Here is a 279807-nt window from a genome sequence, read left to right on the forward strand (position 1 = left end):
CAATGTCAAGCTTAGTTACACAACAACGCTGAACCACATTGCTCGAGGATGATATTTGCAAGTTCGTGCAAATCTTAAAAGGAGAGCATTGATTTATGTATACTACGATGATTGTTTCATCGACGTTTATTCACTTTGCCCTGAGCATCACGGTTAGGGAGTACTTGAAAGGCAATATTCTATAGTATGCCTTACGAAAACCATCTTCTCCCAAATATATACTCGTTTCATCGGTACCTATAAACGGCTCAAAACATCCCTATCAAGAACCCAACAAAGATTCTTCCAAGTCTAACCACTTCTGAACCAATATCACAAGTTCTTTCCGAAAGTCAGAAGTGCCCAGCCACGTTTTTCGTGAGTTTGGCAAAATGGCTGATATACAGTCTGGAAGAAACCAGTGATTAAACATATTGTGCATCCTACTCAGACCACTTAGACCGGAAAATTCTCCAATGGTAGGGAGATTTGGTTTGTTCCTCATTTGCCAAAGATCCCATTCTTTGTATGCTAGTAGGATGAGCGTGGCTAGGATACAGAGGAAAATAAACTGAAGGATCAGAAAAGTGTAATTGAGGAAAGATTGAATTCGAGAAGACTGGCGAGACTTGAGACTTTGGACGATTTGTCGTATTGCATCATTTTCAGTACGTGATCTTTTCCGTTTCGCAGAAGAGGATGGTGATTCCAATGCCTCATGCGCATCATACCACACCTCTCCCAACCCCTCATCCTCATTCTCACTCTCCCCACCCCTAGATCCCTCCACATGATCCGCCGCCGTCAAAACATCCATAAAAATATCCTCCAAATAAACCCCCGCACACAATTCAAAATGATTGCACCTCCCCTCCCCCCACCACATATCCCTCACCGCATCCTCCCACCCCACCAACCGATGCGCAACCAATCCCTCCTCCTCCCCCATCTGATCCCACCTCACCGCATACTCCTCCCTACACTCCACCCTCGGAAACACACTACTAAACGCCCACTTATTCCTCACCAGAAACTCTCCCACCCATCGCGGTCCTCCCAATAACAACACCCCCGGCTGCGACACCGCAGCAGATATCGTCTGTAGATACTCGGTTTGATAGTCGCAGCTGAAATCGAGATGGTGTCGCTCGAGTGAATAGTCGATTACGTGCAGCCATTCGAATTCGCGGTTCGCGTGCGCGGCTAGGTGTGTTTTGCCGATGCCGGAGAAGCCGAGGATGATTTTTGCGCGTTGGGGGGAGGGGGGGAGGTTTAGGGGTTGGGGTTGGAGAGCTTTGGGGGGAGAACGGGAGTGAGGGGCGAGGGGTGGCGAGGTGGAGGAGTGGATGTATTTGGATGGGGGAGATGGAGTTGTAGGGCTTGCTGTTGTTGTTGCTGTTTGTCTCGCCATCCGGAATTATTGGTGTAGGAGAATGGTTTTGCGAAGGTAGATTCATAGTTGGAGGATTGTATAGAGGGGAAGATCTCATAGAATTCCTATTTTAGTTGTCGAAGTTTCCAAAGTTTCCAAAGCATCTTCCATTTTCGCGAGTAATCATAATTTTTGACGGTTTGCATCAACAAACCATCGTTCTCATCATCAATCAATTCTCTCGATATCTAAGAAATTCGATGCAAATAGATACACTACCCGAATCTAATCTGCAAACATGAAAAATAAACCCCGAGGAATAGTTAATCAATCGCATCTTACCCGTTCCGTCCAAGTAGGTAGGAAAAGGAAAAAATATTTAGGTGTGGCTGGCAACATTCCAAAAGCATCGCTTAGATTAGGGGATGCGGGCGTCTTCAATTATTGCGAGAATTTTTTCGTGGGAACTTTGAAATTATGAATATTTGGATTTTGTTAATGACAATGGCAAAATCAAAATCAAAATCAAAATCAAGATTAAGTAGGATTAAATAATCCATCTGTAAATACCTACCTACCTAGGTATCTACTTAACAATATATCAAATACTCACAGTCAGTTCTCTAATTTCCCATCATCATCTACTCTACAATACCTATTATACATACCTATATCTACTACTATCTATAAATTCTCTTTTTTCTTAAAAAAAAAATACATTCGAGAAATCTACACCGAACTCTCAAATCCCAATACATACCTATTTGAATACTACAACGTAATAATTAATCTCCCTACCTATATATCCAGTACCGAGGAACGAGGAGTCTATTTTTCTTATTACTGGCTTTGATTTTTATAGTATGTATTTGTAAGTGAGATTTATATATAAGGTAATGTAATGTAATGTAATAAGATATAATGTAATATGTATATCTATAAGGTTTCTAGTAGGTACCTAGGTAGATAAGTGTATGAACAAGGGAATTCACTTAAGGAAATTCACTTCAAAGGATTCACTTCAATATAATAGCAACTGTATTAAAGATATTAGGCGAAAGCGAAGGAGACTAGCTCTTTCAGTAGTGCCTATATAAGGCCTACTATTTCCCTCATTTAGCTAGCTCCTTAGATTGAATACAAATAGACATTTAGGGGCCTACATATAGTGGGAACTACGTCTTCCGTATCTCTCTTAAATCAATAGTAAGATAAGTATTTATATGTTTCGAAGTGTAGCAAAAGAAACTTATATATCGGATTTTACTAACTTTTTATATAACATATATAGATTATGTGTAGACAAGGGAATTCACTCAAAGGAATTCACTTCAAAGGAATGACTTTCATATAATAGCAACTATATTAAAGGTATTTAGGCGAAAGCGAAGGAGACTAGCTCTTTCAGTAGTGCCTATATAAGGCCTACTATTCCCCTCATTTAGCTAGCTCCTTAAATTGAATACAAATAGACATTTAGAGGTCTATATATAGTAGGAACTATATTTTTCGTATTTCTTTTTCAAACTAATACTAATTAGTGATATTACAAATTACTTATTTATTTGAAATATCTTTTTACTCTTATTTCTTTTATTTCCCATTATTAGTATTATAACATCCCGAACAAATGCTAGTATTAGCTTTAAGTAAGCTAACAAGAAATCCGATTCTGATAAGAAATTCGATATTAGTAAAAAACTGATTTCATTTAATCAATTTATTAGTATAAAAGGATATATTGATATAATAATTGATAGTATTAATTCTTTACAAATAGATTTCAGTATTTCTTTTTATAAAGATCTGAATCTAATTAGTATTTCTCCTTATTCTTATTTCATTATTTCCCCTAACCCTTATATTTCTCCTAACAAAATATTAATTGAAAAAAGAAAAGCTTAGGAAATTAAGGATTTAGAATTCAAAAGAGAATTTCAGGATTATATTTTTCTAAAGAATTTTAATAAAGCTAGGCAGTTCTATAAAGGATATATATTTAAATTGGAAATAGAGTATTAGGCTAATAAACACTTTCTTTTTAAAACTATTATATACTTAAAGATAGGAATTATTAATATATCTTTTTAGAATATAGTTATATTTGATTTCGAATATATTTATAAAAGTATATTAAGGAATATTGATAAGTTGATATTATATAACTTTTATATAATTTTGTAATATTATGGAGTTTATATTAATATTAATATAAATATCAAGAATGTTTTTATAGAAATATTTGATTATAACAAATATCATAATTGAATTACAAATCAATTTCTGGAATATTAGTTTAATAAAATACAACTATTTGTATTAACAAAATAAGCTTACTTTTTTATCAAACTCGATTTGAGATTATAAGTCAAATCTTTCAAATCTCAGGATGGTGATATGGCTAATCAACTAACTTTGCTGAAATCTGGTAAAGTTATAGGTGATATAATGGAAGAACCAGTTCTATCCCAATTTCCATTTTAATCTGGGGATATACGAAATATATCTTTATTAGATTCTAAAGTTTTATTGGTTAATGTTTTTGTAGGATTATTTAATGATAATAATGGTTTAGATAATAATAATAGTAATAAGAATGGTGGTAAGGTAGTAATAGTGGTAGAGGTGGTAGAGGTGGTAGTAGAGGTAGTGATAAAAGTAATGGTAAAGGTAATAGAAATAGAGTTATTATAATATTTTACTTATTGAGAAGATAATAAGATAATTAGAATGATGATTTGATTAATTTTCTTTAAAATCTATAAAGATAATACTAAATATAAGGATATGAATAATCTTTTTAATTAAAGATTTTCATATTTACAGAATATGGTTATAGAAGATTTTATACTAATTAAAATAATTTTGATAGCCTTCCTAATTATACTTTCAGATATAACTAAAGACTTTTATTAACTAATTTTAAATATCTTTTTAAGATATATAATAGTATATATAAAATAATAATTAACAATTTCAAAGAATTTGAATATTAATGGAATACTACTTTTCAAATAGAATAAAATCATTTTCAAGGATTATATTGAAAAAAATCTAATTAAAAAATCTTAGAAAGTATTTAATATAATAATCATAGATTTATATTTTATTTAGTATACTATTTCTAGGAATATACGCAATTTTTAATTATATTATATTAGAATCTTGTTTGTATACAATAATATTTCAGAATATTATTCTGTAATATATAACTTTTGTTTAATTATTATAAACTTATTAATTAGATTAAGTAAACTATTAATTCTTATTAAAAAGTATTTTTAAAGTAGAATATATTGTTTGAGATATTCCTTATAAATTGATAAAACATATCACCTGAGATATTCCTTATAAATCGATATTTCTATAATAATAAATCCTTAGATTCCTTCTTTTAGAAATCTTATAATAAATATATTAAATAATAATCTTTTTTTATATTAATTAATAAGAATAAGAATAATTGTTATTTCCTTAATTATAAAAAGAAAGACTATAGATACTATAAGTATATATAAAAGAAGAAAAATCAATTTAAAATAAATTATTATATTAAATATAATAATCTTAATAATAAGAGTTTTATAAAGTAATATGAGTAATTTATTATTGATATTAAATAAAATAATAATCAAAATAATAATAGTAATAATAATAATAATTATTTTATTAATCAATATCTTACTGATATAAATAGTTCTAAAAGGATTTTCAGGATATTCTTTATTTTTATAAATATTTATAATAGTTTTTCAATAACAATTAATCTTAATAATACTATAAATATTTATAAGTTGATAATTAAGGTATTTATTACAAATAATAAACAATATAATACTGATATATTCTTTAGTATTATAATCAATATGAGTATAATTAAGAGATTATTTATTAAATATAATTAATATTTAATATAAAAAAAGATTAAGGATATTGAGTATAATAAAGTTATTGCTAAATAGATAACAATTCAATATAATATTAAAGCAATAATTTTCATTAATTTATTTTATATTGATTTTTTATTTAGAGAAATAGAATGGAATATAATAAAAACCGACCTTTATTCTTACTCTCTTTAACTGATATAGATAGACTTAAATTCAAATATGACAATCTTAATAATATTGTTATTATACTTAAAAGTAGTTATTTTATATATTAAACAATTTAATCATACATTTTATTATAAAATATTAATATTAAAAGATTAATTAATTATTTCATTAATAATAATAATTATTATTTTATTAAAATTAAGCTATAACAAATTTACTATTAATTTAGCTATTTATTTATATATAAGTTCTATAAAGTATTTAAATACTCTGAATATAATAAGGATTTTAAGACAATCAATAGCTTACTAAGTTTTGTTATTATTATCAAATCTATAATAAATCATTTAACAAATTCAAATTCTTTTTATTCAATAAGAATTTTGAATTTAATTATACTATATTTATTAATATACTTTATATCAATAATAATCCGATTCTATATATTATTAACAAAGCTATACACTTTCAAGCTATTTGATAATTAAATAATATATTTATAAAGTATATATAAAATAAACTTTGTAAGTACTAAATTGATATATATATTAATCTATTAAAATATATTACTTATAATACTAATACTAATTTTATTAAAAAAAAGTTTCAATAATATATTATATTAATATCTATTCAGATAAAGATAATCCCTATAAAAATATATTATTCAATTAATATTATTGAAAGATTTTATATACTATTGTATAAATCTTATGAGATTATTTATAAAGAAATTTATAAATTCAATATTTATAAAGTAATTATACTTTAGATAACTATAAAGATAATTAATAATACTATTAAATCTAATAATTTAATACCTATTTTACTTGTTTTTAGAACATTTCTCTATATAATCAATATCAGCCTTCTAATATTTACTATTTAACAACAAACTACTACAATCTCTAAAACTGTAATAAAGATTTACAGATTATATAATTCTATACAAATATAAAAGATCTTAAATATACACAATAAACCCTCTACAATTATACTTTATAATTTATTACCAAATAATAAGATTTTGATTTAAAAAAAAAGTAATAAAATAATTATTAATAAATAGAAAGAACCTTTTTCACTTATTAATATAAAAAGGAAAATATATATTCTTAATTTATTTTATAAATCTATAAGATTTAGATTTATATCAGTAAAATTGTATTATAAATAATTAGAAATTAGATATATTAAAAAGATTAAAAAACTTAATTATAATATTAATTTCAAAATAATTTTATTAAAATTTAATAAAGTTATATTACCTTCTTTAACAATCATATATATAATAAATTTAGAAAAACCTTTTTTGAATTTATTCAAAAATAATTGGATTTTTATTTCAATATCTTTTCTATAAATAATTATATTATAGATTCAAGTTTATATATAGAATTATTATTCTGAATATTTTATTATTAATTTTAAGAATTTTATTATATATAAGGAATCTAGAAAGAAAGAAATTAATAAATTAATAGTTAAAAATATATTTAAAATTATATTACTTTCGAATATTCCTTTTAATATATATATTTTCAAATTATAGTTTATTAATAAAATCAAGAATAAAAAAACAAATATTAAATTCTATAAATTAAAATTAGTTATTTAAATATATAATAATATTAATAAAATATTTATATTAATAAAATCCCTGATAATCTAATAATTGTATTAATATATTTTAGTTTTACTAGTTGTGAGTATTTAAAAGATAAGTATAGAAATATATATTTGAAATATTATTTAGATGTATATTCAATCTATTTTGAATTTATATTATACTTTTTATACTTATATTTTGGAAGAGATAAATTTATTAATTAATATGATTTTATTAATTGTTAAATTATTATATAGTATTCTTGAGATAAAAAACTATTAGTTCCAGATATACTATACCCATTACTATAAAAAGCTTAAGATACAGTAATTTATATATAATCCTTATTTATTATGTATTAATAATAAAGAAACTAAATTCAATATTATAGAATTTTAAATAGATAATATACTTATTATTAGAAATAATATATTTATATAAATTGAGAATAAGTAATTCAAGCAGATTGATTTTATAATTAAAGATTATAAGAAACTTACTTATATCATCTATTAAAATTTAATAATATCACTTTTATACTTAAGAATAATAATATTTATCTTAATTAAAAAAAATAATATAATAATCTATAACTTATATCTATAAAATCTATAAATATATATAATATATATAATAAAATTCGAAAATATATTTTTATATATAAATAATATATTGTATAACAAACTTATAGAGTATATATTATAATTATATATCAATCTAAAGCATCTTTTAATTTATTTATAATAATATAATAATCCAATTTAATAAGAATAATATTATAGTATTAAATAAATATATCAAATAATAAAAAGAAAACTCTATTAAAGGATTCAAATATATATTATTTGATTTAAATTCACTTAAGATTATTATCTTTACTAATATCTTTTTTATAAATAATAAGAATTATTTATTCTAAATAAATTATATAATTATAATAATAAATAAATATAATAATATTAATATTATTTATTAGTTATTTATTAAGTATAAAAAAATCATATATAATATTTTAATATTCGAATTATATAGATTAATTTAAGGATTCGATATTAATATAACTATTACTTCTATAATTAGTATTATTTTTGGTAAGGAGATTTCATTAGTTCTATATACTAATTCTAAGTTACTATATAATCTATTTATAAAACTAAAAATAATTAATAAAAAGAGATTAATAATCGATATTATAATATTATATCAATTCTATAAATAAAAAGAGATTATTGAGATAATCTGAATTAATGATTTAATTAATCTAGTTAATATAATAATAAAAGGAAAACTGTATTAAGCTTTTACTAATCTAATTAATACAAATAAGATTGATATTAAGATAATAAAATAAATAAAATGAAATTAAGGGAAAGAATTAGTTTTGTTAATAAAAAATCAGAGATTTTAATTGGTAGATAGAGGATATTTATAATTTTATGAATTTCTTTTCCGTTATTATATTTAAAGCTATAAAAAAGAGTTTTGAATATATAAATAAAAGAATTCATTTAAAGAAATTTATTTTAAAAGAATAACTTTTATACAATAATAATTGTATTAAAAGTATTTAAACAAAAGTGAAGGAGATTAGCTTTTTTAATAATGCTTATATAAGGTCTATTATTCCTCTCATTTAGCTAACTCCTTAGATTAAATACAAATAGACATTTAGGGGTCTACACATAAGTCGGTTACCCTACTTTCGGGCCAACAGGGTTTTGGGCCACCCTTTCACACCAAAAATCACTTTTTAGGCCTATTAATATCTCTATCAATATATAATGTAATTCAATGAAAATTTGTACATATATAATTTAGATCGATTTAAGCTTATTCTGAAATTTTCAGATTTTTAGGATTTTTCTATATTGAGATCTAGAGCTTCAAAATATCGATTTTTAAATTTGTATGGGAATCACATACAAATTTAGAATTTTTATAAAACCTTTAATAACTTTTTAACAACAATTATTAAAAGAAAACTATATATATTTCTGAGATATTTGAGCTTGAATCTATATAGAAATTCAAAAAAAAATTCAAAAAAATTAACAGATATAGAGATATAGTATACGGTGAGTTTAGAGTAGTATAAATAATCCCTGTCATTTTGAGGGTACCCCTTTAAATATTTATTTATGAGAAATTTTTTATTTTTTCTGAATCTATTATATGAAATATATTATAAAGTGATAGTAAAATTTTACAATATATTTTTAGCAATTTTTATTCGAAAGTTATTAAAGATTTTATAAAAGTTTCAAATTTGTATGTGATTCCCATACAAATTTAAAAATCGATATTTTGAAGCTCTAGATCTCAATATAGAAAAATCCTAAAAATCTGACAATTTCAGAATAAGCTTAAATCGATTCAAATTATATATATATAAATTTTCATTAAATTCTATCCATAAATGAGAGAGTTAAAATTTCCATTTTTGGTGTAAAAAGTGGCCCAAAAGGGGGGTGGCCAGAAAGTGGGGTATCCGACTTAGTAGAAACCACGTCTTCCGTATCTCTCTCTCAAACCAACAGATTATATTTCTATACTCAGGAATTTAATTTGTATATACTTATATGTCACGGAAGAAATATACCTATATAAACCCAATTAGCTTAATGCTATCGGTGATATCACTTTTAGCGTGATAGTTATGAGCCCGGTATGTGTTTATAGCGTAGTGGTATAATTCTTTATTTAATTATACTCTCTTGTAGGGTTTGTGGGCCCACTTATAAGAGAGTATTTCAACAGATCTACATTAGTTATCTGATCTTGACCTATTAGAGTTAATGTGAGGACCCTGCTCTGTTGCCCCACTGTCTCCGCTTAGTCTATTAGATGAATCCAGAGAGAATCTAATACTAGTTGTATCCAATCAAAAGAGAATCTAGATTTGGTATCATATAGAGATAGGAAGAGATTTGCGTATATATGATTCAATTGAGGCTAGTACAGAGATTACTGCCTATACCCAGCTAGTCAGTAATCTCGGGGGTGTGTTACGGAAGAAATATGCCTATATAAATCCAATTAGCTTAATACTATTAGTGATATTACTTTTAGCGTAATATTATATAATTTAAATATAATATAATATTTTTTATTAGTTGAATTGTATAAAGAATTAAAAAAAACAAAGGTTTAAAAAAATAAAAAATAAACTGTTACGGATCGGCATTCAATCGTAGTTGCAATTGCTTATATATATATACACATATATATACAATTATATGTATATAGTTGATATATAGGTATACTCAACGAGTGTTTTGTTTCCGATTTTGTAATTGTAGATTTTAAGGATAAATTATATTTTGCTTTTGTAGTTCTTTTAAAATAAGATATTATATTATTTATAATTCCTATACAATTATATAATTATTTAATAACTGTTTAAATAATATCTTATAATTATAATATCTTTTTAAATGAATTGTATATTAATATTATTTATAAAAAAAAGATTTATTCCAATTAAGATTTAATAAAAATACTTCTTTCAAATATATCAAATTATAAATATTACTATTATATTTAATTTATTTATCTTAAAAGGATTTTATTGTTTTTCTTTTATAATTGATCGAGCTCTTTTAATTAATAATAATTAATTTCAATAAAACAATAAATATAATTCCTTTAATTTGAATATAAATATTAATAAATATAAAAAAAGCAAATAATTGGGAAACGATTCTTTAATTAAGAAATTAATTTTCGAGAGTAATATATTAATATATATTCGTTTATTTCAGAAAAAACAATTACTAATTTTTACAAATTATAGAGTTTTATAAAACAAAATAACAAAGCTCAAAAAAGAATTGTTATAGTATAGTTCTAATATTATTTATTTATTTCAACCTTTCTAATTCCAATAGCAATATTATATAGATTCCTTGGAAAATTATAGAATTTGAATTTTTGATATTCTAATTATCTTTATTAAAAGAATATCTTTTATTATTGGAAAAAAGAAAAACAAAAGAAAACTCTATTTATAGAGTCAGTTTTTATAATAATCTTTTTCGAATATTAATAATAGATTCTCTTTAATTCTAATCTCTTTATTAATTAATTTATAAATTCAATAAATATTCCTTTTTTGCTTTCTTATTACTATAATAAAGTATTTATATATTTCAAAGCTTATTAATCTTTTATCTAAACTTAAAGATAATATGAAATTGAAAATAAGCTTTTGGTAGTTATTAGTTATAAAACAATTTGAATTTTATAAAAACTCATTTACTTCGAAACTATAATAATGATTTTATATAATAAAACAAATTAAAGGGAAAATGCAAGAATATATATTCTTATTATATATATAAATCCCCTGCTTGATAGGTTAGCAATTAATTAATTAGCTTGTAATTATTTATAAAAACCCAATTGAGATTGATTATACTTATATTGAGTATAAACATTGGGTTATACCGAATAATATATAATACGAAAATTTTCTGGTATAATATTACAAATTTAGATTATTAATTATATAAATGGAAATTATTAATCTGATAATTCTTTTTTATAATCTGAAAAGAAAAATTTCCGATTTTCTTTAACAAGTTATTAATTTTTATATTCAATAATATTATATTATGGAAAACCTAGCTAATAAGCTTATTAAAATTGATAAACTCGAAGTTACACTTTGGGAATACAATTATAATAGAATAATTAAAGAGATTTTTTTTAGAAAATCGTTTAGTAGAATTTCTTTATCGATTTTTTCCAAAACCATTTTCTATTTGTTAGGTAATCCAAATCTATCTATTTAGATTTCATATTCTTTTTATATTTCTATTAGCTATATAGGAACCTTTAAATCTAATAATATTCTATCTCTAGAAAACAATTTCAATTGTAGTATACCTGTCTCTGCATCAGGAGCAAATTGTAGTTTCACTTTTTATATAGATAATGTAAGTATTATAATTGAAATCTAAGAGATTGAAGAAGATAAAGAGTTTTATAATATAAAAGAGAATATCGAGAAAGATATTAATCTAGATATATAAATAGAAGTTATTGAATCTATTTGTATTATTGAAAATTAATATTTAAATTAAAATGTTTAGATAAAAGTTTTTTTTTAAGTGTAATTTAGGATATAAGATTTTTTGATTTAATAAAACTAATGAGAAATAACTCTATAAATTTATTATATGTATTTTCAAGGAATAAATATTTATATTATATCTAAGTATTTATAAATTCCAAAACAAATAATTATACTTTTATTAATAAAATATTTTTTTTATTATTATTTTCTATATTTAAATTTCATTTTCTATTATTTGAATTATTAATTAAAGTCAAAAACTATAATAATATAAAAAATAAAACTATTATTTATTTAATTTTTTTTAATTTTATAATTAATACTCAATAATAATTCTATTTATTATTTTTTATTATTAATTTGGATTTATATAGTATAATTCTAAATTACAAATGGTTAATAAAGATTTGAGTTAAAGTTGATTATTTTAAATAATATTTTGAATAACTTTCTGAATATTCTTTTATTATTTCTTTATTAAAAAATATATTTTTAATTAGGGATAGTTTATAACAATTTAAAATCAATTATTTGAGGTAAAAAGATGTTAATAATTGGAATATTTAATTGAAAAAAATATATTACTATATTGATAATGGATAGCAGAAGATAGTATTGATTATATTTATAATATTTATTATACCTTCTCAGAAGTTTAATATAGTAATTCCCAGTATAGTTGAACCCCCGATTTTAATCAATTTGGAAAAGAAATCTGTTTTTGATTAAGCTTATATTCAATCCGTTTATAAATTTCTTTTATTATATATCTTCGATATATACAATATATATATACTTAAACCAATTCAATTCCAGTTATCTGCAAAAAAAGTAAAAACCATAAGATCTTTACAATTACTTATAAAAAGATCGATTATATTATTTCAAGTTATAAATCTAATTAGAATAATAATTATCGAATTGCAGCTATTATTACTTTTTTAAACAATTTCAAATCAGAAATTATTATTACTTTTAATTACATCATTATAAATATTAAAATAAAACCTCCAATCCCTAAAGCTTATTAGTAATATTACTAAATATTTTCTAAATATAAATCCGATATTCTATCTTCTTTTTGATTATATAATTATAAGATTATTTTTAAAGAAAAAGATAAAAAAGCTTTTAAATATAATTTATTATATAAGATATTATTTGAATAATTTGAAGTTATTAAAAAATATATTATTAAAAATCTTATTGAAGGATTTATAGAATCTAGTCAAGCATTATTTATAACATCAATTCTTTTATAAAAAAACTAAATAGAAATTTAAGATTTTATATAAACTTTAAATTATTAAATTCTTTAATATATAAGGATAGATATTCTTTGTTTTTTATTAATAAAATATTTGTATAATTTATTAATATAAAGATATATATCAAATTAGATATTCAATAAGTATTTTATTATATACATAAATTCTACTTTTAAAGAATATATTATCTTTTATATTTAATATAATTTCTATAAATATAAAATTTTATCTTTTGAATTGATAAATAGTTTATAATTATTAATAATATATAAATAATATTTTATTTGATATTTAGATAATTTTTATATTATCTATTTCGATAATAATTAATATATTTAAAAAACAAAGATAAATATAAAGAATATATTAAATATATTTTTAAATAATTTGAATTTATTAGATTATAAATAGATCTCAAAAAATATAAATTCAATATTAAATATATTAAATATTTAGATTTTATTATTTCTATTAATGGAATATAAGTCGATTTAGAAAAAATTGAAATAATTACTATTTGGATTTACCCTATTATTATAAAAAGTATTTAATTATTTTTAGATTTTTATAACTTTTATCGTTGATTTATTAAAGATTATAATATAATAACAAAACCTCTTTACAAACTTATAAAAACAAATATCAAATTCCATTTTAACAAAATCTATTAGAATATATTCGATATATTCAAAGATAGACTTATTTCTACTTCTCTTTTACAATATTACGATTATATACTACTCTATATATTGGAAACCAATATATCTAATAGTATAATTACTAGTATACTTTTTTAAAAGTATAATAATAAATGATTATTAATTATCTATTTTTTGAAAATAATAGTTATTATTAAATTGAATTACAAAGTTTATAATAAAAAAATACTTTTAATTATCAAATCCCTAAATTATTGAAAAACCAAATTTATTGGATTTTTATACCAAATTAAAATATATATTAATTATAAAATTCTTAAGTATTTTATATCTACCAAATAGCTAAATATTCGATAAATATATTAAACAGAATTATTTACTAATTATAACTTTATTACTATATATTATATTAAAAAGAATAATTTATTTGTAAATATATTTATTTATTATATTAATAAATTGAATTAATAAAATAATATTAAAAAGAAAAATTGATTGTAATAATTTATAAAAAATGATTAGATTGATATTAGAATTATATATAAATCCCTTTAATAAAAATTAAATATTATCACAAACCTTAATATAAATACAATATCCCTACTTTTCAATATAATCAATTATATTATCGAAGTAAATAGATTCCATTCGAATTTAGAAGTTTTATATAATTATATAATCAAATTATATAAACATTTTATTTTTATAAAAGAATTATTATTTTATAACAATTGTTTATACATTTCGAATATTAATAATTTACAAACTTATTTGATTTACAAAGCTTATAATTTAATCTTTATTGTATATCCTAGTATAAAGAAAATCTATTCTTTTTTAATCAAACAATATTATTAGAAGAATATAATTTTTATAATTAATTAATACATATGGAATTGTTATAAATATAAGTATAGCTTTATTCCCAAAAATTACATTCCCAATTTATTTTATTTATTTTCTATTTTTATAAAAATATAGCAATATGTTATTATGAATTATTGTAGTTTTAATAAAGATAAATATGGTTATAATAATATATTTGTTATTATCAATCGATTAATTAAATAGGCTATTTCGATATCCTATTATAAATCAATCAATTCAAAAGATTAGACCCACTTATACTTATATTATGTATATAAATATTATAATATCCTAGAATCTATAACCTCTAATTGTAATTCTCAATTTATATCAACCTTCTAGTAAGAATTTAATAATATTTTAGGAATACAAGTTAAGTTATTTATTACTTATTATCTGTAAACTGATAATTAAATCAAGATTTATAATTAATATTTCTAATAATATTTGTAACCCTTTATAAGCTATTATCAAAACAATTAATTTAAATTCCTATTAATAATGGATTATACTCAGTTTATATTTCTTTATAAATTACTAAATAACCAATCCCTATATAAAATTTTGTATGACTATTTATTTTACAATTTCTGAGATTGGAAACTTAACTTTATTGTATTTATCAATGATTTGAATATAACTGATATTAAAGAGTATACTAAATACAATAAATTAGTATTTAATTAAGCAAAAGAGAATATCTTGTGTATATAAGAAAAAATATTTTAATTGATTAATTTATATTGTTATTTAATTGATTTCGATATAGGAGATTATATATAATTTAATATAAGAAACTTTCTAATACAATAATCTTTGAAAAAACTAGATTATTTAATTTAAAATAGATTCAAGATTATTGATTGAGTTAGAGATTCTTTCTGATTAGATTTACTATTTATTATGAAAATTTACTCTATATTTCTATTTAGCAAATTTTACAAAACGATAAACAATCTATTTCTTGGATAAATTATCGAATTATTGCTTTTAATAAATATTATTGGTAATATTGAATGGGAAGTGGAGTGTATTTTAATTATCAAGAAAGTATACTGATAGCTTAAATATAGAGTATTGTAGTTAAATATTGATGATGATTTTATCTAGTATCTTATTTCCAATCTCAAAACTGTTTTGTATTTCCTTTATAACTTTTATTTACAAAATCCTATTTTGTTAGGGCCTTTTATATATCTATTCAAATGGATTTGCTTTTATAAAAGTGGAAAGGATGATTATGATTTTATAGATAATAATTAATATATAAATAAAAAAAATAAAAAAAACTTTTTTTATATATCAAAGTAATAAAGAAATTATAATCTTATAAATAATAAAAAAGTGATTGGATAAAAACTGAATTGCTAAAATAATATAACAAAAAAAGTCTTTTTCTTTATTTTAGTAGTTTTAAAGTAAATCAAAAAGGAAGTTCTTATAGATATTAATAATTACAGTCGAATAAGGTATAGAAATAAAGATTGGATAATTTAAATTAAAATATTAGTTGAGTTTTTAGTTAATAGTAATGATAAAAATATATAGGATAATTACAAGTTGAAAGATAAAATGATTCTTAGTTGTAGTACATATAATAACAAAATCGAGCTTATATTTTGTTATCTACAATTGTTTACAAGTTGTTGAAAGCTTTATTTCTATCTATATTATAGCAAATTAGTATTATTGTTCCAGCTTATCTTTCTACTCTATAACTTTAGTTATACAACATTCTATATCCTCTCGAATAAAAATAATAGAAAGTATTTTTTTCGAAATATAATTCCTTAATTTTTCTTATAAATCAAACTATCAAAAAAGAATTAATTTTATTAAAAACTGATAAAGTTGTAATTTATCTTTATTACACTATTATATTTAATAATAATTGCTTGATATTAGAAAAATATTTTGTAAATCTTTTTAAAGAATAAATGCTTATATTTATACTTACTAATAAAATAAAGTAGGCAGTAAGTTTAATTAGATGATTAATCAGGAATTTAATAGTATATACTGTTCTCCTTATTAGAGATATAGCTATATATACAGCCTATATAAATTTAGTTATCCTTCTAAATATATTGTTTTCATTATAATATTGTTTTTTTTGATAATCTTTTATTTAGAGATTTTAGTTTATTAATATCAATAAAGCTAATACTTTTATAATAAAATATATCGAATTTGTAATTAAATTGATTTTGATATAAAGTCTTTATAATCTTTTTTTCGATAATCTCCTGCCTATTATTTTTAATATTATTAAAGTGATATATTATTGTAACTAACTTATTAGTAAACTTTCTTTTATAATTATTAATATAATTAATCAAAGGATTATATTTTTTCTCCGAATTCTATTTAGGAATATAATGGAATGGGTATATTCAATAAGTAAATCGAAAATCGATTCTACTTTCGAAGATATCATTCTTGGTAATTATAATTATACTTATTAGATAAGCTGATTATATATTAAAAATAAATAAATAAAAAACCTTACTCATATTTCTTATCAGAATCTAATTTATTATTTGTTTTATCAAAATCATAATCATTTCTATAGAGGGACTCTTTTTTCTTAGTAAGCTATTTACCTTGTGTAATAGAAAAAATAGCTATTCTTTTTTTTATAAGTTAAATAGAAAAATAAGTTAATAAAAAAAATATAGAAAAAACTATAAATAATTTACTATTATATATATATTTTTTTATTATTAAATCTGTACTGGTAATAGCTTGTTTTTGTTGTTATATTTTCTTTTTAAGATTGAAGGTATATTGATTAATAGATATAAGAGGGTTAATTAATAATAAAAAATTTGGAAAAGAAAAAGGATTCAATTGATCTATATACTTTATAGAATTCGATTGATTATTAGATTATAAAATAGTTTTTTTTGCTTTATATACACCTTCCTATTACAAAAAAGAAAAACCTATATATATATTTGTTTATTATATTATTTTAATTAAATAATAATAATACTATTTTGAGATTATTGATTTGATAACTAAAACAAATAATTATAAAGTTTAAGAGTAAGCTTTTTTGAAAGGAGAGGTAGTATTATAGATTAATATTCAATTACAATTACAATCGCTTATATATATAATCATATATATATAATCATATATATATAATTGATATATAAATATACTTAATAAATATTTTACTCCCGATTCTATAGTTGTAGATTTTAAGGATAAATTGTATCCTGCTCTTGCAGTTCTTTTAAGGCAAGGTGTTATATAAACTTTATTTTTAATTCTTTAATATTAAATACTTACTAACTTATTAAAAGCTTATTATTATTATTATTATTATTATTATTATTATTATTATTATTATTATTATTATTATTATTATTATTATTATTATTATTATTATTATTATTATTATTATTATAGAATCTAAATAATCTAAATAATCTAAATTAAAATCTAGAAAGAATCATTAAATAGAATCTTTATCATTTTAATTATTTCTATTAAATTATAAGAATAATAAGAATAATAAGAATAATAAGAATAATAAGAATAATAAGAATAATAAGAATAATAATGAAAATATTAGGCGCTTCGAAACACTGACGAGCTGACTCGCCCCGAAATTTTCAATGGGGTAGGGATTATTGATGTTGATTATAATAACAATGTATATGTATATGTATATATATCTATTCAGATTTGTAAGAGTGTTTAATATGTGAAGATTTTGAGGGGGGGAGGTTCGGGTGTTTTGTTTTGTTATATAGTACTATAATGTATGTATGTGAGAATACGATAAACAGCTTCTGAACATCAGAGACGCTTTGATTTGCGAGATGGCGTGGAGTGTATGTGGTGATACTATCAATTAGAAGGTTGGTAGGAATGAATGAATGGAGATCGGGGTAAGCTCAGTGTTTGTTTGGTTCTTTGTTCTTTAGTGTTTATTGGCTTTATATCTGATAGATACTTTGTCGTACATCTGTTTGTAGATATGTAGCTACATACTTCATTCTAGATGTGGAAGCTTGTTGCTTCTGGCCCGAGTAGGGCTACATGGAGTTGTGCAGGGTAAGCATCTTGCATGGGCGAGACTCGAGTCGTTGTATTTCTGAGATTGGATAGTGTTGTGATGAGCAAAGTAGCTTCTAGAGAGTAGGAACTACATGGTGCAATTGTGTAATTATATAGTTTGCAGAGTTGAAAATGTTGATGCAGATGTATTGATATATGACCTAGTGATTAGATATTTGTCTTCATTTTGAAAATGGGAAATCGCAATCTGTCTAGTAATTGAGTGTAAGCATCTTCATTGAGTAATAGAAAGGTCCTCGCAATATCCATGACAGTGACTTGACTGATGATCTCAACATGAGATGACAAGAGATATCTTCATAAATCCCACAAAATTCATCTCCTAAACCAAACCAAACCAAACCACATTAAAAGGGGCACTCTCGCTTCGCTCTCCCATATTCATCCTCATCCTACCCACTTCGCCATCCACAAGTTACAACCTTCCAAATGCCCATGCAACAACCTTACTCATCAACCTACCCATGTTCTCTCCCTATTCCCTGTGCATCTCCACCACCATCAAACACGGTCATCGATCCACCACACAACAAATCACATACCAGAAAACACTATCCACAAGATCTCCGCCACAGCCCCAAATTTCCACTTCCGTACATTTCCTACTACCATTCTCATTTTGGCAACACCAATATTCTATTTGTAGCCATTTTTCCGTTCTCAAAAATCATTGGTTCTCGACTCCGAATATCCCAAAACACATCTGCGAATCAGGTAAAGTAGCGGGGTCATCATATCTACGTCAGCAAGCAGGTATCCTGACTCAGCTTCCAATCATGTACCTTCGACCCTGGGGAATGCAAGCTTGGGGATTGGGAGGTATGCTTGTGACGGTTGTTTCTGATGGCGAATGCAAGGCTGATGTGATCCGATTCTTACGTCGGATGGGGACTGTCTGGAAGCTTCTGGAATGGAGATTCGACTCAATTCAACGGGTTTTAGACCAGAAGAAATATGATTAGGGAGTGTTCGAGTGGGGTTTGGTATCCTGATTGTTCTTATTGGGTGAGCTCTAGATGAAGTTTGAATAGACATTTTATATGGTTACTTTTGTCTCCTTTCTGTTGGATACTGAAGGGAGTGACAAGGTATGTTATAAGAAACGCATGATAGAAGGTCTAAATTTCATCGTAAATCTAAATCGCTTTTTTAAAAGTATAACCCCCAATCATATCCCAGTCCCTCAATCCATAAATGCATGTCGCCGTTAAATTGCCTAGCCAGTTCGCACTGGTAATGTAAAAATCTAAAACCGTAAAACAACCATAACATAATACATCACTCATCCAATATAGTAAATGCCAATTTTTCAACGCCCAATGTGTTGACCAGCAACACTGACAATACAATGATCCAGACCATATCTCATGCAAAATCCCAATACCAAATCTATGCCAGTTCCAAAAGAAATCCCATACCCAGAACCCCAAGCCTTCCAACTTCCATTTTCAAAAGAAGACTATGCACCAAACAAGATCATAATCCAATAATTGATAACAAGTTGTACATTTCGAGATATATATCAAGATCTGTAAAACCTCGACCGGATGTACATGTTTTGCCGAAATTCAAATCCGCAACACAACACTACAACAGTAACCGCGAGAATCAGGTCAGAAGTTTCATGCTAGTGAGACGACGAATGCGAATTGCAGGTGTATCCGACGAGTATTGTTCTTTCTTCAACATAATGCCCCGGTGTTCCGTACGCGGGACACATATCGATCGCGTGGGTGTAGTAGATACATCTGCAAACAGAATAACGTTCGACGAGTACGTAGCACATAATCTCAGGTTTATGGCTCAATGATAATCGCGATGTTGAGGTGGGGCAGATGAAGGATTTATGAGGTAAACTGGCGATATTGATCCAATTGTCAAGGTTATAGAGAGGTGTAATTCGAAAACGGGATTGAAGAGGGTACGATCTGCAATTTGTAGGGGAGATGACTTTCGCCGATCATTGGTATCTTATATAGCATAATTCTGCATCAGTCAACAAAAATTCAGCAAGAGAGAAGGGTGCCTTGGGGAACAATGATCCTTCAAGTCTTCGCCTCATTATTGTAGCTGAAGACTAAGGCTGCCATGACTGTGATGACTTCCACCGTTATAGACGTGACTCTTACGATATACGAGTGTTGAATCTCCGCAAGTGATTAGGTCTCTTCTAGGCTCCATGATAAAGAGCCGAGGTATGATGTCGAACAATGGATGTAGTTCCAAAGGGTTAAGATGAATCTGAGAGGATCTGTTGAGAGGAACACAAAACCGTTGACCGGTTTCAGGGGGAGTAGCATGGCTTTAGAGGCTGAGTCACTTGTCGTTCAGGTCAGGCACAGTAATGGCTTTATAGAAGTTCAACACAAAGCTTCCCATTGGAACAGATTCGATATATGCGTCGCAACGCATGGAATTTTAGTCATGTGTTTTGGAGTTCCTGGTGGAGATGCACAGCTGCAGCCCTATGGTAGGGCTGCAGAGTTCGTGTGCTTGGTATACATTACACTTTCGGCCCTTCTACAGGTTCTCAACCAGACTTTACTATTGGAGGTATTCTTTAAACGTTATATGGTGCCTGAAATATGCGGTCAGCAAATTGTTCCACTTGCCTGCAATTCTCTCGACAAAGTGTTTATCATTGCCTGTTTCAATCACCTCCAATTCTTGTACTCGGAATCGCCGTCACGATTCATGCAGGGTTTGCATTTCCGAGCTTGATTTGTTTGGTTAAAATGTAGCTGGTACCCGTAATGACACTTGAGAGATGATAGTTTGCATCCAGGGAGCCAGGGTCACTCTTTTCCGCCGAGACCCTGCATTGTATAAGCTACTGGTACGCGCCGAAGACCCAAGTCCGCACCTTTAGTGCTCTTCAACGTACTGATGAAGAAGTCTCACAGGTTGAGCGTACGACCTAGTATATTTCCGATGCATCTATCGTTGAGGCTTAGACCCCATGGATTTCAGAATCAGGTTATACCGGATGGATCTTTCGACCAAAACCCACAAATTGTAGTACTTTTCTGTAAAGGCGGTGACCTGGCGCTGGTAGATGAAGAAAAGGTGAGCGTAACGGTGAGTAGCGATCATGCGCAAGAGGTGGTGTAGATGTAATACGACATCACCTCTGCAGAGACTCATGCAACTTCAGGGGTGTTACATCAGCTTTACCAATAATGAGTATGACATATCTAGCGCAGCTAAATAGTTTCTCCTGTATTGATTCCATTGGGATCGATATATGTTGAATTGAAACCTTATAGAAATAGTTCTCTGCCTTGTTTTGCGAAATCGAGGGTCTCAATCGCATGCTATGGCTGTAAAACCACACTTGTTTTGTCATATAAATGTACCAAATCTGATTGGGACCCGAACGTTGCGTTGCCCATCATGCAAGCATGCACCAGAGTGACAGCTCGAATAAGCTTAAGCAGCATAGGATCTAGATGTTTCCGACGAAATCGGATAACTTCATGGAGGATTCGAGGAAGTAGAAAGAATCATAAGTCAAGCCCATTTGAATCAGGCCGCTTTTCTCATGCTCCTAACCTATACTTGAATAGAATAGCATTATGAGAAACTCTGGTCAGCCCTGCCACGTGGAAAGTTCAGAGGGAGCCGACTGCCTGAAGGGAGGTGGTATTCGTGTAGCTTTGATCTACGTGAAAGGTGGTTGTGCTACCCCGGATAACAGAGATGTCAAGTAGATGAACCGGCGGGGTGATGTATTGACATCATTCTTTCAAGGCAAGGCAAATCGCAGTAGCAACAAATTGATGATTTACAGCCATGTTGTCCAATCTTAAGCCATTTCCCAATGCGCCGCGTGAGGGACTTTTTCTGTCTGTTGTATGAATGTCGGTGAGCTTCAGGCGTTCTAAAAGGGAAGGTGACACCCTCGGGACTCTTCTACAATTGGGTTACCTCATCGAGCTCATGTGTATTAAATCACGTGATATATCGCCCGTCTCATATTTCGGTACGTGCGACGTCTACCGACAATTGGATACCATCTCATCTTCTCGAAAAGTTCAACTGCCTATGAGCATCTATCCAGGTATTATCTGATCACCTGCATCCGCAGATATCGTTCTTCATCATGTCATCAAAACCCTTCATCTCGAATTGCATAGCAGTATGTTGAAAAATCAGCAGTTGTGAGAAATATGCCATGCAGCGATGTGGTTGATAGCAAAACATGTTCTTCTAACGGAAGATATCCTGAGATATCTGCTTCATGAATGCAAACATGTTTGAAGATTTATTTGTAGCATCTTCTCACATTCGAGCTGTTGCAACAAGTGGTATATCAATCTGCGCGTAAGTGCTACGCAGTCGAAGTCGTGCATCAATATCAATACCTTATTCTAGACCTTTTGATTCACTAGTCATCGAGAGGGAGATCTCATTTCTGTTGCACAGCCCGCGAATAGTCTTGCGATTTATGTTGGTTTATCAAAGTGAGATTCGCTGAATCGTTATTCCCAACAGTGAGGATTCAGAGTTTGATTGGTAAATCGTATTCACTTCTCTATTTAATGGGAGCAACGCGTATGCTGATGGCACAGTTGCATTGTTATTCACCATACGCCTCAATGAGCTGGCACTACTCAAATTGGTTGTTTTCCTTTTGTATGGGCTTTTCTGATCGGATCAATAAGGTTGTAAGCCACCGCTCCAAATAAAGCAATATTCTCATTTCGCTTCATCACTGTGCCACTTAAAGGAAGCACGTTACCGAATCAGTCCAGCATATTTCAACTCCGCCTAGGGTTTGTAGTTTCAAAAAAGAATAGGAAGACGAAGATAATAAGCACTGCTTATAATTGTTTTCGTGAGCCATACCCTCTGCTTGTCTTGATCTCTTTCTCTTTTCTTCTCCGCCTTGTTTCTACACAAAATCAATCCCAACTTGTCTGAAATGTTTTCGAAAAATCTTAGACTAAGGCTACTGACCTTGGTATCAACGAGTGTCTTGTTAAACTCAGTAACAGCGGCGACAGTAGATGGCTGTGGAGCAGTTTCGAATGTCATCAAGTCACATACTCATGGTCATCCAACAGGTAAAACAAATTTCGTATACTTACAAGTGGTGACTAATGTGATCATCTAGCAAACACCCAAAGATTTAACGCTTCCATTGCTCTTCAATGCCTTCAATCCGTACCTCTGGATGTACAGCGCTCATCAGATTTTGTTGATTATATAGAGCCATTCTGGCAGTTCCAGAGTACTCTCGCCTATCTCAAAGACCCTCCATCAGGCTACCCGTTACCTGGCGCTGATATGCTAGGAGGTCTAGCTGAGATTAAAGAAAACGTCAATTCAGGATATTATGGAAATCAATGGGAGTTTGAAAAGGATCTTCATTCTCTGGGAAACATATTGCCTCATGATTTTCACGTCAACTTACCGCTTCCCCTGATGAGCGTTTTCTCCTTTTCTACTGCAGATGGACCATTGGTATCGATATCATCCGACGGCTTGGCCATGCCGGAGCTATATTTTAAATGTACGTACAGGTTTCTCAATTTAATCGATCGTTGTCTAAGAGCTCACCTTGCATAGATGACCTTGACAAGCAGAATAACATGACACTATCCAAAACAGGTAATTGGACAGCATCACCGCTGGTCAAAGTCAATGACCTGAATGCTACTTTACATCTTGAATTTCTCAGTCAGAGCACAAGTGCTTTTCAAGACAACGATGCCAACTACAATAAAATGTTTTATTCGTTACCGAATCTGGCTTTTTCCGGAGGCAGCGGAATGTTTACGTCTGGAGCATATATTTATGGATTTTCGGCCGATGTTATTCAATATACTTTCGCCAATGGAACCAGCACAAGCGCCCAAATTTATGCATCAACAAACCTCAATTTCACATCCATATCATCGGGACAAGATCTATTCAACGCTGTAGATCTACCGGAATCAGAAGCAGCATCTTCGAGTTCCTCGGCCTCAGACAGTCAACAGAGCACCAAAACTAAGACAGCAGCAAGATCAATTACATCACTTACCGGCTATCCCCAACCAATCGTCATGCATCCGGACGGGTATACAAGCGGTTACTTTTTCGAAGATACCATGACTGCAATTTTAGTAATGCAGGGGTTCAACGACCCTTATCAAAAAGAAGGAAAAGCAGCAGTCGAACAACAAAGAGTGATCAGTGAGTTCTTAGCTGAATGCCAGAAGGCCAAAATGGAATACTTGATCGTAGACGTACAAACAAATGGAGGCGGTTATCTATTCAGCGGATATGATGCTTTCAAACAGATCTTCCCATCTTTAGTTCCATTTGGAGCATCACGATACCGAGCCACTCCGCTGGTAAATTATATGGGCACCATATTCACTGGTGCCGGAAAATACGATAACAGTCATGATTACCTCTTTCAGACACAATCAGAACTTGATGGTAATGGACAACCATTTCAAAGTTGGAATCAGGAAGCCCCTAACGCGCCAATCTATGGTGATAACTTCACTGCGGAACTTCGTTACAACCTTTCGGATCACGTTACCATGGTGAGCCGCTCCCTCAACCGTAACTAACTTCATGCTAACTACTTCCATAGACCCAAGCAGGAGGCATTAATATCACAGGTTACCTAGACGAGAGCAACCCTCCCCCAGCGGTCTTCAATGCTTCGAACATTGTGATGCTTATGGATGGCGGTTGCGGCTCCACCTGTGCTCTCTTCGCCGAGATGATGAAAGCTCAAGGTGGTGTGCGAAGTGGTACGTTAATCATCTACTTGAATTTGTTCTTCCCGCTAACAATTCTTTAGTTGCCGTCGGAGGTCGCCCACAGCCAGGTCCTCAACAAGGAGTTTGCGGTTCCAAAGGCGCTCAAGTACTGACCTACAATAGCGTCGCATCTCATCTTGAAGCTCTACCAGACGCACAAGCAGCCTATCTTCAAAAAGGACTCGAATTGCCCGACTACCCAGCTCCCGAATACATCCCTAACATCAAAGCCAACGTGTCCCTCGGATCTACATCAAGACTGATGTCCGGTGGTCGTTTCAACCTTCGAAATAACATGCACGACGACGATGAAACATTCACACCCCTACAATTCCAATACGAAGCTGCTAATTGTCGTTTATTCTATACTAAAAATGATATCTATGATATCACCGGTTTATGGATGAGAGTTCAATCGGTAGTATGGGGAGGTCAGCCTTGTGTTTCCGGTAGCACTATCACCGACGATGATACAATGCCCTCTGGCGCCTACGAGACCGTACCATTTGGCGATTCTGCATTACCGAATATTGAATTACCAGCTCAGCCGGGCTTGGTACCTATTGGGAAGGGAGTCAAGAGTTGGGCTAGCGAGAGTGGAAACCGAGAAGATAGTGCGCAGAAAGCTTTTGTGGGGGCCATTTGGAATGGATTGCTGTGATTCTTGAGGGAGTGCATGGAATGGGGGTTTTTGAAATGAGAACACGTTGGTCTGCATTATGGGTGTTGGTAAATGCATATGCGGGGCGTTTTTGGGAAGATTGACCATGGATAGAGGGTAATTGATTGATAATATTGCATTGGATGTATTCAGCGAAGGCGTGGGGAGTAATAACATCACGCGAAGTGGTGTGAATTTATGATACGAATTAATCAAGACTGTTTTTCTATGATGTCTGTTGAGCTCGTGTTTCCCTTGTCTCGGATAATAATGATCGAGTAAAGCGTTCTGCAATGCAATACATACAGCTCACCAGCAAGGATTGATATATTTGTGGAGTATATCGCTGTGATGCTTCCCAGCTAGGAGCTAGATCCGTCTCTTATTTATTCAATTTCAGGTTTCAAGCTAGACTATTGCAGAGCTGTATATGTATAAAACGACACGTTCATCCGCGCTTTTGAATCGCCATTGAATCAGGCCGCCCTTGGGTATATCCTTAAAACGCCAATATCAACCTCACGAATTGTGCTTCTAATGTCGAGTTTACGTTCCCTCATCCATCGCATCTCCGTCTCCCTCTCCATGTCCGTCTCCGTTTTCTGGTGGCGCAGCATGACTCTCAAACATCCCTACAACCTTCTCCAAATCCTCTACTTCTCCGTTCCCGAGTTTCCTTCCCTCGCCCTGCCATTCTCCATCTCTCACTTCACCTTGCGAACCTAGCTCCAAGCCTCGCACGTTTTCAAGATGTCGTCTCGTTTCCTTTTCAATGAATTCCAATCTTTCTCTTCTCCAACTCTTCTCTTGTTCTCCCACCATTCCAGCCATGCCATCGCCTTCCGATAACTCTTTCAGCCTTGGTCCTAAATTATCCAGTAACTGTTTAAGCGCAGGCAATTGCGCCAAGGCGAATTCGGTCGTAGTCGCAATAGGATGTTTTCCATCTTTCGTCAAATTACCCTTCTTCTGCAAGAATGCCAACGAGGGTCGCTCATCATCCTCAACATCAACTTCCATCTCCGTGCCATCCTCAGCCTTAACAGTTTTCTTAGCCGAACTTTGACTTGGCGATATGATTCCTTTCAACGCCGCGATAGTTCTCTCATTCCTCTCCTTCTCTGCCCTCAGCACCGCATTCAATTTCATCGTCTCCCTCAACCTCTTCCTCTGCAGCGTAACCGTTTCCGATGTGGGCACTCCATCCGCCCCCGCTCCATTTTCCTCCACACTCCTGAAATCCAATCCTTCATAATGGCTCAATCGGATCCAATCCCTGACATCCGGCGGCACAGCAAAAACGTTTCTCAGCAAATAAATTTCCATCTTATCGAAATTCTTATCAATCTTCGCGTTGAGCAATGTTTCGAGCTTGTAGACTCCGTTTTCGATTTCGTGCTGGCATTGTGTTGCAACTTCTTCGGCGGAGAGAGTGGAAGTGGGTGCGAAGCCGATTGAAGAGGGAGGAGCGGCGAAAAGACCTTTTTCGAGCGCATCGATGGCTCGGAATGCGAGGAGATTGATACTGTTTATTATGTCGTCGATGACGGCCTGGCGAAGATGTCAGAGACAGACAATATTTCAATCGGGCAGTATCGGTATAATCACATCTCAATAACTTACAATTGGTCTGTATGTCAAATGCTCCGTGAGGAGAGCAGTGTCTGCGGCACTCATGGTTGTGGTAGATATTAGTTTGCGCCGGTGAGGAAAAGACAACAATGGCTAGTTCGGATATTCAAATAAGCCGCAAAGAATGTTAGAGAACTCGAAGATAATTAGTACAGACAATTAATCAAGTAATGGCACAAGTAGAGAAGGGTAATTCTACTGCGTGGGAAAACCTTGTAGAATTGATGTTGAAGATGTTGACAGAGAATTGCGGGGGACGCGTTTGGCAGGGATACATTTTAGCGCGATTTCGAGTCCGGTACTGTGCGTGTGTGCTTGCGCTCCCGGTGAACTCATTCGCGCCTCCCCGGTGACCCCTCAAATTTGGCGAAACCATTTTCTTAATACAGCTAATGGTAAAACTCAATTATGACTACGTATTCAATTTTTAATTTTTTGGAGAGAGAGGGGGGCAATAATTAGGTTCTATATCGGCGAAAAACTATATTTCTGAACTGCTTACCTATCTACCTACTGTGTCAAAGAATTTCAAGAGAGGTTACACATGAGAGATGTGAAATGCACTTGTATTGAAGTTACGAACTCACAATTCATATTCTACTTTTCCCGGACTCCCAACAAAACTTTACTTTCGAAAATGGTGGATATGTAAGTGGTCTTCTTGTAGTGAGATTTCTCATCTATAATTTTCCTACACAGATATGCAATGACTCTTCTTTTGAGCTAGGGGGGTAAGTCAAATGCGAGAGGAATATTCGCGTGCGCGCAAATGTAAGCAATCGAGTTGAGAACTAGAAGGATAGAAGGTCATATTGATACTATACGATCATTAGATCACAAATTTTGGCTGCTGGCAAATTTATAGTTGATTCTGCTGCATTGTTATTATCAAGAACCATGAAGGAAGTTTAAAGGGAGAGAACGGATCTCCTAGCGAAAGAGGAGCAATGTTTCAAACGCAAAATGACGACAACAAAACAATAAGCACATGCCTCAAAACTCAAGAGTCATGCGGTACCAAACTTAAACGCAAACAGATAGATCTTCGAGGAAGGGAAAGGAGAGACATTCAAACCATTGATCAAAATGTGTGGTATCCAGGCACAATCATAACCATAAAACATAACGATCGTGTGCATATACCCCGGGTTGATCTGCTCAGCATAAACCCAAATACGCAAAGATAGTAAAATCCCCACAATATTTAGGGTCAACTTTCCCATGGCCCTTTGAATCTGGAGTATTGGTTGATGATGATCCGGCACCAACAGTCATTGTAGCTACAACAACCAAGCAAAAAGTACACGGGTTGGGGATGTACAAGATATCATTGCCCTCTGTCACAGTGTCGTCACGAGCTATCAATGAGGTAGCTATTGCGTCTGCGATTGTGGTGGTGGGAACCCATTCGCGAACGAAGGTGTCTCCGACGCATATAAAGCTCGAGGTTCGATGCTTGCAGTGCTAGAATACTCACTACAGCCAGTTCCCCATATTGTGCAAGTCGAATCACTACCTTCGATGAAACCGGTTGTAGTATGAGTAGTAGGCAGGCCAGAGTTAAGCTTCAACACATCATTATTGAGACTGTTTGGAATATTTCTCCCATGTGTGATTGCAAGGAGTAATGCGAGGAGAAAGGTTGCGACCTGAAAGAAGCGGCACATCTTAAAAGATAGGGGGCGGTGGGTGATCAGGTGATCGTGCTGAGTGTGATGCTAATTCAAGGAGTATATTGTAAGGAGTCGAAAGAAAAGAGAAGTCTGGCTTAGGGACTATGAACTCACAACGTTTTATATACTTTCCATATAGTAACAACTGGTATTAAGAGCAATCGAGCCACAGTTTTGGGAGCCCATACGTATCTTTTCCATAATCATAGATACTGTTGTTGGCAACCATGATAACAGCTGTTACAAAGGAGGGCTAGAATAAGACGATCAAGTTCCCATGAATATAGCAACAACATCTAAAATTGCTGTACTGATACTAATTGTAAGAGCATATACAGTTTGATGCCGTCTCTTCCGACCCGGTCGACCTTTTTGCGGCCGGATAGTTACTCAAATCCGAAAACACCTGGTGACAAACCACTCCAACATTTGAAATCAGACCACTCTGATAGCCACAGCGAAAGTTTATTTAGCAAAAGGGTATTTTTAAGCCATACCATAGTCATCTGATTGTGCATTTGTAATGCTGCGCTTTCGTTATCTACTCCGTACATGTATACGACTGTTTGTCTAATTTTGTCCAAGACACTGTCTTGTGCGGACAGATTTTCCGAGTGTTCGTACAATCTACAAAACTCAAAAAAGGGGACCAAGATTGATTAGATTATAGATGACGGTGAGTATAATTTCCAAGACCGTACGACGATAATGTTATAGACGACACCATCTTATTTCTAGGAGATTGGACTAATTTCCTGAACTTTGGGGTTGAATCAATGGGCAAGTGTTTGGCAATGAGAAGTTTGCCCGATGAATTGGATAGTCACCATGGATCTCACATTGGCATAATAGTCATCGTTTACGAATCTACAGCATAGATTGAAGATTGAAGAATGAATGACATGATGTGGAAGAGGTACTTAATCGATTTAGGTTTTTACCCATAACTCCAAAACGGAGTGAGTGACAGTCAAACTATCCTCTCTAGCGGATTAATCGAGGTCCGAGAGTCCCCCGCCGGATAATGCCTTGAGAGAGCGAGATTGTGGCGTTAACACTATTGACAGTGACAGTGACATGACTTCATAATTCGAGTATGTTATTATTGCTCAAAAGTACGGAGTAGGAGTACGTACCTAGGCAATTCAATTTTAGACACACCAGGGATATTTTTCTACTCCTAATTCTGAACGTATCGGGGGTGGCGGACTATGTACTATGTACCTGCCTCGCCTACGGTTGCATTCCCCAAAGCCCGTGTACCTGTCAGAATCTTGAAAGCTGACGGCAAAGCTTGAAATTTGAAATTTGTTACTCAAGGTACTTTCGGAGATATCACCAAATCCTTCGACGGCCCGGGGCGTAGGAGTTTTCCGCCAATTAAACTTTTATCATGTTTCCATGTCATCGGGACAAGTCCTGTTGTGTGACACGGCATTGCTCTTCTACAGTAGCTCCTTCGTTCGAACTCCTTCAAGAACCGGCATGAAAATATAAAATGAATGATGGTGTGATAAAAGTCTTGGTGACCATTACCAAGTTGAACTTGTAGGAATTAGTCTACAATTAGTGGCGATTAGCTACGATTAGTTGCTAATACTGCCGGTGCTACTCAGCCTACAACACCCAATTTTCCGAAACCAGAATCACCAGAACCTTATTTCGTAATCACGACACCTTTTTCTTCATCACAAAAAGGAATAACCATGTTGTGAAATCCATTTACAGGAAGAAAAAAAAAGCTTGTTGCTATATAATCTTTTCTTCTCTTGCTGTGCACTATGTTCACATGCATAATTCCACTATTGTGTGCTTCGATGGTCGCTTGCCTTGTCTGATTCGTTTATTGTACGTACTCGGATGGTATAATTTAATTAACATCCGACTAGACCTTGCGAACTCATTATTATTGTACTTCTAAATGTAGTAAAGTGATGAGGGGCTCCAATCTATTCAAGCGAGCTGCTTGGCCCATAAGACACGTTTCTCATATCCGGTACCTTGCAAGTTCTAGCAGGGTGTATAAAAAATTTAGTCTAGATCTAACTTTGGTACCTGATATCCGCTCCAGAGAGAAGGGGGAGAGGAGAAGGAGGAGAACAGACTCAACATGAGAACGCCATCTGAGATCCTGTATGCGCGGACAGTTCCGTTTTATGGCCTGCAATAAGTATCACAGTTTCATCTATTTAGTTTAGAGAAACCCAATTGGATGGATATTGGAAAAAGCCATTGCTTTTGCACATGGCAAGCTTCGATTTTCTTGCTTCTCCCCCAGAGCTATCTACAAAGGTGTGCCTAGGTCCTGGTATTTCTGTAGCCATTGATCGAAAAATTCTCCGGGTTGATATGGAGCCGTGCCCTTCGTTCCCATTGTTTTATTTCTAGAAAACTTGTATCTACCTCGCGCAGTCCCCCATTACTTAGCCTTACGCAATTCGTACAATATTCTAGATCTGACCAACGCGTGGGATCTTGCCCATCACTTTTCATCTCCTCCTCTTGCTTTGGATGACGATGAAATTCCACTAGAGTTATTATGAGTTCTTCGCGCGCAGTTCATCATTTTGTATCCCCTGAGAGAGAGGTCAATGCCGGCATCTGGTCCCTTTTCGGCGGTGCGACTGTATGTCTCGTTCTTCGACTTTGGTGCAAGCTGAGGAGACAAGGCCTTTGGTGGGACGACTATATACTCATACTTTCCTGGGTGAATACACTTTTCCAAAATATCGAGTCACGAACTTCGTCCAGCTAACCATCATATACTAGGTGGTTCTTCTAACAACCGACATCTTTATATCCTACGAATTTGCGACCGGATATGTCGTCAAGACTTGGAATGATCGAATGTTGATTCTCGTATCCATATCATCCTGCCTCACTACCGCCGGCCAAACATGGAGCAAATCCGCCTTTGCAGTAACTCTTCTAAGGATGACAAACAACTGGCAAAAATTTATTTGCGTAGCCACCCTCATCATCCTCAACATCTTCCTCGTCCTCAAAGTCTTTGTAGATTGGTCCAAATACTGTGGTAAATCCGGATATCAGAACTGGTGGAGGATGCCTGGTTTCTGTGTTGATTACCAAGCAGCAGCTAACATCAAGGTTGGGGGAAATAGTGGGTGCCAAAATCCATATGATAAGATTGTCGATCACTAACGTTTCCCATTTAGTCTTCAATATTGTGGCGGACTTTGTACTGGCTCTATTCCCATGGATGGTCACATGGAAATTGAAGATATCTTTGAAAGAGAAGATCGCTCTTTGCATCACGATGAGTCTTGGGGTTGTGGTCGCTATCATCTCAGCTGTAAGAACTGCTTGGATGGAGAATCCAAGTGTCGATGCCTATAATGATTATTATTTTTGTAAGTTTTGAGAAAAACATCATCTTTACACTCCCCTCCAACTCCCTTCCCTCTCCATATCCACACAACATCCACACCCCTCCCATACTCCAACCAAATCATCCCCAGTCTAACAAACCACCAGGGCGCCAAGGACTATCCATGGTCTGGTATTCTGCCGAGGTCGCTGGCACCATCATTGTGCAATCCATCCCGCTAATGCGACCCCTCGTAAACGACATGCACACCTCTCTCGCCTCCAAAAAGCTAGGATCCGGCGCCGACGGCAAAAGTTACGGTCCGGGAAAATCAAACAAGAGTACGAACCGACGAACTCTTACTCTTATCTTGCAAGGATGTGATGTGAAAGATGACGAAAATGATGTAGAAGATCAGAAGAGAGTCGATGTTGATCGAATGCATCTGACTCAGGATGAGAATGGGAAGATTGTACTTAGGAGGAGAACCGACTCGGGGGGAGATGTAAACGCGTATCAGAATAGTCGCGTGAAGAGTTCTGCTAGGAGATTGGAAGAGGAGGAAATTGGATTGACGGAGGATCAAAAGGACAGGATGGTGGTGAGTAGTGAATACCACGCTAATGGAGGATCTTTGGAGGATATTCCGGAGTATCATGCTCATAGAGGACCATTGGAGGAAATCCCCGAGTATCATGCTCATAGAGGACCATTGGAGGAAATTCCCGAGTATCATCCTCATGGAGAGCCGTTGGAAGAGATACCCGAATACCGTACGATTGGAGGCAAGGAGCATATCCCCATGACGGAATTCCATGCTGTCACTTGTTAATATGTATATATCAAACCCATGTAAATAATTTCACAAAAAAAAAATGAAAAGGTTCCAAAAATATATCTTCTATTACAACAATATCTATGAATTTCCAAATTTTCAAGAAAGTTTTATTCGCTAACGGTCCTTTGTATACCGGAACCCGCATCCCCCTATCCAAATATCTGAACCTCAATCCCATAATCCCATAGTCCGATATATATCCACATCAAAACTTCGCCACCCTCTCCTCATACGCTCTCCGTTCCTTCTTCATTACTCTATCGACCCAAAAATAACTCGACGTCGCCCAAATAGCCAAATAAGCAAACAGCACCCCCAACGACAACCCAAACGCATAATGGAATTCCAGCGACCAAATGACCGCGCTCAAACAACCCAGATAAACCATGACGCCTAAAATCCACCACAGCGTCAGATGTAAAAACATTCTTCGAAACCCCGGCGAAGAATCATATCGCGCATTATATCGCACTCGAAACTCTCGGTCTTGCAGACCGTCCACCGCGATGAAATCTTCCGCCGCATAGTATATAAATGGACGCATGGGGGAGCCCCGCGCGTGAGAATTAATCCCGATGGGAATCTTAAACGGAATAAGTGAGATCACCATGACGATGCCGAGGAAACTCATTAGGAAGCCCGGAGAATAGAGATACAGCTCCGGAATCTCGAGTTCGCTTCCTACCACAAACGGGATGAGCGCCATCAGCATCGAAACACCATATACCCAGGACGTGGCATCCAATTCCCATTTAGATCTTGAAAGCAGCGGAGCACAGAGATCGCGATACTTGAGAAGCCGTAAGACGCGCACGATCAGGATGTAGAGTTCGCCGAATCCGAAACAGATGATGGCGTAGCCGAGAATGTCTTTGTCGTATTCTGGTTTTTCGAGTGGACATTCGTTTTTGGGGTATGCTTCGCAGGATTTGGCCCAGCGGGCGCGATGAATGTCGAACCAGACGTAGTATATTATGCATGGGAAGACGATATCGGAAAGGAGGATAACGGCCGGACCGATGGTGATGGAGAGGTGATCTGTTGGTTTCGGATTTTTCTGTGCCAGTTTTTCATAAGGCGGGGGTGCTGGGAGAGCGCTGCTTCCATTGTCAGAATCTGAGGCGAGAGCTGGTGTAGCGTTGAAAATGGCATTTCCATTGTCTACGGTTTCGACTGGAAGGTAGGCTGGTATTTCTTCGATTGTATTATTGTGCGGATCAATGACATTGATGCTAGGGGCCTCATTTGTGTATTCCGGACCTCCAACTGCTCCATTCAGAGAAACGTTCGCACTAGAACCTGGTGTTAAAGGTCTTCCTTCTTCTTTCTTTTCAGCATCGCTGACGACCGGCGGAATTCCGTTCTGATTCTGTCCAACTTCTATCACTGGTAACTGCGGAGCTCCGCCTTCACCAGCCCCAGTTGCTGTAGAAGCCATGGATATATATATTGATATTTATATGTGCAGGGAGGGAGGTGATACTGCTGATGTTCAGCAAAAGTACATTCCTGAAATATAATTGAATGGGGAAGTACTCTTAATGATCTGGGGTTTCTGAACCTTCGAGAAAGATCAGACAGCACGTTTTACTAAGGCGAAGAGCTGTCTTGTTTCAGGTAGGTAGGACTTCAAGAGCGCTTGAAGAAGCTAGAGTACGCTAGTGCTCCTGAGGTGTTTCAACATGTAAAAAGGCCTTCAACTATCCGCAGTGGTATAATAGGCTATGCTGGCTTCAGATTAACACGATGGTCGTAAGCCTTTTGCTGTGTGGGTAAGAGAAAGGAAAAGCAGTTGAGTGATAGAGGAAAGGGAGGAATAATGATGGTTAAGATCATCTTGTAAGATCTTGCCTTCCACCATCAAGAACAGTGGGGATGCTCAGAGAAAATCGATCAAACATCACTAGTCATCATGGGAGAATTCGTTCGGGGTTCAAAATGGCATTCTAGAATCAGGTACCAAGCGCGGTGGGAGATGAAACTGATGTATACGCCGGAGCTTCCATCAAATATTCCATCCAAAAGATACCTAGTCCTTCAAGAATCTTGATGAACTGCACTGCTTGACTCGGATATTACGTCTGAGCAACGTTTTGAGAATTAATCTGCACTTTCCAAAAGATTCTGTTGAGTCTGTTCACCAACTTGTGGAATAAAGTTTAAAATTTATTCCCGTTGGAGGTTTTGCGCTGATATATGTAAGTGGTTTCACGACTCGCGAGCCGTTTTAGTACTCTCCAATCAACCCGATAACCCACTTCGCGCATCTAATGCAGGGTCACTGCGGCTACTATAATAGTGCCCTAAATTCGGCATCGGGCTTCTTGATCACTGTCCTGCAAAACTGAGATTCTCCAGTTAGATTGCATTGTGCAGATTATAAAATGGGACCGGAAGAGGGATTCACAAACTCAAATTATTTAATTCGCCCCTTTTCCGCCCGGCCCGCTTCCTGCCATTCATAATTTCATACAGCGAAAATCCAATCGACTAAATTACGAGCCATTTCCTGGCTATGACATTTGCCAATTTCTTGTTACCTGTGACCATACAAAGAATTTTGAGATTGTGTGCAGTATCAATTTCAATATCTTCTCGTGAGCTCTCATGGCCATCGTTCTCTTTCAGTACACGAAGGTAGTATTTTATCGCAAGATGCGAGACACCAAGCATATGATAAACTCTGGCCAGATTGTAATGAGCCTCCTGACGTTCCTCGAGAATGATTGACTGTTTGCGTGAGTTATAATAATCGAAAAGAAATGTCAGACCTTGAAGGATCATGAATTGCCTATTATCTGCTTGTCTCTTGAGCGAGTGATGAACATAAGCAAGGCCTATGTTCAGATTGATGATAGCATTATTTGGATCAAGTGCATAAGCTCTCAGAAAATAGTCTAAGATTTGTTTCGTTAGAAAATGATCTGTCCAAGATATCAGTTTGGGTTGAAGTACTTAGAGAGTATGCATAACTTGTTCCCGAGTAAAGGATATGGCCGTATAACATCAGGAGAGCGACGTCCATATCATCGTTAAGAATTGGTTTTCCATCCTTGTCCTGCGACGTGTAGCCGGCTTTCTCTGCATAGCCTCTTTGACGACGAGTTTTATCGACAAGATTGAAATCCATGGCCTTGACTTGGCGAAGCATATACTTTTGTTCGGGACCTGAACAATACCACGAGACTGGAGATTGACACAACCTCGCTATGGCTGCGTACATTCTGTAAGAATCTGTGGTGAATTGATATTCTCTCATGAAATATCTTGCCACTCTGATACACATCTCCTCGTCATTACAGAGCAAAGCACAAGCTGTATGACAATTAGTAAAAGCTAACTTCTCGAAAACTATGAACTTACTGCCCCAGCATACATGAATCAAGAACATATCCTCGCGCTTGTGATAGAAGACAATTGCGTCCCTAGCGGACTCGCAAATCTCATATGACTCTCTATCATGCCCATCCTTCGCGAGACAAATTGCGTACTCGAGAAAGATATCCAGCCAAGAACTGAACGAGATACCACGATAATCAGCTGGAATACTAGCAGATGTAGCACTATTTCGGTCCTCAGCATCGGCTCCGAGTTCTAAAAGGGTCAGTAATTTATAGGTAGAGTCAAATATTAGGAAGTGTTTACTAACTTTTTGACAATCGATCAGCCATCTCCGTTAAATCAGTCTCCAGTTTTGTCTCCGCTTGAAATTTATCGTCATGAGTATAACCCAAGAATTTGACATATTTATCCCAAGGATAAAAAGTTTTAAAGGCTCGAAAATCATCAATGAGATCTTCAGCAGCCTCCATCCACTTGTAGGTTGCTGTTGGATCCCCGGCTCTCATCTGTTCAAGTTCTGTTTTCATAATAGAGTATTGGTTCTGTAGATGTTCCGCTCTGGCGGCCTCTTCCTTCTTCCTTTCGGCTGGATTAAGGAGCCTGCGTGGCGCATAACGAGATTGACCTCTCCGAATACCAGGGAATGACGTATGTTTTCTACGTGGCTTCTTAGAAGGTGCAGAGTCGGAAGATCCTGTTCCAAATGCTGGGCTCTCATTTTGACGTTGTGTTCGTCGAATTGCTATGATTTCATTCACATACATGAAAGACTGGTCTTTTTCGTTCAGTCTTTCGTAAAGTTTAGCGAGCTCCATCCTTGCTGGGATATTGTCCACCTCCATTTGTACTGCGTTTTGAAAACAGAGTTCGGCCTCTTGGTCAGACTTTTCACCAAGCCAACACTTACCCATCTTGAATTGCAGCGAAGCACCTTCGGAACCAACGCCTGGTGCCAATGGTAAATAGTAATCCAAAGCATCCTTATTATAACCCTTTTCGGCCAAAGTATCAGCTACTTCCTGAAAGAGGTGAGGAAATTCTTCAACGAGACTTTGGTCATTATAGTCAGAGGTTTTAAGATAATTAAAATGACGCTGGGTATGTTAGAAACACTTTTACACAATGGAGAATGAGAGGGCTTACCATAGCCTCTGTATAATGACCAAGGAATAGCCGGTATAGTCCAAGTTTGACTCGTAGCTCGACGGGCAAGCCTGGGCCATATGTATCTAATGGGAATGTCTTGGCATCAAATTGGGAACATTCAGATCTTCTAATATGATCATCGTCCCACTCTCGATCATCATCAACGAATTTGTCCCAAAATTCTTCTTCACTTCTTCCAACTAACCAACGAGCTACCGACCTGAGCTCCTTGATACCTTCAGTATATTTTTCCATGAGCCCAAAAAGCTCGATGTATGCATAGGCATCTGTCCAACCAAAGGGTGTGTCAATTTCTACATCGGCTTTCTTGAATTTATCGAGGGTTTTTGTGTAAAGTTTCATGGCGACCTCTACCTGCCCTCGATCAACGTAAATCGACGCTAACGTCTGAATAACTTCTGTATCGAATGGGCAACGCTTGAGAATGATCTCATATTCTTTGGCCGCGTGACTAAGGTTTCTTCGCTCAAGCATGAGAGAAGCTTTGATTCTCCGAGCCTCCAGATCTTGTGAATCCGCTCTGAGGATTTGTTGAGCTGCGTATTGAGCAGAGATAAGAAACTCTGATCTTAGATCGCCAGTCTCATTCAAAGCAAAATTCAAGGCGGCATACCAAGCACCGGGATGCTTCGGCCTCCAAGTCGCAGCAACCATCAGAGCCTTGACAGCCGAGTTGTATTCGCCCAATTCTTTGAAGCAAGCAGATAGTAAAGTCCATGCTTCGTAAGTCTCTGCATTAATTCGAACAATTTCCGCAGCTATATCTCTAGCCTCTTCACAGCGCCCATTCAAGAATGCATGATTGGCTTGACCTAACCGTAATTTGATATCACCAGTTGGCTCCGCTGCTTTCCGTGGACCTCTGATACCCGGCTTACGACCTCTACCTCCTTTGGCACCGCGCTTTTTGCCTTTCTTTCGACCAGCGGGAGCGTCATCGGAATCATCATCACTATCTAAGTGTCTAGCCTGGCGCACGTCATTTTGCATCTTGCGAATTCCTTTACCAAATTCACGATAATCAGGATCAGAGTCATCCGAATCACCACTATAACAATGTCAGTCCAATTTCAAACGCACGCTCTTCCTCCAAAGTAAACTTACCCAAAATCCATATCTAGAATGTCATCCACGCCGCCCTCCACCTGCTCTCGTCTCTGATTTCTCTGCTCCGTACTTGCTGCAGCAAATTCGGCCCTTGCATTGTCGAGGCTAAAACTACCAGTGCCTTGAGCTGGGATTGAGTCATGAGTAGGCCATATTAAATTTTGGCTCTGGCTTGCTTCTGGATCCGGGTACTGGTGACCTTGACCAGTGAAAGCATAGGCCGGTGATATATCATGAGAGTAACCAGACATTTTATCTAGAATCCTAAATATCGAAGCCTCTCACAGGTTTGATTACTTCTTAGAGTTTTTTTTATCTAAGAATTATTGGCTGTTGTGGTTATCATGCGCAACCTCAGCTGGGTAAGTTCTGTGTTCAGTGTATGTATTTCTCTTTCAAAAAGTATTCAAGAAATACATCTTCTTGAGGAGTCGGAAATGATTGAAATAGAATCTAAAGCTCAAAGTAAGTGCTCAGATGTACCACTGTAGGAAACGGAAAGGTAGTATCAAATGAATGTTTGTATAGAAAAGTATGTCACTTTTTTTATTTCGACGGAGGGAACAATGACAAGATCTAGAAGTTTAATATCTTAGCCTTGCATAAGGCTGATGAAATATTACAGACCGCCTTCCTTAAACGATAGAACTTTCCCCCACCTAAATTTCATTCAGCCCCGCGAAAGAATTAAACATCTACGAGTACAAATTTGTGATAAGAAAAAGTTATCGATTGTCGCAAAATACAACACAGCGAATGAGTTTCTCAACACAATTGTTCAATCTTCCTCAATAGAACTCAACTCTATTCGTTCAAAATGCCCTCCACCACTTTTTCTACTACCTCCCTCCCACCAAATTCCGCCCTCCAGAATCTCCTCAACTCCCAAACACCCACCCCCCTCGAAACCACCCACCCCGCCTACCTCCACCATCTCGCAACCACCATTCTCCAAAATCTACAACTCCAACACGATTGGACCTCCCTAACAATCCACACACACTCCCCCTTAACCTCGCACCCCCTCCCTCGTCCTCTAATCTCCGGATTACCTCCTCGACGCGCCTACATCCACCCCGACGAGCAAGTCGCCATCCTCAAAGCCGAGCATTCCTCCGGAGAAACCATTGCGCAATTTCCCGAGCGTGAATGGGTCCTGCCTACGCATCTGGAAGAAAAATGGAGTTTAGCACGCTTTGCAGAGGTGTTTGACGCTGTGGGGACTGTGCCTCCTGGTTCTGGAGCCGAGGGAAAGGAGGATGCTCACGAGGATGGCGAGGAGATTGTGGGAGGGAAGTGGCAGGGAGAAAATAGGCAGAAGAGGATACTTTTGGCGACGCTGCATGATGATAGTACGATTGTGTATTATATCATGCATGATGGAATTGTGAAGCCTCGACAGAATTGAAGGGGGCTTGATTGGATTACTATTCTAAGAGTCATTCAAACACCTGGATGTCTTGAATAGTTGATTTTTATGGAATGAGGAGCAACACAGCCGCCTTACACCTTTTAATGTACCGAAAACTCGACAACTCGGAAACTCAGTTCTTACACGGCAGATTTGTTGCCGACATGAGGATTGTATTTGCAAGCAAGATGGCTTACAGCAAACAGGTCAACGCTGAAATATTAGGCGTTATATCTAAAGCATAACCTTCGAGATTCGACCCTGCCAAACCTTTCGAGCTCATCATATCATTTCTAAGGTATACACCGAGAAGACACTACATTGAAGCCCTTGAAGGAAGAATATGATTCACGGCTGAGGGGGGAATGTCGTTGTGATCAAAACCCTCTAAAGGTTATCTGAGCTGCGGATGCTTGATTTGTTCCATGGGGTTCTGAAGAAAGTAGACCGGGCATCGTATATTGAAGGAGGGCACGCAATCATTAAATACGGATGGATATACTGGTACCACTATGCAGCCGTCGGAAACGCTCTCAACAGGCACATTACATCATACGCCTAGTCCAGTATAAGTCCAAGGCCAAGCTCCTTCCCCTACGAATTCTCAGGCGCGAGCGTGCGTGCTAGTCGGAATATCTTCGCCAATAACCACACTATAGTTATCTTTACTCCTCTGCTATATCTGCAGGTATCATCATAAATAGCCGTATCCATAAGCTAGCACCCAAGATACCCCCCTAAATAATCATGTTATATTGAGTCAATTCAAATCAGACCAGATCATTGTATAAGTATTCTGTATGTATCTCAAGTAGCGAACAGCTGGTGTTTCAGGAAAATTGCATACCTCCTAATACCGTATCCATATTCATAACCAAATCCCACATCCGTATCGCCATTCCTATCCTTCCTCCCTCCCAAATAAACCCCATAAACGCACTCCCATGAAAAAGAAAGGAAATCAAAAAACACCTGCTCATCTGTAACGCAGACTCCCAACCCAATCGTATATCCCGCTCTCGAGATTCTAAACTCCCGACATGTATGTAGTCGCTGTGTGTTCGATTGTGCGTGTGTAAAAGTAAAAGAAATCCTAATGCCAGACTCCTTATTTCCATCTCCCTTCCCCTTCATTCTCTCTCATCTCCGCTCCCTGCAATTCCATACCCTCCCTCTAACAAACATTACACAACAGCTCCGCCTCCAGAATATATTTCCCCTCCTTGTATTTCTCGCTAGCCTCGTATGCTTTATCGTATTTCCAGCCCACACACTCGTTACAGCGCTTGCAGGTTATGTCTCTGACGATGTGGCGGCCGGTCGTCATGTTTCTTTCTGAGGGGTCGCCGGGGAGGATGTTGACGACGGTGCCGAAGAGATAGGCTTTTCCGTGCTGGCCGCGAAAATTCTGGGAGAGGTTAGTTGGGATGTGGGAGGGGAGGGGAGGGGAGGAGGAAAGAGGAGCTTGGATATGATGTGAGGACTGGGAGTTGGGAACTAGGTGGGAAGTGCGGGGAAGGGAGGATAGATATAGATATAGCTATACGGATAAAGAAAGGCATAAACGAAATACAAGAGGAAAAAACGAACCCGTGAAATAATCTCCTCGTGCGTACTCAAATGCGTCTTGCAGCTCTTGCAGCCGTATATCTTATTACTGGTCAGGTATGTGTTATATGAAAGACCCATGATTTCGTCTTCCGGGTATCTTTCTTATTTCTGGAGGTCTTTTCGTTCTTCTCTTATTTTCTGATCTGGTCGTGAGGGGACAAGGGAGAGGGAGGTTCGTCAAGGCGAGAAGGAGGAGAAGATGGGGATATTCTCCAGATTTCGAGGTTATGTAGATACCTAGGTGAGGACTTGATGCTATTCTTCTCTGCGAGCGACGAATAATGTAGGATGTGGGATGTAGGATGTACCTAGGATGTAGACAATCAATGAGTGTAAGAGGCGAAGCAGACGCAGACAGAAAGCGTATTTGTATTTGTATTTTATCTAGGAGGCTTCCAAAGCGGTCGGGTCCCGTCAGGCTTTGCTGTCTCTCGTCCGTCTTGCCTGTTTGGTAGGAAATCACGTCAGGTGGTATTGTTTTGTGTTCAACTGCTGGTCTCAAGGTTGCAGACTTTGCTATGGAAGTATATTCCCAGAGGAGAGGTAAAAGTATGTAATCTAAAAGGATATTGGGTATTCGCGGCGGAAATAGGTGAGAGGGACAAGTCAAATGTTGATATGAGATGTTTGTTTGTCTGTCAAAAGGCTTTATCGTGGTCTCTTATCGCCTTATCCGAATGGCGGTACGGGTGGGTGGGATCGCGGGATTTATCGTTTGTTAGCGTGAGGAGTAGAGGGAGATGAGTGAATGGGTGGATGGGTGGATGGATGAATCGGGGAATCAATCGATCAAATGACCTTTAAGTTCCAAGCTTGTTAAAATAGAGGCACAGGAGCTAATGACGTTCTTTGATCGATGATTTATTAAATGATTTATTAACAATGAGTAATTTCGTATAAATCAGCTGAGTGATCAATGACAGGTAGGTATTCAAGCATTTATCAGAATGTTTCAGACCCTGTCATTTCTAACTTTCACATTCATTGTTACATGCATATTGAAGCATCTAGAGGTTTCCTCGCTACACTCCTTATATCCTGAGCGACGATCAGATTAACAAAAGGGGATGCAACCTCATTCTCAATTTCCAACACTCATAGCGAAAGCAAAGGATCTGGAAATGAACAATACATAAATTCAAGTCAACAGTCCAGTTCTCCAACAAACGTCCCAACCAATTTCTCAAGGTTTCTCGCCATGTATACAGCCTCTTAGAGCGTCACAGCATAAGAGTTCCAATGAAATATGAACTGCGATTCGTATAATCATATGTGCATTCCAACTACGCTCACTAGCTATACAAGCTCACCAGAACCTAATCCCAATATCCAACCAAATCAAATTTGTCGATTTCGACCTACGACTATTCCATCAACCCCTAAGCTAAAATATACAAAGAATGAAGATCTCCTTTCGTTCCCAAGCTACACCCAGACTCCCTCCTACCAGGAGAAAGCTTCTTCTACGAAATCAATATTTCCATTGTACTGATGTTTCCTCACTGCGCTCCTCACATCATCACTCAACGCACCACTTCCACACACCGATACTCCCATCGCTCCTACTTGATTTTCCATTTCGATTTCCAACAGGGTCTCGATGTTCGGTCTACCAGGGAACATCTGTACGGTAGCCGACGGACTATGGATTTCCTTTGTCGATCTTGGTCTACTGACGAATAACATAATTCTCAAGACTTCGCGACGTTTATCCATTGCGAGAATGGAGGTCATCCATGGTCTAATCCATTCGAGATGTTCTGGCGATTGAATAGTCCAGACGAGAACAATTTTTCGGGCTGCGACGGTTCCATTTGCGTATCCGGCAACAAGGTCTCTTACGTGTGGGACTTGATGAGTGATACCGACTCCTCCGGCAAACAACATGACTGTGCCGTAAGAGTGCATCATATGCATTCCTCCGTATGGACCCTCAGCCCAACACTTGGTATAGAGTTTTCCATCTGGGGAAGCCTCGGCTTTCTTGAAAAGCTTTTCAGTAAATCCAGTTCGAGCTCGAATGACAAATGAGATGCTTGTCTTTTGCATAGCGAGGATATCTTGACGGTTCATGGCTAATTTTTCGTCTGATAAATCTTCTGCTTCTTCTGACCAAGCGACCGAGAAAGGGTGAGATTGGAATAGTCCGATGGATGGCATGTAGAGATATGCGTGTTGACCGGGCTTGAATTTCCATGGTCGTGCCATATCAACGGTAACACGAACGGCATTTCCTGGAAGGGCTTCTACCAATGTTCTAGATCCACCTTTTCCGAAGTTTCGGTACGCAACAGTAAGTACTCTATAGACGCGTTCAGTAACCCAAAGGATAATGGCTCCCCAGAGAAGTTTTAATTGTGGGAGGTCAGATAACTTCAAGTGGTAATAGATGCCGATGATGACAACGATAACCAGTGCGATGTGAAGATATTTAAAGATCTCATATGCGGCATGGCGAATAGGCGAGCTAGCCTGGATCATGATTACAATGGCGGCGATCGTAGCCTACGAGTTTTTAGTCCAAGTCTCAATAGATTTTGATTTCAGAGACAACTTACGATAGCACCATATGTGAGCATAGAACTCTTGCCAATCGACGCCCAAACGGCAGACCAACCAGAAGTATGAACTTTGGCGGCAGCCCAAGCAGCAACATGGGCAATCATTTGAAGGGTTACGATTCTTCCAGTCCATCTGTGCAAAAGGTTGAAAGTATCAAAGGAACAATTGAGCCAGTTGATCAGAGGGTTATTTCGGGCAGCCATAATGAAGAGGGGAATCTAAAAGACAATTAGCACGTGATGGACATAACAACCCATCATTCTTCCAACTTACCATGTTAACGACGGCAAGGATACCGGTTCTATTCCTAAGTTGCTGAGCTACGGTTGCATATGACTGATCCCAGGTAATGCTAACAACACAGAAAGCAATGTTGGTTCCGAAATAAGCCAAGAGAAAGGCAAGTTGAAACCTAGTAGGAAGAGTACCGACGTTAATGGCTCTTCCCATTTGGATTTCTCTGTTATGTCTCTTGCTCAAGACAGGAGCATAAAGAACATGCTTCTTGAATTTCGCAAAGCCGGAAGAAGGAATAGCGAAATATCTTTGCGTCTCGTTGTTGAGTGATGCCATGGTTCGAATATATTTGACAGATTCCATGACCACTCTCCACGTAACCATACCACCGATCAAAGCCGCGAGAACAATGAAAATGTAATCATGAAAATCCTGGTTGAACATTGCGGCTTTGGCTTTGAGAGCCTTTGCAGCGGCGGCAGCAGCCTGTGCGGCGGGTGTGGTTGCGGTTGTTGAAGAACTTCCTGATGATGGTGCTTCACCAGCCACTATTTCGACCAGGGCGAGAACCGCCACAAATATCGAAGAGGAAAACATAATTGTGAAGAATACCTAGGTATCTAACAGATTTAAGAGTTGTATTTGGAGTATTCAGATCGACGTAATATGAAGTATGTAATGATCGATTGACAAATAAGATTTGATGTTCAACCCAGACCAGCCCGAGATGTAAAATTGCAATACCGAGGGGTGATTTCGTGTGTAGTAGACGATCTTGCGTCGTTAGATATTTCGTAAGTGAATGAGCGAGCGGAGTGGGCGATAGATTCCGTGAATAACCAGATTCAAGACAAATAAGAATCGATCGTCAAGCGTATATCGAAATGTCGAAAAGTAGAAGGATGGTAAAGTGGGTTGAAGGAATGTAAGTGAACCAAAAAATGTTCAAAAAAGGCGTTATCCAGACGTCGACGAAGAGAAGGTGGTGTTTGTGGAAAAGGTAAAAGTTGAGGATAAGAAATCTAGAGAAGTCAAATTTGTGGAGGTGGGTGGGAAGGAGATTGGAAATGAATAAAATGTTTTAAGGCTTGGCTTTTGCTCGGAATGCTATTCCTAATGAAATGGATGGATAGATGGGATGGATACATACATACCTTTCCTCTTGAATATGCACCGCGGGGAAAAATAAATGAATTTTATTTATTAATCCTGGGCGCTTCGAATAGAATAGAAAATATAAGATATATTGATAGGGTAGCGGGCAACGGTATGTGTAGTGTAGAAGTAGGAATACCTGGCAAGAATAAGAATAAGACGACCGTCTAGACAAAGTAGTCGAATCGAAATTGAGGGATTGTTTGAGAAGGAAAATAGAATCTAAATCTAGAAAAGACCAGCAAACAGTCACTTCAGAGAAGAGGTCGAAAATGAAGGATATCTCTAGATATGTACCGAGTGAGTTACAACATCTAATCACTCTCTTTCGCACTCTTTCTTTTCTTTTTCTCTTCTTGCTAGCCAGAAGACCAGGGCGGAACGGAAGTCAATATATCAAAAACCTAACCTTACAAACTCTTTTCTTTCCCCCAAAGTTCGGATTTCACAATTCGAAATTGAACCATGGATTGGATGGGGTTACGTATGTTGAGTTTAGCAAGGATCCAAGCTGTGTTTGCCTCTTCCAATGTTCAGGACAGGATTGGATGATGTGTGGACGGGGATTAACACACGCAGGACACTTCTTGTTTGGGCTACCGCTGCAAGGTACAGAGATTCTATGTCGATAGGCCTTGGCGGCCTTGCAGAATTGATTTAGGTACAGTAGTTGTAACTTGTCTTATGTATGGGGTCGACGGTGATAGGTTCTTAGTCAAATCATATGCTTTCTTTTGCCTGGGAGAGTGTATAAAGTTGTGAAAAGGGGAAAGTGGAAGCGAATATCATGCGCACAGAAGGATAGGAAGAGGGCGATGAATGGAAAAAATATGGGGATGATGGATTGATTGAGAATCACCTACAGCCCGCGATTGTCACAAAGATAGCCTATCGTCTCATCTTTAATCATGTCGTGGATACATGCTCAGGTCTTGGTATGGGTCTGCTACTAGGCTGCGTGTGGATGGTTCTTAAGGTCCTACCTAGGTAGAGAGGAGTGGTCTTGGTCAGAATATGGTGTGCATACGTATTTTTGATGTAGCAAGTTTGAGGCATCCGACCTGACGATCGTGAACGGGATGGGTGAGAGAAGGTCGAAGGTCCGATAGCTGGTCTCATGTCTAGATAGTAGACGGTAGATAGTGACAATGGTGAGAACTACTCAGTGGAGGTTGGATTTCTCGGCATAATTGTCGTGCTCTATTGTTATTCACGATACACAGAATGTCGCGGTCATTGCAAGAATTTTCAGCATGCAGATTTATATTGATTAATAGATGAATTGGTAGTATGTTTTCCCAAGTGTTGTGATACTTTGACAGGATGAATGCAAGTGCCGAAGGGTCGGTGGTGACACAGGATGGATGGGATGGCAGTTATTTCTGGCGTTCGTTTCAATAGTCCCGGATTAGCTACCATGGTAGATGACGAAGTTTGCATTATCTGTGCCCAAGTAGACCTTTCATCTGTGGCTGAGTAGGTGTATATATTGGCTGTCCACAACCACTCTAGAGTGTTCACCTAACAACGAGAGGTCTTTAACTTCCTGCCGACCACTCAGTAAAAGTCGAGAGAGAGAAGAGCATGACATACAGAGTAAATACTGATTGGCTCAAATAAGTTTGTAAATCGGGGGTATAATCTGATCAAGTAGATGTGGAGATTTGTGTTGCGTTTATCGTTTCAGAAATTCATAAATATATGCAAGAAGCGAAAGGGGACGAGAAGGACGTGCTCATGACAGGGGTTCGGTACCGAAAATTAAGGGAGTCAGCAGTCAAACAAAAAAGCATGCATCGAGATAGGGTTTGTAGCTGAGAAGGAAGAATAAGCAACCTTCGCAGTAAGAACTTTCTTATTGAGCTCTTCGATTGGATAAATAATTCTTCAAGTAGAGAGGCACAATACATGGTAGTGTCCTAGCGATGTCATTCTGCGAAATAATGGTACCCTATTAGATTAGCTCATGCTGGCCCTAATGTTGGTGGATTAACAGCTTGGCGATGTGAGGATTAAATATCCCGAATGGTCCCTTGCAGTCTTTAGAGACTACAGGTTGACAAATTAAATCCGTACAGTATCTCTCTCAGCGCCAAGAGTATCCTCTAGGATTTCGTGGGAATATCGCGATGGAGGCCAGAGAAGGTTATCCGTAGGATGAGCCTCTACATAGCCTTGTAGGTCATCTGTTCATCTGTCGAAGAGAAGATCTTGAGTCTAGAAGCCGAAAGTTGGTGATGCAATGAATAGTCATGATAATCATTCAGGTGGTGAACGGGTCGGTCCATCGTCCTTACAATGTATATAGTGTTAGTACCTTACCAACAATTAGAAATGACTTTCGATCATAATCTTTTCGCGCATATATTAATACTCAAGATATAGATCACCAATAATGCACGCCAATCTTTACAATTTCGCGATCACGCATAAAAGTGTTTCTTCCTACGAAGTACAGAAGCCGTCAAGTACCACCGCATACGAAAATCCTCATCGCCTCTTCCTCTGCCCCCTTCATTGAAGATTAGAGATCCCTAGGAACTCACAAGTCACCAGACAAAACAAACGACTAACTGCTGATCCATAGGTAGCATCGCATCGCAAAAATCCTTTCGCTCTGGAAGCCTCACTGCGATTAGACATCATTCCATTTTTATATATTTGTAATCCAGTCGAACAGATCAGCGCGTAAGTCCTGTGAGATGATCTAATTAATCTGTGCCCTCAATAATGCATCGCAGTACGATGTACGATGTACAAAACAACAGAAGCCCAAAAAACATTACTCCTTCCCAAAGTTCTACAATATATCATCTATCGCACACTAAATCCCTTGCTAGAAATTAACATGCAACAGCTGCTGCTGCAAGCCTGCAATACATTCTCCAAAAGGCAACACATGCCGTAAACAAACAAACCAACAAACAAACAAACCGTAACATCTAAAACTCATCCAGGAATGTCATTTCGAACCCTAAATCCATGAAGTCAGGGAAATCCATACAACGACCCTGCCAACATGTTTCAGCAAAATGAATTTTATTCCTTGTCGACGATATCATATCCGTATCCATATCCATATCCATATCTATACCCACCACCCATATCATTATCCCAATGCAATACGAACTACAAAATCTTGAAAAGTAATATATTTGAATTTCGTTCGTATCGAGGTATCTAGGTATGTATTCTAGAACTCTGTACTCCGCACAGAGGAGAGTCAATCTGCCTTTTCTCCGTCGAAAGAATACGATGTATGTAACCTTATGTAACCGATCAACATACTGTACCACAATGGTAGCAAGGTCTATTTACACCTACCTACACACAATGCAACCATTTAAATTGACATACTCTTCTACCCATCGGTCCCGATAGCGACTATAACCTCCGATACCCCCTGGCAAGGAAAACCCCTTCCTCCCTACCTACATATTTATGAAACCTTCTCTACGATATCATCCATCCATCCATCCATCATCATAATCATATATCCAATACACTCACTCATCCACCGGTGATCCATTCCCCCAGAATCCACCACCACACCAACCCAGAAATTCCCGCCGTTTTTACATCAAAAGCCCAGATGACAGCAATGACAGCAACGACGTGACAAACAACAAATGACAAGCACTACATTCCTTGCTCTCCAAAACTCAACCCCTAGTCTCACTATGCATTCATTCATTCATTCATTCATTCATTCATTCATTCATTCATTCATTCATTCATTCATTCATTCATTCATTCATTCATTTCCAAATCTAAAATTCCCCTCGAAAAAAGCTAAGCATTCAGCAACTACACAGCAGTACAATACAATACCTAGGCTGAGCTAGGTACATATTCACAGCGTCTACATGGATACCGTAATTATCGAGCGGAGCCTGGACAGCGCTGGTGCTCGCACTTTCACAATGACATACGATCTGGAGACAATAATGGAGACGAAATGGAGACGTCGGAACGGATAATGGATACTTACATAGCTAGAAATAGAACATAACACTAGGGCAAGGTGCAAAAAATATTCCATTACGTAGCGCACAAGGCAGTGATATTTCGAGAGTGGATTGAAGATGCCTTGAAATATCTACTTCGTACTTTGTACATGATTCAATTTTACAACAACGAAGAGCGGATGAGTTGCTGGATTAAAGATATTTTGGAGCTGGTCGCCCGCTCACCCTCTCATAAAATTGGCGGAACAAGTCCCGGAAGAGCCTCCGCTGCATTGATAAATGGGTATATACTAGATGAGAGATGTACACCATATAATGTATTAAATTCAGCTCACAGATTCACCGATACATGGCGGGAAAAGCCTTCCTATGTATCGCATAAGTTTGTATTAGAGTATTAAAATATGCCAGGAAATATCTGTGTTTCCAACAGTGACATTGGCACATCCAAATCGCAAAGATCCTTTGCGGCTCCAACCAAAGCTACGCTTTGTCAAATGACGCGTAACGCATTCCTTAACACCAATCGTATACAAGATAAACCGAGCATTGTACCCAAATCATGATGGCATTCCTGATCAGTAAAGATCAGCTGAATCCAACCGTCCATATCCACGTGCGCCAAGCCAACCTCAGACACCTATGCTTTCATGCCCAATTGCATGCAAATACTTTTTCATACATTAATCATCGCATCGTCGTCCTATGAAGGACTCGTGTTGCCTTTTGACAATAATAACCGTGTTCTAGCAATCCGATGATCTAATTGCCAAATGCTCTCTCATTATAGACAGAGCATGAAAATTGCCGATGTCACAGGTTCCTCCATTGAAACTCCACGCTACACTTTCCCAAAAGCTCCTTGATAGTTACTAAATCCGCAAGAGTAGTCGTCGTCTGCTTTGTTGTTCTACAAATCCATAGTCGTTTCATGAAACATCGTCGTCTCGAGAGGCAACAATCCCCCATTTAGCTATATAGAGATTTAGCCGATGTATATGCCGTCTCACATACCCAATTCATCTTCACTGAATGGCGACTGTTCCCTGGTGAGTGGATTTTCTTTTTGTCGCTTAGTATTGACCAATTTAAATCGACTTCGAGGTGCCGCGTTTCCGAGATCTTTCAAAACACGATGATTTTCGAATGATCCATGGCTGAAGCTGAGTTCATCGTCACTGCTATTGTTATAGAAGATGCCTAAGGATGCGGCGTTCCCTCTTCCTGTTCCCATTTGAGTTCTTGATGGTGCTTGCATTTCTGGCCCGGTAGATTGTTCGTGGTCAATATTATCACGTTTCCTCTTTGTTCCTCGACTTAATCGTATAGGTCGTTGTGAGCGGACAATTGAAGGCGATTCAAGCTCGACTTCTTCATTCTCAAAGTCGGTAGTCATGCCTTTGGCTTTGTTGATATTGGTGGCAGGTGTTGTTGTTACCCAAGAGCTTATGCCTTCTTCCCACCTAAAATTTGTCGATTCACGGCGAGCCTCTGTTGTCGTCAATTCCGGCCTCTTTGGGCCACCTGCATGGAGCTCGCTATCCATAGAATCCGCGTAGTCGAGGTATTTTTGGCCCGGTGTCACTCGTGCGAAGGCAAATGCGCTATCCACAACAAACCCATGCCAGATTGCCCTCGCCTTTAAATCTCTACCTGTATTCACCTTTTTGAGTCTCCGATGTATATACTGGAGATGTTCGAAACCAGAGGTAGAAGCTCCTTTTCCACAACAACGAGCCACTGAAGTTAAAAACTTAACAGCCTCATCGTAGGCAGATAACGGCTTTTGGACAAACGAAAAAGGGGCTTCGATATTTGACTTTGCATTCCCTGCGTCTTCTACACACGTCTCGTACAGAGAGTTGATAATGAAATCTGGGATATCATCTGCATTAGGCTCAGTCACTAGACATGCCAGGGAAAAAATAGTACTTCTGAGAGCATTTTCCTTGTTGTTACGCCCGACGATCTCGAGACAATTCTTCAAAAGCTTGTAATGAGTATTGCTAATGATGCTGAAGTGGTCAAACTCCTGTATTTCATGTTGAGTCAAATATCCCACCGGTGTGTCCATTGCCACCGGTAATTTTCCCGCACCCTCATCTTCGCCTTCAAGCTCCCCTTCACCCCTACTGAGGAGTATGATGGATGTAATCGTTGTCAGCACGCTTAACAATGTTGATCTGCATATTTCATGAAAGCCCGTATCCGTCGAGGAGTTAGGCAGTGCCACGTAATTTACAAGGCGTGGCAGCATGGCATCCACGAGCATCGTAGCATCTGCTCTCGTATGATTCAATGATAAATCCTGCATCAAACCAGTCCATACCGGGGCAAATGCTGATGTTGCTACCCATGGGAGTGGAAGGTTTCCACTTTGAATTAACAAGGAGAATTGTCGATATGCAAACCCTGTACGAACTGTCTCTTCGACGAAGCTACGAAGCGTGGCCAGTGGCCCAGGCAACGCATGATTTTGAGCTCTTTGGTTTGGAGCAGGAGACTTATATACTGAAAGTAGACTTGAAAGTAATAGTTCTGCTTCGTCGTAATGTCCTGAATATATACAAAGATCGACGAGTAGTTCACTAAAGTTGAATTCCAAAAGCCCTTCCAAAATTGCATCGCAAATTATCTGAACACCATGAGCTCGAACGAGTATTCGAAGGTGTTTCCAGCCCCGATCAGATACATCAAATAACCGCTCGAGTTCATCGTAAGTCTCTGTAGAGATATCCCTCTTTTCAATGGCCGAGTAAGAACCTACATTCTTGATCTCACTAAATAACAATTTTTCCTCCATGGTAATACACTTTGGTACTGTTGTGAGGCACATAGATAGCAATGATTTGGGTCCTCTTCTGTGATTCTTATGTGTAGTAGAACGTGTTGCCTTCAGTAATGCATCAAGGCCATTATAAATACCTTCTAGAGTATGAAAGCTAGTAGCACCCATTGTAGCCCGCATCTTGTTCAAAACTTGAGCGCTATTACCTGTTGGGCGAGCGCGGATAGGCGCATCCGTAGCTAGAATAGACTTTGGCCTCCTTTGTTGGCAATCCTCAGGAATAGTCCATATTGGGAGATAGGGTGGGTTGGTTTGTCTCCACGGTGCAGATGGTCTCCATGCTCGGTTAAGTACTGGCGTTGGAACTGCAATATCTTCAGTTGAAAGATCAGTTAAGGATACCACTCTCCCATATGGTGGTAGCTGGAGAGAAGGTTCTGAGACGTCGACCTGTCGCCCCGGTCCTCTGGTGTCTCTTCTTTTACATGTTGATTTCCCGCTATACGTCGTACCGATCCTCTTTCGAACGCCCCAGATTGGATCGTCTGATGCATCGATGTTGTTATCAAAGAGCGATTTGCCCTTTTTAGGTTGGGCGTTTACACAGTTGAGGGAGCTCTGTTTATTCTTACGCAGAATTGCAATCCGGGAGGTTAAAGGCCGTAATAAACGATTGCATCGAGCTGTAGTCCAATCCTTTTCAATATCCTGATCAAGTCGGCCGTTATTCAACGTTGATTCATCGCGTCGCACTGGAGTGAAACTACTGGAGAAGCTTTCCGATTCTGTTCCCAATGGAACATCCCCTTCCTCCATGATATTAACCTATAGTTTGGATCATTAATTTAATCAAACCCCAGTCAAAGAAGCGAGGATCAAGCATACTGATTCCTATTGAGTTGGATGTATTAATTGGATTCTGCGCGATAAGTGACAAGACAGAATCGCAATTCTCGCAGCAAATAATTATACTCTATAGAAGAATGCAAGAAGCAATAATCTAGAGAATGAATCTTTAATAGCAAAAGAAATTAAGAATTGTATGCAAATAAGAAAGGTAAGGTTGATGTTGTTTGATGTTGATGTTTTTTTGAGAGAGAGAGGAGGCTCGCTAGGTATATGTAGTGAACAAATGCCGTGTCGTGGTGATGTCAGCAAGGATTGTCATAATACTGGTACGGGCCGGGTTTTTCCGTGCGTTCAACTAAATTTTGTACTTTCCCTTTTGGATTTGAAGAAAACGGAATAAATTTATTCTTCACTTGCATATAATTCATCCATAACAGAAGAGGGGTTTTTTTCTTTTCTCTCTACACTCCATTTGTACAACAAAATCAACAAAGTCTTTTTTGAATTCCTGCCATTCCTTGTGTTGGAATATCGATTTTTGCCTTCTTCTCTTATTATTGTATTATACCTACTTAAGAGAGCTTTTCAAGGTACAAAATGGCTGTTAACAATGAGGTTAACAACACCACTTCTGGTAAGCCACCCCAAGCACTTTATAGAGCTCGAAAAGCACTTCAATCTACATATATGTTCAAGTTTTACCTCAATTGATCTTGTCATTCCAATGTGTGGCCTACCATGAGTCATCTACTAACATTCAATGTCTTTAGAAACCCCCACCGATGTTTCAAGCAGCTCGCAAAAGCTTGCCACTGAAGAGACTGCCATAACTAATGGTGTTGACCATGAAGAAGAAGATGGTGGGGAAGCGGGCGGTGAAGGTAGGATCAGTTGGCAATTTAAAGACTTATCCAGATTTTATGCTAATGCGAGAACGTAGTCTTTCAATTGACTGTGGTGCTTCCCCGCGAGCCCCATAAAATTCAGATCATCGTGAGTGAAACCCCCTCACAAAATATGCAGGTTCAATGCTCAGATGGCTAGGTCTCTTCTCAAGAAGCTATACACGATGTTCGCCAATCAATAATCGAGCTGCCCGGAACCTTCCAGTACTCATGTTTCCATCTTGAGCACAAGGGAGAGAGAATAAATGACTTCGTTCAGATATCCGAGGTCCCTGGCTTAACGGCGGACTCAGAAATACACTTAGTCGAGGACCCGTACACAGAGAAGGAGGCAAGAATACATATCATCAGAGTACGGGAGCTTATTGGTGCTGCCGGGGATCGTACCGATACCTTGAATGGTATTATTTCAGGAGCTTCGCTGCTTGATTCGGTTACATCAAAGGAATCCAGTCAAAACGGCACGAGTACAGCTCCTTCACATCCAATGGTTGGATTTGACTTCCAAGCTTCCGGCAATCTCTCGACCCTTCTACCAAGAGCACAAGAGCCAGGGCCAAAGACTGTCAAGTCAATTTCAGTCTCTCCTTGGAATCCCCCACCCTACCATCTTAGACAGAAGGGACATTTGCTCTATCTACAGGTCACTACAAACGAGGGGGAGCAATTCCAGATCACATCTCACGTATCTGGCTTCTACGTGAACAAATCCTCAACAGGCAAATTTGATCCATCGCCAAAATCTGCGCCAAAAGCTCATTCCGCGCACTCACTTTTAGCACTTCTTAGTGATTTGTCTCCATCATTTGAGGAGTCCTTCAAGAGTCTCCAGGAATATAACAATACCAAAGAACCTTTGGCTACATTCCAAATCACAAATGCAACTCCCTCAAACCCTTGGATTGTGCCATCAGCAACGGCGCCTCTTGTTGCACATCAAGCTGATATAACACGCACTCAAGAAAATTATTTAATTGCTGGTATTGAAAACAGCGAGACTTTGCGGGATTGGAACGAAGAATTTCAGTCTACTAGAGAACTACCAAAAGACACCGTTCAGGATCGTGTATTCCGAGAGCGATTGACTTCGAAGTTGTTCGCTGACTACAACGATGCTGCAGCTCGTGGTGCGATTCTAGTTGCTAGGGGTGAAATAGCTCCTCTCAACCCAACAGAAGGCAAAGATGCTCAAATTTTCGTCTACAATAACGTTTTCTTTTCCTTTGGAGCCGACGGTGTGGGTACTTTTGCCTCAGAGGGTGGTGACGAGGCCGCTAGAGCAGCAGTAGGCAAGGATGTTATGGGAGTCCGTATGGTCAACCAATTGGATATTGATGGCTTGTTTACTCCAGGGACTGTAGTTGTTGATTATCTTGGAAAGCGTATTGTTGGACAAAGTATTGTGCCAGGAATATTCAAACAGCGTGACCCAGGCGAGAACCAAATCGACTATGGTGCAGTGGATGGCAAGGACATTGTCGCATCGGATGAGAAGTTTGTGTCTGTTTTCGAGAAGCTTTCTAAGGCCTTGAAAGTCAAAAAGCATGCAGTTTGGGACAAAGATGCAAAGCGTCATGATCTCGAAGGCAGTATCGAAACTAAGGGTCTTTTGGGTACTGACGGAAGAAAGTACGTTCTTGATTTGTACAGAGTTACCCCATTGGATATTACTTGGATGGAGGAAGTCGGTACTGCACTTGACAGCCCCAAGGAGGTTGATGCGGCGAGTGAATCTGCATATCCACATCGCATGACAGTTATCCGACCTGAATTAGTGGAATCTTACTGGAAAGTAAAGATGCGCGAATGGGTAAACGGCGAATTGGAACGTAAGCGCCAGGCTCAGAAAGCCGTTGAGCCTACTGCCGAAGGAAAGGAAATCGAGGCTGCAACTGAGGCATCGGAGCCAGCTAAAAGCGAGGAGCCAACCCAGAATGGAGAATTGACCAAGAAGAGCGAATCGGATGAGGTTGCAGAACCCAGCAAGCCTGATCAGGAAAGAATTGATATTGGCGATTTCAAGTTTGCATTGAACCCAGATGCTTTCAGTGGACAGCAGCCACAAACCGATGAAGAGAAGGCCGAATTTGCCGAGGATGAACAACAAGTTCGATTGGTTTGTGAATTCTTGCGCAAGACAGTGTTACCTGAACTTGTGAAGGATCTTAAGGAAGGTGATGTTGGTTTCCCTATGGATGGACAGTCTTTGAGCAGGCTCCTTCATAAACGTGGTATCAATCTCAGATACCTCGGCCAAGTGGCCACTCTTGCGGATGGCAAGAGACTCGAATCCCTACGCATTTTGGCGGTTCAAGAGATGGTGGCGAGAGCATTTAAGCATGTTGCTGGCAACTATCTCCGTTACCTCCCTATTCCTTTGACGAGCTCATGCATTGCCCATCTGCTCAATTGCTTGCTCGGCACAGATTTGAACGCAGCTCCAAAACCAGATGTGGATGAGGCCATAGCTGCGCTTTATCCAGAGGCAGATTTGAAATTCAAGGAGGTTACCCCTGAGAGTCTTAAGCAAGAGATTGAAGGTCAAGTTCTCCGTCGCTTCCGCTACACCCTTGACTCTACATGGACTGCAGGTATCAAACACTTGCAACTTCTTCGCGAAGTTTCCTTGAAGCTTGGTATCCAATTGGAGATGAAGCATTACCATTTCACAAAGCAATCGCAGACTGAAGCAGCAGCAGCTCCACCGGCAACTAATGGTGAGGCCACAAAGGACGCGGCCCCCACCGGAAAGAGCACCAACGGCAAGAAGAAGAAGAAGAATGCCCGTGAAGCCTCTCCTGCTTCTGTTGTATCTGCAAATGCCGCATCGCCTGTCACCTTCAACCCAGATGACATCCTTAACACCGTACCAATCATCAAAGAGGCGTCTCCAAGAAGCTCCCTTGCAGAAGAAGCTTTGGAAGCTGGACGTATTTCTCTTCTACAAGACCAAAAGAAGCTGGGCCAAGAATTGCTCTTGGAGTCTTTGTCATTACACGAGCAAATTTATGGCATTCTTCACCCTGAAGTGGCGAGAGTATACAACTCCTTGTCGATGCTCTATTATCAACTCGACGAGAAGGAGGCTGCTATGGAACTCGCCCGCAAGGCTGTTATAGTTTCCGAGAGAACATTAGGCGTTGACAATGCTGAGACACTTTTGAACTATCTCAACCTTGGACTCATTGCACACGCAAGTGGAGAGACCAAGTTGGCTTTGACATACATCAAGCACGCTTTGGATTTGTGGAAGGTTGTCTATGGTCCAAACCATCCTGACTCCATCACAACAATCAACAATGCTGCAGTTATGCTGCAACACTTGAAGGAGTATCACGATTCTCGCACATGGTTTGAAGCATCCCTCAAGATTTGTGAGGAGGTGTACGGAAAGCATTCTATCAATGCTGCAACTTTACTCTTCCAATTGGCTCAAGCTTTGGCATTGGATCAAGACTCCAAATCCGCTGTCAACCGTATGCGCGAGTCTTACAACATCTTCCTTACTGAGTTAGGTGCAGAGGACAAGAACACCAAGGAAGCAGAGAAATGGCTTGAACAGCTTACTCAAAATGCTGTATCGATTGCCAAACACGCAAAGGATGTTCAAGCCCGCAGAAACAGAGGAATTCGTGTCTCTCCTCGTGTCACTCTTGGACAGACCCAAGTCCAACCCCAAATCGGCCAAACTGTTGAGGCTGCTGCTGGTCGAGATACCCCTAGGGGACTCGATTCCCGAAGCATTGATGAGCTCCTCAAATTTATTGAAGGAAGCGATCAAAGCAACCAAAACAAGAAACGACCTGGACGAAGCAACCCAAAACGACGAGGAGGTGCTGCGGCCGCCGCTGGTAAATAAGGCATAGGGTCGGAGTATAAAATCTAAAATTTAGCATTGGGCGGCGTAAAAGTCATTAAAATTCATTTCTTCAAGCAGTGTATCAACAATCCGTTTTCATTTACCTCTTTCACATACTTGGGAGTGGAATTGGCTGGTTAGCATTTACGTGTCTATGTTTTACGACCCGATTTGATGTATAAACTGAATAGCCCATGGGATATTAGGGTTAATGGGCAGTTGTATATTCATGTATCATGACTTAAGACGCATTACGGAACCAAAAAAAGACATCTTCTCTCTTTCATTATATAGACATTAACGCTCGAATGCTTTTCATAGCATGGTGATTCTTGACGTCGGTGTGTACTGTGCATCATACATAAGATGTGACAACGGATGATTCATACATTACTTACATGATAATATCAATGAGCCAAACTGTCTATTATAGACTTCATACAACTTCATACACTTTGTGACATGTTCATAGATAGGTGCTTCGTAGTAACTGATGATTGAGTTGTTGGCTCGAGTCAGAAAATGATCTTGTGATGGAAAGCAGGGGAGTGAGGTTCCGATAGTCATCGGCTAAACCAAAAACCGTCACCGCCCGAGTTCTCCTTCCTTAAGCTCCAGCCTCCAACCTAGCTCCTAATCGTGCCCCAATAGATATGAGACAAAGAGTAATCAACCTCACCACGCATTATACAAATACGACTATATCGGATTCTGATCTTTATTTATTTCATTACATTTTTGCAACATAAGGAAAATAGAGTGAATGACAATTTGCGATTAGTTGTAGTTTTGTTAAACTATATGGTTACTTGACCTAGATACACACACGCCTCCGCCGGTCTGTCCATCCCATATCGTCACGATGGCGATCAGCCCCAAAGTGCTCATACCGTTCCTGGTAGCCATGATGCTGGTTACGGGAGTCTGCAATACACTTCTCACAAAATATCAAGTCAGTATACACTTCGAGTCTGTTTCTGTTATCTGCTAACCATCAGCTAGGACAATGTTTGCGTCCGGAATTGCGACAATCCCGATCCCAAGAAACGAGCATTATTCGAGCAACCGGTCATACAAACAGCTCAAATGTTCGTTGGAGAAATGGGCTGCTGGCTCTTTGTTGGCGCGTTTTCTCTTTATCGCCGCTATGTCGCAAAGAACGCAAAGCCGGAAGAGAATGGTTATGAAGCAGTTGATACAAATGAAGGAGATGCCGCAGATAACGATGGAGCGAGCATCTTGACAACTTCGACTGCAAAGGCAATGGATGTGGATGAAAACAGATTACCATTGGTGGGGTGGAGAGTGCTGCTGTTAGCCCTACCTGCTATTTGTGATATCTGTGGAACAACTTTGAGTGAGTAGTCCACGTTCCAGATGTCTCATTCATCAACATTTTGTGTCCACAGATCACATTTACCATGCTGTTACTAACAGCACTTCTTAGTGAACGTCGGTCTCTTGTTTGTAGTCCCTTCAATTTACCAAATGACTCGAGGGGCTTTGGTGCTCTTTGTCGGAGTTTTCAGTGTACTCTTTTTGAAAAGAAGGCTTCACTTATTCCAATGGTTCGCTTTGGTGACCGTTGTTCTTGGAGTTGCTGTTGTTGGTCTGGCTGGAGCTCTTTACCAGGATGATAAAGCTGCGCCGTCTTCAACAGCGCTTGTACACGACGCACTAAAGCTAGCCGCAAGAGAAGCCAGAACACCAGAAGCCCTACGCGCTATTATTGGTGTATTTCTAATTGCGGGCGCTCAAATATTTACTGCTTCTCAATTCGTTTTGGAGGAATACATTCTAGAAAATTACGCTCTGGAACCTCTCAAAGTTGTAGGCTGGGAGGGTCTGTTCGGGTTTGGAGTTACAATCTTCGGGATGATCATTCTCCATCTTGCAGTCGGTAGAACCGCAGCTGGAAGATATGGATACTTCGATCTTGTTGAAGGATGGAGACAAATTACACAGTACAAAGCCATTGGAGTCTCAAGTGTGCTTATCATGATTAGCATCGGGTAACTTTTCTCTCACTCTATCTCTTCTTTCTAGCTAACCTGTTCAGCGGCTTCAATTTCTTTGGACTTTCCGTAACCAGAACAGTCAGCGCCACATCTAGGTCGACCATCGACACTTGTCGTACACTCTTTATTTGGATTGTATCACTATTTCTGGGATGGGAAACTTTCAAGTGGTTACAAGTTCTTGGCTTCGTATTACTTGTGTACGGAACTTTCTTGTTCAACGACCTTGTCCGACCTCCTTTGAAGTCCTGCATCGTTCGTGATGTGGACGAGCTCTTGCCGTAAGTCCAATCGAAATTTTGACATCGTCCACCCGTCATTAGATCTTGTCTAGAACCCCTCTTCTTTGTCACGTATTTCTGCAACTCTCATTGGTACTTGTGAGTGTTTTTTGTATGGGCAATTGCTGATTCACAAATTTAGAGAAGAACCTATTGAACATATGTAAATGCTCTAAGGAGCCGCGCGGGGAGCTGTGTACAGTACGAGCTTTGTTCGGGGAGAATAGCATTTGGGAGGAAATCAGGAGAATATTAAGGGATCAAGTCAGAGATAGAATCTATATTGATAAATTGCAATGAGAGGCATGCGCGCGTTTTGGTTGGTATCGGATAATGACGGATTGGGTTGGAGCATTAGTTGGAGGCGCAAATGGCGTTCAGGGTTCATATGCATGTAAGCTTGTATGTAAGCCTCAAAATTGTAAGAAATTTGAACAAAAAAATGTTGAACATGTTCAGATAATCTATCTGCACGAGATTGAAAACGGAACGTGACAGTCAGTATAGAAATCTATCTATTCCGTTACCTAGAGGTATATTTTCGGATGCATCGGGCTCGATTAGGTGAGCCGCGGATATCGCCTCAATTTTAAAGTTGTATGTATGTACTAGGTATGTTGTATGTATGCAGGCTCACTCTGGACGAAATAAACGGCACACCGAAAAAACAGTGTTATTTCCAAAATTATCTATTTAAATCAATAATCGATATTTTTAATTTTTGTTTGAAGCAGATTATTTATAAGTTGATATTCTATAATATCGTTTTATTATATCTAGTTTACTATATTATTTCAAATTATTATTGAATTTTGAATTAATAGTGTTTTGAAGAAAGTCTTGATTTTGGCGGCTTTGGTGTGTCCGTTTTTCCGTCCAGAGTGAGGCAGGGTAACTTTGTTTAATTTAACAAGAGGTTCGCGTACTATTTATTATTACTATCCCACTCCTTCTTTGTGTGGTGCACTGCACTGCACTGGTGCGGTGGGATGGTTGGGATTTCGTTCTACCTACCTACCTACCTACCTACCTACCTAGGTTCACTTAGGAAGGAGGAAAGAGGGAGGAAGGGGGGTTTGTGTTAGAAGTTAGAAGTTAGAAGTTAGGGATCGGTTGATTTACATGCACTGTGGTGTTTGTTTGTTTGTTTGTTTGTTTGGCTTTAATTTAATTTGATTTTTATTTGATTTTTTAGAGGGGAGAGGGAGAGGGAGAGGGAGAGGGAGAGGGAGAGGGAGAGGGAGATGGAGAGGGAGAGGGAGAGGGAGAGGCGAGAGGGGGGAGAGGGAGAGGGAGAGGAAGGGGGAGAGGAAGGGGGTAATGATATGTGATGTGATGGGATGGGAGGTGATATGATGGATCGTGGGGTTTGTGGTATATAGTATCTCGTATAGTCTTAGTATATAGATGTGGTATTGTGGTATGTGGTTATGTGGTATGTGTATGTGGTATGTGGTATGTGGCGTAGTGGTATGTGGTATGTGGTATGTATGGTGGGGGGAAATAGTAGGTAGGTAGGTGGTAGGTAGCTCGTAGTAGATGGGGTTATTTGATGTTGGAAGTTTGGAAGTTGTTATTGTAGGACTGGATCTCTATCTGTCTATCTGTCTGTTGTCTTGTCTATTGTCTGTCTAGGTATCTAATCTGTAGAGAATATCAATATACATACGTTTATATAAATACATACCATATGACATACATTACATTACATACCTTACATACATACATACATACATACATACATACATACATACATACATACATACATACATACATACATACATACATACATACATACATACATGCATACATACATACGTTTATACACACCACACCCCCCTGGATAAAAAACGAAAAAAATGAAAAGAACGAAAGAAAAAAGGGAAGAGAAAAAAGAAGAAGAAGAGAAAGAAATCGGTAAATGGACCGAATGCTTACGGTTGTGATCACTCGTTTTGTGAGGAAGGGAATGGAAATGGCTCGTCCGACGTTGCGCTCGAGTTATGTTATCCGATGCTAGGATTGGATTGGGGCGTGCGTGCGTGCGGCTCATGGTGGTGGATGGATTGTGAGATGTGAGGGAGTGTGGTGTGGTGTGGTGTGGTGTGGTGGTTTTAGCCGCATGGTGGTGTGGGTGGTTGATATGGGTGTACTTGTGGGTAGAGAGGTGGGTAGAGAGGATGGGTGAAAGAGTGGAAATGGAAATGGATGGGATGGGATGGGATGGGACGGGGAGAGGAGGGGTGTGTTTTGGAATTTTGTGTGGATGGATGGATGGATGGATGGATGGATGAATGAATGAATGGGAGTTTGGGAGTTTGGGGATTCAGTTGGATTAGATAAGATGGATTGGATTGGATTGGATTGGATTGGGGGATTGAATGAATGAATGAATGAATGGTTGAGGGGTTGAGGTTGAGGTGCGGGGTTAGGTGATAGGTCATAGGTTATATATTATATATTGTATATTGTATACTATATATTATGTGATGTGGTTGGTATACATTGTTATTTATGTGGTATTAACACAATTGGTGAGATTGGAGGGATAGGATGATTTTGAGTGTATCAAGTGAGATCACTGTAGAGGAGTAGAAGTTTCATGAATTAGGAACTTAATATGATGAGATGAGAGAGAGATTTCTAAAGAGTGAGCATCCAGAACGGATGAATAGATGGGGAGATGGAAGATGGGAGATGAGGATATGAGAGACCTACCTATCTAGACAGGGTGAAGGAAGTAGTTTCGAATTCAATGTAACGGTGAATAATATTAATGTCCATCCATCTTCATGTTCATTCGTCTTGGTCCTATCATGGTTGATGCTGCATGTGTGCTTACTAGCCAGGTTAGATATTTCTGAAGTTTGACCTAATTCAACCATGAAAGAATGAAGCATTTTCATTTGTGCCTGCCCCCCTCCCCTGGTAAGAACCCAAGACAAGTACAGCCTCAATTCTCGAACTTAACAACAGCCGTTAATTCCTGGTTGCAGTTCTCGAATCTAACTGGGTAGGTAATTCCACGCAAGAAAGTTCAAGTCAGCGTGGCCGTGTGATACTCGCTTTCGTTGCTCGCTTGAGAATCGAGGTCGAAGAGAGAGGGAGAGAGGGCAGAGAGAGCAGAGAGGACAGAGCGGGCAAAGAGGGCAGAGAGGGCAAAGAGATAAACCATATTATCAATAACCGTCTGATTTTTCTTCTTCCTTTTTCCCTCTTCCCTTCTCGGCAAACGAATACTACGATGCGGCGCTCTTCAGCGGCGTAAATCAAAATGCTACCCTATCCACCTATGAGGATAAGCCACACATACACCACGCCTACTTGAGTGAGGTACATGAACATGATATGATATTAACACTGCTATGTATTCACGGTAGTATGTATTGACTAATATACTCGGCCAGACTTCCGAGGTATACGAAAAGTGCTCTAGATTTCCCCCAGCCCATAGGGTACTCTCGTGACGGCCATACCGAACAATAATACATAGGTTACGGAGGAGACACGAGAGAATATCGATACAAGTCTATCTATCTGAAGGGAACCATTGAACTATACAAGCTGATGATCTGTCGTCTAGTTCTAGCTGGACACTGGCAACATTGGTTAATAATCTACCGGCACGCACTGCCTTCTTTGATACGTAAGGTTACAGAGAATGCGAAAGGTTTCATAAATAGATGCCGAGTCCCTTGAATCAAATTAGATTATATGTACTTGTACATACCTTAAGTACTTGGTCATTCACGTGCTAATGCTTCTTGTCCTATTACTGTGCTCTACTCTCCTCTCTCATCATATCTCGTCAAGTAAGTTATATTGTAGTAGTATGGATGGATGGATCGAGCGAAAGATACTCCGCATTTCGAAGCGTTCCATGGATCCTTTTCTGCTGGCCGCAGATATGGTTTGATAGATTTGACAGCTACCACACTGCCCCCCTACCACCCTACCTAGCTCCCTAGGTACATTATACATGTTCCAACCAAACCCTGAGAAATCTCAAATTAGAAACTGCTCGACGGCTTTGCCGGTCATGTTGCCAGAGGATGCCCCAGCAATATCAGTATGCGGGTATCATAATGGTATAATGTACGCAGCACTGGAAAAAGCTGTACTGTGCTACTGATCTGGGTCTATTCTTTCATATTGGACAAGAAAAGCAGCAGCCCAAGATATATCCGGATCCATATCTATCCCAATTCACCCACCCACTCAGATACACAACCCACTCATGACCAGATAAAAGATAATAAAAAACCCAATCAAATGCTCTCCTCACTTGTTTCCTGGGGAAGGAAGGACTTTACCGCACCGCTACTCTTACGTCTTGTCTACACATACACTCGTCTATCTGGCCGCGTAGTGTCTTTTCTTGTCTAGTCTACTTTGACATCTGATGTCTAACATCTAGCATCTAACATCTAACAAGCAATTCTCGTAGACTTCTCGTCCTTCAGTCTTGTTCTCCACACTTTTGACCAATTTTTTTATGTTTGAACATATTATGCAATTTTGACAAATAATGCATATTGGACATTAAAGAGGGGACTCTGGGGCTCCAGACTTGCGCTAATTCTACGGTCGTCTGAAGTAATCAACGAAGCTAGCTCGTGGGCAGATCCACCGGATCTTCTCTCTATACAGATCGCACACGCTTCATTTTATTCTTCACTCAACCATACTATTTTGGCCATATTTATACTATAATTTTCTTTTGCCTCTCCTTCTAATTTCACTGTGTATATTTTATTATCCATCCTCGGTCAGCAATATTATTAATCGGCTGAGCGATCCCGGGAAAGTACGATTAGAAGCTCGCGCAATATAATCGCAACCTTGGAAGTCAAATTATCCGTTGCAAGAACGAGCCGACAAGTTCTATAAACGATTCGAGCCGCGGCCCTCATTCCCCCACGAATCCATCATCCCATTCGGTACTTGGATTATTCATGCAATCCTATTTTCATCATCTGGCTGTATTCTCTGCTACTTTCGAGTCAATCGGCATCTGCATGCCTTGTATGCTATGAATATCTGCCTGGCAGTTCAATGTATGCGATACGTTTAGTGGCTCAATGGAATTATGACCGAGATCGCAGATACATACTTTGATCCCGATGACGTTGGTCCGCGCGACAGTCCTATATTAAAACCGATGCATATTAATATCAGACCCTCTCCTCCCCCAGAGGTTCATCCGCCTCCTCCCATCAGTCCCGAAGCTGGTCCGGACGGACGCAAGGGGGAGATACGACCCAAGAGTCGCGCTTGTCAGGCTGATGCTGTACTCGTGGGCTTGATGGGTGGAGGGACACGTCCTGACATTGCGCAGCATGCTGGAAATGAGGCTCTGCCTTCAGACGAGGGTGAGGAAGACGAAAGTCCCATCAGAGGCACGGCGGTAGAAATCCCGGGACGTGATATATCTCCTGGAACAGCCGATCTTGATATTGCCCAAATGGCAGTTGATATAATGAAGCGTACATTTCCGGAGTCTCGGAATAATTCGCTGGGTTCCACTGGGGAAGCTCTTGAAGCTGATCAGGTACCCGCAAATGGCAATGCCAATACAAATTCACAAACACAGTCACAGTCACAAGCACAGGATGTTATAGATATAGAGAGAGTCAGATTACATTCCATTTCCCATGAATTATATCAAAATGCTATGGTACGGGGAAGTAGCGTAGAGGAAACGCATTCTACCCCACCTAACGATCCTGGAGGTCTTCCACCTATGCTCCACTCTCCACCCCAATCCGGCTCTACAAATAGCAATGGGAGTCAACATATTAAATTACCATCAATAGCTGAATCATTGAAACAGCTTGTTGAGGAACCACTGCCCAATTCTAATGAAACTTCATACTCCCAATCCCCAGGAAGATCTATCTCACGATTTCCTCCTGGACCCGGAGTAACATCACCAGCTAACTCTCCAAATGGTCTTCGGAGAGATATTATGTCCCCCTCGGGACCATCATTCAATCAGTTTTCGACGAACAGTTCGAGAAGACTTTCAACGTCTGAAGGGCGTCCATACGGTATGACGGCGGATTATAGCAGTGGGAGCAATGCGGAAACGCCAAGTACTGATCAATCAGCTTCAACTCCCGCGACTATGGCCATTGATCGCATGAGTATAGATGGGATTACGAACCCACAGATTGGAGGGTATCAGTGCAACTATCCGGGGTGTGTTGCTGCGCCTTTTCAAACACAGGTACGAATGAGATCATGCTTTTGATGGATTTCTGGATGTTCAAGATAAAGAATTTATATAGAAAAAGGTACTTAAACTGTAAGATGCTAATTTCATATACAAATAGTATTTATTAAATTCCCATGCAAATGTACATTCTTCCAATCGACCGCATTATTGTACGGTAAGAGGATGTTCGAGAGCCGAGGGGGGAAAGGGGTTCAAGAGGAAAAATGAAATGATTAGACATGGTTTGGTTCACGATAGTCCGGGTTATGTGTGTCCTTTCTGTCCGGAAAGAGAGCATAAATATCCAAGGCCGGATAATCTGCAAAGGTATGTTTGAATTTCTCTATCTTTTGGACACGGCGTGGAGGGAGACTTTTGAATGTTGATTGACAATTTGATAATTCTCACGCCTCTGAATGAAATGCAAATAAATGCCTGGATTTTCTTCTAACTTGCAGCGATCATAGACATGTAAGAGCACATCACACAGATAAACATAAAGACGACCCGCTCTTGCGAGAAGTGCTCGCGCAAAGACCGGAAGGTCCGAGTAAAGGCAGAAGACGTAGAGGTGGCAGTTGAAAGCCGTTGGACAGGGCGGGGTAGTGACAGTTGCGGGAGAAGGGGAGCGGGGAGTCAAAAATTGAAAAAAAAATTAAAGAACTCATCTATCGGTCTATCTATATATGGGTCGGATTATTTTCTTCGCGCTTGATAAAATTGCAATTTGCAGATTCTTCTTGCAATGGGCAAAAGGTCATAAAGCGGAGTGGTGGTGTTTCATTAGGAAGGGAGGCTTTGTTCTTTTTTCTTGCGCTGCGTTGCATTTTCTGCGTTTCCTCTGCTGAGTGGGTGAGATTTTATCTACACACCTAGAACCGAACGGCAAGCACGCATAAACTTTTCTCGCTTTTTATGAATTGATGGTTATGGGGTTGGATTCGGATTCGGATTCGGATTTGGATTTGGATTCGAATGGATTGAATGGGATGAATGGATTGGATGGATGAATGGAGTATGGGAGTGGGAGGCACTTTTTGATACCAGAAATGGATTTAGGGGGTGTTCTTTATTTATTTTTTGGTGCTGTTTTTTTGTCATTTTGAGTGGATTGGATTGGATTGGATTGGAAATGGAATGAAATGGAATGGAATGGAGCCTTCCTCTTTTTCAAGGTGATTTTTTTCTTCTCGTCTTGAGGGGATGTGGAAAGTGGGAAGGGGAAGGGGAAGAGGGAGGGGGAGGAGGGATATTGGATGTGAGGAATTGGTGGAGGGGTGGATGGACAGATGGATCAATGAGTAAACGGATGGATGCTTGGATGCTTGGAGGCTTGGATGGATTGAATAGTAGGATTCTTCGACTTCATGTCTATACATACATACTATACACTTACTACCCACTACCTACTGTATACTCAAACTCCAGATTCGCTAAGGGGGCAATCTTAGACTCTAGCCATCATGTGTATACATTCTTGTGGTTTTTTTTTTTGAAAAGTGAATTTCAATCACGAGTAGGACAGAAGATGATTTGTTTTTCTTTATTTTGATTTTTCTTTACTAAAGAAGAGAAACATACATACATACATACATACACATCACCCCTATCCATCCCCCGTTCCCCAAACCCCAATCTCCACCTTGGAATCACTCAACGCCTCGACAAAAACCTCATCGAACCCCAACCTCCCGCCCAGCCTCTCCACCACCACCCAGATCCCCCCCATGCGATTCATCTCGCTTGAAATATCAATATCCCTCGTGCGGATCCCCGCCGGCGCATCGCTGAATTCTCCCTCGTTAGACGACTCCAAAAGAATCTTATTAGGGCCCTGACCCTTCTCAATACTAACTCTCAGACTCGGTCTCGATTTTGTCGGCGGCGGTCGATTTTCCATACTCGTTTTTGCGACGAATCTCAGACGGGTGAGACGGGCGACGGTGATGGGCGCGAGCATTCTATCGATTCCATTTTGGAAGACGAGGGCGGGGAGTTTGGCCACGAGTCTGCCTGCTGTTTCGGCGAGGACGGGTCGGATTTCGCATTTGCTCGAGGATTTGACGCGCAGGGTGAAGTTTCCGATTTCACCTGCTTGGAAGGTGGAGCAGACGATGGTGTATTTGCCCGCGGCTACGTTGTGTAGTTCTGCCAACGCGCAGCCGCGGCGGTAGTCGCCTGAGCCGCCGACTATGTCGCGGGAATTGATGACGGTGACGCGTTGTCCCGAGGCCCAGATCATGGTTACGTGGACGGCGATGTCTTCTTTGTCTGCCTCGAGGACGAGCATTACATCGGTAGGTTCTGTGATTGTGATACTGAACTGAGGGTTTGAGGGGTAGGATGGAGAGCTGGCGTTGCCACCCGCTGTGCGGGTCGTCCAGGAGCCGGGGTGAGAGGTGCTGAAGGTGTGACTGTCGGGGGCGGAACAAATGGTGAGGGGAGAGCGAGAGAAGAAGGAGAACGAGAAGGAGTATTTTGGGAGAGGGAGGTTTTGTTGCGCGGCTACGACTGTATAGGAGGTGCTTGCGGGTAGCTCGAACCGCGCGAGAGTTTGGGGAGAGTCGACGTAGGCACCGCGGTGTAGAGCGCCATCGCTTAAATAAACGCGATGACCGGAGGCGTCAAAGACGTACAGACTGATGAAGCCGAGGGACTTGGATGTGATACTTTGTGTACTTGAACCTTGAGCAATATCGTGTTCTTCTGTAGTGAAGTGTCGACTGAGCAATACCCAGACAGTCTCTCCTTTAACAGAATGAACTACATATTGAGGGTTTTGAGTAAATGTTCCGATGTTATTAACGAGTGGAATCGTCCAGGAGAGATGGTGATCTTGTCTATAACGAAAGAGTCCGGGGTTCCAATTGAGGTACAAGGATTCGAAATTCTGTATCACATCCTCAAATGCCATCCAAAAAGTACCTGGTTTGGTGGAACTTCTCGATGTGTCAGACGCTTCTAATGATTCCCGGAGACCTTCCGTCCAAGTATTGTCTCCTGACTCCTCCTGAACTGGGCTTCGTCTAGGCCCTTTCCAAGCCATACCATCGCACCAAGGATTTTTGACGAGTAATAGTCGTTGAGATCCAGATTCTCTCATGTCAAGAATAGCATAGTCGTGCTCACCAACCAGGCCCAAGTCAGCTTCCTCTCTTCTGGTCAGCTTACCAGTCCCTAATGTAATCATGACATCGCCGAACTCGAAAGATTTATAAATACGCTTCCACAGCAATTCAGACTGAATTTCGTCACTTTATCAATCAATTTGGTCAGTATAGCTTGATTCCCGGGAAAGGGTATATTATTAATACCTTTGTAAAAATATTTGCTCGGGAATCCATCCAGTCATTATCCATAAGTCTGTGCCAGAGTTCGAGCCTGGAAAATCATAGCCGCCTCGCACTTTAAGATATGCTTTCTCAATTAATGCAGGCCATAGCAGCATAGGATTGTTTCTATCCACGACATGAAGGTTGCGAGCTGAACTTGAAGCTGGTAGCCGATCGTCTATTGTGACTTTTCTATAACAGCCATTGAATTGAAGACGGAGTATGTATTTCCCATTTTTAGATGATCTCGGCCTCTGCTTTTTGATATCATATGGGCGCAGAATGGTATCCAGTACCTGTTGGAAAGAGTCAGTAAACTTAAAGTATGTTCAATATGACAGTCGAAAATGGATATACCTTGCTGTGACCCTTTCCAGCACGTGCTGTTCCCGCACAAAGACTGGCTACGACGGAGCAATCTGTAGTTATATCCTGGACAAGATCAATATCTTTAGAGGCATTCATAAGAATATCGGTATTTTCCACATCTTTCAGCATTTGAGAAGGAACATCATCCCTCTCGTGGGGTCTCTTCCAACCTGCAAATGTTTCAATTTGATCCTCGGAAAGCTTTAGCTCAGAAGAGTCTCTATTGGAGTCAGTAAACGGTCTCGGTATACTACTCATCGGTTCTATCTACATACGTATATAATGATGCTTCAAATATCGTGTCATCAGGCTCAGAGGTCCACCGTGGGAAAATAAATCCATGCAATCTTGATCCCTCGAGCAAGATAATTTCTTCATGTTTACTCAAGGTTCGTTCGGATACCGGAGCTTTCAGGAAGATTGAAGCGGGTTTTATAGGCCAAGTGGATGACTTCTTGATCTCTTCCGCTTTCAACATCAATGCTTTGCATTTTCGGTTGATCCTTGCCTTTTCGGCATTCCCAAGTACTTGCTTCGAAACTTCAATATACAACTCAATAGCAGCGATAGAGACTTTCAAAGCTTCCTCCTTGGAGCTACATTTGTCAATGCTCAACTCCGTTTCCTAGCTCCAGTGTCAGAATGACTTGTTCCATCACTCGGATTAATGGGTATTGACGTACAAGAGCTTTGGCTTCCATAATGGCTACAACAACTCTTATAGAGGAATGTTGCTTTGGATACGAAAGTGAGCAGCATATGAATGAGAGGGTTATCGAACGGTAGATATCAAGCCATATCCCTAAGCAAATGCTCTCTCGTCTGATGTATGGCTTTTCAGACTGCCAACGGAGACTAGATTCACTTTAAAGCTGGAGAAAGAAGTATGAGCAAAGTCGTAAGGGTGTTGTCTGATCAATCTGGGTTTATGCTTTGCTTGTTTATGTAGTTAAACCAACGGCTTGGATTGTCCTCGTTTCCCATCCGTTTCATCAATTGCAAGAGAGCTGAATGTCCACGTGATACTCGAGATCCATCCCATTAAGGTCAAGGTTGTTTGAGGCAAGGATGTTTAAGGATAACCGTGGACAGTACGATAGAGTTCTTGGCATGGAGCAGTGGACATTCGGTGGAATGATGGAATAAAATGCACGGTCCCATGGCGAATATCCGAGCCGAGGTTTAAGATCGTCACAAACTCCGACACTCGCGCCGCGCATGATAGCAATACATAACGGCTAACTATGAAGAAGGAAGGAATATGATTCAGGAATTCTTCAAACTTAATATCATATCATAGATATTCATAACCTCCTATTTACCTATCTGGATTTGTGATACATACTTGTGTCTTTTATTAATTATTAAAAATTCAAATAAGATATAAAAAAGACCTTGCACTAAACTTATTCCTTTACCTAATAATACCCAGACTCAATATCCATTATTGCTTGTTTGTTTGCTGCTCCATGAAATTTTAAAATACAATCGTTCTATATTCCCCCTACTCAAGAATATAAAGTCGGTTCAGTATATTCTACAAATCCAACATGACAGGACAATCAAAAGAAGCCGTTATTCCACCATGGGGTTTGGCAGTTGCTGGAGCTACAGGAGCTGTAATTGCAAATGCTATGGTATATCCCCTGGATATGTAAGTTTTGATCCCCGTTTGCGTGCGCATTCGCAAGGCGGTATGTAATCGTTTGCTTATATTCTACGAATCTGTTGGTACTTTGTGGCTAATATCGTAATTCTACCAGAGTGAAAACTCGCCTGCAAGTTCAAGTCAAACGCAAGCCGACCGATGTAGCACCAACGGGTGACGATGCAGTCCACTATACGTCGACTTGGGATGCGATTTCGAAGATTGTAGCCGAGGATGGAGTTGCTGGACTCTACGCTGGTATCAATGGCGCCTTGATTGGTGTCGCCTCAACCAATTTTGCCTACTTCTACTGGTACTCGGTCGTTCGAACGTTATATCTCTCTTCCCAGAAAGTTCCCACGCCTCCAAGCACTGCAATCGAATTGTCTTTAGGAGCCGTCGCAGGAGCTGTTGCCCAGGTCTTTACTATTCCTGTTGCAGTAGTTACCACTCGTCAGCAAACACAAAAAAAGGGTGAAAGGAAAGGGATGGTAGATACAGCTCGGGATGTTATCCATAGCGAAGATGGTTGGACCGGTCTTTGGAGAGGTCTCAAGGCCAGCTTAGTGCTTGTTGTTAATCCTGCCATTACATATGGCGCATATCAAAGATTGAGAGAGGTTGTTTTCCCAGGCAAGACAAACCTCAAACCATGGGAAGCATTTGGTAAGTTTGTCAATTCAGTGGGACTTTCGGGATCTAATTGAAATGATAGTATTGGGAGCAATGTCCAAATCCCTTGCAACCATTGTAACCCAGCCTTTGATTGTTGCAAAGGTTGGACTTCAGTCAAGACCACCCCCTTCCAGAGAGGGTAAACCTTTTAAAAGTTTTATCGAAGTAATGCAGTTCATCATCCATAATGAAGGATTGCTGGGCCTCTTCAAGGGAATCGGTCCACAAATCACCAAGGGACTCATTGTTCAAGGTCTCCTAATGATGACGAAAGAAAGGTAAAACTCGGCCCATACAATTTAACCCAAATGAAATTTAATCAAGCTAATACTTTTGTAGGATGGAGCTACTTTTCATTCTTCTCTTTAGATATCTTCGAAAGATTAGATCAGAGCAATTGCAAAAGGCCGCAGATCTTGCAGCGTCAAAAGCCAAGCAAGTTCTACCAGTCATTGCTAAGTAATAAACAAATTCGAGTATTGAGCGAGTAATAGCAAAAATGAGGGCATTGAAATTTCTTTATGGTTTTGGGTAGTAGAGCATTGTAAGTTTTGCTAGGTTTAGCTGGAGTAGATGTGATAGAGCTTGTACTGTACATATACTTGATTGGAAAACAAATTGAATGACATATATGATATTTTTGACCATGGGCCATAAAGATACAAATTCACATGATAACCTTTCAATATAAAGTAAACGGAACGAATACCGAGAATTCAAGTTGCGTCTAGACTTCGATGCAAAAGGGCGAGTGGAATTCCAGCGGGGGAAGCTAGTCGTATTCACGTGATTAAATCGAAATTTAGGCGAGCAACCGCCGCACCAAGATCATTTTGGAGGAAAATTAATTCCCTCTTCTACGATACGAAATCGACCACCACAACAATCCAACAGACTGCTAATTAACAACAGTCGCAATGGCGAGTATGTTACGATCCCAATATATGGCAGCCTCACAGTCCATTGTACTGATTTTGCCCCTTTTTAGAATCCAAGAACTCGTCCCAACACAACCAGTCGAAGAAGGCTCACCGTAACGGGTACGATTCCCTACATATTATCGCGATCAATAACCGCAAATTCCGTCTACTTCAGTTAATAACCGGTTTGGGATGAATGGGGGCTAATTTTACATCGACGCGCAGTATCAAGAAGCCAAAGACCTCCAGATACCCATCCCTCAAGGGTACCGACCCCAAGTTCAGAAGAAACCACAGACATGCTCTCCACGGCACAATGAAGGCTTTGGTTCGTCCTCCTTCCGATCATCAGCTTCCATCGCATTCGAATACTGACTATTATTACAGAAGGAGTTGAAGGAGGGCAAGCGTGAGACCGCATAAATTTGATAATATCTTATTTTATGGGACTTGGTTGTGGCAGTAGTTGCATTCCGATATTTTGCTCTACAGGGAAGTGGAAGCAAGCCGACGACATAAACCGGGATTAGACACTGGGGGCGATAGTTCTATCCATTGAATCAACACAAGCTACACCATCCGACGTACCTTGAATTTCAACTTGTGAGGTTAAGTGAAAATTGGCCCTTTCTCCAATGACTCCCTCCCCTTTACCCTATTTCCTTTCCACCCCAAATTCGTTTCCCCCATGAACAACCATCAACACAGGCATTTGTGTGTACAGCTTTTAGAGCCATTTCAATGCTCTCTAGCTGAAAGGATATTTTCTTTTCGTGCCAAGATCAAACACCAGATCCCTTCATTACCAAACACTTTTTCTCAATACTCTATGAGGCAATGGTGCATGACGAAGGGGTTACAAATCAAATCGTGGATATCGGATGTCAAGTCATAGTACTTCGGATGACTTCATTTATGAGATTGCATTCAACATGTATTGGATATTTTGGGGACTTTGGGGGTTAACTAGCCACAGGCAGGTATTTTTGTTTTGCCCCAGTGATAGGACTTGATAACCAATATAATTCGATTCTTTTCTCTTGCATCACGACCTCGGGATCTAGAAATATCCCGGATGATGGCTACCCAGGAAGATGTATGAAATGTGAAGTGAACGAAGCTACAAGTGAATATACCTACCTAGTGCCTCCAGCTACCTACCTACCTACCTACCTACCTAGGTAATGAAGGGACCTCGAGATGGAGATGGCTTCATTCCTTGCTACAACCTGGGATTTAATTTGAAACCCAATTATCTATGTTGGTGAATTTGAATGTGAAACAGAACTTTTTTCTTTATTCATCAACGGCGATCTGGCATTGGCTGGTGGTTCTGCTTTTTCAAACATTGTCCGACTTCCGCGGTGAATCCCTTTTTACGTACCTACTCGAGTAGCATACCTACCTACCTAGTAAAATGTCCAATTGTACTTCCCTCGGGGATTTTCCTGCCTAGTACTTTTTGATGAGCTTATTGCTCCGCATCTACTCAATTCGAAACGTTACTTTTTGCCCCCTCCTCTTCACGAAGAACAAAATAAAACGTTGAACACAAGCCTCTCTACGATATCCATTTTATCTATTATACGAGTACTTCGTAGATAGCTAGTACCTACCAAGTATCGACGTACTTATTACATCTATAGAATAATCCTTGAATCAGGATAACACTCGACTCAAAGTCGACTCGACTCGACTCGACTGAACTCAACTCTGTACTCATAACTTACTCTGTTCCTGTGTGAAGAGTACAATCAATATCAACCAGCAACGGTCGATCCGGCACTCTTTGGACCTCTGGTAATCTGGAAATCTGGAAATCGGAACCAGGAACCCTTTCAGGATCTCGAGTTATCCATCTCTCTCGTCTTTCATCCATTCTCTCAGCCTGACTTCGGAGCTTCTTACAAGTTACAACCCAAAAAAGTACCTGAACCCTGAGAAATCCTTCTCTATTGGTTCACTCCCACCCACTTCCAATCCACCATAAACTTACTTAACAAAATACACGAACCTATCCTGCACTTTGATTTGGTTCCTCAGCAGGTCCTGCAGGTAGCAATCAAGCGCATCGGTATTCACATTGGAGCACATCTTTCTAATTTTGGGGTCGAGGCTTTTGACTGGGAACGAACTTGCAATCTTCCTCGCATTGACATTCGTCGGCTGTGTTTCATATTTTCCCCCATTTCCCCCCAAAGCGAATCTCCAATCTTTTTTATTACAGCATCTCGTTTTGAAGCTACATTTTGAACAGTTATGCTCAATATGTCGGCCGGACACATCATAGGCAATCGCAACAGCACTCCTGTCGAGTCTACAAATACTTCATCACTTCGACCTCCATCTTCACGCGCTGTCGGCTCCGGTCATCACCTTCGAGCTTCTGCAGACATGGCGGGATATTCAGGTTCACCATCTGCTAGCCGTGGCCAAGCTCGACCTTCATCCGATTTTTATGGTACTCAACAAATGCAGGGTCAGGGTGTCCCTGAGAATGATACTGACTTGGAAGCTCAGCAATGGATCGCCGACATTGACCAATATGAGAATACTTTGGAAGAAATGGCAGCTGCAACTTTGGATCAAGACTTTAAAGATGAGTTGAGTGCAATAGAACAATGGTTCCGGGTTCTGAGTGAGGCCGAACGAACCGCTGCTTTGTATGCTCTACTTCAACAAACAACCCAAGTACAGATTCGCTTTTTTATACAAGTTTTACAGCAGATGGGCAAAAACCATCCAATGTCTGGCGTGTTGTCACCCGCAAACTTCGACAAAGGTTAGTCTCAAAACATCTCGGCTTCACACTTTTCCTGAGGTCTAGCTAACATTTGTCTACTCCAGATCCTATGTCAACTCGACTAAACGATGCAATGGGCAAGCTTGGTGGTGATGGCTCAAGAAATTCTATTGGCCGTCCTCCCGCCACTCCGTCTACAAAGAGACACTCTGTCCTAGATCCATCCATGATAAACAATATGTTTCCAGATGCTGCGGCAGCTATTGCCAGCAAAAAGGCTGAATATACTCAGAACTGGGGCAATCCTCCTACCTCAAACAGAAACAGTGCAGCCTACGACAACCGTGCCTCTCTCACCGCACCTGTCATCGCTGGTCTTGGAGACTCGACGGACAATAGCGCACCTCCCGCCTCACCATGGGGATCTCGCAGTAATGACCAGGCAAACAGGCCCAAGTCATCTTCGGGACAAACACCCATGGGCCAGTTTATGCAACCGCCGCCTTCCGCTGGTGGCTTGCGCTCTCCCAGACCCACTCAAATTCAGGGCTCATCTAACCTCCAAAATACTGTAATCAACGCTCCTGACAACACTGGCTCTGATATGCCACTACTTTCGCCATACAATGCTGGGAATGGAAACTGGGCCTCGATGGTCAACACACCAATGGTCCCCAATTTCAATGCGTCGAACAGCAACACCGATATGGTCGCAAACGCTACGGCTATGAAGTTAGCGGCCCTTTCTACAGTCAACAATCGATTTGCCTTGGATGATGTACGAAAGTATCGCCGTGCTAGATCAAACGATGGTGGGCAGGTTCCACCTTCTCCCGGTCTTCCCAACAATATGCCAAACGCTAACGTTGTCATGATTAATGAACACGGACAAATAATGAGTCGAGACCAGGTCTTAGGGCTTCAAGCTCAGCAGCAGCATTCTTTCGGCGGCAGGCAGTCTAGGCCAAGCTCTCCAGGTTTGGCCATGCAAGGCGGATTTGGTCAAGTCAATTTCGCATCTCCACAGAATAACGGCTTCTTGGCCGCATACGATGGAGCCTCACCTCTACTCAACAATGGCATGAGTGGCTTGAGTCTCAACGCATTTGGTATGGGACAGCATGAGGGGTATCTCTCTGATCATAGTGAAATGGCGCGGGGTAGATCGCCACGTGGAAGAAGGGGTAGCTCAAAGCCCCCTGAGGATCCTACCGATCCTAGCCTTCTTCAGGATATTCCCAGCTGGCTGAGAAGTTTGAGATTACATAAGTACACCGATCAGCTTAAGGATATGAATTGGACCGAGCTTGTGGAACTAGATGACGAGGCATTGGAGAAGAGGGGAGTCAACGCGCTTGGAGCGAGAAGAAAGATGCTCAAAGTGTTCGAGCAAGTTAAAGGTAAGAATCTTGCAACAACCGCAGAGTGAAGCTAACATTCCTTCTAGCTGCGAAAGCGGAGGGCAAGCTCTCATAATTGGATTTCATTATTTTCTACTGTTTTCACGCGAGCTTTTCGATTTGAGTTTCAAATTGTAATTGAATACGAGAATATGGAAACGACAGGTTGGGCAATTTATCCGGTTCAAGAATGTGGATATGAATGATGTTGGATTTTTTTCACAAGCTCTACAAACACACAGCTTGGATGAATCTTGAAATACACAATTCAAATTCGTATCTTGAATCACTCCAAATAGTTATAATCATGTAATGCGAACACTCATCTATCTATGTATCTTTCTTTGTACCATTTAGTCTGCACATATATTTCATTCCATAGAATGCACTCATCCTCTGGCTCAAATCTCTACGTCTATATGCCTCCTTCGTAAGTGCTTCTATCTTGACCACCCTAACACGTGATGCAACTCACATCACGAATTAATAAACACAAGAAGATAATTCTTGGTCAGTCTCTTTGAAATCTCTAGTTAACACATAGCTCTCTACGGAGTAAGTAAAAACTAGAAGACTACCGTTATTAGATGCGAAAATTACGAAAATACGAAATACGAAATACGAGAATACCAAGTCCCCCTCATTCGCATTCTTCCGCTGATCAAGTTTTTTACGTGGAGTTAAGAGGCCGCTAAAATTTTAAGTTTACCATACATAACCCCTGAATCCCCATCTCCCCCCAAAATGGCTTGTAACTCTGATAAGCTGGACGGATCGCGCAAAGCCTAGAACTCTTTAAATCGCTGGGCAATCGCATACCCGTACACAGATTCATGATGCGACTTTATTTACTTCTTTCTCTGATTCAAACTCAGTTTTCCTATGCTCATGTGTTCAGTATGACTTAATAGAGATTGAAGAAGCAAAATTGTTTCGTTGCATTTTTCAACACATTATTGAGACAGTGTTTCGAGATCCATATCAACCGATACATTCTTCATGGCTAACCATGACACTTTCGCGGCTGGTGGCGATAATCAGGCAATGACCAGTACCAATGCCAATGCCAATACAGCTTCGCCTCCAGCGAATTACCTACGCCAAGATGGACAGTCTAGTATCGAACCAAGTGTCTTACCATTCCCCCTTCTAGAGGGATCTTCCCCCCCAAATCCATCGTCTACCTCCAAAGTCGAAGAGCAAGGAACTACTCGCAGTAGAGGACCATCAAGCACATTGGGCAGTATTCGGCGAGTTTCTAGAGTATTTGAGGAATCGAACCCACCGACGGGATTTTGTATTGCATCGGGACAAATCGCATCGCAGGTACCTTCGATAAGCGATATCAGAAGAGGAAGTTTTGGCGTCGAGGGTTGGTCGAGCGAGGGACAGGTGCGAGAAATACAGAGACGGACAAGCTCTTCTCGAAGCACCATTTCACAATTGGGAGACCAGCATCAGAGTAGGAGAAAGGATTCGACCGCTATGAATACGTCCGATCACATCCCATCGGGTACGGAAACCAAACACGATGTTCTTCCCGAAGCCCCAGAGGAAGAGGATCGTACACAAGCGCATGCAGATCTGAGAAGTACTTCTACGACCTCACATTCAGACGTCAAGAATAAAGTGCTTGTGAAACCGAATTCGAGTGTTCGGATTAGCAGCGATACACACCGCGCGTCTCACAATGCGAAGACAGACGATGAATACCGAACGACTCCTTTCGATAATGGATATCAATTTCCGCCCAAACACTCATGGCAAGTTTCCACGGCCGTATTTTTCAAAGCCTTTTGGAAATTCTTCATCACTCCTGTGGGGTTTCTCGTGACGGTGTATGGTTTGAATGTGGTTGCGTGGGGTGGCATGCTCTTTCTACTACTCTGCAATGCCTCGCCCGCCATGTGCAAACCCACTTGCAACGATATCAATTCTCCCCGACGCATCTGGATCGAAATCGATTCGCAAATCCTCAATGCTCTATTCTGCGTAACGGGATTTGGAACCATTCCCTGGCGCTTTCGCGATCTCTATTATCTGCTTCAATACCGCATCGCAAAGAATGAGATGGGACTGAGACGATTGGCTGGGATAAATAGATCTTGGTTTCGTCTCGCAGGTTCTCCGTCCTTGTCCCCGGAAATCGGACCTTCTCAACTCGACGCCCTCGATTCCGATACTCCTCTCCCGCAATCCAGCCTTGCATTTCCCCTTTCAAAGTCTCCGGATGCGCCACTGACGGGTGTTCGAGCCCCCGCTACCGCCATGTGGAAACTCGATTTTGTGGTCTGGACCATGGTATGGAATACCTTTCTGCAAGCCGTCCTCTCGGGTTTCATGTGGGGACTCAATCGGTACGATCGTCCGTCGTGGAGTACGGGACTTTTTGTGGCGCTGGCGTGTATGGTTGCGGCGGCGGGTGGGATCATGTCGTTTGTGGAGGCGAAGAAAGTCAAGGCGATTGAGGGCGTGCCGGTGAGTGAGGAGGATAGAGAGAGATTGAGGATGGATAGGGAATTGGGGGTGTTGCATTATAATAATATCAAAGATGAGGGACCGAAGGAAAAGGAGAAAGAAGGAAAGGGGAAGAGAACAAAGGGAGAAAAAAACAGAGCGGAGGAAGCGAGGATGCAGGAGAGTATTGAAGAGGGTGTTGCCCAGGTTGTTAGATAGCGAGGGCGTTTGTGGGTTATTTGGGGGTTTGGCTTTGGGGTTCTGATTATGGAATAGGTAGGCTTTGTGGTGTGTGTATACACCTACATATATTTATACAGACGTACTCATGATAAATGTACATACGCATGAAGCGATGGGTTTGGGAATGAAAATTGAGGAGGATAGTGTTTAATGTTTATGAACAAGCGTTTTGCCGGGTGGCATGAGTACATGCATGATTGTTCAATATCCATATACAATATGATAGATATGGTGTTTCCCATCGGAAAATTGGATAGTTTCTGAACTTTACAAGTTTTTGCAAGATGGCGCCGGTGATGCGGTGGGAGGAGAGATGTATGTTTGTTAGCTTATCAATGATTTATTACACAAATAAGAAGTTTGTTTAAAACGTAGAAAAGATGGCTATAAAAATAATCTAGCCAGGGTTCCTGGCAACAAATTGCATTTCATTGACGTTGCGTTATGTTATGTTGTAACCTTTTTGACTCGTATGCTCCGCTCACAAATCAATGCATTGTTAAGTTCCATCCGCGTAAAAAGTTCCAGTAATGCTAAGTCGATGATATTCGACCAACCTAGAAGTTCCAATTCAACCTGATGCGTATCTTCTCTCGAAATCTCCATCGCCAGTAACATCTCAACCAGACATCTCTAAGTCCCCATCTCCACCACCTTTCTTCTGCTCCTCCGCTCTCGCCTTTGTCTTATTTTTCGCTTGTTCCACCCATTCTTCATATGCCTTAGGTCCCTCTTTCAATTTATCCCCTATTACACCCTTCAATACTTCCCCTGCAAATCCTACAAAATTATGTCTTCGTAAAGCATTTTCGAATTGCCACTCATTTCTCTTCTGTTCCTCTCTCATCAACAACTCCACGTCACCCATTTCCCTCGCCCTAACCCTCAAATCCTTTACCATCGCCAGTAGATTAAATCGTATCTCCGTCGCTGGATATCTTTCTATTCTCCTCTGTAAAACTGGTATAACCTTCTCTGGGAATTCTTCAACAGTCGACGCTCCATGAGATATAGGCGCAGGTTGTAGACCATCTAATTCATAGAGCGTACCATTTATAGACGTATAAGCAATGAAATGATAAACATCTCCATCCTCATCTCTCGACGATCGTTGCGTCTCGTCAACAAACGGACTTGACCTAGCGAAACTGTTATGAACATCTCTAATCAAATCGCTATTACTGAGCGCGTCTCCTCTGAATTCGGCCGGGAACCCCGCTGTGAAGTCTTTGAATTCGCGAAGGGGAGTGCCAACATCTATTTCTCCATCTTTATTCAGGAGGACCGAGAGGAGTGCTTGGGTGCCACAAGCATTTTGTATAGTTTGTGCCGCGAAAAAGAGATTCTCCGCAGCGGGATAATCGTAGGAACCATCTTTGGGTGTGCCATCTTTATTGGGGGCTTCACCGACGGGATATTTGAAGAGAAAGATGACGCCATAAATGGGAGAAAGTTGGCGGAGATAATCAGAATCGAGCGCGATCAGTTCTTCGAATTGTACATCTTTGACCCCGAGGTTATCGAGAAGAAATGTAAAGACTCCCTGTAAGAGCAAGATGTTAATTGTCTGTTTGCTCTGAACCAGGAATCATGTTGTAGGCTTCTTACTGCGTCAGATTCGACTGGAGTGGGAATGTTAGTATCCTTGATATTTCTATTTAAATTTTGGTGATGTATCAAGTGCAATACTTACTAGTAGACCAACCACCACTCATGTTTGCTATAGTTTAATGTACAAGACGTGTGGTGGGAAGGAAATAGTTTTGAATTATAACTTTCCAAACATTTGAAGCTCAAGCTTCCGAAACTAGGTAAGCTCCAGGTGCGACGAATTACGTCTTGCCGCTAACATTGACGCTAAACCCCTCCACACGTGATTGCCCCCTGCTGCCCCCGGTGAGGTGCCAAGTGAGACGAGAATTGTGTTGGTAAATTGAAAAGTAGGGAGTAGATGCACGTCATATTTAACGTCGATGCGTTTTCTGTAGATCTTTGAATTTATAAATAATTGTGGAGAGGAATATATGGGTATATTGAGATCTCGACCTAATAACTTACTTTTTCTTGGAAGCTGACTGCATGCCTAGGGAGGTAGTTTTCGCGGAAGGGGAAAGATATCAGACAGGTCACACATCATTGAGCAGATCACTTGGAGATTTCCACAACACCAGGGATTTGTTAATTTAATTGATTGATTGATTGATTGATTGATTTCCTGGCAGATTAATCTGATGGATTATCTAGACACATTATCATTGCAACCCCAGACGTTTGCAAATATAATCCTGTTCGCACTACACACGAGATAGCAACTATTCTTAACTGTAACGCCAACTGATTTTTATAGCCACTTATGGCTATTTTTTGAGCCCAAAAGCTCAGCCCAATCAATAATTCCTCCAATTCTCAAACCCAATCCAAAAACGCCGCCCAATGCAAGATGCTGTATTGGTATATAAAGGATCGTGGGTGCTGGTATTCGTACAAGAATGCATAGCGAAAGAAAATCGTAAACTTCGTAAATCATTGGTCGGATATAAAGGAGAGTCGTTAGGATGATGTAGATATTAAAAGCAATAATTAAGGAGATCCATAAAGTGTAATCTCATAAAAACTCGACGGTGCGCGCGTATTCGCATATTCAAAAAGGGGAATTCGGGGATAATCTGATATTAAAGCTCGCGGTTTTTTCCCTTGGGATCCACCGGAGTGTTGTCGTATTGAGAGTGAGGTAAATGCTGAGGATGATAGGTATAAGGTTGAAATTGAGGTAAATGCTGCATGTGTTGCTGCATATGATCGGAATTCTCGGCTTTGATCTGGTCCGCAGATGACCTGGGCTCGAATTGAAAAGATGATGTTGTGGTCCTGGTCGTAAATGTTAAATCGCCTTCGTTCGAGGTTTATATCCACACGGTCGGAAGCACAAACCCGCCGAAATTGGAGCCGGAGCCCTGTCCCTCATAAAGAGCAAAATCTTCCCCATGCTCGCTGTAGACCGTTGAACCCTCCCCAAAATTCGAAGATGCCGGACTATGGTACCCGCCATACCCGCTTGGCGATGGGATTCCCAAGTAATGATTGGCGTATGGATCGAGATTTAATGGCGGAATGGCTGCAGAAGAGATCGGATCTGGCGGCATAGTCATGATATGCTCTTGGCTGTAGGTGAAAGCTGGATTTCCGTAAGGAGACATGGTGTTAAAATTGTCCTCCATACCGTAACTATGATGTGAAAATGTCGGGAAAGAAGCTGTACGTTCAGGCTGAACCCAACCCATACGACTTCTAAACATTGAAACCATATCTATGGGGTATTCCATAAGATGAAGAGGTGTTTGCATGTTGGAATCAGAAGTTTGCGAAACATTGATGGAGAACAATCGGCGAGCGATCTCTTCGATGGGTCCCAGAGAAAGACTGCCAAAATATGCTGCTCCGACCTCAGGGAATAGAGGTTCCACGACCAAAGCAATGGTATAGTAATGAGCAAGGATGACTAGCGCTGAAGGCGATCCGCGTGTTTGCTGCAAGAACATAACCGGTAGCCAGAATAACCAAGCTCGAAGTGGGTTGAGCATTTCGAATCGCTGGGCGGCGGTATGGGATGGAGATACCTTTCGGACACCTCGAACAAAACTCATGAGTTGTTGAATAGCCTTGGTGTCTTCGCCGTGACTCTTCAAATGGACTTCGACCTTTTGAAGTTGAGCATAGGCGCGTTGCAATGCATCCAAATCTTGCTTGCGTGGTTGACTGAGTTTCTTCTGGCCGGGTGCTGGAGATGGCGGTGCGGTTGGGAACGTACTTTGCTCTGCAATAAAATCACCGAACTGAGATTCCATTTTCCAGGGTTGCATAGCGTCGATGACCTATTAGATGTTAGTTGATACTGAAATATGATACCCAATATTAGTTGTATTTCATACAGATGAAGTCCCATGCATGAGCTGGGTCCAACCACGCCTAAGTTTGTGTTAGCTTTATATTCTTTGGATGACCGCTTTGTTGATAACTTACCATTCCGTTGCTTGCCAAGAAAGGAGAAGTGAAGCTCCCAAGACTGCATCTGAATTTTGACGAGAAAACTCTCCAATAGCTTCGTGCAAGCCTTTGAGAGCAATGCCACGATGAATATATGCCATATTTGCTGTGAGAGGGCAGTCTGTCAACCAAGCTAGATGAGTTGCAGACAAGGCAAGTAAAGCGTGCATGACGAAAGAATAGCTCGAGCCAATCTTAAGTAAGCTAAAAGCTTGATTAGCATGTCAAACATTTAATGTGAAAGCGGTTAATCTTACAGTGGAATCTGTCGAGTCCAAATAGTGAAATTTCCTGCGTCGTGAATGCTGAGCTCGCTGGAAACAGAAGCAACATGATGAATGAGGCGAAGGTCTTCGAAGTTGAAATACTGCGGGTTGGGAGCTGGATAGATGTATAGATCAGGGAAGGGAAAGTTCCCGGTCTGTTGCCATCGCTCGATGTCTGCTTCAATCTCCGGGGTCCATAACAAGTCTGCTTTCTCGGGCGTGGCAGCTCGTTCCTCCTGTACTGGCATATCCATATATGGACAGCGACAGTTATGTTTCGTACAGTTTCGACTAAAATATTATCAGTATCGAAGCTTCTTCAAGTCACAAGATGGTTTGTTTTCCATCGACATACCATTGAGGAAAGTTCTCGTCGCAACGGATGTGTCTACGTTTACAGGTTTCACAACCCTTTCGCGATTTGGTATGACTATTTCAAGTTCAGTCTATGTCCACAAAGGTATTGCTCGAAGTGTATTTCTTACCTCCTACGAGGGGGTCCACCTCCAGGTCCGGCCATTTTGAATAAGGCTTGGGGGAAAAAAAAGTTAAAAAAGCGAGTAAATAATTGACGACGAAGGCTTGAACGAGTGAAAGCCAACGTCGAAACGAGGTTGAAAAGGTAAGGTCAATAGGATATATAGAAAGCTAAAAAGTTTATATGTTGCGGGAGAGAGGCAACAGAGGGGAAGGTACTAGAGATCTAAAAGGTCTCCGAGGCTGCCGGATATATGTAAGCTTCACCGTTTTGCAAGCGAGTGTAATGGTAAGGCTGCAAGAGCCAGCCGGGTTCAATATCTTCTTGAATGACAAAACAATCAGATCTAAAGGCGCAGCGGCTGAACGCAACGTAACTGTATTCCGATGTCGAGGTGAGCTTGGACAGACTTGGAGCAGCAAGTAAGCATATAAGCTGGGTGTGTCTTTAAGGATCCGGAAGATCAAGGGAGAATCCGGCCTGATATAATCGTCACACAAAGAGTAGTGATTGCGTAGCGATTGTGTGGGTTTAAGTTGTTCAACGAAGGTATGTTGTGAGTCAAGGCTGCGAAAGGAATTTCCTCCGAAGGCTTGCCTTTTAGGTTTTTGGGAGAATTAGGGCTGAGTGAGGACGACACAAAAGCGAACGGAAGGAGCCAACGAGGGCTTCCTAAGAGTGATACACACAAGCGAATGTGGTGGGAGGGATGAGTTGCAGCGAACGTGAGGGCTGAAGTGTGTTTGTTTTCTGGATGATCCTGATGCGAAAGGGAAATATCAAAATCATGAATTGGCTGGCGATGCCAGCATTCTAATAGCAAAAGGCGTCCTTGCCGGGAGTTTGGCAGAATTGATGGAATAGGTATAGCTCTCAGCACAGCCAAGGTACCCGGGATGCGGAGCGCTTGAAAGCCTGCATGTGTAGGGCAGGGTAGTGTGGTACGGATTGTCTAGGATGATGATGATTTGGATTTAGTATGGTCAGGATTGGATGGTATGGTGGAGATGGTAGGAAGGGTAAAGGTTAGTAGTGTATGATAAGTGTATGGAAATAAAATCTTTTTTTGGCTGAAATAGGCAAATTTAGGTCAGGTGGAGTGGAATCAATTGATTAGTGAGTATTCTCCCGTAGTAATCATCGAAAAACTCAAGACTTAACTACTGGTGAGAACTACAACAGTTCCAAGGGGCAGGCAGACATTAGCATCTTTAGTAGACCATTACCTAGCAAACTGCATGGCGGGTTCTGCCATGGCAGATTCTGCCATGCCGCCATCGAATTCTCTGCTGTTGTCTACTTACTACCTGGGCTAGGAGTGCACTATCTAATTATCACCGGCTCTCCACTATTTGGTTCATTGCTCCAGCATCTATTTTCATAACGAGGAGGGCAAACAAACAATCCTGGGTGCCACAAGGAGGAAGATTTTGACTGTATCAGTGTGAGGTCTTGGATTGATCAGGTAATAGTCAAGTGCCAGTATCGTTAGAGTAATAGTATATAGGGAATTGGTGAGGTTTCTTTTAGTAAGATAGATGTAATGTGTTCAAAAAAGGTCAATGGGGGCAGGGTAGCGGGGGGTACCGAAGAATGGAACTGGTTTTCCATCGATTTCGGCTCCGATAAACAATATTGATCTCTTTTGGGGGCGGAACCACCAGAACTAATCAGGTGCTTTGACAGTTGGTTGGATTTGATTCAAGGTAGCATTTGCTATGGTTACTATGACCGCAACATTGTATGTCCGCAGTCTACCGGTGCTATGAAGCATTGAAACTGTTAACATTTTCAAACGCAGGATAATTGCTGGCAAAATAGCAGACTAAACTTTCAAGGCAAACCTGAGCTATGATACCTGTAAGTACCGGAGATACAATGCTCATAGGTGCCCAAAAATAAGTGAGCAAGAAACGGACATTGAAAAGTCCATTTAGGTTTCACTTGGAAAAAGGTGGCAGGGCAAACAAGTAAGGGGGAAAAATGGGCAAAACGAAAGCTCGGATAAGAATAGCCTATTTTAGTTTAACCCTTTCCGAAGTTGATGTTTTCGTTTCTGACATACTCTCTGTCTACACGAAGTTTCGATTGAACCAATGATTATTTTTAACCCTAAAACATTATTACCGTTCGTCGTTCGTCGTTCGTTTGTTCGCTCGCTCGCTCGCTCGCTGAAAGTTTGTACTGTAAATCAAAGCAAAAGAAATCTAAACCCCCTCTGCCCTCCTCTACCTATCAAAATCTCACCGCTTTCCATGTTCCCATCTAGCTTTTCAAAAAAGACTAAGGAAAAACTCTATTTTACTGCGGATATGCTAGTAAAATCATCCACTTACCTAATTTTGAAATCAATTCCTGCGTTGAAGTGAATATATGATGCGACGGTGCATAACTTCAAATGTAGGGAGAAACATAAGGTTAGTGGAGGAAAGTTCCCATCTTCCTTGTCTTGAACAACGAACCAGCTTTCAGCGGCGTAGATCTTCTGATGCAGTCTTTGGAATAAGGTGTAACAAGGATCAGAGGTAGTGATGGTTGGTTGTACTCAGTAGTGGATGGAAGGCGGAATGCACCTTGATCCAAAAATAAATTTTATGAATATTTGCTAAGTTCTAACCGTCCACTTACATTTACATACGGACGTACATACCTACTACACAATGACTTACTCACATGTGCCTATGACAGCTTAATGACTTGAATCGGACTGGATAGCCGAATTGGTGTTGGAGGACGGATTCACATTTTCTGTTTGTGGTTGAATAGAGTGGAAGATATCTTCTTACTGGTTGATTTCCGAGTTCTGTTTGCATATCACCAACGGAGACCTGCCGCATTCTCTTATGTTTCTTACCCGAAGAAGGATTGGCTTGCAATATTGCTGGCCATCACCCTCCTTCGATGTTTAAATGCTATGGCGAACCAATCAATATCCCTAATCAATGCAAAGGGTTCCATGAATCCATGATATTGAAGTTGATGGTACCCGCTATGGGCATAGGGCTCCAGCCTCCATTTTCTTTGCTTGGACTTGATGACAGAGGTTTTGTTACATCATTTGATAGAAAAGGGTTAATTACCTGGATTGAACCTGGATTAACTTACCAATGTGGCATTGTAGTATTTTCCCTTTAACTGAAGATAGCCAAGGGAGAAAGCTTGTCAATACAATATACTGTTGCCTGTCACTAAAGAAACATCAGAGTGTAAGTGTCTAAAGGTCTAAAGGTCTAAATCTACTAGCAATAACGATTGATGTAATGGTAGGTTTAAGTTTTTAGCCTGAAAAAGACGAGAATTGATGCACTACCAAACTACTACACACGGCTCAATCATCAACCAAACCAATCGACCGAGGTAATTGAATATACCCACCTAGTCCGTTTCCTCTTTCGTTCAACGTAACGTCCATGATACATCACACATCATACATTATCATAGCCTTCAAGCGATTTGCAGTACGGAGTAATCGACGAGATGAACGGCAAGGCAAGGCACAAAGCGAAAGCGAGAATGTGATGACATTCGATCAGAACAGATTATAATATGATGTTGCTACACTACGCTCTGCACTACGCTGCACACTGCAATGCAAATGCAAATGCATGAATGTGAAGCAGGCCCGATATCTATCGATATCCCATCTATCCTTTACTTATCCGGGAACATCATCCATAACCCCCATCCATCCATCCCCATCCATTCAATCATGATCCATCACACCCTTCACATCCATCACATCCATCCGTCGCCTTACTTGTACTCACTCTCAATTGCTGTGCTGAAACTTGAAAGCCCATGAGCACAATCAAATGAAATTAAACCAGCTTATGATGGCATTGTAACGCAGCTTACGCATCGACGCTTGCCCGCCGCTCAAGCCCAACACCACTCTTCACAGGAAGATGGCCTCAAGGGTTCCTCGTACATACGCATTTGTCGATACTGGTGACACAGGCGAACGACTCCGCCTCGAACTAAACCACGACCAGCATGACGGATTCAAAAAATCGATTTCTTACCAGTGTCGCACTGTCTGTCGAAAAGGGGTCTTGAATTGGGTGGAAGCAAGCAAAATAGACAGGCATTCTTTAGGTCCAAATGTGGAAGATTAGTGAACTTTCGCACTCGCTCGCACATTTTCTCGTGTCCATTTTTGCACCACTACCATCGTTACCATGTCATGATACGGTGCTGAGAGGCCCTGAATGTTTGTGTTGTTTCTGATGACATGCTGACTGAAACTGCCGGCGGCTGTGCAAAATCAAAAATTAAAAAAAAGAGGATGTCATTCAAAAACGTCGTGAGGGCATTGAATACCAATTCCTTCTACACCACGTCGATATTTGGAATAGCCCCTTCATACCCGATCCGCTCTTTCCACGGAACTCGGATATACTGCCCCCGTCTATTTTATATAATCATATATATTACTTTGAACAACGATGCGAAGTAGAAAGATGTATCAAGTGATCTAATTAACAAAATAAGCAGATAGACGAAATTGTCCCGACTGACATGTTCATTTGTACTCATGTTCTGCCCTATGATCCAAGTCATTATCTCATAATTCCTGAGTAGCGTCCCGGGTTACCACTCCGTCGGGCTGTACATTCAATGGGTACTACAATTCCATATTCTGCACTCTAAAACCTTACTCCATGCTCGTAGAAGGAATTTGACACAGCATCTATCAACCATACAACATCTCATGATTAGCATTTCGGGGAGTGAGCTCTTCCCTCCCGATCGCCGTCTAAATCTTTTTAAATGACTAAGGAGAGAGCGTATCCTACGGTATTTTATTCGACTACCCACAACACTGACCAGGGAATTTACGCATCAAGTATCAAGTGCGAACCTTACCAGGCATGACCTCGGGCCACCGTTGAGCTTCTGAGCTCTGATTGTCTCACTTAGACAGGTCCTTAGATCCAACCCATGGTTGGCCGCGGCTGAAGGGGTGAACCCAGCCATATCTCACTATCCCGTGCGTTCAGATCTGCGACTGGGGATTCATCTATACGGTTTCAGTTTTCCCAAGTTTCTTCCTACAAATCACCATCTTTTTGTAACGAGAAAAATCAACAAACCCTAAAACCCCCTTTTTGCTGCACGTTATTGGTTCACTCACCCTCGCCAAGGACTAGGGCCTTGGCTTCACCGCCTTATGTCACTGCTTATGGATCGATAGGGTTATGTGAACTTGGGTGTTGGGGGGTAGGAGGGGAGAGGGATTTGATTATTCATATATTGTCAGGATGAGTCAAAACTTCCATCGTTTCCTTCTGTGTGCTTAGCATAAAAGAAGGTGGACGGACTAATTCTATCTTGCTATGCAGAGAGATTTTCTTGTGACAGTGACATCGATCATACAGTACATATCACTTCGAACGCCTCCTTCATCAAATCCTGTCAATCGCGTGGCCAAAACATCAGTCGTATGCATGGAACTACTGAACAATTACTCTATGGAGCGAGGTGTATTAGTCTGTACATCAGTCATTGGGTACAATCATCACTGCAGCATGCAAAGGGCAAAAAGACATGTTTAAATCCCCAACAATTTATTTTTAGTACCCATTTTTCTTCTAGAAGATCTGACTTTCCTTTCTGTGCGGTACAAGAGCATGCTGTGCTGTGCTGTGCTGTACTAAAAGAACACACGAAAGTTTACATGCAACATTGAAATACTACGTAGTATGAAAATCGGACAACAGCAACAGCTACCGCAAGTTTTAAGCACGGAAACTACACTACTGTACGTATGTTTTCATTCACATAATCATACATGCAGCTGTGTTAATAATCGTCCGTTTTTATATAGTGGTCAGATTCGATATAATTCAGGTCCGATCTTACCAGGCATCGTTCATTGTCACTGTTTGTCGGGTCGCCTCTTTTTTCCCATTTATTTTCTACATGCATGACTTCGATCGCTATGCTTCACTACAGTGCTCTGTGATGTTTGGTGCTGCAAACTCGTAGATCCTCGGTCTTTCTCGAATAATAGCGTATCTTTCACATTTTGTGTTTTCACTACTCTTGAGAAAATGTGATTGGGACGCCTGCGGAGTGCCATGCTATAGGGATGCTATCAGTGTCCACTGTCCACTGCATTGGATTCCACCTAGCACTTTGGTAGCTAACATAAAGTTTTCAGCGTTTCCTGGTTTCCTTCGTTCCCCCACTTTCCCACTTTTCCCCAGCGCAATAGTGGTGTGCTCGGCTGGTTTTCTGAGCAGCACCTTTTTGTAGAAAACTACGATAGAAACCTTACCACCGACGTCGATTTTGCCTTGCTTATCCCTTGCTCATTTCTGTGTGGTGTGGGGCTAACGGCGACAGCACAAAGCTACTCCGTACTGATACAGATGAGGCAATTGCGGCCATATTACAAGGATTGATTTGTCTCGGGATTAATGGAAATCCACATAGTCGATAGGAAAGTCCCATGACCTTTTACTATTTCTCGATCACCATGGATACCACCCAAGCTTGATCCTGTACGAAATATGGGAAGTTTCGAAGAGATAACATGTTTGCCACGCGAGTGGAACTTTAGTTAAAGATTTTTGGCGATGGAATGGGGTTTTTTGAGCAAAGATTGACCTATGCACGTCAAATCTAAGCTCGGGGATAAAGCTTCAACAATTATTCATTGAAGGCGTGGAATTTCCCATCCTATGGGACGATCATTTTGGCGGTGAAGTGTTTTGGTTAGACACGCGAGGGGAACCTGCTCGTCCCCCTCGTCTAAAACCTAATACAGATTTCCCCATCAAGGTTCGTGACTCCTGCGTAGATACCATAGTTTCAACGCGGAATGCTCAAAAAAAAACATCATGATTCAGCGTGAAGAAGAATTAAGCTCAGAACATTAGGTTGGTGTTTCCGGCGCAAGCTCCAAATGAAGAATGCTTGACCGGCTCCAACTTCTAAACCGCAATATTGGACCCTGACTCTGCGGTGTTCAACCTATCTCCTTTGGGCGGGCTTCTGCATAAATGACAACATTGTTGGATCATTTGGAGAGGCTCAAGAGCATGGTTATTCCTAGAGTAGTTCTTTCTCATACTTTTCACACGCTACGTTGAACCAATTAGACGCTGGAAAACTTCTAAATCAATATGCAGCTACCACATGTTACTTAGCCTCGGAGGGCTTGTGAAACCATTCCTTGCATTTCTATCTCTTGGTAAATCATGGTGATAGATGTCATCCGAAGTCCAATTCCCTATTTGGAGATATCTGAGTGAGGACGGTGAGGACGAAGCATGGAGCATCGAATGGAATCAAGTCATGGGTAACAGTCAAGGGGATATCGAAAATCAACGGGTGTGTACATCCAGAGCCACCGTATCTAGCATCTGTTGGGCCGAAGTATCGACATTGAATATCCGGCCGTATGTGTTTAATGACCATGTCACTTGCCCTGTTCATGATCTTATGGAGAATAAAAACAAACTTTTGGGATCTTTTGTCTCGGTATCAACATACCAGGGCGAGCAGGGGGCAAGGTTCTGTGCACAATTCTTATGAAAAACATCTTACCTTATTGCGCCTGTTCTCCGCAAGACTGGTTAAACTGGGCCACAGCGCCAAGAGACCAAGCTTTTATAATTCAAGTAAAGTTTGGTCTTGGCTTTTCTTGATCAACACGGGTGTTTGGTTTTTGAGTGGAGGGCGATGAGGGTTAAAAAAGCCGAGACAGCCTTTTTAACTCTTTTGATTACTAAAAATAGCCCATATATATTGGCTATATTGGGTAATCAATTCGCTTAGGAACAGTCTATATTCTGGGGCCCTTATTCTGTACTGTTCTCTTAGATCCACTTGTGCAAAAATCGAACAGTATTGAAAAGATTCGTGAACTCATACCGAGAATTCACCTCCCGTAAATCCGATATGTGGAGTGGAATTGAACCTAGGTACCGGGGACTCCGATGCTAATTCAATGAGCGAGAGGCAATCCGTAGGGAGGGAGGAGACCAACACATCTAAAGACAGCGATTTTCCCACATGATTCGGACTTTTTCTTTCTCAGAGACCCGAGGGCAAGAAAGTCATTCGTTGTGGCTGCAGAATCCTATTTGCCGGTTCAAACTACACTTCACCATCAACCATTATATCCAGGCAGCAGGAATTGCTTAAAGTAGTGTAGTTTTAGCATTGTAAACGGTTTGGACTATCGCTATACTACCACCCGTGCGCCACATCCCGCTTCCTCACTAGAACTACCTTTCTGAGACGCACGAGAGGGGAAATGCAAGAAAAAGTAACTATACACGCAAAGCACCTTGTTAGGTTTGACTTATCTATCCTATTCTTGCATAATCTGAGAATTGACCTATGACGAAAGGAAAACTCAGTGTTTGTGCTTCTTTTGTTACATCCGCTGCCATCGTTCACTCGGACTCGGACCGCACTGATGTTCATGTCCTTAGGCAATATGTTAGATTTTCCATTCTATCTAGTCTCTCGGAGTTGGGTGTAGAAAGGCTCCGTGTTGTCTTCCACATTCATGGGCTCCCCTCAGTAGAGAAAGGTGGAGATGAAGGAAAACCATGCATATGCTGCAACAATAACATGTTATCGCAAGGTCAAACACACAAGATCTATGACCTGTCCTATCTACGGGCGTCCTTTTGCTGCAGAGCATTAATCTTACAGGAAGGGGAATACACAAGAACTTTCGCGAAGAGAAACAATAAAGACTGCGGGGTATGTTCATGTATTCTCCAGCCCCTCGATCCAATTTTAGATAGTCGGTGAACGTGTCATTTTTCTTTCGCATGTACTCAAGCATCACTGCAGCAATCCCACTTCTAGTAAAGGAAAGACGAATTGGAACAGCGATCAACGGTTATAATCCTGCAAGTATGCATTTTGTCTGCTGAGGATCGAGATATGGAATCGCATGGTGTGAATCTGCTACCCATAAATTGAGAGGATGGATGCAACATGTAACGCTACATTGGTTCAATAACACAGCAGCAGCAAACAGTGAAGATGTATGGCTGACTACCTACACGCATTTCCAATCATGACTAACCCTTTCAATATTATCAAGTTTCCAAAGTTTCTCCAACCATCCATATACGCAGGCAGGTATGTACCGGTATTGCATAGATTCCATCCAGTACGCCGTACCACCCCGATTCCGTTTCAGTCACTACCACCGCCATCGTTCGACTATTCGATGGAAAACGAAAAATTGCCGCATGAGGTAATGTGTCGCGATACGTAGGGTTTCTATCCGCGCTTGATAGGATCAGAAACACGCAGTCATGCACGCCGTCTTAGTCACTATTGCCAATGCTCAGGGGGTCGCATTATACAAATAATTTCGCTCGTCTCCTTGAACAAACATATCCCAACTATAGAAAGGCAGTCTTGATATCAACAAGGCTGAAGTCAGAACTCTAAGTAGAGTTCTCACATTGATTTGATGAGCCACCACGACTTCGTGGTTGTGTAATCGTAGGATGACAGTTATTCAAGTATTCTGACGGCGAAGTCGCTAAGGCGGTCTGAAATGAGATTGCTTAATGGTTGCTGGTTTGTGAAGATGAGCAATTACCTCGTAATCGTCCAATTTTCACGCGTATGGCGGCGAAGCCTCGCGGTGAAGGAACATCCTGAGCGAGTAATCGGTCCATCGAGTCAGCATGCAAAGGGCCGACATTACTATACATGTCACTATCTGGGGTTCACTTATCATTCATCGATTACTCACCTTTTACAATCAAACAAGGAGTCTGCGATGGCATTCAAGATTGCATGGGGAAAGTATTGTTTTCAGCATTCTATACTTAGAAGAAGTTTTATTATTCGAGAATATCAATCTGAGCTTCATTCGGGTCCCAAGTAGGTTTTCAGTGCGAAAATTCATGGCTTGAATATATGAGTGGCCTTTTCTGGGGTCATTGAGTCTCACCATGTCAAACATTGTGAAAATGTTGCATTGGATGTAATGGCAGGTAAAGTTGAGATTTGCAATATCTGACCGAGATTGATCCAATATTCTAGTTGATTTCAATGTCCCAACCGAATTCAATGCTCTAGATGATCTCACTACATCTATGAGATCAAAAACATGAAATAGGCTAACAAATCACCAGTCTCTCATCTCCCACTCCCAGTCCAGGCCATCAGAGATTCCAAGCTTGACTAAATTCATACGTCTCCCAAAATACTTCTACCACAATATCATTAGCTCTAATCATGCATTTTAGAGATATCAAAAACGCAAGACCTCACTGGTTTTGATTCAAGAAACAACCCAATTCTCACACCCATCTCGCCCAATCCACGCTTCTACTCCAGACATCTAACGATTCCTATACATCCATCCATCCCATTCCGGCATTCCGGCATTCCATCACGAAACAAACTTTCGCTGTATCTCCTGCTTTGGATCTCCACTCCAGACCTACATCTCTTTCACCACAGCAACATGCAGCACAAAATGCTACATTCTCACACCCTTCCACGTTCCCGGGTTATCCTCCCAACTCTATTCTTTTCCTTCTGCACATGATTACTCAAACAAGCCCTCACTACTAAGTTTTCCCCTGGTCGAATTGTACCCCCTTCCCTATCAAATATCCTACAAGCACATTCAATAGCTCAAAACTAAGTAGGGTATATTGATACATAGAGTTTGAATAGACATGCTGAAGGACTCCGATGTCCCACAAGCATATTCAATAGTTCCAAAGCAAAAGAACCCCCCAAAATACTAAACTGACAGGTACATAAAGTTTGAACAACCATCCCGGAGTTCTCAAGAAGAGGAGGAAGAAGAAGAAACTCAACCTTGATCGACAGAAGAAGTGAAACATTCACAAGATATTTGCTGCCAACCCCCGAGGCCCTGAGTTCGGCGATTCGGAGAAGTCTAGAAGCGGGATTTGCGATTAGAGTTCGAGGCTGATGAAGTGCCGATCTGATCTGAAGAGGACGACAGGGGGAATCTGAGAGCAGATGGTGGATGAAAGTTTCATAGAGTGAATATAGATAGGGCTCCGGGGATATCTCCGCGGATGGACGTGGAAGGAAGCAAGCAGGGTCTCGGGGAGATCTAGGGTGCAAGCAGGTGGAGTCCCTCTCTCTGTAGATGGGTGGAAATTCTGAGCCCTAGTGACATGTGGAAGATGCGTGGATGTATTGCGGCACTGTAGATACCTCCTCACGAGTCTGTTTCGGGTTGAGTGAAGATATGGGACCCGTGTGTGTAGCCAGATCCAGAGAGAGGTCCCATGCAAGATACACACATACATACACGTTTAGTGTTAAATGAAGTTTTGCATGGATACTCTGCCCTAAATGCCTTTTCATTCCCCAATTCCCGAATATCAAAATTGTCAATACCACCTACCTCACCTCCTTTCGCCCCATCATCGTATCAAACTCAAAATCAATCCAGTCCAATCCAGTCCAATCCACCGGTGAAACCCGCACCCCTCCAGTCCACCTAGACTCTGTAAATTCTAAAATTCCATATCCCCTTTTCACACATCCATCCATCCATCCATCCATCCACACATAACATGCATACAGAGATATGCATACGTAGGATACAGGTATGAAGGTATCCACCTTCCCCCCATCCCATCCCATCCCATCCCTCCCTATTTCAAATTCTTCACCTCCTGCATTCTCCGTATCCACTACCGGTATTTCAGCTCGCGCCCAGCAATCCACTACTCCACAGAGCACATTACATAACATCATACTGGATGTATGCGCCCTACGAAAGACAACTCATACACCGGGTATGTACCTCCTACCTTCCTACCGACCTCCTTACCGGAGACTTTTGCTCCCCTTTCCCACTTTCCCATTCTGCCTCTCGCATACTCATTATCACCCCCAATTGTCCTCCAACTCATACATTTACATTCACGTTAGCATTATCCTGACATCGCATCCTTCAAATTTCAATCAACAACAAACATTTCAAAATCTCCCTCTATGCTACTATGTACTATTCGCTCACCAACTATATGCTATCTATCTACTTCATCTATCTACCTAAATAATAACCCGTCGCCAAAAACATGCCCATCTCAACGCTATGCTTGTTGCAAAAAATGCCTCCCTTCGCCCATCCCATTCAAAGCATATTATGCCCATCCGTACCTCTTCAATTTCTCGCTGACCATGGTTTCTTTCACTTCTCCCCCCCAGAATATAGAGCCCAAACAGGAGGTATCAAGATCAAGTATATCTATCTAATTGTTTTTGCTTACTTGCATTTTCATCCATCCATCCCACTTCCCATTCATCCACCCATGACTATGCATGACATGTCCTTAGGGCTATTATCAGCCCAACCCACAACACCCTACCAGCGTTCCACACCTTCTCAAGCACAAAGTGGAAAGAAAATTAAGAAAGAAGAAAAATCGATCGCCATGCCATCCCTTTTGCCAGAATGTAGTAAGCTATTTTCCTCTTTCAACCCCTATGGATTGGATTGCCATCCTTCAATCATCGTTCTTCCAAATCACTAATCATCCCATTCGCTTTAATCATCAGTATCCATCCATCATCCCATAAAACGTAACCTTCCTCACGTTGAATATCTTTTGTAAATACAAATAAACCATGCATATTTTGCCCTCAAGCTCCTGCATGCTTGTTATTTGACCTTTTCTTTTCCTCGTCAAATTGCAACCCTATCAGCTTGCATTTATCTTTAATCATTCCCTATCCCATGGACGCCCATCTGCCTAAATTGTAAAACATTTCAATTCTCAGATTGCAATATACTTTGAATTTTCGAACTGGCCCGAAGGTCATCCTATCCATATAGATATTTACAGGTTGTATGTTGATCTTAAAGCTGCGATATTTGCTGGAGCAACATTGCTGTTGAGGAAGCCATTGAAATCCGGAATTAGACCCTTATAAACATCGAGGACCTGTGGTTAAAGAAATAAATGTTAGTCATGTCCAAACATTATGACAGGAGGAAATCAATAGCTTACTTGTTGGAATGCTTGTTGTAGTTCGACGTTCCAAGTACTGCCAGGTTCAACATCCTTTCCGTATTTTGCAATTGCAGTGACAAATTGCGCCAAAGTTTTCTCCATGGCTTGTGGGTTTAACATAACAATCGACAAGAAGCCCTTGAAAGCAGTAGCCTTTTCCAGGGTGTGATCAACATCTTCGAGAGCCTTAAGAAATGGTTGAGAAAAGGTGGCCAGGTGGGGTGACAGGATCTCAGCGTTGAACAAGCCCATTCGTCCTAGAGCTATAGCTGCATTCTCGTTCATCGACTTTGGTACCATTGGATTGGACAGTATTTCGAGGAATTTTTCGGACAATTTGGGCACGTATGGGGCCATGTCCTTTTGGTATTGAATTGCCACCTCACCTGCCGACCAGCATGCATTGTTGAGTACGCTAAAGGTCGACTCAATCTGTTCATCAACAATTGAATCAAGGTCGAGTTGACTAATGAGCACAGGGAGTAGCGTGGGGAGGAATTCTCGTAGTTGTGGAAACACGTATTTTGCACAATCTCCTAATAACGCGTAGGATGATTGGCGGACATCGTTCTCTGGATCCTCCATGCAATATACGAGAAGTTGAAAAAGTTGGGGCTGCGAACCGGATACGAGAGCTGCAGATTGCTTATCGTCAACTGCTTGGATAATCGCGCTCAATAAATCCAAACTAGTTACCATAAAATCCTTGTCCGGAGTATCTAACCCTGGATTATTGGCCGCCGCCATGAATTCTTCCAGGTTTTGATGAATGATTGTCACACATCTCGTGAAAACGGGGGCGGCAAATGGGGCGAAGCTATCTTCCAAAGCAGTGGCAACGTACGACAAGCATTCTAAGAGTGGGAACAATTCTCGTGATTGATCAGAAACTTTGTGCCATCTGTTAATCAGTGCTGGCATCAATAAATCAATGAGTTCTGGTTGCGCCAAACCTTGACCTACGTGCTCGGCTAGTGTTTGAACGCAGTCGTACAGAATGAACATGTTACGATCCTTGTATTTCTCAAAACACGTGACAAATTGTTGAATGATTGGCTTGCAATAAGGCGTGAGGTTGGTACCTGCTTTCTCTTCGAGATGCGCGAATGCTGAAGCCCCAGCTTCTTGAACCCTCTTGTTGCGGTCCAACATCTTTGTCAGAATGCCTTCCATCATAGGCTCAAAATACTGTGCTCGCTGGTTCGGGTCTTCAAGCCCAGCCCCCCAAGCCGAGTATCTACCGAGGGTCCAGCAGGTGATTTGCCTTACCAAGGGTTCGGCATCATTCAAGAGTGAGATCAGGTAGGGTACCAGTTCGGGAAGATGTGGCCTAACAACGTCCATACAGCCTTCAGCAACGGCACCGAGAGCGAGAACCGCTGCTTCTCGGTGTGGCCATTCCTGATGTCGTAGGTTGGTCATCAAATATGGAAGAATTGTGTTAAAAACTGGCCCGCGGAAATCGTTTGCAAAAACGTCAAGTGCCGCAGCTGAACACTTTCTCAAATTCCACCTGTCTTCAGGGGCCTCGTCGTCGTCATCGTCCTCGATTTCCCCTTCATCAAGGTCATCATCATCTTCCATGCCTGCGAGTTTGGCGTAATCGACACCATTCGCTGCTCCATTGTTGTCCCCATTTGCCGCTTGCATTCTAGCAGCTTTAGTTTTGGCGAACTTGGGTTTGATATCCTCGGCGCGATCCTCAACATCGGCATCATCGCCTCCCCCTTCAAGCATCGCAATATCTTCCTCACTATATATCATACTCTCAAGTAGCACAGGTATAATTTTGTCAAGGTATGGACCCAATGCAGTGTATAACTCGTTGTGCTCCCCGACACTAAGCCAAAATTCGGCAGCGTCGCATGCCAAATCCTCGTCATCAACTTTTCGTTGCTGTGCTATCATATAGTCAACCAATCCGCCGATGTGAGGGAGAATCTTATCAGGTCGAATCTCCACAATCTGAACAAAGGCTCTGCAGACCTGTCGCCTAACTTCATTTGAGGGATCACTGGCGAGTTGAAACAGGCGGTTAAGAAGATCATCCAAAGATATAAGTAAGGCTTGAGGTTTGTGTGGAATAAAAATATTCAAAGCGGTCAAAGCCAAAGTTCGAATTCGTGGCCTCTCATTCGCAGCGAACACAATGAGTTTTGGAATGATGAAGGCAAGCGGTCGCTGTCCTTGGTATTCCTTGTCTAGCATTTTTCGATTATCTTCACAGATCTTCGACAAAGCTGCCATGGCTCCCTCCTGTGCTTCGGGTGAAATTGTTCCACTGGCATTCCCAATCAAAGCCAGTAAATCTGGTAAAATCTGTGGCCATCCCAAAATACCTCCCTTACTAACGATTTCTGTAATAACATTTCCTGCGTAGTTTCGTATGGTTGGGATTTTGTCTTGGAGGGCTAATGGAACCGAGGATTGTATAAGAGATAGACTCTCAGGAGGTATCGATTTGTACCCAGATCTAATATTATTCTTCAGCATAACAGCTGCTGCCGATCGAATCGCAAAGTAATCATGTGAAGTATAACTTAGGCCCGAAGGAACCTCCGAATGCGAAAATAGGTAGGTCAGGTAATTATTGATATCTGGCGAAGACTTTGCTTGAGATAGCATCTGTTTGGCATGATAATTAGATCGGGCTCTGCAAAACACTTCCATCTTAGACTATGCATTTTCAAAGGAAAAACTTACAATCTCTGCTTGCTTCTGAGCAATCTTGTCCTGCCCACTTAACGAGTCTTTCAAGCATCCTGACAATTGCCTCAAAGCCTCCTGTTCTGGCTGCCACGCCATATCTGTTACCCTCTCACTAGGAGCCTGTCGCACCTTCGATTTGGAGTATTCTAAAGATTCCGATATGCAGGTACGCACTTCAAGGTAAGGAATAGAAGCTCTGGGGGTAACACAAGAATTTACTTGTGGGACGTTAGAGGAGGTAGGTCGACATCTGTCGCAAAGGTTGAAGAGTTAGCTTGTGATGATGGTTTATGAGAGGATTGATGGAGATGATAGATCATTGGATGGAGCGTGAATAAAGGAGGAGCATGACTTACGAATCGCAATTGTGAAGGGGGAAAAGACAAGAGAAAAGAAAAAAGGTAGAATGTGAATTGTGTTACGATTCAATGAAGTAGGAGTTTGGTGGGGTGTCAATTTGTTTGCTAGATCCAAGGCGGCAGAGAAAAGCTGTGTCGAAATTTGGGGGTTTCGATATGGTACTAGTACAACGATACCCATATAATAACGCTTGCAGGGGGGTTATTGGTTTGCACGGAGTATAATGTGAATAAATGTACGTACGTACGTAGGAGAATGAGTGTATAAAATTGTGATTGAAGCTTTTTGGGTTTTTGACCGGGGCTTGTCGTAGAGCTTTTTCGCAGAGCTTTTTCGTAGACGGTGGATGAAATGATAACAAATGACAAAGGGTTTATTTATTTATATGGTACCCGATAGGTAGGTAGGGAGGGAGGGAGGTAGTACTAGGTACTATGTAGATACCTTGCTGGATGATGGAAACGTATCGTATCGTATCATACAAGACCAATACGGAAAAGTTATGACTGGAGGGAGCGTAATGAGTGAATACTGAATATTATATGGGGAGTTTTGACGGCTACCAACCTTTGATAGGTAGGTTCGTAAGGGTCTTTTGCGTATGCTACTCGAGTGTACTTGACAATGTACTCTTCCTAGTACTGTATCCTCTTTGACTTTGTTCTTTCACTTACTCGCTCACTCACTCACTCACTCACTCACTTGTACCTACCACCAAGTACGCGTAGCTACTCGTGCTTGGTGAAGAACTGAACCACAGGCCAAAATCGACTGGTTGTGAAGAACGAACTTCTCGCTTGGAAAAATAACCTTCGAGGGGTACCTGGGTAGCTGACTGGAGAGCTTGTTGTCGGTATAGAAATGGGTGTTGCTTAACCAATAAGATTGGATAGAATTGCAGAATGATGGGATGGTATGGCTTTCGCAGAATCGAATGTTTGAAGAGAGAAGTAACGCTGAATTGGATATATTCAATATATTATACCTAGAATAGGTAACTGTAAATATAAAAGATAACTATAGATACCTAGGTAGACCAGGATACAAGTTTCACAATAATATTAAGTTCGATATAATAAATGTCCCATCAAATCATTTTTCCATCTCAAGACGGATCAATATCTTGCTACTTGCTACCTCATGACTGATATCTGTAGATACACTATTTGTTCACGCAATTTATCACTAAAACGAAGAAACATTCTTTCCAAGACACCGTGTAACTCCAGAACCCAAGGTCCCAGCCTAAAGAATATCGTATTCACGAAAAATCCAAATTGCAAATATCTAGTTCTATTCACTCAGTAAAGGATTTGCGTTCAATGGGTTGGCGTATCGCACAATGCTTCACATTCAAATGGACTTATTGTGAGGAGCCAACAACAAGCCACATCGGTGGACCTGCAGCCGGGACAGTTCATACATATACTTATCCAACGGTTGATCATTGTAGCTCCAGCCCTATGTCATAAAACCAACTCATTCCCAATCCCCTCCAGAGTTCGGGTCTTAGTGCGGCGGCAAGTGATACTACTTTTGTGTCAAAGATGGAAATGAAATAGTATAGCCTTATCTTCTTCAGGAGATCTAAAATAGATTCTGAATGGAAAATGGCCTGGAAATCTTGCATGCAGAAAGTGCGCATGACATTATTGAGACTTCGGCGAATTCTAGGCAAGATTGACGGTTGTGCACAATGAAAGATTTGATAGACATTGAAATATTGGCGGAGTGAGTCGTGGGCCATTGAAAGTTTTCAGAACAATCTAAGAACATACTGGAATTGGACCTTGATGAGTTCCTAGTGCTGTTGTTGTTGCACGACGAAGTGATAATGATGTGCAAGTAAGATCCCAAGGATTTGGTCCCGTTCTTTGTCAGGTCGTACATCTGACGATTATTGCTGTCCCACCAAATTGATCATGATACAAGCCTCGATGAAGGCCTTAGCCTATGAATCTTTGATTTTGGGTGATACCATTCTTGAAATGGCTTGAATAGTTCAGTAGTCATTTCTAGACCCGGCATGTGTACAACAGTAGAGTGCACAACTATCAAGTTGTAGCTTGCTTTGCAAGAACCCGATTCTCGGTATCGTTCGCTCTCCCTCGTACGAACTAGAATAATGTGTGTAGTAGCTGGAGCTTCATCTCCGTTTGAGGAGTGTTGAAGGTACTGACGGCTTCGATTTAAGTGCCATTGGTACCATTCACAATCACTTCACCTTCGGTCTTTCGCACTTGTTCCATGACAATTTCCACCACCTTCTTGAAACCTTCCATCTCCTCCTCCACAGTCCCGCCCATTCCTGCACTTGCGAAGCTGATGGAATTGCCAACGTAGACGGGCTTTCCTGTCTTTCGCGCTAACAATTTTGCAAGACGGGTCGTGAACTCGACTGAGGATTCGTAGACACACAAGGGTGTAGAAAGTGGCTGACTAGCATTCATTCTCTAAACATATGTTAGAACATTGAGACGAAGTAGGAATCAAAGAATGCCTTACATTGGGAAGCGCATAGACGAATGAACCTAGCGGTGGTGCAGTGGAAGTATCGCCATTTAATGCCGTTGTGAGGAACAATAGTATTGAAACTGTATTGATTGTCAGGTGAAGATGGATATTGGTCTCTGGAGCCTTTGGAAGAGGGAATGAGATTTGAATAGATGGCTGTGACGCGCCCACGACTTCTGAACTCGAGTTTGCCATATTTTGCTGATGGTGCTATTGGGAGATGTTTCTGATGGAAAAGAGAAATAGATGTTCTCTTGCTTAGGTTTGGCGGGCTCGCGGGGTACCTAGATGTTTGCGTGGGGGGAGGGGACAGACAAAACTGTTCGTGAGGAATTGAGATTTACGACTATAATATAACATCTACACTTCAACTTGTGCAATTGTGCAATATATAGACTTGTACTCAATCTACCTAGTACGATGGAATCAAATTATTCATTCAGATACTTCATTATTCTTCTACAATTTTTTTTGTTATCTCATTCGAAAGATTATTTCAAAACGCAGTGCCGGAAAGCGGTGAATAATGGTAGCGGCAAAATAAATGAGTTTCGTCATTGCTGATTCTAAACACTTGAACATTTGAAAACTGCCCATTCTTGATCACAAGGACGAGATTGTTCAATCTGACTCCCTCGATGGCATACAGACTCGTCGCGGCGCATGCGACTCCACCTCAATCATCACAGCGAGGTCTTCATACTCTGCGAACTTCGTCAATTTTAGGGCAATCGCAATGCATATGCCGGTGTCACAGGCCTCGGAATTTTTCATCATCCGCGAGATTTTATCGCCAGAACAACGAATACAAGGAATCTTTCGGAACGAGACTACGAAGGGCTTTGAATGACACAAAAATAACATGGTATCATATACCTGTGGGCTTGGGTATAGGCTTTTTAGGTCTTGGTCAGTTCTATAGAGTGAATGAGCGAGAAAAGGCAAGGAGGCGAGAGGAAGACGAAGATGGGATTGTCAGGAGTGTGGGATCTGGAGATGATGGAAATGATGAAGGATATCAAGGAAGACCAAAGAAGAGGGAAAGAGTAAGGCCCTCGGGACCATGGTATGTAATTGACTCGATATTTGAGCTTTTAGCTAACAAGTCTGCAGGCAGGTTCAAGTTATGTCAACTCTCCCATTGAAAGCCATGTCAAGAATATGGGGCAGATTCAATGAATTGGAGATACCTTACTATCTACGTGTACCCGGATTCAAATTGTATTCTTTTATTTTCGGTGTTAAGTGAGTGCACTTCTCAATCTTAAAAATATGCACTCTCTAATTGTATTTCTGCTAGTCTTTCTGAAGTATCAGAACCCGATCTTCACGTATACCCTAATTTAGCTTCATTCTTTTATCGTACTTTGAAACCGGGAGCTCGCCCACTTCATCCAAACCCTAATGCATTGCTTTCTCCAGCTGATGGTCGGGTTCTTCAGTTCGGTGCAATCGAAAGTGGCGAGGTAGAACAAGTTAAGGGGATGACTTATAGTTTGGATGCTCTTCTCGGTACCAGCAAACCAGCTACCACTCCTAATCCTGCAGACCCTTCCAACATATTCACCCCACCTCAAGATACCACACCTAAACAAAGTAAGGCGAGGTACAAGGACGGAGATGAAGAGATCATCAAGCAAGATGAAAAGTTTGCAACTGTAAATGGTATCTCATACACTCTTCCAAACTTACTCTCCGGGCCACCTCAAAAGCAACCCGGAAAGAAGTCAAGTGATGCCTCTACCACACCAAAGGCAGCCTCTGAAGCCGAAGTTCGTGCCGACCTTGCTCTTGGTGAAAAACCGTGGTATTCTCGAGTTACTGCGGAGAACAAGACTGCTTTGTATTATGTAGTTGTATATCTGGCACCTGGTGACTATCATCGTTTCCACTCTCCAACAGCTTGGGTCGCTGAAAAGCGCCGCCATTTTGCTGGAGAACTATACTCGGTATCGCCCTATCTTCAACGAACATTACCTGGTTTGTTCACGCTGAATGAGCGAGTTGTACTACTTGGCAGATGGAGGTGGGGTTTCTTCTCCTTCATCCCTGTCGGTGCTACGAACGTTGGTTCTATCAAGATTAATTTCGATCGAGAACTACGAACCAATTCTTTAACAACGGATACCGCTGCCGACAGAGCTGCCGCCGAAGCTGCAGAACGCGGAGAATCATATAGCGGATTTGCTGAAGCTACGTACGAGGCTGCGAGTCCCATTCTTCACGGTCATGCCCTAAGAAGGGGTGAAGAAATGGGAGGATTTCAATTAGGAAGTACTGTTGTACTTGTGTTCGAGGCACCTAAAGGAACAAGACCAAGTCTTGATGAAGGCTGGATGGGACAGAAGAGAAAGGGAGGTTGGAATTGGGCCATTGAGAAGGGCCAAAAGGTCAAAATGGGTGAACAATTAGGATGGGTGGATGATGCTTAAGTTTGGACAGGGAAGAGGAAAATGAGTATTTGAAACAAACCAAGTACTTCGAGTGCATATACATGTGGATCATTTCCATTCAGACCATTTGTTATGTGAGTTATTGTTTTAGGTGGCTAAGAATCATAGGGGTCATCAACCCATCAAGGTTGGCCATCAAGGTACCCACCACAAATAGGTATCTTGTATATACATATTACTATTTAGAATCCTTTAGATTTTGTATCAACAACAAGAAGAAAAACAAAATAACTCCAAACACCAAAAGCTCAAATATGTCAGCAGTTGACGATATCCATATTCATGATGTTCTCATCGTGGGTGGAGGTCCTTGCGGTCTCGCTGTCGCTGCACGTCTTTGTGAAAGCACCCCTTCATCACTCTTCACAGACTCCGAACACCAACGTTATCACTGGATGAAAGCATCTTCAGCGCGTCAAACATCCAAACCTTTCAAAACAAGTCGACGTTCCCACACAGCCAGCGATCGATTGGTACAAGGTGCATCTTGTTGCGGTGGTCTCGATATCGCTGTGCTAGATGCACACGGCGGCGAGTGGATGAGTGCTTGGAATGAGCGATTCAAGAAGTTAGAGATTAAGTATTTGAGAAGTCCGATGTTTTTTCATCCGGATCCGAGAGACAGAGATGGGTTGAGGGGCTATGCGTGGAAGGAGGGGAGGGATGATGAACTCAAGGAGATTCATGGGGTTATTGGCAAGGAGTTGAGCAAACATCAGAGAAAACAGAAGATGAAGAAACGGTGTGTTGTCTTGATGTTCTCGGGTTATGAGAATATGTGAAGAATGTCGCTAATTGAAATAGTGGCAAAAGCAAGCAGGAAACCACGTTTCTCGACGAGCGAGATCGACCAGATTATTTCAGACCAAGCACCGCACTCTTTAAGAGCTTCTGTGAAGATATTGCCACTCGTTATGATCTGGCCGATATTGTGGAAAAGTCCGAAGTTAACTCGATCGATTATAAACCCAACGAATGTCCAGATTGTCCAGGTGTATTCACACTGCAAACATCCACAGGTATAAAACGAGCACGCATTGTTGTCTTTGCAGCAGGTGCTGCTCTAAACCCAGCTTTGCCATCCGATTGTCCATTTTCAGATGAAGGAAGCATAACACACGCCCTCATTCCCTCTTATCTCAGCTCGAACGATAAACTTCTTCCCCCACATATGGTGCAAAAGATCTCGCGCAAGCAACGAACGAACCTTCTTGTTGTAGGCGGTGGTCTCACTAGTGCCCAAATTGCAGATGCAGCTCTCAAACGCGGTGTCACGAAAGTATACCAGATAATGCGTGGACCCCTCAAAGTGAAAGATTTTGACATGGAACTTGGATGGGTCGCCAAATTCAAGAATCACTTTCTTGCTCGTTACTGGAGTGCAGATTCTGACGAGGAGAGATTGGAAATGTATAAAGAAGCGAGGAATGGTGGAAGTGTCAACTCGGAATATCATCATATTCTAAAAACACATATCTCAAAAGGTCAAGTTTCACTTCATGAGTATACAAACATTACTTCAGCCTCATGGAATACGGGCTCACAATCGTGGGAAGTGGAGACTTCTCCCGAGTTGTTGGATCTACCTTCATTTGATCATGTTATATACGCAACAGGTTTTGATATCAACTTTGAGAAAATCGAAGCAGTACAACCGCTGATTAAGAAATATGGCATTGAAACCGTTGGAGGATTCCCATGCTTGACACATGATCTAAGTTGGAGTGACGAGGTACCATTCTTTGTTACTGGAAGATTAGCAAGCTTGAGAATGGGTCCAGCTTCACCAAATCTTGAAGGGGCAAGAATGGGTGCTGAGAGAATTGCCGTAAGTCTCGAGTTCTCTTTCTACCCCATGACATTCTTTGGGGTATTGGTAATGGTATATTTGCTAATTATACACAGTGGAAAGTAGGTGAGCTCCTAGGACGCGGAGAACCAGACACCAAGGGCGAAAGACGTGATAGTGGATATAGTAGCATTGATAGTAGAACCGAAGGTGTCGATTTTAGAAGATTGGGCTTGGGTATCGAAAACCAATTTGATGTTCTAGATTTGGGAGGAAGTACTTCTGAGAGTGATGATTGAGAGAAGGAGAAACGGAACATGCTTTTAAGTCCATAACACATAATACCCAACAATGAAGTCGAGATAGCTAGATCATGCAATGGAAGCTGGCATTCTGAGCATCCTCTTTGGACATTATGAATAATAGGAGTGTGTGGTGGAAATGACCCATTCTCGAGCCTTTATTAATGAGTTGCCTTTGAAGGAGTAGCGAAGATGTAGACTACAGTAAACGTTTCAATGTTTGCTTTTGAGAACATAAGAGTCTCAACGAAAAACAACGATTTTAAAGAATCAAAAGAAACGCTAGATGTGCCTAGTATTTATTGGCCATGTTTCCCGCTGTTGAGAATGGCCTCCAAAATACCTACCTAGAGCTAGTTTCGTTCATTAGCGGGACTAGCGGGACCACTCCCCGGTAGTAGCGTTTGGATAAGATGAGATAAGCAAGATGATCCCGAAGCTTGCGACCAGATATAATAATAACCGTTTACTTCCTCGTCCTGTAGATGACACATTCAACGTTTACATCGTTCAAGTTGTTCAAGCAGGACACTAGTTGTTTACAAGGCCAACATTTATTCATATACTCTCCTTTACATGTTTATGATCATAACCCTTATGATTACTATGAAAGAAACCACATCTTAAACAGCTACTCAGCATCTCACTTTACCTGGCTATCGCGTTAGATATTGGCCAACCCAATCGCAAAAGGCAAGGTCTTCTATCGAAACTACAACAATTATCAAGCATCTATTATGTCTCAATCACCAGACAAGAATGTATCTGGTAGTGACACGCCCACCAAGGACGAGGAACAACCAAAACTACCAACTTTCACACTTTCTATCGTTTCTCCTTCAGTAGAGGTCGCGAGTCCATTGACTTTCCCCCAACTGTTGGTGACCACCACAGTACAAGAATTGAAAGCAAAGATCAGGGAAGTCGTGCAATCAAAGCCAACCGACTCAGCTCAGCGACTGATTCACCGTGGTCGAATGCTTGAGAGGGAATCGCAAACAATGTTAGAGGTGTTTGGTCAAGAGAGCGTGAGAATATATTTATACACACAACTAATACGTTTGCTGACTCAATACCTTAGCTATCATCATTGGATACTCACACTCTTCATCTCGTTCTTCGACCCGCTCCTCCAGAAGCAACTCCAACGAGAGCTGCAGAACCTCATGCACAAAATAACCCCTCGAATATACCCCCTCCTCAAACATCGACCCCTCCACCTCAGTTTCGTGGCCAGGCAGCTGCGCAAAATCTACACCAACAACATCGTGACTTTCACCATGCCACGCACACGCAAAGACTGCAGCAATTACAAAGGGAGGCGGAACGTCTACAGCAAGAACTAGAAGCAGGCACTCGAGCTTATCAATCTCAAATTGGTCGTCTTCTCAATTTGGGAAATAATATGCCAACACCGCCCACAGTTACTCGAAATCCGTATGCATCTACAAATGCGAATCATACCTCGATTGAACAACTAATTGCGCAGCATCAGCGAGCAAGACGCGTAGGACCACTTGGGGGACCGGATACTGGCGGACAACCAAATATGTTTACGGCTTTAGACGAAATGAACTCCGGTAGATCAACACCTCAACTCAGGGCTCCTGACCATAGCTCTACTTATACTCGGGAGGGTGTCGGTCCAAATGGGGAGAGGTGGCAAGTGACGATAAATGAGACTACAACCACAGTTCCTGCAGGGACATTTCGATCGCCCGAGAGACATAACCCATTTCGATCACCTGAGCGACGTAGCTATGCGCAACATCCTGCATCTCCAGCGGCAAGCACTGGAAACCCCGCGTTAGATCTACAAAATTATTTGCGCAATGTAGACAGGCTAAGAGCTCCCCAAGCACCTTCTGCGGCGCCAAGGTCTTCGTCAACTCCCCCGTCAGCGCAACCCGGAACTCAAACTCCATCTTCTACCCCCGCACCCGCGACCACATCCGCTCCTAGTACACCTCTGACCGCCATATCTCCCAACCCAGTAGCGACGAGTGCATCTTTACCAAATCTGTCCGCAACTCCAGCAGCATCTACCAGCATTACGTCATCCCAATCTATGGAGCCAATGGTATACATACTCACGTCTCCCTCTGGCCCTCGTGCCCTTTTAATAAACAATTCCGAGACTTTCTATACACCACGTGTTTCAAGAACCCGTCAGAGCAATGTAATCGGCTTGCCTGAATATCGTAACAGAAATGCTCAAAGAGCTAGAATAGGACGTGGAAACCAACAGCGCGCAAACGAAGAAGTTCCTGCTGCAGATTTCCCGCCAATTCATAATCGTGCTCAAAGAGCAGGGGTGCCGGTCGCACTCCAGTTAGTCAATGTGCTTTGGTTGGTTATTCGGTTGATTGGATTCGTGTGGTTTTTCACTTCTGGAAACAGCAGCTGGTCAAGGTTCTTGATGATGAGCGGACTCGCAATAGTCGTCTTTCTCATAAACACAGGTGTTCTCACAGGAGTTTTCAATGGTGTTGCAGAGCAATTTTGGGGCCCAATCAGAAGACATTTAGAAAACTTAATTCCACTAGCTGGACCAGATGCTGCACTTGTACCTGCAGCAAATGCAGCAGTAGTACCACAGAATGGAGCAGCGGAAGCAAACGCACCTACTCGGTTACCCCATGGCCAACTTGACGAGTCTCAAGTTGCAGCAAGAATATTGGAGCAACAAAGACAAAGACAAGCTCAGCCGGGTTGGCTCATAACTCAAATTCGAAGGGCAGAACATGCTGCGCTCCTCTTTGTGGCGAGTCTGGTTCCGGGTGTAGGAGAAAGACACATTGCTGCGAGGGATAATGCGGCTAGAGAAGCGGAGGCAGCAGCCGCTGAGGCAGAAAGACGACGAATTGAAGCGGAGGCTGCTGAAAATGGTGCTGCTGAAAATGGAGAAGCGGGTGCCACTGGACGAGCAAACGATGGGGAACATACAGAAAGAGCTGTTGAGGAAGGAGAGACGGGTGGTGAAAATACAAGGCCAAATGCAGATATCGAGCGCGAGGCGCCCCCCGCTCAACCTTTGGTCGTTTGATCGCAGGATGCGCATTATAATGGCTGTGTACATGATTAATGGCGTCAGCGAATTTTTTTTGAGCGTCTCTTTGTTTCCTTGGCATGTTGTGCGCGAGTTGGCCGCTTAGCATTACACTTTAATTGATGAGATGTAGTGGTCGTTAGTCGCTTGGGCTAAATACGTTGATACCAATATAAGATTCTGTTCTTTTGCAAATACTACGAGGATCGGAGAAGGATGTTAAAATTCAAATGAACACGCTAGCATATAAGTAAATGTTGTACTAGAAACTAATAATAGGTAACTTCTCTATCACTATCTCTAATTAGAAAACCACCATGAATCCCCCCCTCTCCGATTCTCCCTCTCTCTACACTTCATATACATCTTGCCATATTACCCCCCCGCCTCCGCCTCAACCACAATCTTCGGACCCAACTCCCTAACCCTATCGACCAACCCCGCACTAACCTTCAAATTATCCGTCGCGCTCAATGCCCTCACGACCATCGTTTCACTCCTCTCTCTCACAATCCTTCGCAATGCACTGACTAAAAACCCCGATACCAATTCCACACTCCACGTATCGGGTATGATATTCAACACATCCTGCACATCAAAGTAATTTCCGAATCGTTCGAGGAGCGAAGAAGTTTGTTCGACGCGATTGCTCAGATCGTCTATCTTGAGGAATTCCTGCAGGAGAGTGTGGAAGAGCGAAGATTGTTCGGCGCGCGTGGGAAGTGTTGCGGGGGATAAGGTGCCTGAGGTCGGATGGTAGATGCTGGAGCCGCCGAGGAGACAATAGTTGATTGCTGTATCGTAGTCGCCTAATCCGTGAGTTAACAGCCGCAATGCTTCTTCGTGGAGCGATTGTCTCCCATCGAGGATGATTATTTCGGGAACGAGCTCTTGGGTGTAGGGAGCTATGCGGGCGAGGATAGCCGCGACGTCGTATTGGGATGCGGAACCTTGACTTCCGCCTAGCAATTGGAGAAGACGAAGACGACTGTGCCACCATTCTTCCTCGAGGACATTTTCGGTAATGAATTGTCGGTATGTGGGTTTGGGGGGTCCGAGGGCGCGGTATGATTCGTAGGTTTGTATTAATGTGTTTCTTGCTTCTGGAGATGTCTCGAGCTTGTCGGTTACGATGTCCAGATAATAAGCGATAAGTTCATTGATATATTCCGAGTGATGTTTTGAAAAGACCAAATACTCTAGAAATTCTTTGACAGCACCAGGTGCCCCTTCTCGTAAGATCTCGAGAGCTTGCGTTGGTTCGAACTTGACTCGACTTTGTCCATCGGCGAAGACCTGCACTCCTAGTTTGGGATTGCGGGATGCGAGCCAGACTCCATATTCTCGGACTAGAGCTGGGTTTCGAACATTGAGGAGGTATCTTCGTACTTCGTTTTCGCCATCGAGAAGCTCGCCTCCTTTGTCTTCTTCGCCTTCTATGATTCTTTTCCAGGTGCTCAAGACTTCTTCCGTCATCTTTTTACTTTGGTATAAACGGCTGAGAACGTATAAGCGGTTGTAGAATTGGAGTATAGAGATTGCTCGGTCAAAGCAATCAACACCGTGATCCACCAGGTTGTTCAGTTCTGCTCGTATAGACTTAGCTCTTGCTGGCCCGCGAGGAGATGATGTATCCATTTGTAGTAGCACAATCAGAAGTGCAGCATCAACGCTCTTGAAGACTTCAGTCTCGTTTGAAATGCTACCAAAGCCTTTCCTTCGACGCCATGAGAGCAGGAGTCTTCTCAAGAAACGAAGAATTTGTTCAGACATTATACCATCTTTGTTTGAGTTCTGATTCTCCCAAACTCCATTCGTGATTCTTATAAAGTTATCTGCAGCCTCCTTCACACCGCCATGAATCCAAATGCCAGTCTTTCCTTCTATAATCTCGTTTCTTAGAACAGGAATAATAGCAAGAATGACTCTGGGATCAAGGCTTCCCTCAGAAAGAGCTTCTTCGGCAGCTCCATATTCCATTTCTGTGGCTTGACCCACAGGAGCTGTCAATAGACTTATGAAAATATGCAACCCAATTTTCTGTCGGATATAGCCCAAGCTCACAAACTCAACTTCGGTTTTGGCTTCACGGCCTCGAAGAGAATTCAACATTTCAATAGCTTTCTTTCTGTCGAGAGATTGCACCTCTTCATTTTCAGACTCCATGTCAAGTTCTGAATCAAGCCGCAGGGCAAGTGGATTTCGAACTGCCCACCATACATTTTTTCCGGACCAGGTAACGACGCGTGACCGCGATTTTCCTAGCCTCTGTGCAAATTGTTGCTCTTCATCATTACGCCGGGTTTCCCAACCTGGCGAAAGCGATTCTTCGAATAGTTCCCTCTCGCCCGAAACCCTTTGCAGTGATGCTGCGGTTGGAGACTCAGCACCTTTCAGAGATAGTGAGGATGTATTCAAAGATTTCAATATAAAAGGTTGAAAGCGCTTTAGCCGAAGTTTGTCGACTACGTCATCGAAATAAATGTCTCCTGGTTGGATTACTGATCTCAAGCCAATCTTACGTTCTACTTCATTGCCACTCGCATCATCACAGGGTGGAGCTTCCAACCAGAACTTTTGTATAACATCCTCTCCAGGATCCAGATCCCATCGTTGAATTTCAATACCATGTCGCACTATATCACCATCTTCATATGTCATAGAAGCAAGTACATATCCTTCCTCTTCTTCCTCCATTGTATTGGGGACAGGGTCGACATCAACGCCACGACCATCCACAACAACCTCATCAGGGTATCTGGCGAAGTCTAACGTTGATCTAGTAACGTCACCCTCAAGATTTACAAACATGCCAACTCCATGATCACGTGTACCAGTGCCTGTGACCAGAAGAAACTCCTGCGGGGAAGGCGAAACTATATGTGGCTTTAGGTATACAGGCGGCGTAGAAGACGTGGGAGCTTGAGCACTAGCTACCGAAGAATCAGCTGGCGGAGGTGGTAAAGGTTTCTCCGGACTTGCTTCACGCTGCGCAGGGCCAGAAGAACTAGCCGTAGGTACAGGTGAGGCATCACGAAATAAGCGGTCAGGGGTGCCTCGTCCAGAACGTTCTGAACCCGCTATGAAAGCACCAAGACTTGTACTCCTTCCATGGCTTCGGTCATCTGACGAAGCCCCATGAGTCAGGGACGTGTTTCGTGAAATTCCACCACCGCTATTACCAGATATATCCTCGACTCTTCCACCCACGCTACCAGACTGGGAATCATCTGAGGAGGATATGGGAAAGAGGGGTATTTTCAACTGGCGATCGACATCAAGTAAAGCGTAAGACCTGGAATCTGCGACACAAGCAAAGGAATCACGACGGATGGATATAGTGCTTCCTGCAAAATCTATTGTCTATTGATACATCAGTCCAGCACTTATGCATGACCTCGACTAAACATACTCTCACAGCTCGAGGATCTTCCCCAATTCTCACAACTCTCATCTTCTTGTTCAGCGAAACAAGCACTGTAACTCCTCTACCATCTTGCTCGGGGCTTATCAGATCTGTATTTAAGTCTGTGCCGCCAATCCAATTGCAAGGTCGAATCTGAGTCGTCCCAAACACTGGACTTAATTCTGGCAAGGAATAAAAGGTGACTGTCCAGTTACACAATATACAAGCTTTGTTGACTCTAGGAAGCAGCAGAATCTGCTGGACACCGGGTCTTTCTCGAGTAGACGGCTCATGGTAGGCAGGAGGTAATCTCGAAGCTAAAATATAAGAGGGCTTTCCAGATATGTCGGTAGGATCCGGGGGAATCTGTACGAAGTGAAGGATTTCCGAGGCCGACGTCCCAATATATAGGTTCTGATCTGTGGATATACCTTAGCAATAGAAGAACACGACGGGAATACTAAAAGAGGAATTACTTACCTAGAAATTCAACACAATTGATTTCGATATCCGTTCTATCTCCATCTGCAGACAAGGGCAAGTCCTCAATCAGGCTGCGCAGAACGTAAGGACCATTTTCTTGGACTCTTCGTTTCCTTCTCCTTGAATTCGCAATATCTTCTGGATCATTTGAAGCCATTTTTAAGGGCTTACTATGAAGTTATAATTATCATGGCCAATGCAAAAGTACTCACTCATGGCCGTTGAGCTGCTTTTGCGGCGCATTGGATGATAGCTAGTTATCAATGGTTTGGTCTGGTTTGGTTTAGGCTCTCGTGCCCTGTGGGAAGCGCAGTAAGGCTGCGATTACAGGGATGTCTGCTCGCCAAGGCACACCCTGAGCTTCTGAAGTTTTGGCTGGTGGGCTTATCCAATAAGCATTAACGAACACCTTGCAGCTTGCGTGTGAGATGAGGCATCATGTCAGTCAGATATTAATATCAATGCTGTGAATACTTGGAGGCTTGTTAGATTCATCCTACGAGACCCATTCCTTAATTATATTACAATAAATAGCTTCACCAGAGAATTTATGATTTTACCTTAGACTTACTCCAATTCCACCACCAAATGGTCAGAATCCTTTGCATGTCGATATTACCATGACCGACTTCGCAGAATCAGCACTGGCAGCTTCGGTGTCCAGCCCTCCATCTCCGCCCGCAGATCATGTAGCTTCAGGACAAGATGGGGACAATAAGTTCCAAAAGGCAATCTCGGCATGGAGGAGTGAGTCCCTGATGTTCCACAGGACTTCAATACTCGTGCTAATCATGAACAGCAATCGACCTTACCTCCATGATCCCGTCCCTTGACAATACCGCATCAGAAATTGTTCAATATCAGAGGGACTCAACCGTGCAGCGCAAGGAATTGGCACAAAAGACGAAGGATTTCCGGAAGTTAGATGACACAAATAAGCTATCTGAGATCAAAGGGTTATTGAAAGGTTGGTATACCTCAAAATTCGCAATGCATTGCCGTACTGACACACATATCTACCACAGCATACCAGACCTTCATAGATCTCCTCACAAATCACTCAAAGTCTACGAATTCAGCATTCCTACAAGTATACTCGTCCTTATCCGAGGCCCCAGATCCATATCCTTTGCTTGAAGCATCTGTCGATTCCCTTTTGCTATCTGAGGATACACTCCCTAAGATTACACAAGAGAATGAGCATCTTCAGAAAAGTGTCAGCAAGCTCACGAGCCAGTTGGAGGACACGGAATCCAGATTAGAGACTGAAAGAACTGCGCGCAAGAATCTAGAGGAAGGCTTAGAAACTAAAGTGAAAGATGTCGAAACTTCTTGGGCCGCTGTTCTGGAAGAAAAGAAGGACAATTGGGAATCGAAGGAGAAATCACTGGAAGAGAAGGTGGAAAATCAGGAGCGCCTATTGAATGAAATCAAGGCGAGCTACGAGGTCAACCAGCGTCTGGGACAATCCGAGAATGCAGAGGATGGAAGTCGCGGGCATGTTACGAGTGCGGAATTGGAGATGGTCACATCTGATTTGGAACGTACAAGCGTCCGTTTAGCAGAAGTTGAAGCTCGAAACGAACAACTCCGAATAGAATTAGCTCAGTCGGCTTCCCAAGTCCCAAGCCAGCCAGCATTGGCTTTGGAAGACGAGCCAGCCTACATGCGCTTAAGATCCGAAAATTCATCGTTATTGAGGAAATTAGACGCGGCAAGAGTTGAAAGGGATTCTAAAAAGCGAGATCTCGATACCAAGCTCCGAAGTCTAGAGAGGGAGATTGGGATGCTCAAAGAAGAACGCGATTCATTGAAGACTAAGGTCCAAAAGTGGAGCGATTATGAGGATGTCAAGCAGGAACTAGAAGTTTTGAAGAGTATCGAATTTTCTATGGGAGACGAGGATGAAACGCAAGACATCGGGGTTAATTCCAGTGTCCCAGAACCGACAGGAAATGGCTCATCCGGAAAAGCGAAAGGGGAGACATTGGAGCAACTTCTTCTTGCCAGAAACAAAAAATTGAGTGATGAGCTCACAATTTTAAGAGTTTCTCATCAAGATTTACAGAGTCGCTTGCAAACGATGCAGGAAACTCTTTCCACGACTAATGCCGAGTTAGAAAAGGCGCAAAATTTGGTTGCTACATTAGAGAATGATTTGACGAATATGCAAAACGGGGTTAGCGCATATCCTTCTGCTCCTTCCGTGGCCGGAACATATACGAGTCGCTATCCTCAATCAGCGATCGGTCAATTTGCGTCGAGGAATCGCAGGATATCCCCCACATCATCAATCATATCAGGATTTGATCCCAGGACGCCCATGGGCAGCACACCTGTGGACGTCCTTAGATCGGGCGAGCCTGTAGGGGGAGGTTCTGGTATTCTCCCCATGATTACCGCTCAGCGTGATCGATTCAAGAAACGCAACTCAGAATTGGAGAACGAGCTTTCCGAAAGCCACCGCACGGTATCGTCACTTAGACAGGAAATCTCTGCTTTGCAAAAGGATAATCTGAACCTGTATGAGAAGACAAGATATATATCAACATACAATCGAGCAGGTCCAACAGCTTCATCGGCCTCATCTTATGCTACCAACCCCAATCCATCTACAGTTCAGATTTCCTCATCGACTTCTTCTGGGCTTGCATTAAATCGATACCGTTCAGCATACGAATCCAATATATCGCCTTTCGCGGCATTCCGTGGGCGAGAATCGGCTCGCGCGTATAAACGTATGAGTTTACCCGAAAGAATAGTCTTCTCAATCACCAGAATGGTATTAGCGACTAGGACTAGTCGAAACCTCTTCGCCGGTTATTGCGTGGCTCTTCATTTGCTGGTGTTCTTTTCTCTATATTGGTTAGGTAGTGTGGATGTAGATCAACATGGAAGTCATCTAGGTCAAGCGGTTGCAGCTGCTGGGGGTGCGAAAGGACTTGCTGACTCTGCGGCGGATGCGCAGCATGGAGATTGGCACCAAGAAGGATTTGATGGGAAGGTTTCTTGATGATTGATTAATGGATTGGAAGTATATGTAGTACTATCATGTGATAATAGAGGGCATTTTGCCAATTTGTTCTAATACATTGACGGTTCCAGGATTCGTCATCGTTCATTTTTGCCGTTTCTTCCGTATGGACTGAGATATATGGTTCTTTCTAAAGTCATATGGCCGCGGCCGTCTAATTTCCTGGAAATGTATAAGACTTTCTTGACCTTTCCCACGCCCTTCCTTCCAAGAAACTAATACCGGGAAAGCTAATCCCTAAATGTGGAGCCATCTATCATCTTATCGTCCAGCTATCTAAAGAACGAATGCACTTCAATTCATCCAATTGGCCATAAAATCTACATCTTGTTTACTAGATTCTACTCATTGGCTCTGATCATACCATTCGATTCAATAAACTTACCGCTTGTACATCTTTGGCAAGACTGGGTGGATAAATATAGATCTTTTAGATCTGAATTTTACTCGGTTCGATAGGATATATTGTGGAACTAGAGAGACAGACATAAGCGCCCGGATTGGGGAGGCCAATCGGGGATATTAGAAACTTTGATGCCAAAAATAATTCACAGATGGAGATGGAGAAAGCACGCGCAGATTTTAGATTCGGGTTTTTCTTCTTGGGAGAGGGATTGGGAGAAAATGGCCTGATTTTAATGGGACTGGTATTTGCTATGTTTTAAGTAGTTTCATGGATGAAGATGATCAGCATGGCAGGATATAGATTTCGATAGATATCGCGGCTGTCGGATCTTGGGAATTGGGATGGCTTGCTTGGATGTGTATTATTGATGGTGGTGCTGATGCTGATTTGATATAACATGCTGTCAAACTAATCGCATACCTCAATGCTGATTAGGGATAGTGGTAATACGTCTAATCATACCATGTACTCCTCCTGCTCTACCTCCATTAGATTGTTCTACAAGATGTTGTACAATGTTTATTTGTTGTTCACGCATACATAGCAAGGAAGATAGGATCATTGCATATTGGTCTTCATACCTAAATGGGAAAGAGATCTAAAATGTGAAGTAGTCAGCGTGTTCTAAACTGATGGCCATCGTCATAAGATAGGCTAGAGGAACAATAAGAATAGGAACCATGACAGGTCTTGACCGAAGAATGTCAGAACCTTGATTGAACAATGCTCCGAAGGATTCAGGCTACTCCACCGGTTCTTCTCACGTAATCATTGATTCCGTTATCCATTAACTCGGGCTTGGAGATCTGAATTCTCAGTCATCTTAGCTGGTGGTTGTCTTGTCATGAATACCGAGGAAAAGGTTACTACAGCCACCAAACCTTCTGGATGGGGTGAGAACTAACTGTTGGACCTGCGTCTCGCAACTAATCAAAGGTTTCACGAAGAAGAGAAAGAGAGAGAGAGAGAGAGAGAGAGAGAGAGAGAGAGAGAGAGAGAGAGAGAGAGAGAGAGAGAGGAAGATCGACATCTGCAGTAAGAATTAAGGACAAACCCCCCACCAACCTCTCCCAAATATCTAATTCGCTATCCGTTTCGATAAACCAAATATGGTAACATAACGACCCTAGCGCAATCAATCTGCCTTTTTGTCGCTTGTGTACCCTTTCCCCATGTGCACCAAGCTCTCTTTAAGCGGATCGGCATCCAATCTAATCCATTCAATGAACATTAGACTTCAAACTTCCGTCGAGTGAAAAATCATCAAGAGCCAATCAACCCCCAATCTGAAGAATGATTAGACACTGCAATGCAACAGTTACATGAGTCCCCTGCGTATAAACCAGGATATATATCTGCGAGAAACAAGGATCAAATAGACTTTCCACCACACAATCTACCCCCCTGTTTCTTTCGACTGGTCCGTGAGGCCTGTCTTGCCGCCAAACCAAAGATTAGCTCGGTCTGGGGGATACAACCTCTTCTTAGTACTTTCCTTAGGGTCAATTAAAAAGAATAGTTACACATCTTGCGTACATGGTGGTAAGCGGCTGTCTTCCAGGATTAGCATCATGGCAAGGGAAATCCAATGGATATTGGCAGTCGTGCCGTTCTGTTTGATGGTATAAGACGCCTACTGAGCGCCTGTGAGATATGAATTTGGAAGTCCAGTTATTCATTGAACAGTTTGAACTCTCGGTGCGCTTAAGAAGTTCGATTATCGATCCGTTAGTTCTTTGTTTCGATTGGGATTCTAGAGTCTATATATCCGGCATATCATCGAGGATTGGTTTCGGTTCATCATATTTTATTTATCCATCCTTTTCATAAAGTGTGGAACTGACGTCTCTGTTTCTTTCCTTTGGGGTCGTTTTCTGCTTGGTTATTTCTTGAATTTCTTACTTCTTATCGAGTCTTGCGAATCGCAATTCTTATTTATCATGGTTTCTTCGTCGTTTCTTTGGGCCATCTTTGCTCTGGGAGCAACGGCCCTTCCGGCTCCTACCTATACTTTCTCATCCGGTGCTGCCCACCCCGCCGAAAAACAAGTCATATCCGAATACTTCGACATGTTGGGTCATAAAGTCCAAGCAGGAAGGAAAATGTCTCATGCCCCTGTGTGCAATCTCAATACTGCAGCTCAACCGGTTCTATGTATGTTCTCGACTTTCATATCGCCATATAAGATTCCAGAATTAACCCAATTCCACAGCTCCAACACCCATGCCCGATCCCTCCACAGGTCTAATCCTCAAGCACGTCGCCATCGGTCGCGGAACCCAAAACTACACATGCGGCACCAACGCAACAGCAGCGCCCACTGCCGTCGGCGCAGTAGCAACTCTTTTCAACGCCTCTTGCGTAGCAGCAACCTATCCTGATCTCCTCGCTCTCCTCCCTAACGTAGCTCTCCAATTTGATCTCAATCTCGCTGCATCCTCTACTCAAAATCTCCATCCCGCCGATCTCATGATGAGCGGCCATCATTTCTTCACCAATTCCTCGACGCCATTTTTCGACTTGAACACCAAGAATTGGCAATTAGGTCAAGGAGGATTCGCAAAGAGCGACGCGCTTGCTGCTCCCACCGGTGCATCGGTGGGACAGAATGGTCAGGGATATGGAGCTGTAGCGTGGTTGAAATTAGCAGCGAGAGATGGGGCCACAGGAGGCTTGTCGGAGGTTTATAGAGTCAATACTGCGGGAGGAAACCCACCGACTACTTGTAAAGATAATTTGTCGAGTAATTTCGATGTGCAGTATGCTGCTGAGTATGTGCCTTACTTTCTCACTTCAAGTTTCGTCGATATGCTAACACAATCTAGATACTGGTTCTACGAGGAGGAATAAATACCTATCTACATCTTTATCCACCTACACACACACACACGCACACACACATATACCCGCACACACATGCAAACAAAACATCAACACCTCATCCAACAATACCACAACCACACATCACCACGAACGGATGGATGGATCTAAGGAAGACCGATCTAGAAGGACGGAAACAAGCGAACATAATGAATTCTTTTCTTTACACTCACTCAATATCACTGCATATGGGCGGCGTCCTGGTCTGCATACCTATTACTATTTGATTTCCCACGGTGGCTTTGGTATATTTTTGGGTTTCGATATCCCGCTGGAAAAAAGGAGGTCGTGCGATTCGATTCGATTTGACTGAACAGGTCAAAGGAGCCTCAAGAATAATGAAATAAAATGATTTTAAAAACTGCTGGCTGCTTCGTTCTTGTTGATACTATTGAATGGAGGGCTATGTTGAATATGGAAGAAACCTCGGAATGGTTGTAGATTTTTTGTTGGTACTTATCCTGTCAGGTACATTTTTCCATCTGGAGTTTGATCCTAGGGTCCGAAATTGAGGTCTAGACTGCAGACATCCAAGTTCCCCTACATATTCCAACCTCGACTGTATGAAAAACAGACCTTAAGCACTCTCGCCTATTTCCTCTACGAATGATAACTTAAAAGGGATGATAACCAAGTACCTTAATGCACATTAATAGTCGGCTCTTATAAACAACCGACTAATTCCTAGTCGGGGAAAGCAAATATTCCTGGAAAGCAAATTATCCCTGTGAGATTTTGGATATAAAATATATCAAAATCATTTAATTTTTTTTAGAAATCTAGTTTATTTTTAATATACAACTTTCAATTTTTGAATGATTTTTAAACTTTTTATATAATTACATTCAATAAGATTATAGTTTTCTAATAATATTAGACTTTTTCGAATTACTTCAAAATTTATAATATTATTTATAAAATTCAGATATTTTTCAATAAAAATCACAAAATCTATATCAAAATCTTACAGGGACAATTTGCTTTCCAGGGATATTTGCTTTCCCCAACTAGGAACTACTTGTCGGCTATTAGAAAAATTCTGCCAACCACCCCTAGGTGGTTGGTAGCACCAACTCTGATATGCAGCAACTCCGATATGCTCGATTTTTTCAATAATCAATATCAATTCAATTATTTATTATAGAATAATAAATTTTATATAGAATTATAATTCTTGATTGTTTTTATAATTTATATTAAAAATATATATGTAAAATACTGATTTGTGGTTGTGAAAGTGATATTGAATAATTTTGAATGTTAATTATATTTTGTAATCTGAAAAATATTTTGAAAAAATTATCGAATTTAGAAAGTTTATATAGATTATATTTATGATATTTAAAATATATAATTTGTAATATTAATAGTATTATTTATTTGATTGAATATTTAATTAGATATTTAATATTATTATAATATTATTATCATTATTATCTTTTTTCTTTATTTTCTAACTTTAACTAATATCTTGATTTTGATTACTTTAAATTTTCCTTTTATAAAAAAACTTAAAGAAATCTATTTTTCTCTTTTTTATATTAATTTATTTAATTGTAATCTCTCCTTTTCTATAATCTTTTATTAGTTTTTTATGATTTATTATATTCTTTTAATAATCTATTTTATTCCTTTTATAATCTATTAATCTTTTTTATTTATAATCGTTTTAATATTTACATAACTTTATTAATTGTTTTTTACTTTTTATTAGTTTTCTTATATATATCATCAATAACTTTATTTACAATTCTTTTAATCTTATTTACCTCTTTTTATATTTATTTTACTTTTATTATATAATTCATTAAACTATACTATAGCTTTCTTTACTTTCTGAAACTCTATTTCTACAATATCATTATTTCTTTATTATATATTATATAACCCCTTTCTAATAATTATAATCCTTCCATTATTAATAATTTAATATACTGATTATTATCATTATCTTTCAGAAAAAGAGAATTACTATTTTATATTATTAAATAATTTTCTGGAATAATTATTATTATAATATCTTTACAAAACTTTTGAACTAATTATTAATAAAGAAGGAAAATAATTTGTAGTTATATCTTTCAAGGAATTTATGATATTCAATTATATCTTTAATAATATATAGTATTATAAAGAATAATTTATATGTTAGATTTATAATATTATTTAATAAATATATTGTTTTTTATTAATAATTTGTAAATAGACTTATTAAAATTTATTAATTACCTTCTAAATTAAAATATATATAATAAATTCATTTCTTATGATTTGAATATAAAATATGAGTTCAAATATATTCAACAACTTATAATTAAGTTGAAAATTTTTCTTATTAAAGATTCTACAATTGCCTATTCTATTTCTTCTAGATAAATATAAGTCTTCTTTATTTTCCTTTATTTAAAGAATTATGTATATTGAAATAGATATTAATGAGAAATCTTTTGAAATTGATTATATATAGATTTTTTATTTTTTTTATATCAATCCTTAATATTAAAAATAAATTTAAGATAATATTTAAAGATTACATATTATAAGACTTATATATCAATTTGTAGGAATATTTTTTTAATTATTTTTTTCTTGAAAATTCTTTTTTGAATTGTATAAAGTATTAAAGAATATAATTTTATTAAATGTATTTTTTGTCTATACTTTTGTTTTTTATAAATCAATTAGATTGTATTTGAAATGGGAAAAAAATAATGTGAAAGATTATATAAATGAATTAAATGAAGGGGGTAAATAGAAAATGGAATTTTGAATTTTGTGTATCAAAAAATAGAAATTTGTAAATTAGTATATAATTTAATAGTATTGAGATTAATATGGTTAATATTTCTTTTTTTGATTGATTTTGGTAAGTAAATATTTCGAAAAATATTATAGCTATTGTAATAATTAACTTATTATTAATATATCTATTGATTAATTATACATAATATTCTATTTTCAAATTATTAATTGAATATTTTCTTTTGAAAATTTGTACTAATATAATAATTATAAGATATTACTTTATTATTGTAAATATAATTTCAAGTAATATAATACTTTTTTTTTCTTTTTTAAAATCTTTAATAGATAGTATTTTAGATATTAGTAATAAATAAAATAAATAATAAGCTTAATATATATTCTATTTGTATAGTAATTTTATCTATATTGTATTTATGAATAGAGTTGATATTGAATTATTTAATAGCTTTAGTCAAATTCTTATATATGTTATTAATTATTTCTATGAGATATACTTCTTTACGTTGTCTGTTATAAATATTATAATGACTTTATAATATTGATGTAATTTGTTTTACTTTTTATTATCTTATTACCCAAATATCTTCTAATCGATTTTTTTAATAATATTATATCAATATTTGATATTATCAATATATCATTAATTATATAGAAAATATATTTAAATCTTAAAGGTATATTTCAATAATCAGTTTATCAATATAATTGATAAAACAAGCTTCTTGAATCGTATCCAATTACAAATTGATATTTATATTATATATAAAAGTTTTAGAACTATTCTATTTATTATATAAAATAAAATAAAGAATATCGAATATTCTAAATATACTTATAAATTAGAAATATCAATATCTACTAAATCCTATTATATAATAATAACCTCTCATATTCAAATTTCTTTATCTTTATAATTAATAATCTTATATCAAAAAAACTCTTTCAATTTATATACTTTATCTTATAGCTTATATATATATTAACTTATCCTCTTAAATTTAATTATAATAAATAATTTAATTATAAATTATACAATTATATAAAATATTATAAAATATATTTAATATAATCAAATATTTTCAAGATATAATTTATTTAGATTAAAAGCACCTTTAATATTCTAAAACCCAACTTTATAATTATTTCTCTATTTAACCTATTTTTATAAAACAAAATTGAAGATTATATTAAAACAATCTCAATTATTATTTTTATATATTCAAATCTAAAATCTATTATATTATTAATTTATTATATTTATTCTAATAAATCAAACATATCGGAATTACTGTATATCGAAGTTGGTATTATCAATCACTTAGAGTGATTGGCTATAGGAATGATTAGCCGATAAGTAGTTGATTACTTGAAGAACCGACTATTATACTATCTAAATTTTTCCTATTTCTGAGTGCTGGGCTCAAGTATCGAGTTGAGCCAAAGTGGAAATCAAACGAAAGGAGGAAAGAGACGATCAAATCTACTGTACAATCCCTTTACTTCATTTTGTAAACAGATACCAGGCCACGGAACAATCCACCAAATTAAAACTTTTGGGGGATAATGTATGCAATTCTTGTTGCCTTTATCCTCAAATGTCCAGTCTAATATACATGCAGCTCAAAAATATTTTCCCTTTCCCTAACCAGCTAACTTTATGCATAATATGATGATGTGTGGTATCGCCTTTGTCGAATTATCATTTTACTATCTAATCATATTTTCCCACTTCCTAACCCACCATCCACGCGCAAATCATATTCAAGTACCTCCCGACTAAATCTACTCGTCATCATCATCCGCTACCGCCGTCCCCGCCATTGGGGTATCATTATCCTCGTTTGCCGTGTTCGGAGAATCGTCTTGATGAGTAGCAGCGACAGCGCTAGTATCAGCCTCGACATCTTCATCCTCATCGTCTTCAATTACACCTCTTCTACTTTTCCTTGTCGTCTTGACGACTTGTTCTTCCTCGTCACTATCGCCACCAGCGGCGGTAGTCTGGCCATTCGTGGCCTCCTGCATTTCAACATCATCTCCAGCCTCACCCTCCATAGCCTTTCTCGCCTCATCAGCTCCATCATCCCCATCACTGTCACTCTCCACCACGATCTCACTACTCTTATATTTGCCTTCGTCTTTCTTCTCTCCTCCCTTCTTAGCAAGTCTTCTCTTCTTAGTCTTTGGCTTTTCCTCCTCACTCCCGCTACCCCTTCTCGCTTTTCTACTCTTCCTTTGTGATCTACTACCTCCCTCCTCCGCACCGGAATCCTCATCATCAGTAATTCCATCCTCCTTCTTCTTGCGTTTCCCACCACCCGATCTACCTTTAGGAATCTTCTTTCTCTTGATCCTCTCACCAGTCTCGCTATCCGTAGTCATGTCCGCGTTTTCTCTGGCAATATCATCAGCAGCTCTTGCCTGAGCCAATTCACGATCTCTCTCTGCAATCTTCTGTCTCTCTTCCGCGATCTTTGCCTTGCGTTCATTTTCTGCCCTGACAGCTGCTTCGCGCACCTCCTCTCTTCTCCTCAACTCGGCCTCTCTCTGTTCCTTTGCAGCCTGGATCTTTGAAGCGTTCTTTTCCTCGTACTCTTTTTGCGCTTGTATTGAACGTTCCAATTGACGACGCATTGTGTTCCGCGCCATGTTAGCACGTTGTTCAATGTCATGTTTAGGATATGGTGGACTAGGATGTTTAGCAATAGCGTCAAGAGCTTCGATAGCATCTTCTAGACCCTTAGCTGCACCTTGGACTTCTTCAAGGGATCTTTGAGTTTCTGGTAAGTTGTAAATCATAGTCGCTAATTGAAGCTGTACAAACGCAACGTTGAATTTATAGTGGACCTGTTCGGGCGAAATCTCAAGAGCCTGTAAATGATTAGTATTGAAACATGAAAGTCTCCTTCTCAAGAAAGTAACATACCTTTATTGAGTAATCAAGCGCACTCTTAAACGACGATAAGCTCTTATCACCTTTTCCCTTCGACAGCCAAGTTCGTCCCAAACAAGTCAGGATGTGACTATCATGAGCCCGATCTTTCGTTAAAGCAGCTTCATAATGTTCAATAGCCTTAGAGTATTGTCGCGACTCTGCAAATATGTGACCGAGATTGACGAATACACTTGGGTCCTTCACTGTGTCTCTTACCTTCAAAAAGATAGGAAGGGCAGTTTTGGAATCCTTTTTGTCCTCCACAAGTGCAATTGCTATACCCTGAGCAGCATAAGCACTTTTAGGGTCCAGCTGTAAAGCTTTATCAAAGAATTCGACCGCCTTTGTGTAGGTTTTACTTCGGGCTTGCTTGTCTGACTCGGAATCACGACGCATCTCACGAGCAGCCATGAGGTTGATGTTACCCATACCAATCAAGGCATATCTATCATGCTTGTCATACTGTTGCAAAGTATGCTTGTAGTGACGATATTCTGGATCCTCGTTGACATTGCTAGATCTCTTTCGAGAGTGCATACGTCCTAGATACCAACCGTACAACGCTCGGACCTCAAGGTCAGCAGAAGACTCTTTATACAGAGCGGAAACAGCTTTGGGTCCTTCTTCTGTTCGGTCCCGGCGCAGTGCGATATATGCCAAACGCGTTTTAGCATCAGTATAATCACTGTGACGACCCAACAACCCTTCATAGACCGTCTTCGCTTCGTCAGGCATACCGCTAGCCTCATACGTACGTCCAAGATTGAAACTGATAGTAGTGACCAATGCATCGGTGTCCATGCCTTCAAGCTTTTCACCAGCTTTAACACAAGCATTCAACGCAGCTTGAAACATTTCGCGAGCGAGATCATACTTCTCGGATTGATAGTAAAAGCATCCGATATTATTAAGCAGTTGAGGGGAAAGGTTTTCGCGCATAGTATTCTTGTATGCAACTTCATCGTCTGTCTCCTCTGGCCTATCCGCAGCTGGGATCTGATCGAACTCGATTTGCTCGACTTGCTGGAGACATTGCAAGCTTTTCTCGGGTTGTTCTGTTTCGTAAAGTCTCGCAAGATTGAGAAGAACCGACGCATCAGGAATAAGATTTTTCTTAGGATCTTTCCATGCTGTACGGACATTTTCAAGATAACCGACAGCTTTCTTGTATTCCGTGGTTTTATCTTCTTTGACTCCGCTTTCCTGGCTGCTAAACACCTCTTCTGCATACAAGGTGCCCAGCAAAATCATTGCCTCAATGTTCTTTGATTGTTGGATGATTTTCTCGAGTCGTAATTTTGCTTCCCCAAAATCGCCTTTCAGAACAGATAGTTGTGCAGCTCCAAACTTAGCAGGCATATATCCCCTATCAGCACCACCACGCGCATCATCAGCCCGACCGTAGTAATCCAGAGCCTTCTCGTAATTGTCATCAAAGTGCTCTTTTCTCGCAAGCAAATACCATCCATCACTTGCAATTGCATTGACGTCTGTATACTGAATAGCTTTTTGGGCAAGAGCCTCGACATTTGGCATCGATTTGCGTGATAAGAAGTATCCGGCAAAGGTGGCGCAAGTTAACGGCATGTCCTTATCGGCTTTGTAGGATTTCTGAGTATACTCAGTCATGGCCTTCTTGTACAATTGGATGAATTCTGGGCTATTCGTTGGTACGTGTGCGCTTTGGTCGAGGTAGAATTGAGCGAGTAATATATTTGCAACCTTCGAATCCGGGTTTATTTCCAACGATCGCTCCCAAGCGGCCTTTGCATCTTCCTTGAAACCCAATTGCCAGAAACAACAGCCGATTCCAATTCTTGGATCTGGGTCTACCAGATCTGGCATTGAGCGTAATGCTTCTTGGTACCCTTCCAAAGCCTCTGCGTATTTGCCCATTGAATATGCAGCCCTTGCCTTGCCCAATACTGCCAACATATTTCTACCATGTGAAGCCTTGATTGCATCCTCAAATGACTTTTGGGCTCCTCGGAGAAGCTCAGCCTTCTCGGGATCCAGTGCGCCGGGTGCTGTATTATTTCTTGGAAACGGACGAGTAGATGCTCGGAGAAGCTGCAAGACACCTCGTGCTAAGAATAATGGTGGAAATGATGGGTTAATTCGGGAAGCGTCATTCAAATTCGACGTCGCCATTTTCAGCCAATCCTCTTTCGTTTTGATCTCTTCTCCGTGCTCCACGCTATCTGGCCGATGACGAGGGGCCTCTTTACTCTTCCATAGATACATCCAGCATAAACATGTGAGCATGCTGAGTCTCTCCTTGTTACCACCGCGCATAGCAGATTGACCTTTTGTCAACATCTCAATGGCATGATCAACCTTCTTTTGCTTCGCGTATGCTAGTGCAACTGTCATCCAATATGTGCGAGCCGCACCTTCGTTTTCGAGTAATGTACATAGTTCGGTGGGGTCATCGAGTAAATCTTCGAGATCGATTTCGACTGCCTGATCATCATCTTCTCCTGTCACCGGAATATCGATAGCTGAGGGGATGTCGGAAAACCGTTTGCTGACCATTCTTCCATTCGTATTGCTAGAATCATGACCGTTTGCGCCACCATTGACATGGCCGTTTTTGTTCGCAGACATAATGCTGGCTTACTATCCTGCGCGTTGGTGATTATTTGGAAGAGCCTAGACAATTGGCGCAACTGAAGAACTGGGGAAAGTCGCGTCGAGGATCAGCTTGTTAAGTTAGGGATTCATCGAGTTCAGAATATCAGCATCTGCAGAGTTGAATTTTTCGCGCCGAAAATCGAGGAACATGCAAAGTAAGTCAACCTGAAGCTGATAGTATTCTGTTCTGCTGTATGCAATGTTGAAGTACTGCAGATGATGAAACTGAAAGCCTTGGAATACGGGTATTCAGGACAACGCTATAAATAAAGCACGGACATTTATCTGTAAATATCACCGCTAGTCCCAATGCGGTTTAACAACACCACGATTTGGCTGTTGTCAATCAGACAGTGACTTGTTCACTACCTTCTTTGCAAAGTTTGCAATATAACATGCAGTTCATCATGAAAATCTCATAAAAACAATGACTTGGTACAGATTTTTAATTTCTGTCAATAGACTGGTATACTATGGAATTATCTCATGCATCTCTTTCGCTCTATTAAAATACATTCTAGGCATATGCCTTTTGATAGAACCGAAAAGCTTTTGAGAAGCCTGTCATGCCTTCGCGTCAAATGCGCAAAATATTTGTTCCCTTCAGGTAACTCCTTTCCATGTGATGCAAACGCCACTAAAAAAACAACATGCACGGATTGTACGTGCGAGAATAAGTAACCCACCAAGACCCTTACACCCCTTTCCATCGTAAATCCCAATGAATCTCATGTATGAGTGTCATCTCATGTATGAGTGTCTACTCATCATCATCGTCGTCATCATCAGTTTGCATACTACTACTTCTGCCATTGGCCGGCTGCTTGTTAAATGTAAGCTTCAACTTTGTGCTCGGCCCGGGTGCTGGCATGGGAGTTCCAGCACTCGTAGTAGGAGCCGTTGATCCGCCGTTGCGTGAAGTCTCATCGCCTTCAGGACCAAGTTCCGGATGTTCGTTGATTTCGTCTTGAATTCGAGATTCACATTCCTCCTATTATTTGTTAGTACTGCTATAAATACGAAAATGGATTGAACTTACGCCGATCGCAACAGCATCAACATAGATCAAGCTACCATCCTCGTTATATGTCTTAGCATTGGTGCAGAGGGTGTCGATATCTTTCTTGAAATCTTGGAGACTATTGTATTCTCTCTTGTTGATTTTCTTTTCAATGAGCTTCATGGCGATTGGTTCCTTGATAATCACATAATAATCTGGGAAGTCTTTCTTCGACGGCAAAGAAACAAATGGGAATATGATCTCGCGTGCTGTTTGCTCTCCTTGTGAATCTGGAGATTCAGGCAAAGATTTTAGGTGCATCAAATGATCAAAGACTATCTTCAAACTGGCCTGGAGAGTCACTCGAGTCTTAGGCGTCAAAATATCTCCGTTAGGGATTCTTGGTGGGCGCCCTGGACCACCACGCTTTCGCTTTGGCGGTGGTTGTTCCTCATCAAAGTCGTCGGCTTTGCGCTTCTCAACCTTAAAGCCTGGCTTGCGTCCACGTCCCTTCTTGGGTGTCGGCTCAGGCTCGGGTTCGGGATCTTCAGAGCTATCACGACTACCAGCTGGTGAAAGAGGGCCGTTCAATTGGCCTGCCTTTCTCTTCTTATTTCGTTCACGACGATCTGCTCTAGCTGCTTTACGGGCGGCTGCTGCTTCTGGCGAGTCTTCGTCATCATCCACGGCCATGGTCCATTGCTCCTCCGTGAGACCATCATCATACTTGACACGTGTGCGCTCTCTTTGGCCACGACCTACTGGTGCCTCTGGCTCGTCAGATATAGGATTTCCATCGGACATGTATATCTCAGGGAGTTCACTTTCTGCCATGAGACGAGGAATACGCTTGCTTTGAGGATTGTTGCCGTATAAAAGATGTTTGTTTCTTTCCTCATCCATTTCTCGGAACTTGACAATTTCCTCGTCAGAGCGTGCTAAAATCTCGTTAAGCTCTTCATCGTCCATGTCATCCTGCTCCATAGACTCAGCAGCTTCAGCTGTTTCCAACATAACCCTAAGCATCGCATCACGATCGGTCTCAGAAGATTTGTTATCGAATCTACCAGCTTGAATGACCTTGCCATCCATATCAAGCTTGAACTTTGCTCTTTCCAAGATTTTCTCCTCGACCGAGTTGGAACTGATGAGTCGAAGAATACGAACTTCGTTCTTTTGACCGATACGATGAGCACGATCCTGAGCCTGTAAATCTTGATGAGGATTCCAATCCGAATCATAGATGATAACAGTGTCAGCAGTCTGCAAATTTAGACCGAGACCTCCGGCACGAGTTGACAGCAAGAAACAAAAGTATTCGGAGTCTGGTGCATTGAACTCCTTTAGGAGAAGCGAACGATCATCAGATTTAGTCGTACCATCCAATCTCATGAATTTGATACCTCTGTAATCAAGGAATTCTCCCATAATGTCCATGATGGCCGTCATTTGGAAGAACATCAGAACTCTGTGTCCAGTTGCTTGATACTTTGGCAATATACGGTCGAGCAACTCAAACTTTCCTGCACTTCGCCATAAGGAATCATTGATGAATCCCGTTGGATTCATTTGATCCTCAACTTCGCGAAACACGAAAGGATGGTTACAAAGTTTTCGCAACTGCATGATCATGTTGCTCAAACCCCTAGCTCCGGTCTTGCCTCCCTTTCCATCGCTTACAACTAGCTTGTTATGTGTAACCATCTGTTTGTAGAGACGGGCTTGCAAAGCCGAGAATTTACACTTGATAACCTTTTCAGTCTTGTCTGGGAGATCCTTTTCGACATCCTTCTTAAGACGACGAAGTAAGAAAGGTCGCAAAACTTTGTGGAGACGTCTAATAACAAGAATTTGTTCTTCTTCAGTGAGCTCCATCTTGTCTTGACCACCAGTGTTGGCGAAAGGAGTATTGAACCATTCATCGAAAGATTTTACAGACTTGAAGATGGTGGGTAGAACGAAATTGAGCAATGCCCAAAGTTCTGGCAAATTGTTCTGAAGAGGGGTACCAGTAAGAATAAGACGATAGCGAGTAGTGTAGTACTGTGTGAGAGTAGCACTGAGTTTCGACTGTGAGTTCTTCATACGATGACCTTCATCAATAATCATGTGCACCCATTTGATCTTGCTCAGAATTGGTCTGTCCTTGATGATGTATTCGTATGTAGTCAAAAGTACTTGGAAGTTTCCATAACGAAGGTGATTTTGCTGTTGCTTTCTTGTGTTTGGGGGACCTTTATAAACAATCTTTCCAATAGCTGGAGCCCACTTTTCGAACTCAAGAGTCCAATTGGTCAGGGTACTCAATGGAACAATAACCAGGAAAGGACCGTTCTGTTTTTTGACCTCGATCAAATATGTAAGCAAACTGATGGTCTGAATGGTTTTACCGAGACCCATCTCATCTGCTAAAATACCATTCAAATTGTTGTTGTACAGTGAAATCATCCATTGCAAACCCTTCAATTGGTATTCCTTCAGAGTACCGCCGACAAGAATGCTAGGCTGTTTGTTGACTTCTTCTTTAATGCGATGGGCGACAGCGTAGTAATCAATCTTGCGAGTATCCTGTTCTTCCTCATCATCGTCTTCAGACTCATCCTCCTCAAAGTCATCACCATAGCGCTCGGCTGCTTTCCGTTGTTGTTCCTTGACGGATGCAGCGAGTTGAGACAAGAAACCATCTGTTTGCCTGAGCAAGTGGGTAATACGAGTATCCTTTGCTTGATCTAACAATTTCAGGTATGCTTCCTCGTCGTTCGATTTCAAAGCTGCGAGACGTTGCTTTGCTGTTCGCTCGATGCGTTTTTGTTCTTCCTTTTCGATATTCTGATGTTGAGTTACCATCATACGGCCCAGTTTGACCATCTTCTGTCTCTGGTTCTGGCCAGCCAAGTTGACCTCACGAGCATGGTTGAGGACAGTTTGCAGATAATCAGTGTGCTTCTTCTTCTCCCGAGTTTCACGAGCGTCGCGCTGCTGCTTCTCCAACTTTTCGGTAATCCTAGCTTCCCGAAGTGATTGTTTCTTCATGCGACGATACATGCTTCTGTTGGCCGTCATCGCTAGATTGTCGTATTGAACCATTTGTCTGCCGACTCTCTCACGCAACGCCTTCTGTTTATCGTACAACGCCAACATTTTCATCTCAATCAAAGCCTTGCGCCTGAGAGAGTCATCTGGCACCATTTCATCATCACGAGCATCCAGATGTGCAATATTTGCAGGCAATGATCTCAATTCATTAAGTCTCGCATTCATGCGATTGTGAATAATGTCGGCGCGTCTTTGACGAAGCTCTTCAATATTGACACCAGTTGGAAAGATAGATGGAATTATGGGTCGCTTTTGTCGAAGCTTGTGCGTACCATAGCTAATTTGTTTCAAAAGTCCCTCACGCGGGTCTTGAAATCCGGTGTACTCGTGGATTTTGGGCCCGTCGACTTTTTGAACAGCGGTACTTTCTACTCCATTGACGGTAGACTGGGCGTCATCGCCAGGCTGTTGAGGGGTAGCTAGCGCTTGCTCGATCGGCACAGGTAGCTTCTTTTGTGATGCAAATAAATGTTGCTGGGTTTGCGCCGGAATTCCCAAATTCTTCGACAGACACTTGAAGGCGTAAATCTGGTGCTTTAGCATAGCCAATTGATCCGGTGAGAAATAGCCAGCACTCCCAGATTGCTTCTGAGATCCAGCGACTACCTTAGACGCGGCAGAGCTTGCTGCAGTCGCGGGAATCGCCGAAGGGCCAAGTGAGGATGTAGCAGGTATTTGTGCGCCAGAGACAGAGCTCGAGGTAGATGGAGGCCGGGCCAGATTCGAACCATTTGCCGCGATACTACTTGCATTTTGTTGTTGCTGCTGCTGTTGCATCATCTGTTGTTGCTGTTGTTGTTGCTGTTGTGCAAATGCAGCTTTCTGTCGATGCATGCGAAAAGTCGAAAGAGTTTGATGAACTTTTATGAATTCGGGATCCTTTTCCGAGACGCCCTGATCTTTCATTTGTTTGTATCTCTGTTAAAAACCAACAGGTTAGCAAACCATGAAACGATGGGGTGTACTGAGAACATAATTCTCAAAAATAAGAGTAGGAGAGGAAGTTACCTGTAACAGAGCTTGTATCTGCGGGTTCATGTCATTGGGCATAGTTGGACCAGGCTGTTGAGTAGCCGGCGCGTTTTGAATGGTAGAAGCCATGGTGGTGTGGGAGAAACGAATGCGTGTGAAGTGAACGTCGAAGTTGTGGTTGTTGATATCAAGGTAAGCTTTAGAACATGTCAAAAGGTAGCCTTGCGCATGAGGTACAATGTTGTATTGAGGCGCGTATGGTTTAAGAAGTACTGATCAAGTCCACGATGATTTGACAATGAGTGAACACGTCGATAAAGCGGAAAGACGAGTGTTATCGCGGGACCAAATGAATGGGCGCGTTCAGTGTTGATGTTGAATGACTTTTTGATAGAAGCAACAACTTGGCGCGATGCTTCTTTTGATAGAGTTGATACAAAATTGATGGACCCAAAAGAGAAGTCGATGATCACAAATGGGAAAATTGGGGATTGTAATTGGAATAAGTGGGAATTATTTCTTTACGAAAACGAAGACCGTAAAGAATCAAAAATTGTGGTAGGATTGTAATTAAAAAATTGATATCGTTGAACTAAAGGGGGGATGAGGGGGATTGGCGACTGTTCATCGGTGGTAGAGTTATTATCTGTGGTCGATGGAAGCGCAAAGGTTTGGTTGTGAAGACAAGGCAGTGCTTTTGCGTTGCTGCTTTGCGGTCGTGGTTCAGACAGGAACGCGAAAATTTCAGCACGCCAGATGGATTTTTGGCGCTAAAAGTTTACCGAAGTGAGATTTGTGCCTCAGGTATTAGTGGTCACATGATGATCAGCTTCAATATCAACTTCGTAAAAGAACATTACTTGAAGTAGATATAAATCTTATGTGAAAATTGGAGAAGACTCTAGTATCTGCGGTCTATTTGGTTACTACTTCTATCTCATATTTGTACTTGTTGATCGTTTTAGAGGAATTTCTATTCTTTCATTGAATTTGCCTCTTATTTTCTTTTGTTGTTGCAGTGCCCCACTGTGAAAGAGCAACTGAGATCAGATCAGGTAAGCAAGCTCGAGGCAAGCTCCAGCAGGACACCAGGACTCTTTTTAATGCTACCTAGGTAGATATCTAGTAGTATTCGATATCACATCAAGTATTCATGTTTCGAGTGGAAGCTGCGAATATGCACTCATGAGTTTCAAGTCTATTATCATCTGTATTTGAATATGAATCTGCATCATCGTAACGTATTGAAATACAAGTGTTTTCATTGTATGATTGTGTTTATGCGATTTGGCGTACCGCTTTCCCATCCATATGGAAGCAAGTCTAATCCCTATGATCTTTCTCAGCCTGTTTCTTCTTACATTCAGTTGTCCAGTTCAATCTTATAAGAGGTCCCATTCTTGTTTGGCTCTCCGCTGGAACCTTGGGCATTTCGACTGTACCGTCCGAATTCTTAGTTTCTAAATGTTCATCAATCTCATTACATTCAGACCTACCTCGTGCTTTTATATGTTTATAATACCTTGCTTCATCCGATGCTCAGGACGGGGAATTTCCATTCATATGAAAATGCCAAACCTGATACTGGTACTGGTAGCTTGTTTTAATGACATGGTAACACGGGTATCATTAGTTTGCGATTCAAAAATAACTTTCGGGAGCAATAACTGGGCTTTGGATTTGGGTTGATGTATAATTTTGAAAGGCTTCTGATGTGGTGTTGGAGAAACGAGAGCTTGAGAGCTTGGGTGACCTCCCGATGTAAGGGTCAGTCTGATACTTTGGAAAATATTCGTAGAATGGGGATTTGTGGAGTCACCTGCATGGGATTGATAAGAAGCCAAGTTTGAAATATTGTAGTCTCGAGTCGTTACAGTGTTGGTAGGAGGCAACTAATGAAGAGTATCGTTAAAGAATACAGAAGTAGATAGGTTGGTGACACTTTTAGTAATGTCACAATTCAATGCATTTCACAAGTAGCAAATGAGACAACAATCATGATACCAATAACAATCTATTAATTTAAACACAAAGATGCTGTGTATGGATTTATCTCAGGTCTCATGCTCTGAAGTCCCCCCAAAGATGATGGTTTAGATACCCCGTTGAATGTGAGGTGAACTTGACTTCCCAAGTAATTTATCACATATTGCTTCCGGAGTATAAACTTGATATATCGAGATAAGAATTTAGACAATTGAAGTAATGACGAATCGTAAAAAGACACACATACCTAGATGTCTCTCGCACCAACACTAGAATTTGAATGCATGAGATCTTTGGAGTCACGCGTGGTCACGTGACCTCATGAAATCGACCAAACGCAACTCTGGGCCATCACCCGCTTTCCTTCCTAGTCTAGTGTATACATCGACCCACTTCTGAACCTTTCGCTCTTTTGATTGGCTGATATACGCGAGGTCCTCCCAGAGGGTCTAGTCGGCCGTTTTCTAAATAACGCGTTTTGAATCTTATAAAATTATAATATATGCGTCAACTTTACAACTAATATAGCTATACGTGATCTAATAAGTGATTTAAGATTCTATAAATGAAGAGATTTGAATTCGATTTTTTTTAAATCCTTTAGCTCATCTCTAGCTCTCATTATTACTAATATAAACTTGATCTCGTGATTTTATTTAGTTCATAATTTATACATCTTTCAATATTCTTTGGATTTCTTTGAAAATTAGATTGAAGTATAGTATATATAAAAGCTATACAATATCTCAATTTCAGAATTATTAGACTAGAATTTAAATAAATATTCAATTATGAATATAAAGATTAGGTTTTATAAAGTGTTAAATTTATTAGCGAGATTTGCGATTTGCGCAAGCAACTCGACCTTTTTCAACTGTATTTGTACTAGCAATAATTGGAATTTCGAAACAGAAGAACTTGCATCAAATAGACAATCAATCAAAGTTTTATTTTATAATATTTTTAATTTATCATTATAAGATTAAATGGTTGATTATTGTAATAAACCATTGAAATAGGGTTGATATTTACGCCAACCAAGTGCGATTTAGAAAACGGCCGACTAGACCCTCCTGGTGGAGCTATTAAAAATCATGTGACCGAACGCCTCGAGGGTCAATGCACACGCTAGACTATTTCCTTCCAAGGCTACTTCTCATTACCAGCGAATCCCGAAGGATGCGAAATGAGAAGCAACAGAAGGGGGGAATGATGACCCAGGTCACGGAACACAGTTGCGTTCTAAGTCTCCATCGTCCATAGTTCCTGTTTTTCCTCCCCCAAGTAATATTCTGCCTTCGTTGATAGCCTTTTTAAATTTCCGAAGCCACCGCGACCCTTCCCTTACTCCCGAAAGATTGAGAAAAAGGCGGGTTTCTGTCAAGAAAAGTGATCCATCCGCTTCCACAGCCGCCACTCGGCACTTCCTTTCTCTATCTCTCCCTCATGGAGGGAGAGGTCACTGAAAAAGGCGGACTGTGTACGCCACGGACATCTCGGACTACCAACTAGAGAAAAACATTACTTGAAACAGCGAACTCTGGGCGGTGGTGACTTAAACCACATCTGTGCTCTGGAGAAGAAGAAAAAAATCTGGAAAATGTCGAGGGAATGCGAAGTCTTTATAGACGAAGTGTTAGAAGCTAGTCAAAAGGATCACTCGACCAGAATCCCGACCTTACCTGATTTGGAGTTAAAAGTAGACAATGGACAGATTCACTAGATATGAAAAGTCAACTGTGACCAGTTTGCAATTTGGAATTAAGATTAGACAATGGACAGATTCACTAGATTGGAAAGACAACTGTGGCCAGTTTGCGATTTTAAATTAGGGTGCTTTCGGATTGATTTCTTCTACACCTACGTGAAGGAATCATTGAAATGAAAAGGATGTTAGATATCTACTGGAGCTAACATATACATTGAGTGAGGCTAGTATATTTGGAGTAATATTGGACCATACAAAATCATATTGAAAATGAAAAGGATATTGATTCTTTCAGTCAAAAGCACCTTCAAGTTCCTGTTAGCTACCATGTAGGAAAACATTCAAACAAATATTAAACCCAATATTTCATAGAGCTCCATGTTGTAATTCACCTCGAAAATTTCAGCCACTGAACTTATTGATATGTCCCGAGGTCAGCTTCAATATCGCATTCGGTAAATGTAATATTACCTAGGTTCACCTAGTATTTCCAATATACCTATTGAATCTACTCGGTCAAAAAACCCAATCCGAACGCATCCTCGGTACATGCCAGATCACTGTAAAGTTAGAACCCGACTAATAAGGGCACCTTTCAAGCTTAAAGTCGTCTGATAGGTCAGATTAATCGGACTAATCACTTGAAACTTGAATATTGCTAGTTGGAGCCGTCGAAGTGTTTGAATTAGGTGATGAATCAATCGATTCAGACTTGAGCTACATGTGCATCCCACTGCTTCCTTCCTTTTCCTATGCCAAGAACCGGAACAAGAAGGAACGAGAAGCCGAAGGTCATGAAATGCGGAGGGAAAAAGATCATTGAGAAACAAGCACTGGGAACTTGGGGTTTGACAGTTCACATTTGCGCAACACACAATGATTCAACTGAGATTTATCATATTACACTAGGTATTTAAAGATACGTTGCATTGAAAACTTGCGGTTTGAAGTTGGATTATTATTGTTATTGTTAAAGAACTTGAGACTTCCGACACATTGTTCACGGATTGGATTGATAAAACTTTGTGACCCTTTTACTTCCAAATATGTTGAACGTCCTTGAGGATGTCACCACTTTCAATATTCTTCTATAGCCCGGTGTTGGACAAATGAACTCTCAAACTATCTTATGCAATGCGTATCTCTCTGGCTCTGAATATAATTGTGAATTAATTCAGGTTCGTAGCCGGCACCGCGTACAGGTAGAGAATTCCGTCTTCGCCAGCCGAGCATAAAATGATTCAGATTCTTATCTCGTAAGTCTTCTTTTCGACTCCGCGAAGTCGAAAAGAAGACCTACGAGAGAAAAAACTGTATCACTCTATGCCGAAGAAGAAAGAGAAATCCATAAAAGGTGGGCGGGGGACTCATTATTTATACAAAAGTACCAGAGGCTAGTCAAAAAGATCGCCGCACTAGGAGCTACTAAAAATCGATTTGTAACAACATTGTAAAGGTATGCAGATAACATCCAGATTTCTACTAACGCGGTCTGGAACACTGCAGAGCTTGGAAGACTCTCTTAGAACACTTTAGAACACAAAAGCCCCCATTTGCTCTAACTTTGAGACCGGAATGAGATATTACCCGACAAAATGAATGACCTCTACAGTGACATAGAATGACGATTCCTATTCTGTGTTTGTCAGCATAAGGTCTGTCATCGAGTATTTCACATGTGCAATATTAACTTTTGAGGGCTTCACACGTTGAAAGTTTTAGGGTGACGATAGGATGGCTCATTGAAGGCTTTGAAGTAGCAATACCAAACTTTCAGACAACTCGACAAGGCTTGAATACAAGACGAACATTCAAGCAGACGACGGAAATACTGAGAGGAATTGCGGAATCACTCATAGTACTGTTCAAGCATGCAAAGTCTTGAGGTATCGGAATCAGGACCAAGAGGGGGTTTGAAAGAGATACTTATGAGCGTTTATGTACAAGTGGGGAGCGAAAACTTCTCATGCTCGGCTGTTGGCCATAGATAAGCAAATGACAAGCCATATGTGACTATATGAGGCGAATGTTCTGTTAAAATTTTGTTTCTAAAGCTTACCTAAACTAAATCCACGAGTTGATGGATTGCATTGACTACTGTAAGCTCGTCAAAGGAGCAAGTTTGGGTAATGGCGTCTCCTGTTCTAAATCTTGAGGTTTTACCACATGGTTTACACTTGGAAGTTGCTGTAGAATACTCGATTAAAGAAAAACTAGGAGAACTAGGAGACAAGTATCAACATGAGTTAAAAAAATTTAACCATTATATCAGCTATGCATCAAGAACTATTCAATTTAATTAAAAGCAAAATGCATGTGCTACAGAATGTTTATCGGCTTGAATCGTGATAGGATTTTCACGAAGATACGGTTCGTATCTCATTAATAGATGGTATATGAGTGCCTGAGCTACGGCTTAAGGGTGCCACTCGCACTACATGGGCATGCCAAGTGGCCGGTAAGAGTGCAATACCAGCAAATTCGTCTCATGTATTCATGGCTGAAAAAGACATTATACAACTCGTGAAGTGCCGGATGTGTTATTCAATTGTTTTAATTCGAATCAAAATGATGTTCATCGGCATACTTGACAAAGACGAAAGGCAATGAACGATTTGATACATGGATACACATTCACAACAAACGACCATAAAGCAAGCATCATATTGTATTTGAGTGCAGGCCTGTTTTGAGAAGACGACCCGTTCACTTGGACTTATTCTCGCGAGTAGGGAGAGATATGCCTTGACTGACAGGTACATGTGTCCCTAGGACATTCCTAACATGAACTAAAAGATGATTTCTCGCTGCAGAAGTCGCCTGACCTATTTCAGATAGAAAGTTTATTGACGTATATGCTCAGTTGCCATAACATCCCCCCCTCCGATAGATCAATCTTTCGGTTCGCACGCTTGAGTCAGACTTGATAGCGTGTGCGGTATACACATTTCATGTCTTTCAATGTTTCGACCTCCAGAACACTTGTTCCGTATATTTGACAAAAGAAGATGAGAGAATGAACACAAAAGGTAGACAAAGTCATGACACGGCATATGAAGGCATGCCATACAACTGTATTTGAGCAGTGGTTGGGATGGAAAGGGGTAGACTGGCGTGTTAGTCTTTGCACCTTCAATTGTTCTCCGCGTCAGCCCAGTATGGTTGTTGGATTCTTACCCATTGAAATGAGTTTGAGAAGGGAGAAAGTGATTCAAGAGAATGGGACTTTAAGAATCGGTTGTGTCTTGATTTTCAAGTAGAGATGTTGATATTGTTGTTGGATGGATGTGTAAATTATGGGTACGACAGAGCTTGACATCTTATTGGTTCTTCACTATCCACGCCCGCATTATCTCCTGGGAGATGCATCAGGTACCCACCTTAAACTTACAGCCTCATCTTCTCCCTCTCCCTCTTCATTGCAACATAGTATCGTCCTCAAACTTAACATCATGCCTAGCAATTCGTCATGATTCCGCGGTCATTCAACCGTATTTTTCTAAGCAATGGCAGGCGTACCTGTGCGCACACCCTTTCAGCCTCGCACAAAAGCTCACACAATCCCGAACACGACCACTCCCTCTACAGAAACAATAGCAACGTCGAATCCTCCATTACGATCTAATGCTCCAGCGGCCCCCACCAACAGAAAACTCTCTACAGATGCAGATGCTATCTCCGACAGGTCTACATTGTTGTTCATACGTCGCACATTATGCTCACATCTTAGTGAAAAGGGCCGCAGTACCCCGGCTCCAATCGATGAGATACTTCCCCCATTAACAAGTAGTAATGAGGTTGACTTGCAGTTATACGCATTGATAGCAATTATAATAAGGGAATTTGTGCATACCTGGTATGCGAAAATTACGCCGGACCAAATGTTTGTGGAGGAGGTGGTAAAGATTATTGCACATTGTACGAGAGCTCTGGAGCAAAGGCTAAGGAAGGTGGACTTGGAGAGCTTGCTGTTTGAAGAACTGCCAGACTTATTGGATACACATGTCAAAAGTATAGTCACCTATGAGGTACATCAAGCGATAATGCTAATGGATGAAAAGTATATAGAACGTCGCATTACCCTCTACACCCAGAACCAATTTCGGTGAACCCGCGACAAGTATATCATTCGCTCTGGCCTTTTGCGCCTTTGTCTCCCGTTCCGCTTCATGAAGATCCCGATACGATCAAGAGCCAGTCGAATAATGAAGCTGCATATAGACAATTGATTGTTAACGGCGTTTTAGCCGTTCTACTGCCTACGGAAGATCTCGAGAATGATTGCTTGACATCTCTAGTTGGTCAGATTTTTTCGGAAATGATACTGGGAAATGGTATTGGAGGTAAAGCTTGCGAACCATGGCTATTATGGGAGGGTATAATGAGGGTTGCAGAAGTCATACAAGCTCGACTACCAAAAGCTAAAGCTCAGGTTCGAATCGACAGGTCAAATTCCGAAATTACCAGACCGAACTTATTGGATATCAAAGCCGGCAATACGAAAGTTTCGAATGTTGGGAAATCGGTGCAGAAATATTTTTGGCTAATTCTCCAATACTTGTTTCTGGCGTTCGCCGCGGTCCGGGTTATATTCATTGCTATTGCTAGCTCATCTTCATTGCCGTCTCGTATTCCTCCCACGAGGAAACCTACTGGCTTTACGTTGCCGAACGATGACTCGGAACCACCGAAGAACTCGGAAGCGTTACCTTGGGCTCGAGCTCAACCACTCAAGCGCCCTATTCTCAAAATGAAGCTATGGTCATGCGTCTCTACTTTGCTAGATACGGATGCTCGCATGCCATGGCTGAGCGCCACATTATCTCTTCTTCAATGGGGTGCAATTACCGGCCCTGGAAAAATTGGAGATACAGACGGCATGATTGACAAGTACGTTATTATGATTGATCATTTTTCATTTCGTTCCGAATTCCAGAATCCATTTCCGGCGTCTGTCAGACCATCTATACATCACACCGCATGAAGTTTTGGTCACTTGACCAAAAACGTTCCAGTTAGCTTGCAGAAACGAAGTCGTTTAATAATGGCCGTTCAGCATCAGGGATATAATTCCCGTTATCGGTATGCATGACAAGGGACTGCAGAATGCCGAATGAGGAGTCTCTTCAGATGCCTAGCCATAAGCCACTAAAATGCAATGTAACATCGCCATGATGGATTTGATAACTTACTCGCGAAATGGTGTACTCCCTGGCATCATGCGGTCATATCTACAAATCCAATCATCGTTCGAACCTAGAGATTTTGTATTCATCCATTGCTTCCCCTTGCCCGCATTGGATTATTCTTTTCATCCCTGTTATTACGTTTCGTGCAGTGGGTGCTTCAAATCTGGGGCGTAAAATGAGTCGTGCCTTACGATAACCTTCCCTAAGCGCCCGGCTCAATGGGAGGAAAGAAATCTTACTATGCCTCGCATTATTGCTGCGCAGATTCCTTCCCCACATAAAGCATCTTCCAGACCAGTCAATTGCCGCTTCCTTCTTTTACAAAACTTGGAAGATCTGCAATTTTTACGCGTTCCTCCGCTTCTTGGCCCCCATCTGCATCATGGCCCGAGGCGAGCAAAACATCCGATGACTTCGCCGCGAGCGTTTGAACCCCTTGTTCAGATGGTCTGGCTGTCAAAAAAAACCCTCACTGGTGTTACACATTCCTTAAGATCTTATCTAAAATGATGCATCAAGTGCTATTCTTTGCTGCAATCTATTGTAAATTTTAATCACCCATCCATTCATCCCACCAAGGCTCCTCTTTTTCATACACAACACCAACACAATCAATTCCCTACAGGCTGGCCCACATCATCCCATGTCTCAGCAATTGCAAAAGCACAAGCTAACAAGCATGGCAGACTTCTCTCCCACCAAATTCACACCCTCATTCTAGACCCCACTCTGCTACCACCCATTCTCCGCACCCTTCGCCAAACACTCTTCCCCAATAACACGCTCGCACCAGCGAGAATACCTCCTACACCCACTGAAACAATCGAAATACGACGAAGGTGTGCAGAGGCTATATTAGGTTTGATACCAATAGCTGTGAGAGATATTTACTTTGGTCGCACTCCTTTATACTCTTCGGGAAGTAGCACCGATACTATTGATTTTGATCTCGAAGCGAAAACCGAACTGTTAAAAGAAGAAAGACATATTCGGGAAGTAGAAGACGTGCTGAATGTTTTTGGTGATGTGTATTGTAATAAACATTTGCTATATGGAGTTGTGGAAATGATTATCATGAGAATAATGCCGGAGCTGGGGGAGAAAGGAGTGCAGGAGTTATTGGATGAGAGGTTGAATTAAGTTTACATATTTTTGAGCTGTCAGCTTGCGTGCGTTGCGTTGAGAGTTTAGATACCCATTCATGCTTTTTATATTAAAAAATTATACTGAATTATTTAAATCATGCACCACACAATTCCTGCTCACAGCCTTCGTATTGAAAGTTCTACAAAATCAGTATCTGCAGGTTGAAAAGTCCATCAAGGTAGCAGATTAACCACCCATTTCATTCCACATGTATGTTTTGATCTGTCTGTCTGATGCTAGCTCGAAAAGTAAACAAGAAATTCTCGACCTTCTTGTCCTCGGAGAACAATTCGTTCATCCATCCATCCATCCATCCATGCACATATATCTCATTAGATCAACGAGTCCCATGCCATCCATCCCAATCTGTCTTCTTATCCTATTCCACCTACGGAAAAACTTCACTGCAAGTTCACACAAGCACTATACAATAAACGAACGAACGACTCGAAGAAGAAGAAGAAGAAGAAGATGAAGAAAAAAAAGAGTCCCTAAGTACAAAAAATACACCAAAGAGCGAGGAAGGTGAGTGAATAGACTAGCAAAAGATAGTTAGGTAGGTAGGTAGGTAGGTAGGTAGGTAACAAAACAAGCCGTGCATGCCGTTTGATGATTTCGCACAAGAGAAATCCAACAAACAAACATATCCAGGAATTTGAACTCTGCACCTCGGAACAAAAAAGGCGAAATATTTCTATTCCACCACAAATTCTCCGGTACGTACACACACGAGTGAAAGAAAAGCACACGAAAAAGTAATACAAAAATCCCGCCGAAAGTGTGTGGAAAGAGAAAAGAAAACGTGCTGTTGGGGTATGATGAGCAAAATCCCTTCAGGGGCATGAGAGCGCATATGTAACAAAAACCCCGCGTGAAAGAAGATCCAAAGAGGATATATAAAGAATTAAACGCGCGAGAGAGCAAGCAGATGAGTACTGAGCCGAAGATTTCGCGTGAGCGTCGAAGATGTAAAGGAGGAAATCTTGGAAACCGAGTGAGCTTGGTTGGGTATATAAATTTCATCCGAGGATAGTTCCTAATTTTTTTTCTTTTTGAATGCCTTCCTAAATCCCCGATTTTGGCCATGCCGGAAGATATTATACACCTTCATTTTGACCGATCGCGAGGATCAGAAAAGCAGAGGGTGGTGCAAGACCGTTACTGACAGCAGGAAAAAGATGAAGACGGGAGAGCTCATATACAAATTGAGAGATGTGATGAAAATAACGCCGGGGAATGTCGAGTTTGGAACCGTGTGTTTAAAATGCCATGATGTACAGAGATTTAAAGCGTATATATGAAAGAGATATGAAACTCATTATTTGTTAGCAGGCCGTAGACTGTTCCATCTTCATGTTTTGTGGTTGATTCTCGCAATCATCCTGTTCTGAAATCCGATGCAAGCCGCCTGGTAAAGGTCCTGGATTCTGCTGTTGAATTCGCAACTTTTCGGTCAATTTAAGAACCGTCAGATACTCATTTTGATCCACCAATCCAGTCGGAGCTTGCTGGAAAAAATTCAGTAAAGTATCAAGCGCCCGGCGTGCATCATCCTGGGTAGGTGAGTTTGGTGTTGAAAGATGTGGAGGTGATTGCAATCCGCTAATTGGAGTAAGTGATGCCGGTGGAGGAGCCAAAGAGCTATGACTGCTGCTATGATGTAAAGACCGTGGCGAGATTGCAGAATCCAATCCAAATGGAGGGCCTAATTCATGTACCGGCGATTCGACGGCTGATGAAGGGGCTGTGTCCGGTAAATTATACTTTGGTGTCATAGGATCATTACCTTGCGAGGCAATGAACGAAGGATCAATGGCTAAAGTGGGGAAAGTCTGGCTTCTGGGACGTTGAAAGTTGCTAGCAGGATTATTTGGATCCATCCCATGGTTGATGTTGTCTTCAGTGTTAGAATTTCCATTTCCGTTCGTCGAATGCTGTGTTACCCGAGATTGCTGAGATGGCATCCAAGATCCGGTACTTCCCTCAGGAGAAAATGCAAATGGCGTTGTGGGACTAGTTGGCCCCCCTGAAAATGACGATGGATTGTTGTCGGTAAAGGCACTAGACAATGAAGCTGTGCTGTGAGAATTTGAGTGTTGCTTGTAGCTTGCTGTTTGGGTGAAATCGAAATAGCTGTTCAAACTATCGTGCATATGATGAGATCTGAGATCTTCACTACTCTTAGCGGATGCTAATAGCAAGGGAGATTGTAATGGCGAAGCGGGTGAGACACCATTAGATGTTCGTGATCCGGAACTTCTGCTCGAATCGATGTTGAGCGCCATGCGTTCGGAAAGACTACCAATATCGGCTGCGGAAGCTCTTCGTCTGAGATGACTGATCCCATTCTTTTGCTTGAATTTTTCTAGCCAAGTTGTACTATTTGTCTTTAGGTGACTCTCATTATTACCAACTGTAGTGGCGAAAAATCTCGCCTTCTCCTTAATCGCAGAATCGGTAAGAGGAATCCCCTGCTTTTGGGTATTTCGCACCCAATTCGATAGGGCTCTCTCGATATCAGGGAACTTTCCTTTAGCTCGTTTGACTGGAGATAAGCTTCGGTCTTCAGGGAAAAGATATTTTTCTCTTTGGCGTAAAACTTTAGAGACAGTACTACATTCTTTTTTAGTTAAGATCAAAACCCAAATGTTAATTGTCAATCATACCTTCGTTCAACACCAAACATGGCTAAGAGAAATATTAGCAAGAAAATCATCAAAGGAGTCTTGTCATGTCATACCTCCAATTTCAGTCTGCTTAACAGTAGGATTGTCCTCATGATATTGACACATCCGTCGTCGATCACTATCAGTGAGCGTCTTCCTTGGAGTCGGAGTAGCATGGATAGTTGGTAGTTTTGGAGGTGGTTTACCAGAGTTCGCAGGAGGAATCGCAACAGGTGGTGCTTGAGAGTTTGCAGGATTTGTCAACATGCTCGGCCACGTGGGATGGTTTGGCATGATGAGAGGAAGCAGTTGCTGGTGATGTGTGGGATATGTCGGCGGCGGCGGGGCCATTCTTGGATTTGGATACTGAGGCTCAGTGGGCATTGGATGATGCTGGTTCATATATTCATATTGAATCCTATTTTCAAAGATTGGTGATTGATGCTGTGAAGAGTTGTAATTGTTGCCCATATCCTGCCATTGACCTTCACCGCCGTATCCATTTTCTTGTGGATTGTGGTGTTGCTCATGGTCCATGCCAATATGGGCCATCATAGATTCGTGCATTCTTTGATCTATGGTCTCTAAACGAATGGTTTCCCAGGTGTTTCCTTAAATTCCAGAAATCCGAGGCAATTGAAGTTGTTTAATGGTACAGGACCTTGCGTAAGGTATACAATATCAGGGACGTTGAAAGCCTCAAGAGCGGGATACTGCATGCATGATAAGCAAAGCGAAGGATGGTTCCTGGCAGCGTCAAATATATAAACCCTGCGGAATCTGCAGGAGGAACGGATTGAGTCTGGCTGATTTATTTCAGGTGATGTGAAGTTTCGAATGCGAGAATATTTTGAGATTTGTTTGAACTAATGCTAGACGCGCGCAGCTAAAGGAAACATGCACTTCTAAGTGTGGTGGTGGTGGTGGTGGTCGATTTTGGGGATGGTGGTGGTGGTCTGCGGTAGATGGGGTAGAAGACGGATGAACAATTATTATTATGCGACCAGGGAGGGTAGGAAGAAATGCTGGGAAAAAGATGCTAGAAAATGCTCGCTGCAATGCCGAAGAGGGGAAGAAACACGAGGCGTATGCGAAAAGCTGCAATGGATATTATGCTGGGGAAGGCGCGCAACCCAAAAAGATGTATGTATGTGTGTATGTATGTAGGTATGTATGTATGATGTATGTAGGTATGATGGATGGATGGGACGTTCTAGTATGAGTAGGAGGTAAACCTAGACTTTTTGGAGTTTGTGGTAGTAAGTAGTGGTCGGTTCATGGAAATTTTGCAAGGTAAAGGTTCCGCAGCAGCAGGAAGAGGGAGTACTTGGGAACTGAATATATTAATGGTGGGGACCAATTGGACCAAGGAGAATAGATGCTAGGTTTGCTTGCTTTACTACCATACTAGGTTAAAGACTACTTCTAATAACTTTGTCAAGCATGGGAGCGTGGAAAGCAATGGCAAGGAGTCAATCTTGGAGCAACGACGAATGAGCGAGCTTGGAGAATGGGATTAGCAAGGGTAAAAAGAAAAGAGAGGACAAGAGAACGAATCGAAAGGGGGATGGATGGACTTTGGTGTAGACATTCAGAAGAACCGCAGGCAGACAGCAAGATAGACCAGATAGCTCAAAGAAAAAAGGAAAAGCCATTCGTTTGAAAAGATTCAAAAGAAGTCATTTGCAAGGATTCGAATTGATCATTGATTTTGGTAGGGTTTAAATATGGTTTAGTAAGGTTCAGGTACAGGGAAAGTACGAAGTAAGACTTGAAGACTTACCTGATTTGTTGCTTTGACCAAATGATTGCTTGGGAGAGAAGTCCACCAGATGAGAAGCGGATCTAATCATCTAATCATCTAATCATCTGTGTACATATCTGTTCAAAAGAGTCCACGGGTAGCTCAAGTAATGCAATAATTGCTGGTCGTATAATGGGAGCTAGCTGAAGGAATCGCCGAACATCGAAACATATCTACAGAGTAGAGAGAACCTCAAGGTCTTCGAACGGAAGATTCGGGGAGCTCAGGAAGTTCAATGTGAAGAGTGGAGAGGACAAGTATCTAATTTCGATCAGATTGACCTTTCTGAAGCTTTATTCAGTAAAAATATATCGTCGTGTCAAGGTCCACTCTCATCCGCTTTCTCCAAAAGATTGAGCAGTTGAGGCTTTTCCAGGTTTTTGTAGGGTACATCCAGATGATTATCTTCCCAATGGGTTAAATGTCAAATCGCATCTCATTTCAGCTGAGTCAAATGGGGAATCGACTAAACTACTCAAGGTCTAAAGTTTTGCTGGATATCGTAGATGATAACCAGGATATGGAGCTATTAACGAATGAAACGTTGAGATGAACCTACTAGATATTTGAATTTGCTTCTAGCTTCTGGTCTGATAACCAAGTTAATCAAACGGTACGCCCCGGAAGTAAAAAGATGAGGTAAATCCGTCAAATGATCTTAGGACTGGGGATTACTTGTTAGCTCGAGCTAGTTGCCGCAGTAAGGACAATTAAATCATCCATTATCATATCATATTATATCATATCGTTTCAAATGCTACCCATTGCTCAGATTCAGTTAATAATGATTGATTTTCTTTTTTGTCGAGTCTCTAGGTCAGGTTCGGCTCGGATAATGATGTTGATAACAACTTGGAAGAACAATCATCTCAAAAGCCCCTTCATCGTCTCGTCTCGCCAAAAGTTTGTCTTTTCTGCATTTTGATATCGAATTTTGATGGTGCAACAGGTGTACCGGCGGTACAAGGATTTCGGAAAAACCAGCCAGCAATCAGAGCTCATTCAAGTTCGGAGCAACTTCCACCTATTCCCTAAACAAGTAACAAACTGATCCCTTCTATACCAAAAGTTGTCATGTATCATATTAGCCAAAATTCGAAACCTAGTCAAGCCACCCTTATTAGACGAACCTTACCTACATGGAATCCGAACGTTTCGTTGCCGTAAGTTACCATGGTGTAGAAGCTACAACCAACCCTCGTGGTGGAAAAGAGGATCGTTGCAGAAATGAATCGATCCGTACCTTACTTACCGTAAGCAAAGTTAGTAAACTCTATGTTTATTCTGGTCCCAGGTTTTGGACCCCAATCGAGATATTGCATGGCATTGACTTCATCGTTTCGCATTGCTCCCTCTTGACCAAGACAACCTCGCCTCATTTCTTGATCTTGGGGGCCATTGAAGTACAGGTACCATCCATCCTTCGTCCCAAGTTTCCAACTGTTGGTATCAAAGTACTATATTTGTATGGTTGGGAGCTACAGATATCTGCTGCAACCACCAGCAACCTCCTGCACTTCAGCATAATGGCAAGGCTTCATTCACTCGGCTCTAGTTCAGGGCGCTCGTAGGTGCAACCCATTTCATGTACTGCATTTGTAGCGTGCATTGCCCCTGAGTAACCCACCTCACATAACAGACACAGGCACAGGTAACAGGATACAGCCATGGCCATGACCGTCTTCTTCCATCTCACCCCATGATTTCCATTCCATCTCGCCTCGCGTCTGCTCTGCTCGCGAACTCCGAAATCGTATCAAATTCCCAAATTCGATCTCCTAGCTAGAATCGCTTCGGCTGCATCGGTACCTACCGACCAGGGGGGTTTATGTTTGGAAATCTTAATACCCCACTGTGTGTCCGTCCCCTTGAATCCGTACTCCGCCATGGCATTATATCTCGCGAAGTTCTCTTTTGAGCAGATGGAATTTGTAATTGTCGACAGTGTTTAGGCATACATGTGCCGCTTCTCCTCTTCTCCGTTCCGCTCCCCGCCCAAAGCATGAATGACTATTAACCATCCATCACTGACAAGTTACATACAACCGAACAAACACCATTCCAATCCATCCATCCTCCCGTCTTCATCATTCATATCAAACCGTGCCATCAACCTAACCGAAACCCCCGAATGTGGAGGAACCTCGCATCTGAAGTTGGGCTCCCCATCTTTGTGCATCATCCACGTTCTGAATCATTGGTCTAACCTTACACTTTCGTGTCAAAAACTCCGGGTGAAATCCTAATGGCCCACTATTCATTCCAATCCATTTGCAATTATTCCTTGCAACTTCATTCATTTTCATAATTCTTTCCGATTTTGGTTTATTTTGATTTATTTTGATTTATTTTATTTTATTTTATTTTATTTCATTCTCTGTGTATTTAATTCTTCAGCGACGATCTCAAGGGAGCCTTACTTTACGTTTCATCAAGGGAGAGCAGCTTGTATCAGCGGCCGTGAGGCACCGCTCGCGATCACTTACAAATGTACACTCTCAACTTCTTGATTCATCCAAGTCACAGAAAGACAGCAGTACATCCGTGGCGCATTCACCACATGAAACAAACTCTTTACATAACAACGAAGGGGAGAGGGGGGTTTAACCAAAAGCAAAAATAAACGCGTCCACGTCCCCATTTCCAACCTACGTCTTGGCTGCAACATACACATCTCTCTGCTCAACAGCGGTGAAGGAACCTAGAAACACCATTCCCAACTTCAACCTCGGGACTTTTGCAGATCCTCTATCACGAGGTGACAACTTCATTTCAAATCATCCTCAGCTCGTTCCCTGTCTCTGCTTAGACCTCTTTGCTAGCTTACAGCGGTAAAACATACATCATGATACATGCTCAAAGACATCCTATCTACGTATATACCTGGTACCTAAAGCTAAACCTACATCCACGTTTTTCTCTCGTCGGCGGCAATTGAGACAATCTTATCGACATCGCGGGGAAATGATCCTCATCTGCTCTGCTCAACTTGAGCATCTAGACTGACCTGACTGGCTCAATGAACATCGACATCAAGGTTTGGGCGAAATATCATATTACAAACTTTTCCCATTCGAAATTGACATCCATTTTCATTTCAATAAACCTTCTCGAAAGCTCTTATCTGAACTTTTCTTCTTTCCATTGATACCTATCGTACATACTGTAGAACTAATCTTCAATCCCGTCCACCTCATCTCATCTCATCTCATCTCATCCGATTCTACAAACCCTCCCCTCCCCCCAAGCCTGCGTCGATCATCGAATTCTTCCCAATTCTTCCATTTCACATCAATCAAATCCCATAATCCCATCCATCATCCATTCCAACCAATCACATCCCCCAAGCATGCAAAAATCCCCCAAAGAGCCAAAGTTCCCACAGCGGAGTCCATCGACCGCTTAAAACGCCTGTGTAGCCGCCGAAGAAACATCCCAATCATGTATGCAAGCAAAAAGCACAGGCGAACGCGATCAACCTTACGAAAAACGGTTACCCGAAGCGCCGAATTTTTCAGGAACGCACAGCTTGATCGCCCAGGTGTCAGGAGTCAGCACTCAGGTACGGACATGACGGAGAACCGGGTTGGACCGCTAGGCTTAGTCGAGGTTGCGAATATCATGATTCATGACGATGATGATGATGATGATGATGATGATGATGATGATGGGTGGGATGGATAGATAGAGAAAGAAAGAAGCAAAGAAGCAAAAAAAGAAAGAAAGAAGGAAAGATGTCTGTGCAGCCACGATTATAGATAGGTACCTAGCTTTGACATGATATGATGCGATATGACATGATGTTGCACGAACCATTGCGGATTTTTGTGACGCTCCGGTCCCTATCTATCTATCTATCTATCTATCTATACCCGGCGATCTAGGATTGAGAATCTAGATCCATCGGATCGGGAGTTGAAAGAAAACCACAATGAGATAGACGCTTTGCTAACTCCGAGCGAGGAGAGAATTTATCATTTTTCTGCATCTACAGAGGTATATGTCCAGGACTCAACACTCATTCGAACTCCTTACTATACAAGTTGAATACCCTCTCCTTCATGAATTCATCCCTCCATCCATCTCTCACCCGTGACTCAAATCCCAACGAGTAATATCCCTCATACAATACCTACCTAGTTCTTCCCCATTCCAGGCACTCGAGATATCCCTCCCTCCGCGGAATATGCCACTCCATCTCGGCCAAATCCCAATCCCAATCCCAATCCCAATCCCAATCCCAATCCCAATCCCAATCCAACTCACACTCGCAGTAACCCCTCGTCACCTTAACGCCGACACCCATGAATCAACTAGGCATCTCATCTATCTCCCACTCCATCACTCCATCACTCTCCCATCCCATCGGGCAACTGATAACATAGCATTTCGTTCCAACCCCCAATGCCCCATACCGTACATACCATATCATCACTATTGCCTCATCCTCAACCCCCCTCACCTAATTAGCAACTTCACCCAAACAAACAAACAAACAAACACTTGCCACACCCGATCCTCAACCATCTCATCCGCACACACATCCAAACATCTCATCCCAATCAAGCAAAACCCGAGCATTCAAATCCAAGTCCCATCATCTGATCCAAGCGTCCCCACGCGCATAAACTGGCCCAGGCCCATGGAATCCCGAGATATCATTCATCACATCTTCGTAGCGCCTACCTGAAGATCATTGATTGATGGACCCATCCATCCATCCATCCATCCATCCATCCATTCAAAAGTTTCGCCACTATCAAAGTTGATAACTGAATCCCACAAGCAGCGCATTGTATCACATGTATAAATGCCAATATAAAACAATATCTATCTGTATTCAGAACCCTGTCCTGTCAATTCAAGTATATTGAGGGGTAAAAAAATCTCTTTTGGATATTCATCTATGTCTTCCTCATATCGACCTTCGTAGCCTTCTCATACTAAAATGAGCAGGGGCGCCAATCCGTGAGTACGAATCTACGGGCAACTGCTAGTACTGTAACTAGCAATCACCTCTTATCTCTTCCAGAGTCCAGTAACCCAAAGGCCCGCAAGTGTCTGTACCTTAACATGACGCCATTGACTCCCGACGAGCACTGCCATTAAGACCATATCAGCCCATCCCCTCCTCTAACTTCCGAAATCCTTGGCTTCTTCAACGTCCATCGTCCTTCTCCGCGCTGTTCGTACCACCGGAAGATCCTTGGTCGTTACACCGTATCGTTCTATTCTGCATGTTTTTTATCGTTTGACAATGGTAACTGCATGATGGATTAGCTCGAATTTTCATGACAACTGCCTAATCGATATGTGAAAACTTACTAATATCTTCATCTGCTAATTCGTGACTGAGACCTACACGCTGAGGTTGATGCTTGACTGATTTTCCATAAACAATAGCCACGCGGAAATCGTCCACAATAGTTTTATGGATAGCGTTACACTTTGATCACCGTTAGTCACTTGATGCTGTGCTACGCGATTCTCGGAATCATGAAAATAGCCACTTACAAAATCTTCAACTGTGCACCTCGTGGAACGTAACACTACTGGTGCTGTGTAATCAGGCAATTTTCCTTTGGGCTTTGTATAAACTCTGACAAGGTTTAGTTTCTCCCACCTGTTCAAGAGTTAGCATCAGGTTTTCAGGTAATTTTGGCAACCACAGAAATCTGCTAGCTCCTGGTGAACGCCTTGCATCTTCTCTTGAGCAAGTCGATTATAGCCTCAGAACGCCGCCCATTCAATTGAATTTTTCAAAGCTCCCAAGGCAAAATTCCATAAAAAAGTTCTCAAATCATAAACTTACATCTGTTCTAACAGTTCGTCGACGTTCCACCCATGCTCGGAAGAGATAGGACATGCGTTAGGAATTCTGTAAAGCAAATCAAGTTCCTCTATCGAGATAGCATCGATTTTGTTCAATGCATAAATGACAGGAATATAACTTCGTCCCTTGGCCTCTAGTACGTCTATCAGATCGTCGATAGTGGCGTCGCAACGAATGGCGATATCTGCGGATGAAATTTTGTACTCGTTCATGACAGCCTTGATCTCATCGTGGTCGATATGCGTCATTGGGACAGTATTGGTGATATTGATTCCGCCCTTGTCCTTCTTCTTAAACACAATATTTGGTGGTGACTTGTTGATTCTAATTCCAAAGCCTTCCAATTCATCTTCGATGATTTTCTTATCTGTCAGGGGCTTATTGACATCCAATACAATGAAAATCAAATGGCACGTCTTTGCTACCGCAATGACTTGTCGACCTCTACCCTTTCCATCCTTGGCTCCTTGAATAATACCGGGAAGATCCAGAATTTGGATCTTTGCTCCATTGTATAAAATTTGACCAGGTACTGTCGTTAAGGTTGTGAATTCGTATGCGGCGGCCTCTGAATGTTGTCCGGTAAGTTTGCTCATCAATGTACTTTTTCCCACCGATGGAAAACCTATAAATCCAACACTGGCGACACCTGTACGTGCTACATCGAACCCTACACCTGCTCCTCCACCACTTGACGTAGGGGTCAACAATTCTCTCTTGAGTTTAGCGAGCTTTGCTTTAAGTTGACCAAGATGGAAACTCGTCGCCTTGTTCTTTTGGGTTTTGGACATCTATCATTTCGTTAGGATCTATCGACGGCGAATTGATCACGTCCTGGGAGTATACCTCATCCTCAATTTGTTTGATCTGTGGCGGGGTATTAGCATTGGGAAAGGAAGGTCGTGGACGAGGGAGTATACCTTATCAGCGGTGGTCGACATGATTGCGGATTTTTCTGGTCAGATCCAGATATCTTATCTAAAGATATGTATTGCTGGGGAGAGTTTTTGGCGGAAAGAATAGGTTGCGATTTCCCTCAAGCTGGATCTTAAATTTTGGAATTGAAGATGATGTGAATTTCATTGTGGGGTTCTGCATCAAAAATTATTTCTATGATCGCATAGTTTCAACCTCAGGCATAATATTCTTCGAATTCCCCAATTGGCAAGGTTTCCAATTCAACTGATGTGCCACTCACTCACCGGGGATCCTTGAAGGTCTTGTCAGAAAATCATTTTATTGCGATTCATCATAAGGATTATGGATCCTCGAACTATCTGTGCAGCCTTCTTCATTTTGGGGACCACAGTAGATTTAGGTGGAACTCTGATACCTTCATTCCGACAGCATGTCATGAACTATGGCAGTCGAGGGTTCACACCAAATCCTGAGAAAAGCACATCCCCCCATAGCAAGACTACGCGTTTATTCGAATACGTTGGCTCTATACAGGTTCCCCATACATGGTTCACTCACTACTATATCGTCTCCGTGGCCTCTTCCATTTTCTGGGCGTTTCAAATTATCACACGTGGACCTGCTTTCAGATTACTTGCCTCGTACTCTCAACAAGATGCGACAAAATCAATGACGGTCAATCAGGTAACTTTGGCATGGACACTCATGGCTCTACAGGGTAGCCGGAGAGTGTATGAGAGTCTTACGCTCACTAAACCTTCCCAGTCGAAGATGTGGATTGGGCTTTGGGCTATTGGAATTGCGTATTATTTGTTCATGGGAATTTCGGTTTGGATTGAAGGCATTGGTGAGTGATATGAATTGTAATCTCGTAATTCTTTCCATTAGTGACTAACTACCTAAGCCATACTTGATGCGACCACAAATCCACTAGGTTCGATAGACATCTCACAGCCCTCTTTGAAGACTTGTGTGGCAGTACCTCTATTTGTGATTGCATCTGTCTGTCAGCATGAGTGCCACAAGCACTTGGCAAGCTTGAAGAAGTATACTCTTCCCTCGAACCCATTCTTTCGCCACATCGTTTGCCCTCATTACACCAGCGAATGCTTGCTGTATATTGCAGTTGCCATTGCAGCCGCGCCTCAGGGACAGTTCCTGAACAGAACCATATTGGCAGGGTTGTGTTTTGTAATATCAAACCTTGGAGTGACTGCAGATTCAACAAGGAAATGGTATGCCACAAAGTTTGGTGTAGATAGTGTAAAGGGTAGATGGAGAATGATACCATATTTATACTAAAATGCTCTCTTCAGAGTTTGGTTTAGATAGTTGGAAGCAGAAACGGAAATCGATACCATATTGTAAGATTAGGTCTCTCAGCGTTTGCCGAATATCCCTAACTTTGAACCTAATTTCGATACCTTGAGTACGTCCCGATACGTAAGGCTAGTTCGCTCCTGTCTTTCATATCTACCATCAATAATTTCATCTTTAGACCGCAAGAGATCCCAGTTTGCGACTGTTGTGGAATTTAGGTCAATTTCTGCTTCCGTCTCGGATATTCCATGGTAGTAATTTGTATATAATTCATCTGTTGTGATCAACAAACTCCTTGGCTCCTGGAAAATTCTCCACCTTGGCTGCTCTTCTCTTGTTCCATCGTCTTTGTCTCCATAGATATCCAAGCACAGGCTTGCGCCTAAGCTTACAGTGCAGACGACTGGATGATAGGCGGCTCCATCTTTATGTGGCATAATTCCCTGCTTTGGCAGATATTCATTGATTAGGACATGATTCGGACGCTCATGGGGACTATCACTAAAAATATGACGTGTTCCAGTTTCGTGCGAGATAGGTAAGGAGAGAAGTCGAGAGACAACGGGATCTGTTAGCCATTTGGGCAGAGGCGCATCCAATAGAGTATTCTTGGTCAAATCAGAGGGCCATGTCTGAAGACGACGATGAGTTAAATGCTTCCATCGTGGTTTTGGGGCTGTGGCAATCTGTGGGAATCAAAATGTCAAATATCACATCTCGAATGAGCCCAGAATCGACCTACTTTCTGCAATAATATTTGTTCTTCCTCCTCCGTAAGAAAATTAGGAATGTAAAAAGCTTTGGAAGGGAGGGTCTTGATTCGGGCTTCATCAAGAGATGTTGGTATGGCTAGTTGTAGAATGTCCATGTTGGATGAATATGTACCTTTGAGAAGTATAATTAAACTATCTCGGGGTGATAATGTGAGAGTGTGTGTGAAGTTTGAAGGAGAAAAGATCTGGTGAAGAGATTGGGTCCAAGATGAAGTTATAAGAGAGGGGGTGAAAGAATAATATGCACACAAGTATCTTCTCGATGCCGAAAGATAGTGAGCGGCCCAGCCTTACCTGGTAGCTTTTCGTTAGGCCATCCTGGTTATCTTCACGTGCTCTCCCTCTTAAAAATCATGCTTTGATCACGTGTTGACGAAGGCAAGTCTAGATTGTGGGGAAAAAAGAGGGCCATTGATAGATTTATTTTTAACTAGCAGAAGGTGAAGCAAAGCGATGAGAAAGCACTAATAAAGTACGAATACTAATAATACGGAGCCAAGGAGCCAAGGTAGGTAGTACGTAAAGGCGAATACGGTAGACTTTCTGACTTCCTCGAGACTTCCAAGTCCTCGAAGATTTAATCATTCACTTCTCTACTACCTAGGCTCGAGGCTCGCTAAGTGATATCCATACAAGCACTTTGAGTTTTAAAGAAGTGTTCGTTAGAACTCATTAGGAGTTAGGACTCTCTAGAAAGAGTTTAGGTAAGGACCTCGGGATGATCTGATACAAGCTAAGAAAAAAAGAAAAGTAGGTCAGTTGATGCGTTGTACTCCTTTGTTTGGTTGGAATAATGGCATAGGCATTCGACTTTGGCGAAGTTTAGTCGTTAGTTTTCTCTACATTATTGTACCGGTACTGTACGGAGTACTTTGTAGATAAGAATACGATGATACTGTAGTTTGAATTGGACCTCAATTAGACCTCAATGGTACTTCAGCTAGACTTCAGTTAGACTTCAGTTAGACTTCAGTTGGACTTCAGTTAGACTTCTCTACTGTCAATCTAAGTTCGCCTCTACGTTCACCTATCTGAAGCGAAAAGAACTTCTGTGGCAAAGTACTGTATGATATAAATAGATCACTCTACTCCGCACCGGCAGATTTGTTGAAAATGTAATTGTTCTGTAAGCCTCGTCGTATACAGATCCTTTTCTCATGCTCTCACCTCACTCATCTGCTGTATGATTCTGGATTGGAGATCGAGACGGTGGGTATGATTAGTTATCTCCCTCCCTAGTACCTTAAGCATCAAAAAGGGGATTCGAGGAACAAGTGTCAAGTGTATGGCTGGGTATTTACCATCCATCCAGCCATACATACATCCGTCCATCCATCCATCCATCCATCCATCCATACCCAGGTATGTAGGCATTCATGAATCGAGTATAGCGACCCGTGTAGTTTTTGCTTTGTTTTGCTTTGTTTTGCCTCGAATCTCGTTCTATTGTTGTCCTGCTGTCATGGAACCATTTAGGACAATGCGTATTGTCCTATGATAGACACGATAGACAGGATGGACAGAATAGACAGGATCAGACAGGATAAGCTCGTTCATGAAAGTTCCTTATTCAGTGTTTTGTGCTTAGTGCCTGAGTGGGGTTCCGTATTCCGTATACCTAGTCTAGCGCTTGTCCTGACTAAGCGTAAGTGGAAGTAATTCAATTCTATCTGGTAACTCGATTCCTCCCATTTAACAAAACCACACCCAAATACTACTTAGCTCCTTGGGAACAATTCTTCTTCAACCAATCCTCAAAATTTACACTTATCCGTACACATACTTTCTCTCTTACTTCCAAATTCAAGATTTTCACGATCCACGATTACATTACGAATTTAATGATATAATCCGTTCGCCATTCGGGTTTCCAACTTCAACAAACCAATTTAACCGGCGCATCTCACTAATACATCCATCAGTTTGAAGGACTCGGATGCTCCTCCTTGTCCCGAAAACCATTCACGATCAAAGTGTCTACTCATAATACAAGCCAGGATGATCCGCAGGATACAGCGAAACACAGTCTAGATGTTATGGGCACTCACAATCATGAGGGAGCAACGGCTACAAAACATGGTGACTCGACCACCAGCCTTATTGATCGAAAAGACAAAGTCAACAACGCCACGAATATCATCAAAAGTCCGACGCTTTCCGGAAGACAAGAGACTGTGACCGATTCCGAGACTTCGAGGGATGTGGATATGCCCGATGCACCCCCTGAGGATACTGATGTGAAGAGTGATTCAGAAGCAGAAACAATCGTCCTGGAAGGCAAAAATGGCCACTCGCCCTCGAAAACTCGAAAATCGATCAAGCATGAGGACAATAGTGACGAGGAAGATATTCGAAAGCCGTCCGAGTCTAGGAAACGCGAAACCTTATCACTGGAAGCACTTTCTCATAACGAAAATCATCTAGGAAGGCGCAAGCGTCTTAAGATCGACCCTTCTGAGCCAAGTAAATCTCAGTCTGGTAATGGGAGATTATCCAGTCTACAAAACAAACGGCATTCATCTCTTCCAAAATCTACTGGGCCAGAATTGAGATCTGACGAATCATCGTCGCCACCATTATCGAATTTAGAGAGCGCCGATAAGGCTACACCCGTTGAAAGAGCTTCTCCGCGGAATAAACAGAACCCATCGGACTCGGACGAAGATCATGTCGACCACGAAGATCGAAAATTAGAGCGACTTCGAAATTCTGCCTTGAACAATATGCAAAGGAAAGGAAACATACCCTCACTGAACATCAGCATGGAGAATACTTTAGGTGTCAGGAAGGAACGATCAGAGTCTCCCCACCATGGACGTTCTCACAAACGCGGTCACTCTACTCAGTTTCCCTCGAAATCGATCCATAATTCAGGCCACCGTAAAGGACGAATACCGCCTCCTCTTCTATCTACCGAGTACCAATCCGATGACTCTTCTGCTAGCGGACGCTCACACCCTCGTAGCTCTCGACCCCGGCAACGTACAGCTTCTACCATCAGAGATCTTGCTACGCCAGTGACTGTCCCCCAAAAGAAGAAAAAACACCTCGATAGTTCTGGCGCAACCATGTTATTCCAGTTTGTTCGTAAGAATAATCTTGCAGGAGTGATGGAGGAATTCAACAAGCACCCTGAAGACCTAAATCAAGCAGATAATGCGTTGAACACGCCACTGCATGGCGCAAGTCTTGTAGGCTACGATAAAATTGTCGAATTCCTCTTGAGCAAGGATTGTAATGTTGATGTAGTCAATGACCTTGGCGACACACCACTTCATGATGCCATTGACAATGGTCATGTTGAAGTTGTGAGACTCCTTTTAGAGTATGGGGCTGACCCACGTAAGGCAAAGAAGGCTGGAGGTGATGAGCCTAGTGATCTAGCAGCAGCTTATGTTAGTGTTCCTGAGGACGAGGAAAATACCAGAAAAACGAGGAAAGAGATGCAGCAGCTCATTGAAGATGCCAAGTCTAAGTACCATGAAGATACTGTCCTGAGCGAACAAACAACGGGAGAAAATGCAGATCATGACTCCTATTCAAGAAATAGTCCTCATCACAGCCCTACCTCTGAGCATCCTGGTATATCGAACGGCCTGCGAGCACGGTCGTATAGAACCACACACCGAGATTTATATCGAGATCATAATAATGCTGAAATGCTTCGGGAAGCCTGTCGAAACGGCGATCACCCAAACATCTATAATTGGCTAGACGTCAATCAAAAGAAGGGGAAGGATCCAACATCTCTTCTGATCGCGGCAAAAGCTGGCGACAAATTTGCTGTCGATCTACTACTTGGCCTTGGTAACTACGACTGCGATCCTGAGCCTCTAAGAGGTGTAGAATTTCGATGGTCTACACCAATGCTTTGTGCTATTCATAAAGGTCATATTGACGTGGTTAAGTGCTTGCTTTCAGGAGACTTTGACCCGACCAGGCGCTTGAAGGATAAGACTTACTATGAACATGCGCAGGAAAGAGAGAGGGGCAGTCCCAACTATGACTCAGTTGTTGAAACACTCAAAGATGCTTTCAACTCATATTCGAAGCCAGCCAAAACTTCGCCCTCCAAATCCCGCTCCCCCAAACTTCATCGAGACTCTGATCGCGGCCGCGATTCTAGAAGGCCAGTAAGGACTACCCGTGATCGATCTTCACCATCACGGAAGAGGAGTCCTTCAAAATCGATGAGGAGTTTAGAAGTAGGATTGTCACGTCGCCCAAGCAGCGACTCCCTTCATCCGGGCCTTATCACACAGAACCAGGCAAGAAGAGGTCCAGGCCGTCCAAGAAAAGAGGAAAGCAACGCTTCGCATTCGACTTCAGACACAGAAAGCACTCCTTTAGGTCCTCCTAAGAAAAAATTGCAAGCTTCGAAGGTTACAGAAGCTGATGCTGCGGTGATGTCATCTGAAAACGAGCCTCCGAAACCACGGCGTAAGCTTGTCTCTGGTAAGGACTTGAGAGGGGAACGAGATAAACAAGGGCGTGGAAGTATTGCATCAAATATTTCTACCGTATCTGTCCAAGATCGAGACCAGGTAGAAGAGTCGAAGAGCAAAGATGGCAAACAGAAAACCACAGTCATTGCGCAAACAACAGAACTTGCAAATGAAGACCAGGTCTCAAAACCTTTCATCGTCGAGATGGCTTCGGATAAAAGCGAAAAGCATGACAAAGCTAAAGGTACAAAACGAGATGATTCTAAAGACCGACTAGCTTCTATTCGTAATGATAAGAGTCCGATAAAACGACAACGCAAGAGCACAACGCCACCTCGCACAGGTACACTTGATACAATGGTTCCCACGGAGACTGATGGTGCTCCATCTAAGCGCCAGAAAGTAGAGGGACTTTCAAAGCATATTATCACAGACCAAAATACATCAAATTCGTGTACTGACCAGCCAGCACCCAATCTTGATACAACATCTCAGAACAAATGGGCTTCAAAAATTACCAGAGAGAACACATCAAGATCTTCGTCAAAATCCACTGGGGAAAATGAGACATGTTTCGACAAAGAGAACGACGAAATCCAAGCAGCCAAAAAACCCGAGCTCTCAAACCTGATCGATCTGGAACGCAAGAAGCAGGTGAAACTGGCCAGGGAAGCTCGGGAAGCTCGAGAAGTCAAGCAGCAGGCCAAAGAAGCTCGTGAAGCGAAAGCAGCGGAGGAAGCTCGAGAAGCAAAGGAGAAGGAAGCAAGGGAAGCAAAAGAGAAGGAAGCAAGGGAAGCAACAGAGAAAGAGGCAAAGGAGAGAGAAGCGCGGGAGAAAGAAGCAAAGGAGGCAAAAGAAGCTCGAGAAGCCGAAGAGGCTCAGGAGAAGCTAGCCATTGAGGAAGCTGCTAAGCGAGCACAGGAAGAAGAGGACCGAAAATCACGACATGCCCAGGAAGAACGCGACAAAGCAGAACAAAGGCGAATATACGACGATCAGAAAAGGATAGAGCGGGAGAAATTGGAACAAACCCGAGCCGCTGCGCAAGAGCGAGAACGGTCTGAGAAAGCGAGACAGGCGCGAGAAAAGGAAGAACAAAGACTATCAAAACTTCCACTTCTCCTTCGAGTCTTTGATCAACTCCCGCAAGCCGAGACACTCAAAATTGCTTCTTTGCCCAAATTCCGAATCGTACAAGGATATCGATATGATACCATCAGACCAGAAGCAATAGGCAGCCCCAGTGCGCGAGAGCAGTGGATGCTCAACACTGATGTTGCGTTATTGCTAGGAGAGAAAGACCTCGAGTTATCAAGATGTGAGTACAGGGAAGTGAACGAGTAAAGAAATTGTATTGACTTGCTGTGATAGATACGGCATGGGAACGTATTCCATTAGAGATGGATGCCAAGGAAGCTATATGGCCCCGTGCACACGCAAAATATTCTCGTGATCCTTTCAAGCCAAATATCCTCGTTCCTTCTGATGAACGTGCGCACCTGGCAGAAGACGCTAAGCCTCTGTTCCTTGGGCTTGATCTTTTCTTCGTAAAGGTACGTGTTCTGCATTTCTGAAATTGGTTAGCTTGCTCACATCATTGTAGGTATCGGAGTTCATGTATGTGGTGCCTAATTTTCCTCACCTACGAGATAGTCAAATAGCCATCGAATACCAAGAACTTGTCCCCTTAGGCGCCACTCCGGTCAACAGATATGAGCAAGACTCAGATCATGATCCGAGCCAACCATTCTGGCCTGAGCCTCAAATCTACATCAGTGGAACCTTAGTCACACATACAAAAATCGAAACCAAAACAAGCACGAAACCTTTTCCAGAACCCAAAGTATCAAGACGAGAAAATTCAAACGAGAAGGAATTACTTGCATTGGCTTTGGCCAGAACGCAAATGCTTTGGGAACAGCGCGAACGTGATGAACATGATGGTATCACCCCACCACACTCCGATCGATCTAGATCGCTCAACGAAGATGGTCTGATTCAAGAATCTATTTCGGGCCCAATCACGATCAGCCAAACCACAGATCTTTCAAACGGAACCTTTCCTCTTTCTAACGGAACCGTAATGCAAGAAGTCGATATATTGGATTGAGGAATATCGTCACTGATACAAGGCACGCACTAACATATGTTCCATCGTAATTGTTATATAATCGCTGTATAAGAAGTTTCTTCCCAGGATGGGCAAGTCTGTAGATATTCTTTTCTGGGAAAAGAAACATCACGTCATATTTTCTCCATCAGAACATAATACTGTACATATACAGATTCGAATCTCAAACTATCGAGAGACCAGATGAAATGAACACCCTTCATACCCGGCCCTAATCCGATTCCAAATCCAATCTCAATCATGCATCCAAACGACGTGAGAACGAAAGGAACGGTTCAAACATACTCGTCAAGATGTCTTTATCCTAAAGACATCCCCGACTTCTCGTTCGAAGGGGGGACTGGGGAGGCAGAAGAGTCAAACACGTTGGCCGGCAAAGATACTTGACTCGGGTGAGGACAAACGTCATGTATAGATAGTAATGAAAAAAGTTATATAACTCCATCTAAAAAAATCTTTCATGAGCTTTGATTATCGCCCCCTCAAACTTTCTAGATTGCGAAAGATGAAGTTGTAGAAGAGTTTTTACATACCGCTAGGTATATATTGATCAACAAGCAATATCGCGCAAACTTTTGAACGCGAAGTCTTCTGTAATATGGATATTTGACGGTACTGTTACCAGGAGAGACACACTGTGCATGTATACACCCCCCAAAACGCACTTGCATCATCAGAAGATAAGATTATGCGTTTGTTTCGTTTAACTATTTGGAGTACTACGTACTACGTAGGTAGGAGGTGTTCGTGCAAACTTTTGAATGAAATATTGGGATATTTGAATATCGGAATAGCGATTTCATGATTGCGTTGTATCGTTGTGTCGTTGTTGTGTCGTTGTTGTAACTAGATAGCTAGGTAGATAAGTAGGTGTTACAAAAAGATTGCGTTGACTTCCAAGGTTTGAGAAGCTAGATAGCTAGGAGAGATGGTTTTGAAAGAGGAGGAGGGAGAGGGAGAGGGAGAGTGATAAGAGTAGACGAGGAGTAGGCGCATGCAAATAACAGGTGTGTAAGAAGAGCAGAGTGTGAATAGCGAGAGGGAAGAGTGGATGGTGAATGATGAATGATGAAGGGAAAGTTGTAAGTGTAGCAAAAAGGGAGTAAGGGTTAAGATGCAGGTGTACGATTAGCATTACAGAGAGGTATTTGGTCTATAGAATCCAAGATTTGAATTCCAGATCTACCTATCCATTGTGTGAAAGTTACCAACTGTAGAGGACCGCATGTTCCCTTCGCTCCTCCAAAGTGATTGTTTTATATTACACTCGTACTCGTCCTGAGAATACCATCATCTAACCATCATCCTATGCCGCAGCAACTTATGTTTCATACTCCGTAAACTAGAATCAACGCCCTACTGTAGTCTGTTTATTGTTTGTAAGATTTGACGTGGAGTTTCAGGACTTGGCGTGTGGGTTTCGTAACTGGTGGCTCCTTCTTCGTTTCGTGGTAGGTAGGATGAAGGGGATGGTGACCTTTCGAGTTGGTGGCTGTCCGCAGCTTATAAACGTGTAGGAACGTAGCAACTACATGGTAAAACTAAATACATACTTAGTAAAGGGAACATCTATTTCGGCGAATCGACCCCATTCAAAAATGACTTCTTCTCCCTCGAAGGATGCCATTAAACTACCATCAATTAGAAGTATCTTGAAAGGCCCGACAGGTTCATGCACTCTGCCATCAATATTTCCTATTGTCGCTCGACCACCAATTTACACTCAACTACCCATTCGAAGGGAAGTCTTTCCTGTGAATCAAACTCTTACGGGGCTTTCTTTTGTTTTTGCGTCCGTTCAATCATCGGATGACGTTGAAGACAGTTGTAAACAACAGTCAACTACATCGCAAAGCCTCGAGATACGGAACAGCCAGAGTATTCGAGATCGCAGTCCAGGTAAGAGGACACCAGGTACAAAGGTAGCCAACAAGGATGGTCAGCACCTATTAGAAATAGGATTCCAGGATAAAAGTCTTAAGATTCATGATGAACTTGAAAATATCCAGAAGAGGATTAGTAGTATAGCAGAGGAATATGACCAATTGATGGGGGAGAAAACCCGATTGCGAAGATGCTCGGAAGATATAAAGGCGATGACAGAGATATCAAACGAGACGACCGTTAAAGAAGGGATGACAGAAGATCAAAAGTACGTTCCACGTGTGGTTACTGCATATGTACAATGATAGGGGAAACCTAAAGCAAGAATAGACCGTTAACTATGTCAGTAGCCTGAGTTCATCCGATGTTATAATAGCGATAGATTATGCGTACCTGAAACGAATCATCGGCGACAAGCAGACGTACATCTTTCGCAGACACCTTCTACTGGCGGAGATGAATCAGATGTGAGTACGATCTCGAGAGTCATTAGTGGTTGAAGAGCGTAAGATTAGATACATCTGCGAGGTGAGACCTATGCAAAGGAATGGTTCCCTTCATTTGCTGCCCAAAGAGGGTGAGAAGAGGTGCCTAGAGTTCAATACGAGATAAAAGGACCTGGGGAATTATGAGTTTGCGGATGAGATATTGTCGGTTTATAATTTGATATTTCCCAATACGACAGTTGATCTGAGAAGACATAGAATAGATCGGAGTGCTGGAGCTAAGTACATGTATATGCCACCTCCCCTTTTAAATCGTCCAAAGAAAAGCTGGACGAAGGTTTGGTGATTAAAGGAGTTGATGGGGACGCTGAAGAGGACGCTGAGAGGTCCGCAACCGTTTGAACGTTCAGACGATGGAATGCCGATACTGATTATGGGTATTCTGAGGATTCCGAGGTAGGTAGGAGATAGTCATAACGAATTGGATACTCGACATGATGTAAAAGTATCGATGTTGGGTAGGAGAAATTAGAAATGATGTGATATGATTAGAAAAGTTTTCAATGTTCTACGTGTTACCAAAAAGGAGACCGAAGTTGAATGATGTAGAAGAATTGCAGAGGAGGTCGGTAGATGACGATTGTGCATTCCGATAAGAAAACATGTAGCGCTACGTCACATCGAGGTCACCCCGCCTTCCGTACTCGTATGAAGCGAGGGGCAAATAGTCAGCTATCAATGTTATCAGGAGGCAGCATTACTTGTACAATAAATCAAATCATATAAAACAATCAATATTAGAGCTTTCCTTCACTTGTTTCTCTGTTTACCAAAATCTTTTCTACGCATACTTGATATCATACGGTTTAGAAGAATGACTAAAATGAGCCAGGAATCTTGCTGCACTTGTGCGCGTCTACTTGTGCAGATAGAGAGGAATGAAGGGAAGAGCGGCCTACCTTCTTACTCGGCATCTACGCTAGGAAGCAATTCTTCCCTTCAATCGACGAGAAGTGGTTCAAGTTTGAATGAGAAAATGAAAGAAGAAGTGGTCTTCTCAGAGAAGAGCCCGGCATATGACATGGAGAAGGAAACAGAAGACACACACTGGAATGAGAAAGAAAGGAGAAGTAGCAGAGAAAATAGAAGGTTATCATGCTGTGGACGCATTATCTGCGGGGAATGTATAGAGGGCAATGAGAGATTCGGGAGTTACTGTCCATTCTGTCAGGTTAGAAGTGCAGAAGCGGTGGACAATTCGGTAGCAGCTTCTGCGCCGTCGGACAAACCGCCTTCCTACGAATCCCTTCATTCCTCTTCCGAATCGAATCCACGACCTTCCCCTCCTACTTACTCTCCCGCTCTAGACTCCAAATCACAAGCCCTACCACAGTTGGAGTCGAAAACCGAACCACAATCTGAAGATACCCTCCATTTCCTCTCGCACGCCACCGATTCCATGACTTCTCTATCCTTTCGCTACGGTGTACCAATTGATGTGTTGCGAAAGAAAAATGGTATAACAAGTGATCACCTCCTTCTGGCTAGGAGAACAATATTGATACCTGGGGAATGGTATAAAGGGGGAGTGAGTTTGAGCCCGCGGCCTGTGGAGGGGGAGGAAGAAGAGAGGAAGAAGAGTTGCGTGAGGAGATTCATGGTTGGGTGTAAAGTTTCTGAGTGAGTTTGTGTTTCTGATTTGCGGGGAGATAAATTGAGAAAGAGAGAAGAGCTACCTGTACAGCTTGTAGGAATTCAAACCCTATCGAGTGTGTGGGTTTCAATAAAAGGGGTGGTGGATAACACTGGAAGGACTTAAGGCTAATAATGAATTTCCCGTTAGATACGATATTGCAGTCCTATATCTCGAACAAGCGAACTACGACCTTGAGCTCGCAATGGGAATATATAAAGATGATGAGAGATGGGAGAAAGAAAATCCTATATCGAATAAAGGGAAAGGAAAGGGAAAAGGGAAGTCGAGATATGATGTTGCGAGAAGAAGATTCACAGGACAGAGATCATGAGATTTTTGCTCGCACATTGCTGTATAACTGCGTGTTTTAGATTCCTCTTCATTTTTGTATTTTAACATAACATCATGAGATGGATGGAGTCCATGTTACAGTGCACATCAAGCACCTTATAAAATATACAGCGCCGTCTGGTACAAGACCCTGTCCCAAATTACGCCAAATTAATATGCCGATCGTGTCCGAATATCCTAGAATTATTGTTAGCCTTGTGGTATCCAAGAAAGATGAATAGGGGTAATTACCGATATTTTTCTCTCAATCTCCCTAACCGAGCGGTCCAACTCTCCTGCAATCATTTGTTTCTTGTCCGTTGGCAAGAGGGTATATCTTTCGCATAAATCTCCATCAATGACGCCCTTTACTGGCACATAATAACTTCGGTATATTAAGTGATCTCTTCCAGCCAAAGGCGGGTCTTCTGATCTAAGATGTTGTTCCAATGTCTGGAAGAAGTCTACATCTTCTCGACTGACGAATGGTATCAAGATACCAAGTGTGCCTTGAAGACCACTCCACAGTAAGCAATCTCTACCTCCGGCAACGAGGTTTGTCTTTTGAATGCTCATAGGAATATCCTGGGAAAAGTTATGCGCCATCAATGTTAATCGATGAGGGGCTCCAGCCAGATATTGACGTTCGTGTAGAAGATGAGCACCTGAGCCTTCTTCATCCGCTTCTTCACTGGCTTTAGCGGGGCAACGAAGAAGCCAAATGTTGCCGAATTTGTCCCCTCCTGCCACAGTCTCATAATCTACCATGGTAGTACACGATGTCCACCTTGCGATAGTATCATCCACGAATGGAATGAGTCTATTCTCTTGGAATTTGTACACGACCATAGTGATACTCTCTTGGACATCACTGACAATGATACGACTACCTTGGGTTTGCAATCCAACAATCATATTAGGCGCAACTTCAGATTGTGCTTTTCGTAAGAGTTGTCGCATTCCAAGGTCGTAAATACGTAGATCTTTCCCTACTCCAGCTAATAGTCTACCTTGGAAAGCAAGTAGTGCCATAGGTGGTTCCTCAACTTTCGTTTTGTGTATGAATTCGAGCTCCTTACCGTCTTCGTGGAAGCGGTACACGTGAATAAAACCTGCAGAGAACGATCTCGGGCTAACCACCAAATCTTTACCAGTTCCGACGCATAAGAATGTTTCATCTTCTTGACTAGCGAAAGCAACAACAGCGATGCTGACTGCACATTCATTGTCCTCGAGGTGAATTGTAGACAAGACTTTCTTTTCGGTCACAGGATCGACGACAGAGATGCAAGACGCCCAGTGGTTTGTTCCTCTCGGGTAACCAAACTCCTCAGGGGGAAGTACTGTGGCATCACCATTTGTAACAGAAGGATCTTCGAGTAGCTTCTGCTTTGTGGCTGGAGAAAGTATGTTATTGTCTGCTTCGATGACATAGAAACAAGGATGTTCGGGATGTCGGACGAAACGACGAGGAGTATAGGTTAGAGGGATGGATTCTTGCAAAAGGTTATCGGTGAGTTTCTCGATAGAAAATATTCTATGGTGAATTAGCCATTGCTCCAAACCAAGTGTAAATTTTTGAATAATTGAGTGGGATTAGATATTTCAGAAGGAACAATTGGAATTATAATATTACATCCTCATAGTCATGGACGACATAAGAAGTTTAACGATAAGAAAATCATCATAGTATATGGTGCTTTTGAAAATATAACAATTGTATGAACGTACCTTAGATTTTGTCCTTGAATTCCCACCATTCCTTCAGTACACTGCTCACTACTGAAATTCCAGCCCCATTCCAAAGCTGGATAGTCTAGTGGGGTGAGCATAAACCCTTTGGTGGCGGGATCGGAATATCCGAGCCATGGTCTAGAGCTGAGTGCAAGCACTGCAGTCTGACCTTGAACGGCTACTCTGAAAAGCTTGACAGGCTTTGGTCCAAGGAAACGTGTTCGTGTGTCAGAGAGCTCTCCAGTCACTTCATCTAAAACGGTTCGTAGATAGACACCAGAATAGAGTCCGATATGAAGGTAGAGAGTTGAGCCACCAGATGATGAGTCCGACATAGCCATAATGGAAAGAGCATTTGGAGGAGAAGTCAAAGCTTGAACCGACTTGTTCTCCAGTGTTGATTCGGGATCCAAACTCAGAATACGTACTGTTGAGTCATCGCAACCAACAGCTAAAAATTGACTTCTTTGACGTCCTTCTGGAACTTCACCAAGACTCAAACAGGTAACTGTACCGCTCATCTCTTTCTTTTCGTCATATTCGGCGAGAGATCCATCTGAATCCATCTCAAAATAGACAATCTCTCCAGAACTTAGAGCTACAGCAACTTGTCGTTCGTTTGTAGTAGCTGCAACGATAGAACGATGCTGAGGAGCAGCCCACTCATTCACACGACGATCCGCGCGAATGTGTCGAATACCTTTAGGATGCACCTGAATTAAGGAATCCTCGCCAAGTTGCTGTACAGCTAGTGTTGGCGCCGATGACAAAAACCCAGTATCAGTTACTTCTTCCACAGTTTCACCAATGCTGAGAACCAAAGTACCGTTTGAGAAAGAGAGAATGATGTAAGCATCATAGGTATCACCTCTAGTAAGCTTTGTCGTCCAGACTGCAGATGGCACACCAGGCAGTTCGGATTCGACGATTTCACTTACTTCTAAGCCATGTTTCAGGGTTCTGAAAGTACTTCGAGCGCCGGTACCACAAATGGAATAGATTTGTGGTGCATCCTCGTCCGTGAGATTGGCAACTTTACAGTCCATCAACGGATTCATCGAGTCGATACTTTCGACTAAGCTCAAATTCTCAGCTGGTCGTGGATGAAAATAGATGGGCGTGTATGATTCATGAGCTCCAGTTGGGAAATCATCGCTGACAAATTCTGTTTCTTCATCGTCATCACCAAGCTTCTCAAATTGGTAGAACTGATGGTTGCCGAACTCGCTTGCAACAAAAAGAAATCCACTTTTGAGGATACAGAGACTCGCCGCAACAGGCACAGTATCAAAGTACTTAATTTTGAGACGTCTGACTTCTCCAGTTGGTTGCCCATTATCGTCTTCAACCATCTCAATGGTTATTTTGAAAAGATCACCATCATCTGTCTGTAGTAAGAAGAAGAAAGCTCCTGCAGCACCCTTGAGTTTATGCATAACTCCTGCTACAATGTTTCGTTTTCTTTGTGGATCTTCCGTTGCACCACGGCGGCGAGGAATAGCAACGCGGAACGCTTCTTGATTAGAGTGCCTATAGGTGATATTGTCCTCTCCGCAAACTAAAACACCACTAGGTCCATCCGTTCCTCCAGGCACCTGGAAAAGTATATTCGCCGTTCGATCGACAGGCTCCGACCATTTTCGCACCACATGATTCAGGCCCAGGTCAAGTTCGTAGTAGACAAGCTGTTTCTCAATCTCGTCATAGGCTTGACCTGTGGGATCCTGGTCCGACTCTCCATAATCAACCTCGAGAGCCGCAAACACCGGATTTGCGTATCCCACATCCAATGCTACCAATGCGAACACTAAAGTTTGTGCTTTATGGGCTTCTAAGGGGGATGATATAGTAAGTTCCGCCTGAGAATTGCGATTCAAGACATATACAAGCTTGTTCTTCTCCACCGATGCAGTCAAGCAAGCTCTGCCTTTCGGGTCCACAGCCAAGTATTGCCCTGGAACTACTCTTCGAACGCCCGATTTGCCAAAAGTCTCGAGATGTAGGCGATTGAACTTGTTTTGTGCGGGGACGAACTCGACGATCGTTATACGGCCAGAGTCGGATGTGATGATAATGTAATCTGCGGTTGTTTATTTTAGCTTAGCTCTCAATCGTGACCGAGTTTCTATAACACTCGTCCCCATAGGCTGTTCATATCGGTATGATTCGTGCTGCCATCGATGCTTCAAATCACTAAGTGAAGCTCAAGTGGGATGAGATGAAGGACTTACCCTTATTGCTACCAGCCAATCTGAAAGCTGCAATAGCTCTTATTATACCAAAAACATCGTGTGAAAGTGCTGTGATGATCTTTCCTTGCGATGGATCTGGTCTATGGAGAGTGAGACGCGAACCAGAGGCAGTCACAATCTGTTGCTCTTTCGTGCCAGCAAATTGTCCGAGGATTGCTTGGGTGATGGCGGTGGGAGGGTTGATGGTCAAGCTGTACAAGAATTGGTTTGATGTGGTAGCCATGTTTGGGCAGCGGCGCAGAAAGTCTGCGCAGCTTCAGGTAAGATTATTCACTTTGCGCGAAAATGCAAAGATGGTAGTATCATTTGTAAGAGTTCGACAAGTAGCTTGTCGCAAAGCTTTGGGTGTTCGAGGTTGTTTTCTTGAATCTACAAATATTCACGAGCTAAAAGAATCCATGCCGCTTTAATAAAGGATACGCAAATACGCGACCACTTATCATAGAAATCACCTCATGTATCAAATTTCTTATACACAGTTTGTAAAGCACTTTACTTCTTCAATTTTTTTTCAAGAAGCTTGACAGTGTTTGAGATCATGCGTCCTTCAACTTCATATACTTGCCGGCAGTGCTTACATGCGCTCAGGAAAACGCCTAGGTCAATCGGCTTGGGCAATAGAACCATTACTTCTGGTAATAGTAGAAGTACCAAGCTCTCTTCGAATTTGCCATCCGGGAATCAATTGGCGCAAAAGGACTTGGGCCGTCGAGCAATATCATTTGGGCAAGGGCAGGTAGCAAGAAATGAGCCTCCGCAATATAGAACTCCAAGTGGCTTGGAATCAACCCCGCCTCCAGAGGTTGAAGGAAGAGCTCTCTTGAAGCCGAACAACCTCTTCCACTCGTTCTCGAATTCGCCATCCCCCGAAATTAGAAGACGAGCAGCTTTTATGAAGCAGAACGCCTATTGCCCACATCCGGATCATCACCAGACTCGATTGCCAACAAATCCAGACGATCCCGAAGCACGGAAATCTGCTACAGGTGCGCTACCACCAGCCCACGTCGATTTCGAATGCCCAGACTGCGGAATACCTGTATCATGCTCAGAAGAGCATTGGGCTGATGATTATGAGGCACATTTGGAAATTTGTGATACCCTACGGGAGATAAACGAGGATGATCATGATCTACGCTCCGGCAGGTTCTTTCCAGAATTCGAGTACCCTGGAGATCAGATTGAAGAAGCGATGGTTAACATGACAAATTGGGATACTCTATTGTTTTCCAGGGAGTTTAAGGCCATCAATGACGAAAGAAGTTTACGACAAGCGACTAGGTTGTTGACGTACCCTCTTACTATTGGAAGTGTGCTGCATGAATTGAGTCCTTATAATATCAAAAAGGGTGGAAGACTGACCGTCGAAGGTCTCAAGAGTTTGAGTGGTATGTCGGACCTCCATATCTCTTAGAAAAACTGTTGGCTAACAAAATCAGCTCTTCGTTATAACCTACACCCTGCACGAACCGGTGGTGGATCTGAGATCAAGAATCTTAGACCAACCCCGCCACCAGTGAGAATCTTCATTCTAGGAGCTCGTGCTGAATCTTCGTTGCCAAGAGAAGTTTGGGTGCAATTAGCACATCTATTTCCTCGAGTCACATTCCACTTGATCTTCATTGGCCCCGAAAGTATGGCGAACAGAGATGCTGAATTTCCCTTACCTGAGAGAACTCCGGGAAATCCTTTTGGCTCAATTGTTGAGGATCGTATCACAAACTCCTTGAAGATTAGCACTTTTGTGGAGTATTATCACACTCTTCACAAAGCTGGTCACTTTTATCCTTATGACCCTTACTTTGATTGCTTCATGCTTTTCCATCCTGGTTTAGGACATCCAGCCAGTTCACACGAGTGGGCGGAAACTATCCCACAACTGTTAGAGACCAAAGTGCCAATCTTGGTTACGGGATACACACAATACGATATGGATCGAGATATTGATTGGGTCAAAAAGACCGTAGGTGGAGAAATGGACATGTTGATGGAACCAGGAGAGAATCGCTTCCGAAGTTTGAGATGGGATCTGAACGACATGGATCCTCAAGACGTTAGCTGCGGTAACTGGGGTGTTTGGGCATTCAGAGGAAAGAGGTATGTTGCCACCTTAAGTGAAAACAATATCTTAACATGACTCGATACTGACATTCTATAGGTATGAAACTACAAGAGGCAAAGAGGCTTGATTTACTATGGAATAGATCATAGTTATGAATAGGATGTTCTACGTATCGAATGGACTCTTCGCTGTATAGGACTATAACCATGCCTGTGTATTAATTACCAATGATGTATAAATGCGACCCCATCCTGTCCACATTGATCTTGACTGTACCATGAGGAATTATTGAATGTAATAAATGACACAAAGAAATCGAGTCTCATCTCCTGCTAATGAAGTCAAAACAAAACATTGCTCTTTGATGTGACATTGTCCCAAGTCTATCTAAAAACTCCGGAACTCCTCCAAACGGGCCCCTTTCTTTATCTTATCGCAGCCGAGGAGCGGAGAAAGGCCCAGCTCCCAGGTACATGTTGAATTTCCTCCACAAAACGTCATCGTGAAAAAACAACATAGAACATCCAGTCCTCGCATCTGAAAGTATAATATTTTTTTCACAAACTCGAAATTTTATTTTCAAAAATGTCTTCAAACCCTACACGTTCGTTGACAACCATCTACGTTACTCGCCACGGCGTAAGTTTTCTCTCATAGTTTGTGTTTTATCCATACTGACCGACTTTCCCAAGTTTCGTTCAAATTGGATTGTCGACCCTGCAACAGGTACATATACCGCCAATATCCCCACTCCTACCGGTATACCTAGCGATCCCGCGCTCGCAGGATATGGCGAAGCGCAAGCTGCAGAACTTGGACTCCATCTAAGCACCCTTTCTCCACCCATTGAGCGAATCTACTCCTCTCCCTTCTACCGCTGCATTCAAACGATATCTCCTCTCATCCCCCATCTCTCTTCCCGCACAAGTGACCCCGCGTCCCTTAGAATTCGCGGTGAGAACGGCTTGGGTGAATGGTACGGTACTGCCCGATTCGATCATCCTAGTCCTGCTACGCCAGAATTATTACATTCTTTATTCCCTACATACGATAAAGAATATGTGCCGAAAATTCGACCAAGTGTTAATGGAGAGAGTATAGAAACTTTGCATGATAGGACGGCATATGCGTTACATAGGGTTATAGAAGATGCGGATAGAGAGGGTGTTAAGGCCATAATCATATGCACACATGCCGCGACTTTGATAGCGATTGGCAGATGTTTGACGGGGAGAATGCCAGAGGATGTCGGTGAGGAGGATTTCAGACCGTTTACTTGTGGGCTGAGTGTCTTTGAGAGAAAAGAGAGTGGAGATGAGGCAGGAAAGGATGTGGATATGTGGAAAGGTCCAGAAGAAGAGATTCCTGAAGTGGGATGGAGGAATGGCAATGGTGTTGGAGGTGGATGGGAAATCAAGAAGAATGGTGATTGTAGCTTCTTAAGTGGAGGAGAAGAACGAGGATGGTAAGTTAATCGATAATTATTTTGAAGTCAGACTGCAGAATGATGTATACTAACCTTTCACAGGCGTTTCTCTGGAGACGAATCATTCTCTACAACTCCAGCTCTGCCAGCCCTAGATGCAGGATCTGCGCTTGGTGTTGTCATCGAAGGAAATAAACCAGGAAATACTTCTGAGCCATCTAGATTGTAATGACTGATGCACTGTAGGACGAGTTATTCTGGATGGTCACAATTTTAGATGAAATCCTGGATATGTTTTAGACTTATCTTTGGATATGGAGAACGATACCCGACCAACGTGGTGGATAGATTGGCATACAAGAAGACTATAGATAGCATGATATCCCAGACGCCAGAAATTATGCATTAATTTCTTCTAATTACATTTGACAATTTATCTAAGCCTGTACAATGCAAAATCATAATGTAGTGTACATCTATAACTCCCCCTCCCCTCTAAAAACAACTTGTGTAATATATTCATATATCATATCTAATATCCCGCGGGCTCTTTGATCTTGGGAAAAGCCGGTGCATCTAGATTGTTTAAGCAATCCTTCTTCCAGTGAGCGGGAGTGAACTTGTCGACTATGTTCTTGAATTCCGCCTAGAGATGATTAGCCAAACGTCGGTTGGGGATTTTTGAGGGTGATAACATACCAATGTACAAAATGACTGGTCGCCATCGAGATGTTTGCCTTGTGGCCTACACCCAGGAACTGTCACAACTTCATCATTATAACGAATTCTAACATAATAGCCATCTAGCTTGGATCTCTCCGTTTCCGAGAGGTCACTAAGCTTCTTCCTTGCAATACCAATGGGCCCTGCTTCAGTTTTTTTGCCCAATCCAAATATTGAAAGCAGTCCTTTTCCGGTACCAGTACTGCTGCTGGGAATCTCATACTTGGGTTCTCCAAGTGAGGATTGCTTTTTACGAAACATCTCTAAAGCAATATGAGACGTATAAGGTGGCCAAGGCCGGTCCCCGAATGCCCCTAGACTAGTAAGAACGGCGGCAAGAGTTGTATCATGGCAACCACTCAAGCCCATCTTTATAGCTCTCTCCCCTCCTCTTCCGATGCCAGTCGAACCATTCTCACCGCCAGTTTCAAACAAGCCATCTTGCCCGTTGTGTTCAACACTCCCAACCATTCTCTCGACTAAATCGCCCATGAGTCCTCCAATACCAAGAGAACGATATTCTTCAGACTCGTTGTATCCAGTAAACCATTCCTCAACTCCTATTTTTTCTATGATAGCCCGACCTCTTTGATCGTAGAATTCTTTGGGTAATCTAGTTTCAGGACCATGGGCTAGGGTGGAATTAATGGTGTCCATAATACCAGAAAGTCTAGGGTGAGAATCGACGGCTACTCTTTTACTCGAATCCGGCATCCACTTGCCAATGAGGAAATTTAAATATTCCATTTCGTCTGTTTCGTTCCAACGATCAGCGGTTCGCTGTGCGAAGGCTCTGGATAATTGAGCAAATCTTCTACAACCACTATCATTCGGGAACAAAGTCTCATCTAGGGAATTGGCGGTTAGCATGAAGCTCAAGGTCCGAGATTATGCAGCACATACCAGAAGGCGAGCGTGTGATTATAGTTGGCGGTGGGCAAGCTGCAGCGCGGGCATAGGGCGGATACATGCCGAAGAAAGCTTCCTGCATTGATTCCAGAGCTCTTGGGATTGGCGTCGCGCGGAGGTACAAGAAATCGGTATTGTGTATCATTTGAGGGAGGAATCCCAATTGGTCAATGTAAAGTCTTCGAAGTCGAGTTCCCAGCTGTGAAGTCGTTTCTCTCCCCTTGTCTGTCAATTCACCCAGATTGCAAACATCATCCACTTCTCCTCGAGGTCCTCGTGCAATGATAGGGCCATCATCATTGCCGAATGTTTCCAGGCGACGTCTCCATTGCAGAGGAGTCCAATCTGATGAATTAGCTTCCATTGTAGCGCTCACCATTCGCCGAGCTGCTGAACAATACGGCCAGTAAGGTTGCAGTCCAGCATTCTGAAATCTCGCAGAAACGGGACTTCGTTCGCCATGTCGCATTAGAACCTGCACAAGTTGGAGTTGTAGCTCATCGGGGTATAACTTTTTGAGCTCCTCTTGCGAGTATGGACCGCGGGGCTGTAGAGTAGTCATTGCAATACCTCCCTGGTGTATTTCAACTGAATATATATTTCCGTATTGTATTTGTAGAGTTAAGTTGACAACCTCCAACTCCTTTTCCTACAACCAAAAAAGCATGGAATTGTATCAAGCTTTACCAGTAGACATGACATGATTGACATGGTACCTACTATGCTTAAAGCCAAGCTCGGGATAGTTTCGGGTAGCCTCCTAGCTTAGTAATAAATCGTCATCAACCAATGGATAGTGGTGGATGAGGTCGTGCCGTCGGCATTTAAGTTTCCGACCTGTCAAAGGTTTCCGTGGAAGTTTAATAAATTTATAATATTGTTGAAATGCGATTCATGTGTACCAGCTTTTGATCAGTTCACAAACCCTCAGGGTTCCTACCGTCAGACAGTTGATATGAGCTCTCCTTATGTTTGTATGACATGTCGACAGGCTCTCAGTCATTTACGTCGAAACAAATCCTTCCAATGGCACTCGAAAGCTACATTTAACTCTCTAATCAGTACCCCTCAAAGCTCCACGAGTGAGCAATACAAAGAGGATTATGCGGAATCGACGAGAGGTTTCCAAGGCGGGGAAATGAGGAATAGATCAAAATTACCGCGAAGACCACCGGCTACTCGCCATGCGACCAGAGAGCCAGTAGATGCATTGGAGTCAATGTTTGAAGATACCCTCAAGCAACAATCGATTCGACAACCAACTCGTACATCAGAGCTTTCCCAGAGGACATCATCGGCCGTGAAGGCTTATCAAGATGGAGAAAGGTTAAAGGAAATGCTCCGGGAGGAACGCCCCCTTAATGATTGCTGGTCGTTTTTCGTGGAACATTTTGGGCCTACTGCTTGGAAAAATGGTACAATTAGTCGAAATTCATGGCCTGTCTACCTCAAGTCTACAGTACCAAGAATGCTGAGGCTCATAAGGGAGCAGAGAGAGGAGCAGCCTCTGCGTAACGATGTGCCTACTTTTTCAGAAATGATATTGGTCACGTTTGAGTTGGGTTTACTGCGTGGAACTCAATGGGTACAAATGATAACCACATTGATTGACAACATTTTAGAAGCCGGTGTTACAACGGCAGAGGGACAGACACTCCTATCTGAACTTCTCAAATGTTGGAATATCGTTTGTCGTCGTCGGCCTCGACGACTCCAAAGCCAGGAATTAATTAATAAATCAGATCCCGAAGTCATACCTTCCTGTTCTGACTGGTCAAATCTTCCTAGTCATTCTTTGCATAGCATCTTTCTGGAAAAACGCCAAAATGGAACTCAACATGCATTTAGTCTTCTCACTCCACAATTTCCCCCAGGTGAGATGTATCAACTGCCTACCATCGCACTGGGAACACTTCAGCTTCTCCTTGAACTTGATAAGCCTGGAATTGGCGCAGCTACCATGGTAGAAGATGCGAAGCCACTCATGTTAAAAATCTCGAATATTGTCAACGCATGTTCAATGTCTCTGATTGATGCCGCTGAGTTCTTCCGAGATGTGCCTGAATCTGTGGTCAGTCTAGTCAAAGATGATTGGTCTACCATCAAGGAGTTCACCGAGAAGCAGTACGTTAGAAAGGATTTCAAAGTGACGGAAAATATGCGAACCCAGGTTTTACACAAGAAAGTTATGGATGCGCATGCTAGAAGAGACGTCGCTTCACTAGAGCGACTATGGTCCCAAGCGCAACAACTTCCAATCTATATCCCAACTGCCAAAGATGGTTTCGAATCTGGGTATAAAACCGGGTATCTCACTCCTGCTTTATACAACCTGTTCATTTTGTTATTCATGAATCTCAAACAACAACCTCGAGCCATTGAAGTCTGGAATCACATGATCAAGAACAATCTTACTCCAAACCTTGGTGCCTGGGATGCCATGTTGAATGGCTGCAAAAATTCCCGCGATGCCAAAGCCCTTGAGCAAGTCTGGGCCATGATGATATCATCTGGAGAAAAGCCAGATGTAACCTGTTGGACTACCAGAATCAGTGGTCTTATTCACTGTTATCAACCAGAAGCTGGTATCCGCGCATTAGATGAGATGGGTCGCTTATGGTTAGCGGCAGCGCGGAAAAAATATCCTAACCTCAAGATCTCAAATTCGAAAAACGTGAAGGATATCCCGGGAGCTGTCAGACCTACTATTGCAACCATTAATGCCGCAGTTTCTGGTCTTATAAAAAGACAAGAAATAAAAGCGGCCGATCGCATCCTCGCTTGGGCAGATCAATGGGGTATCATTCCAGACGTTCAAACATATAACACACTTCTTTCGTCAATAGTCCGCGCTGGCCATCCAGATAAAACTCCAGAAATTTTGAGTTCTATGGAAGGTCAGGGCGTCCAAGCAGATGCTGCCACTTTCGTCACAATCCTGGATCAAACATTCGCAGACATAGAAACTCTGAGTCCCGCAGAACAAATTGAAGCCATAAACAACACCTTCCTCGTCATGGAAAAAATGAAGGTCACACCAAACCAGTTCTTATACGGTAAAATGATCCATCTCCTCCTCCGAGGCGTCCCCACAGATATCACTCCCGTGTCAGAAGTCATGAACCGAATGGCAGCTCAAGGACTCACCCCCTCAACATACATCTACACCATTCTCCTCGAATACTATTTCGCCCAATCACCCCCCAATTTTCAAGCCGCGACCACTTTGATCGAACGCGCGCAGCTGAAGATCGGATCCGTAGATCACATCTTCTGGGATCGATTGATCGAGGGATATGCAAGTGTAGGGGATACCGATACGGCGATTTCGTATCTGAGAAATGTGCAGAAGAGTAAACAGTTCACGTCGTGGAATACGATGCGTACTTTGTTGATGGCGCTCGTGGAGAAGGATGAGTGGGATGTTGCGACCGAGTTGGTTAGCAATGCGGTGAAGGATACAGGGGGCCCAATTGGGGCTGAGGAGAAGGGTGTGGAGGGTCAACATAAGTTTTGGGAGTTGGTGAGAGAATTGAGAATTTTGGATTGAGGGTTGAGAGTGGAGTGTGTGAGAAATTTGAGGGGTGTAAAAAGAGTAAGAGGTGTAAAAAGAATGAGAGCTATAGAAATAGAAATTTCCATCTAACTCGTACATTTAGTTGTTATGTTATATATGATATCTGATCTCACTCATCTCATTGAAGCTTTACTTTACTAGATATGTATATTATATCTTATATTACATTATATATTATTTATGATATAAAATTATTTTATTATATATTACATCTAATCTCACTTATCTTATTCAAAACTTTACTTCACCAGATATATACTATATTATATTCATATTCACATTCATATTCATATTCATATTCATATTCATATTCATATCTATCTCCAATCATTCCATCATCCATATCCATATCCATATTCAACCATTCAACCATTCAACCATCCAACCATCCAACCATCCCATCATCCCATCATCCCATCATCCATCATCCATCATCCAACCATCCATCATCCAACCATCCATCATCCAACCATCCATCATCCAACCATCCATCATCCAACCATCCATCATCCCATCTAAACCTCTTATATCCCCCTACCAAATCATCACAGTCACAATCACAGTGACAACAACAACCACAACAAAGTCCAATCAATCATTCATTCATTTATTCATTCTAAACAACCCATCACAAGAAGATACCCACACAAATAAACAGAAAGAGAAAGAAGGTTCCATCTCTGATATCCAAAATCATCTCATTCATCCTATCTCATCTCAAATAATCCATCAGACCCGTCCAAGCGAGCCACGAAAATAAACAAAAGGTTGTAAGCTCCATGCCTCTCAGAAACGAAGAGAAGAATAGTCATTCCCATCTCCATTCGCATCGCATTCAAATTTCCATAACTATTTTCGAATCCAAACCCATATACATTTTCCATCTAGACACCATACCAGATATCTAGCCAAACCCCAAACCAAGATAAAAACGCATGCTATCTATCGAGCCATTCCCAAAATCATGACTCCAACCGTGTAATTGCTCTGCAATCTTCGTTTTATATCCCATCATATGTACCGTATCTCATTTTCATGTATCCATACTCCAACCTTTCTCAATATGGATAATCACATCATAGCGCACGCACTACTTCTCGCCCTCCTTCTTCTTCCAACGCCCCCACCAGCAGCCACTCCACCTTCTTCTTCATCAGCATGCATCATCTGCGCTTCTCTCGCTCTCCTTCTCCTCCTCCTAATCCCAGCCCCACCAGCACCAGCCTCTTCATTCGCCATCATATATTCCGTCCATTTCCTCTCCAGTCTTCCTGCTGCCGAAAGATCTCCTCTCAAAACTCTCTTCGTATGCTCATCCACCGTCAATTGCCAACCATAGAAACACTTGAGCGTAATGATTTCTGTGGGAAATGAATATCTATGTAAATTATCATGATCAACCGGCTTCGTAATTTCCGAGTTTCGCGAAAGAACTTCACGAATTCCGGTCCATGTAACGTTCGAACAATCGAACACTACCATGCGAAGACCAGGACAAGGACGTGATAATGGATTTGTGGTACGTGAGGATCGGAGTCGAACCATAGTTGCAGCTTCGGCAAGGATTAGATCGCTGATTCTCGTATTGTCCATGTCGATATTTTGAAGACCAGTACAAGCGCGAATAACAGGGAGCATACCCGTGTCACCTAAGTTCTCGCAATAGCTGACAGAGAGATGTTGAAGGGTGGGAGCGCAAGGTGCCTTAGCGAGATGATTGGATAATAAATCGTTGCTAAGTTCACTGAGATCTTCCAAATCGAGATGTGTCAAATTTGGACAGGTAGCTAGAATTTTTTCGAGTGCTTTGTCTGTCAAAGTAATGCATCCACTCAATTGCAGACCCTCCAAGTCTGGACAAACATAGGCAAGTGATTTCACACCTTCATCCGTCAATCTGTTACAGCGGCTCAAGTCCAAATGTCGAAGTTTCCGTTGCGGAACTAATGGTGCATAGCTGAAAGCGTCGAGTTCCGGATCATTCCCATGCATCATTAATTGAAGAGCTTTATCAGTAATATTTATACAGCCACTCAAGACTAGGCGCTCCAATTTGTTAGTCTCGAATATTAGTAGCGCCAAATCCTCATTGTCGAGGCCTCTAACTTCTCCAGCACGGAGATCCATCAAATTTGGACAACCTCGAATGACTAGCTGTAGACCAAGCGCATCCATATGAGTACACCATGAAACATTGAACATCTGGAGATGCGGACAGGATTGTGCTATGATCTTGCACGTTGCATTTGTGACAGCTGACAATCCAGTAAGATTAAGATTGGTCAATCTTCCATTAGTTTTCAAAAGATTGTGTAAAGTTGCCTTTTGAAAATTTCGACATCCTTCAAGTGTCGCATTGATAAGATTCTTGCAAGCTTTCACGATCACTTCTGCACGCTTGTAGTGCTCGACTTGTACGCAACCTCGAAGGTTGAGATCTTTGATGAAAGGACCTGCTGCTACAATGATCTTTGCCAAAGATTCAGCGGGAATGTCGGCATAGAACTCTGAGGCATCGAAGCATGTCCAGAGCTGTCCATCGAAACAAGTTTTGTAGAAATCTTGACAAGTGTTGGAAGCTCGTACCAATTCCTTTGGTTTCAGGAATGCAAAAATGTGTAGCTTAACCTCGTGTGGCATTTTATCCCAAAATTTAAAGTTGCTCTTCTTGAGAGGTTTGTATTTTACGGTCAACGGCTGTGAAAAGTAATCTTCGACGATTTCATGATCTGGAGATGAAGTCGCAGGTTCTCCTGCCTCTGCGATGGTCAGTTGTTGTAAGTCTTGCATCAGTGTTGAGGCACCAGCCATCGCTTCGTTCTCGTTGCGCTGAATAGCAATGTGACGATACATTGGATCATAATATGGCGTATCAAGACCAGGAGTAACTGGAGTCGAATCTGCTTCTGAGCTAACTCCTGAACTTGGCCCCGAGACTGGTGCTGCGGACGAAGTTCCTTCTGTTGATTGGGCGGGGGGGTTCTCCGAGATGGGAGGAGCGAAACTTAGACAGGAAAGTGTTGACCTGCTCCCATATGGACTACTTTTCGCTCGTTTCCGACTAAACTGTGCGAGTGTAGGCGAAGAAGCTATTCTTTGAAGCCATTTGCCTTTGGACTTGACAGGTCTTTCGTCGTTCATGACTGGTGTTGAACTTCCGACTGGGGTTGAAAACCCCGCCATTGTGTTGGCCATTTGATTGTCGGGTTTAATTGAAAGTATGAGATAATCTTCTTGTTCCAGGAATTCGATATCGATTGTGTTTTAGAAAGGAGGCAAGTGATCAAAGTGTAGCTAAAGACTGGCTGACGATGAAGTTCGAGAGGGTCCTTGATTTCAATTCACTAATGTCTTAAACCCGAGTTGATCAATCCAACGTAAACAAGGCTCAAGGATAATGTAATCCCATATATCGATTGCGAAATGTATGCGAATCGAAGATGCAATAGTTATTCCGGGAGACAATGGAAATATTTCAATCCTTTCCTTTGTTCTTTTAATAGGACCGACCAGCGATGATTATATCTTCCTCGGCTCTTGCAACGTAAAGTGGGAGATGGATGTTTGAGGCGGGGAGAGAGATAGGAGTATAGTAGTAGGTAGTAGAAGATCTTTTGTGTATCTACTATCTCGAAGAATTAATGGCACAATTCACAAATGAGATGCACATGCATATGAAATATGACAATAGTAGGCAAAGACACTCACCACCGAGGAAAAAGGATGGATGCAATGTGAATGATAAATATCTCGGAATACCCAAAGCGGTATCGAATATCGATCACTTTCCCAGTCCTTATCGTAAAGCCTCCTTATCGGCTCAACTGGCCTTGCACATGAACAAGCTTCGTGATTCGAGATAATGATCAGATGTTCAAAATGGCAAGCATGAGACAAGATTTGATTATGAAGAGGGTGGTGAGAGAGAGAGGGAGAGTGAGTGAGAGAGATTGGAGATAAGGAGGAGAAGAATTGCCCTGCAGTGAAAGGGGCGAGAGAGGAGAGAGGTGAGAGGAGAGAAGAGATAGGAAAGAGGTAAGAAGTCAGAGGTGAGACTGTGAGAGGTTATTGAATAAACAAGCCAGTCCAGTCCAGTCAAATCCAATCCAATCCAATCCAATCCAGACAGGCGGAGTACCGACCGATGTACGGCCACTACGCGTTTTAGACTCTCGAGGGTGGACACTGGGGCATAGACTTTCCAGTTTCCAAACGAACACTGGAAGGCGATAGGTTGAGAATTCAAGATGCACGTAAAGACAGTGCTGAGTGGACTGAGTGGAACTCTCTATGTAGATTACCTGAGTCTGGAAGGCTGGAACCGATGGGTTCACCAGTTAACTTCTGGTCCCGTTGTTGGGTTGCATTATTCACCATGAGAAACATCCATTCTTGCCCCATGCATACATGATATACACGCAAACACGCAAGTAAGCAAGTAAGCAACCCAGAATCATTGATTTACAATATGAGATGTTATATTTTTTTTTTTTTTACAATTGATTGATGGCAGGTTTCTTTTACACATGGATTATATTCGAATTCGATTGAATTGCATTGAGTGGACTTTATTTAAGCTGGTAGTAGACCATCATGTAGCAATATAATAAATAGTATCCAGAAAGCCATGTTGAGTGAAATAATATATCGGACTGCATGGAAGCTATCATTTGGGAAAGAAATGTTGATTATGTCTCTCTATGTACTAGGTATCGATAGATCTATCTCTCTACCTAGGACACCAGGAGGTATTCACTAGGTACTATCTAACAAATCAACCTATCATGGTAAAATCTACAGCCAACCTTCCCATCGCCATCCACAACCCCCCCGTCTCTCTTCCACATCAAGTCAAGTCGATGGAGAAAAAGAAGACCTGAATCCTCGTCGAGTCGTGTTAGTGTGTGATTTTCCCTCGCTCGGATTTCCTCTCCACCGGTCCCCCGTTTTCCCGAGACAGCGGAAGTGGGTGTGGGTGTGGGGATGAAGGATTTTAGTTGATCTTTTCCACAGTTAAAGCATCGCCGTGCCTTTCCTTTCCTTTCCTTTGCTTTGCTTTCACCATGGCGTGGATGATCAAACTAGTGACTAGATCACGCTTGGCCGTGCGAATGGCTTCGTGGCTGAGCCAAGGTTGTTTGGTCGTCCAAAGTGGATAAAAGATGCTACATTCGACGAGTTTTTCCTAGCATGAACTTGGTAAGGTTAGGTAGAAAATGGATTTGATTCATGGCGATTGCTCTACTCCGTACAATTGAGAGTACACCAGTACTGTAATACTTTGGTAAGTACCAGGTAGGTCTATCGAATATTGGCTTGCAAAAGGTAGGGAGAAGGGAGGTATGATTGATGTTTTTGGCATTGTCAGCAATTCATGCATCTTTTTTTTCTTCTTCTCTTGTTTTCTGTTCTTTTCATTTCCTTCTTTTTCTTCATTTCTTTCTTCCTTTCTTCCTTTCTGCCGTTCTCCGCAAGCAAATTCCCAAACTGATTCTCACAAACACCTCTTACTCATCACTGCCACCCTTTTTCTCTGGGGTACAGCTGAATGCGGGGTTTTCCGGATAACTAAATAAATAAGGGGACTACTACCTAGGTATCGGATCGTATCGTATCTACCTAGTAGGTACAAGATTACTACCTAGGTTGCGGTATGTCGACATAAGTTGGAGGATTGGTCCGAATCGTCAAAGCGGAATCTCTACGGAGTACTCTGTACACTCTCTCCACTTTCTCTCTGCCAAGCTTTGAAGGGTCAATCGATAACCTTCTTATTTTTTGGCTCTTTCACATTCACATGCCAAATGGTTGAACCTTACTGCGAGTGGGCGTATCTTCTAATATCCATATGTCCATACTCCCGCCACAAGACAGCATAATTGATTGATTGACTGATTGTATTGAGAAATGGGTGGTGAGACCTGCGTGGACGGTGAAGTTTGGATGAATTGGCATATTAGCCTGATAGAAGGAGAGGTTTATTTGGGCAGTCGGGTCTATCACGTCGCAGCAGCCAATAGAACATTCAATTCACATGAAATTGCAAGTATGATCTCTCCTTTTCGATTTTGTTGATAATCAAAGAAAGGTAGGAAAACAGGTAGACTCGAGGGCAATAAACTTTAAAGAGAAACATTGTCTTCATGAATGTACTCTGTACGTACGCCTCCTTCATGCAGAAGATGATTTACTTTCTTCAGGTCCTCAAGGATATATCGTAGATATATTGTCAAAGAATGAAAGAATGATATCCGAGGTACCCTCGTACCGTCGGATCATTGCCATTAGAGGAAGATCATCGTCGAGTCGACCCCAACTAATATCGAGACACCATACGACCAATTCTCCTTGGCGAAGTAGGTATCTCGAGGGTATTTGAAACAAAAAATTATGATACATGAAGAATAAAAAAGTTGGACATCACCACAAGAGCTGCTGGATGATATAACCATACAGATATAAATATCTGGTAAAGTATTTATGATGATATCAACCTCATGAAGGGGTTACGCGAAGACCAGATGTTACTCGAGCACCCCCCCCAAAATTGAGCGTATGGGCGGTAACGGTTAAAAAGATCCGACCCCCGGCCTCAAATGCTGTGTCACGATGCTGCACGCCATCTCGGATCGAATGGTTAATCAGCAAGCCCTCCAGTATGAGATGAAAGCTGGAGAAGAAGCCCACGTGTGATTAATATATAAATGTATAGGTAGCGAGGTAGCGAGGTAGACAGCTGGGTTGTAGCTGGGTTGTAGCTGAAATTGATTGACGAGGAGGAGTGTACAGCATAAACGAAAATATGTCGAGCTTGTCAACTCGGTGCTTGCATACGAGCAAATGGAGATGAGGAGTTGGCAGCAAGCATCTTGCTAGGCGTACTTTTAATGTATGTACATTGGAAATAGTTTCAGACTCAGCAAGCCCTTGCTTGAAAAAAGTATACTCCCTAGCCATATGCCGTATATGTTCTTGTTTACATCAATATAGGTCTTACCTTGGAAATTAAGACTTTAGAGGCCAAGGTAAAAGATGTGAAAGGTTCATTTGATGTTTTGACCAAGGTCAATTGTGCTTTAGAAAACTCTAATCCAACAATCTGGGAGGCGTTGATAGAGTAACAAGTCACAACTTTACTACTTAGCACGTAAAGCCGTCATGGAATCTTGGAGCTTCTTCTTTGAAAATTACCACCTGGGCATGTCTTGAATGTTTCATAGGAAACTGCTTTTCGGTGGGGTATAGCGTTTAGAGGAAAAAGATGGTTGGTTGATTGGATGAATTGGATGGTTGGATCATCCATCCATCGTGAAAAGCAGTTGAATAGTCATAGCCACGAGGCGAATGAACCGAATCTGTAACCTACAGAGGACCTAGGATATACCTAATACGTAGCTAGTCGCGGTATTCCCAACCTCGAGCCAACCTCCAACCTATCAGCCCCGACGTGGTAGTGTTTTCTCCAGCGATTCCGTCCTCTTCATTTGATAAAACCGTTGTTGCTGCTGACTGGACTCTCCACCATATAAAACACTTCACGTGAGAAGCTGGAAAGCAACAGAAGAAGAAGACTCGAGTAATTCGCTGCGTGATCGGTCATTCATTAATCAATCATAAAGCAAGAGGAGAAGCAGAAGCAGAAGTAGAAGCAAAGGAAGAAGACGACGTCTTTTAATCATCTTTATCATTCATTCATCGTCAGACAACGTTATATCTGAATTTCTAACATTCATTATTGCTCATCTTATTAATACATCTACCTACGTCTACGTCTACATCTACATCTACATCTACATCTACGTCAACATCAACCACTTCACAATTTGGTATTTGTCTACTCGGTATATCTCCATGATACACGCACTCTCCGTACACATTATATCATACCAAATCACATACATATATTATATCGTCAGATATAACAAACTCAAGGACAAGCCTTGTACTTAACTTCTCTTCCGACCCCACCTTTTTCCAGTACCACTCTCAAATTTCGATTTTCTAATTTTCTATCACAAAAGCAAAACCAAAAGCAACCCGAGTTCTCTAACTCACGAATCCTTCGAGTTTACATATCTCTGGATACTTGCAAAAGTTCAACGTATTCAATCCATTTCCTGACAATATATCTCGAAACACCCTTTTTGCCCCAGGAGAACATATTCTATTAATGTACAGTTGTGCTTCTTACTCGAAACGAGATCATTTGTTACACATAACAGCTTGAGGCTGCCGACTGACACTGCTACTGTACTAAAGTCCTTTCTACTCGTAACCGCCAAACCAACAATCGTTCTGGCTTTTGGAAGTTAAAAAGAAGCTCGTGAACTTATAAGAGTCTTCACAATTATGCTGAAGACGGATACTTCAAATAATCATGGTTTGTCTTTATTTTCTTAGTATTGGTGATTTGATTCTGTTCCAAATTCCTTGTTCGAGGTTTCCCTTTGATCGGCGCATGAATTCCGCCGAACAACAAACCTTCGTCATTATTTTGCCCGTCGTACCTTACCTACTTCTCCCTTTCCCTTCCGCATTGGAATTATAAGAAAACTAATGGGTTATTTCTCAGCCTTCGAGAACAAAACAGCCAGGGAACCCGATCGCGACCGCAGTTCACCCCTTCGCCCTGCAGACTTGTCCATCCCGAAAAACAGAAGTACTGGGAACCTCCTCGCACATGCTTCAGCAGGACCGGATAGAGCTAGAATACGATTCTCCTTTGATGACGGGCTGGCGGCGGCAGAGTTTGATACAATGTCGAGGTTAGTTTCTGGTGCCTAGTGCAGGAGGAACATGTCATGAGGTCATGGGGCGAATCTGCGCCTGATTGTGCAAATGACGTTGGGAAAATCGGTGACTGACGGAGAAACTTCTACAGTACTAGATCGCCAGTCGTAACGGAACATGAGCATGGGCTCGGTGCTTCAGGTCTAAGACGAATTCGACAACAAGTGCCGAGAGTACCAGTTTTGCCTGCCTCCGAAAGCTCTTCCCGAGCTGCGTCGATGAGTGCTCGGTCGAGTTCAATGACTCTTCCCTTTTCTGGTCGAGCAGCTTCTGTAGCCATGCCGTCTGGTCCATCCTCTCCAATTCTACCATTTACCGAAGATCTTACCCGTTTCCCATCTGAATCATTACATTCCTTTTCTTTCGCCCACCAATCGGATGAGTTTATCCACAACCGTCAAAATGTCTTGAAGAGGTCCGTCGAGTTCATGTCGCAGAAACTGGGCTGGGGAACAACAAGTGCTGGTATAGCCAGTGCTCAAGCAAGAGTAAACGGAGACGCGGAGATGCAAGGCATGCTCGAGCTTTTGGCAAAAGCCAAATTGGTTGGAGCGAACAACATTGGAGCTGGAGAAGAGCAGACAATGGGGGGACCTCTTACCGGACCGGCAACGACTCTGGATTCTCGGAATATTTTCGATGCTAGCTTTGCCGTGCGTTCCGAAAGTCCAGAGCCAATGGACAGTTCTCCGCCTTCACCTACCAGCGCTAAAAAGGTGACAAGCTCATTACATACCTTGCGCGAAGATGATTTACAGTCCATCGAATCCAAAAAGGGATTAGCAACAGCCCTACCAGCGGATTCTGAACCTTCCTCTAGGACTCCAACAAACGAGAGTCGGACGACAGCGCAAACATCCCCACCAGTCACGAGGCGCCAAAGTCTCAAGAGAACCTACACTGATCTGGAACCTTTGAGCTTACAGAACAAGCTGATGGACGCTATGTCACAACCTTACATAGCTACTGATTCTCTCCACGAATCTATGTTTTCCCCTCCATTGACACAGACCACCAGCGCTTCAACATACGGACATTCTTTAGGAACAGCAAATCACAGTCATTCGAGTAGATGGGCGCCTGCTGCACAAGCTATCTTTACCACGGAAAGCACTTCACCATACACTATTTTGGCGGCTAACGACCTAGCCTGTCTCGTATTTGGTGTTACAAAAGCAGAGGTTCGCAAAATGGGTATCCTCGAAGTTGTACAAAAAGAAAGAAGACCATGGTTGGAGGAGAAATTGAGTGCACACAGCTTGGGAACTGAGTAAGTAAACCTTTATTATCTTGATTTTCTAAAGCCTTTGATATTTCGCTTTGTGGGCGTCAGACTTTACCCCGCATTTTATTTCCCCACGAAATATTAACAGCCTTCACAGGGTTGGAAAACAGACTACCCTATTATCACAGAATCAAAGCCAGCAATCAAGCTCAACATCAAGCAGTAAGTTGTTTTTCTCAAAATCAGACGATCTCAAGATCTCTACTCCATTGCTTGTATACTGACCAGGGCTCGCAGCATCGATGCTGCTTGGACGGCCTGGTGGTATCACGGCTAGCCTCTTGAGTAAACCTAACTCGCGTCAAGTACAGAAACCTCCTCGTAGAGCGCAAACCGACGATGGTGCAGGATCCAGTCTTGTTTCGAGAACACGAGCAGCAAAGGGTGGCTCAAATCATCAAAGTAATAAATCTAGGGGTGTTCTTTTATGTGGCGACGTGGTGCCTATTGAAAAAAGAAACGGCGCAACGGGTTCGGCAAGCTTGTGGGTCAAGGAGAAGAGAGGTGGCCTTATCTGGGTTTTGGAAGAGATTCATGAAGATGTAGCCATCGTCAGCCTTGACGATGATGCTGCCATAACAAAAATATCTGGATCTATCGATGCGATATGGGGAGCCGACATTGATTGGACAGGTATGGATATTGGGAAACTTTTACCAAGACTTCCACGCCAAGGAATCGATGGTAGGAGTGGAGAGATTGATTATGCCGAAGTCAGTAAACGGAGATATTTTACCGCCCGTACCTCTGGACGTGTTCATATTCCCGCAGTCGTCGACAGAGTTCCTAGTAGCACGGATCTCCGCGTTTCTAGCTTTCCTCATATTGCTGGCATCATGGTTTTGTCTGCGCAAACCTTGAAAATCACGAGCTCCAATTCCGTTTTCTCTGCTGCATTATTTGGGCAGGATAAACCCGACGGTCGATTGATTACTGATTTAATACCCGATTTCGATAGGATGTTGAAGATTTTAGTCGAAGAAGATGGTGTGGATATGGTTGATGGAATTGTCATTCCTGAACACAGCTTTAGACGGGCTCAAGCTTTTCTTGCACTACGGGATGGAAAAGCCGATGCATCAACATATTTCTTGAGACCAGACGGATTGTCAGCCAAACATAGGGACGGTTCAGAGCTCAAGATTGACGCTCAACTTAGGGTTGTAAAATCGGATCCTAAGACTCCCGCTTACGATGAAAACGTCATCGAAGAAATAAGCGACGAGGAAGACGAACTCACGCCCCACGAGCCTGTAATAAAATCCGAACTTGTCTACGCTTTATGGATTACATACTCAAGGAATATCCACGCCGCAAAACTTGCTAATGGTATGGAAACTCCCATGTTGACTGGATTCGAAACACCATTACACCAACCTTCTCCAGGTCAAACTGGACCTCCAGCTCCCATGAAAATGGACTCTTCAGATTCCGATGAGCCCAAGAATGAAACATCACATGCGTCTATGCTCACAGCACAGCTCAAGGCCGCAGCAAAAAAGACAGCGGCTAAGTTTACAGGTCGCGATCGGTCTTTTTCGAAAGCTCATGAGAAGGAAAAGCCAGCTGCTCCAGCGGAGGTCAAAACTGTTGTCAAGAAGAGCATTGATGATTTCACAATACTGGAAGAAATGGGTCAAGGAGCTTATGGTCAGGTGAAACTTGCTCGATTCAAGAAGAGCGGTAACAATAAAGTTATCCTCAAATACGTCACCAAAAAGCGAATTCTTGTCGATACCTGGACTCGCGATCGTCGACTGGGAACTGTGCCCCTTGAAATTCATGTTCTCGATTACTTGCGTCGGGATGGGCTTCAACACCCCAATATCGTGGAGATGTCTGATTTCTTTGAGGATTCCGTCAATTACTATATTGAAATGGTACCTCACGGATATCCAGGAATGGATTTGTTTGATTACATTGAGCTTAAAGTTAACATGGAGGAAAAGGAATGTCGTAGCATTTTTGCACAGGTTGCACGTGCCATTCATCATCTTCACACCAAGGCTCTTGTCGTTCATCGCGATATCAAGGACGAGAACATAGTCATTAATGGTGAAGGAAGTATCAAGCTCATTGATTTTGGAAGTGCCGCTTATATCAAGAGCGGTCCTTTTGACGTCTTCGTAGGAACCATTGGTAAGTTACTCCTTTCACGTATTTGAGGTTATGTCTAATGCCATCACAGATTATGCTGCACCTGAAGTTCTCTCTGGTAAACCATATCAAGGAAAACCACAAGATGTTTGGGCTCTTGGTATTCTTCTTTACACCATCGTGTATAAAGAAAATCCATTCTACAGTATTGACGAAATCATGGATCGTGATCTTAGGGTACCTTATGTTATGAGCGAAGAAAGTATCGATCTCATCCGAGGTATGCTAAATCGGGATGTTGATTCAAGATTGACTATCGAGCAAGTGATGGACCATTCTTGGTGTGTGGAGGCAGAGGACGACGAATAAGCCTCAGGTTTCATATCGAGCGGTAGTATGAAGCAAAGCTATGCGCCAAAAAAAATTATCAAACGACAACAAAACTAAATATGGAGGATACCAAGAAAATATTTTGGTTATATCGAAACAAGCAGATGAAGAAATACACGAAAGAGAAGAAATACTTAGATTTCATGATGTCATGAGAAGAGATACCCCCTTTATGGAAAGGAAGACACAGTTCAGAGGTTTGATTTATTAGCGAGAATCTGAATCTATTTCAAATGGGGAATTGCGTGGGGGTGTCATTGCCGGATTGTTTTTCGTTGCGCACTTTTATATGATGGGGATTTCAAAGGGTATTTCAGATGGACGGATGGATGGGACGAAGGGATATGGAAATGAGCGCATCAGAGGAAATAAGGAAGGGTGTTGAGGATGAAAGAGAGGCGGATAGGGGGCGATGAACACATATGGTTGGAACTGAAGATGTGGCTGTATTGTATATGAATGATGATGATGATGCCAATCTATCTATTGGGCTCGAAAGAGAATTGAAAATATAATGAGAATTATTGATTGTGAATGAATTAATTAAGTATATAGCCTAGTGGCTTCAATTTCGAGGGAAATATGTGATAGGAATCTCGCGATTTCTTTCTAGGGGACATTCTTTCGCTTCCGTTTCTCTCTTCTAATCGCCGTTTATTGATTGTATTATGTGTTTGAATGGAGTGCATGTTGATTTTCGTCTTCTATTCATTTTTTCGCTCTCTTGATAGTCGGCTCTCTAGCTGGCCGCTTAAAGAGTCGACTATTATAAACAAGAGTGATTTCTGAAAGTTCTCCTTCTATGATTTGGTATGTGTATACAAGGGCGTATCTATAATAAATGCTAGGTTTATATATAAGTACTTTTTTATATCAAAACTCATCTATTTTAGAATTTAGTATTAAATCAATAAACATTATTATATATTTGAAATTTTGTAAAAGTAATAAATTTTTTATTGAAAATTTAATAATATAATTTTAGCTTTTTTATTAAAGTGTTTAATTAAATCAAAATTCATATTGAATTTTTATGTTTCAAATTTTTATAAAAAATAATACTTATTTTAAAAATCAAATTTCTATATAGAATTTTATTATCAATTTAATTCAAAAATTAATAACTATAATATCAAGTTAATTATTAATTAAATCTCTTTAAATATATCAAATTTCGATGTTTTTTAATAAATATTTAAATTGTTATTTATTTATAAATATATAGATTAAAGCATGATTTTTGTTACGTAAGCGGACTCAATAGGGGTTGGAAGCTTTACCACTACGCCACGCACGCAATCTGTCTACAAAAGGCACACTTACTCTGGACGGAAAAACGGGCACACCAAACCCGTCAAAATCGAGACTTCCTTCAAAACACTATTATTTCAAAATTCAATAACAATTCTAAATAATAAAATAAAATAAACAAAATAAAAACATATTATTAATTATTAGATTCAAAATAATTAATTTCAATTCAAAATCAAAAATATTGATTATTGATTTAAAAATAAAATTTTGAAAATAATATTGCGTTTTCGGTATACCGTTTATTTCGTCCAGAGTCAGGCACAGTATCAGGGATCGAAGTCCTAATAGCTTACTACTATATATATACCCTGTAACAATTTTGATAAGGAAATTCGCTTAAATTCAGCCCAGCATTCATCAAAGACACGCCCTCGTAATTACGTTCAGTCAGATGAATCAAAAAGAGGCTGGATTGATTGGCTGCGCTTGCTTCTAGAAATCAAGAATTCAACAAATGGCATGGATAGAAGATAATCCCTGTGTGTATGAATACGTGTCGTGTCGTATACAGAGATTACCCCGCCTCCATCAGAATAAGAAATTCGAGGCACCAAAAAACACTTGGTTTTCCAAACTCTACATCAAAAAGATCTTTCAGTACTTTGAACTCTTTGGTTGAAGTGTTTCTGAGAGGTCTTTTTGGGGTTTGCGAAGTTTGTTGCACCTGTACTAGGTTTTTTGATACTGACGGTGCTCATGCGTTACATTTTTAAGTCTAAGCACCATACTTCCCAAAAATACTACTTCCCTCACGATCGATTGTACAACTAGCTCATACGTACCCTCAGATGACTGCGAAGAGAGCAATATGAGCGATATGAGCGAAGAGGAAATCCATGAAGCTGTTTTGGCGGCCGGAAAGAAAGCTAAGATTACCGGTCTCTGTAAGAGGTGCAGGAAAATCGTGGGCTGGTTCTTTCTGGAGCCAAAAGTGGTCGGAAGCATAGCCGGAAGACAGGGGGGCTTTCCTAAACTTATTTACATTTTCAAAATCGACGAACTCGAGCCTTTGTGCAAGCTCTGCAATTTTTTTCATTCCATCTGGGCTGAAGTGAAGGAAGAGGAAGATAAAGAATTATTTTCCCTTGCAAGGTCAACTGCAGCACATTTGTTTGGCTTTGGGTACGCCAACGGCAATGCGTTCGAGCCCGTCTACTTCAACAAATTTATCTTTTACCTCGTGGCTGGTGAATATGCCAATGACCCTGATAGCGATCGTGCTAATACAATCTTCGGCTTTTCTAATGCAAATGCTTATAAAGATGGAGTAGCCATACGTAATCTGTCATTACAGGCCGATTTGTCTCTCGTCCGGGAATGGATTCGGCAGTGCGATGACAATCATGCCGATTCTAACTTGAATTGCCTACCAAGAGATGGCATTTCACTTCAAGGCTTCACAGTAATCGACTGTAAAGATGGGAGGAATATCCTGGTTCCAGGTACCACCTGCATGGAGTACGTAACACTGAGCTACGTCTGGGGATCTGAAGTATCAGAAGGGCCAGATCAGTTCGGAAAATTACCGTCTACTCTTCCAAATCTTATAACCGATGTTATCAAGGTTGTCATAGCTCTGGGCTACAGATACTTGTGGATTGATAGATACTGTGTTCCTCAAGATCATTCTTCTGATATTAAATCCCTTCTCATCAAGAACATGGATAAGATTTATTCACAATCTACTCTTACGATAATCGCCACTACTGCCAAATGCCCAAGTGAAGGTCTCCCTGGGATCAGCAAGCCTAGAATAGCTGTGCAAAAATCTCTGCAAATGAATTCCATTCATCTGGTGCAGTGGGTCAGTAACATCCAGTATGAGATCAATAATTCCGTGTGGAATACGCGTGGATGGACTTATCAAGAGGCTTTATTGTCAAGGCGAAGGCTTGTGTTCACTGAGACTCAGTGCTATTTTCAATGCGATGCAGGAGGTATTCTGAGCGGCAGAGGAGGTGGTCGGATGGAAAGTATCGACTATGACCTTACAACGGAAAGAGATGAGTATAAAAGGTTTCGCATCCCAATGATATTTCGTCCACGGCCAAAACATGGCATCGGCTGGGAAATAACCCTTTTCAGCAATATGGTAAGCGAGTATACCAAAAGACAACTCTCGAAAGACTCCGACGTTCTGCCTGCCTTTCTGGGTATATTGGGTATGTTCACGTCTGAGTGCTCAATTTTTCATGGACACATATATGGAGTGCCAATTTTCGAGCCCAGTAACAAATTACTCCCTGTTGATACTACCGGTACGCTAATAATGGGTATCACATGGGACTTTTATTTCGATACTAGTATCCTTAAGGATCTCACCACAATGACCTTGCTATCAAGGAGACGGTCCTTTCCAAGCTGGACGTGGTGTGATTGGACATATGCTTCACCGTCGCCTCATCCGATCAAATGGAGATACGAAATTCTAGGTCAAGGGTTCAAAGATGTAGATATAGTGCATGACCAAAAGCTTAGCCTCGAGTTCGATAACGGCACCATACTCCCGTGGCCTCGCGAAGCGGATCTTGTCGATCTTGCGCAAAAGATTATGCTGATGGGAAACGTGCGCTATATCCATATTTTTGGGCCGTTCACGCATTTTCCAATTCCTATTAGCTCAAATCCCGAGTTGGGCCAGAAAGTGTGTGGTCCGTATGTAACAGATGGGTCGGTAATTTGTTGGCTTTCGAGGTTGGCGAGAGAACGGGGGATGAATGTTACGGATAATGAGGAGTATGTCTTCAAGGCATGGGTATATGCTTTAGAAGAAAACAGAGATTATTATCCTGTAGATTCTACTAAGAGAGTGAGACATGTTTACATGATGCTGCTTGACGAAACCTCAGATTCGGACACATTTGAGCGTATTGATGTATGTATACTTGGTGTGGAATTGGAAAGGGAAGAAAAAGAGACGGGGGAGAAAAGTATGGATATGACGACAAGGTTAGGATGGGAATGGAAGGCTTTCAGACTTGCATAGTTCTGTCGATATTTTAGAGCCTGCGAGGACATTATCATACTGAGGTTTCGACAAAAAGTTTGTATCTGATGTAAGAGGGATGTCAATTTCATATTAAAGCGATTCATCAAGCCATAGTGATTATATAGTAATATTTTACAATAACATAAACGTATATACGAGCATTAAAATGGTTATATAATATGTGAAACTGGTTGAAAGTCTTAAACAAGACCAAGTAACTAATTCCTATGCCAAGGTAACCCAATAGCCAGCGTTATTTTAACTGTCTACGTACACATTTCTCAGACCTTCTGCACAACTACTTTTGTGAAAACATTGAAAGTATATCCTATCCGACCTCAGAGTATTGAATAGGATGCGATATCATTTCATTCTTTACACATAATATAAGTACAGATCTCCTTTCTCTGACAGTGGGAAAGTGAAAAGCAAGTATGGCGTTCTCACTGTTCCTTTTGATTGTCCATTTTCTTGGTTGCAGATTCGGATATTTGGATCATGTATTCTAATATACCCTCTTCTATTCATAATACATTAGTCCTCTAAATTTATTCTATTGTAGCTTCCTAGCTTCCCAGCAGAGTGTTCAATAGTTCACCCAGACTTCATCTAGACTCCATTCATCCAGTCCAAGCAACAATCACAAATTCCAGAACATTTCGTTCATCTCATTCAACTCAATCTTTTCTAAACACTAAATACTAAACACCGAAAATTCATCTCAAATATCAAAATAGATCTATGAAATTAACAACACTATTATTTTTCATTAGAATGTCAAACCTAAAATTACAACTCGAAAAATTGAGAACACTATTTCTTCGGACTTCGCGAATCAAGAACATTACATCTCGCTTAAATTACTATCTAAACGTCTATTTCTATTTCTATTTCTATTTAAATCTCAAATCTCAAATCTCAAATCTCAAATCTCAAATCTCAAGTCTCAAGTCTCAAGTCTCAAGTACTAAGTATTAAGTACTATATAAATAAACAAATAGATACTCACAAAAAATAACAATAATCCAATCAATCTATCACACATTATTCCATTAAGTTATCAAATCTAATCAATCTAATCGTTCAAAAATACCAAACAGAATCCAGATACTTAGAGTAATAACTTCTGTTTGATCTTGCTTCAATGTGTTAGGTTTAAGTTTCGCTTTTCAAGAAGCTTCGTATACTGAGTATGAGGAGAGTATACTTCTTCTTATTTATTGCGAGATTTATTTCAATTTTTAACTATATTTATATTTATTTTCGAAACTCAGACTATATTATATTCTAACTTCTAGAATTCCCATTTCTCTTCAATTTCTATCTTTTCTTCCCCATTCTTATCTAATATGAATTTAATTCATATCCGTCTATTAGCGCGGAACCAATGTTTATTCGCTTAGCAGATTTAGAAGTTAAGATATAGGTAGTATATAGTAGATATGCGATGTATATATTCTCAGATATGATATTTTTGTTGGATTTATGTGTGGTGGGTATGGATAGGAGTTGTTTTTTTTCTATGTTGTTTATTGGAATTTGGGAGGGCGTGGTTGTTGGGAAGATATAAGGGATAAGATGGGTTTAGGGGTTGGGATTAGAGATGGTATTGCGATGAATTTCTCAAAGAAATAATGAATGTGTTGAATGTTTAAAGTATACATTGATTGTATCATGAATAAGAAAATAATCTTGATACAAGATGAGAGAGAAATTAAACAAAATCGAGGAAATCTCTTCCAAAACCAAAACATAAATCACTCTCTCACAAACCATCAACCATCAACCATGAAATTTACGCTCTACCCCTACCCAACCACCCCCTCCTCCTCCTTTCTCTCCCCCTCCCCTCCACCCCCACCAAACCTCCCCAAATACTCCCCCCTCATCCCCCCATAATCCGCCGCCACACATGGTCCCACCAAATCCGCCCACCACCCATTCTTCCTATGACTCCCCAACCCCACCTCCCTCATCAACATATCCGTATACCCCACCAAATCCAGATGAAAATAATTCCCCCGTCCCCCATGCGCCGGATATCTCAATTTCGAAAAAGTATTCTGATATGCGATTTCGCGTCTCGCTTCTTGCAAGCGAGGAAGAGAGAGATGCGAGGAGAAATAGGCGGTAGTCCAGATAGCTTGGGCTTCGGCGAGTCGGAAGGCATTGGAGAGATGGATGTGGGAGAGGAAGACGAGAGAGGGATTTTTTAAATCGTTGAGGGGAGCGAGGAGATTGTAGAGACGCGTGGGGGTGGTTGCAACTGCATGGTTAGTTTCATGCTGGTCCTGAGTGTGTGATGGACCAGGCGGATTCCGAAGTTTCGGGAATGAAGAGAGGATTTCCTGCGTTGCGTTTTGAGTGAGAGACTCCCAGATGCGCGATTCTTCTTCTGAATCATCGATTACTGGATGGGGTAATCCAAACTCGCAGGTTTGTGCAGGTGTCAGAAAGGGATATCCTCGCTTCCACCCCGTGCCACATAACAACATATCTGTATGAATCACCGTCCCGTTTTCGAGTACAATGGCATGAGAATCCAGCTTTGCAATATCCCCCCGATAAACCCTCACGTTCCTCGCCACCGTATCCCAGAAATTATCATGGTGGATAAGTCCAAGTGGGCCATTACACCAAAAAATTTCACTCTCAAATTTCAAGCCCTCAAACCCGGGTAGTGCATCCTCTCTCTCGAAATCTGCAAGCTTCGCAGCTTCTTCATCTGCACCTCTCCAGATCCTCGACACGATGGAATTTATAATCGACGAGCGATGAATGAATCTTGTCAACCAAGTCTGCTCCGCGAAACACGAAGGACTTAATGCGGAAAATGCTCGCGTGGCAGACATTTCCGCACCGTTGCGATACTGACCTCGCCCTTTGGCGCCGGCGAATATGGCGGGTCCTTCGCCTGATTGGCGGATAAGCCAGGATACTTTTTTGCCCGCTTTAACACATTCGTATACCATATCTGCAGCGGATTTACCTCCCCCAAGAATGGTTACCGCCGTATATGGGGAATCTGGTGCTAGGGCTGATGTAGATATTTGTCCAAAGTGTTTTTGGTGGACGATGGGGGATTGAAAGTTCGTTTGATTAGGGAATGACGGGATGTAAGGAAGAGAATTCTGACCAGTGGCTATAGCTAGCTTTTTGGTCTTGATCATTCTCTTGTTCTCATTTCCTTTTCCATTCTCGTGGACTTCACTCCAAATCGACCAGATCCCATTAGTCTTCTCAATACCTCCTACTTTGAAGCCAAAGATCACTCGATCCCTCAAACTCTTCTCATTATAAACATGTACATCTACATATTCTTCTAGATACTTCGTCACGTATTTCGCCTCAAAGGTATCATGATACGTCTTTGTATCTGGAGGAAGAACAATAGGTATGTCCGAGAAACCTGTCATGCGAAGACCAGATTCGGAGCGAAATCCTGGGTATTGACGTGCTGTGTATGGAGATTAGGGATTACCGGGCGTGGAATGATAAAAAAGAAGAACGGCCTGGGAAAATATGAAATGATGAGTGAAATCAAGTAAAGAGAGAAAATACCGGAACTCCAGACCCCTCCAATAACATCTTCTTGTTCAAGGATAGCGAGACGATGAGTGGGATAAATGGAGAGGTAGAAGCGAGCTAAAACTATGCCGGAAGGACCTAATTAAGGTGCGATATACCAGTTAATAACTAGCCAAACGCCTTGGAGAAGAGGAGAAAGGTAATGTGCATGAATTCAAATGATTAAAAAGATGATGAAATGGGTTTGGAAACATTTAAATGTTTGAGGTGAAGGGAAGGCCATACCTGCTCCAACAATCACGAGATCATATTCCACCTCATCCTGCATTTTCAGATTCTCATCGACCATCGACCTTGAGTCCTTGATTTCCTTGTATGCTAGTATGAGATTTCAATATCAATAGTTCGCATTCAGAAGAACAAGTCACAACGAGAGCTCTGGAAGTCTGGATAATATATAAAGTGAAGTCTATACCCACACTTTACGGCACAGCACATCACCACCGGGTAATCGTGACATTTTGACTAGTGGTTTAAAGGAGATTTTGGTTGTTCGCTGTTTGTTATATGTTGGTATCCATAGTAAGCCAAATGTTGGCAATGATAAACCCTTCTTTAGTCATCTATTTCTAAATCCCCCACAAAATTCTAACCCTTCCTTACCAATACCAATAATAATGGTACTGTATAACCCAAACGCCTCCCGTCAATCTTTGATAGTTGATTTTATATTCTAAAATCATCCGACTACTCCAATATCATACACTCGTCTTCGTATCTACAATTCCTTCTTTGACGACTCAGCCAACTTCTTCTTTTCCTTAGCAGCCTTTTCTCTTCTCGCAATGACACCTTCAGCTCCAATTCCACCAAATACCAATCCTACACCCATCCACTGTTTACTGCCTAGTGTATGACCAAACCATACTACTGATAAGATCATAGTAAGCATCTTGCGAGTAACAGTTATGGTTACTAGAAGAAGAGATGAGAATGTTGAGAGTGTGTAGACTGTTTTGAATGTTAGTTTTATTTTTTAAGATAAAGTGGCTTTTGATGACATGAAAGGAAGAATAAAGGGGGAAACATACAGATAAAAACTTGTCCCACAGCACCACAAGCTGCAAATCCAAGTACATCTCTCCAAACACTTGGATGTCTCTGCATAAAAGCCAATGCTCCAGCCAATTCTCCTGCTCCACTTGCAAGATCCATACCAAGATACTCTCCCAATCCCGTATGAACAAGATATGGTGACAATAATAAATATGATGTTGTAAGTAAAGTGCTTATAATGTTATTTGCACACATCATTTGTGGACCTTTATAAGGTTGGAAGCTTGTGAAGATCCAATCTTGTGTTGTGTTTGTGAGACCATCAAATAGAAGATTTACTCCTAGGAGCAAAAGTCCCCACGCAGTATTGCGATCTGGATTAAGTGCCGCTTTGCTAGGTTTTCCATGAGATTTAGCACCTGCATGGAGAGTAAAGATACCGACACCGCATGTTACGGCTAAGACGACGACATATTTAGAAATTGGGTAGCGTTTTCCAAAGAGAGTTATGTGAAGAAACATGACTGGTAGTAATTTGCATGATTTGGCAAGAATAAAAGTGATATAATCGATGTGATCGAGAGATGCATAGCCAAAGGGGGAGGCGAGTGAGGAGGTGATGGCCACAACGAGGAGGGGAAAGATAATCCGTTGACTTGGGAAGATGGGTAGCGTTTTGCTATTGGCGGGAGTATCGAATCGTAGGTAAATGTATCCTACTGTGGCAGCGAAAAGGGATTGTACTGTGTTGAGAAAGACTGGGAATTTGAACTTTTCAGGTGCTTTTTCTGATCCGTAAGCAGTTGTAGTGAGTCGTTCTTGAAGAAGTGCCCAAGTAAGACTACACATTCATACTATTAGCATTCTTGTTTCCTCGAATCAAGACCATTAAGAATCCTCTCCGGTGCTATCACTCACAAACTGCCGTAAATACCAGCAACTGCAAATATCAATTGCAATGCGCCAGCTTCTTTTTGTGTCTTCCCTTTCAATAGCGCATCACTTTTAGGTGCACCATTCTGAGTCGGCGCATTCCCATTCAGTTCCTTCTTCGATTTCTTAGCACTTAAGCTTCTCGCCCCGGTCGCATCTGCTTTACTCGTGTATTCGGAAGATGGATTGCGACGCAAAGGCTCAGCTTGTTTTGTTCTCGCCATCTTTTGGCAATCCGTTATTCCAGATGTTGCAGGGGAATCAGAGAGGACAGTTGCAAAATGAAATGAAAGTAAGGGATAAGTCCCGAAGGAATAGTCAAGGCAAATGGGTATCAAGAAGAGTTACGAAGGGAAAGGAAAAGAAAAGAAAGGAGCGTAAAAGAAAGCAAAGTAGAAAAGGTGCAACGGGTAAATCAATAAAGATGTGTATATTTCCAATTGCCAAATGTCCTCAACTATTTTCCCTAGGAAGGTCCGAGGTAGTAGCAACAAGCCACATCTCACATCTAGATCTCCTATGTACAAGCCACACCAAGCCAACCTTGCTCTTTTCATGCTTACCTAATGGATCTGCATTACAGTACCAAAAAAGGCGGTCAGATCTCCTCCCGTTCAAACATGGAATAGTTTCAATCCGCAATTGTTCTAGGTACGTTGGTAGGTAAGTTATGAAAGGGTCCCTACGGATTAGCTGGCATTTTGTTGTTCCGTGGGTCTCTCCCATTCATATTTTCTCTTTGGTGGTTTTTCGTTATTTTGCTTTACATTTGCATTTCTCTTCTTTCCATGGTACGAGAGTAAAAGTGTTGAAACTCGACAAACAAGACACTTAATCTTCAAGAACTAAATCTTTCGAAACGTCATATTTTCACTCTATCCAGAAGTGTAAACAGACATCCCATATACTCACGGAAACCCCACTATTCCATTTCACCTCACGAACCCTTCGATCCTCCCACCAATCCACCCCGCACAATTATCCTCCCAGAGCCTCCTTTTCCCTCAAACCCAAGCCCAATCCAACTCAAAATGTCTAACGCAAAGTCCCCCGAAATCCTCGCCGCCTACGACGATGTCCGCTCCGACAAATCCCCCACAAATTGGCTCTTGATATCCTATGCCAAAGCCATAGGGGATGCTCTGACCCTCACTGCAACTGGAGAGGGCGGTATCGCTGAACTACGTGAGAAATTGGATCCTACCCAAGCCCAATATGCGTATTTACGGGTTGAATATGCCAATGATAGCGAGTCTTCCAGGGTGAAATTCGCTTTTATTACGTGGATTGGAGAACAGACAAAAGTTATGAGGAAGGCAAGAGTTAGCATTGAGAGTGGTGCTGTCAAGGCTGTCTTGAGTCACCATAGTGTGTCGATAGATGCGAGAAGTATGGAGGATGTGGACGAGGCAGAGATCGTCAAGTTGTGTAGGAAGGCTGGAGGTGCAGATTATAATGGTGGTAGAGGATGATATTTTACAAAGAAAAGGGGGTTTGATTGGAAGTTATAATGTTAGAGTAGAGGGTGAATGGGATAGAATGGGAAAGATACCCAGAGCAAACATTGGAATATACTAGTACAGATTCTGGTCACAAATCAAAGAAAGTACAGAGCACACGATGATTCACAGTTGAACATTTAACTGAATTCACGTCGACGATCTTGCATCTATTACATGTATTTTAAATAAATTCATTGTTCGGAATACTCGTATTGTTCTGAATCTACTCAATGGTCTATCTACTACATTCTCAGAACATATCTGGATGTGTTGATGGGCCTATTTCGTAGTATGAGATCAAAGGTCGAGAAGACGTAAGGCTATTTGTGTTGCGGACGTATTGGTGTTCGAAGGAGCGATGTGGAAGACGAGTGGGAAATTTGTGTCGAGTGCATATGATTTAACGGGTAATGTGCATATCATGATTCGTAACTTAAGAGAATTATCAGGTCATAGCCGGCATGAATGACGAGATTAGGTCGATTCTCGTTCGTTCGATTGGGGACTTCGGAAAGCTGAGAGTCGAGATAGGAGGTCGGTATCTCTGGTTGTCGAATGTTGAGGCGAATCATTTGTATCAATAGGGGAATGACATTTGCATAAGGGCAACTCGTATGTGCACCATGCAAATGAGCATAATTTCGTAAAATTCCGTGCCGCAAGAAGTGGAAATGAAAATGGTAAAGGAACTGCTTTTGTTGGGGAAAGGAATATCGGTCCAAGGAAAAATTACTAACGGATCCCAAGGTAGAATCATCGCATCAATATCAGCCTTGCGGCAAGTCAAATCTGGATAGACCTGAGACAAAGCTTGCCTGCCTGAAAAAGAAATTCGATGTGCTCAAATAGAGCTAGTAATTCATTCTTGAGCATTGCCTTGACTGCGGCGTTGCTTCTCGGCCTCGAGGTTCTCATAGAGAAGATAGAGGGCTGAGTCGTTAGCCTTAGCAGTACCCATAATGGTGAACATGCGCTCTCCAGTCTCATCGTGAGGAGACTAATGCATATGTCAGTACAGATATCTTTGTGATGGAGCTTTGAGCTCTCTCGGGATAAAGAAGGCTTACCTTAGCGATGGAGATACGAGCTCCAGAAGTCTTTCTAATCTCACTGATCTTGGAACCAGCCCGACCAATGATACATCCAACCATGTCAGCTGGAATGCTGATGTTTTGTGTTTGGAGTTCTTCTCCGTTCTCATCGTGAGTAGGGGGTCCACGTTGAGCAGCATCGGATTCAGAACGGCGGTTGTATGATCGTGGAGCACTCTCACTGAAATCGGCACCATTTCCAGTGCGCATGACACGTGAGCTACCATACTCACGACCAGTTCCTCCAACATTGCCTTGGCCCATACCACCTGAATTACCGGTTTGAGTGCGAACCATGGGGTTATATAGAACGGTACCGGTTCCTCTAGCCCAGTCATCGACCAAGCACTTGCAGATTTCCCAGATGGCTTTTTGAATGCCTTCAGGGTTACCCTGGACCTCCACGATACGTTCGGTGGATTGTGGGAGCATTTCTTTTTGTGCGACCATGCGAACACCAGAAACGTCTTGGATATGCTTGATTTTGAGTCCTTGTCGGCCGATGATCGTACCCATTTGATTGTGGGAGATCAACAACTTGATTGCTAGATGGTAGAATTAGACTAAGTGTTTATATGGTGGCATAAAACTGTAGCTTACGATGAGTACCGTTGTTAGAAACAACTCCGCCCATTCCCATTTGTGGTGCGCCCTCCAACAGAGCTTTCGCAACAATGGAGTAAGCTCTGGAAATAGAATCGCATCCACCTGAGATGGTTAAGACACGATCATGAACACCTTGAACGACCTTGCTGACACCGGCTTTCACACCAGTCTCATCGCGAAGGTCGGCGACATTCTTGCCACCTTTGCCGATAATGACACCAGCTTCCTTTGAAGAAACAATAGCTCTCAAGGTAAGTTGAGATTCTGCATATTCTTCATCGGTCTTTGGGAGTGGTTCGCCATCGGGGCCAAGACGAGTCTCATCATTGACCTGTAAGCGATCCATGGAATCGTTGAGCTCCTCACCATTAGGAGCATTGTCGCGATTATCCTGAGAAGACATTTTGTATTTGTTTGAGTTTCAACTTCCGGGAGATAGAAAGTTGAGTGAGGTAACGTTGGGTAGATCTGATTGATGGAAGGTTAGTACTTGAGAGATGTAATTGTAAATTAAAGAGCTGATGATCCGCAGAATATGACATATCTCACTATCGCATCGGGATAGTGAATGCGCCAGTGGCATGCAATGTAAAGCCAAAGATTGCGACTTGAGCAAAAGAAAGAGAATTAATATAGAAGCATACCTTGATTGCAGATATCAAGAAAGAGACTGGTTGTGGGAGGGAGTTGTGTGTGAGGAGTTCGAGGTGTGTTATCGGGAAGATAAAGGAGGATGAAGGGTTGTCCGAGTGACCTCGAAGAGGGGAAAAGAAGATGGATTTAGATAGGTAGTGGGGGGGTGACTAAAGGTTGAGAGTTGAGTTGAGGAGTGGGAAGGGACGAAGAGGAGGGAGAGGAAAAAGAGGGAAGGGGAGGAGAAAGTGTGATTGATATTTCTCTTTGAAAGAAATCGATGAATCTTTTTGTTTGTGGAGGGGAGGGGAGAGAGGAAATGGCTGGTGAACCTGGAAAGTGCTTTTGCTTTTTTTTACTGGGAATGATTTTGACGCTAATTATTGGAAGGGCGGGGTTCAAAGTTTGTTCGAGACACACCGACTGTGGTTTTAGAAAGGGTGGGGCATTCGTACTAAGGTAGAGGGGAGTCGGTAGGTAGATCGTCAAAACCATGTCCTGGGATTATCTATCTGCATGAAGTACACATTTCACCAATTCACCAACTTGCTTGTACATAAATAACAATAACAGGAAGGCTGGCGGTATTCTTTGGATATCATTGGTATATGGTGTATCTACTTGTTGTGCCTCAAAATAATCAATAGCAAATCATCCCTCAAGGATTTTCAAGGGTTCGAACTAAGGCAAGATGTTAAGAAGAGCTTGAGCTCAAGCTCCTAACATTCAAGTGCTTTATATAGGTACTTCCGTTTACATGAAAGGAGAACTTCAGAAGGGAGGAATCGCGGATGAAGAAAGGACTTTAATAGTCACCTGTACATGAATCCTCTCTGTGGCAAAACCAATATCAAAGACAGTATGAGTGAATAGGTTGAGAAACTTGATATGTATACTTCTTAATTTCGTTCACCATATGAAATAATCTGATATTGTCTGCCTCCTATGACCATTCCCATATTTACGACGCTGACCCATATTCCGACAGTGTCACTCATTAGTCTTGGGCTTTGCAAATCCTGTTTCGAGGAATTGTCGGGGTCAACTACGAAATGTGATGAGCAGCCAGTTTCAACTGGTGTTACTCAAAATACCTAGACGAATTGGGGGCTTCCTACATTTCGCGTATACCTGCATTGCCAGCTTGCAGTAGTGTTCTGCTATCCGACGTTCGAAAAAGGTCAGGCTCCCAGCTGATGTTAGGAGATCGCCCCATTCGTCCCTTTTCTATCATATTTAATAGATGGCTTGTAACAAGTGATCAAGTCGATGTCGCGTCGTGATTCGTGTATTGATGGATTCGCGTTTACTGATGAATCCGATAATGAAGTGTGTTGTTGTATAGACAAAAGAGATAATGTAGCCATCCTATTCAACCGTGTTTTCATCGATTTGTTTCTCTTTTATTCGTTTCAATGTTCCTAGCTTGAAGGCTTCTTCGGCGTTTGACAATGGAGATTTTGGTATGGGAAGTTGGAAGTCGCCATCATCATCCCCAAACAGAAACGCTGCCTTTTCTCGACCAGCACCGGATGTAGGTCGCTTTCCGGTTCTTAAAAATGGAGAAGAACTCTTTGGAGGTGAGGATTTTATCGTGGGGCTAGATGCTTGATCTGGTTCTAGCATCCAAGAGAACGATGACTGTGCAATCGAAGATCTAGTGGGGATTGGTGCTTCGGGTCGCTCGGTTGTTGCAGATCTCATAGCATCTCTTTCTATGTCGGGTTCGATAATTGTAGACGGCTCGTTTGAGGAGAGGTCAATTGCTTCCCTTGGAGTTTGACTAATGTCAGGCGTTGATATGGATGTCTCGTCTAGGCCATTTGTCTCTTTTGCCAGAGCATTACTTGGGTCGGAATTCATGATGGGAGTCTCTGGTGAAGTTGTCTGCCCTTGATCTGAGATTGGTGGTAATAAAACTTTCGGTATATCTGCTTCTGGTGTAGCAGGCTCATTCCTACCATCGATAATTGGTGAAAGAATTGGAAGTGGCATAGTAGAGTCCTCCAAGTAAACCTTCACGAAATCAACTTTCGCAATAGCCATGTCCATTGCCTCGATGCACTTTTCCCGGTTACTTTCTTTTGACACAGAAACAGATCTCAGATCTTTCATTGCGTGATCTAGCATGACAGCCAATTGCCTATTTCTTTCGTTCATTGTTGCCATGATAGCTGTCGAGGCAGGCATCACACGCCCATCATCAAGAGACCACCGTGAAGCAGCACTAGCTCTCCTAGGAGAATTGTTACTTCTTGGAGTTTGTAGTCCTTGCATATTCTTCTTCACTTCTTCCATTGCATCGCGTACAGCTTGATTGATGCCAAGACGCTCTCCCCTATTGTAAACACCTTTTGCAGCACCTTGAATCAACGCTTCAACACCTCCCTGTTGTTGCAAGAACCGAGCAGGGCTAGTCAATGAAGATCTATTCCGCATGAGTAGCTGTCTAGGGCTGAGACTTTCTTCAATAGGAGCATCAGGTGGTGGCGATGATTTATCTCGATGCGGGAACTTCCCACTATATTTATGAATAATCTTGGATCCCCCACTAGCATTGAAATTATCTCGTAAGAAGATTGCATCATCGACGAAAGTTTGAGGATTTGGAGGACACTCATATTTGAGTAGTAACATCAGGGCCAGCGAGTAGTTCGATTCCATTACTGATTCATAAGTTGTTAGTCATTACGCCAAATTGTGGAAGGTGAATTGCATACGTTGCCAACGAATTCGAAGTAACATTGCTACACATATAAGATCCACAAGATCTAGTTCTGGATCCTCGGCGAAAAGAGTATCCCATACTGATAGTAGATCAACGAAAGGAAACTCGCGCCCGAAGAGCAACCTGATCCAGCGTCTGTATAATCCGTCAACAGATGAACAGTAGCCAAAGTTAACAATTTTTGTCCTTACATCAAGAATATTTGCGGTAGTATCTCAATATCTGTAAGATGTTTGGCCAGTCGCGGATCTACACGAGCCAGGTATACTTCATGAATTCGCTTACTCCTTTCAACAATTGGAGATGCGCCATTTTGAGGGGTTCCGCCAACAATTTGAGGTGTTTTTTGACCGGGGTCACCTAATTCATAAAATGACTTTGCTGATCTCATGACCAAAGACAAGAGAGTGAAGGCATCATGCTCGATGAATTTACGATTCAAACACTGCTTCATAATCGAATCTGATGGATCTGTTCCTGATTCACTCGTGTCACTATTGATGTCTCGAGGGTCAATAGAATCTTGCTCCACTACCCATAGAATTGGAGCCAGTATCTCATGCATGCCCTGACGATAACCTACATCTTGGTTGATTTTGCAAAAGATAAACAGCACATCCAGCATGAATCTTTGAATGTCGGCACGACGGAAGTATGGTTCTTCTGGCATGCATCTCTCGATATCCTGAAATATTTCGGCACGAATTTCTTCATCTTTCCGAAGGGTATTCCATGGTGACTCAAAGTGTCTCAGTATATTTGGACAAAATTCCCAGAATACATAAACCCGAAAGTAAAAGAACTCACGTGTTTATCGTCGTCCAGAGGATCTAATGAAGATCCTAGATCATTTGGATGTTCGATGAATCTCAAGAAATGTTCTCTTAAAGAGGTATAAGCACTTCGTGAATCCTCAAGTCCTCGTGCCCAACCCGTGATCTCTGTGTTTTGAAACAATAAAAATGTCTATAAAAATGTTACTCAAGAGTACGCCAAGATGAAACTTAGAACTTGCCTTCCAACAGATAGATCTTAAACCTCCGTTACAAGGACTGTTTTCTCCAACGATCCTCACGGATTTCTTGAGTTCGGTCAAGCTAGATGCGGACTTTATCGTCACCTGCCATCTCTTTCTTTTCTCACTCTTGTATTAGAACAATAACGAGCAGAGAGAGGAAGAAGCTTTTGAATTTTCTAAAAATTCTTACCTAGAATCTTCCAAAGACCGCATTATCACGAGCAAATGTGATGTCCGAACAAGGGAGGTTTGTGACGACACTCCTATCTCTCGGACTATTTAAATCATGTAGTGGAGTGGAGTGGGGGGCAAGGCTAAGATTTCCTTTTTGCTCTTAAACCAAGTTTTGTTTAGCGTCAGTTTGAAGCAGCATTAACCAATCAAATAGAATCATATTGATCAGCCTTGTTGTCAGCCTTCCGTCGCATCTAAATGGAACACCGCACTAGCAACATTAGGTACCTCAATATTATGTTTCGTACTCTTCACCCAATCATCGTCATCTCATGAACTCCAACCGTTGCAGTCTCCAATTGGTATTCATTTTCCTGAGACGAAGTATCCACATACTTTGAGATGAAGCTCACATAAGAATAGACTTTAAATATAGTAAGTCCTGCTTTTCATCCATGTGGAGTTTGTGTGGATAAAGAGATATAAAATCTCCAATGTCTCGTTCTGGCCCGGATCAGTTGTCACAAGAATTGCGGATTCGATCATACCTCGACATCAATATCTATCGATCCTCGATATACAAATTTTGAGCAGACGAGCTGTACCAACCCATACATCTTTGGAAATACTGATACTCATGAAGCCGATGAAGCAATAGCAGCTCACAATTTACGAGCAATTGTCCCATTCCAATCAATTGTCCCATCAACAGCCATGTCTTCCGATCTTCTCGAGTTCGATACATTTTACAAATCACCTCAAGATACTCAACCAAAACCTAGCCAGAGTTTTTCGTTTTTTGATGGTGCCACCTCTAGTAGCCGGTCAGGCCAGGCGCATGCAAACCAGGCTCCGGCGCAAACTATAAAGCAAAATGATGACATTTGGGGGGATCTGAGTAGCTTCACGAGTCCAATGACTCCAGCACAAAGTGGAGCTCCTCAAGACGATCTATGGGGTTCGTTTGGCATAACTGCTACTCCCCCGAACCCAACTATTACTGCACCAAAATCTAATTATCAAGGGGTCAATATATTCAAAAATGATAATGCTCCGCCAAACCCGGGAATAGTGCGCAGATCAACCCTTGATCTTTTTGACAATAATGTTCATGAAATGCCAGAGCCTTCGTCTACCTCGAACACCCATATGAGCTATTCCTATCCTCGACCAACATTGCCACCATCTAAGGGTTCGTCAGGCGGGGAAATTCTTTTTGACGCCGACGAGGAAGAGGGTGAAGATGATGATTTTGGGGATTTTGAGAGCGTCACTCCTCCTGCATCACAACTACCTCCACCTTCAGAACCTCTCGATGACTTTTTTGGCTCAATGAGTATTAAGGAACAACCATTAAAAAAGCCTCCTAACCTTAACACCACGTCGCCGACTCTCAAAACCCCATTACCATACCCACAAGCACCCAAATCACCCTCTTTTCAGCAGCGGAATCCGTTTCCCAAGGTGGGCCTTGCTACCCAACCAATCAAACAAGTCGCCAAAATGAAGATCGAAGATAAACCCAAATCAGCTTCTCCTTTGACAGCTTGGCCATCATATGACGAGAAACCTCCCAAAGCAGCACCCTACGTTGATTCGCCTGCCATACCATCTATTGTTGAAGACATAGACGATGATTGGGGTGACTTTTCTGATCTTCCAGCCGAATCTCCAGCAATACCTAGCTCAAATTCAACATCTGGTATAGCAGCCGATGCTTGGGCCTGGAATGCCGTCGATAAAGTCGCCGAGCCCACCCCAGTGGAACCCAATCTTCCACCTCCCACCAACATCCCCCCTCCCTCGATTCTCTTGATGCTTTTCCCCCAGCTCTTCGACCTTCCCCAATCATCTCTCTTCAAAGCCGTAGCAAACCAACCATTCTCTCTCAAGAATCGCATCATATCCGATCCTTCCACCATCAATTTTCTTCGCGCCTACCTTCTTATTGCCACTGTTGCAGCCCATATCATCGCTGGTCGCAAATTACGCTGGAAACGTGATACTCATCTCTCACAGGGTATGAGCATTGGGCCTGCTGGCGGAAAAGGCGGCATGAAATTGACCGGTGTCGATAAAGCAGAAGTCGCACGTGAAGACCGTGAAGCAGAAGAAACAATCCGTGTATGGAAAGAACAATTAGGGAGACTTAGATCAGCTGTAGCTGTAGCTAATACAAGTCTTAAAGATGTATCGAAACATTTGGCGATCCCAGAAATTGGAGATTCGATGCATGTAAAGAGTCAGGAAGGGGGGCTAACGGCACCGAAAGCGTGCGTGATATGTGGATTGAAGAGAGAAGAAAGAGTTTTGAAAGTAGATGTCAAAGTTGAGGATAGTTTTGGAGAATGGTGGATTGAGCATTGGGGACACAGATTGTGTAGAAATTTTTGGCAGGAACATGAGGGGAAGTTGAAATTAAGATAAGAGGGATGCTTTAGGTACCTATATGTACTTGATTGAGTATTCATATACACCACTTTGATTCATGTTTTTAATTTCACAGATTTACAATAATTTATTGGTACTAAAAAACTTAATTCATATCGCTGGAAACTTTAGGGTTTAAAAAATCAAAATGTCATATATTATTACCTGAACTTACCTGCCATTACCTTACCGTCCTATCTTATCCTAAACATTCCATCACATACCCAGTGAATCAACTATAATAACCAACCTACCTACTCATCTCACCCTATCCATCTACCTACCTCATCTACTCCCTCGCCGCACACAAAACCCTCACTCTCTCCGCAGCCATCGCAGCCTTAGCCTTGCACCCAGAACACCATTCCGGCAGCATCTCCTCCGTCTGAATACTCTTCAGACAGGAAATCGGAAGGGAAACAGAAAGGGAAAGTGGAAGCGGGAGAGAAGCGGATTTAGTGGCCATCCAGCAGGGTTGCGGATAGCCGTGTGAGGTATGCGAGCAGGCGTAGTGGACTGTGGTGTAGGTGCACATCTTTTGGGTGGGGGTTTTGGTTGGAAGATGGGGGGGGGGGGAAGTTAGTGAATAGTAAGGGGGAAAGTTGGGGGTGGAAGGGGGGTGCTTGGTTGAGTATATCGAATTTTGAGTTTTGAGTTTTGAGTTTTAAGTCTTGAGTTTCGATTTTCGATTTTCCAATGGTGTGTTATGTTATATATAAAACGATGATTGAATTATTTGAAAACTGTGTATAGGTGCGATGTTGAGGTGATACTTGATACTCGATACTTGATACTTGAAACTCGATACTTGACTTGATACTTGGAAATGGAAATGGAAATGAAATAGATGATAGAAGGGGAGGGAAACGAGATTGATATAGGAAATGGGAACAAAGATATTGTTCTTCTTGTTTGGGTAGACAAAGGGACAAAGGGATAAAGGGGGATGGATATGAATATAAAGAGCTGTGGGGTGTAGAATAATGAAATAGAGAGAGGAGGGGGGGGAGAAAGAGGAACAAGGAGAGAGTGTGTATCTCTGGACAAAGAGGGTTGGGCTGAATAGATAGATGATTGAGATGAGTTCTTTTTGCATATTTGGCATTTTTTCTGTGCATCCTGTGAGTTTGTTTTGGTGGTTGGGATGGATGTGAAAGGGGGGGCGGATTGGATAGATTAAGAGAATTGAGTAAACTATGTATATGATGAGCTGAATTCTGGGTGGTACGTTGAACGATCAGGATCTCTTGTAGGTTCGCTACATGCTTGTTGCAAGTCAAACAAGTGAGTCGTGATCGATTGTCAAGTCAAGTAGTGAATGGTATATGTTGAGCTATAGTTCAGACTATCATCTTTCCGTAGCTCGAGTGTGGAAATGTAGTTTATATCTACTAACAAGGTCACTTACCTTCTTTTTTGCAGACATTGTATAAATGAAATGACTTTCAACAAATCTCAAGTAAAAACCACAGAAAGCATACAAATATACACATTCAATACTCCATTGGCATATTCCAAAGTAAAAGTTGTATTTGATCGACAGACCACAGGTTGAATTGAGTCGTATCCAAGCTAAGTATCCATAAAACAATATTCAATGAAAGGAGAAGAAAAGTCCCTAGCATCCTTCAGAGGCCCAAGATGAAGGAAAAATGTGTAACGCAACGCCTAATATACACCTCTACACCTCTACACCTCTACACCTCTACACCTCTACACCTCTACACCTCTACACCTCTACACCTCTACACCTCTACACCTCTACACCTCTACACCTCTACACCTCTACACCTCTACACCTCTACACCTCTACACCTCTACACCTCTACACCTCTACACCTCTACACCTCTACACCTCTACACCTCTACTATTCTCCAACCACTCAATATCTACCAAAACCAAGTTTTCTTTTGCTTTCTAAACTCTGTAGCTTTCTTGTTCGCTTGTCTCTCTTCCTCTTCCTGTTCTTTTCTTTCGTTTATGATTTTCAATGCTTCTTCACCTTTTGGAGCGGTAGTCAAATTCTCGTATCCATCTTCTGTTATCAAAAGATCGTCTTCGATGCGTACACCTCCAACTGGATAGTATTTCTGTAGGAGATCTTTGTTGATGTATTTTGCATATTTGGGAGATTTGAGGTAAACTTCTTCAAGGGCGTAACGGGAGAAATAGCTTGGAGATGCATCGTCAGAGAAGAAAATCAAGCAGTCTTGGATAAACTTACATTCCAGGTTCAACTGTGACTACCATATCCTTTTCAAGGATCGATCCACCATCTGAAGTGACTCCAGTGTTGGAAAGGATTTGGAAGTAGGCATCAGTCCAATCGGCGGGTCTTTTGCTGAAACCATACAGACGATTTGTGATGCGACTTCCACCAGGTCCGACATCATGAACTTCCAGACCAACGTAATGACCCAACTAAATGATCAGTCAGATTGGGATATTATGAATGGAGTAAATAAGTGCTTACACCATGAGGGAAAAATGCTACCGAAACACCGGCCATAAAAAGTTCATCAAATGTTCCACCTTCCACAAGTCCCAAATCCATGAGACCTTTGAGCGCAACTTTGTGAGCATGGATATGAATATCTCGATAATTAGCACCTGGCTTAAGCAATTCGATACACTCATCTTGCATCTTAGCCACAATGTCATAAATAGCTTGAGCTTCCTCAGTATACTCTCCAGAGATTGGAACTGTTCGAGTCACATCAGATGCGTAGCAATCCCATTCACATCCCGCATCAAAACACAGAAGTTGTCTGTCTTTTAGAGGTTCATTGTTGGCCATATAGTGAAGAGTACTTGCATTTTCTCCAGAACCAGCAATTACTCCATATGCTTGAGTTTTCGCCTGTTTGGCAATACATGTTGCTGTAAAAATGGCTTCAATTTCTGCCTCATTAGACAAATGACGAAGACCACGGAGAACATTGATATGTCCTTGTGCTGTGATGGCACTTGCCTTCCGGATCATCCTAAGCTCATACGGAGTCTTAATAGCTCTAGCTGTATTCATAGCCTCCTCCAACCTGGAGCTATCGAATGGAGATTCGCTGATGATAGAATGACATCCATTTTTGCGAGTAATCTTAAATTCGATATTTTTTGGCGCTTGATAATCATGTAAAATATGAATCTTTCCAGGTTCGGTATGTGCATACCAAGTGAGATATGAATCAAGATGAGTCAATGTTTCGACATGGTCAAAATCATACTTGGCCATTATCTCTTTGATTGTTGGACGAGCTCCATTATAAATGACGGATGAGCCGGAATTTGGTGGTGGAATCCAAAGCCATAGTTGATCGCGATGGATGTTATAAGTGACGATACAATCAGGGAGATTTACTCCCGTAATATAATAGAAGTAACGACGTTGTCGGAAAGCAGGTGGCATATCAGAGTCTTCATAATTGAAACTTGGAAGACCGGGAAGATAGATGAGACCTTCACCGACATCAAGATGCTTTCTGACATTCCGTGCATGAAGTTTTGCTAATGTGACTTGTCAGTACAGGTCTTGGGTTTATTCATAATAGGAAAGTCATGATTAGAGTCGAATTGTTGAATTATTCGTGTTGAACCAATCATCAGACTTGGCAGCTGTCCCATGAGGATCACACCCCCTTCCTCTGGGGAAGCTCTAGATAAGCCCATGAATGGATGGATAGCTAACCTGGATACTTTTCAATTGGCTTGGGCTTATATTCTATTGATCTAATCAACTGTCAGTATATTTCCTTGTAGTATAAGGGCTAAGATTTATTCACAAAGCATCGAATTCGTCCACCGCCTTACACGCCCAACTTCCACTTGAAGATGGTCTAACTTCTTGAACTTTGTCCTGAGCAGTAAAGGAGCTCATGATAGTTTGGAGATCCATCTTCAATCAATACGATGCAGATACCAATTAAAATAATTATCGTTGATGTGAGGTTGTTGTTCTGAAGGATCTCATGTCTTGGTGATTGTTGGTAGTACTGATTCAGATGGGCCATGGCTATCTCGGCTTAAGTTCGGGATAAAGGGGTTGTGTTGTAAATACCTAAGTAGGCAATCTCCCCATTGACATCTTCAGACGATACTCATCGTCGAATCCTTTCAATGAAAGCCTTGGGCTGTGCTTGATACAATATGATAATGTTACACTCATCATCTTCTACAACCAGTCAATATACATTCCATCCATCCAAGTCTAAATCATTGGATATGGGTTTCTCATAACCCCGCCTGAAGTCACACACCCTTGTAGATGCATCGAATCCCAAATATTGTCCTTCTCCAACCTTCTACCTCCAGCCTCGCCCACTCCCCCAAAAAGTTCATCACAAACCATCAACTTCTGTTTCTAAGATAGGTACAAAGCTCCTTTTCAATGTTGAGTTCTTTCACAAACGTATACGGCTCCTTTCCCAACATCCAAGCTCGTATAAATAATCTAGCGGGTACTCAAGCAAGCGTCGTGGGAATGGCAGGCTCTGGAGCCCGATTTCAGAGTCTGAGTGATTTTGAAAAAGAGCAGGATGAATTGCAAGCTCGGTAAGTTCTGGATTGGATACAGTCAAGTCTCATAACATCATCACCGCAATCTTTTGGTGCTGTTGTATGATGTTATTTGTGAGTTTTTAATGACGAGGCTTTTAGGATTGACCAAGATAATCTCAACGCACAACCCACAAGATCTCGTACTGGCTTACCAGCCGCCAGCATACCTAGGAATGTGCCAGATGTCAGTGGTATCCTACTTGAAGAGCAAGCGTTGCAAGAAATGGGCAGCATAAACTGGGTCGGAAAACTACTGGGTAAGTCCTCTTTCACGATCACGAGACTTCTTCATCTATACATCGATACTAACAATTTCCAGAGTACCATCAAGCCAAAGCCATCAACCCACTACCAGAGTATACAGAGCATCAGGTCTCCGAACAGCGATTCCGCTGTTCCGTCACCATCAAACAAAAGACCGAGCCCATCACCACCTTAGCATCCTTCAGCAACAAAAAAAATGCCAAAAAATTCATCTCCAAACTCGCCGTCGATTGGCTTATATCACAGAACCTCATGCCTTCTACTGGCGACGTCAAATTTTCCAAGACACCAATTGCAACACCAATTCCAGATGCTCGCGAGAGAAGCACCTCTCCAACACCCTATCCCAGTCTCGTCCCCGGACTCTGCATCGCCCTTGGTTTCAACCCTCCCGCCTACAGACTCACGCGCATGTCAGAAGGCACCTCATTTTACGAAATCTATGCAGATTTCGGATCTGATCCCCGAATCGACGGCCCTGTAGGAAAACTCACAAACATCTACGGCAGGAATAGAGCTAAAGAAGCCTGCGCAAAAGAAGTTTTTATGTTCTTGAAGGCGATTGAAAGATCGAGGGAAGCAGGTATTGTAGCTCAGCAGGGAGAGGAGAGCAGGAGTGTGGAGGAGCCCCAACCTCAGCAGGAGGACTCGGGTTCGAATGCGAATGATCAGTATAGTGTCGTTTCTGGCATTTAAAGAATGGTTAAGTATGCTGTCGAATCATGGATTGTAATGGAATGGAACACTGGGACAACCAACTTAACGAATTTCCTAGGATAGATTTGGATTATATGTCATGTTATGTTGTGGGATACTACCTACCTAGTACAAACTTATTCGGATAGAATATAAGTTTCGAAATCTCAATTCGTTTTCACTTGCTCTTCTTTTCATGTTTCTTCTTGTCTATTCTCTTCCCCTTTCTTACCTTGCCCACCACTTCCTTCCTTCCTATGTTATTTGTTTTCACTGCACTCCCTCACCTCTCTCATCAGCATCACCACTTACTTACATGCAATCTCTCCCTCCTACCCGCAACCGCAACTTCGCATCCAAAAGCTAACGAAATGATCAAAATAAAATCAAAATCCAGCCATCAAGAATATCACTCAGATTCTTCTACTCTTCCACCCTCCAATCCGTCAATCCTTCAATCAATAAACAAACAAGTAGGTATTAACTCAGCTCCTTGAATACAAAAGCTAGTCCCAGCCGATTCATTAGGGATATTAGCCCAGGGGCCGCAGGAGATTTATACTACATCTCATTATATTATATCCCATTATATTATATCCTATTATATCTCATTATATTCTATTATATCACATTATATTATATTATCATATTATATCATATCCCATTCTATTATATCACATTATATCGTATCCCATTATATCATATCTCATTATATTACAATCCACACTATCATAATACATCCATCATATTACATCCCATCATATCCAATCCCATCCCATCCATCCCATTCCATCATATCCCATTCCATCATATCCCATTCCATCATATCCCATTCTATTATATCCCATCATATCCAATCCCATCCCATCCCATCATATCCCAATCCATTATATCCAATCCCATTCCATCAATCTCAATCTCAATCTCACTCTCACTCATCTCAATCCCTAACATTAATACTAACTTAACACCAACAAACACATCATAAAAATACAAACACATCTTCTCCCAGCGCCCATCTCCCATCTCCCATCGCCCATCTCCCATCTCCCATCGCCCATCTCCTATCGCCCATCGCCTATCTCCCATCTCTATCTCCATTTCCATCTCCATCTCCTCCTCCTCTCTCCTCCGATCCTCTGTCTCCCTAAAACTAAAAACAATCTACAACTATAACTAAATAAAACTACAAATACAAACACAAATATAAATATAAATATAAATATACATCTCGTTATTATTCATTTTATTACATTTCTTTCTATACACACTATATTATACCATACCATATCAAAAACTCAATCTCCATCTCTATTTCCATCTCCATCTCTATTTCCATCTCCATCTCCACCTCCACCTTCATCCTCATTACACACATCTATATAAACACTCTCATCACATCACATCATTCTAATTCAAAATCTTTTAATTTCTATACAAGAGTCTGCAACCATTAACCCTTAACGCTCTCTCATTAATCTTACAAAGTAGATTCACTTATATCCAAATCCCAGCTACATTCTGTATTTATACATATGACAGAGGGGACATTGTGCAAGCTTAGACTAATAGTGTTTATACTCAAAAGAACCGCCAATAGAATAAACAATAATGCACAATATAATCACACAATAAAAGTAAAGAATGTATAGCCAGTAAATATCTCTCTTGGGTATATAATTTTATTCGTAGCCATCCACCCCACTGCGTCAGGCAATTGATACAAAAGGAAGGTTTCCCCCCTTGATTTATTCGCCTCATCATATTTCCTTCATGGTTCCAAGTCTCAACTAAGTGAGTACCCTATCCTTCCACTCCATCTCTTCCATACCATCCCCCAACGCCCTTTGAGAACAAAGGGACAATTCATTAAAATCTTACAGCGAGGCGGTAACGATGACCTGCCTACGTATCCAACGCCACGAACTTATGCAAACGCCCTTCCATCTTCGTCCATCATGAATAAAAAGAACCCGGCGTATTGCTTATAAATTTGAGAAATGAGAAATGAAAGAAAAATAAGAAACGCCGAATGATAATCCAAAATTTGGCATACAACTAAATGTGTGCTTATAATGCTTGCGAAATTTGGTATAGATAAAACATCGGTCAAAGACATTATGGTGATATTCTTTAGTAGGGTGGATTCTATGTGCTCTGCAAATGCTCAAAGAAAATCGTCGATAGATCGTGTAATAGTAGCTTCTCCTGTTATAGGTGGACTCCTAGGATCTTGTGCGGGAGGGAGATTTGGATGAATTGCAACAGTTGGAGGGAAGAATGTTGTTCGCTGAAAATCGAATCCACGTGGAGAAAAGAGGCTGGGTGTTCCACTAGAGGACGATTCTTGTGGAATACCACGTGAGAAAGCGTGTTCGAGGGGATTGCGGGTCATCTCAGTTATACGCGGCGACATTATATCAGATTGCATGTCATCATCCTGTGGTCGAGGAGACATCGTATCAAGCTGCCATTTGTCTTCTTGTGATGGTAATCGATCGACTCTGGGACTATCTTCGAATTTGGTGAAAGGTTCGATGCGTGGAATGTCACCGAATCCGAAGTCAAAACGGCCCAGACGATCAATTGCCGAATTACAAATAGAATTTGTCTCTTCTTTGATCTCGGACTCCTTGATTGAGGCGATCTTCGTGGCCAAAGGCTCTCTGACAACCGGATCTCTAGGCGGCGAAACATGAGACGAGTTTGCTCTGTTACGGCCCGGGGAAGATGCGGTGTCGAGATCATTAGCAGAGAGCGATTGTCTGTGTCGAGTCAGACTTTTATTCCTGATGACTGTGTCTTTATTTTGAGCTGCCTGTTTCTCCAACTTCTTTCTCTCGATAACCTTTTTGAAGTCGTTCAAAGAGAAGAGAAGAGACATGTTAGGATTGACCCAGCGTGACTTCGATTGTGCCAAGTTGTACGCTTCGTTTGCTGATAAATCTTGGTTGATGTACATTCCATATGCAATGATTAAGGTTGCCGATCGGCTAGCACCTTGCTGGCAATGCACCAGAACCCTTTTGCCCTCCTTGGCTCTTGATTCTATAGTTTGGCACAAATCCCACAATTCATCTTGCACATCTGTGTTATGGTCCCAAGGAATATGGATATACTCGGGAATCTTCATTTCCGAGGTGTTGGGTCGTGGTGTAGATGGAGATGACTCCGCAGAACTCGATTCGGAACCAGCCGGTTGAGTCTCGTAAGCAGTTTGAAAAGAGGAAATGGTTCCAGCTGTACCGGGTATCTCGGCATATGGATCCACAGAGTTGTGCCTGGACGCGGCAGTCATATAGCTAACTCTCTTCTGCTTCTCTTCTTTCTCCTTCTCCATTTCCTCCAATTTTGCCTCGAATGGATTTTTAACTTCCCTCGCGACATTGATCACAACATCAAATTCTGCAGCTTCCTCCATCTTAGGCTCTGAGTATAGATGAATGGTTGGTTCATGCATGAGGATTGGACCGTCGGGATATGAGGGAGACTTGCAATCCTCGCCAGTGGGTGGCCTGTCAAATGAATCCCCGCCAATAGACATCCCTGGTGCTCGAGTTGCCATCTGAACTCCTGTTGGTGAGGGTGCATCATCTTCATTAATGGTGAATGTATCTCTCGGGGCACCAGATTCTTTTAATCTCGAACCTCCAAATCCTCTAGAAGGGTCACCCAATGTCATTCCACCACTAGGACCAAAGCCTGGTGTTGTCATTGAAAGCATTTGCGGCGACGAGACAGAATGTTTCAGACCTCTTCGTTGCAACATTGACGATGTTCCTTGTCCCATAGGCTCCAAAGTGAGGTTGGCGGTTCCAGTATTTAAACTTAATATACTTGGCTTTTTCCTAGCCTTCAGTGGTGGCGGTTTGATAAACGAAGGGGAAGCCGGTTCCGAGGTGAATTCATCAATGCTTGGTCGAAGATTGAGAGCCAGACTTTTGGGATTCTTCTTCCTTGGCGAAGGTGAAGTCATAGGTCGTTCAATAGTTATTGGCGGCGGCCTGGCATCTACTTCGCCCATCTTTAAATTTTGAAAAGAATCTAGACCAAACGAAGACCCAGTGAATGAAGATAATGGGACGAGTGTGATTGGCGATTCAGGTGAAGAACTTGGTGATGGATCTGAAAGTGAAGATGAATCTACCGTAGATACTGTCGTGGTGGGTGAAGAGTCCGTCGAATCGGATGCTTGTGTTGAAGTACTTTCCCGATGTTGATGGGAATGTATCTGAAGTAAGTTGCTATCGGTCTTGACTTCTGAGGGTTGATGTAATTGTTGATTGTTATACGGACTAGCCGATAGTTTGGTGTGAGTGCCGTCTAACGATGAACCATCCATTATGTTCGAATCCATACCATACACTGACATAAATGAAGGTATATGATTCTCGTACATTCGGGGACCAGCTGCTGATGGCATCTTCCGTCTCTCAGAAAGATTGCGACGTTTGACTACTGGAGCCTGCGCCAATGATTCGTGTGTGCTCCGGACTAATTGTATACCCCAATATGTTTTAGATAGTCCACTCAAGTCGGGCGAGGGTGGTGAAGGTGCAATCGCCGTAAAAGACCTTTTCAAAGTTGCATTGTTAGCAATTGCAATGCTTGTTGGACCAGCCATCATCGCTTGTCAAAGAGCACAATAATAAATACAAACGAGATTCTTTTGTTGTTTGTGTAATAATGAGACTAGAACCAATGAAGGCAACAATGAGAAAAGGAAGCCAGCTTAAAAGAATTAAACAAAAAGAAGGTTATGGAATTCACTCACTCACTTGAAGTTATGAAGCCCTTGAAACGGGTTCCCAATTGAATGACAAACTTCCAGGAAAGGGTCGACAACAATAACCAACGTCGAATGCGCCTTGATCTTTTATTTTGCGATTGAATATGAAATGGCGCAAGAAGTGATGGTTCAGGCAAAGTGATTGGAATGCATACAGCGAAGGGTCGTAAGAGATGAGTTTGAGAACAAAGTAATAATTGCCTCGAGGGGAAACCTAATCTTTCGCCTTACCTGGGTATTGCACGCGAGACGCCGCAGTTATTATTATTCGAAGTTGCGTGTATGTGCGTGTGTGTGTACCTGAAAGAATAATAGGACAGGTAGGTTTCAATGTATGACCGGGTCAAATTATGAACGACCGATTATAACAGGATATAATGTTATTGTTGGAAAAATGTCAAACTTTCCAAATTGAACCTTTTTTGGGGGGGGAAACAAGATTGAAGGATTGAGAGTTTCGAGAAACGAGGATGTCTCGACAATGTTGGTGGTGGTGGTGGTGGTAGTGGACAGGGTTGCTGAGCACTAGAATGCTACTAGGTATAGTAAAGGTAGGTAGGTTTGAAAACTAATAAGTCAGCGCACCGTTCTCAGCGAATAAGGGTAAGAAAGTGAAATGCAGGGGGGTTAAAAATAGACAGGGCGGGTAAATGTGAGCCAATAAAATAATAAAGTAATACAAAGCCAAAGCCCAAGTAAAAAAGATCCCTTACTATATGTATGTATGTGTATGTGTGTGTGTGTGTATGTGTGTATGTGTGTGTATGTATGTATGTATGTGTGTATATGTATGTGTGCGTGAGTTTTCTCTCTCTATTGCCTGCAACTATTATAAGAGAGGAGGGTACTTTGCAATAAAGGCGGGTGTACCCAAGCCAAGCCTTCCGTCTGCACGAAAGCCGTCGAGGATGAATGAAGGATAAATTCGAGATTGGATTGATTTGATTTGATTTGATGAGATGAGATGAGATGGGCGTTGTAAAGTGTGTAACTTTGAAGATAATGTAAATTGCAGATATATATATATATATATATCCTTTGCAAAGTATATCTTCTTTTATTGATCGAATCAAGTTGAGCAGGTGGGTGGATGAGTGAGTGAGTGAGTACAGAAATACCTGTGGAATATCGTTTCAAGAAATTGTAGAAACTTCCCTTGCGCTCCCAAATTACTCGTGGATAGGAAGAATAGATAGACAGATGGACAAATGGCAGAGAGATAAGAATTAATTGATCTGATCAAGAACAGGTGAAAGGAACAGAGTGTGTTTGTTGATTTCCGTGGGGTATCTCAAATAGGGCTGGTATCTCGTCTGGGGTGCCTGAAGGGGAAGCTGAGAAACTGTAGGAATAGAATCGTTCCAAGCTCGAGATGAGAGTAATCGATTTATTTTCTTATCCTCGAGATGGGAAGTTTCCTTTCTTTTTGCGCCTGGTGAAGATGCGTACGGTTGTTATGAATCGATGCTCAACCTTTCGACAGTAATATCAAATAGAATGTCTGATGTTGAGAATCCCGCACAAGTTCAACGTCAATGTCAATGTTAATGTCAATTTCGACTCAAGCGAAATCGAAGTCGTCCTCTTTAAACTCTGATGCGCCAAATGTATTGTCTGCGCCTCCACGGATTGATTGATTGATTGATTGATCGGATGATGGATTGAACAGGCCTGCAAGCTGGTGGTAGCTAGGTAGCTGGGTCTATGTGTGCGTGTTTTGGGTGTCGGTCGAGATTCGAGAACAAAGGAATGGCCGCGGCTTTTCGGTCGCAAAGAGAATTCGATCGAGTCCTCGAAAAAAAAATCAAAAGGAAAGATATATAAAAATGATGAGAAGCGGAGAAGGATGATGTCAGACAATGAAAATCATAATGTTAAAATGATGAAAAGTAGAGAGGGAGAAAGAGAGAGAGAGAAAGAAAGAGAAAAGGTAGTAGAGAAGAAGATATACTGGTCGAATGAGATGATATAAAAGTATGGAATTTTGGGGCAGGGCGTGTAAGAACAGAACACAGTTAATGGGTATAAGAGAAGAAAGGGTTGGTTGAGAGAAACATAAAATTAGAGAAAAATCAGTCACAGAGACAGACAGACAGACAGAGAGAGAGAGGGAGAGAGAGAGAGAGAGAAAGAGGCTTAGAAAGAGAGAAAAAAACCCCAACGCAAATGGAAGCTACAACATTGACAGTTCGGTGCATAGAAAAAACCAGCTGGAACCCGCTTCATCACTTTCCTTCATGGCTCCATGGCTCCATGGCTCCATGGCTCCATGCCTCCATGCCTTGTTGTCCAGTCGAGCCAGTCCAGGCAAATGGGTCAAGTTCAGTCCAAGTGGAATCCTGATTCGATTGCCTCAGGATTTCACACTGCATACCTACCCAGTCGAGCCAGTACTTACCCAGTACCTACCCAGCACTTACTTCCCACGCGTTGCCAAAATAGATTTAACCACTTTTTGTCTCTCCAGTTTAATTGGTCCTAAACATCCATGATGAAGATATGAAACAAACTATGAATATCCGATGCTACGCCAATAGAATTGATGAGAATGAGAAGAAAGCGAAAGAAAGAAAAAATAACGAAAAAAATAAGAAAAATTACGCTTGCCAAAGTAGAATTGATGGATCACGGAAGGGTGGTCAAGGATAATCACGGATCATCATGCTCTCTCATGGATTATCAAGGGTCAATTGCATTTGCTTTGATGCTCTAATAGGTCATATCACCTCCCTTCCCCTCTTCCGAGCTCACATTACTGTCGCATAACCTGGCATGATAGATTGATCAATCCTCGCTCTCTCCGTCTGATCATGAAGACAAGGCAAGGAGGGATCCAAAAAAGAGAGAGAGAGAGAGACCTCGGGAGCTGGAGATACTGGATCGTTGAGGCTCAGTGTGGCTGGGGTAATTTAGTCTTCCTCGGGTAGCTGGAGCTGGAGGTATGCACAGTCGAGACAGTGCACCTACTCCTTGTCTACTTGACTTGTACGTACATTAATTGATTGTCCTGGTTCTGTATGTATTTCCATCATCTCCAAGTCCAAGTCCAAGTCCAAGTCCAAGTCCAAGTCCAAGTCCAAGTCCAAGTCCAAGTCCAAGTCCAAGTCCAAGTCCAAGTCCAAGTCCAAGTCCACGTCCACGTCCACGTCCAAGAACAGTGAAGAGACCGAAGATTCATGACGGAAAGAAGAAAAGGTCAGGGTTTCTCCTCTCGCTCCCGAATCCTATTTCTGGGTCATGTCCAATTTGTCGCCTCCCAGCATTGCGGGGGATGAAATTGATTTTGGGCCATGCTATCCCATATTCATCTCATACCAAAGCATGATCCAGGTCATTGCATTTCAAAACACCCCACATAGGAAATCTCATTACAACGGTTGGTAACGAGTTGCGAAACTACGGGACGACGAGACTGCGAGTACGAACAAAATTCCATAGAACTGTGGTAGCACGGGGTAGCTACTGTGTAGAATTGATGCTGGGAAGGCCATCTCAAGGAACACGAGACGCTTGAGCAAGAACATCGACGAGTACATAAGACTAGTCCGGTATTGAAGTCGATCGAACCGCTCAAAAGTATATCTGCTTCATGATATACTTTCGCTATCGATCCGAGCGAGGCATGAATATTGAGACAGCAACCCCAAAATCACAGAGTACAGACAGACTTTCATCCCCGAGTTCATCTCATCCTTTTTCCCAACTATTGAAGCTTTGTTCATATACAGGTCTTCTTCGTCTTCTTCAGGGGACTACGAAGTCGAAATTCAAAGGGCAAGATAAATATAGACATGGCCACAGAAAAAGAAAGTGGAAGAAGGTGGAGAATCTTCACCGTTATGCTAATGAAATAAATTTCGATTATGTTCAAGGACGACCCTGAAGAAGACTTGTGTGGCAGCTTGTTATGTAAATAGACCAACCATGTTTTGTGCGTAACATGCAAACGTAGGTACTAGGTAGTCTCGAGGTAGTCAAACGTTTTTTAAAACCTCGGTCTTATATTTCATCATGGAAAACGGGAAAACTCAATTCGCATCCTGGGGTTCGATGCAGTCCAAGAAGTCTAAGAAGTCTAAGAAGTCTCACATTATTTTGTTACAGAGAAAGAGACTCAGCCGCGATCTACGTACTTACTATCCACAACTCGAATCGCCTTAAACACAAGTCAATACTGGCTAAGCCGAAGTTGGGACGAACATCTAGCTAGGTAGCTAGTAGCTATCTATCGGGGGGAACTGGGAACTGGGAATGGGAACTGGGAATGGGAACTGCGAACGGCAAACTGCAAACGATCGATTTCACGCGAAACCGGAAGACTGGTGAGAAAAGCATATATCTGATTCTGATGGTCCTTAGACACCCGTTCCATTTGCGAGACGAGATTCAATACCCATTTGGCCAGACCAAATTACGCCCTCCGCATCCAGGTCGCCTCTTTGGGTCAATCCTCATTTTGCCCTCGTGGTTCTGGGACATCAATGGGTCCTTGCCCCTGAATGTACATGCAGTACATCATATTACGGCCCACAACCGCTGCAACAATTTGAGAAATTTTCAGGTATCCCCGACACTTTTTTAATGAGAGATTCTAAATAAAGTTTGGATAATTCATTGGATAGTCAAACGGATCATTGTCCACTCATCAAATATACATAAGAAGTTAGGAACTGACACCAAGTAAAACATAGTGCTTCGTACATCTTTCATATCATTATGTCTTTCCAGTCCAGGTCAATCAATCCATTGAACACCGGCTCAACCCTTCGAACTGCATGAAGAATGCGTTTGGCCGATTTTAAGGTTGAGAGGCTCTCTACAATACGGGAAGAAACTTTATATGATTACCTAGAATAGGTATCCAACACAATCTATATCAACCGGTTGGTTCAAAAATTCCTCCGATCTTCGGCAGTCATTTCTTGACCATTGGTATCCAAGACCAGCTGGTCAGCCATTCAACCATTCAAAGGATCTGACTTGCAGTTGAGGCTGTACGATGCTACAACTTTTCCTTGACACTACCCGAGGCCTTGCAGAACCACGGCTGCGAGTAGGGTTATAGAACTACTGGTCTCGAACCATGACATCTACTTTGTACAATTATACATCTCGTACACAAGATACAAGCTGTTACACGTTCGCGTTTCCTAGCACCTACCTACCTACCTACCTACCTGCCGAGAGTCACAACAATAATGAAAAGCTATTTTTGAAAGTGGACTGCGAGCACCAGCACAGGTACAGGAGCTGAATGATGGTACAGGATGATACAAATTATTTCTCCGCTTGACAGTGGCCACGGCCCGAGCTAGGCCCTGAGGGTTCACACCTGCTCCATGCGAGTGGCGACTTGTCGATTTGTCGTGCTTCCCCTCACCCATATTATTGTCTTAGCCAATGTGAAGATGCAAATAACATGTGCTCTCAACCTGCTTCCGAAAATCGTGGTCATCAGGTTTTGGACAATCGAGATACGTTATCTAATCCCTTCAGTCCGTCAGATACGACACGATACGATACGATGTGATTTGATGTGATCCTTATTATTCATCATCTCAGAATGACCACCTTCTGCATTTCCCATGGTGAAAAGTTCCCCTCACCACATCAAACATAGCGACCCATCAATATGCACTTTTCTCGCGTAGAGCACAATCTATGCAGTGAGAGGTCATGGTGGATAAGTAATTTACTAGTTACATGCGTCAGGTGGAAAGAGAGGGTCAAGCTTCCCAAAGCAAGAGCGTGAGAGGCTCGATCTTCTTCGAATCAAGAGACAGTAGAAGGTGTCGTCGAATGTGTGAGAACATTTCCAATTGTACGTACACCCTCTGCTGCATCTGCATCTGCATGAAGACTAATATGATGCTCCACTTACCAAGGGAGTCGTCATTGCCAGTATCTTAATATGACTTCAGATAAGAACCATGTTTGATGATCAAATATAGGGGCATGTCCTGGGGTAGGTCTACCCATTTCTAGGAAGAAGCTTGAATGTTAATAAATGCTCATCCGTGAGGAAAAGACGAAAGGAGAGAGAGATCTACTCATTGTTTGTAATCATAATAAAAATGATTGCGCAAAAGTCGCTACGAAACGGATGTCAAGGGTTCTGGAAGCCCTAATGCGAGTGCTGAGATGGAAATTACGGTTGATTGCATTTTGACAGGGCCATTTATGCGATGCAGCACCGCCAAAAGCTTCCACTCGATGGATGAGTGATGAGATGGAGTCAAGTAAAATGAATAGGATACCTATGACTGATTGATTGAAACATGGTGAAATCCCGAGAGGAAACGTGAGAAATGTGATGGAAGAACAAGAATTCGTAGATGAAATAAATACCCGTACAAAGAAAGATACACCAAGTATTTAAGTACCTAGTAGATAGATAAGTCGTAGTTACCGTTACAGAACTTGAGAGAGGAAACCAATCACACAGCCGAACTTCTCCTTTAAATAGATGGAGATGTTCTCGTTGTGTATTCTCTCTGCTCGTATTGTCTTTATTCTCTTCATAAGGGATTGGTGGGATGAATTGTATGTGCGTGTGTGTGTGTGTGTGTGTATGTATATATGTATGTATATATATGTACCTATGTATGTACCTATATATGTACAAAGTATCCATACCCAGATACCTATATATACACAATTGTCAAGTAATAAGAGCAATCTCACAGGATACATGAATCCGTTATCAATTCTCCAATTATTCTCATCTATCCAATACAATTCTCATATTTACTTTTCCATTATGGGGCACAGCTCTCCCTCTCATTATTACATATTGATGCTGTGGGTATGGATCAATTGATGCAGCTACTTTTCGCATCGGAGCGAGCATACTGACTGGCTACATACCCTCCCATTTTACCCTTTACCCAGTGGTGCTCAGATCTCCTTGGACGACGGAACCTGACAAGTGTGAACCTAAGTAGACATTTCTCTCACATCATTCTACCTAACCTGGTTATTTGCTTGGATTTTTTTCCTTTTTCTCTTTCACATTTTAACATTGATATTAACATTAACATTAACATTGACATTGACAGTGACAGTGACATTCACACTCACATTCACACTCACACACAAACACACCTTCTCCATACCTCCATTTTTTATTCCTTTTGGGCTCGCTCTCCCCTCTCCGCTCTCCATACCTACCTACCTATCTTTTTTTCCGCTTGGACTTGATATGTTGACCTATTTTTATTCAAGATGTCACAAGTCCCTCAGTCACCAACTACTACCACAAAGTCAAAACCAAGACCTCTGTCATTTCATTCCCATAGAGTCGTTCATAACTCCTCCAAACTCCCAAGAGTACATGATGCGCCCGAGATAGTCACACACATACCAACCGCATCTAAAACCAAACCATATCACCACCGTTCAACATTATCACAACCCTCAGCAGACTCCAGTCTGGCGGCGGTTGGAAATCCTTCGACTTCTGCTTCTACTTCTATTTCTACTTTTGCTCCCAATCCCAATTCCAATATCAATATCAACTCCACTTCCACTTCCACTTCCACTTCCACCCCCAATTCCAACATGAATCCCGCAGCTGGTGGTGCTGAGCAGCTAAGCAACAAAAACAGCAACAATAATAATAGTCATCTAAATCTGAAACTTAAATCTTCTAGTTTTGATTTAAAATTCACGGGAAACCATTCGACTATTGCGACCCCCTTTAGTCCAACAAATCAGAATAATAATAAGAAAGAACCATTTCGTACCCGAATATTGAGTTCATTCACTGGCAGTCCGGTTAGAGCAGCTTCACCTAAATCAGCATCATCGCGTCGAACATTATCTTATCCCACGCCAACGCCAAACAAACCTTCAGCCACGATTAATACTTCCACCAAACTTCAACACGAAATCTCTTCAAGGATTGGCACCTCTGAAAAAAAAGCAAGGAACCTGCTAACGCACGCCAATGGGAAGAATGGAATAACGGCTGAAGTCGCAAAAGAAACTCCTCCGACCATGTTATCCCAAGGCGCATCATACATCTCACAAACAACAAATTGGATTGCGGATCAATCTCATTTGGATCAATCTCCCTCTCCTTCAACTTCCTATGCACCTCAATTATCATTGGAGAATAAACCATCACGTCCTGTAACCTTACCGCCAAGGGGTGTGACAATCAATAAAAGCATGGAACCAGATCTAGCTGAGAGGGAATCCGCATTGAGGAGTTTAGAGGGGCGGAATCCTCGGAGAGATTCACCAGATGAACGAAACTCCGATGAAGCGGATTTATTCTTACAGGTTGCGCAAGAGGAAGACGATTTGAACCGCCAGAGGAACCTTCCAGCCTTGAGTAGATTAGATTCTAAAAAGGTAATTACATTCTTATCTTGTCCTATCTTTGTGCGATTCCAACTTGCGTCGGAATGGTTACCATCATTGGCTTAAGATATCTAACTCATCAATAGTCTCGCATCGGCATGCGCCAATCTCTCCCTGCTCCCAACTTTCGTGCTTCGTATCTTCGTCGTGAACCTGAGCAAGAAACAAACCCTACAATTCGTTACGCAGCGGATGCAGAAAGTTTACTGCGAGATTCAGGGGATCATTCATTCGCAAGGAGAGGGCCTCCTTCAGCGATCTCGACTTCGAACGAGCAAAAGAAGCGATCATTTGCAGCCACATCGCTGTCGACCCCTACAACTCCACGAACGAATAACCGAGAAGCCGATTCCGAGCCACAGCCATATGCTGGACGACGACCATCTATACAGGACCGAACAATCACTGCATACCGACAATCAAACTTGTCTAATTCGTATTCCGTTCCCCGAACCACTGCTTATCATTCTTCTCCACTTGTTGCGCAACCGATGGAGATCAGCGATCAACATGAAACACAGCGTGTAACAGAAGGCACTGCATCGACCGTGTCCACCACTGCACCTTCAACCGTTTGGGACGAATTGGATGATCTAAAATCGCGCATACATAGATTGGAACTGACGGGGAAATTACCTACCACATCTGGTGCAGCAGTCTCGCGAGCCACCCACGAGCGTCCGCCTACTGCGACCACAACAGAAACTACCATGTCAACATCACCTAAACGTGGACGAGGCAATAGCATATCACCTACTGAAGCCCCTAATGTTGATATGTCTAAAGCCGAAAACCATCCTCTCCTACGGTCTGCATTGATGAATTCCAAGCCGTTACTGGATCCCGAAATTTACAAGTCTTTGGAGGCTTCAGCAAATGATGCCTTGGCAATATCTGCCATGATGGGAACTTCTGGTCAACCTGGGCCTATATCGAGTTCCCAATCAGTCATTGGTGGAGCGCAACCTAACATTTCTGATCGACAAGTTCGTCGCAAAGCAGACAGTTTGTGTCGCAGCTTAACGGAGCTTTGTCTTTCATTGTCGGAAAGAAGATCAAACGATCCCGATACTACACTGACACAGATCCGACAAAATAGTCATGGTCAAGATACTGAAGTTCGACAGAGTATCGAGCCGGTCAGTCCAAGGCTACCTCCTTCTGGTGACGTAGCAAGGTTAAAAGCAAGCCCACGATCTTATAGTCGTCTTGAAGCTCGACGAAGCAGCCTTCTCGCAACGACTGCCTTGCCAACCTTGAGATATCCACCACCTGAGAATACAACACCACAAAGTTTAGCTGCAGGACGTCGCACATCTTTATTACTTCGTAATCGACGCGCTGAAACCGAAGATCCTCAGGAAACCGTCGAAGCCCGATTTAGGGCACCTTCAAGGGCGAAGACAGAACTTGGACGCAGGGGGGAGATTCCACGAGACGAACTATCACGTCATCCCCTACCCGACGACGATCCTAGATCTGGCGCAATCTCGTCATCATTAGCACTCCGAAGATCTCATACTACAGCCCTCAGTCCTAACAGGGTGCCACAATCTTCTTTACTCACCCAATCGACCCCCAGCAGAAGATATTATGAACGAACACCAGAAAGGGAAATTATTATAAACTCAAGCACGGGTGGCAGTGGCCGAAGATATCTTGAGCGAACTCCAGAGAGAGATACTACAAGCCTTTCAGGAAGATTGGCAGAAGAACGTGGGCAGAGAAAGGTATCTGCCCCTTTGACTTTCGCCGCTAGAAGCAGAGCTGGTAGCCTGATGAGAAGTAGAGAACCATTGGGCCCTTCGCAACATGGTGCTTATCAATAAATTTCATTTATGGTCTTCATTTGTACAAAGAAAATTTGGAGTTCTTTGGGGGTTTCTTTTCGACGCTTTTGCGAACAGGATTATTAGGGGGGAGGATTTCGTTACATTATTTTTTGATTTTATCACCGTAGGGAGAGAAACTTTTTTTTTTCAAGATACCCTGGGTACACACGATGGCACGATTAGAGGGGTTTGAGGATTACATATCAGCGAGGTTACATATCCGCGAGAGGGTTGAGGGGCATACTCTCTAGGTACATATTGCTGCTTGTCTTGGGCGTGCGGTTTTTTTCAGCCTAAGCTTGGGAATTTTTTGGTTGCTTGCTTTATGTGTTTATACAACCAATCACTTTGAATTGTTGCTGGATATGGCTATTCGATTGGAATCCCGCTTTGGCATATAAGGAGACGGATCCAGGTGGATTGGTAGGAGTCCGGGATTGAAGGTGATGGATAGATAGGTGATAGGTGTCTATTTACCTATGAATGTATTATATTTTTATTCACTAGCGATAAATAAATAAATGTAGAGTTTTTTTTTTTTTTTTGCGTAAAGGCATGATCATGACATGATTGATGGTGGTAGTGTAGTATTGTAGTGTTGTAGTATTGCTTTTTCTTTTTTATGGTGATGGTGATAGTGAATGTAATAGTGAATGTGAATGTAATAGTGAGAGAGAATGTATTGTGCTTATATCGTAGGTAGGTAGGTAGGTATCTATTGAATTATATCTGAATGGATATATTAATTAGATGGATTAGATTGGATTGGATTGGATTGGATTGGATTGGATTGGATTGGATTGGATTGGATTGGATTAGATTGGATTGGATTGGATTGGATTGGATTGGATTAGATTGGATTGGATTAATTCAACTCAGATCAAATTTGTTTTGTTTTGTTTTATTAATGATTTTATTCTGTATTTGTATACCTATGATTGATAAGCGAATCTTTCTTTCTTTCTTTCTTTCTTTCTTTCTTTCTTTCTTTCTTTCTTTCTTTTCATCTACTGTATCTCTGTATCTACATAAATCTACCCCACTAAGGTTAAATCAAATACCTAGATCCATACTCGTGCATACAACCTTTTCACCAATCCTTTCCTTTCCTTTCCTTTACTTTTACTCACCCTCTACAAATCATTAATGTACAAAAACTTTCTGCGCATCACAATATTAAGGAATTTGGCATTTGGGAAAGAGCGATTTGGATTTAAGTACTGCGACGTAAGGAAGAGTGGGTTACGGAGTGGGTTACAGAATCGCATGAGAAGTACGTCTTGTGATCTTGATTTTGATCTTGATTTTGGTCTTGGATTGGGATCTGGACTGGAACTTGGGGTGTGTGATTGTAATCGTGGGATTGTGGGGTTGTATACGCATTTGTGGAGGGAAAGGGAAAGGGAAAGGGAAAGGGAAAGAGAAAGGGAAAGAGAAGAGAGGCTTCTTGGGAAAATGGAGAATGTAAGTGTGAGGGATGGGGCGAGAGTGGTGGGAGAGGGAGAGGGAGAGGCGGTGGAGATGGAGATGGGAGGAGGGGGGGATGCGAGGGGTGGAAAGGGTGGGAAGGGTGGGAGAGGGGGGATGAGAAAGGGAAAGGGAAGAGGTGGTGCTAGTGCTGGTGCTGGTACTGGTACTGGGGGGAATGAAAAAAATAGAGAAATACTTGTTAGTAAGGCGTTGTCGAAGTTGTTGAGACATGCGGCGGAGAGTGAGGGGGTGAGGTTGGATGGGGAGGGGTTTGCTAGGTTGGATTTGGTGGTGAGTTTTTGTTTTTCTTTTCTTTTTTTTTGGTTCTTGGTCTTCTGTTTTTTTGTTTTGTTTTTTTTGGTGGTGGTGGTGGGGGCGGGGGGGTTGATAGGGAGAGTTGAAGGGGAGAATAGGAAGGTATCGTATGGGGAGATGGAGGAAGAGAAGAAGGAGGAGAAAAATCACGTGGAAATTCTCAATTTCCATCAACATAACATAACTCATCACATATAATCTCCATGAACCCAGCAGCTCACAAATGTCACAGATGCAATGGCCTCGTCTCAAATCTCTCAAACCTACCTTTGCCGATATCCGCACCGCCGTCACCGATAACGCCAAGCAGCGTTTCTCTATGAAACCCAATCCATCCCTTCCCGAACCGCCTTCTCCTTCTTCCGAAAATCCAGAACATTGGATGATCCGTGCTAATCAGGGACATTCCATCGCGATTGATTCCGCGGCGCTACTGGTCCCCATCACGCTCGAAGCGGGGAATGTACCGGAAACATGTGTGCATGGGACTTATTTTGCTTTTTACGACGAGATTGTCAACAGTGGAGGATTGAAGAAGATGGGGAGGAATCATGTACATTTTGGGGCGGGGGTTCCGGAAGATGGGGGGGTGGTGAGTGGGATGAGGGGAGATGCAGAGGTGTTGATATATGTGGATGTGAAGAGGTGTTTGGTGGAGGAACCGCAGATGAAGTGGTGGGTTAGTGAGAATGGGGTGGTTTTGACGGAGGGGGATAAAGAAGGGGTGGTGGGAACGAGGTTTTGGAAAAGGGTTGAGGGGAGGAGGGAGGGGGGTTTGTTGTGGGTGGATGGGGTGAAAGTGGCGGATTTGGAGGAGGAATTGAGGAATAGGAAGGCGCCGATGGGGAAGGGTGGGAGAGGTGGTGGTGGTGGTAGAGGTAGAGGTGGAAGGGGTGGAGGAAGAGGAAGGGGAAAGGAAGGGAGGGAAAAGGAAGGGAGGGGCGGAAGAGGTGGTGGTAGAGGAGGTCAAAGCTCCGATGGAAATACAGAGATTAGTATTGAAGAAACAAAGCCTGTAGAGGAGGAGAGTTAACGAGATTACTCTACATTGAACAAATCCAATATAACTCCAAAAGTTACTCATACATTCATTTCACATCCCTATTATGCAATGATAATATATATGTATAATAATATAGTCATACTAATAATAATAGTCGCAGCTTCTAATATTTTATCACATTACTTATCTATATATAGATATCTTCTACAAGTAATATGTACGAGGTGGTCTCGATGGTACGAGAAACGATAAATGAGTTAGATAGTAGTACTGACCTTGCAGGTAAACATACATACATATACACATCAAGTCTTTGAAAGGGGAGATTCATAGATGGTCGAGAATATGATGAGATAATGTAGTGTAGCAATCGATATACGAAAATTAAAACTTGACTTTACGTTCTGGAACTCAAGCGGACCTCGTATCTAAGTATTGGTCTTATTATTATGTATATATATATACATATATCCTCATATATACCCCTATCTGCCCATCACTACTCCCTTCTCTCTATTACTCCCTCCGCCCTCCTGTCCCCTCGCTTCCCTCCATCTCCATCTCCACCTCCACCTCCCATCAACTTCCCACTCCCCACTCCACTCCCCTCCTCATCAAAAAACCAAGCACCATCCATCCGTCCACACATCGCCATCCTTTCAAAAAATCGCCCAAGTTTCATCTCTACGACTCAACACCATGTATCTTACATAAACATCTATAAATACCTATCTCCACGAACCCATCCTCCCCTCGAAAAATATCCCCCATATCGTACAAAACTATCGATACACGATCAAAGCCCACACTCATCCGATTCTCCTCGTATATCACTGGTGAAACATTCCAGCCAACTACCCATTCGTCCCGCTTTGACAAATGATAGATCCATAGCGTGGTATTCGCGGGTGGGAGATGTGAAATTCTACAGCACAGACGTGGGGATTGTGAGGACGCAGGGGAGAAGCAAGTGGACGCAAGCGAATGAGATGCAAGATTGGGCATTGGAGGACACACGGTAGGAGAGAGATTTGAGGAAAGGCTGTGGTGGCAATGGCAATGGAGATTACCGGTATGCATAAACAATACTCGTAGGGAGTCGACGAAAACAAAAAGCAAAAAGCAAAATGTCAAAGCGGCACACGTCAACATCCATTGTCCCGAGGATAATTTGCTATCTACTCGTAGCGAGGCTCCAAAAACGAATCAACTTGGAACTATCTCATCATTCGATCAAGATGAAGATTTCGATGCATCACCTACATGAGATCCCCGATTTCATTCATCTCGAATTCAGGGTCCTATCAAAACCACACTCCTCACAGGATGTTGTCCCTAAAACATTCGTCACTAAACTAAGCATACCACTAGTTGCCGATCATTCACCTCACCGGATCCAGAATTTATGCTTCCCGGCTTGATGCAAAAATGTTGATCATTGCGTCACGGTCTTCACAAAAAAAAAAGAAAAGAGAGTACATCTCACGATGTGAAACAATTGATACTCGTCATTCCACTGAGAAACAAAGTTCAAGATTGTGTGGAAGCTACATATGGAAGATGGAAAAAGGAAGAGGGGTATTTGAGCGGCGTCATCTTGAGGCTTTTGTAGATAAGCCCAAGTTTTGAGATCAAAAGTATCTGCGGATGTCGATGTGAATACACATAGGCGTGGCCGTTTCGATGGCTTTGTGATGTTGATATTAATTCTCGTTGAAGTGTACTTGTAGTTTCTCGAGCAACCACTTTCATTACTACGACATGAATCCCCAGCTCAGTGACATTTCGGATACTCTATTACATACCTATGCCCTCAATTCAAAATCCAATGCACGTACTTCGACTCTACAATTAGATAGATATTACCCATCGGGTATATCCTTGCCTTGAACTTTTTTCAGATTCAAGATTCTTAATTTCCGATCCCCACATCATCTCGAGACCTACTTAATCTCAAGACTCAAGAGCGAAAAGGTGCGTCTAAGCACAAGAAATCACGCTAATTGATATCTCGCGAACCGCTTGGTCCCTTTCCCGTCGGTACCGAAGCGACCGAACTTGTCAACTTGAGTCCTGGGTTAGGATTGCACTGGCAACTACTGGTCCTCAAGTTTGCTCGAGTTCTCAGACATTTTGACCAATTAGATGGACAGCCGTATTGGCAACTTGGTTGCAGCGAGGATTTCGTTTAGAGACCTAGTTCCAGATGATACTCAGATGTCAGTAGTAGCGCAGCTGGTGCTTTTGCAAAACTAAATGCAATGACGTAGTCAGGCTTCAAATGGCTTTAGATCCAAATCCATTTGCGTCCATATGATATCAAAATCATCCCATCAACGATGAAGCGAAACCCAAATGTATGTACAGAAAAACGTATATCAATCTGAAAGAAAGCTCAACCAATGATATATAAGTCAAGTCTGTGCTTACAGATCAGCCAAACTAATAGCATCTCAAGCCTCGCTTTAGGTCAAAACTTTAACGCTTGGGGGCCGTGACCATGGAATTATCCCATCTCAACCCCTCGAAAAGTCAAGTACATGCAAGCCACGCACGAATGTTCATTGTCTACAAAGTCCGTGAAGCTTCATCTTACGTGGCGAAAAAACCAGAATGTGCTGAAAATTAAAATTACGGAGGCTCGTAGCACGGCAGGATGCTTTTCGTATTACAATTGGTAGTCTGTCAGACCGTAAACAAAGTTATTCATATTGACTCTCGCGTCCCCCTCGTATGAATCTTCAAAACTTTTCCTTGTTGTAAAGAAATCGAAGAAACCATTCGCAACCTTCCTTTTCCCCATTTTAATTTTGCTCTAATCTGGAATTGAGCTTTCTTTTCAAATCTTATAATTCATTTGATATGTTTCTCCACTTTACACAATACGCCCTATCCTAAGAATCATTGAGGCTTTTGGGCAGAATCCAGCTTGACCCTATTAAGCCACTGAAGATCGCTTTCGTCATTTAGGTGGAAGATCTTGATCGTAATATTTTCGATATGGCTTTTTCGATTTCTGAGATGCCATATCTTTCTTCTATACCCGTGATTCCAAAACATGATCGAAAGATATATGGCATGACTTCCATAAATGAGGAACATATACCTACAGACGACACTCCAGCTTCACCCAAAGAAAATTGGCCACTGGGCCCAGAAACAAATACACATCGAAGAAACAAATCCAGTATGAATGTGTTGACGGCAAACGGTATGGGTATCAAAAAGTGGGAGGGAAAGTCGCGAAGGTCAATCGAGTGGGATGGCTTGAGGAGGGTATGTCTGTGATTGTAGTTCTTGATCAGCAACATTCTGACGTTGTTTAGGACCCTGAATTATGGTATCCGGAGGGGGATTGCCTAGTTTATTTGTATGGTCGAGGACAATCTATGAGAGGTCCAGCATTTCGGGTACCACTGAATGTACTGGTTGACGCGAAATGCCAACCACTTTTGGATGCATTTATGTCGAAGGATCTTAACGGCTCACCAACCTTAGACATTAGTGAGGTTCTGGATGAATATTATTCGGGTGCCAGTGATTCTGATTACGTTGAGCTGTACATTCCAGCTCCTGTCATGGCAGAACGAGGAGAGGCTTTCCTCTACCACACCGCAACCCGAAATTTCTTTGCGTGGGTTTTCAAGAAGTCCTTGGTCGGACAGGATTTAGGCAGTGCATTGGTTGGACTTCTCAATAGCATGTCTCAGTTCAGATCAGCTGATGCCAACAACGTGGATGATATCGTAGCCTATATCGATGGAGAGGGATATGCAGATATGAGGAATACACCAGATCATGCCCTTGGAATCATGTATTTTGCAGAGCATTTCCATTTCAAAGATATGTGGATAGATGCACTTGCGCACTGTGCTGGGATGTGCGAGAAACTCCACAACAGTCCTGGTTTCGAGGTATGTGTATATCATCATAACGTGTGCCAGGAGCCGCAGTACCTAATTCCTGTATAGTCATTGAGTCGACAGGATCGAGTTTTCATATCCCGAGCAAGACTAGAAATGGACCTTCGACTCGATACATGTGGGAAAATGCTAAGTGGATTCCTCACAGAAGAACTTGCCGACACATATTTGCAGCTTAGCCCCGATGCTCAAATTCACCTCGAAAAGTTTAGAGATTTCCTACAAAGATATTATACTGCAAAGCTTGGATCTTATCCATCGTTAGCATCGAGATCAGGAAGCGGAGCTTTCTCCAAGAGTCTCTTCAAACAAATGCGATCCGAATTTCAAAAATTGTATGAGTTTCTAGCAGACTCTAGTATGACAACAGGAACCACAAGCACTAGTAACGAAGAATTAGATGTACTGCGTGCAGTCATGACATTCGACAGGCGATATCAGATCGAACCATTGCCCTATTCTCTACCACTGCTTCCAGATGATGATGCAAAACCATCTACCAAACCATTAAGCAAACGATTGACTTTTACGACGAAAATGTTTCCGAAAAGTGACAAAAGTCACAATGATTCTGGCATGAATTCAATGGGCGCTCTCGACAAGGCCACAAATCGACAGAATCTGCGGCTAACTGACTGTACGCTTGTTCGTGCTTACCGGGGGTTTGAAAAAGAATGTGCCGCCCAAGCTAATTCCAAGATGGCAGCAGCGGAAAAGATCTCCCAGGCGGAAGGCCGCAAGATTCGTTGGATTTTGATCTATTCTTCTCTTCAAATACTCATTCAAGCGACGAAGGTACCAGATCAAGTGCGCGCTACCCAAAATGTAGCTTATAATATTTCCATTCGCATTGGTGAATGTCCACCGTGGAATGACCGACGTTCTTGTTATAATTTGATTCGCACGCAAAGTGCTCAAGCAAACAGAGACTACCGAAACTCCCTAATCAGATCGAACCCTTCTAGTGCTGGACAAACACCAGTTGATGTCATAGCTGCTTTCAATGATTATCTCGTCCAAAGAAAGCAATCTGCTCTGTCGCGAACGGCCGAAAGTGCAGTCGACACCACATTATCAATCAAGAGCATAATTACAAAAGCCAATGCCGGTAATGCCTTGACGATAATGCCAGAACTTCAACATCCTAGCCCACGAAGAAACGCACATCATGAAATTTTAATCGAGGGATATGGTCATGGCTTGGAGGACGGCCTTGCCGATGATCCAATGACGAAAGATACCAAGGAAGAATATGATTGCTACAGAAAGCAATCCTCGTCTACCACTTCATCGATCGACGCATCATCACAATGGTCTCGTTCCTCACACGATCAAGAAGGGACAAATTTTGAGGCTTCTGATATCGATTCCCCTAGAACGAGCGGTTCATTTACATCTGATGATCGGCGAGGTTCAATTTCTTCGGTCTATTCAGACGACGAATCGCTGGAGCAGCCATTTTCATTTGAACAATTGCACAAACCAAGGCCGGTTAGTACATACTCTGTGAGTATATACGAAGAGGATTTGATAGCAGAAGGGGTTTTACCTGATCCATTATTCTCACCAAGAACATTCGGAAAAAAGCAGGTAGGACCTCCGCCTCTCTTCATCTCGAAACCTACGCAAAGGAGAGTAAGTATCTTGAGTCAGAAGCTTGACAAGCATGCCAGCGTTGGTAGCGTAATGGTGATGAATGAGGAATTGGCTGCTTATCTCAAGGTTAGAGAGCCTGACTGGTGATTGATATTGAATATTTTGTTTTGGCTGTTGGAATACCCAAGCACATTTCTTTAAACATTTGTTACGGCGGTTGGTTTCTGAGGGCTTGCGTGTCAAAGGTGGAGTTTCTGGAGGATCAAAATAGGCACTGCTCGGTTTGAAGCTGTGCATTCTGAATATGTCGTATAATTATAATGTAATCAAAATATTTTATTCCAAGAATTCGTAACCATTTTCTTCGGTGCAAGATTTGCTTGAGAGATATCACTGTTTTGTTTAAGTAGGAGTGTTTAGACGTCGTCCTGTGATACAGATGAGAAACACCGCGTGATTAGAGTATTCGAAATCCCCTCTCATGCTTGAGAGAAATAACATGATCTTCATGAATAACATGAGTAATATGAGTAATATGTTAGCTCTTTCCTCTTTCCTCTTTCCTCTTGCCTCATCATCGGAATATTGATCTCCCGACCCCCTGTCCAACGACAGTGCACTTACTATGAGAGCATCAGGACTTGATATAATATATATTGAGAAACAATAGAAATGATTGTAGGTATATCATTCGGGAAAATCTATATATGCAGCCAGATTCCTAGACTCCTTTCGCCGATGCAATCTTCCTCAACCTGCATTAAGTTGGGTTCCTCTGCGGTCTTACATACATCTATCTATCTATGGGTAGTTTCTGAAATCTACATTTCTCCAAAAAGTAGATGGTGACACGCTTTTAATAACAAATGGGGTATCGTGTCTGTATTCTGCCTCCTTCATCCGTTTCCGGCCATAATTTCCCAGCATTTATTGGCCTTTCTTTGCAAAACCATTGACCTTCCGAGTGTTCTTGACCTGGTCGAGCTCTGTGAAGGTTCGCGCGATAGTACGTACCGAATCGACGAGGAGCACTGTAGTAAAACAATCAGTGCTGGCATTTTTGGCGGAACAAGTTTGACTTACTGCCTGGAAAGACCATCCAGAGGAAATTCATGAAGAAATAGTAAAACCAAAAGTATAGAAATTCTGGTCTGGAATAATTGACTTCTTTGTGATAATAATCAAAAGTGTGAGTCGCATAATAAAGGACAAGTCCGTAGATTTGTCCTACAGTTACAATGATCTGTAGGGGGTGTCGAAGTGGATGTCGAGTTGCGATAAAGGCTGCAACGGTAAAGCACATAGGTCCCCATAAAAACTGTAGGGAATTCATGAGTATGCCATCTAATGTAGTGAGCTTGCAATCGACTTACCGCTGTTACTGTTTCCATACAGAGGACGAAAGGATCCGATGTCAGATATCGACTGTCGCTAAGGGCGTATTCCTTCCATAGTTGTCCCAACAATTGTTGGTCTTTGATGATTTTGGTGTGATGGAGCGAAAAGTATCCTAGGAGGATGTAATTAGCCACTTTCTGGTGTAAATTGACTCGTTATCGCATACCTTCGAAAAAGAGGTGGATTGCGCCAGCTGTGATAAAGGTTAGGAGACTGTGTAATGCCGTTGATAAGGAAGACTCACATAAAACCAACCACCATATCGCAGCTTTCTCCGTGCTTGGCAGATGAGGATATGATCTAGCAACAAAGGTGCGAGTACACAAGAACAATACTGCACAAGCACCAAAGAAAATGCTCAGGAGAGTAGGTACAGTCCATTCATTTGCCAGATAGCTAGCTATCTCCATCTCGAGGGGGTAATAGGGATGATTGACGACAACTGCAGCTGCAGACTCAATCGAAGCGTTCTCCATCATAGAAGCCATGTTCCGTAAGAAGATCCAAAAAAGCAATCGAGGATCCAAGTTTGCGCAAGATGAGAGAATAAGAAGAAAGAAGACAGCGAGGAGGAGAAGGGGGAAGATATGAGATAATTGCGAACAGCTAGTAAAGCAGTGAATTTGTAGCCAACACATGGACCAATGCCATGGACAATAATGTTTGCAAAGACATGGAAATTGTACCGCGTCCCCATCAAAAGTCTAAAAGTCTAAAACCCGGTCTGAAGGGTCCTTTCAGGGGTTCAAGCAGGGTTTCTACATAATTTTGGATTCAACTTTTCGTGGACCGGTAGCTTGAATGGGGCAATGCAACGAGGACGGGCTCAGCCAAGTTATTTATTTACTTGGCTATTAGCGCTATGCGTTTACCCCCCAAGTTCCCGAGTATAGATGGACGCAGTAGATGGACGCAGTAGTTGGACAGCATGCCTAGGTCTAGGGAGGTAGATGGAAAGGGACAAGAGAACAGGGAGGAGGAGGGAGAGGAGGAGGGAGAGGAGGAGGGAGAGGAGGAGGAGGAGTAGGAGGAGGAGAAGGAGTAGGAAGGAGTCGTAGGATGAATTTGGAAGTTTTCAAGTATGGTATCCATACAAACAGAGAAACGAGGATAAATCATTGGCGACGAGGTAGATGCACGGAGAATGACGGATGTATGTATGATGTATGATGGTATGATGTATTCCATATAATGTCTCTTTTGGACAGTTGACAACGGATAGATTAATTAATGGTTAATTGTGATTGATTGATTGAATGAATCAATGAAGATCATTCTCTATCTGTTATTCCATGTGCATCTGCATTGTGCTTCCAACATTGTTGTTCGCCCATAGATAATTATTATGGATTCAGTCCTTACTTTTGAAGATCGTGTGTGGATGTTGGAAGAATCATTGCCAGGTAAATTCCCCCACCCAAGGGTTTACTTGTTACATAATCCCCACTCTGGATCCATTTGGTGAGCGAGCCACTTTCCAGAATCATGGTGGAAAATGTGGAAAAGACTTCCACACTTCCAATCTTCCACACATTCACATATCCATGAGCATTATCTGGACCCCCCGGAAAGGCTTACTGGTTTAGGTTTAGCATACTATTATTTTGGAGATTGAGTAGACCAAGTCTATGTTGTGCTGATAATCACATCCAATAGCTTTCTCGTAGATGAACGCGAAAGTTTGGGGGGAGGTTTGATTCGTATTCTAGACTCGTCACCTGCTTCGCCGCACTGTGGAGTAGACCATGGGGTTGGGTGGATAGATAGGAGAATGCAGACAATACATTCATTCAGATTGAGAATTCTCTTGCCTTGAAAGTCTTGAATGCCGTTTAATCGTTTTCTCGTGCCTTCTTTTGGGTTTCTAGCGTCCATAGATTAATGATGGAGTAGCACAACAGCCCCCAAAAGAAGGGCACAAAATCACCATCAACGAAATATGTGCTGAAAGCTCAGAAATCATGTCATTGATCATACAAACGTGGGCCACTCACTGTCTTTGAATGCACATGTACGAAGAGAGAATCATACAAAGGCCATCGAAATTTTCGATTGTTGCATTTCCCACCACAGAGTTGTGGCGTCAGGGGCCCCTCAATATAAGCAGGGGGTACTCCTTTGCGAGATCGCATGGCATGTCAATCAAACCGCTCTCCGCGACTCAAGGGTATTAGGTTTTGCGAAAATGGAAGGTATCGTCGAGCTCCTCACTCCCATCGCTCATGTCCATGTATGTGTTATCATTGTCAGCGGTATCATCCGCGTTGACGCGTTTAAAATGTCGCTTGCCATCACCTTCAACGAGGTTCAAGGGCGACTCTTGTGTTTGACCGTAAATATCGACTCCTCTTGCCTCCGATTCATGCCAAGGGACCATTTCGGTATCCTCTAGCTTAGACAATGATAAGAGAATGCAGTCTTGCGAATCGCTAAAGAAAATGGAAGGAGATACAGATGCTACGTTGAGCCACTTGATGATTGACTTTCCAATGATTTTACCCTCGGGCATTTGCATTCCAAAATTAACAATTCTTGGAGCCTCCCAAGATGGGTCCCATAATTGAATTCGGCCCTTGTTCTCTTCGCCCTCGCATCTAATCATCAAAAGTTCGTTGACACTGGGATGGAAAGTCACCCTAGCTACCGGAGAGTGCATTATCAACAGTGCTCTGAGTGATCGAGACCCAACATCCCAAACCCAGACTGCTGATGGCATTTCCTCAACCTTGGTTGCTAGTAGTGTGCCAGAAATATCGAAGGTCATCATATTGGTGCCAGTCTTTGGCTCTGCAGTTGGAATGGCAGTTGCTTCTGGGGGTAATGTCGGCTGTTTTCCTCGAACGAATTCTCGAGTGAAACCTCCATTGGGAGATGGCGAAAATTGTTCATTCCAAATCTGAGAAGTTAGGGTTCGTTGTCTTGGGGTAGAAGGTAGGTTGACGTACGTGTAGCGTATCTGTAGGGTTTACAGAAGGTATGTGGGATAACAACATAGATTCTGAGAACGCTGGAGCAGCCAACAACACAACTCTTCGACTGAAATCGGAAATAGCAATGTGTGTCCCTGTTGGGCTCCATTCGATCATTTTAATTCCGGCACCTAAAGTAATATCCTTTTCTTCCTCGAGGATCGGGGTCGGGCCATTCCAAACCTTATACAAGTGACCATCGGCTGTATAAAGCAGTAATTTATGGCCTTGGCTAGCAGATTCGCATATTGTTATCCATTTTCCATCTGGGCTCCAAGTTATCTCTTGGGTGTCGATCGTTTCTGGTAGCCATGATCTTATAACCTCCAAGCTTCCCGATTTGTGTATACTGATCACGTCTTTGCCACCAATTCTCGTCAATAGAGCCAAGTTTCCGGATCGCGGACGGTGTGAGAATCCTTTCGCAGCAGTAGCAGGAGTGAAGAGCTTGGGAGAGGTAATATCCACTGACTTCGAAGTGGCCAGATTGAAGATGGTCAACTTCAAACCGAAATCTGAAAAGATACAGACTTCATCGTCGTTTCCTCCAAATGAAATGTAGGTCGATTTCGTAGTTCCTGAGGTCGGACTTGTAATTTTGGCTGAGAAGCGATTGTCACTTGGGGAAAATATGCGAATGACATCCGCAGACGCTGCAAGTAGGCGATTGGAAGAGTATGACCATATGAATGAGGTTATTGAGGCTGTGAGTTCAGGTGGAAGTGATATGGAGCGTATTATTTCAAGGGAGCGCGTCTCTCTGAATTGAAGTGCCGATGGCAGAATAGTCGCAATATATACTCCATTGGGACTCGGAAGAGATTGATTTGATGCTAAGATATATATTCGTATTAATATATGCCTTACAAGACAGGAGTAATTCAACTTTAGACTTACATTTGAGAGGACGAGAGAATCGCATTGTGAACTGAATAGAGTTGAGTGCACCTTTGGTTTCTAACTTTCTACCTACTACCTACTACCTACTAATACCAAATACTACCTAAGCTCAAGCTTTGCACAATACCTAGAGATCTGCGGAAGTCCCGCACACAATACCGGTGCTACCGATAACGATAAGCTTTTGATGAGTCAGCTAGGCTATCGCGCGGCAACTCGGAGAATGGCCGGAAATGGCCGCTGCCCCTCCAGTTACAATTCGTCTTTACAAATCCATATGAGTCTCGACTATGCTGACAGACTAAAATCTTTGCAAAACCTGAGAATTGAAATGATGTGTCACTGCGACGATAAGGAAGCAAGACTATTAATACTCAGGGAGACAGGTATAAGGTCACTCGATGAGCGAAATGATTGAAGAGCATCCAACTGTTCTACGCCACCGGTTATTGAAAGCCCAGAGATATCTTTGATTAAATATATCATCTCGTTCTTTCCAGAATATCTTTAATATAGCGCCTCCTTTCTTCCAAGATGCTATTCTTGAGAAGAGCTTTTCGAGAAAGTACACTCAGAAATGGCAGGCTCAACCTGCTATCTCGGAACGCACACAAAGCACTATCCACTGCTGTTTCCTCAATTCAAGAGCTCCCTCGGCACGATTTACCTTTGCGCGAGGACACTGGGCCATCATTAAGCAAGACGTCAAATAGGAGGGACGAACTCAAAAATGCCAAACCCTTTTCGTCCTTTCTCACAGATAATTTCCAAAGACAGCACGATTATCTTCGAATTTCAATAACAGAAAAATGCAATCTGCGCTGCTTATACTGTATGCCAGAAGAGGGGGTTCCACAATCGCCACAGCCAGATCTTCTTACAACACCAGAAATTGTACTTCTATCGTCTATATTTGTTTCCCAAGGGGTTTCGAAGATTCGTCTTACTGGTGGTGAGCCGACTGTTCGTCGCGATATCTTGCCTCTCATGCAACAGATTGGAGCTTTGCGATCTCATGGTCTGCAGGAGCTCTGTCTTACCACAAATGGATTGAACCTTGCACGAAAGTTGGATAGCATGGTGGAAGCCGGTTTAACTGGAGTTAACTTAAGTTTGGATACCTTAGATCCATGGCAGTTTCAGATTATGACTCGAAGGAAGGGTTTTGAAGCTGTGATGAAAAGTATAGATAAGATACTACATATGAACAAATTAGGTGCTGGCATAAAACTCAAGATCAATTGCGTTGTAATGCGTGGGGTCAATGAAAGAGAAATTATACCATTTGTCGAAATGGGCCGAGATAAAGACGTCGAAGTTAGGTTCATCGAGTATATGCCATTTGACGGCAACAAGTGGAGCCAAGGCAAAATGCTAAGCTACAAAGAAATGCTTGATATCATACGGCAGAAGTACCCGACACTTCGAAAAGTGGCAGATCACAAAAATGACACAAGTAAGACTTACGAGATTCCTGGATTTGTGGGAAAGATGGGGTTTATCACAAGTATGACACACAATTTCTGTGGTACTTGCAACAGATTAAGAATCACGAGTGATGGCAACTTGAAGGTATGCTTATTTGGCAATGCTGAAGTTTCCTTGAGGGATATCTTGAGAAAATCAAATGGCAACCAGCCAATCGACGAGCAAGCCTTTGAGGCAATGAAGCAAATAGAGATGGGTAGGAAACAGGATCTTGGAGATGCGCATAGCCCTCTAGGAAGCTCCTCTAATGAGAGAGAGTTGCTGGAAGTTATTGGCATGGCCGTGAGTCGAAAAAAAGAAAAGCACGCCGGCATGGGCGAATTGGAAAACATGAAAAACAGACCCATGATCTTGATAGGTGGGTAGGTTTTATTTTCGATGGAGATAGGGGCGAACCACACGATGGCATGAAATTATTTGCATATTGGATTGGCGTCAATTCAATACCCTCATGTATTCAATCATTAGTATTTTAAATTTTACATAACTGCAAGTAAGAATCGGCGCTTCTGCAGTATAACACGTGTTTGAGACTGACATTCAATCCAGGTGACAAATACTATCATGGTGCAAAGACACTCTTTCGAAACATGGGAGGTCGGCCGGCAGGTCAATCCCAAAATATCCCTCTAAACCTCCTACCATTTATACCACCTTCTGCTTACGCACGTCTATACTCCAGCAAAGCTACCCCGGCTCAAATGAATAATATTGACAGTGAAATGGGGAAGTCTTCAATGAACAGTGCATCATCAGATTCGACTCCCTCGCAGGCACACAAACTTACCCACCTTACACAATCCGGCGATGCCCACATGGTATCCATTTCCTCCAAACGGCCAACGAAAAGAACTGCTGTTGCAGTTTGCAGTATTCATTTCTCCAACAAAGTAGCCATTCCACTCATCCGTGAGAACCGAGCCGAAAAAGGCGATGTGCTGGGAGTTGCTCGTATCGGAGGAATTATGGGTGCCAAGAGAACTTCTGATTTGATACCTCTCTGTCACCCAGTTGCAATTACACATGTCACCATTGACCTACAGATCTCACACGAGAATATATGGGACACAGAACTTTCATCTCCCGCTCCAAGTACGTCAATTCCATGGTCTGGCACAGGACAAGGCGATGGATATAAATGGCCCTCATCTATTCCGGAATCTGTTCCTTGTAATTCATTTGGAAGCGTGGAGGTCACGGCCACTGTGTCATGCGAGGGAAAAACTGGTGTGGAAATGGAGGCACTTACAGCCGCTTCAACCGCGGCATTGACTATTTACGATATGTGCAAGGCTGTGGATAAGGGGATGCGAGTTGAGGGGTTAAGAGTAGTGAGGAAAGAGGGGGGGAAGAGCGGCACATGGATAGAGGGCGTTCACAATAGTGAGAAGTAGAGTAGGGGTGAGGCTGAGTTAACATGAAAGGACAGCAGAAGACATTAGGCCTAATTGTCTTTTGGAATTTATTTCAAACAAGCCACGGCTCTAACATTCTATATCTATGATTGGCTCTGACAATGGCATGTGCCGCTCAGGAACGTGGAGTGTACGGAGTGTACAACTTATTGTTGTCCTCTGTTAGAGGTCTAAAGTGCTTCAAATTGTCAAAAATGTCGCAGTTCACGTGAATATGGATTTCAGAGGAAGATTGAACGTTTAATTGAACTGTTCCATGACTCAAACCCCAAAAATTATGCATAATCATTCTATTTTGGATATAATCGTATCTGAGTGGCTGATGTGATGTTATTTTTGAGCAATGCTTACTATTCCCTATCCAAATTGGCATTCTGGATCCTCCAATGCTACACAATTTTCTTCTTACTTCAAATCCCAAATCCTCTTTAAAATAAAAATTGAAGAGCAAATTTCCACATCGTTAGCAGTGCAACTCTGATTTACAAAATTTACCTAGCTCTGTAGTACTTCTACCAATAAGATATTCATGTCATTCGAAGTCGCAATTTAATAGTTTTAGCGATCCTATGTTGAGGTAATCTACAGAGTATAGCTACCTCAAGATCCCACAGAATGTAATCTCCCCAGAATCATGACATGCCTTTTTGCGCAGCATGTAACTTTCAAAGCCAAAATCCCATACTGTAGCACTGTCTTTCAGTCATGATACCATTGAAGCCAATGCGTATAACTGGCTGTATCTGCCAGTTTTTGAAACTCTAAGTTCAGCCCAATCTTTCTTTTCTTTCAGCAATCTTGTCTTTGGGAAATTTTCCCTTTACGGTCCTTACCAGTTCATTTTTCTTACATAATTTTTTCGGGGGTTGTAACGTTTTCTTATTCATATACCCATCATGAAGTTCTCACGCGCAGCTGCTCTTTCTCTCCTTTCTGGAATCGGGGCTGCATCTTCAGATGCTAACTGTTCTCCTGTCACAACCACAATCTATCAGCCCACTACTATCACTGTCACAGAACCTTCATTCGTAACATCCACCGTTACTCTTGGGGAAGGTGGAGGGTATGGCGAAGCAGAGGAATCTGGTACAACAATATATCAGACTGTCACACTTGGAGGCGGATCTGCTCCCACACCAGTTACCATCACAGCACCTGCTCAAACTATTACAGCCCCTGCTCAAACAATCACAGTCAACAGTGGAGGAACCGTTATTGGAGGAGTTTCCACTTCCACATCGACATCTCTGAAGGTGTTCAAAACTTCTACCCCTATTATAAGTGGAACGGGATCGCTTATGGGAGCTCAGATCACACCCCTTCCCTCGGCCGGCGCTACCGGAGCCGTCACACAAGTAAACGTGATATCAGGGGTTTCCACAGTCCAAGTCTGTCCTACCGGTGCTACAACTTATGACTGCACAGAGGTTGTTTATGGTTCAGGTGGAGAAATCATTGTAGTTCAGATCATCACTGTTAATGTCACGGTAGATGTCTACGGTGAGGCCAGCACAGTTACAATAACTAAAATCGCCAGCGCTACTTCCACACCTAGTCTCCCACCTACACACTCGGGAAGCCTTCTCGGAACCAAGACCGGCAAAGCGACCTCTACTGGTAAGCCTACAGGACCACCATACTCGTTTGGAAATGGAAGCGAACCTATCTATCCAACGGGAAGTATTAGAACAGGAACTAGCATCTCACACAAACCCACTGGAACCGGAAAGCCAACCAAGCCAACGCACGTTGTCTCAATTGGCCAAAATGGCACTCTCTCTTTCTCTCCTCAATACATTGATGCGGAGGAAGGAGATACCGTGCGCTTCAATTTCTACCCAACTAATCATACCATAACTTCTTGTGATATTGCGGCTCCTTGCGTTATGAATGGTGTCTACGATTCGGGGTTCAAGCCCGTTTTGGCCAAAAACATGACTACATTTGTCGACTTCCCCGTTACAAACGCCACTAACCCACTGTTTTTCTTCAGGTATGTATCGGCCCGTTACAGATTCCATCACTCTCACTAATGTCATCTTAGTCGTCAAAAGAATGAGTGTGAGTCAGGCATGGTGTTTGCTATCAATCCTAAATCGAAAACTCAATATGACGAATTCGTATCTGCTGCCAAGGGTAAGAAGACTACCACTACAAGCCATGCACCGACTGGAACAGCATATTCGACCGGTACGGTTAGAGGCACGGGCCTTCCATATTCTCGCAACGGCACTTACTCATATAGACTTCCATCCGGCAGTGTCCGACCCACATCTGCGCACTCTGAATTGGGCATTAGCGTGACCGGCTCATCAAAAGCACCTTTTCCTACTGGAGGGTCAAATACAACTATTAGCACTGGGACTGGGGTACATCATATCGAGACGGGAACAGGGTTCGCACTACCATCGGGCACTTTTAAACCATCCGGCAGTATCAAACCATCAGGCAGCATTCGCAGCTCCGGTAGTATTAAGCCATCCGGTAGTATCAAACCATCGGGCAGCATTCGCAGCTCTGGGCTTCCACACTCATCGGGTTCCTTCAAACCAACTGGAAGTATTAGCGGCAGTGGCCATGCATCTTCAACGGGAAGCGCGAAGACGACTATCGTCTCAAGCAGCTCATCTTCAATCACAAGCAAAACTAGCTCGTCGTCACACTCGACCACCAGCAGTTCTAGTTCGACCATCACCACTACTTCTTCAATTCACGGTTATGTCCCATACAGCTTCTCTACTCCCGTCGCTTCATATGTCGCTCAACCTTATCGAGCGTAAACTGAAGGTTTGATGGAAGTCATGAGGAGGATTGCATATTTTGAGAGCTAAGAAGCTGAGTGGCGCGGGCGCAGGCGCAGACAGAATTGGATTCGATTGGTGTTACTTTCTTCTTTGGCCCTTGCCCTTGTATTTCGTGTATGCGATATGTAGAATTTATTTCGAAAATACTTTTGTTTATGCTGTACTACCAATTTATGTGTTACTTACCACAATTTTCTCCCATGATTTTACTGTGCATATCCCGGTAATGCTAATTGTTGTCGATTAGGACAGCCACAGACTTCAACTGCCATAAACAAATAGATATGGTCAAATGATATGCATATCCCCAGATCAACTAAAGATCGAAAATCCTATGAATCAAGCAAATGATGTCAACGTTCCTGGTCGCTCAATATCCATCATTTCCCTGATACCTCAATCTTGAACAATATTCGAATGACAAATCGCTCAAATTGTCTGGCAAATAGCAATGATACCAAAATCCTCAAGTAATCAATCTTCAGGTAGTTCAGAGGAAGTGACCGCTCAAGTCGATAGATTGTCGAGTTTAAACCCCCTGAAAATATTCATTCTGGTCCTTCTAGCTGTCCTCGATCAGAATTCAACCCTTGACACTGTGTCTCTCTTCTCAATTGTGTCAAGCCAATGAAACCCTAGCAAAGCCATTTTACATTTGACATGTACTCATATCTATGACTATTGATGGATGACTCTTCAAGGCCTTAATCGCTTCGGACTACATCCTATTGACCGACTCTGATACGTGACTACCCGTAAAATTGTTTCCTAAACTCCATCCCTCCAGAGAGTTCAGGTATGCTGTGTCCCTGCGCGGATGAGAAATCCTCGATACATTCTGTAGGGCTCAAAATCATTGCATCAATAGACGGACAATACATGCCAAGTTCACATCATATCTAATCAAATCGTTTTGGCGTCTTTCATTGGCAAACCATCAATTTGCTACAAGTCAGCCATTTTTGATGCTATACATGTATGCACGCATGCATGCCTGGGGTAGAAATCTTCGATCGATTGTGCTTGTGTTTTCCCTGCATCTTCTCCTACATGCACTTATGTTTCTCCTATCTTTTAAGCTTTTCTAGAAAATCATAGGGATGATCGTTAGTTGTGTAAATTTAAGTCTTGCGACCGGGCAAAATAGCCGAATATCCTACCCGCGATAATTAAGAAAGATTTCTAGAAACATAAGTTTCGAAGTTCAATTCAGATTTGTTCGATCATTTTATAGCTTCTAGATTGAGATATCGTGTTTTTTTAATATCCAAGCTATCACTGCTCTTCGGTTCATTCAAAAATGTAATCTTATGAATTTACCAAAGACCTAGAAACTGCTCGGAACATTCTTTAGATTGTAAAGGAAGCTTCCATACGACAATTTTTTTTAAAGTGAGGGCCAAACTTATTATGCGTATATGTTTGCCTTTGTGACTGCGTCTGCAGTCCCATGTTACCATGTTGACAACCTGCTTCTTGTTATGGCTTGGTGGTGTCATGTAGAACCCTGAATTCTGATCCGGGTCGGTGGCTAGTCACTCTATCTTGGTTGGGCCGTTGATTTAATATATATCCCAAACATCCACCAATCGCGGCATCACCGTACTTATCGCATTCAATGTAAAGCGTTGAAGTTAAACGGCAGATGTATTCTCGGTTACACAAAGAATATTTGGCTATACACCACCTGGCTGAATCAGAGGGAGATTCTTGAAAAGTTAGTATCTACGTGAGCTTAATGATTCAAAATTGGCAGGAAAAGGGTTCTTGAAAATAGGGGCCATTGCTAAGGATCTCTGCATTTCCCCTGATATTTTTTCCTTGCTAAATTCGAGGAATCCAAATCAGTATCCTCGAAACCGTTTTCTAAGGGAGAGTTGAGTATTCAGTATGAGTTGAAAAATCGATGTCAACCTTGGAAAACGTCTAAAGGGTCGGCTGCGCCACTCTAAATCAACTCATGTCGCAGAATCTGTGACAGGAAGCATGCTCTGGGCCTCTTTCAATGGCAATTGCAACTTTTCCATCGCCTCTATCTATTTTGGTTATCCAAGCCACCACACATTTCCAAGACTCATGTGCATTCGGGAAGCATGATGGGAATTCGGAGAAGGCGCACCATTAATATGGAAGTTCCTATTCATTCAGGGTCTTGGTACCCTAGAGATGTTGATATCTCCCGGCGTATCGATGATTTCTTCTCCAATCAGATGGCGGGATAGATAGTTGATCGCCTCGGAAAGACGCAGGATGGTAGGTAGACATGTGGAGTATCTGAATCAAATTTGATTCTGAAGCTTTTCTTTTGCTGGCTCCAACCATACGTTACACAGATACTTTCATGGATTAATTCATCTCAGGCCTTTTGTTTTCTTCTTCTTTTTCGAACCGTTACTCTGGGATACGATTTTTTGGGCCAGATCACAGCTAGCAATTATGTCTAATTCCGCTTTGCACTTGCACATAAATAATAATCCATCTCTGCATCACAAGAAGTTGAGGAGTGGTTTGAAAAATTGACAGGTAATCGGCAAAAATTGCAGCAAGAGTTCGTTTGCTCTTCTTAATTTTGAGTCTTGAGTTTCAGTCTATTTCTATGCCTATTCGAATTCGGCCTTTTGCAGTGAGTGCCTAGAATCTCTTGATCGAGTACTTAACATTAAGGCTTTCCTTTGATAATCCATCAAATGTTAAATACACCCTGAAGTCACAGCCCCCTTAAGCACTGTAGCCTACATATAACTTTCTTATTTGGAACAAATCTCTCTTGACTTCCGTCCATCTTGTATCTTACTATCAAACTTCGATATCGAACATCATGCCTCAAGTTTTACCTGGTGATGTGACTGGCTTATACTATATTTTGGTCAGCAACCTTCCATGGTCATGCACATGGCAAATTTTAAAAGACTTCGCACGGAAACATGATTCTGAGGGACATTGCCTTGCAATCGAACATGCACAGGTATATCCAGGGTCAACTTGTGGGTGGGTGACAGTGCGTGGAAAGGAGGACTTTCTCAAAGCACTCCGTAAGTTCTTCGATTATGAAGAGATAGGACTAACAGCCGCAGAGCATTTACAAGGTGGAACTATGGGAAATCGAGCGTTGTGTGCAGATGGCCGCAATGAAACAAAGCCGATTCAAGTGCGGGATCTTGCTATCCCGTGGACCACCTCGAACTCCTGCGGAAATGTTTCAAGGACAAGGGCACTCTCAATACCGACATCTTCGGTCTCATCAGCGTCTGCAATGCCAATTCAACAGATACCATTCGTTCAAATGGCTCCATTAACCGAAGGCACATATATCTCTACTTCTACATCAGCCAAATTTAATGATCGAGGCTTGACTCAGGTAGAACTTCCCAAAGTCATTGCCATGATATAAGTTAACAAGCTCAGATTCAACAGATACAAAGTATTGAAATGTATCCAAATGTGCCAGTACCGCTCGCCTATCCATCTATGTTGTATGCCGGTGATATGGCACCAGATACGCCAGTATACATACAACCTTCTCCACAGTCATTTGCAGCATCTCCTCCTATCTCTTACATGACTCAAAGATCTGACAAAATGAAAATTGTAAGAAGCAAAGTCATCATTACCCAGCTTCCTCGAGAGACATCGACTTCTTACCTAAAAACTCACTTGTACAACGTCATAAAATCGAAATATCGCGGCAGTCCATCCACAGAAAACCCTCTTGATGCTCTACACAATATGACCATCGAAAAGCATCCAGATGGGAGGCAAAAGTGCCATACTTTCCTGACTTTCAACACGCATAACATGGCCCAGGATATGGTGGAAATGCTTGACGGTATGGTATTTTGTAGAAAGGTTCTGCGGGTAAAGCTTGCAAAGGAAGGGGCAGAACCCAGAGAACAACGGCAAGATATCAAACCCTCCAAAGCGAGACCTATGGCATCTCAGGGGAAGAAGGCGGGGAGACCCAAAGAGACCAGGGGGAGAAAGGTCCAAACCATGGAAGAAAGAGAGAGGGATAGAGTTCTCGCAGTCAGGTCGAGTACTGTAGCTGCAGTAGCTGCAGTAGCTGCGCAGGCCAAGACAGAGACAAATGCGAAGGTGAAGTCGCCTATGGTGGTGAATGGATCGACTCCAGAAAGTAACTTCTGATGATTGACCAAACAGATACTTCACGGTCCTCGAAGCAGGTCCCATGAGGAACACTATGCATGGAGACTGTGACAATATTGATGTTTAGAGCAAGCGAGGGTGGCTTTTTTTGAGATTAGATAACCATAAACATATGGTACTGGCGAATTGGTGGGTGGAATGTATTGTGAGCATTTATGTTAACCACTGGTGGCCTTTTGAAAGTTTTGGAATTCATAGCGCTGTATTGTATCTTATGAGTCTATCTCAAGGTGGGCCTAGCGGGCGTCGTCGTCGATGTTCAGAGTGAACAGTAAAGGGTTGAAGTAGCTTACAATAGGATTTTTCTCATGTAACTTTGACAAGTCTGGTTGTTTGCTACATAGTTCGTCTCCCTAACAATGATATCTTAAACACACAAGATGAGAATGCAAGATATCACAACCTTTTGAGACATTAAATTTCCCATGTTTATTCATCGCTGATCGGATCATAAGTCCAGAGATTCCAATAAGAAGTCTCACCAATCGGAGAACATCGACTATGGCTCTCATCGTCGATTGTACGATGGAGCGTTCTTCTCGAGAGGAATCCTCCATATAGCGAACATCCAGATTTACTTTCTGGCAGTTTGGGAGCTGTAAGAACATCATTTTTTGAAATGATAAGTATATCTCTGGTAAGTGATACCTGTGTTCCATAGTTGTACTTCTGCATTAGACGTATTCAGACCATGACCACGAAGATATTGCCCGGCTGATAACATTTGGCTCACTCTTACTTACTTGATGTATGTATTTACTTGAAGCAGAATTTTTATTCAAGCTTTTGCGAGGAAACATCGGACGAACTCCGCACTGTGACACAATCAACATTTCAGTCCGAGATTATGCAAGATGTCCTGTCAGATTATGCAAGTACCCATCTTAAGACCTGCAACAAAACTTCCAGCACAGGCTGCGCACGTGTAGTATTCTCTGGTGGCGTGTCTCTTTTCCATCATTTCCAATATTCCTTGTACATTGTAATTGTGTTATTGATGTAATAAACCGTGACTGGCACCAAAGATATATAAGATGAGGAATAAGGAATGAGGAAGATACAAAAACAATGCTCATCACATGATATCACTCAAAGAAATGACTAAAACATTTGTTGCATATCTTGAGTGACGCTGCTGAATATTTGTTGCATGTCTTGACGATATTGTAGTTTTAGTCGTGCATGAAAAAGAAGCGCTTTACTGTGTTGGTAGTGGCAAGGACTATTTTTAGGGGGCTGGATGAGGGAGGAAGAGAGATTAGATTGGCTGGGAGTGGCTGGGATGTAAGAAGCCGAGATTTATGCGACAGAAATGAAAAGATTGTTGAGTCTTTGGGGATTCATACCGGCTACTTCCTCTAAAATACACAGTGCCGTACTGTAATTGACGAAGAGGCGATGAGGTATATTCTGCTAACTGCCTGTCTCACTGTTAACTACTATCTGCTAATAGCAGCCCACTGACACTAAGGTCATCTCCATGCATCGTCACGATTGTGTATAACCTAGTGAGTGCATTGAGTAACTCAAAGTTTGGTTGGCTCAACTACTCGGGTATCTTCTTGTGCAATTAGTTCAAGGCTACCTAGGTGTTGTTTTGCTTTGCCAGATTCTTGCAGCATTTGTTGCATATCTCACTTACTTCCTGCAGTATCGACCCAATGAGGCGGGATCAGAATGACTACTCTTGTGCGAGTACTTTTCTGAAGAGGCTAGATTTGTACCTTGTGTGTGTACGGAGTAGATGTAGACGGACTTAGATGTCGTACGATTGGCGAGCGAATGACATATTCTCAAGAGTACAGTCGAAAGCTGATACACCACAACGAAACGATGATTGTGAAGGATCTTCAAAAGCGCTTTCCGCAATGATGATAATCTGATATGGTGCATACGTAACAGGAGCTTTGAGGTGAAATTTGAAAGGACCTTTCCAACGCCGAGGAATGTTGGAGTGATTGAGTGAAGGGATGAACCGAGTCTCCCTGCGACTATCAGTCCAAGCTTCCAAGTGCCACCACCCTAAACTCTGAATAACATTCGTACTATACCGAGCTATACCCAACATAAATACCCGAGTAATACATATTTTCAATAGAAATGTTTGAACTATCTGTGCATATATTGGTTCTTTCATATCTTGCCATGGACATTTCAGTATCAATACTTACCCAGGTAGATGCTGCAGTTACAATCCTCAATCCTTGATTGTGATTCACCAACCCCCTCTCATCATTTTTCCATGGTCGCGCAATATGCGCATTTACGTGATGTGGATGTCCTTGAGGCTCGAGATGCCCAAGCCAAGCTCACGCTCCTACACATACATTCCACCAAACAACCAACCACCATTATTTTGTACTTCGTACTTCGTACATACAAGATGCGTTGACAGTACCATGGATTTGCCAACTACTAGTTTAGGTTTCTTTTACGGCGTGTCTCTTGAGATGGTTGTAACTTTAGATTAGACACCAATCTATTACTACTACCGAGGTGTCTATCTGTGTTTTGTATTTGGCTTTGTACCTAGCCACAAATACACAAATCATATCCATCGGGTTGAACCTAAAAACATCTCATGACTTAAAAGTTAACGGCTGTTTCATTACTTTAACCCATTCTTCAGACCAGAAGAGATAAGTTCGTTCATATAACCCCACTCACTACAACCCTACCAAAAGAAATCTAGTCATCTAACCAGGGGGTCGGGTCCTATATCCCGTCCCTTTCTTAAGCTACCAAAGTTGTCGAAACTCTAAGATAAACTTTCAGAATTCTTGTGCACAGCACGAGGGATTATATTCAAAATCTTCATTCCTACTTATCTAGATCTTGCCTGGAGATATTACATGTCAATATCATCGACATTTGTCTCATCGACATTCGTAACACACAAGTCTGACGGAACCATACGTGGATGATCCTTTGAAGGCACATCACTCGACCCTTCATTTCCTCGCATGAAGAAGGAAGGGAGCAAGGTTATTTATTATTCATACTCGGTACCAATAACAGATTGGATATAAACGGCAAGAGCATCCGAGACAAGTTTATGCCGAGAATTTCATTATGCCAAATCTCCAATCTCCTGTCCCTGCAGCACAGGGCAAGATACAGCCCCAAACACATCGACGAACACATTCCTTAACCCCAGATACAGCTCGAACGGTCTCAACATTAAAGACAGCATGGGCGGAGACCCAATTTGCAGATGAGGCATCTGGAGGAACAAATCAAAACAAGATCGAAGCACCTGCTCCCTTACCAGCGACTGCGGCCCTCACTGCGAGGAATACTCCATCAACGGCTAATGAAGGAACAACTCCTCCGCGACCAGCTCGAACACACCAACGCTCCCTTTCACAATTACTACCTTCCTGGAGCACGCGTCAGAATTCCCAAGCTACCAACGGATCAGCAGATAATTCACCAACCAAGGAGGATATACCATTCGAATACATGGCGTCGTTGACTGGAGATAAAGGTGGTCGAGCAAGAGTTTCCACAAGGAAAAGCGGTTGGTTTGGGGGATCTTCGGCTTCAGAAGTTACAGGATCGGAACAAGATGAACTGGACTCAAAAAAGGCATCTGCTAGAGAACCTTCGCCAAATCGAAAGCTCGAAAGAAGGGGAACTCTCCCTGTCCTCGATTCCAACTCTACTCCTGCGAAATCAACCGGCGTCTTCGGCTTCTTATCTTCTTCAAAGGCTTCTGCTCAACCAATTCAACTACCTTCAGATCTGGACAACGACGAGTACATCAATCTCGATATCCAATCTTCACTATTTCCATCCGGTCAAATCGACACTTTCTCCCCTGCTGCCTTCAAGAACCTTCGCGTTAATGCCGAGGGCGTCATACAAAAACTCCAAAACGTATATAAACTTCGCACTATCCAATACAATGAAACGAGAGCTGAAAAGGGTGCACAAGAAGAAGAATTAGAAGAGGCCGAGACTCGCGCCAAATTCCTTAAACTCCAACTAGAAGATATGGTCAAGAAATTCAATGAACAAGATACCACTATAGAAGAATTAGTAAACCAACTTGCTGAAGAAAAACTGGCTCGTGTGGAAGAGAGAGATCAGTTTAATGCTCAGATCAAAAGGAGGGAAGAAGAGGCGAGGATTTCACAACATCGTGCAAGCTGTTGTTCGACGGCGGGAGAAGAAGATCTAGGCATTTCTCCAGATATAAGAGCTAAATGGAGGAAAAGTACAGGTAGTGCTGACTTGAGCGGCGAAAGTGACGATGATATGGCAAGTGGCGGAGGTGAAAGTGTCTTCTCGAGAAGCCGGAGTCCCACACTTACTGTCTCGACTGTCATGACAACCAAAGATAGTACAAGAGACAGCACCCCTGATGTTCCTTCAACGTTTGGACGTGTTGGAGCTTTACAAAAGGATGCTCAACTAAACAATAATCCTACGATAGTCGTTCCTGCCAAACCAAAACCTCAAACTTCAGCTTTCAAAAAAATGCTAGGTATTGGCTCTGGCGAATCAAGTCCTACAAGTGGATGCGCAAATTGTAGTGGTCAGGGAGCATCGATGGCATGGGATACTGTGGGTTTGTTAAGAGCTGAAAATAAGACTCTAAAAGATAGAGTCAACTTAATGGAAGGAGAGATCGAAGGGGCTTTAGACATATGCGGAGGTCTGTTTCCTGTCGGGTCTGGATTATGAGAAGGACAATTGACGAAAACAAACATATATTACCAACTAGCTTGAAAAAAAGCTCGTTTCGACTTGGGCATCACCAGGATGATGAAATCCACAAGAACGACCAAAAAATAAATACACCAATGACGACAATGACCAACCAGCGGACTCAATAGCAGTCTCTATTATACCCCTTCTTGTTCCTGATATTTTTTTCTTTTCTTCTTTTTTTAGTTTGCATGTCTCTCATGCACTCTGCTACCCATTGGATGGCTAGCTTCAGTGTTGCTTATGACTAGCTGCGCGCTCTCAACCTTTGGACATTTTCTTGGAGCTGAACTTGGATGTGTTTCTTGGCATACAAAATAGCATTTGTTCTGCTCATTATGGCTCACGGCTACGTTGGAGAAATAGCATAGTATAAGGAGTTTTGCGAATTTCTGCGCGGTGTATGATACGTTCTTTAAGCGAGGTCATGAAGGAGGATAATTGAATTTCCCTGTGGCCTCGGTTGGTTTTGATTTTGGGACTATAGGTACAGAATGCATGGCCGCGGATAGCAACATATATCTAGATAGTTGTTGTCAATAGATGAATTGGAAAAGGGATACCTGGAGTTTGGTTATTTCATCGTGTGTGTGCGTGTATGGTGATGCTCTACTGGTGAATAATAACTCTCTTTATGATTTGCTCCAGGAAGATGATCAATCATGATGGCAATGAAAAGTTCAAGTCAAATTCACTTGAGGCTTTACCGGTTTCAAATGGTGGGTTGGTTAGGTTACGTAGGTAGGTATCTACATGACACATGGGATCTGACGACTTGGAGACTCTAGTTATGCAGGTTTAAAGGGTAGGTAGTTAGCGAAAAGGGAACTATCAATACCAGAGATGATGATGACACGCATAGTATGTAACGTCCTACCATATGCGACGCACAACATATATAACTTCCCTACAAGTCAATGTGAGATGAGTTCTGTGATGATACTTTAGAGAACATAACGCTGGCCCGGTTCTGTCATATTAAATGGCTACATTCTATGATAGCACATTTATTCATACATTGTGCAGCCAGCTAGGCATAGCATCCTGTATTTTCCAACTTCATGAAGATTCACAATGGTACACACAATCACATCAACACATAGGATTCTCAGTATGTAATGTATGACCAATATAGTCAATACAGATTTGATCAATTCCGCAAAATATGCTATCATCCTAAAATAAATAGCCAACGTGCGCAGAAATTCCAGTGATATCAACAACTATCCATGCCATCATATAAACTATCGTCTGAAAACTGTCGTCTAAGATCCATTGTAAGCTCAGAAAGATCGTGGTTTTGGGTCCGAGGAGCATTTATTCATCCGATTTCCATCACAATTTTGCGGCAGTTCTACACGCAAATATTGTGTCGAGAGAAAGGGCACTAATGAGCTGCAGCACTAACAGCCTTGGCCGTTTCTTTGGTCTCTCGTTCTAGGAGTGCCTCCATGACACCCACTGGACCAGCGGCCTTCATTTCCTTAACAATTTGGTCCACGCCAAGTTGTTGGTCGGTCCAAAGTGGTTCCGGAGCCTCGCTGCCAGCTTCACCTACACCGATAAAACCACCTTCGGCGGCCCATTCGGAAGTGCGTTTGATACCGAGTTCGGTGAATACAGAATCGATGGCGTTGACAAGATGTTCACGATATTCGCGAACATGGCCTGGTGTGGGAGTAATACGAAGGCGCTCTTGACCAACAGGAACGGTAGGATAATTGATAGATTGGACATAAATGCCGTGAACATCAAGAAGCATGTCAGATGCACGTTTGGCAAGCTCCGCATTTCCAACAAGAACGGGAATAATGTGAGAGGGGTTAGGAATGACTGGAATATCGCGCTCGCTGAGCGAGTCTTTGACGGCTCGAGTATGGAGTTGTTGAAGGCGGCGATCACCTTGGTATTCCGATTGATATTCTATGGCGGCTTGGGCACCGGCCATGGTTGCGGGTGGAAGAGAGGTGGTAAAAATGAAACCGGCAGCAAGAGATCGGATGGCGTCCACCATCTTATGAGATCCGGCAATATAACCACCAACACACCCGTATGCTTTACCTAGAGTTCCAGTGATGATGTCCACACGGTCCATGATGGTACCTTTTGGACGACCTGCAAGATGAGCTTCATAGTCTAGATGTTCTGCTACACCAGCGCCGTGTGGTCCATACATGCCTACTGCATGGACTTCATCGAGAAAGGTGAGCGCGCCGTACTTCTCGGCTAAATCGCAAATTCCCTCAATGGGGCCGATCGAGCCGCACATACTGTACACGGATTCGAATGCAATAATCTTGGGAACTTCACGTGGAAGAGATGCCAACTTGGCCTCTAAATCCTCCAAATCATTGTGCTTGAAGACCAACTTCTTCGCGCCAGAGTGCCTAATGCCCTGAATCATAGAAGCATGGTTCAAAGAATCTGACAAAAATACACAATCGGGCAGCTTGCTACCAAGGGTCGCAAGAGTCGCATCGTTCGCCACATAGCATGAAGTGAAAACAAGCGCAGCATCCTTTGCATGAAGCTTTGCAATTGATGCCTCAAGGCCAACCGCATGTTGGTTATGACCTGAGATGTTCCTAGTCCCACCAGCACCAGCACCATATACGTCAAGGGTCTCATGCATCGCCTTCAGGACTTGTGGATTCCGGCCCATGCCAAGGTAGTCGTTGGAGCACCATACCGTCACTTTCTCATTCTTGTCGGCCATATGAGCCCGGGGAAATTCCTTGGCCAACCGGTTGATATTGTTGAAGTAGCGGTATGACTTGTCCTTGTGCTTCTTCTCCAATTCCGCATTATAGAATCCTTCGTAATCGAACTTGGGGGCCTTTGATTGGTCATGGCGAGAAGCTTGAGTTGGTGGGCGCGTTTGGTTGATGTGTTGAAATGGTACTATTCATCTTACGTTAGAAGATGACTCGACATGAACAATGGGGGGAGGCCCGGAAAAGAAAACACATACCATTTTCACGACCAAACACGGTATCCTCGACAGCCCTCGCTTCATGGGATCTGCTAGTGTGAAGTTTTGCCTTTCCTGTGCTCACTTTTCCGGAAAAGGCTCGAATGGCCTTCATAGCAGTCACGCCACCAAATCCAACCTTTCCGGCCTTTGCGGTTTGAACGGCGAGAGCTTTGCCCATGACTGGACATCGGCCAGCAATGGTCTGGAGATTGGACATACTTCCCCCACCTGGGGAGGCATGGGGACGAGTAGAGGTCGACAGGGATCGAAGGGTTGCGGGCGAGGTCTTTTGAAGAAATGGGCACATTGCCCGACCTTTGAGAACGGCTTCCATGATTATTTGCTTGTTCGATGAATGGATCGACAATGGATTCGAAGAATTGAATTGGGAGCAGTGACCCTCGTGAAGTTTCCTTTGAGGCAGGAAATACGACGAGCGAAAAGAGTATTGAGCGAAGAGTGAATTTATTTGGAAGAGTAAAAAGTGAACAGAGCGGCGGGATGGTAGATTATGTTATGTACGGCATTGGACTGGACTTTGTATAAAAACTTACCGAGGGGGGGTGGAAAGTGTAAAGTACAGTAAGAAAGAACCCTGACTAAATTAATCCTGTAATATACTTAATTATCGGTGTAACGGGAATTGGATTAAATCTTTCCCCGATGGATAATTATTTGGAATAAGCAATATATGATTGGTCAATTCAATGCAATCGGTGCAGATTTTATATATTTAATACCTAATTGAGTAATTGGAAGATTATTCCTTTGAGCTAACAATGATTGTTTTAGATTTTATAAAATAGGTATGGTATGACTCCGATGCATTCGTTCTCTTTGTGGTCCTTGAGGTTGTTCGAGATGGTTCGAAGTTAGCACGTGGGTAGGTATGTATATGTATATATGTATACTTCCTCTGTGTACCTGTGTACCTGTGTTCCTATATTCCTATATTCCTATATTCCTGTGTACCTGTCTATTCTAGCAGATAGACAGATATGCAGCTTGTGCTAGATAATCAAAAGCAAATCTTCTCAATATCTTATCGTGTCTTCCACCCCGCAGTGCCACCAGATGTTGTTGTATTTGTATTTCTACATGTCAAAAATTCCAGAAAGGGGTTCGTTTCAACCGCCAGAAAGTAGATAGAAGTGCATATGAAAAAGACGATTGACATCTCAAACTCTGTATGCATCCAATCCATATAAGGATTGTCTGGTCCCGCAATCGTAAGAACATCAGGTCATACATACCGGTGACCGGAGAGACTTTTATTTTCAAATCCCGAGTTCTGCTCTGGAATCAAATCAATTCTCGGAATCTTCGCAAAGTTTCAAAGATCCCTTGGTATCCTGGTAGTCATAAACTAACGTCAAGGTTATCCACATCCGGCCTTTCTCATCATGTCGTATTCGGACTTGAAATGAAATAGTGTGAAAATTCTGGAACTCTGTACTCGACTCTTGCCATGCTAAGATCCTACTTGGTTCTAGCCTCAATCGAGTGCTTCCCTCGAGCTTCCATCGGAAATTCTAGAAGCCATGCTAAATAATCTTACGGAGTATTGTATCATAGGGCTGCTTCATGATGGTGCTTGCAAAGGCCAATCAAAATTTAGATAATGTCGTCCTTCGTGAAAGGCGATAATTATATAAAAACAAAAACATTGACGGGTCACAGTCATTCATCATCAATAGTTGTCCTTTCCCGTCAGGCAAAGTGTTTTGGATAGTTTCGAAACTACTCGGGATAGAACTTTACAAGGAAAGCTTACATCCAGCAATGATTACACAATCCAATACCCACCTACAGATTCCCAAGTTTCTCCACGGAGATAAATTCCCGTGGTGATACATCAATTCTTACCATGACTGTGTACGGAACTACATCAGTCAACACCGTCAGATATTAACACAAGACAGAATGATGATATTCCGTCTGTTCTAGTGGACAATATACATAATATGCATTGAGTGACTCGGTGGATTTACACAGCATGCATAGCATGCAATCATAGTTGATTACTCTTTTCAAATGTGAAATATTCGTATATTTGATTGTTCCGCTCTAGCCAAGTTGAAGTACTTGATTGTTGTTGAGCTGATTAAACGCAGTGGTCAAAATGGCACTTCATCTGTTGATAACTCACTACGAGGGGCGGGAAGAGATCGCTTGACTAATAATCACGAACATTATATCTGCCAGTTCAGATTAAGGTCTCATAATTGTATGTGTTGATCAGGATAAAAGAATAAAGCGACGTACGTACTCTGATCAATATACCCAACATGCGCTTGAGTTCGATGTTTACCTACGACTTGGCACAGATAGTACTGCCATCTGCTTGGATGTAGCTGTCGCAGGAGAGGGAAGATGTCCAATTATTGAAGGTATGGAAGTGTTCAAAGTATGGACCATAGTCGTATAGTTAGCAAGTGAAATTTTATTTCGTTTGCAGGGATGATGGTCAGCGTAAAGTTTTTAATTGTATCTCTCGTCTTCTCCTTCTGGAGCTGGGCCGACTGAGTTAGATGGATATGCGTGGCGTAACTTCGAAACAAAGAATTGATAGTATTTTATAATAGAATCATAGTTTGAATGCCAGAAAACATCAGCTTCCCTCAATCTTCATTTACCGATTGTTAATAATCAAGATCTACTTGAACGAGTAAAGAAATTCATGTTGCAATTCCGCTTACCAACCCCCCTGGTTCCTCGATTGCCATGTCGTTAAAGGCACTCTCTGTTGATTGCACATTATGAATCTAAATATGTACTACCGAATTTGCTGAAGGGTCGTTGATCAGGCCAAATGGCTAGAGACATGTCACGAACTCCCCGCCATGGAGACAATTCATGTCCGCTCACAAGATGCACACAACGGGACGCTCAGCAACTTCCCCATGACCAAAACCACGAAAGGTTATACTTTTACATCACTCACCAGTCTCATTATACTCTCCTCTCTTTTCCACTGTCACAAAAGTTCACTGTTTATTACTTCATGCTCTCCCTCAGATCGCAAAGCGGACTGTTCAAATTGCTGCATCATTACCGATAATCGCCCATCATCTCTCAGCCATCTTAACTGCTGGGACATAAAGCTTGCACTTCTGTCTTGTGCGCCGATTGCAAGATGGAAGAAATAAAGAGGGGATCAGATGGTGCTCTGAACGGCTCAGCTCCTTTGAGGCAGAATTGAACCACAGCTTCGAATTACAATAGAAGAGGATGGAGGTTAATATGATTTTAAGAGGAGAACGCTGTTAAGAAAGGTTAAAGGAGGAAAGCCTAGTCTAGGTTCACCCTCAAAACATGGAAATGATGCTTCATATGTACAGTACCTATGCAAGACTAGATTGCCACCGATTACATATATTATCGGATGTGATTCCACTTGGAAGACAGTATGATTCTTTGGGTGATTAGAAATACCATAATGGTGCGAGGATATGAGGCAGCGTGAAAATGAGGGATCGAGCATCGCAATTCTTTCAGATTCGAGTTCGAATTTCACAATTATATGGCGCTTAAGTTTGCATAGATGCCGTTAATGTTTGGATTTCTAGAGATAAATCTGTTTACATAAGACAAAGCTATATTAAATAATTCTTTGTAGAATCTTTTGAGTCGAATTCATCAATCCGTTATATGCAGATTCATCATATGGCCTGTCATAGACTTTCAGACCTGGGAGTCTAAGCGAACGCCACTTCCCCGAGCTTACCCCACATCCCAAGTAATGGACTACGTCAACACTTCGAGCTTCTAGAATTGAAGCGTTCCGCTAGTTTCACGAATATCTAATTTGAATGGCTCTTAAAATGCGGCCTAATTCATATAACAACTCGATGACTGAAAGATTATGTTTGCATGAGATACGGGTAAAGAGTCGTTCGTACGTCATTTGTTCGACTCCTTCACGTTGACATCATTAGATACGAGTATGCATAGCTAGTGGTGGCGTTACATGCACTTGGTATACGTAGCTATTGTCCAGAACTTCTATAAAATCACTGGTTTCAATGTTCCTCCTCCATTCTTAGACAATCATCTATATCCAGTGCTCACTTCCAGAACCCTCACACGAACAATAATCAAAAATTCCCCATCACTCACACCTACGCGTACAGTCATGGCAACCGCAACAGCCCCCGGAGAGAACTTTGAAGTTCGCCAAACCTCTTCGACTGAGGATTGGCACCCCGACCCTTCCAAATCTATCCCTCTGTCTCCCGCTCGTCAAGCACTCATTGACGATATAATTGCTCTGTATAGCTGCGAACCTACTATCGAGCGTGTCAAACGTTACACGCCAGATTGCGTCTATGATGACCAGTTCGTGTATGCCAATGATCGGTACAAGATGGCTGGACAGTGGTTTGCGCTACCAAAGTTGTTCAAGGATAGTAAGAACGAGGGGTATCAGGTTGTAAGAAGCGATGATGAAGTGATTCAATTTAAGAATGAACAGGTATTCAATATTCATTGCTAAATAGCTTGATTTACGTCTAAACAACTTCTAACATTGGGGTAGTCATGGACATTTAAAATTATCCCAAAAACTGCCACAATAAACGCACTCGTGACTTTGTCTCTTGATCCTGAAACCGTCCACAGCGATTTCATACGAGTCAAGTATCACAAGGACCAAGCCAATGATAAAGACTACAGCCATGAAGGTGTAGGCTTTTCGTTCAAGAAATGGCAAGCAGATCAAGTTGCAAAACACATGAGCAGTGATGAGGTTGCAGTTTTCAAAGAGGATAGTACTGCTGGGAAGGAACCTGTTAGGAAGTATGGCGATGGTAAGGGCGAAGCTCCAATGAAAGATTTGTAATGCCTGGTTAGAGGCACGAGAATAATATTGTAATGTGTCGCACATTCATGTCATCATATGAAGCATCATCTATGCAGAGTTACATGGATGTAAGATTATACATAGCCATCTTCACTACTGAGGAATTACATCATATCTAACTCGGATACTATTGAAGCAAAAGGTAATCGCGATACCGTGACTTCTCCTAGAAACTATCCAATAGCGTATCGCCAGTGTCTCTGAAGATCATCCAAGGATCTTGCCAGTCCCCTGTCGATCGAGTTTCAGACGTTGTGTCTCCGAAGTTTATTAAGTCTGGCTGCGGCTCAACAAACTTACCAGTCGTTGATTCAGGTGCAGTATCCCAAGGTAAATCCTCATCAAGTTCGTGAACAGGGCAAGGGGCTTTGATGCCCTGCCCAGTTGGCGATAAAAAGTTGCGATCTGATGGAACTTCCTCAAGATCTTGTGAAGATGCGAAACTAGGCGGCACTGGGCTATTGCATTCTTTGTTGTTTCCTCGTCGCATTTGATTTTCTTCCATATATCTATCAGTGATTACTTCTGAGAAGCTGAGAATTGGCCGTTCAACCTCATTCGAGCGCTCCGAGTTTCTGAGCCATGTGCACCGCGCGTCGTCGTATTTGCTTTGTTTTGGTAACTCGAGGTTTCTCTTGCCTGTTCCGTCCTCTAATCCTCCGTTACCAGATACAACTTTATTTTTGACTTCGACGAGCTGTTGCGGTATCGTGTCTGTAGTTTCATGATGACGGCTAGTTTTCTCAGTTGCTAAGTTTTGCTCGGCTGCGTGACTATGGATAGCATCATGTACGTTTCTCGGTTTGAGAGCGTGGAACCCAGAATGCTGGTGTTTCAACAGCGCAGGAAGATTGGCCCATGATCTTTCGCTGTTCTTTATGGAGGCCGACGGATCCAACTTACACCAACCGCAAGTCAATTTGCTTTTATTCCTCATCCCAGCTTCAAATTCATCTGCAGCTGCGTCTCTGATGAACATGCCTCGGCTGTCTTTTCCTTCTGTTGGTCGGTACATATAGGGATCGGCTATCTTGTCCGCGAAAGATATACTTAAAGTCAAACCAGCGCCCTTTAACATTGTACTCGGTGTCCCCAAATCTGACTTCTAGTTAGTGCTCATACACATATGCAGAAGCGAATTAGTACGAACCTATTCCAAACAGCCGGGCGGCTTTTCTCGTCACGGCTTCAATTAGTTGTAGTGATAATACCTCTTCCTTAGTAAATCCTCTCTGCTCAATACTTCCTTCCTCCCAGGAGAACGTGGAATAATGGTTCAGTTTTAGCATCGGTATTTGCATGGGTGTGTTGTTGCCGTACGCCTGAAAACCCATGGTGAAAAAGATACGTCTTTGTGAGACAAAGGAAAATTGACATGATTAAAGGTACGAGGTTGTATCTGGTGATGACGAAATGTTGATTCATTTTACGAATAACAATCAATGATCTCTTCAGATGGTAAGAACAAAAGCTGGGATACAATCACATCTGTATCGTGCTTTCCCGTTGAGGTCTGTTTCCAACCCATCCACCCAGAAAGCGAAACATTCATTTTCACCACGCCCCAAAGGTTCCTCTTTCCGGCTAAATTTGGCTTTGGGGGAGGAAAAGAACGTGACAAGTACCTAGATTCCATGAGGGTTTCGGGATTTCCCATTCATCAGCAGAGATACCATTGACTAAATTATTGTATAGTACACACTTGTGCAGCTATAAGGAACTTCTGGCCATTATCATCCGAACTTGAAGCTGTCATGAAATTGGAATCAGACGAAGACATTCATCCATCAAGAAAGAAAGAGAGGCTGCCAAGCCCGGGCTACGAAGGGGAAAGAAATTTCTTCTACAAGCAGTTGAAAGAAACCCTTCTGCCAAAGGCCTCCACATTCACTTGAAATCTTGCACGTTCCATATACGGGAGACTGTTCAGTTAAAAGAACAGTAACTGTGGATTGATATTGGTAAACAAAGATTAAGGTGAGACGATTTGCGGACCAACTGGTCAATCTTTTGGTATATCAAAGACCTGAAAATTCTCTTTTGAATTGATTAATACTCATTTTGTCTTTCTGTTCTTTACTCCTCTTCACTTCAGATGAGAATTCGAGAAGATTCCTAAGTTCATATCCTTGGATCGATATCAAGCGAACTATCATTAGATTATTACACTATATTGTTGTGTTTTCCTGCGAGATCCAATGCCCTTTCTCCCGAAATGTCTGTGACATCAACCAAATCCAGATCTTTCCATTCTTACTCTTCTCAGTAGGCACCGAGCAGCACAATGTTACTCAGCTAGAACCAGGCTAAGTGAAAGTTGCAATTTGATCGACAAATTCCCCTACAATTATATCAGAACAAAGAGATCACTTTCTACGAAGAAATATGTGCCATAGTTTCACCTGATATGCAGATACCAAGAATTGAATCTTACGAATTGCAATATTCACTTGGGCAACGTGCGGTTGTGACCATGAGAGTTCCGATTTTCCTGGGTTTATAAACCCTTCTTCGTTCAGCTTCTAGTGAGTCTGAAATTTTGAAAATTAATAGCTACCAGAACTTTTCCATTGTCAACAACAATTTATAATCAACTTATTCTTAGTAAGGGCGAAATTTTCAATACTTGGTTTTACTTTGAGACGGCCAGTAATAACTCAGACAGTATGCCAGGTATTGTGGAAGATCATGAACATGGATCCTATCGAACAATTCCTACTACAGCAGGTCAAAGAAAGATACTCCTGGAAGAGCAAGTAGTTTTTCTTGACCTTTCTACTTGATTCTAACCCTAACAGGTACTTTTCGTTCACCTGTCGCCATATCTACTGAAAGTATTTTGCTACAGCAAGTTAGAGAAAAGTACTCTTACAAAGGTACTTAAATGCCCCTCTGCAACTGCTTTTGATGCGGAGCTAACTAATTTTTGGATAGAACTCCCACAGATATTCACTATGGCCCCTGCATCTCCATTACAGACATCGCTCAGCCCAAGAATACCTTCGACAGCCTTTGCTGCCACCTTTGATCTCACCTTCACCACTTCATCGGATAGGAAACTATCAAGATTTTCTTCGGCTGAAAATCAACTCAAGGACATGCTTGTCAACTATAAGCTCGAACAACAGGGGTTTCCTCAGTATTCAAGATTTCCCCTCGAGATTCAGCGAAAGATCTGGATATGTACACTCCCTGATCCAAGGGTTATCCCCATTTCATATGACGATATCACCCATGTTTGCCAGAGTACCAGTTCAGTTCCAATAGCCTTGCACGTTTGTAGTACCTCTAGAATTGAGGCACTGAGATTCTATTCGTTATCTTTCGGTACCACGAACGGAAACGGCCGTATTTACTTCAGATTCGGATTTGATATACCTCTCTTATTGACCAATATCTTCGATAGGACCCAACCTACTAAGCTGCCAGCTGAAAGGTTTGAAAGCTTCATCAATAGTACTCGGAACCTTGAAAGGCTTGATGCAATTGCTATGATACCCGGACTGATCAAATCGATTTTTGGCCCTCATCCGAGACCATGCCCATATCTCTGCAACACAGTCGTCGAGAAGATGCCAAATTTGACGCATCTGTTATCTGCAAATTGTACTAGGGAAACAGATGAGCTACCTATTGGTATGTCTGGATACCTTGCGGGTTATAGGACCATTGGCACCAAAGTATGCAGTGATCTATCCTTATCCATGAAGGCTTATGCACTGAATGAAGACGCTCAACGCCGGACCGACAACTTCAAGAAGTTCTGGAATGTTTATTGGTGCCAGACTTATCTAGAGCTGCATGGCCTACCTTTAGTATTGGTGCAGGAGAACCTAGAAGTTGGTGAGGTCAGGCGATTTTCTCGCATAGGGGATGAATGGGGAAATTCTCCGTGGATTCGATCTGTGCTAGGCTATTCCCGTCCAGAAGAGGTTAAGTTGGAAGAGTGAGCCTTGTTTTTGTTGCGGGTTGGTAATATTTAACAACTACATACCATTTTTGAGTTTTAGTTTGAGATAGATTGTTTAATCAATGGGGGAACCTATTCATTGACGGGGCTCCGGGGGGATACATCATTAGCTGGGGGGCGGAGGAGGAGGGGAGGTCGCATGCGAGAGGCAGTGGTTATTTTTATAGTTACCGGATGATCTCAAAAAAGAATATCACAATTATCTAAAACATGCGTGTGATGGTAAACTTCCCAATTGAGGCTTCCATGTTAATACCTAATCAAAGGTCAGAAAGCCCAACGTGAGTGCATTGAAGGCAAATCTAGACTGTATCGCTAACAATATCCTGAAAAAAAAAAAAAAACAGCCAAGGAGAAAGTAATGAGATAACTTGGTCTTCAATTAGACTTCTTCGGTGATATTGAAGGTTTCTTGAGCTTCTTCTCTGGGTCTGCAAGATTATTTGCTTCATTGATTGATCATTTTGATGGTGTGTAAAGCTCACTGAAAGTTCACATTCGCAACGCCCGTGACGTTTTTCCAGTAACATATGTGATGGCTGCTCCTGCGAAACAAGCTGGGTGTCCTTTTGGAAAGGACAACTCGAGATCAGGTTGTTGACTCTTCAGTGATTGTGCGTTGCATCGCGTATCCTTGAAGACAGAGGCGTATGCGCAGGACGTAGATCACCTTGGATCGGATACCCAATTAAGATAAGAGATAAAACGGTATTTTCTGCCATTTTTGGCAAAATCACTAATATTGCTTTTGTCGATGTGGCGTTTCCTTTTCGGCTTTAGGGGAGCTGTCCGGGAACCTTCTCCTCATCATCCCCTTTGAAGCGGAATAACAATTAGCGAGTACACACTTTCCAAAAAATTTATCTGTATGATGCAAGAAACCATCTCTGGTTTCTCAAATCTACAAACTTGACACCTTTGTGATTGATCTCTTCCGTCTCACTTGGAATGCTCACGTGCTGTCATCGGCGAGATTGAAACAAACTTATGCTTCAGTTCGACGCATAGCTGAACTGTAATTGGTGTATATCCGTTGAAATAAACGAGTAAGGGTTGGAACTACCTAGGTATATATCAATTGAATATTCAGAAGTACTGATCCGACAATGAGGGTCATTCGTGGAGTAAGCGCTTTACAATTAAACATTATGAAATTATTATAATATTCAAGGACAGCTTTGCATATTGTACAGTTACATGCTTATTCACTTGAGTTCAAGTGGTTGCGATGAGAATCTCTCGAAGTTACACATCATCACCGTGGTAATTGATTCAGGTGCTTAGCGAATACCAGATGTACCTGTTAAAAGTCTCTCGGTGTGACTCATGAAGTTACACGTGATGATCTTACCTCCAACTAAACTGGACTATCAGAATATGTGATGATTTCTTTTTCAAAGGTTTACAAAATTACCACAAGGACTGAATAAAGAGGCAAAATATCCCATTCAAACAACAAGCATGGCCGAATTTCAGGATGCCGTTACCAAACTGGTACAAGAATCACTGGCAGCAACACCATATGCCTGCAAAAGTCTCATACCACTTTCCGGGGGTAGTTCAAACTATCTTTACCATGGAACTTTAATGAAAAATCTTCCTGATGGTACCACGGTTGTGGTAATCAAGCACACTGAGCCTCATTTGTTTTCCAACAAAAATTTCAAACTAACTACTACCCGAACTGTCAGTTTTTTCACCGCCTATTCTATAATCCAGTCAAACAAGCAATGATTTTTTTCCTTTCGCTTCTATTACAATATCTATAGACTTCTAATCTGATAACAGTTCTATGAATCTCAAATTCTCAAATACCTCACAGCTTTCCCGGCTCAGTCCGTTTCTTACAATAATATCACAATTTCTACGCCCAAACTCCTCTATTATGACGCTAGCACCAATACACAGGTCCACAACCATCACCCCTCTCCAACTTGCACAAACCTCAAGTCTTATGTTCTGAAATATCACACTGCCATAACTCCCTCAATCGCCTCCGTCATCGGCAGCTCACTTGGAAACTGGCTTAAGAAATTCCATAACTGGGCCAACTCTCCAGCACAGAGTGAAGTGCGAGAAGTCATGGAGGGGAACCATGCTATGAGGACTCTGAAGCTGGCGATTAATTACACGAATCTAGTTACGATGATTCATAGCTTCCCAAAAATTCTAGGAGGGAGTAGAGATGTGTTTGAAAATGTGGAGAAGGAAATGCTCGCATGGATAAACGGGGGTGGAGAGGGGACTAGGGAGCTAATTCACGGGGATTTCTGGTGTGGAAAGTAAGTTTCTTCAGTCATGGTTCGCAATCAAGGTTGTTGATGGGATGGTCACGTTAATGCTCATATTATGCCAATTTTATCATAAGATTGAAGGGTACCATTAATTACCCGGAGTGTATAGACGTATTTCATGAGCCACCAGTCACTGATTATCAATATAGTGTTCTTTTACCCGACACACTCCTGTCCCCCAGCATACCAGCAGCCATCTTCATAACTGACCACGAACTATCGCATCTCTCGACCCCGATCTTTGACCTAGCTCAGATGTGCGCGGAACTGTTCATGCTCACATTTTTCAAATCCATTCCGGCAGGCAAAGAAATTCTTACTGCATTTATAGAAGGCTATGGATCAATCGAAGAGGATAAGCGATGGAGGATGTTGATCTACATTGGATGTCACTTAACATGCTGGGGATCCAGGACTGCGGGTTGGGGAACATTAGAACAAGTAGAGGCGTGTGTGAAGCTCGGTCGAGATTTAGTAATTAACGGCTGGGAGAAAAATAGAGAGTGGTGTACGAGGGAGGGGTGGGCATTTTTAATTGAAGATTAAGATTCATAACGAATCTCAATTGTGAACTATAGTAAGAGGTAAAAATTTCTTACTACTTGAACTGATAGTAAAAATTAGTAAGTGTACAAATTCCTGGAGTATAAATTACTAGAGGTTAACCTTCTTAATAATCTTACCGTCTGTGAATATATTAATACTATAGTAATGCGAAAGAAAAAGATTCGATTAATAGAGATCTGATTTAAGCGATCTATTTAGCTTAATAAGAGTCTTTGATTATTATCGATTTCAAATTAATCAATTGAATAATATGAAATATCGGATAGTTATAACTCACTTGAATCTATATTTATATAATTATAAACAAAAGATGATTTATATATAATGAAATAATTATAGATAATAAGAAACTCGACTTTAATAAACTTTAATTTAATTATTAATTAATTACTTCTTAAATTTCATAATTTATAATGATATGTTATTGTCTTAAATTATAAGAGATCTAAGGGTATATAAGTATTTTATAGGAATATTATAATAAATACCTTAAGGAAATAAGTAGAGAGAGGAAACGATATCTCGATAGTATCTTTATACTATATAATATTCAATTGAGATATAGTGTTTGAATTATACTTCTGATTGAATATAGTATATATATTTTTAATAGAGTGAAAGTATTTTTAAAGTATTATTTATTAGTTTTTATAATTAATCTTTATAAGACTTTGAATTTAAATCTTTTTTTAAAAAAAAATATAGATTTATAGCATATAGTATTTAATAATCTTTTGAAGTAGATTCAAATAAAAAGAGATAATCATTTTTAAAAATAGAAAAGAAGATTTAAAAATCTATCGATTATAAATCGATTTTGTATGATATTATTATTTCTTATATTAGAGTTTTATTATTAACACAATAAATTCTATAAATTCGAAATTATTATATAAATATAGTTTTGTAAATATGTAATTTTCGAATTTCAAACAATTTAAACTAAAAATATTCATTTCTAAAATAATACTATAAATCGCACTTCAGGAGTACGAAACTATTATTAATTAAAATATAATTTTTCTTGCTTTGTTTATTAAAATTATAAAATTTATTATATGATTATTATATTAGAGTTTTGATAATATTTTTATATAATTACATTCAATAAGATTATAGTTTTCTAATAATATTAGATTTTTTTGAATTATTTCAAAATTCATTATATTATTTATAAAATTCAAATATTTTTCAATAAAAATCACAAAATCTATATCAAAATCTTACAGGGACAATTTGCTTT

The 279807-nt window shown here is 41.7% G+C and overlaps 75 protein-coding genes across 75 annotated transcripts; 39 read left to right on the top strand and 36 right to left on the bottom strand.

Moving 5' to 3' along the window:
- Window positions 1-262: 262 nt before the first annotated feature.
- On the bottom strand, window positions 263-1390 carry EAE98_001933 (uncharacterized protein; the record flags this gene model as incomplete). Its single annotated transcript, XM_038949552.1, has 1 exon — window positions 263-1390. One exon carries the CDS (start codon window positions 1388-1390, stop codon window positions 263-265), a length of 1128 nt encoding a protein of 375 aa, XP_038814537.1.
- A 19826-nt stretch (window positions 1391-21216) lies between these two features.
- On the top strand, window positions 21217-21702 carry EAE98_001934 (uncharacterized protein; the record flags this gene model as incomplete). The annotated part of the gene is made up of 1 exon (XM_038949553.1): window positions 21217-21702. The coding sequence occupies one exon, from the start codon at window positions 21217-21219 to the stop codon at window positions 21700-21702; it is 486 nt and encodes a 161-aa protein (XP_038814538.1).
- Window positions 21703-23905: 2203 nt separating this feature from the next.
- Window positions 23906-26403, top strand: EAE98_001935 (uncharacterized protein; the record flags this gene model as incomplete). The annotated part of the gene is made up of 5 exons (XM_038949554.1): window positions 23906-24047; window positions 24098-24496; window positions 24553-25520; window positions 25571-25733; window positions 25784-26403. The coding sequence occupies 5 exons, from the start codon at window positions 23906-23908 to the stop codon at window positions 26401-26403; spliced, it is 2292 nt and encodes a 763-aa protein (XP_038814539.1).
- Window positions 26404-26949: 546 nt separating this feature from the next.
- On the bottom strand, window positions 26950-28080 carry EAE98_001936 (uncharacterized protein; the record flags this gene model as incomplete). The annotated part of the gene is made up of 2 exons (XM_038949555.1): window positions 26950-27954; window positions 28027-28080. 2 exons carry the CDS (start codon window positions 28078-28080, stop codon window positions 26950-26952), a joined length of 1059 nt encoding a protein of 352 aa, XP_038814540.1.
- A 1328-nt stretch (window positions 28081-29408) lies between these two features.
- EAE98_001937 (uncharacterized protein) lies at window positions 29409-29702 on the bottom strand (the record flags this gene model as incomplete). Its single annotated transcript, XM_038949556.1, has 1 exon — window positions 29409-29702. The coding sequence occupies one exon, from the start codon at window positions 29700-29702 to the stop codon at window positions 29409-29411; it is 294 nt and encodes a 97-aa protein (XP_038814541.1).
- A 2545-nt stretch (window positions 29703-32247) lies between these two features.
- EAE98_001938 (uncharacterized protein) lies at window positions 32248-33868 on the top strand (the record flags this gene model as incomplete). The annotated part of the gene is made up of 4 exons (XM_038949557.1): window positions 32248-32415; window positions 32478-32829; window positions 32885-33079; window positions 33204-33868. The coding sequence occupies 4 exons, from the start codon at window positions 32248-32250 to the stop codon at window positions 33866-33868; spliced, it is 1380 nt and encodes a 459-aa protein (XP_038814542.1).
- A 211-nt stretch (window positions 33869-34079) lies between these two features.
- Window positions 34080-35312, bottom strand: EAE98_001939 (uncharacterized protein; the record flags this gene model as incomplete). The annotated part of the gene is made up of 1 exon (XM_038949558.1): window positions 34080-35312. The coding sequence occupies one exon, from the start codon at window positions 35310-35312 to the stop codon at window positions 34080-34082; it is 1233 nt and encodes a 410-aa protein (XP_038814543.1).
- Window positions 35313-36364: 1052 nt separating this feature from the next.
- Window positions 36365-39980, bottom strand: EAE98_001940 (uncharacterized protein; the record flags this gene model as incomplete). Its single annotated transcript, XM_038949559.1, has 6 exons — window positions 39488-39980; window positions 38360-39431; window positions 37524-38310; window positions 37238-37468; window positions 36830-37189; window positions 36365-36771 (listed from the first exon to the last, which is right to left on the bottom strand). The coding sequence occupies exons 1-6, from the start codon at window positions 39739-39741 to the stop codon at window positions 36365-36367; spliced, it is 3111 nt and encodes a 1036-aa protein (XP_038814544.1). The 5' UTR covers window positions 39742-39980.
- A 327-nt stretch (window positions 39981-40307) lies between these two features.
- EAE98_001941 (uncharacterized protein) lies at window positions 40308-40898 on the top strand (the record flags this gene model as incomplete). The annotated part of the gene is made up of 1 exon (XM_038949560.1): window positions 40308-40898. One exon carries the CDS (start codon window positions 40308-40310, stop codon window positions 40896-40898), a length of 591 nt encoding a protein of 196 aa, XP_038814545.1.
- A 1177-nt stretch (window positions 40899-42075) lies between these two features.
- EAE98_001942 (uncharacterized protein) lies at window positions 42076-42590 on the bottom strand (the record flags this gene model as incomplete). The annotated part of the gene is made up of 2 exons (XM_038949561.1): window positions 42076-42309; window positions 42492-42590. 2 exons carry the CDS (start codon window positions 42588-42590, stop codon window positions 42076-42078), a joined length of 333 nt encoding a protein of 110 aa, XP_038814546.1.
- A 1365-nt stretch (window positions 42591-43955) lies between these two features.
- On the bottom strand, window positions 43956-45908 carry EAE98_001943 (uncharacterized protein; the record flags this gene model as incomplete). The annotated part of the gene is made up of 3 exons (XM_038949562.1): window positions 43956-45017; window positions 45071-45292; window positions 45348-45908. 3 exons carry the CDS (start codon window positions 45906-45908, stop codon window positions 43956-43958), a joined length of 1845 nt encoding a protein of 614 aa, XP_038814547.1.
- Window positions 45909-51440: 5532 nt separating this feature from the next.
- On the bottom strand, window positions 51441-54038 carry EAE98_001944 (uncharacterized protein; the record flags this gene model as incomplete). The annotated part of the gene is made up of 1 exon (XM_038949563.1): window positions 51441-54038. One exon carries the CDS (start codon window positions 54036-54038, stop codon window positions 51441-51443), a length of 2598 nt encoding a protein of 865 aa, XP_038814548.1.
- Window positions 54039-54668: 630 nt separating this feature from the next.
- On the top strand, window positions 54669-58835 carry EAE98_001945 (uncharacterized protein; the record flags this gene model as incomplete). Its single annotated transcript, XM_038949564.1, has 4 exons — window positions 54669-54705; window positions 54842-54952; window positions 55012-55064; window positions 55116-58835. The coding sequence occupies 4 exons, from the start codon at window positions 54669-54671 to the stop codon at window positions 58833-58835; spliced, it is 3921 nt and encodes a 1306-aa protein (XP_038814549.1).
- An 862-nt stretch (window positions 58836-59697) lies between these two features.
- On the top strand, window positions 59698-61301 carry EAE98_001946 (uncharacterized protein; the record flags this gene model as incomplete). Its single annotated transcript, XM_038949565.1, has 5 exons — window positions 59698-59787; window positions 59838-60192; window positions 60283-60847; window positions 60895-61134; window positions 61277-61301. The coding sequence occupies 5 exons, from the start codon at window positions 59698-59700 to the stop codon at window positions 61299-61301; spliced, it is 1275 nt and encodes a 424-aa protein (XP_038814550.1).
- A 4922-nt stretch (window positions 61302-66223) lies between these two features.
- Window positions 66224-67933, top strand: EAE98_001947 (uncharacterized protein; the record flags this gene model as incomplete). The annotated part of the gene is made up of 3 exons (XM_038949566.1): window positions 66224-67363; window positions 67470-67678; window positions 67819-67933. 3 exons carry the CDS (start codon window positions 66224-66226, stop codon window positions 67931-67933), a joined length of 1464 nt encoding a protein of 487 aa, XP_038814551.1.
- Window positions 67934-68957: 1024 nt separating this feature from the next.
- On the bottom strand, window positions 68958-71753 carry EAE98_001948 (uncharacterized protein; the record flags this gene model as incomplete). The annotated part of the gene is made up of 5 exons (XM_038949567.1): window positions 68958-70605; window positions 70666-70979; window positions 71041-71272; window positions 71328-71677; window positions 71736-71753. 5 exons carry the CDS (start codon window positions 71751-71753, stop codon window positions 68958-68960), a joined length of 2562 nt encoding a protein of 853 aa, XP_038814552.1.
- Window positions 71754-72315: 562 nt separating this feature from the next.
- On the top strand, window positions 72316-74022 carry EAE98_001949 (uncharacterized protein). Its single transcript, XM_038949568.1, has 4 exons — window positions 72316-72706; window positions 72816-73366; window positions 73416-73653; window positions 73715-74022. Exons 1-4 carry the CDS (start codon window positions 72603-72605, stop codon window positions 73836-73838), a joined length of 1017 nt encoding a protein of 338 aa, XP_038814553.1. The 5' UTR covers window positions 72316-72602; the 3' UTR covers window positions 73839-74022.
- A 2541-nt stretch (window positions 74023-76563) lies between these two features.
- EAE98_001950 (uncharacterized protein) lies at window positions 76564-78514 on the top strand (the record flags this gene model as incomplete). The annotated part of the gene is made up of 3 exons (XM_038949569.1): window positions 76564-77077; window positions 77143-78438; window positions 78486-78514. 3 exons carry the CDS (start codon window positions 76564-76566, stop codon window positions 78512-78514), a joined length of 1839 nt encoding a protein of 612 aa, XP_038814554.1.
- Window positions 78515-79437: 923 nt separating this feature from the next.
- EAE98_001951 (uncharacterized protein) lies at window positions 79438-81114 on the top strand (the record flags this gene model as incomplete). Its single annotated transcript, XM_038949570.1, has 1 exon — window positions 79438-81114. One exon carries the CDS (start codon window positions 79438-79440, stop codon window positions 81112-81114), a length of 1677 nt encoding a protein of 558 aa, XP_038814555.1.
- A 643-nt stretch (window positions 81115-81757) lies between these two features.
- Window positions 81758-82853, bottom strand: EAE98_001952 (uncharacterized protein; the record flags this gene model as incomplete). Its single annotated transcript, XM_038949571.1, has 3 exons — window positions 81758-82681; window positions 82747-82760; window positions 82832-82853. The coding sequence occupies 3 exons, from the start codon at window positions 82851-82853 to the stop codon at window positions 81758-81760; spliced, it is 960 nt and encodes a 319-aa protein (XP_038814556.1).
- A 459-nt stretch (window positions 82854-83312) lies between these two features.
- On the bottom strand, window positions 83313-86714 carry EAE98_001953 (uncharacterized protein). The gene is made up of 7 exons (XM_038949572.1): window positions 85934-86714; window positions 85804-85878; window positions 85440-85739; window positions 85159-85386; window positions 85068-85104; window positions 84070-85010; window positions 83313-84006 (listed from the first exon to the last, which is right to left on the bottom strand). The coding sequence occupies exons 1-7, from the start codon at window positions 85966-85968 to the stop codon at window positions 83811-83813; spliced, it is 1812 nt and encodes a 603-aa protein (XP_038814557.1). The 5' UTR covers window positions 85969-86714; the 3' UTR covers window positions 83313-83810.
- An 878-nt stretch (window positions 86715-87592) lies between these two features.
- Window positions 87593-88763, bottom strand: EAE98_001954 (uncharacterized protein; the record flags this gene model as incomplete). The annotated part of the gene is made up of 4 exons (XM_038949573.1): window positions 87593-87689; window positions 88054-88110; window positions 88263-88421; window positions 88600-88763. 4 exons carry the CDS (start codon window positions 88761-88763, stop codon window positions 87593-87595), a joined length of 477 nt encoding a protein of 158 aa, XP_038814558.1.
- Window positions 88764-95235: 6472 nt separating this feature from the next.
- Window positions 95236-95624, bottom strand: EAE98_001955 (uncharacterized protein; the record flags this gene model as incomplete). The annotated part of the gene is made up of 3 exons (XM_038949574.1): window positions 95236-95306; window positions 95369-95473; window positions 95510-95624. The coding sequence occupies 3 exons, from the start codon at window positions 95622-95624 to the stop codon at window positions 95236-95238; spliced, it is 291 nt and encodes a 96-aa protein (XP_038814559.1).
- Window positions 95625-98753: 3129 nt separating this feature from the next.
- Window positions 98754-101732, bottom strand: EAE98_001956 (uncharacterized protein; the record flags this gene model as incomplete). Its single annotated transcript, XM_038949575.1, has 3 exons — window positions 98754-98858; window positions 98925-101552; window positions 101631-101732. 3 exons carry the CDS (start codon window positions 101730-101732, stop codon window positions 98754-98756), a joined length of 2835 nt encoding a protein of 944 aa, XP_038814560.1.
- A 2453-nt stretch (window positions 101733-104185) lies between these two features.
- EAE98_001957 (uncharacterized protein) lies at window positions 104186-104705 on the bottom strand (the record flags this gene model as incomplete). The annotated part of the gene is made up of 2 exons (XM_038949576.1): window positions 104186-104449; window positions 104502-104705. 2 exons carry the CDS (start codon window positions 104703-104705, stop codon window positions 104186-104188), a joined length of 468 nt encoding a protein of 155 aa, XP_038814561.1.
- A 443-nt stretch (window positions 104706-105148) lies between these two features.
- On the top strand, window positions 105149-106942 carry EAE98_001958 (uncharacterized protein; the record flags this gene model as incomplete). The annotated part of the gene is made up of 3 exons (XM_038949577.1): window positions 105149-105576; window positions 105624-105755; window positions 105811-106942. 3 exons carry the CDS (start codon window positions 105149-105151, stop codon window positions 106940-106942), a joined length of 1692 nt encoding a protein of 563 aa, XP_038814562.1.
- Window positions 106943-107217: 275 nt separating this feature from the next.
- Window positions 107218-109051, top strand: EAE98_001959 (uncharacterized protein; the record flags this gene model as incomplete). The annotated part of the gene is made up of 3 exons (XM_038949578.1): window positions 107218-107705; window positions 107768-108791; window positions 108869-109051. The coding sequence occupies 3 exons, from the start codon at window positions 107218-107220 to the stop codon at window positions 109049-109051; spliced, it is 1695 nt and encodes a 564-aa protein (XP_038814563.1).
- Window positions 109052-109791: 740 nt separating this feature from the next.
- On the top strand, window positions 109792-112100 carry EAE98_001960 (uncharacterized protein; the record flags this gene model as incomplete). The annotated part of the gene is made up of 2 exons (XM_038949579.1): window positions 109792-110082; window positions 110136-112100. 2 exons carry the CDS (start codon window positions 109792-109794, stop codon window positions 112098-112100), a joined length of 2256 nt encoding a protein of 751 aa, XP_038814564.1.
- A 378-nt stretch (window positions 112101-112478) lies between these two features.
- On the bottom strand, window positions 112479-116149 carry EAE98_001961 (uncharacterized protein; the record flags this gene model as incomplete). Its single annotated transcript, XM_038949580.1, has 3 exons — window positions 112479-115466; window positions 115516-115928; window positions 115990-116149. 3 exons carry the CDS (start codon window positions 116147-116149, stop codon window positions 112479-112481), a joined length of 3561 nt encoding a protein of 1186 aa, XP_038814565.1.
- Window positions 116150-116410: 261 nt separating this feature from the next.
- Window positions 116411-119197, top strand: EAE98_001962 (uncharacterized protein). Its single transcript, XM_038949581.1, has 3 exons — window positions 116411-116739; window positions 116792-116959; window positions 117018-119197. Exons 1-3 carry the CDS (start codon window positions 116613-116615, stop codon window positions 119003-119005), a joined length of 2283 nt encoding a protein of 760 aa, XP_038814566.1. The 5' UTR covers window positions 116411-116612; the 3' UTR covers window positions 119006-119197.
- A 1703-nt stretch (window positions 119198-120900) lies between these two features.
- On the top strand, window positions 120901-122678 carry EAE98_001963 (uncharacterized protein). Its single transcript, XM_038949582.1, has 3 exons — window positions 120901-121586; window positions 121645-122203; window positions 122258-122678. Exons 1-3 carry the CDS (start codon window positions 121373-121375, stop codon window positions 122280-122282), a joined length of 798 nt encoding a protein of 265 aa, XP_038814567.1. The 5' UTR covers window positions 120901-121372; the 3' UTR covers window positions 122283-122678.
- Window positions 122679-126860: 4182 nt separating this feature from the next.
- On the bottom strand, window positions 126861-130620 carry EAE98_001964 (uncharacterized protein; the record flags this gene model as incomplete). Its single annotated transcript, XM_038949583.1, has 2 exons — window positions 126861-127949; window positions 128005-130620. 2 exons carry the CDS (start codon window positions 130618-130620, stop codon window positions 126861-126863), a joined length of 3705 nt encoding a protein of 1234 aa, XP_038814568.1.
- Window positions 130621-131078: 458 nt separating this feature from the next.
- On the bottom strand, window positions 131079-136400 carry EAE98_001965 (uncharacterized protein). Its single transcript, XM_038949584.1, has 3 exons — window positions 135752-136400; window positions 131687-135661; window positions 131079-131638 (listed from the first exon to the last, which is right to left on the bottom strand). The coding sequence occupies exons 1-3, from the start codon at window positions 135842-135844 to the stop codon at window positions 131408-131410; spliced, it is 4299 nt and encodes a 1432-aa protein (XP_038814569.1). The 5' UTR covers window positions 135845-136400; the 3' UTR covers window positions 131079-131407.
- A 6515-nt stretch (window positions 136401-142915) lies between these two features.
- Window positions 142916-145738, top strand: EAE98_001966 (uncharacterized protein; the record flags this gene model as incomplete). The annotated part of the gene is made up of 3 exons (XM_038949585.1): window positions 142916-143420; window positions 143471-144299; window positions 145285-145738. The coding sequence occupies 3 exons, from the start codon at window positions 142916-142918 to the stop codon at window positions 145736-145738; spliced, it is 1788 nt and encodes a 595-aa protein (XP_038814570.1).
- Window positions 145739-147069: 1331 nt separating this feature from the next.
- Window positions 147070-148977, bottom strand: EAE98_001967 (uncharacterized protein; the record flags this gene model as incomplete). Its single annotated transcript, XM_038949586.1, has 3 exons — window positions 147070-148357; window positions 148411-148432; window positions 148485-148977. The coding sequence occupies 3 exons, from the start codon at window positions 148975-148977 to the stop codon at window positions 147070-147072; spliced, it is 1803 nt and encodes a 600-aa protein (XP_038814571.1).
- A 4678-nt stretch (window positions 148978-153655) lies between these two features.
- EAE98_001968 (uncharacterized protein) lies at window positions 153656-153898 on the top strand (the record flags this gene model as incomplete). Its single annotated transcript, XM_038949587.1, has 1 exon — window positions 153656-153898. One exon carries the CDS (start codon window positions 153656-153658, stop codon window positions 153896-153898), a length of 243 nt encoding a protein of 80 aa, XP_038814572.1.
- A 1560-nt stretch (window positions 153899-155458) lies between these two features.
- Window positions 155459-156988, bottom strand: EAE98_001969 (uncharacterized protein; the record flags this gene model as incomplete). The annotated part of the gene is made up of 6 exons (XM_038949588.1): window positions 155459-155478; window positions 155540-155660; window positions 155729-155837; window positions 156027-156838; window positions 156894-156914; window positions 156968-156988. The coding sequence occupies 6 exons, from the start codon at window positions 156986-156988 to the stop codon at window positions 155459-155461; spliced, it is 1104 nt and encodes a 367-aa protein (XP_038814573.1).
- A 319-nt stretch (window positions 156989-157307) lies between these two features.
- On the top strand, window positions 157308-158267 carry EAE98_001970 (uncharacterized protein; the record flags this gene model as incomplete). The annotated part of the gene is made up of 2 exons (XM_038949589.1): window positions 157308-157812; window positions 157870-158267. 2 exons carry the CDS (start codon window positions 157308-157310, stop codon window positions 158265-158267), a joined length of 903 nt encoding a protein of 300 aa, XP_038814574.1.
- Window positions 158268-158293: 26 nt separating this feature from the next.
- On the bottom strand, window positions 158294-159351 carry EAE98_001971 (uncharacterized protein). The gene is made up of 2 exons (XM_038949590.1): window positions 159028-159351; window positions 158294-158971 (listed from the first exon to the last, which is right to left on the bottom strand). The coding sequence occupies exons 1-2, from the start codon at window positions 159151-159153 to the stop codon at window positions 158345-158347; spliced, it is 753 nt and encodes a 250-aa protein (XP_038814575.1). The 5' UTR covers window positions 159154-159351; the 3' UTR covers window positions 158294-158344.
- Window positions 159352-161094: 1743 nt separating this feature from the next.
- EAE98_001972 (uncharacterized protein) lies at window positions 161095-165613 on the top strand (the record flags this gene model as incomplete). Its single annotated transcript, XM_038949591.1, has 3 exons — window positions 161095-164821; window positions 164875-165056; window positions 165107-165613. 3 exons carry the CDS (start codon window positions 161095-161097, stop codon window positions 165611-165613), a joined length of 4416 nt encoding a protein of 1471 aa, XP_038814576.1.
- A 1619-nt stretch (window positions 165614-167232) lies between these two features.
- Window positions 167233-167823, top strand: EAE98_001973 (uncharacterized protein; the record flags this gene model as incomplete). Its single annotated transcript, XM_038949592.1, has 1 exon — window positions 167233-167823. The coding sequence occupies one exon, from the start codon at window positions 167233-167235 to the stop codon at window positions 167821-167823; it is 591 nt and encodes a 196-aa protein (XP_038814577.1).
- A 1024-nt stretch (window positions 167824-168847) lies between these two features.
- Window positions 168848-169991, top strand: EAE98_001974 (uncharacterized protein; the record flags this gene model as incomplete). The annotated part of the gene is made up of 2 exons (XM_038949593.1): window positions 168848-169644; window positions 169808-169991. The coding sequence occupies 2 exons, from the start codon at window positions 168848-168850 to the stop codon at window positions 169989-169991; spliced, it is 981 nt and encodes a 326-aa protein (XP_038814578.1).
- A 170-nt stretch (window positions 169992-170161) lies between these two features.
- On the bottom strand, window positions 170162-174199 carry EAE98_001975 (uncharacterized protein; the record flags this gene model as incomplete). The annotated part of the gene is made up of 4 exons (XM_038949594.1): window positions 170162-170188; window positions 170243-171527; window positions 171722-173804; window positions 173956-174199. 4 exons carry the CDS (start codon window positions 174197-174199, stop codon window positions 170162-170164), a joined length of 3639 nt encoding a protein of 1212 aa, XP_038814579.1.
- Window positions 174200-174514: 315 nt separating this feature from the next.
- EAE98_001976 (uncharacterized protein) lies at window positions 174515-176165 on the top strand (the record flags this gene model as incomplete). The annotated part of the gene is made up of 3 exons (XM_038949595.1): window positions 174515-175364; window positions 175416-176073; window positions 176135-176165. The coding sequence occupies 3 exons, from the start codon at window positions 174515-174517 to the stop codon at window positions 176163-176165; spliced, it is 1539 nt and encodes a 512-aa protein (XP_038814580.1).
- A 458-nt stretch (window positions 176166-176623) lies between these two features.
- EAE98_001977 (uncharacterized protein) lies at window positions 176624-177693 on the top strand (the record flags this gene model as incomplete). The annotated part of the gene is made up of 3 exons (XM_038949596.1): window positions 176624-176677; window positions 176731-177503; window positions 177567-177693. The coding sequence occupies 3 exons, from the start codon at window positions 176624-176626 to the stop codon at window positions 177691-177693; spliced, it is 954 nt and encodes a 317-aa protein (XP_038814581.1).
- Window positions 177694-177996: 303 nt separating this feature from the next.
- Window positions 177997-179658, bottom strand: EAE98_001978 (uncharacterized protein; the record flags this gene model as incomplete). The annotated part of the gene is made up of 3 exons (XM_038949597.1): window positions 177997-178110; window positions 178164-179035; window positions 179091-179658. 3 exons carry the CDS (start codon window positions 179656-179658, stop codon window positions 177997-177999), a joined length of 1554 nt encoding a protein of 517 aa, XP_038814582.1.
- A 393-nt stretch (window positions 179659-180051) lies between these two features.
- On the top strand, window positions 180052-182646 carry EAE98_001979 (uncharacterized protein; the record flags this gene model as incomplete). The annotated part of the gene is made up of 1 exon (XM_038949598.1): window positions 180052-182646. One exon carries the CDS (start codon window positions 180052-180054, stop codon window positions 182644-182646), a length of 2595 nt encoding a protein of 864 aa, XP_038814583.1.
- Window positions 182647-183744: 1098 nt separating this feature from the next.
- Window positions 183745-185856, bottom strand: EAE98_001980 (uncharacterized protein; the record flags this gene model as incomplete). Its single annotated transcript, XM_038949599.1, has 1 exon — window positions 183745-185856. One exon carries the CDS (start codon window positions 185854-185856, stop codon window positions 183745-183747), a length of 2112 nt encoding a protein of 703 aa, XP_038814584.1.
- A 5166-nt stretch (window positions 185857-191022) lies between these two features.
- EAE98_001981 (uncharacterized protein) lies at window positions 191023-195214 on the top strand (the record flags this gene model as incomplete). Its single annotated transcript, XM_038949600.1, has 6 exons — window positions 191023-191053; window positions 191246-191438; window positions 191555-192733; window positions 192846-192910; window positions 192986-194887; window positions 194937-195214. The coding sequence occupies 6 exons, from the start codon at window positions 191023-191025 to the stop codon at window positions 195212-195214; spliced, it is 3648 nt and encodes a 1215-aa protein (XP_038814585.1).
- A 2143-nt stretch (window positions 195215-197357) lies between these two features.
- On the top strand, window positions 197358-199535 carry EAE98_001982 (uncharacterized protein; the record flags this gene model as incomplete). The annotated part of the gene is made up of 1 exon (XM_038949601.1): window positions 197358-199535. One exon carries the CDS (start codon window positions 197358-197360, stop codon window positions 199533-199535), a length of 2178 nt encoding a protein of 725 aa, XP_038814586.1.
- Window positions 199536-201346: 1811 nt separating this feature from the next.
- Window positions 201347-203394, bottom strand: EAE98_001983 (uncharacterized protein; the record flags this gene model as incomplete). Its single annotated transcript, XM_038949602.1, has 3 exons — window positions 201347-202995; window positions 203100-203204; window positions 203352-203394. The coding sequence occupies 3 exons, from the start codon at window positions 203392-203394 to the stop codon at window positions 201347-201349; spliced, it is 1797 nt and encodes a 598-aa protein (XP_038814587.1).
- A 450-nt stretch (window positions 203395-203844) lies between these two features.
- Window positions 203845-205279, bottom strand: EAE98_001984 (uncharacterized protein; the record flags this gene model as incomplete). Its single annotated transcript, XM_038949603.1, has 3 exons — window positions 203845-204077; window positions 204158-204963; window positions 205041-205279. The coding sequence occupies 3 exons, from the start codon at window positions 205277-205279 to the stop codon at window positions 203845-203847; spliced, it is 1278 nt and encodes a 425-aa protein (XP_038814588.1).
- Window positions 205280-206086: 807 nt separating this feature from the next.
- Window positions 206087-206527, top strand: EAE98_001985 (uncharacterized protein; the record flags this gene model as incomplete). The annotated part of the gene is made up of 1 exon (XM_038949604.1): window positions 206087-206527. One exon carries the CDS (start codon window positions 206087-206089, stop codon window positions 206525-206527), a length of 441 nt encoding a protein of 146 aa, XP_038814589.1.
- Window positions 206528-207051: 524 nt separating this feature from the next.
- EAE98_001986 (uncharacterized protein) lies at window positions 207052-209205 on the bottom strand. Its single transcript, XM_038949605.1, has 4 exons — window positions 208899-209205; window positions 208249-208722; window positions 207625-208193; window positions 207052-207554 (listed from the first exon to the last, which is right to left on the bottom strand). Exons 2-4 carry the CDS (start codon window positions 208655-208657, stop codon window positions 207417-207419), a joined length of 1116 nt encoding a protein of 371 aa, XP_038814590.1. The 5' UTR covers window positions 208658-208722; window positions 208899-209205; the 3' UTR covers window positions 207052-207416.
- A 1050-nt stretch (window positions 209206-210255) lies between these two features.
- On the bottom strand, window positions 210256-212846 carry EAE98_001987 (uncharacterized protein; the record flags this gene model as incomplete). The annotated part of the gene is made up of 6 exons (XM_038949606.1): window positions 210256-211553; window positions 211608-211750; window positions 211807-212354; window positions 212423-212581; window positions 212631-212748; window positions 212824-212846. 6 exons carry the CDS (start codon window positions 212844-212846, stop codon window positions 210256-210258), a joined length of 2289 nt encoding a protein of 762 aa, XP_038814591.1.
- A 675-nt stretch (window positions 212847-213521) lies between these two features.
- Window positions 213522-215234, top strand: EAE98_001988 (uncharacterized protein; the record flags this gene model as incomplete). The annotated part of the gene is made up of 1 exon (XM_038949607.1): window positions 213522-215234. One exon carries the CDS (start codon window positions 213522-213524, stop codon window positions 215232-215234), a length of 1713 nt encoding a protein of 570 aa, XP_038814592.1.
- Window positions 215235-217127: 1893 nt separating this feature from the next.
- Window positions 217128-219130, bottom strand: EAE98_001989 (uncharacterized protein; the record flags this gene model as incomplete). Its single annotated transcript, XM_038949608.1, has 5 exons — window positions 217128-217410; window positions 217463-217659; window positions 217712-218742; window positions 218924-218964; window positions 219018-219130. 5 exons carry the CDS (start codon window positions 219128-219130, stop codon window positions 217128-217130), a joined length of 1665 nt encoding a protein of 554 aa, XP_038814593.1.
- A 214-nt stretch (window positions 219131-219344) lies between these two features.
- On the top strand, window positions 219345-220980 carry EAE98_001990 (uncharacterized protein). The gene is made up of 3 exons (XM_038949609.1): window positions 219345-219786; window positions 219892-220049; window positions 220112-220980. Exons 1-3 carry the CDS (start codon window positions 219623-219625, stop codon window positions 220750-220752), a joined length of 963 nt encoding a protein of 320 aa, XP_038814594.1. The 5' UTR covers window positions 219345-219622; the 3' UTR covers window positions 220753-220980.
- Window positions 220981-222919: 1939 nt separating this feature from the next.
- EAE98_001991 (uncharacterized protein) lies at window positions 222920-225376 on the bottom strand (the record flags this gene model as incomplete). Its single annotated transcript, XM_038949610.1, has 1 exon — window positions 222920-225376. One exon carries the CDS (start codon window positions 225374-225376, stop codon window positions 222920-222922), a length of 2457 nt encoding a protein of 818 aa, XP_038814595.1.
- Window positions 225377-228504: 3128 nt separating this feature from the next.
- Window positions 228505-228910, bottom strand: EAE98_001992 (uncharacterized protein; the record flags this gene model as incomplete). The annotated part of the gene is made up of 2 exons (XM_038949611.1): window positions 228505-228765; window positions 228857-228910. The coding sequence occupies 2 exons, from the start codon at window positions 228908-228910 to the stop codon at window positions 228505-228507; spliced, it is 315 nt and encodes a 104-aa protein (XP_038814596.1).
- Window positions 228911-232765: 3855 nt separating this feature from the next.
- On the top strand, window positions 232766-235737 carry EAE98_001993 (uncharacterized protein; the record flags this gene model as incomplete). The annotated part of the gene is made up of 2 exons (XM_038949612.1): window positions 232766-233899; window positions 233995-235737. 2 exons carry the CDS (start codon window positions 232766-232768, stop codon window positions 235735-235737), a joined length of 2877 nt encoding a protein of 958 aa, XP_038814597.1.
- A 1149-nt stretch (window positions 235738-236886) lies between these two features.
- Window positions 236887-238558, top strand: EAE98_001994 (uncharacterized protein; the record flags this gene model as incomplete). The annotated part of the gene is made up of 2 exons (XM_038949613.1): window positions 236887-237501; window positions 237758-238558. The coding sequence occupies 2 exons, from the start codon at window positions 236887-236889 to the stop codon at window positions 238556-238558; spliced, it is 1416 nt and encodes a 471-aa protein (XP_038814598.1).
- Window positions 238559-240995: 2437 nt separating this feature from the next.
- Window positions 240996-244531, top strand: EAE98_001995 (uncharacterized protein). Its single transcript, XM_038949614.1, has 3 exons — window positions 240996-241804; window positions 241855-242442; window positions 242500-244531. The coding sequence occupies exons 1-3, from the start codon at window positions 241529-241531 to the stop codon at window positions 244192-244194; spliced, it is 2559 nt and encodes an 852-aa protein (XP_038814599.1). The 5' UTR covers window positions 240996-241528; the 3' UTR covers window positions 244195-244531.
- Window positions 244532-244974: 443 nt separating this feature from the next.
- Window positions 244975-245933, bottom strand: EAE98_001996 (uncharacterized protein; the record flags this gene model as incomplete). Its single annotated transcript, XM_038949615.1, has 5 exons — window positions 244975-245078; window positions 245131-245365; window positions 245421-245557; window positions 245612-245638; window positions 245690-245933. 5 exons carry the CDS (start codon window positions 245931-245933, stop codon window positions 244975-244977), a joined length of 747 nt encoding a protein of 248 aa, XP_038814600.1.
- A 1682-nt stretch (window positions 245934-247615) lies between these two features.
- On the bottom strand, window positions 247616-249336 carry EAE98_001997 (uncharacterized protein; the record flags this gene model as incomplete). The annotated part of the gene is made up of 3 exons (XM_038949616.1): window positions 247616-248341; window positions 248391-249247; window positions 249312-249336. 3 exons carry the CDS (start codon window positions 249334-249336, stop codon window positions 247616-247618), a joined length of 1608 nt encoding a protein of 535 aa, XP_038814601.1.
- A 512-nt stretch (window positions 249337-249848) lies between these two features.
- On the top strand, window positions 249849-252196 carry EAE98_001998 (uncharacterized protein; the record flags this gene model as incomplete). Its single annotated transcript, XM_038949617.1, has 2 exons — window positions 249849-251160; window positions 251352-252196. The coding sequence occupies 2 exons, from the start codon at window positions 249849-249851 to the stop codon at window positions 252194-252196; spliced, it is 2157 nt and encodes a 718-aa protein (XP_038814602.1).
- Window positions 252197-253034: 838 nt separating this feature from the next.
- On the top strand, window positions 253035-255124 carry EAE98_001999 (uncharacterized protein). Its single transcript, XM_038949618.1, has 2 exons — window positions 253035-254210; window positions 254262-255124. Exons 1-2 carry the CDS (start codon window positions 253114-253116, stop codon window positions 254995-254997), a joined length of 1833 nt encoding a protein of 610 aa, XP_038814603.1. The 5' UTR covers window positions 253035-253113; the 3' UTR covers window positions 254998-255124.
- A 2715-nt stretch (window positions 255125-257839) lies between these two features.
- Window positions 257840-259164, top strand: EAE98_002000 (uncharacterized protein; the record flags this gene model as incomplete). Its single annotated transcript, XM_038949619.1, has 3 exons — window positions 257840-258053; window positions 258096-258379; window positions 258427-259164. The coding sequence occupies 3 exons, from the start codon at window positions 257840-257842 to the stop codon at window positions 259162-259164; spliced, it is 1236 nt and encodes a 411-aa protein (XP_038814604.1).
- Window positions 259165-260941: 1777 nt separating this feature from the next.
- On the bottom strand, window positions 260942-261272 carry EAE98_002001 (uncharacterized protein; the record flags this gene model as incomplete). The annotated part of the gene is made up of 2 exons (XM_038949620.1): window positions 260942-261207; window positions 261260-261272. 2 exons carry the CDS (start codon window positions 261270-261272, stop codon window positions 260942-260944), a joined length of 279 nt encoding a protein of 92 aa, XP_038814605.1.
- A 985-nt stretch (window positions 261273-262257) lies between these two features.
- On the top strand, window positions 262258-263874 carry EAE98_002002 (uncharacterized protein; the record flags this gene model as incomplete). Its single annotated transcript, XM_038949621.1, has 1 exon — window positions 262258-263874. One exon carries the CDS (start codon window positions 262258-262260, stop codon window positions 263872-263874), a length of 1617 nt encoding a protein of 538 aa, XP_038814606.1.
- Window positions 263875-265285: 1411 nt separating this feature from the next.
- EAE98_002003 (uncharacterized protein) lies at window positions 265286-267206 on the bottom strand (the record flags this gene model as incomplete). The annotated part of the gene is made up of 2 exons (XM_038949622.1): window positions 265286-266799; window positions 266870-267206. The coding sequence occupies 2 exons, from the start codon at window positions 267204-267206 to the stop codon at window positions 265286-265288; spliced, it is 1851 nt and encodes a 616-aa protein (XP_038814607.1).
- Window positions 267207-271007: 3801 nt separating this feature from the next.
- On the top strand, window positions 271008-271712 carry EAE98_002004 (uncharacterized protein; the record flags this gene model as incomplete). Its single annotated transcript, XM_038949623.1, has 2 exons — window positions 271008-271346; window positions 271410-271712. 2 exons carry the CDS (start codon window positions 271008-271010, stop codon window positions 271710-271712), a joined length of 642 nt encoding a protein of 213 aa, XP_038814608.1.
- Window positions 271713-271899: 187 nt separating this feature from the next.
- Window positions 271900-273067, bottom strand: EAE98_002005 (uncharacterized protein; the record flags this gene model as incomplete). Its single annotated transcript, XM_038949624.1, has 2 exons — window positions 271900-272831; window positions 272884-273067. 2 exons carry the CDS (start codon window positions 273065-273067, stop codon window positions 271900-271902), a joined length of 1116 nt encoding a protein of 371 aa, XP_038814609.1.
- A 1433-nt stretch (window positions 273068-274500) lies between these two features.
- EAE98_002006 (uncharacterized protein) lies at window positions 274501-275683 on the top strand (the record flags this gene model as incomplete). The annotated part of the gene is made up of 2 exons (XM_038949625.1): window positions 274501-274609; window positions 274668-275683. Exon 2 carries the CDS (start codon window positions 274688-274690, stop codon window positions 275681-275683), a length of 996 nt encoding a protein of 331 aa, XP_038814610.1. The 5' UTR covers window positions 274501-274609; window positions 274668-274687.
- Window positions 275684-277164: 1481 nt separating this feature from the next.
- On the top strand, window positions 277165-278675 carry EAE98_002007 (uncharacterized protein; the record flags this gene model as incomplete). The annotated part of the gene is made up of 3 exons (XM_038949626.1): window positions 277165-277389; window positions 277492-277985; window positions 278147-278675. 3 exons carry the CDS (start codon window positions 277165-277167, stop codon window positions 278541-278543), a joined length of 1116 nt encoding a protein of 371 aa, XP_038814611.1. The 3' UTR covers window positions 278544-278675.
- Between the last annotated feature and the right edge of the window lie 1132 nt (window positions 278676-279807).

This window comes from Botrytis deweyae (assembly GCF_014898535.1).
Source record: "Botrytis deweyae strain B1 chromosome Unknown BDEW_003, whole genome shotgun sequence".
NCBI lineage: Eukaryota > Fungi > Ascomycota > Leotiomycetes > Helotiales > Sclerotiniaceae > Botrytis > Botrytis deweyae.

Coding starts and splice junctions, on each gene's coding strand:
- EAE98_001949 (XM_038949568.1), top strand. CDS start 72,603: ATGACAGGACAATCAAAAGAAGCCGTTATTCCACCATGGGGTTTGGCA. Junction 72,707..72,815: donor ATGGTATATCCCCTGGATAT/GTAAGTTTTGAT, acceptor TAATTCTACCAG/AGTGAAAACTCGCCTGCAAG. Junction 73,654..73,714: donor CTAATGATGACGAAAGAAAG/GTAAAACTCGGC, acceptor ATACTTTTGTAG/GATGGAGCTACTTTTCATTC.
- EAE98_001953 (XM_038949572.1), bottom strand. CDS start 85,968: ATGGCCGGACCTGGAGGTGGACCCCCTCGTAGGAG. Junction 85,879..85,933: donor GGTGGACCCCCTCGTAGGAG/GTAAGAAATACA, acceptor AACTTGAAATAG/TCATACCAAATCGCGAAAGG. Junction 84,007..84,069: donor TCCGGCTCCAATTTCGGCGG/GTTTGTGCTTCC, acceptor ATTTACGACCAG/GACCACAACATCATCTTTTC.
- EAE98_001962 (XM_038949581.1), top strand. CDS start 116,613: ATGACCGACTTCGCAGAATCAGCACTGGCAGCTTCGGTGTCCAGCCCT. Junction 116,740..116,791: donor GGCAATCTCGGCATGGAGGA/GTGAGTCCCTGA, acceptor AATCATGAACAG/CAATCGACCTTACCTCCATG. Junction 116,960..117,017: donor GATCAAAGGGTTATTGAAAG/GTTGGTATACCT, acceptor TATCTACCACAG/CATACCAGACCTTCATAGAT.
- EAE98_001963 (XM_038949582.1), top strand. CDS start 121,373: ATGGTTTCTTCGTCGTTTCTTTGGGCCATCTTTGCTCTGGGAGCAACG. Junction 121,587..121,644: donor TGCAGCTCAACCGGTTCTAT/GTATGTTCTCGA, acceptor CCAATTCCACAG/CTCCAACACCCATGCCCGAT. Junction 122,204..122,257: donor GATGTGCAGTATGCTGCTGA/GTATGTGCCTTA, acceptor AACACAATCTAG/ATACTGGTTCTACGAGGAGG.
- EAE98_001965 (XM_038949584.1), bottom strand. CDS start 135,844: ATGGCTTCTACCATTCAAAACGCGCCGGCTACTCAACAGCCTGGTCCA. Junction 135,662..135,751: donor AGATACAAGCTCTGTTACAG/GTAACTTCCTCT, acceptor GGTTTTTAACAG/AGATACAAACAAATGAAAGA. Junction 131,639..131,686: donor TTGATGCTGTTGCGATCGGC/GTAAGTTCAATC, acceptor AACAAATAATAG/GAGGAATGTGAATCTCGAAT.
- EAE98_001971 (XM_038949590.1), bottom strand. CDS start 159,153: ATGGACATTCTACAACTAGCCATACCAACATCTCTTGATGAAGCCCGA. Junction 158,972..159,027: donor AACAAATATTATTGCAGAAA/GTAGGTCGATTC, acceptor TGATTCCCACAG/ATTGCCACAGCCCCAAAACC.
- EAE98_001986 (XM_038949605.1), bottom strand. CDS start 208,657: ATGTCTTCTCAGGATAATCGCGACAATGCTCCTAATGGTGAGGAGCTC. Junction 208,194..208,248: donor TTCTAACAACGGTACTCATC/GTAAGCTACAGT, acceptor TCTACCATCTAG/CAATCAAGTTGTTGATCTCC. Junction 207,555..207,624: donor CTCGTATCTCCATCGCTAAG/GTAAGCCTTCTT, acceptor CATATGCATTAG/TCTCCTCACGATGAGACTGG.
- EAE98_001990 (XM_038949609.1), top strand. CDS start 219,623: ATGTTGAGTTCTTTCACAAACGTATACGGCTCCTTTCCCAACATCCAA. Junction 219,787..219,891: donor CAGGATGAATTGCAAGCTCG/GTAAGTTCTGGA, acceptor CGAGGCTTTTAG/GATTGACCAAGATAATCTCA. Junction 220,050..220,111: donor CTGGGTCGGAAAACTACTGG/GTAAGTCCTCTT, acceptor AACAATTTCCAG/AGTACCATCAAGCCAAAGCC.
- EAE98_001995 (XM_038949614.1), top strand. CDS start 241,529: ATGGCTTTTTCGATTTCTGAGATGCCATATCTTTCTTCTATACCCGTG. Junction 241,805..241,854: donor AGTGGGATGGCTTGAGGAGG/GTATGTCTGTGA, acceptor GACGTTGTTTAG/GACCCTGAATTATGGTATCC. Junction 242,443..242,499: donor ACAACAGTCCTGGTTTCGAG/GTATGTGTATAT, acceptor ATTCCTGTATAG/TCATTGAGTCGACAGGATCG.
- EAE98_001999 (XM_038949618.1), top strand. CDS start 253,114: ATGAAGTTCTCACGCGCAGCTGCTCTTTCTCTCCTTTCTGGAATCGGG. Junction 254,211..254,261: donor AACCCACTGTTTTTCTTCAG/GTATGTATCGGC, acceptor ATGTCATCTTAG/TCGTCAAAAGAATGAGTGTG.